This window comes from Motacilla alba, chromosome 5 (assembly GCF_015832195.1).
Source record: "Motacilla alba alba isolate MOTALB_02 chromosome 5, Motacilla_alba_V1.0_pri, whole genome shotgun sequence".
Classification (NCBI taxonomy): domain Eukaryota; kingdom Metazoa; phylum Chordata; class Aves; order Passeriformes; family Motacillidae; genus Motacilla; species Motacilla alba.
Genome location: NC_052020.1, coordinates 189,584 through 433,376, shown reverse-complemented (window position 1 = coordinate 433,376; position 243,793 = coordinate 189,584). Strand labels below are relative to the sequence as shown.

General features: G+C 46.0%; 2 protein-coding genes and 2 long non-coding RNA genes across 11 annotated transcripts; 3 read left to right on the top strand and 1 right to left on the bottom strand.

The window, feature by feature from the left end:
- The first annotated feature begins 17,901 nt into the window (after positions 1-17,901).
- On the top strand, positions 17,902-172,566 carry TEAD1 (TEA domain transcription factor 1). Of its 8 annotated transcripts, XM_038139442.1 has the most exons (15): positions 17,902-18,222; positions 18,799-18,948; positions 71,991-72,244; positions 129,446-129,510; positions 132,157-132,219; positions 132,308-132,370; positions 140,727-140,738; positions 141,927-142,061; positions 142,254-142,300; positions 142,755-142,816; positions 144,789-144,913; positions 154,173-154,346; positions 164,909-165,049; positions 165,928-166,080; positions 166,702-172,566. In XM_038139442.1, the coding sequence occupies exons 3-15, from the start codon at positions 72,097-72,099 to the stop codon at positions 166,813-166,815; spliced, it is 1,302 nt and encodes a 433-aa protein (XP_037995370.1). In that variant the 5' UTR covers positions 17,902-18,222; positions 18,799-18,948; positions 71,991-72,096; the 3' UTR covers positions 166,816-172,566. The 8 variants fall into 8 exon arrangements, with proteins under 8 accessions (XP_037995370.1, XP_037995375.1, XP_037995372.1 ...); XM_038139447.1 differs by lacking the exon at positions 132,308-132,370 and having other exon boundaries at positions 166,702-167,391; XM_038139444.1 differs by lacking the exon at positions 140,727-140,738 and having other exon boundaries at positions 166,702-167,391.
- On the bottom strand, positions 23,652-51,772 carry LOC119702034. The gene is made up of 2 exons (XR_005257233.1): positions 48,617-51,772; positions 23,652-48,580 (listed from the first exon to the last, which is right to left on the bottom strand). It is a non-coding gene; the product is annotated as an uncharacterized LOC119702034 (long non-coding RNA).
- On the top strand, positions 72,260-127,518 carry LOC119702035. The gene is made up of 2 exons (XR_005257234.1): positions 72,260-88,956; positions 89,602-127,518. It is a non-coding gene; the product is annotated as an uncharacterized LOC119702035 (long non-coding RNA).
- A 37,943-nt stretch (positions 172,567-210,509) lies between the features above and the next one.
- On the top strand, positions 210,510-213,774 carry RASSF10 (Ras association domain family member 10). The gene has a single exon (XM_038139708.1). It carries the CDS (start codon positions 210,726-210,728, stop codon positions 212,055-212,057), a length of 1,332 nt encoding a protein of 443 aa, XP_037995636.1. The 5' UTR covers positions 210,510-210,725; the 3' UTR covers positions 212,058-213,774.
- The last annotated feature ends 30,019 nt before the right edge of the window (positions 213,775-243,793 follow it).

Below are 243,793 nucleotides of genomic sequence, written 5' to 3'. Positions count from 1 at the left end.
GCTGCCAAGGTCATCTCACCTTTGTCTCATGCTTTTTGCCTAAAGCCTGTTCTTCTGCCTCACGCCCTGACAGTTTTACCTACTGGATTACAAAAACACTCCCACAAATCAACGTTAGGAAATGCAATGGCTGGGTCTTACCCTTGTATAATGTTATTATAATGTTGTATGTGTATATATATCAATATATAAAATATAGATATGATATGATATGATATGATATGATATGATATATGACATTATATATGTTACAATGTTATATTATATCTTGTATAATGTTATAATATTATTCTAGTCTTGTGTATAGAACTCTAAACACAGCTGGGTATATAAAATTAAAAATCACATATGTAAGTCAACATCAAGGATTTTTAAGGTCCGAGTCATTATTTAGCATAAATGTAAACAACAATCCTGCTTTTGATTTAATGAGAACTGCAGACTCAGAGCCCTGGGTCTGACTTTGTCTTGTCTCAGCCTTATCAGGATTTATTTCAAGTGCCAGTACCTGAATGCATTGATGGTCCATGCACAGTGAAAAGCCAGCACCACACAGAGTGAGAGTCCTCGTTTGCTTCATGGCTGAACAAACCCAGGCACATTCTTTGTATTTACTGTGTGTCTGTCCAAATTCACTGAGTTTCAGGAAAGGACCCTGGAGGAGCCTGGTTAACTCTGTCGCAGGAGCTGTGTGCAGCCTCAGCACAGAGAGGGAAGCACAGGAGCTGACTCTGGTCGTGTCTGCTCTCCCAGCTCATCTCCCTGTCACTTCAGCTGCAGAGCTGCGCTCACAGGGCTCTTCCCTGCCCTCAGCTGGCTCGTGAGATGAGAAAGCTCTCCCTGAAGGCTGGCTGGAGGCTCCAGAGGGGCTCAGCTTGGCCAGCCCCCTCGGTGGCTGCTCCTGGAGGAGCCCAGCCCCAGCCCTGGCTCCACGAGGCTCTGGTGCCACAGACCTGCCTGGCACTGCTCTTGGGCAAGAGCCCGCCGCTTGTTAATCCCCGCTGTGAGGAAGAGGTGAGTGATACATCTGCAGCTAAGGTTTCCCAAAGTAATCTTTACTAATTAGTCAAGAAAATGAATAAGAAATATGTTCTTTTCCTCAGAAGGCTCTAATCCCACTTGACTGAGCAGTATTAAGCAATCCTATCAAAGAGAATGTATTTTTGAAGCAGTCCTTGGGGCAAAATTAGAGCTTCAAGAATCAGAAATAATGAGAGTTGTAAGGGGGAGAGGCTTTTTTATTTTTAGAACCAATATTAAAGAAGAGCCTTTGCTTCTGAGTCAAGTTCCCATGCTTTTTCATTATGTTCTTTGGCTGAAGTGGTCTTTAGATAACAAATGTGTCAAGCTGCTCTGTCTCACTAAGTTAGAATTAGGTTATGTCTGTGCAGAGGAAAGTTTTGGAATAGCTGCAAAAACAATTACAACGCTGCTTGATTCACTGACGACGTTAATTGTAAATCCATATTAATCTAGGGCTGGGCAGGAGTTGCCAGAAGGATTCATTTTCCATGTAGCATGACAGATGCTTGTCTCCTTTTCCTTTTTTCTGGTGCCTTAGACCTTGGATATCTCCAGTATTTTCTGCAAGCATAAACAGTAGCCTTAAGCAAAGTTGCAGTTGATAGGAAGGTTGCAATAGCCTGTATAAATCTCCTTACATGACTTCAGCTCTCATAAAAGCACCTCATAATATTTTAATCATAATCTGGAAGTACTTGAATACTAACACATAGGAAATACTGTACCAACAGCCAGTTTCTTACTTAGGAAACTTTAAGATTAATATTTCTCTTTTTTTTTTTGATGTGATTCTTAATAAGGAACAGATAAAAATGGAAGATAATTTTTTTTTTCAACTCCATTTTAAAACCAAGATAGAAAGTTGTTCTTTCCAGTCAGATGCCACGTCTCTTTCTGTTTGCAAGAGTTTTCAAACTCTGTGTGTGCTGCTGAGCTATGGCAGGCCATTTGTGTGGGAATTATTTCTGTTTGGAGCCGTGTGTTTGCAAAAGCTTGTCGATGCTTGTGTTTTGCTGTGCAACTGTTAAAAGCTGCTTGGATTTTGACAAGCTGTTCTAGGGATAAGGAGAGCATGAAAGAATACAGCTTATTGGTTGGTTTTGCCTCCTGCAGATGGATGGGCTGGCAGCTGTCGCGTGGGAATGCCCATCTCTGAGCAAACTCGGAGATCCAGGGGCAGGGTGTGGGAGCCAGGAGCTGAGCTGGGCTGTGGGCTCCTGGTGTCACCTCTGTGTGGCCACAGCACCCGGGGCTGAGCCAGAGGTGAGTTCTGCAGCGGCCTGACTGAACGGAGGGGCTGGGAGTGATGGACCACAATGCCACAGATTCTCCTTCCAGGAAAACCGCTGAAGCAGGAACTGCTGCTGGGAGATTGCAGCAGAGCACAGAAACAGCGTGGAGTCCCGTGTCTCCGGGAAAGCCCACGTGAAAAATTCCATCCATTTTGGTGCATTGCTGAAAAATCAGCAGTTCTGTGGTTGTGAGACCAGTGAAGGTACTGATCAACGTGAATAGGGCAGTTTATACTCACAAGCATCTCATCGGGCTCTCTGCAAACTCAGGGAGCTCTTGCTGCTCCAAAACATGTTTGAATCACATTTTCTCCCCGGGCATAAGAGCTAAAGAGTTGGGGGAGGGGAGAGAAGAGGTTAATGAATGGCAAAGATGGGTGCAAATTTGTGTCACAGAAGTTGAATAGAGATCACAGATCTTCCAGGCCCTTGTGTGGCTGGCACAGACAAAGGAACCACTAAATTGTTCCTGTGACAGAGCCTGCACAGCCCGTGAAAGGGTCCTATTAAGCATGCTTTTACCCAGAACGTTTAGGGCTGTAATTGCTGATGCAAGCTCCTTGGCACAGCCACTGACAGTTCATTCATAACTGGTGGTTTCTCCGTTAATAACTTACCCCCTAATTAGTTCCTGTGAAGGTACTTTATGGAATCATAAAGCCATATTCTTGTAACTTCTCCAGTGTCACATCTGACCTGGGCTGGCCACAAGGGACTGGGATTTGCCAGGCTGCTGAGCTGGAGCTGGAAGCTGTCTGGAGAGGGCAGAAGAAGATGCCAGCCACTCTGTGTTCTTCCCAGTCCTGAAATTAAAGCTTGGGCCAGGAACAGCACCAGCCAGGGCGCTCAGCCCCCTCCAGCCCCAGGTGGCTGGTGGGGAAGTGGAATGCATCCCTGCAATGCAGCTTGGTGTGAAGACCGTTCATTATGGTGATGCTGTGTCCTCTGTGGTTCCCCACACCCAGGTGAGATCTGCACCTGTCAGTCCAAGGATCTGACCAGGATTTATTTTGGTGGCTTATGATTCCCTCGAGTTCTTATTAAGGAAGTCAGATATATTTTCTGCAGCTAATCTAAGGATAAACTGGCTTTCATTTTCTGCTGTGCTTCCTCAACCCTCTTTTTAATATTCAAAGGTAATAATGGACTGTCTCTACCACGCCCTTGCTTTTATTTTGGGTTGTTTAAATGAATTTCCAAGTCTCTGACCTTCTGCATCGGCAGCACCATCTGCTTGAGAGTGACATTTTCTTCATCTTGGCAACCAAAGACCTGGAGTTACAGCTCTTTGCACTTATTTTTACCGTGCAGCAAAAAGAGCCTTTTGAAGCAGAAAAAGGCCCAAACCACACTTTCACTTTGCTGTTTCCTGCTTACCTGTTACTGGGTTTCCCAGTGCAGTCACCCAGGGCTAACTCACCTTTCAGAACAAGCTCAGAGCTCACTGCTGCCTGCACTGAGACCACTTCAGCAGGACCTTGTCCTGCAGGGGCTGCACAGTTTTGGGATTAATTTGATGGTGCTCTTAACTCATGTATTTTGCAAGGGCTTTATTCTTTCTCTAGAGTTAGGGGCCTGTCCTCCAAATCCAGCTGGGTCTGAGGTTCTCTAAAGGGTCACCTCTGACCCACCAAGACTGTAGGAGTTTATAAAGCTTGGGTGAGTAAATGGTTACTAAAGGCCTCTCACCTCCCTAAAATGTATCCAAGTGTCAATACAATCCTGGAAATCTTTCTGCCAGGTCTTTTTTTCAGTCTCAGTCGCAGGTTTCCAGGAAATGCAGTTTTTTTAATGCTTTTTAGCTAAAGGTCCCGCTTAGCCAAGTACTTTGTACCTGCATATTTCAGTAATGAGTAACTCAAACAGATGCACTACTACTACAGCTAGGTCTCCACCAGTTAACCCAAGTTTCTTGCTGTTACGTTATTTATTAAAATGTTTATTTCTCCAGTTGAAATTTGAGATACCTATTAAAGCAATGTTGTGAGCTGAACAGATGGCTATATATTTCTTGCTCTAAAAAATATGTTATGCAGCCAATACAGCTGTCCTGCCATCCAGAGGAGTCATAAAAATTAAAACAAACTAAACTTTACCTATTTTTTTTCATAAATCTTCATCATAGATTTTCTGAAAGGCATATTTTATTGCCCTAGAAAAATACTAACTTCCATAACACTTCACATGCTGGGATAGAACATCCCAAGATGAGACATAACTGCAGATCAAAGTTAATGATGACTTGCAGAGCAGCAGTCTGAAAATTGGGAGCTTGGCTTCCCTGAAATGATCAAATACAGGCATTGCATGGGCAGAGGGTGCAGAGGGTGCAGAGGGTGCAGAGGGTGAGGTGTTGGCAAAGGATCTTTTGCCTCACTAAGTGCAATTTCTGAACTGGAGTTGGGCAGCACCACCCAGGGCCACCCGCACAGCTGCTGAAGCAGCCTGCTTTGCCTGGAGGAGGGCTTGGCCGAGGGCTTCTCTGGGAAGGGGTGGGCTGAGCTGGTGTCAGGACCAAGGGGCTGTGCACAGGGACCCAAGCCTCTCCCTGAGTGGAGGGAGCAGGAGCAGTGCTGGTGCTTGTGACGGGTCCCTTTTGGCCGTGCCTGCTTGGCACTCGGCATCAAAGTTCCTTTTTTGTAACCTTCAATGTTTTTATTATTTTTTACAACCTCAGGCTTTATGGATTTCTGTCCACGGGCTGCAGTCACAACAACAATAAAAAGACCTGCTTGTTTTGTGGATGAGGGTGCTGGCAAAGGCCTTGTCCCGGCTGCCTCTGGAGCTGCCCAGCTGTCCAGGGGACAGGGAGGGAGGTCACACTAGGCTCGGCCAGCCTTGCTCCCAGAAGGAGCTCAGCCCATGCTGGCGTGACAGCGGCACAGAGCAGGTAGTGTGCCTCTCCTGCAGCCAAGGGGAACCGGAACACCAAGGGGTTAAAAGATTCCTTTGAAGTCAGCCTCCCACAGCTGGTCCCACAGCCAGGAATAAAGCCCGCATTTCTGCAGGTCCCACCAGAGCATTTCACAATTATCCCAGGTTTTTTCCCCAATATCTACCGCCAAGAAGTGCACTGAGACCTATTTGTGTGTGATTTCAATAAAGCAGCCTGTGACTCCTCGGGGAGGAAATGCACAGTGAAAAGTTATGGACTGCAGAAGCTCATTACTGCAGTCACCCAGAGTGCAGCCCCGACCAAGGGCTGCTCCACTTCCCTTCCAGGGCAGGGAAATGCCAGCTCTAGTCTGATTCCCTCGGGACCGATGCCTCTAGCACGAATAAGACACTGCAAAATGCTGACAGTCGTGTCCACACAAGCTGGAGTTTCTTTTTCATTGTGGAAATTTGGGAGCTGGGCTACACTGGCACTTGTCACCGTCACATCCTCTGAAGAATCCCTTTCCCAGGAGTTTCTCCTGGGAAAAGGAGTTTCTCCTGGGAAGCTGAGAAGCCTCAGAGGAAAAGGAAAACAAATTCTTATCTCATTTGCTTCTCCTGTGTTGTGCTCACTTGTGGAATGCGTTTGGAGATTGCTTACCCACAGGTGAGTGTTCCATTGGGTTCATGTGGATTGTTTTAACTTTGTGACCAATCACTGTCAAGCTGTGTCGGACTCTGGAGAGAGTCGGGAGATTCATCGAGTATCTTTTTAGCCTCCTGTGTGAATCCTTCCACCTGATGGGATCTGTAGGGCGTGCTGCTGCTCTCCAGTGCCTCAACACGGAGCTCCTGGCATCCGGAGGGAGACGGCACCTCACAAATACCACAGGCACTGAAGGGATGCTGCAACCCAGCCCACACCATGGGCTAGTTACCCTGCAAACAGCCCTGTGGGATGACAGTGAAGGAGCTCCCAGCCGGACTGCCCCCCTGGCTCTCTGCTGCTCTGCAGGCTCCAGTGAGGATATTCCCATGCCTCTTCCCCGGGGCAGCAGGAGGACACTTGAAGAGCTTTGGTTTAAAACTGGCCCCTTCCATGGGCAAGGCACAGGAGAGCTGTGGGTTAGCACTTAACCTGAGCACTGATTTTGGTTCCAGATGTTTAAGCAGGTGTATCTGGAGTTTCACTGAGAGGCACTGCGAAGGTGCCTTCCCAACAGATGTTTCTGTGGAACAAATGGAGGCTTCTGTGCTCAGAACCAGAGGTGGCAGCCTCATTTTTACACTGACATCTTCTCAGTCTGCCATGGAGACAGAGCAGGGCTTCAAACAGTTTTGGGGGATCTATAGATGAAAGGAGGAATCTTTCATTACATTTTTTTAAAAGCACAGTAGTGGGATGTCCTTAGGACCACAGCTCACAACTCAGCTGGGCTGGACAGTTTGGGGGAGCAAGAAGTGAAAATATGTTTACACTGTAGCAAACACAGAAGAAACAATCTTAATTAAATGACGTGTGATACCTTTTCTGTGTATTTTCTTTGGTACGTTGTTAGGATACGGGCCAATTTCAGGAATGCAGTTTTTAATTTTCACTACTACAGTGGGTAAGCTGATAGCCTTTACAAAAATATAGAGCAATGTTCTGGGGACAGGACCAGACCACACTGACTGACGCACAAAGAAATTGTCCCTTAGGAAACCAGAAAGGTTTAGAACTGCAGAACTGTGAGGGATTTCAGAAAATCACTCGGTCTAGCCCTGCACTGAAGTGGGATCAAGTGCTCCCAGACCACCCTGGCACACGCACATCCTAACTTCCTAAAAACTTCCTGGGAAGGAAGCGCCTCTGAGCCACCAGTCTGTCCTGGTGTCTCACCACCACAAATGTTCACTGCTGTGACAACGTTGCACTCAAAAGTTGGACTCAGTGATCCTCGTGAGTTCTCTCCAACTCAGAATACTCTGTGATATCTGTGAAATTGGCTAACGTGCATTTTTAACTTAAAATTTAGGAGCTTTTTTACATTGCTGGAGCAGCACAAAAGGCCCACTAATGCAAGTGAAAGCAGGGTTCTCAGTTTGTGATGACTTTTCTAAGGCTGTAGACTGGAAAAACTCCCAAATACAATGATGTTATTGGCTGCATAAAGAAAAGTAGATCATGTACTTCATCTTCTCTCTGAGTGTTGTACAATGCCTGCATTGGTATTGTCTGGAAATAATAAAAAGAACTGCCTTGATAACAAGAGAGGGTGCCAGATTCTGAAGCTATCTGTCACATATTCTAACACATATGCAAGAGACTTTTGATGCAATTTAATTATTTTTCCCCATGCTTTCTGCATTGCCCTTCCTCAGTTTAGCAGCGAAGGAAAGCTTTCGGACACTCAGCTCGGTGGTGCATCCCCCATCCACGTCAGGCTGTGCAGGCAAAAACAGCCTGCAGCTCTCCCCTTCTGCCTCTGTGCCTGCCCTCTCGGAAGGAGCAGAACCCTGCGGGGGACAGCAGGGTCTGGTTTTGCTGAGAGCAGGACAGCTCTTCCCCAGGTCCCCGTGGGCCGCAGAGCCGCTCCCGCGCTCCGTGCCCGTGTGCAGGGCACTGCCCGGGCTGCTCTGCGATGTGCGCTGCGTCCAGCTGCGCTGGCACAGCTGAGCCCTGAGCACAGCCCGGGCTGCAGGCAGGGCAGCTGTGCAGCTGCAGCGGTGCAGGGGCACGCAGCGGCGCAGGCACGGCCTCGGCCAGCGCCCAGCGCCTCGGAACCCGCTGTGCTGCGCCATGTGCCGTGAGTGACAGCAAGCCACCTGCTCCTCTCCAGCGTGCCCGTTTATAAGGATGTTTTCTCACCTGTGAATTGAATAAACCAGTTTTGTAATCCACTGCAGGCCCCACCCTGCCTAACCCTGGCTAGTTAACCTGTAACCGATTGCAGAACTGGTTTGAGTCACACGCTGAAGGAAGAGACGGAGTGAGGTTTCTAATGGCTCAGCTCTCCTCCTCTCCAACGACATCAGCCATCAGTTGTTAGTGTGGTGCCACGGAAGAGCACAGCATGGGTCGTCCTTTTGCCACACTTTAATGGATCTTTTCATGCTTTTGGAGATTAAAAATTAGGCAGAAATAGGAGTGCCTCCCCGGTGCTGCAGCCTGGGTGCCAGATTCATTCCCTGTTTGCAGGATTCACACGGATGCCATGGAAAGCTCTGACATGACTGAGCAGCCATAGCTCAGCTTTTGGGCATTGCCCTGCTAAGCCACTGCTAGTGGCTCACATTTCTGAGGCAGTGCTCGTGAGATGTTGGTAAATAGCCACAAACCCTTCAAACCTGGGCAGAAGAACAAGCCCACATCTCAAACAAACTGGTTTTACTTTCTGTTTTCTACTGGCCTGAATTAATGAGGCAGGTTAGACAGCAGTCACCCAGAGAAAAGAAAACAGACCAAGGAGGTATGGGCAGTGTTTCACATGTAGGATGTTTATGCTGGTGTGCTACTAAAACAACTGTATCCCATGTAAGTTTGTTTTCCCCGTTGCTTTGCCGTAATGCCTGGTTAGAAGGAGCCCGGCACAGGGACCGAGAATGCAAAGTCAGTGAGTGCTCCTTCTGAGCAGTTGTTCCTTCCAACTGGCTTCAGGTTTCCCATTGCCTCTGGCCCTTTTTCAACCTTTAATTCTTTTATTGCAGAAGGGAGCAGAGTGAGCAGGAGTTACAATGCAGAGGTACATTAATGCCTAGTTCCAGATGAAGCCAGCAAGTACATTTTACCCAGGCTACGTTGAGGCCACACAGCTGATGGAGCCCCCCTGCCTCTCTGAAAGGTCCACTCTGAAAGGTCTCATGGAGAGGGGAGATCATATCCCATTTCAGTTCCCAGCTTAGGGGGCAATATCCACCATTGGAGATCTTGCACAGACATTCTGGGAGAAACCCACTGCTTTCTTCTGGCAGGAGCACAGTAAAATGCAATTAATATCTCTGAAGGAGAGCCTGCTGTTGTGCCCTAGAGCAGCCTCCTGCCAGGCCGTGCTCCCTCCGAGCAGCTTGGAGGAGTGCACTTGCCTCAGGCAGAGAAGACATTAAACCTGACTTTCCTTCAGTGCTGAGTGGACTGAAGCTTTACTACCTTGCTGCAAGGGGGTGGATGGCAGTGTCCCCTTCCTCCTCTCCGTGAAGCATGGGGGCCATCTGTCAGCTTGAAAGGCAGAGCAGAGACGCCGGCCCTCGGCAGAGGCCGCAGCAGGAGCAGCCTCCCTTCGCGCCACACGGGCGTCTCTGTGCCGACACCAGGCAGGCCTCCAAGGGCTTTCCCGAGGATTTCCCTTTCAGCTGGGGCTGTGCACCCCGCATTTACCCGTGCTGAGTCTCCCTGGGGGCTGCTGCCCTGGGGCAGGGCTGCGGCACCCAGGGCTGGGGAGGTTTGTCTGAGCAGCGTCAGCCCCGGGGCCACGCAGGCCCTGCAGGGTTAACAACATTCGCGAAAGGAATGGAGGAAAAGATATTCTCCTGGAAAAAAGGCGCTTTTCTCGAGGATTTATTCAGGGAATGGTCTGTGTGAAGGACCCACGTGAGCAGAGGGGTCACAGAACCTTTTTGTGCTGAGGGGTGGCAGGGGCTGGGGCTCTGGCAGAGCTCAGCCAGGTACCACTGCCCTTTGCTGGCGTGGACAAGATTAGAGGAGGAAACACTGCCCAAGGAAGGGGTTACAGGCTTCAAATTTCCTCTAACTGCTAGCCAGGGTTTCTTCTTCACTTGCCTTTGGCCGCTGAAAGTGACTCCAAAGCCTTCACCTGCCCCCAGCTGTGTGCGTAAGGCCATTATTATAAATAAATCAAACTACTCCCCACTGCACGTGCTTGGAAGGAGTTTCACATTGCTGAATGCTCTGCTGCAACTGAGAACACAGCTCCTCGGAGCTTCAGTTCTTTCCAAGAGTTACTGATGTCAGCTTGGAAATACCTCTCTTTTACAAGCCATTTAATTGCTTACTTTAAAAATTCACCAAAGCTCAGCTGGGGCCTGATTTTCAGTGAACCTCAGTCCTGTACCCACAAGGAATTTAGATGACTCTGTGACCTCTTAGTAAGTGAATAAATTAGAAAGATGACTTTTTAAAGCTATTGGTTGTACCTGGAATACATTTGGGATAGAATATCTTGAGGCACAAAAAGGTTGTACTCGTTTAGAGTGTTTTGGAAGCTGACTTGTGGAACGGTTGGGAGCTTGGCTCTTCAACTCTACCAGAGACCAGAAAGTTGGAAGAACTACCAGAGCTGAGGGGATTTTTGTATGTAAATAAGAAAGAAAAACTACTTGAGGGCAGTGTGTGCTTGCACTAGGAAGGTCTGATGTGCTACAGGTGTATTTGGATGGTACTGAATTTTGCTGTTACCTTAGCTACTGTGAGGATTGCTCTGACTTCCCATTACAATTTCCAGTTGGTAAAATGGAAATACTAATGCTTAGGGCACAGGGGTGGTGTGAGGATGAACTGCTTTGTGTGAATAGAGTGCTTTGAAAATGATAAATGTTAGTTAATGCAATTGGAAAATGCTGACAGTTATCATCCATCTGGGACTGATTATGAAAAATAACTAATTAATTGATTTCCTTGGGATCTAGAGGGTAAAAGAAGCATAAAACAGACAAGGCTGTGCAGGTGGTGGAGGAACAGGGCTTGTGAGGTCACCTAAGATGAAATCACATGTGAAATGAGGTCAGGATTCTCTATGTTTGTGATAAACATTCGGCCATTACCTCATCTCATTGTTTGACACTCCTCTGCCCAGCTCTTTAATGAGCACCTAGAGGGCCTGTGACTGCCAGGCATGAGGGTGTCCCACTTACCTGTGCCACCGCTGAGCCCTGGGCTGGCAGCATTCGCTGTCCCCCTGTCCCCCTGTCCCCTGCTGACAAAGCCTAGCCCTCCAGAGTGCTCAGCTCCCATTCCCCCAGGCCCGGGGGGCTTTGCTCTTCCCGCAGGACTCTGCTTTGGGGCACTCCTTCCCCTCCATGGACCACCCCAAGCCCTGGCAGAGTGTCCTGACTGGCTCCCGGCGAGATGTAACACACCATGAGCACAGGAGCAGAAAAGCCAGAACAAAGGGAGCATTTGCACCCAGGATTAGGCTTCACAGCAGCCACTCCACCCGCTGGAGCTCACAAAGCTGCAAAACTCTGAATTTTAAATGCATTAAACAGCTGTTTTAATTTCAAGTGACACTGCCCATCCAGGTAGGGTTTGTCATTTCTGGAACACGACAGAAAAAGCAGTGAGAGAGGAGACAGTCAGTGGGGACCCTGCTCTGATGATCCTATCCAGCTAGCCCCAGTGGCTCCTACATCTTCAGCTGGCTCTGTTTCCACCCCTGTTTCTGAGCTGTCTTCCTAAAGCCCGGCTGGATGGAAAGCATTTGTGGTTCCCCCCGGGAGGGATGAGGAAAGGTCGGGATTTACATGGTGATATTTGCTGCTGCAGGTTCTGTATAGCCTTTCCAGAGGCTGGGCTCAGGGGTGCTCATCCCTCTGAGGTGAGCCCATCTGACTGCATACCCACACACCACCAGGATTTCCCAGCAGCTTTAGGTAATTTTTTCTTCTTTCTTTACCAGTCAACTGCAAATTACTCTTCGTAATTTTCCTAACAAAAAAAAAAAACCCCATGGGAATCTGGCCTTCAAGGATTAGTTGCACTAGGGAACGGGTTTCCTCTCTTCAGATTTCCTTTTATACTCACTTGAACATCTAAAAAGTTGAGTCTAACAGGAAATGGGAATATATTCTTGTTAGAGTCCCTTTCCATTGCCTCTCCTCTCCCTCTTTCTCCCTTGGAAAGTGGAAAGACCAAATCCTGCTGGTTTTGTACTGCCTGAGAACTGGTGCCGTGCTCTCTCAGCTCCCCTGCTCTGCTCCGAACAAGCCCTGAGCTTTGCAGGTGTCTGGAACAGGTTTGCATCTTATTAGAGCAGAAGAAAACGCACAGAGGAAAAATGAAGTGTGAGAAACTCGGGTACTTTTTGCAAGTCTCATGCAGATGGCATAGAAGACTGTGTGACGAGGGGACAGATATCTTCTGGCTTCTTCCTTCTTAGCAACATTGCCCTTAACACCTCTGCAGAGCTCAGACCTTCTCACTTCTGTTTTCTCCAAATTTTATTTACCACGTGTGGTTCTACCTGCAGCATGAGTGCAGAAATGGAAAAATCAGCGTAAAATAAGGATGGCAGTAGTCTAGTTGTGCCTTCAGCGTGCAATGTGTCCTACCTGCCTTGATCGTGTGTTGGGTACCCCTGCTACTCACAGGAAGCTTGGGTTTGTATTTATCAGAGCTTCCAGTGACACTTTGGGTTTTGTATGACAAGGGCTGCTTAACAATTCTTTCATGTCTGGGACAGTTTGTTTCCACTTCAGACCCTGTTGCTTGTGGTCCACAGGTTTTGGTAGCCTCTCCTAACATATGGCAACTTCTGCCTGGGCATGTGGCTTTCCAGGGATTGGGTGGGCAGCAGCCAGGGGAGTCTGTGTCTGCTGCTTTTGGTGAGACAGCATCACACCATGTCCCTGGTGAAGCTGCCTGGCCCTTTCTCCAGTGAAACATCTTCCATCTCTTGTGTTGAGATGGCAGAGTGCCCCTGCCTGCAGGAGCCACCTGTGGCGTCATTTTGGTGAGCTAAGGGTTTGCTTGGGAACCACCTTGAGCAACAGATCTCGCAGCTTTTAACTGCTCTGAAATATTCCCTGGATGTGGATTTCAACCATGAGCCAAAGGAAGCCTCTAAGGGTACCTCAATGGTTAAGATAAGCATTTATCCTTTGTTATTATTGTTACTGTTATTTTTATTGCTGTTTGTATTATTATTATTATTATTATTATTATTATTATTATTATTATTATTATTATTATTATTATTATTATTATTATTATTCATGTGTCTTGGTAAGCATGAAGAATTCCCAGAATAGAATTCCCACCTAAATGCCATTGAAACCAAAATAAATTAGGTACTTAGATACTGAAGAGGATTAAAAATACCTGCACCTAACATCAAACACCTGAACCCCATTAGAAATCTAGGCTGAAGTGAAGGGAGAGAACAAAATATGCCATTCGCATATTAGGCAGGCTGAGAAATGCTCATAAACCTGAAATTTTTATAATCTAAGAGATACTTTGGGAATTTGAATGGGAATTTTTTTCCTTTTTTTTTTCCTCTCCCAGCACAAAAGGACAGTGACACCACAAAATTTGTAGTGTAAAATATATTTTTAAAAGCCCAGCCACACAAGTGGCTTCGACAGCAATTTGTTTCAATCAGTGGCACTGGGAATTATTGCTATCAGGAGAAGGAAGGGGCTGCTGCGTCTACATTGTTTGCTCTAAAGCAGGACGAGAGCCACCCCATTTTGGTGTTAGTGATTTCATCAATGGCAGAAACACAGCCCTGCACTCTGGTCGTGTCAGTTTAAAAAGCTCTCAGTTCACCTCTAGAAATAAGCACCCAGGATTGCCTGAAATTGTATATTTCCACTCTCTGTACTATTTTAACTCAGTTGGGCTCTGAGGCTGTGGTTCATGTCCAGCCTTCCTCTCGACTCAATTACTGTAATTCATTATTAAATTGTTATTTGTTTCCATTCCTTACGCTGTCTGCTGCTTTACAAAGCTCAGCAGCGAGATCTGTAATATGGAGAGCCCTGTTCCATCATGCTGCAGCTTCCCCACAGCATTGTTTTGTTGGCATGTTCAGCAGCAAATTGATTGGGGTATTTCATTCTTTGCACACTATGGATTAATCCTAATCTATGCAGTGCTTTAAGCATTCCCTGGGATTAGCATTTTCCCTAATCTGAACTGCAGTCCAAATACAAAGTTTTAAAATTCTTGCAGTGTTTGTAACCGAAACACTGAGTCCAAATGTTGTTGAGCTTCCAGGTTCATTCCAGGTCCAGAATGGGCTCTGGATCTAGAATTTGCAAAGTCCATCTTGTTTTCATCAGCCAGTGCTCTCTAGGCAGATGAGAGTTTACTTATTCCTGGAGTAAGCAAGGGATTCTGTTAACCCTGTGTCTTTGGGTGCTGTTTCATCTCCTGGAGACTCAAAAGCCCCCTGGTTTTGGGTGGCTGGGCTGAGATGTGTAAGTCGTGTTCCCTGTGCCCAGTGCCCCCTGCTATCAGCGCTCTCACTAATGAAGACAGAAGTGGTTCCTCTGTGTAAAGCACAGTCCAGCCTGCACCTTATCTCCAAGCATGTTCACACTTGCCTCTGCCCCAGACTCAATAGGACTTGCACCCTAAACAGCCTTTCACTGACAAATGCAAGACTTGATAGTGCTGCAGACCTTTATTCTCTAATTCTTTTGCTTGCTTTTTCTGTCCTCCCTTACCTTACTCCTTTCATGGTGAAGCTATTTCCCTTTCCTCACTGCTGTCTCCTGTTTCTGCTACTTCCTTTTTTTTCTTTTCCTAAACTGCAGTCTCCCTTGCTCTCCCAGCTGGTTTCCTTTCAGCTCTTCTTTCTGCCCCATCAATTCCTTTTCTTTTTCAGCTTCTCCTTTCTCCATTTTTATCAACCTTTTAAAACTTTCATTTTTCCTGTCTTCTGTCTGTAGTTTCAAAAACTGTTCTCACTTTCTCTGTCTTTTCTCTTTCCCCAGTCTCTCTCCCTGAAGTCCTTTTATTGGACTGTCTCTTGAATCCCACTCTTTCCCTTTCTTACCGCATTTTCACATATTCCCCACTTGTATGTCTCATTTCTAGCTGAGATAAGCATTTGTCCCCAGGAAATGCCCCTGCCTGGGCTTGTCCCAATGTCCCTTTGTTTTCTGCAGCTTTTGTAATTCTCAGCGCACCTGTGTGCCTGAAGAAGCCATTCATCAATAAACAGAGGGCAGGCAATTCATCAGATTTCTGTCCATGAATGTGCTGCCAATGTACTTTCCCTCTTGATCCATCGGGCCTCCAAAGCCTCCCCTGGCACGGAGACAGTGGCTGGACCAACAGGCTGGCTGATCCTGGTGTTGTTTTACCTTGTCTTTACCATCTGCCAAAATGCACGGGTCTCTCTCTCTCCCCAATACACCTTTTTTTTTCCTGTCAGAAACTCGTGGGCATTCCAGGTTTGTGTTTTTGGAAGTGACTGCCAGTGTGGTGTGGCTTGACAGGATAATCTCCAGGGCATAGGAGCCAGGAGGCCAGAGAGACCCTTGCTTGGCAGAATTTCCCTCCCTCAGGGTTCAGAGGACGTGGGTTTTGTCTGGAGCTGGCTGGCTGTGCTTCTCAAGGGCCGAGGTGCAGTCCCCACGCTGCTTTGCTGCTCATCCTGGCCTCCCTTTTGGTGGTTTCATTGGCGCAGAGCCTGGGAACAAGGTACAGCCAGGACCCAGCCTTGAGCTGAGCCCTGGATTGTGAATGAGCCTTCACATTGTGCCAGTGGAAGGCTTCCAGTCTTCCCCAAGCATTTGGTTTTGCTTTTCTTCCGCGGGAGAACTTCTTCCTCTGAAGGACACTAACAGAAAACTTCAGAACCTGGGAAACAGAATTGCCTGAGCCTTCCCTGCTGCTTGCAGCTAACAGGAAAATATGGAGGCATCAGGTGAATTTAATTATTCTTCCACAATTCTTCTGCATTCTGAATTGCAAAAGTGAACTGTCTGTCCGCAGATACACCAAACAGCTGCAACCTTGTTTGAGTTGTGCTCATCCACAATGATGGCTGCAGAAGCAATCCTCTTTTTTTTTTTTTTCTTTTCCACTAGGAGAGCACGATCCTGCAAAATTTGCATCGCTTATCATTTGTGAGAACTGCTATAGGTAAGAAATTTCCAAACTCTGCTTATCCATTGTCCAGAGCTCTCCCTCTGCTCTCCCTCCACATGCAGAGAGCTGTGATACCTTTTGGGCCCTGCACATGCATAGGATTTAAGAGCCAGTATTCTTGGTACTTCCTCTGCAAGCCTTATGGGGAAAAAAAAATCACATTTATTTAAAGACATTTCACATTTCTGTTTTTGCAGCGAGCATAGCAGAGGGAGTTTAAAGCCTAGTGACTAAAAAAAAATTAAATCTGTGTTATAGGTGTTGGGGGGCAATGTTTTGTCCCATTTTTCTGTTCCAACTTTGGAAAAGAGTTGGTAATCTTTAAGTGCACTCAGGAGACTATGGCTTTTGTGCAGACATCTGCGAAGTGATTGAATTTTACCAATTGTGCAGGCACTCAGGCACTTATTAGACAATATTGCCAGAGCTATTTGGAAAGAAGGAGTCGGAGAGAAATGAAATTCTGCATATGTAAAGGGGTTTCTTTCCTGTTTTGGGGAAGAAATTTTTCAGCCAGTGTGGAATGGTGTGGGGGGAAAAAAAAGTCTCCTAAAATACATTTGGTTTTGCATTCTCACAGTCCTTTGACCAAGACCTGCTCAGTCTTTGGCTTTGTTTGGTATTGTTACTTGTTGCAGACTTTTCTGCAGGGCTGTTCTAGCAGGTTTCAGTCAGTGTCACGAGTGTGACCAGCGGGAGCCCTGCACCTCCTGCCCGTGGCACACACTCCGTGCCTGCTCTACAAAGCTAAAAACCAGCTGCAGCCTCCCTGTGAGCTGCAATGGGAGCTTCAAGTGGCTCCTGTTCCAGAGGCTCTGGGGTCAGCCTCAGGCTGCAGGGATGTCTGTTGACAGCATGGCTGTCTCACAGGGCTGGGACTGGGAAAGCAGTGGGAGAAGCACGTTCCTGGCATTCCCAGAACAACACGCTGGGCATCCCTTCTCAAAGTTGCAAAAAAAATTAATATGCAGGGCACTTATTGAGGATTCCTCCAGCACGTCATGAACTCAGGTGCGGTGTGAACACGTAAATGCTGCCTGGTGATGCCAACACGTTGTTCCTCCGAGGTTGTAACGTGATTTTTGTGATCGCTCCAGACGCGGTAGCCCTGCTGAGCAAACTTTCAAAGGTGGGTAGAAATGTGTGTTTGCACATCCAAGTAGGCAATTTATTTCCCAAACACCAAGGTGTCCAGTTATCCGTTTTGCTTATGCAAATATCAATTGTCACAAGCACAACAGCTGTGCCTTCCCTGCAATTATTTCCATAAGGTAGCGGATTGTTAAGCGGAGGAGACGTGTCCGTGATGCTGCCTGGGCAGCGTTTCTGGGGGGTGGGCTGCACAAGACAAGAAGGGTACAGATAGTCCAGCGGCACTCGGGCTCGCTCATTTGGAGTGCTGCAAAACTGGCATTGTGAAATCTGGATCTGGGAACAGTTTTGTGAGAAAGGTCAGCATCTGGATTGAGGGTGAGGACTGGACCCCTGGGCCATGCTATGTCCACGTCAATTTGGGGTGTGATGTCTTCTCATCCCACGCTGTGTGGCTCTGTTGGGCCTTTTGCACACAGACCTGCGCTCCCGAGAGCTTGCCCAGGGTACCGGGGGGTCTGATGCGAGCGTGTGCGCGCCGAGCTCCCCCGGGGAGCCTCCGCAGCCGGACCGCACGGCAGACCCGCATCCCGCGCATCCTCCGGCACTCCGTTTCACAGCACCGCACGCCGCGCTGCGGACCCTGCCGGCGCCCCGCCGCGGGCCGTGCGGGCCGGCGGCGCCCCGGAGCCCCGAGCCCCGGCCGGGCCCCCTCCCGCGGGCTCCCCTATGAGGTCAGCGCGGCGCGGAGGCCCCGCCCGCGGCCCCGCCCGCCCGCCCGCGGCCGCAGGGGGCGGCGGGCCGCGCTCCGCCCCGCGGCCGCCCCGCTCCCGCGTTCATTTCATTCCTCCCCTCATTCCGCGCATTCCTCGCATCGCTGGCGCCGCGCAGCCCGGCCGGGAGCCCGGCCCGCCCCGCCGCCGGCCGGGCAGCAACTCATCCTCCGAGGGCTCCGTCCGCCGGCCCGCGGCAACCTACGGCCGCGGTATAAATAGCCGAGCGGCGGATTAAAAATAGGCGCGGGGCCATAAATAGCCGGGGCGGCCCGGGGGCGGCGGGCGAAGTTTTGCCGTCGGAGCGCGGCGCGCTGGCGGAGCGCGGCGGGGCCGCGGCGCGGAGGTAAGGCAGCGGGGCCGCGGCGCGCCCGCCGGCGCTTTGTGCGGCGGGGCGGGGGGCCCGGGCGGCCGGGGCGGCCCGGGGGGGCCCGGCGCCCCCGCAGGTGCCGGGGCAGGCGGGCCGGGGGCCGCGGCGGGGGGAGAAGTCGCTCGCCGCGGAGTTGCGGCGCCGCGGGGCCGCGGCCGGAGCTGCAACAGGCGCTGCCCGCCCCGCTGCGCTCCCCGCGCCGCCGGCCTGAGTCACCGCCCGGCTCCGGGCGCGCTCCTCGCCTCGCACTCGCTCCTCGCTCGCACACACACACACGCACGCAGAGGCTGTCCCCTCGCACACGCGCGCACCGATCCCCGGCGGTTTTGGCATATTTTGTTGTTGTTTTTTCTCCGCGGGGAGGCACGCGAGCCGGAGCGGCCCCGCGCCCGGCGCAGAGGCTCCAGCGCTCCGCACCATCCCCGGCCGCCCGGCCTGGCGCGCAGCTCCGCTCGCCGCGCTGCCCCGGCTCTGCCTCCCTCCCCGCGCCCGTTTTGCTCTAAAAGATGAAAGAAGGAATGTCCTTTCTCGCTGCCGCTTCTCCTTCTCCAGAGCTGCTGCTGCTGCTGCCGCCGCCGCTGCTGGTTAATTGCACATTCAAGTGGAAAATTTTCGGGAGTCAGCAGAAACACTGTATCCAAAAAAGACAAAGTCGCAGTTACAGCAACACCGAGGAGATTGTCCCTGGAAAACTTCCTTTCGGTAGGAGCCGCGAGGTTTTTCGGTGGTTTTCGGGGGTTTTTTGTTTCTCGGTTCTCGGCGAGGTTCCGAGGAGCTGCGTCGCACAGCTGTCCCCGGCGCTGGTGCGGAGGGCCGGTGGCAGCCTTTGTTCGCAGAGGAGCGCTTTCAAAGGAAGTACACTTCCAAGGGGGAGGGAAAACTTATACAGTGCGCCTTTTGTACCCAAATTAAAACAAAGCGGCCCCCTCCGCACAACCAAACAAAAACAGCGGGGCGAAATGAAGCGAGAGGAGGGGGGAAATATCTCTGTTTTCACCAAGGAAAAAAGTTCGCTCTCCCGCCTCTGCCGAGCTCGGTCCCAGTCGTGATTTTTCTCCTCCTGAAGTCTGTTTTAAGTTGAACGGTGTTACCAGTATAAAAATATTTATGAAACAATGAAATACCAGCCACCCACGTTTCTCAGGAGAGTTGTTAACTTATTAGAAACAAGTGCCTGCCTTTGATATGAAGAAATGGAAAGTGACCTCCAGAAGTGCTGGAAAGTTAGGGAGCAGTTCTGCCCTGCGCTCTCTGAATGTAAATGGCTCCCGGTATTTTTTTTTTTTTTTTAACTGCTCCTTTCTAGGCAAGAAAGGGCAAGAAACATCAGATTGCACTGGTGTTTTCTGACTCAAAGTAGCGAATACAAGAAATACAAGCCGAAATGGCAGAGCCTCGGGGAGAAAAAAGTACACGTGCAGCTGTACCCGCGTATTAGCAGGAGCACGTTTGCTTTCTCCTCGTGCTGATAAAGTTTGGGAGCGCAGTCTTGCAGGTTAGCGGTTTTGCAGAGCTGGGTGAGGGCTGGGTTGGGAGCTCTGTGGATAACGTGCTGCTCTGCCTGGCTGTGTGCTCAGTTATTCTGCAGCACATCTAATATGGAAATCTCTGTGGGAATGCCTCTAACAGGAAAATTCATGTAAATAACTACGTGCTACCTGCAATTGAATATGAAAACAGAAATTATTATAATTACATTGGGACTTAATTTAAAATTATGTGGGGTTCTTCTTACAACCCTAGATTGGGAATCTGTGTCTGCAATGTGTGATGTATTCTATCTCTATAAATAGTTGGGGAATACCATTACAGAATATTAGATTGTACTGGTGGTAAGATAGTGCTGTTAAAAATGACACAGACCTGGATATTAAATTACTTCTGGGGGTGGGAGGGAGGGAAGCTTGCATGTTTGTTTGTATGTGGACATGTGTATTTTTATGTACACACGTATACACACGCGCACTTTATTTGGGAATAGAAATACAGGAATTAATACAGTGGGTGTTCTTGAAACACAAAACTGAAGGTTTTATATTCGGATTACGCTCTGAAGCTGCAAGTTTTTAAAATCCACTTTTTGAAATTATTTTCACAAAGGGTAAATGTTTCAGAGGTGCATTTATTTTTTCACCTTTGTGGGAAAACACGTCTTTTCACACTGCACTGGTGTTTAATTAGGTCATAAAGAGTTTCCTATACCAGTAGGGATAATTCTGCATTTTGTTTGCTCCAGGATTTTGTCAGCTGACCAAGCAGAAATTTTGGATGCAATGGATTTCTTTCAGTTTTTCTTCTTAGCAGTGTAGCTAAGGAGAAGCAAACCTTTGGGAAGCACTTTATCGCTAAACACGTTCAGCGTATTTCGAGCATCAATCCAGCTTACGCCGCTCTGGTGAAGTAAATATTATTGGCCTTTTCAGCCAGGAGAGCGGAACAACAGCTCTCGAGCTTCAAATTGGGGCTTCATATTCTCCCCAGTTTCTTACTCGGTGCTGAGTGCGGCGTACAGGAGCACTGAAGCCAAGGAGAAATGTTGATTTGACAGGGGTCCCAGTAAAGACAGAGTGCGCCTAAAGGAGTTTTAATTAAACAGCTAGAAAAGAACAGCAGAAACTTAATTACGAGGCAGCCCCGGCCGTGAGTGTCCAGCTGAGCAGTGATAGCGTGTGGGGATGTGCGAGCATGTGTGTAGTGTGTCTGGTGTCGCTTGGAACCAGTGGGCTTTTGTTGTTGTTGCTGCTGCTGGACGCTGTAGTGGTTTTGGATATTGTTAAAGTGGTTTCTGGCCTTTGTTTGTCCATGCCTGAAAAAGTTAAGTTCAGTTGAGTCACATGCTGAGGAAAAAAAGCATTTCTTCCTTCTTTCTGTTTAAGCTGCCTTTGTGATAATGTTGTAAGCAAACTTTCGAGGTACGGTGCAGGCAATACAGGAATAAAAACTTTGGGAGCTGCAGAGAAATACTGGCATCATTCATTAAAAAAAAAAAAAAGCGAAAGGTAAAAACATGCACTTGTGTATTATGATACAGCTGTCAGTTTTCAGTCTGTAAAGTAGGATGGTTACACTGCTGGAAGAGTTTCACCAGAAGTAATCTCATTTTATTAGGAGGTGCCTAAGACTGTTCCCAACATGGAGATTTACTGTACAGTTCTGGGGTGTGTGCTTGGGAGCAGGTTACCTTCAAACCTGTCGTGAGCACTTGGTTTCTTACTGGATGCACACCACATACATATATAATACGTGCATATATATATATGCACAGCACTCATTGTGGCTGGTATTTCTTCATGTCATTAATATTAACCCTGAGCGCCTCCAGAGATGGTTTTAAAGCTGTCTTTCTGTAGTGATTCCATTTACTCAAGAAGAAAGTATTGGCTGGATCCAGTCCTTGCTCAGGTTAAAGTGACCAGGATGACTCATAGGAATAAACATTTGCTGGATCAAATACTAAGATATTTACAGCATATGCTTTATGTCCATGCTCAGTGTGATATTTGATGTCTAAAGAAGGACATCTTTGTTTTAAAAGAATATTGATTTGACGCACATACTTTTTTCAAATTTCTGCTCGGGGCTTATGTTCTGCTTAACTTGTAATCTGCCTAAGATTGGAAGGCAAATTTCTGTTAACAGCTGATCATTCATTCCAATCGGGCTCTTATTCATGGCATGTGCAAATGTGAGGCGAGGGCTGACTTCTTAGAAATCTGGTCTGAATTCAGGTTAATTCCATCAACTGCATACGGCCCGTTGCTGGATTACATTGGCTGTAATGAGGGTGCAAATTGGCCCTTTAAGAATGATTTTGAAGTCCCCAGCTCATCATCAGACGGGACCTACCTTTTCATGAGAGAAATAATCCTTTTTTCTGGGACCTGAGGTTTAAGTTCTGCTGTGTCGCCGTGTTGCGCTTTGCCATTAGCGCTTGCCGCGAGCAGGGGTGTTCTGTATTCCTGATCTGCAGTCCTTCACTCTTAGAGAATTGTTTGAATCTCAGCAAAACTTCAGAACTTTCAGGAGGTGGATCATCTCCCTGCGAGCGAGGGCTGTTGTAGGTTTTGCGGCAGTTTGTGCGAGTGCTGTATGATTTAAATTGCATGCTGTGATATAGGAACAGATGAATGGCATTATTAATTGTGAGGCAAACTGACTCCAAGCTGTGCCGAAGACAGAGTTTTAGGAAAAAAATATCTGCAATGAATTCCCACTTTATAACTGTATCTTGCTCTCTGTTCTTGGACAAAACTCCTTTTGACTTTTGCAAGTGGAACAAGGATGGAATAATATTTCCTGGAATAAATTCGTGTTTGGTTTTAATGATTGCTCATTTCCAAAACAGAAGAGAGTGAAAAGTTGCAGACTTAAGTCCTTTGAGGCAGCAACTTCAAACCTGCTCCTCAGATCTGTCACATAAAATTCAGCTGTTTTCTGATTTAATGCAACAAACCTCTCGTTTTTGTGATCCCACTGCAGTCACTGTCAGTTTCATCTTGTCATTGGAAAAGCCGAAATTTCTGTCTGTGTTGATGCTGATTCAGCAGCTTTCATACCGGATCGGGTTATTAACATGCCACCAGAATTGCACTGATTCCAAAACACGGGGATTGGAAGTCAGAACCTGGCTCCTGACAACTAGCTGGAGTGGCTGTGCCCAGGGAGTCTGAGTGACCCCTGACGCGCTCGCTGCTGGGGTGGGCTCTGCTGCGTGGGTCCGGGCGCGGTGGGATCCGCCAGTGTGGGGAGGGTTTGTGCCCCGTTCCCTGCTCCCTCCAGCCTGTGCCTGGCTTGGCAGAGGCAGCCTGTTTCGGCTTGGCTCCCGTCCAGTCCCAGGTATCACCGGCGAGTTTTTGTTCTTTGTCTTCTGCCCGTTGTTCCCTGGAACAAGGGGGTCGCTGAGTGGCCCTGCGTCCTTTCGCAGCGCCCTGCCTGCGGTTCCGGCTCTGCTTCCCCTCGCCCTGGGGTCACAGCCCGTCTGGGTGGCTGCGGGAGCGCGCCAGCCCAGAATCCCATTTATTTGCTAGCAGGTCAGGAGGTAGAATGTGAAATCTCCATGTGTGGGGAGGGGGAAGGGACGAGAGTTCGGGATTATGTGTAAAACTATTAAAATGCTATTGACTGGGACTCTAAAACAATGACGAGCGCTGTTGTTTTTACAGATACACGAACTGAAAACTGCTGCTAATGATGGGAAATGTTAATTATGTGAGAACATATTGAACTTATATTCTCTGGCATGAACTTTTTTAAATGCATCAACTGTGCTGCCTTTTATGCGCACAGCTTTCTAATTATCATAATTCAGTACAGCTCTGGCTTTTGGAAAGAGTTCAAGTGCAATCTCAACTTAACATGAAAGGAGTTGGGTTTTTTTTTTTTTGTTTTTTTTTTTGTTTTTTTTAAACTGAGAATGTTCAAGAACAATTTGAAAAGATAGTCTAAAAATGCTACATACTTTGCTGGGTATAAGTCAGAAAATAAATATGTTCCCATAAGTGCCTATCAAAGCAGAACAGATTATTAGAACAGAAAGTTATCTATTTTTCTCATTATGTCTTTCACACTCATACAGTACACAGCTAAAAGCACATTTTCATAATTGAATATCATAGACAGACCTACTATGTATTGATTGACAGTAGTTTTTATTTTGTCAATTTTTGTAATGATTGAGTAGATCACTGTGTTGTTATGAAAGCATTATTTCTCCTCAGATAGTAAGATTTATTTTTTTTTTAATGAAGCAGGAAGACAACTTTCACGATACTTTTGGTATTAATGTGTTTCTGTAACATATTCAGGTCCCCTTGCAGTTTTGCTTGTCTTTGTGGAACTGGAGGGGGCTGTAAATATCAGGTTTTTCTAAAGCACCCAGAAGTGGTTTGGGTTTTATTTTTTGTTGTTAGTTTTGTTTTGGTTGTGTTGATTTGTTTGGGGGTTTTTTTGGGGTTTTTTTGGGGTTTTTTTGTTTGAGAAGGAAAAGTAAATTTCATGTAAGTTGCACTTTAGTTGTCCTTTCAAAGTTGTATTTTTTTTTTTTTAATGTGATCGAATTGCTGGTTTCCACATCACACACTCCCCACCATTTTTTGGTCTTTTCCGTTACTACAGTACATGCTACATTTCTGAAATGCAAAGAAAGCCCCAGTGAAACAAAATGACTTCATTTGGGCTGGCACTTAAGAGTAGAATTCACTTCCATAGTGCTGAAATAAAAGAAGCCAAGTGTTTTAAATAGCCACTCCCCTAGGCCAGAGTGTTTTTAGAAAAGCTCATTGTCTAGATTTGAGCTGTAGCAGTATGCCTGCCTCTGTTAAATCTCCTGATCCAGACAGCTCGATTTCTAAAGTCGACATCTGGTTTACTCTTTGTTCACCTGTTTAAAAAAAAATGCAAATAGGCGAGTGTGCCATTGCCCTAGAGCTCTGCAGAAAAAATAAAAATGCTGTTGACAGTTTGTCAAATAGTGCTTCCAGTCTAAGACTGCAGTAGCCTATTGTTATGCCAGCAACAGGCAACAGAAGTTGTGGCACCATATGGCCAGTATATGCTTCAGATAAGCTATCTGTTAATTTAGCTTATCAGTAGTGTTTTGATATGCTTCGTGTTTGAATCGCCAACCAGCATGGCCTTGGGTACTTTTGGTGCTGAATTATTCCTTAACATTATAGACATCACAATTATTCCCTTGGTGGAATCTCTCACCAGGCATTCACCTCATGGTGCTGCGAACAGCAGTGGTTTTTTTTTTTTTTGGAATTAGTTGGCATGGTTGTTTTTTTTTCTTTTTACATGGCTGTCTTTCTGTTGGGAGATTATAATTCAGGAATGACATTTTGGTTTTGAGGGGAGAAAATGTCAGAACAGACTTTGGAAGAAAAGGTAAATTCGTAGAGGTTTAGGGGATTAAAGCTTCTGCTATGTGTTTATCAATTAAAAAATATGGTAATCTGGTACCATAGTTCATGGGGAAAAGGGAAATATCAGTGCAAACTTTTTTTTTTTGTTCTAAAGGTGGTTTACAGCTTAAAATAAAAAAGCAAAACTCTGTAAACAGTTTCCACATCCCTGGTTTTACCTTCATTCTTTCAAAAAAAAAAAAAAAAAAAAACCTTTAAAAACAGTCATGTCCCTACATCTGCTGTCAGCTGATCTTTGAAGATTTTCGTCCCCCCTGCTTTTTCCACGATCAACTGAAAGACAAGAAGACTGGAAGAGTCACTGGAAGTTCCTTCATCTTCCCCCTAGCCCTGCCTTTCTTTAGGAGTAATTATTTTGTAGCAGGAGGAGTTTCCAGCCATAAATACAGTCTTCCATTCAGTGCCTCTGTGGTGTCCTTAGGGCTGGATGTGCCTGTGCTGCTCCGTGACCTTGCAGCGCATTCCTGTGTCTCCTGCCCCACAGGCTGGGGCTGGCTGTGCCTTGCAGGCACCGCGGCTGTCCCTGGCCGCCGGGACCCTCCTCGCTCCTTGGGAACACATCCTTGCTCTTGGTTGAGCTCTCCTGCCCTTGGATCCCTGTGGTTTTTTTGTTTCTCTCCCTCTGCAGTCCGGCTGGCCAGGTGCTCCTTCCCGTGTCCTCTGCTGCTGCTCATGGACGGGGTGCCACTGTGGGGTCCCTTTCCTGCTGCTCCCAGCCCTTCCTTGCCCTGGAGATTGGAAAGAAAGGGCCACTTGTGCTGGCCATGCCTTTCATGTCCAAGTCCTTAATGACCAAGGAAAGGACTTAGATTCTCTCTCAGAGAAATCTGCAGTCATCTTCTGAAGCTGTTTGCTGACAACACTTTTTTTTTTAGCAAAGAGAAGTAAATTCTTCTGCATTCGAAGCAGAGAAATGTGAACAATTTGAGCGGTGGCCGCTCTGCCTTTCCACTGAAGTCCACCCAGATGAACTGCCTGGAGGAAGGCAGGAGCTGACAAAGCACCCGGGGGCCAACGGGGTGGGCAGTGAAACGAGAGGTGATGCTCCCCCCTTGCTGCTCTGCCTCAGCTGATGCTGGCACCTGCAGAAAGGCTCCCCTGCCCTTGGCTTGGCATCTGAGGCTGCTAGAGGGCTTCTGGTTTCTCTGCAGGGACATGAAATGTGTGTGTCCATCCACTTCCAGCTGGTTTGGGGGTTGCCCCCGCATTTTAAATCTGTTTTGAATTCAGATTTAGAGTTGAGGTCCCTGGTGTGACTCGTGCAGTTTGGTGACAGCAGCGCTTTTTGGCTTCTGGCCCATTGCAGGTCAGAGCTGTGATCTCTCATCCTGGTGTGATTAGGGGCAAGGGAAGCAGAGACCCTGGGAAAGGAGGGCTCTTGAGCCTTTCAGCTCTCTGAGGCGCATGTGCATCTTCCCTGTGAGTTGTTTCTAAGTGCCTGACTGTGAGAGGCAGTTTTCAGTTCACTAATGTATCTAGTTACACCCATGATGGGTATGGCTGTCTTTGGATTGCTGGCTCCCTTAAAACATAACAAATCCATGTTTATTCAGTACCACAGGACACATCTTTGTGGGGGTCATTTTGATTAAACTCCAGAGCCTGTGAAGTTCTGGTTTACTTGGTATCTCCTCAACTTGGCTTCACTGGTGTTCCACTGGTTTCAGCCACTGCTTTGTGATAGGAAATGCACAGCTCCAAATAATGCGCATTTTGATCATTAAATTGACTATTACTTATGCACAGTAATTTCTTGCTCTGCTTCTTGGCATATTTGCTGTATGCTTACTGAGCAGCTGTAGATAAGCAGTTGAAGGGGGGCATTTGGAAGACACTTGTAAATATGCAGCTTCCTATACAGATTTGCTTTAGCCCCTAGCATTAGTAATAATTTTTTACTGGTGAAACAGTGACCCGTAAATAACTTCATCATCCAAAATCTCTAAAAACAATATGAAGAAGTCCAAAGGGTACTAGAATTATTACGGTTCTTGGTTGCTTGGAAAATTAACTAATATTCTGGCTTCTGAGATTTTGGAAACAAATTAAAGAACCCTTTTTTAGGTAGCAGGCTGCTTTTAATGGTTCTTCTGTATTAAGGAGAGCACAGTATTGTAGGTTATTTATTTCTGGGCATGCAGTACAGGGTGAAGAGCCTGCAATTCAGCTTGCAATGCCTCTGTGCCCTGAGGTAAACTCTATTTCACAAAGGGAATTTTGATTATGGTCTACTGCTCTGTAGCATAGTGGAGGCTTCAAGAGGCAAGTGGTAAATGCTACCAAAGAAAAGCTGGATTGGAGCCACTGACGTCATCTAAGTAAATCTGCTGTAGGACTACAGCCATAAAATGACTGCCAGCCACGGAGCGCACTTTGGCCTTTTCTTGTCAAGTGTTTTAACTGCTGCTTTTTTCTTTGCTTTTCTTTTTTATTTTCCTCTGAGCAAGATGCATTTTGCTTTCTTTCTCTTCCCCCCCTTGCTAGCTGCGCGCGGGGGTGAGGTACAGAAATGCCAGCGTCCCCCTGCGTCCCCACCGTGCTGCACGAGGGCGCGAGCGGCTGCAGCTCGCCGTTCAGAAATTAAAAAGTAAACCAGTACTTTTCCATACATGAGCCTGGCAGAATTCAGCTTCCATCACCAGCTATTTTTTAGGTGCAGGAGCCTGGCAGTTCAAGTTACAGCATACTGATGAGATTTGTGTTGTGGGCAAAAAGGGTTTTGATGCTCTGGAAGGCGTGCTTTCCTCTGGAAGAGCTCGGTGCATAAAAACGGCTGGGCTTGAATTCTGAATTAGCACAAAATGCGGGGGGGTGTGTGTGTGAGAGAGAGAGCACCGTGTTAGTCATTGCTTTAGGATTGACCTCGGCAGTTTGAGTCACTCTTGAAACAAAACTGCCCTGACTGTTTGTTAGCAGCCAGTCTCTGGTGATTCTTTCTGTCCACGGCTAGAGCCACCGGGTGCATTGACAATGGCAGCTCCAGGATTCATTGGCTAGGGTGTAGCAGCCATACCTGTACCTAAGGGTATCTCTAACAATGCACTGATATCCCAGCTGCTCTCCACTTGGACTTCAGCTCTGTCAGGACTGCAGTGAAAGCACTCAAGTTTTTGACAGTGGATTTTTAATTCAATTGTCAGCATTCTCTTGAAATGAATTTCCAGGATGTTTAACACACCATTTTTTAAAAACAGAGTTCGCTGTAAAACACATTAATAATTATTAGCTCATTTGTCCCATGACAATATTTGTTTGTTCGATTTATGAACCTCTTTCTTTTTTTTTACTTTAAAATAAAAACTAAGCATCACTGTTTTTGAAGTTTGAGTCTTATGATCAGAAATATATTAAAACCAGTATCTTATCCATGAATCATTAGATGAGTCAGTTCCTGAAACCACTACAAGCCTCGCAGTTCTTGGCTTGGGCTGAAAGCAGGAAATCCAGGCTTCAATAACTTCCTTTCCCAGCCCTGGCTATAGCAGCGCTCGTGGTTAGTATATGCTGCTTTTGTAAGCAATAGGAAGATGTATGTCTGAGGAACAAAGGCACTCGAGTCAATTTGCTGAAACTGTTTATAATTTGTGGTCTTGATTTGAATGTCAGGATGCACTGGCATATACTGCGTTCTGTGCTGCAGTGCATTTTCCAGCAGTCACAGTCAGCATGTGAAATAAAGGGAACACATTATGGGACAATTCTTGGACAAAGCCCATCTAATCAGTTTTCCAGAAAACAGGAAGATATTTTTGTGAAATCATCCAGCTCCTGAAGACTAATGGGAGTGAGAACTGAGCGCATAGGAGTAAATTTAAAATGTTTATTTAGCAGTTACTTTGTTTTATGCTTGTGCAACAAGCTATTTTTATTCTGTTTCAGCGCTCCAAAAGGGCTTGAAGAAAACCCAACCCCAACTTGGAACCTATAAAATAAAAACACATGATTTGTTTTCAGTCTCTCTCTCTTTTTTTTTCCTTTTCTTTTTTTTTTTTTCAGTGAAAACTGTTTGCCTCCTCATAATCAAGGACACATTGATTGTCTCTGTGTCAGTGCAGCATTGTTGGCTGCAGAAAATGTCCTTTAAACTTGGAGTGCCTGTATGCTCTGACATCTGTGCAAGGGGATGAACTATTTACCTTTTGGAGCTAATGGGACCAGATTCAGGCTTGGTACAACGTTGATCTTAATGTATTTACACCTGGAAAGTGCTCAACCTTTTATGCTTTTCTTAAATATTATGAAAGATAGTTTGGTATCTTGTACTTATTATTTGGTTAATTTAACTCTAATTAATTAGCAGCACATAAGGGCCAAACCCACCTTCTTTAATTATTCTTTTTATTCTTCCCCCCCCAAAATATCATTTTCTTTTAACAAACCAGGAAGAATAAAGAGTATTGAGAGCAAGAGATTTGTAGGTACTACATTAAAAAAAGAAAGTCTACTTTTGACAGGGTTAGTTAAGCTGTATATGCAGAATTGGTTAAAAACAGATGCAGAGCTCTTCTTTTAAACAGGCAGAACTGGGATTTTTGGCATGACAGTGAGCATCCGAGCAAGCTGCTTTGTCGAATTTGAGGGATCAGGATTCCTCTCAGAATATTCAAAGGGATGCCAGTGGCGCAGAGAGCGTTCGAAGAACTCAAAGCCAGTGTAACTGCTCCGTGACTGCAATTCCCAGCAGCAGCTCCTCTGCTCCAGGGAGTTTGGAGTGATCTCCAGGTGCCTCCTGCTCTGCTTCTGGGGGCAGGGTTTGCTGTGGGGCTGAGGAGCGGGGGCAGCCCCAGCCCAGCCACGCAGAGAGGTGGGCATGGGGCTGGGCAGTGCCCCGCAGCCTTAGCAAGCTCACTGGAGCTGCAGGAGCATGAGCCTTTGGGGGGCAAGCTGGCCTGTCTCCCCTTCCTCCTCTGCCACGCTGCTCTGGGAGATGCTTGCATGCCTGCGGGAGGATCCTGGGGAGGCATGCACCGTTCCTTCCTTTCCCTGGGCTGCTTCCCGGGCTGCTGGAGTCGCAGGGGCTGTTTGGGAAGGCTCCGTCCCTCAGGTGTGTCCCCGTGCCGTGGAGCCTGATGCTGGTGCTCCGGGGATTGCGGTGCTGGGCACCACACCGCCCACTGCGGGTTTAGCTTGCTGCATCGTAATTAACTCCTTGTAATAACAATAATTATAATAATTAACTTACTACAATAACAAGGATGTTCTTCCCGCTGCTTCTGCTTGCTGATTTTGGGACAGAAATCTCACTTCTTTCCTGTTTTCTGTTTGAGGGAAACTGTAAGCACTTGAGCAGTGGAGAACAGCAGTGGCTTTTCACAGCACCAAAGCAAATGTAAAAAGAATTGTTCGTGGTTGTGATCATAAGAAGTGCAATTTTCTGTTAATTAATGTTAAACAACAGATTGTTTAACTCGGGGAAGAAGAACAAAGGGAGAAACCCTCAAGTGGAATAAGCATCTAAAGTTTGGAATCAGGTTATAGTTGTGCTTGATTTAATTTTTTCCCCTTGCAAAGAAATGTAAATGATTTAATATTGCTTTTCTAGTTGAACAGTCCTGAATTTGGGAATTGTAATGCATAAGATCTGGAGATACATTTTGATCAAGTTCATACACTTTAAATGTGTATGAACTGAACATCTTTGTGCTGCCATCGATCAGAGAGATGTCCTGTTGCTCTAATGTGGATTTTGCTTTTGGATTAGAAGCCTGGGGCTTTGAATTGCTTGCTGTCTGTAGACCAAGTCATCAGTGGCTAGTGATTGATTCATTAATTAAAATCAATTTAAATGGATTTGTAAGCCTCATGTAACAGATTATCTTATTAGCAGCATGAGAAAGGCACTGTGATCTGCAAGGAATCTGTCACTTTAGACAAAATATAGCATGATTTTATGGGAGAATTTAATGAATTGCTGCTGCTGTAAGTGATCTATGCAAATGGAAGAGCCTTGCTTAAATCCTACATTAAACAGACTCTTCCTGTTGAACATATTTTATTTTTTTAAACCTCCTCTGAAATACTTGACTTTAATTGTGTGTGTGTGTTTCTGTACATCTTCATGGTCACAATGACACGTTAAGTATTCTAAGTATTCTCAAGTTTCTGATATATTCTGATCTTGGAGATTTTTTTTTTTCCTGTAACATCTCCCTTGCCTTATTGAAAAATATCCACAAGGAGAAAAGTGATTTTCTGAATTGCTGGAAACAGAATGACAGAAAGAACACGTAATACTGTTTAATCCACGCTCTGCCTGCTCAGCAGTGCAGTCTGGAGGAGACACTTTGGACAGCTGGAGGGGCCAGGCGGGCAGAGGGGACTTCTGGCAGAGGTGAAAGTGTTGAAGAGGTGGCAATAAAAGCTTTGCTGGCTGGGAGAGGGGAGGCTTGTCTGTCATCTTTGCATTCATTTTTTGCATCAGGCTGTATAGCAAGCCATTGCAGGCACCTCTCTGTGTATGAATGTGCTCTGTGATCAGGCCTCACGAATATCTAAGCCAAGGTGTCAGCAAAATCGATGGGAATTCTGGATTTAGTTTCAAACAGAGCAGGGCTCTTGCCTCTGAATCGTAGCCTTGCCCACAGCTTCTCAGTAATCTCAATACCATGTGTGCTTCGTTCTGGTTTGCAACCCAGACTCCTTCAGGAAAGGAGATTTTTAATTGTGGGAGCGAAGTTGCAGCATCACTTTACACCTTCCTTCCTTAGCTTGTGCTCTCTGAGCATTTGTGATTAGGGAGCAAAGTGAATTAGATTATGAGATCACTTTTCCATTACAATGAAGCTAGTTTCACTTCATTTCCTCTGCTGTATTGAAGAGATGGAAGAATCTATTGTATCAACTGAAAAATTTTAATGAACTTCTTAGGGAAAAAAAAAAAGCGCTCACAAGAAAATCTCAACCATCACAGAGCCCTGAATTGCCTTGCAAATATCATCCATTCCTTGTGTAGGTGATCCTTCAAAGCAAAGCATTGTTGGTGAGCTTTGTTTGCTAGGTAATCTTACTGTCATTGGCCACAGAGATTGCAAATCTTCAGCCAAAAAAGATGTGAAACCGGATTGATGTGGTAAACCCAGCAGTACCTGCATTTTGGTGAAATGAAACGCATTGCCTGAGATGTGAGGAATTTGTCACGGCAGGAAGCATTTTTCATTGCTTGTGGAAAATCAAACAAGGGGTTTGGGAGGTGCAAATTCAGTGAGATATCACACTTCCATTGAAATACTGCATGAGCAGTGGTCTCCAGTTTGCTCCACGGTTGTCTCTTGGTACTCTCTAGGGTTTGACTTTAGGGGATGGGTGTTTTGCCCCACTGAGCCCTGCTGCCTATCGATCACTCCGGCACGAGGACGGTGCCAGCTATGAAAACAGCAGCTCTTGCACATGTGCACCTCTGACAAAGCCTGAGACGCTGCCTGCACCATCCCTTTCCCTGCCTGAGTCTGCAGCAGGTGCAGATGTGTGAGTGCAGAGGTTTGTGCCTGGGTCACTCGAGCCTGGGAACTTGGAAGCCAGCGCTGGAATTCTGGGCGTGACGAGTTATTTCATCCTGGACGCAGCCCTTGAAACCAGGGAGAAAGTCTGCTTGCCCTGACTTCCACCTGGTCTGACATTAGCATGCCAGTTTGGAATTAGAGTAGTCATGCAGCAATTACTTATTTTGTGAACCCTTTGGTTTGGAGAGGAGCAAGGAGACTCTGGAACTTTGAAGAAATGTGCTGAGTTGCAGCATTTCCTTGGAGGAGAGTAAGGCAGAGGTGCTGCTCTCGGCTGGGATGGAGTGGATTTTCTTTACCATGTTGGTGTGGGGCTGTGTTTTGGATTTGCCAGCTGGGGTTAAGCCACAGCAACATGACATGAGTAGGATGTAGCCCCCTCAAAGCAGCAAGCTGGCAGAGAGATAACTCCAGGGTGGCAGACCTGGGCCTAGCACTGGGTCAGGTGTGCCAGTGTGGTCCTTCCCTTCCTCTGCTTGGTCTTACACATCCAGTCCCTCCGCTGTAGAACCACAATTTCATTAATTGGTTTTCTTCAGTCGAATCTCCACCATAGAGCTCCGGCTAACAGGAAGAAGACATTGGTGAATAGCTTTTAAATAGCATACTACATAACCCTGCCATTATGGCTTTGGGGAATATTTTCCATTCTGCTTTTGTCCATAACGTGAATCTTGGTAACATTTGTCTTGTATTAAGGCTGCAATTTTTTTTTTTTGTGTATGTATGTTGTAAACCTTGTGAAATGTTTTATATTCTGCAAATTATAAATAGTTCAGTTGGCTCAACTGTGCCTTTTGTGAGCGCATGATTTTTTTTGCAATAAGACATAGTTCTGTGGCAGTGTTGTACAACTGCAATTGAGTCGTGCAGTAATAAAATTTCCATGGTGTTCTGTGAAGGTCAGTGGTATGCAATTAATTGCTGGACCCATGACAGGTGCTGAGTAGGAAGTGTTGCTGTCCTAGACACTAAATATAATAATTAATCTCAGGGGTTAGCATTGAAAGCATGGAAGAGACATGGTTCTCATTAACACGGAGTTTGTGCTGATATTTGTTTTAACAATTCAGTTTGTAACTTCCATTTGGCGGGAAGTGTCGGTTCTGAAGCTGGGAAGATGGGAACCAAATTAAGAGGACTGTGTACTGAAATGATTTCAGAATTTTTTGGTGCATGGTAAGCCAGTCTTAGGCATGAAAGTTTCTAATTATCAGTATATTCAGAGGAGAGAGCTGTGTGCTTCTGAAAGCTTCCAGAGGGAGATCCTGCCCCCACCTCTGTGCCTGAGTGAAGGTGGGTGGGCCTTAGGAGATGTAGTAGGCTACCTGGGAGAGGGTGAAGCTGTCCTTAGGGGTGGGGATTCATTCAGGTGAGGGTTTGACCATCTCAGTCTTTTGAGTGGCCGGGTTACCTCTGAACGTTTTACCCTGCAGCTGCCCTTTGCCAGCCTAGTGGAAATATCACTGGGCAAAGAAGGGGGAATGCTTTGCTGGAAGGATGTATGTTTGAAAGCTGCCTCATTTGACTGCATCTGAAAATCCTTTGGTTTTTCAGGCTCGGCAAAGTATTTTCTGTTTTACTTTAGAATATTTAGAAAAACAGCAAGAAACAGTCAAAATGCTAATGTTTATTTTGCCTTTAATTAATTTATTTATTTTACAACGCAGTCCTGCGAATGCAGCCTGCCAGATCCCGCTGTAGTGGATCCTGCTGCCACGCCATGAGGCTCTCTCTCTTGGGGAACTGGAGAGCATTTCAAATGAACTGCGGTGCATGACGGCGTGTGAAACCCGCGTGGCACGCGTGGCACGGTGTGATGCAAACAAGGCATGATTGCCACGAGCACAGACTGAGTGTTCTGCTGGAACAGGCCAGGCTGAGCGCAAATTGTCACAACTGTGAAGGCTGGGTGAGATCTTGGCTCCAGAGGAGTCAAAGTCACAAATGCATGGAGTCTCCTCCGCTTGCGTTTACACCTTTATTCACAAAGTCTTTTGTAGAAGGCTTTGCTCACTGGCAAACAGAGTAAAAAAATGAAGAAAAAATCCAGTCTGCTCAATATCTCTCCCCAGTTTTAATAAAGTAGACTTATTTGAGCTCATGGCCCTCTTCAGACAAACTGCAAAAGACAGTTGCTCTTGTTTCTCCTCTGGTTTTAAATGTGCACATTTTATGGGAGGATCAGTTGGTAGTAATATAAAAAGGCCAGTTTGCCTTGGCTTAGTCCATCTTTGTAAGAGCCTTGGCTTGGAAATTGGAGAATGGTTCCCTGTGGAACGCTGCTGCTGTTGAAGGCATTGAAATGTGTTGTGAGTCCCTGTGGCTGAGTGCTGTGGGAAATAGTGAATTAGTGTTTCAGCAGAGGGTGATCATAGATGCTCCAATGTAAGAAAAACTTTTAAAGTGATGCTTTAGAGGATTTACCATTCCCTTTGTGGGAAAAGCTTCAGTGAATAAAATTGCTGTAGATTCAAAAAAAAAAAAAAAATAGAAAGCTCTAAATAGTTTGTAGCATCTATCTATGTATCTCTGTCTGTCTGTCTATCTAATATATCAATTTTGAGCAACCCTTAAAATCATTGGATTAGAGCTCTTCTCATCTGGTGATTTTTTTTTTTTTTTACTCCATGCCTGGAGATTTTTTTTTGCTGCTTCTGGGAAGGAAGGTGATCATGTGATTAAGGCACAAGTCAGGGAGCAGAGATTTGCATTTGGTTTCTGGGGCAGAGTTGAGAGGGGAAGCTGGGAGAAGTGATCACAGCTCAGATTACTGCTGGAGGGACAGTTGGGAAAAATCAGAGAAAAATCCATCCTGATGCTTCGAGGGGGCAAGTCAATATTTGCAAAGTTGCCTTACATATCTGTGTGGAAAGTGGTGTCAGTGTAAGTGACTGTCTCCAAGACAGATTTCCCTGCTCCTTTACTTTACCCAGTTTTCCGTAATTGGCTTGGAGTGGTGGTGAGATTGAATGTAATTAAGTCTCATAATTAATTAATATGAGAAAGCCTACGCAAAAGCAGAATAAGTTTTTCGGATTCCATGATTTGTTCCCTTCTGTGAAATTGGAGTAAAATACCTTGTTACTTAATGCTCTGAGCAATAATTGGGTAACAGTTACAAAGTGCTTTATTATGGAAATGCATGTGAAGAGCCATTTTTAAGTGGTTTTTAAGCAGAAATGGCTGCATAGGTCTCAGTCCTTGCAGACAAGCTGATTCTCCTCTGAAATAACACACTGACCCTGGTGTGTCCCAGGACCAGAAAATACATCATGTCCATATTTAAGGCTGCTCAAAGAATGACCACAGTGTTTTTGAAGTTTGTTTTTTTTTTTCTGAGAACTTGTATTTTTAATTTTTTTCCATCTTTAATTAAAATAATTGTTTAAAAATCCTTAGTTGGAGGTGTAACAGCAGTGATTTAGATTTCCCACTGCACTAAGTCACCAAACAGGCCGAACAATCATACACATAATTCAGGACATAACATCTCAGAGACTGTTTTATGATGGACTGTTAATAGACTGCTTTCATCATGTGCAGTGATTCCAGATCCATGAGAAGAAGGCAACTTACAGAGCCCTGGATCCCTTCTGAGAACGACCCACACCAGCAACTTTTCTTTTTGGTTTTGTGTTGGTAGAATTGAGTGCAGGTGTTGGCCTGGGAATTCACTCCACTGGTCAGGCAGTGAATGGGAACCAGGGGCTGCTTGCAGAAGTCTGTCCAGCAGCCTGCGTGCAGCCAAACCCGCTTGTGCTGCCTGTCTGGCAGACTGGTCCACAGGTGAACAAGGTGAGGAGCGAGCACAGTCAGCTGCCCAGCTGGGACTGGGGGAGCCAAACAAAGGTCAGTGGGTCTGTGCTGACTGGTGTTTCTGGGAGTAATGCTTGGGCTGGGGATGGCCCATCAAAAAGCTCATTCTGGTTGCTCCCTGAAAAGGTACAAAAAGCCATGAAACTCGGCCAGGACAGTCAGAGCTGGAGATTTTCAGAGAAACTGCGGATGATGTGGTCACTGCGCCAGGAAAAGGCAAGCTGTTCAAAGCCATGCCCAGAGCACACTTCTGTCAGCTCCTTGGCTTTACTGTTCCAGCTGTGCAAAACTGAAGAAGCGCAGGGGACTCCAGAGCAGGAAGGACAAACTTTAAGTTATTATCCTCCCAGTTGCCCAGCAAAGGGTGCTTGTGCCCAGCATGAGGCCAAGCCATCAGCACAGGGTGAGGACCTGGGCAAGGGAGCTTGCTTCAAGCAGTCCCTGCGAGCCCTGTGGCTCCTGGAGGTGTTCCCTGGGGCATCACTCGATGCTCTGGCCGTGGTGGAGCTCTGCACTTTGCAGCTGCCAGCACTCTGGTGGGAGTTACACTCCAGTTACCCTCCGTGGAGGATCCTGTGGTGATCCATGGGCCCGTGCTGACCTCGAAAGGAACCTCCAGAACCGACTATGGGCAGCGTAGGAAGAGCACTTTGGAATGTGCCTCCTGTGGATGTAACATGACTGAAATTTGAGTGGTATAAATGTAAGTTTTGGAAACGCATAATCTTGTACGATAAAATTTGGCAGAGAAACGCGTGGTTCTCTTTTATTGTTAGCTACATCCTTTTCCTGTGAGGGCTTAGGAGAATGTTTTCATACTTAACATGTTTCCTCTCTTCCCCGTAGTTCATCTGCCAGTCTGACCCTCCCAAGGAAAGTAAGCTGGCTGGGATTGTCAGGCAGATGAAGGGAGCAGGGAAATTTACAGGCGAACCCTTTCTGTGGGCCGGGGTTTGGCTGGGTGTGATGCAGAAGGTGAGAGTCAAAGGCCATCTGTGTATCTGCCCAGCACTGTAACAGACGTCAGATAAATACACTGTCCCTTTTGTAAACTTGTGAAGAGAACTTCAGAGCGAGCTGTTGTTTATAATGGAGCAGCGGCAGCTGCTGCATAGCTCAATCTGCAAGTGAATCGCCAGAGTATATGAGCCTCTTGCTGTGCCCCTCATAAAACTGCCCTGAAAGAAAGTCATATTTATCTCAAAAGTGGCAGGCTTGGCAGGATGCCCTGGTAACTTTCTGCCAAGCAAACCTAAAGCGAAACTGTCTCACCCTGACTCCGCTTGGTTTGGGTTCACCTATCCTGCCTTAGAGAGAGGCTGGAAGAAAGGAGGGGTAGGGACAGAGGATTACATCGTTCCTTTAGATTTCCCTGGCACATTTCCACCACCCCACATGAAAGTGCTTTTTTAAAATCACAGCGAAGCTTGAAATATATTTAATAATTAAATTAAGATTGTTCCTATTCGGTTTTGGCTTTGCTGAGTTTAATGCAGGAGTCAAATAACTACTGCAGACAGAAGAAAAACAAATGCTTGGCACTTTTCCCTACGAGGCTGAAAGTGAGTCAGTATCTAAGAAGGCTTCTCAATGGAAAATGAGAAAATAATCTTAATAAAAAATTCAAATTATTCAGATGAGCTGCTTGTAAATTATGCCCATAAATACAGTAGTTGCCACAATGAGAAACTCCTCTAACATTTTTGGCAGACATTAACTTGAAAATAAAGACCGAGAGATAATTATTATTATTATTATTATTACTGCTACTACTGTCATTTGGGTTTGTGTTGCATTAGCATTAAGAGGCCCAAATGAGCATCCAAAATCCACTGTTCCAGAGCCTGCTGTGCTGCAAAGAGATATTCCCAGCTCAGGAAAACTTAGTTTTTAAAGACAAAGACCAGGATCAAGATAGGATCTCAAGGCAAAGCAATTTAGGAGTCTTGCTCAAAGCCCCACAGGAACTTGTGGCAAAATCAGGGTTTAATCCTGATCTGCTCAATTCCAGTCCAGCCTTCTAAGCAAAAGCTGCATCCCTGCTGTAAGCCTTTCGAATTCCTTAACAGGATGAGGCTTTACACTGCTGCAACATCAGGACAAGGTATTGACATCTTCTTAGGAAGGTTATACCAGATTCCAATTAAATAGATCTTTGGGAGGAAGTCATGTGACATCAGGACACTTCATGATTTTTTTTTCCCCCTTTTTTCCTTCCCCTCTCTCTCTATTTTTTTTTTTTTTTTAAGAGAAAAAACCTAACATCCACCAATTTACTTTCATTTTTTTTTCCTGAGAGACTACACCTCCCGCTCACAGCTTGTCACACGCTGTGGAGTATGGAAGTGCAGCATCCAGAACCAAAAGAGGAAATGTGCTGATTTTGGCAGATGACCAAAATGACCTCATTTCTTTGCTATTGGAAGTTTGTGCACTTTTCTGGCAGGCAGCACAGTTAAAAATATGATTGCCTAGCTCCGAGCATGTCTTCATTGAAGAAAATGCTTGCCAGATACTTAACTGCTTTATCCAAATCCCTCCTAGTAGCAGAATGTACCTGACAGGCAAGGGCAGCCGGACGGGCTGGGCAGAGGGAGCAGGGATGGGATCTGGGGGGCAGAGGGAGTGGGACGAGCTTCCCGGGCTCCGTGGCTGAGCTCTGGTGCTTTCAGGGCTCTGCAGGTGCGTGGGGCAGAGGAGCAGTGACGTGGAACAGCTGTCACCTCTCACCTGGGGTGACACCTGTGCCTGTGCCACCCCATCCTGCCACGTTTGGGGAATGCTCCCTGCCTCCCCTGGAGCATCCCAGCAGCTGGGCCCCACAGGGAGCTCTGCCAGGAACTGGCTGTCAGTGGAGCACTGCTGCCTTCCTCTTCTCCAAAGGAAGCCTGAGACTCTGGAAAATCCTGGTGAGTGGTGCAGGTGGATCAATAAATGAGATTATTGTAGGCTTGTGCTCTGCCCAGAGGCTCTGCTGTGAACAAAACCTACCAGTGCAAATGGCACAGCAGCCAGGCACAGCAGCCTGACAGCCTGCAAGGAAAATGGGAATTATTCAGAGTTGTGATTGAAGAGCCAGTTGAGAATGAAGTCTTCTCCTATGTTAAAAAAAATCCGAAAGTGGTTAATTATTCCAGGAAGAGAAAGTAATAAAAATCTGCATGGAAAAAATTGCTCTTCAGATCTGAATGGTGATTATGTGATTGTATCAGAGGCACAGATGCATGTGTACATCACAGTCTCCTAGAAATATGTAATCTTCCCAGAAGAACCTGACTGCAAATCACAGAAATCTTCTTTTACTACTTTTCCACCCCTCCTGAAAATGTCTTGGGTGTGTCTTGTGCATCAGAAGGGGATGAGATTGTTGTTTGAAGGTTTGGCCTTGGAGAATGCAAGGGCCACTGAAATAGTTTGGCAGAGGAGTTGAGCAACAGCAAATGGCCTATTTCCTTTCACCAGGTTAGTTGTGTAAGAGCTTTCTTCTGCCCAGCATGATTGATTCTCTTTTTTTTTTTTTTTATTTATTTTGTGAGGATTCAACTTTTGGCAGCTCACTTAACTACTCTGGAGACTGGAAATAAAGTGGCAAAAGCAAACCTGCTGCAAACCTGCAGATGTATTGGTGGACGGTTACCTTGCAAGGACCTTTTTCTGGGCAGACTCCCAGAATCTGTGGAAATACTTGAGAACTCCTGCATCAGTCTGAGTAGTCTGGAACTAAATCTTATCAGGCTCCTCCTGGTGAAGACACTGTGAAAAGGCATTGCTGCTTTTAAGACAGGGGACAGCAGTGTCGTGATATTTGTTCCATCATAGATGCAAAGCTTTCAATTCCAATCAAAGCTTCTCAAAGGTTGGCTGGATGTTGGCTGTTTATTCATACAGCTTTAGGTGTAATTGTAAATATGTAAAAAACCTCAGTTAAGGATTCAGATGCTTGAAATGCCAGTCAATAAAAACCCCGTTCAAAGCTGCTTTCATGTTAGCTGAGAGTGACCATGAAATTGTAAACTGCACAGAAATAGCATATTTAAATAAGTCATTTATCATGTTGCATGCACCTTACAATAGAGCTATGTGATATTTTTAAAAGACATATTTAAATAAGCCATTTATCATGTTGCATGCAACTTACAATAGAGCTATGTGATGTTTTTGAAAGACAAGAATCAGATTATCTTTGACTGTGTCACCAGATGGTGTGTAATGGGCAATAGAATTATGGATTATGAGACATAACTTTCACTCCTAGGTAACCTGACTGACAAAACCTTTCTGTCTTGTGAAAACAAGACACTCAAGGACTGAGTGGATGACAGAATTATTTTTTTCTACCTGCAAAAATTCCCCTTGACCAGGAAACAAGTTCATACGTGTAGCCAGAGAAAGAAACAGGCAATCAAATTAAAATATTCTACCTCACTCTTATTGCTGCATTTTTTTTAACATTAAAACCAAAATTGTTCCTAAAAAGGCTCTCTCCCTACTAATGTAGTTAAATTTCATTAATTGCTGTAACTTGAACCTTGTGGCAGTCTTTGTGCAGATAGAAACCTGGGGGAAAAAAGAACTGTAATCTTAAGATGGAAGGCCAAGCTGTAAGTGATTGGGAAAAGTCTCCGGTTACCTGCATGGACTGGGGTAAGTTTTGATTTAGCAGAAGCTCTTGCAAGGACGAGCCAGGAAGAGGAAAGGAGAGTGGGAGGGCCAGGAGCTTCTCTTCCTCCTCTGTGTCCCCTCCGGGAGTGTCCCGGAGCTCTCCTGGGGCCCGGAGAGCTGCCAGCTGCCGTGGATTGGGATGCCCCTGTGTGGGGTTTGGGTGTCTGCAGCAGCTCGGGGGGCTCAGCCGCCCTGCCTGGCGCCAGGACAGCCGTCCTGCTGCTGGCCTTCCCTGGGAGCAGCGGCCGGCATGGCAGGGTCCTGTCCTGCTCCCCGACAGCCAGGAGGCCCAGGGGAGGCACCCCGCTGAAGTGCGTGCAGATTTACATCCTGAGCAGACACATTCGGTGGCCAGAGGAGAACTGCCTGCCCCGAGCGCTGGCAGCCCTGTGCCTTTAAATTGATGCGTTCACATTGAAGAGAGACATTTAAATAATGCAAAGGGGTAAACTAGCTTGAGTTATGTGTGGTTTGAGCTGGGTGACTCTTACTGCCTTTTATGGGAATCTCTCATCTCAAGTCCTGCACAATTATCCCCCAGGGCAAGTATTAACCCCCCAGAAGAGAGGATATCACCAGTTCTGCATCAGCCATTATGGATCTGTGTGCTGGCTGTGGCTGGCTCTGGCTGAGGATGGAGCTTTATTGGAGCCCGTGCTGCTAGCTGGATAACGGGAACCTGGGCTGCCTTCCTTTATTCATGGGGCAGAGGGAAACTCCTGGGGCGAGGTGATTAACCCATAGCGCTAATTAGGTGCTGGTATCATTCCGCAGAAACCAGGCGGTGTTCCTAAAGGAATGGGAAGAGAAAAGGACCTACAGTGGCCTCATTTTTGAGGGCTGTGCTCTGGTGGGGCGCAGGGTGCTCGGTGAGGCTCCCCTGTGGTGCTGGGGCAGGGTCTGGGCTCTGTTCGGCGAGGCACAGTCACGGGCTCTCTGTCACCTCCCTGCTGTGGCACTGCCATCGCGAGGTCCCGATGGCATCCTCAGCACCCCTTGTGTCCCCCTGGCCGGGGCCAGGAGTGGGAGCTCTGACAGCAAGGCCTGGCGGCTGCTTTGGGGGGCCCCTGGGCTTGCAGACGAGGCCCTGTGAGGAGATGGTTACGGGGGGCTGGGGAGCAGCTGTTTATCGCTGGCAGCAGTGCACGGGGCACCGAGCTGGACTGCACTGCCTGCCGCTCTCCCACGGGCTGGCTGCCCCTGGCCAGAGCTGCCAAACCTTCCTTGCGTTTGTTAATCAGGTGATGTCACGAGTCTGGGCCAGTGTGTCTGCACTGGCCTTGGTGCCTGTCAGAACTGATCTCTGGAAAAAACCAAAGCGCGTGTGCAGTGGGAGCCGGGAGCCGCGGCCTGCTGCAAGGTGTGCGCCCGCGCCTCCGGGCACACCTCAGGAAAAGCTCTGGCCTCTGCAGATGGCGTTTGGAGCTTGTCTGGGAGCTGCTGAGGCTGTGTCCACCTGTGCCACACCTCCTTAGAGCTTCTAACATCAGGTAGCAGCAGTGTGCTTCCCTCAGCCAGGAGGAGAAGGGAAGCTGTCCCTGGTTTAAATGTCCCTGGCTGACATGGAGCTCAAGGAGGGATGAAGCTGGAAGCAGCCAGGCTGAGAGCTGTCCAGAATGTCACAGCCATGGCTGTGCCCTGCTGGGCCCCGGCTGGGACCTTAACAACTGCCTGGCCAAAGCACACAGGGGGTTAAATTCTCTGGGGGGGATCACTGGGGCTTCAGGCAGGTGCTGCCCTTGGGCTACCAGCACTGCTGTGCCTTGCCTTTCTCTCTGGCTTTTCCCAGCCCTGGGGACAGAGGCAGAGCAGCAGCAGCACACTCTGCAGGTATTTTTGAGCCCTCGTGCTTTGTGTTAATCACTTTCTGCTCTCATTAATTAAAAAGTTGTTTTCTGTGCTAGATTGAGCTCAACTTCTCTCAGCCATTCTTTTTTTCTGTATTTTCTCTCCACAGCTTTTCTATTTTCAGGAGGTAAAAGCAGGAATAGGTAATTACAAAAAAAATTTCTTTGAACTTATAAAATGCAGGTTGCTTAAATTATGCAGTTAAAGGATAAAGAAAATCACAGAGCAATTTTAACAAATTGCCCTTAACTGTATTGCACAAACAAACCTCTCATAAGAAATCTTAGAAAGGTGTGTTTGAGGGTGTAATCTTAGCTTGTGGCTAAGTAGAGTTAAACTTGTTTTTCAAGTTGGTTGTGTATAACTTTCTCATGCTAAAGATTGTGAGCATTCCAGAAGGAAAACAGTTCATCTGTAGCAGGAGTTTGATGGTAAATGTTGATTATCTCCAGTAATTCTGGCCCCTGGTCCACGTACAGTGCTTTACCCAGTGGCTTCCCTTTGGATCCGTTTCCTCATTGTCTGAGCTTCACAATACACCCGTGTGAATATTTTTATGAAATAACCCTGATGTTTGCAGGTGGTGCAGATTTTCATATTCTGAATTATAAACCTGAATGCAGCAGAGTGGACACAGTCCAGCTCACACTTCCAAATACACTTGCCATTCTTGTCAGATGCAGGACAATTGGTACATTTTGCCTGTGTGCAATAGTGTCATACTCAAAATTCCCTTTTTAATAAACACCACTACCTCAGTGTTGGGTTCCAGAATCCTGTGCAGTTTCTGAATAGACCAACATCCCATATTCTTACTCCAGCTTTAATGAGTTTTTTCCAGCATATACAATTTTGCTGGTGTTTATGTAGTCCATGCAAGCTAATGGGAATCGCTGAAGAGTTGCCATGTCTGTTTGTAAGGATTCCTGATACCTGCAAAACCTTTCTATACAATAGCCAAGCTTATGTACATAAGAGGACTTGTTGATGCTCTATTACAGTTTAATTTGTTAATGAAACAAGATGGACCGAGCTCCTACTACACCTCTCTGGATGTTTGAGGCTAGGCACAATTAATTTATTTGTACTGTCTGTGTAGGCGTATGCCAGCTAATGTACTGTAAGAGCTTTTATCTTTATGTTCATAATGAAGAGGGGCAGGTTTTTGGCAACGAGACAAGGATTTTCTGATGACTCATCCTCTCTGGATTGTAAAACACTTTCTTGTAAAATCAAAGAAGAAAAGTAGTTCCTTAGAAGTAGGCTCAACCAGAGTAGTTTGTCCTTCAAAATCGAGCTGCGAAGCAGAAAGAAGAAAGGCTTAGCTGCTTTAATTTAGTTGTAATTGGACCTTGGCTGAAAACTAAATCATATTATTTGAGAGGATGTTCTCATACAAGATATTAAAGTGTCCTTGGAGTAAATGTGCTGTAGGTTGCATTGTCAAGTGCCTGAGTTCATGCTCCTTTGTGGTTATGTTGGTGTTTTGATCACCTTGGACATGTGGTGAAGTTGCAGCAGATCTCCCTTTTCACTCAGTTGTACTGTTGATTGTCTGTTCACCTCCCTGCTGTCCAGGAAGAAATGTTGAGTCCAGGGTTTGGTAGAAGCTGGAAGAGGGGTTGGGTGTGGGTATCTGAGTGCAGAGCTAAAGCCTTTTCAGTACAGCATTTAGTACTGGCTGCTGTTGGGCTGACACTGACTAAACGTCAGCATCAGGCAGACAGGGAGTGAGCTTCTCCTGCTGCTGGACAGCATGGACTGTCCGAGGGACCTCAGTGCTAAACCCAGAAAGAGTAATTGGAATGCGTGGGTAATTGCTCTGTTTTGTGTGAGAGATACATCCTGCTTTTAATGAAGAATTACCACCATTATTTTACCTCGTAGTACCCGTGCACGTTTTCACACGTGCACGCTCCTGGCCACACTGCTCCCACTCACACATTTGCTCTCTCTCTCTGTGGGGAGAATGGGAGAGTTTGGGCAGCAGAGGGATGTCCATGAATGAGCTTCCTCCGCCTCCTTTGTGCTCCACCACAGTTCTCTTCCTGAATGACTTGGGTGATGCAGCTACTGCTCCCTCTTACTTAGGTGGTGCTTATGCAATCCAGAGTGGATTAATTTAAATCCCTGATTTTAATCACAATTTAAATCAACAAGCAGAGTGCTTTGATTTAAATAATTAAGTGTAATCTTGTTTTGCATTTTTGCTTTCCAGTTACTTTCTAAACAAAGGCTCAGTTTTATTGGTCAATATAATTTGCTAGCCAGAGCTGTTTGTTCTACACAGTTGGGTTTCTCTAGGCACACGCGCACTGCTTATGGACATTTACTCACATTCTACATTTTTACACTCTCCTTTTGCTAGAAAACAGTGATTCATATTTCTTGGTAGAAATAATAGATCTTTTAGTCTCATGTGATTCATTCATAGTAATTTGAATTCAATTGAAATACTCAAGAGTGAGGTTTCAAGACTGCTTCAGTGGTCTTATGTTTGATGTTACAGAATACAAGGCAGAAATTTTTCCTGAAATATGTTGTGCTTTTAAAGCTGATCTGTACACCAAGCTAGCATCTACAGCTACGGCATTGAGCCCCTTGGTTCTGAACACCAAGTGCCTCAAAATTTGTGAGCCACTTATGTAGTCTATAATTGCACATCTCAATTTTATTCATGAATGCAAAGAGGAAAATAAACTTTCCTTCTTTTCTAATTGTTTTCCTGACTTACAGTGAACTAATTATAAACCGAACTACCTGAAAATTAGGAGAGCTGTTGCTGTAACTTGCAGAAAAAAATACTGTTGAAGAAAAAGCCCAGGGCAAAGCTTCAATGAGCTGTTTTAGATGCCTAGGCAGTGAAAGGTGTCCACTCAGTGGCCTGGCTTTCTCCAGACAAATTAAGAGTGAGCAGTGACATGTGTGTTGTGGATTTTTTAAAAAATAAGTTTAGGATAAGATAGAAGTGTTGTAGGTTATCATAACTTAATAGTTTAATTTGGAAAAACAAAAAAAATGCAGTGGATAGGAGGGTCAGTATTTTAATAATATATATTCAAACTTCTTTTACACTTCTTTAAATACAGGCGTTAATGTTCATGCTGGAACACTCCTCATCCACCCCTTAGAAACCAAGGCTCCTGTTGTAGGTACCTTCACACCTGATTTCGTGGCAGCACTTTCTGGCCACACGTTCCTGGCTGTGACAGTCCATCTTACTCTAATGCTCGGCTCACTGGAAACATCCCAGTCTGTACTCTGAAATTAGTGCCAGGGGCTTGTGGGTGGAGTCAGAGAGCAAAAGATTAAAGGATTATCTATTCCTAGGTGCTGTAGTGGAGCACAAAAATGTCAGCAGCTCCATTCACAGAAGGAGAGAAGGGTGGTTTAAGGATTTGACGCAAAGTATTTAAATTGTAAATTTAGACTCATTTTGCTCTAAATGAGAGAACAACAACCAAATCTAGACAATATGCACTCCAAAACATTATTTAAATGTTCCCTTCCACTGATTACTCATAAGAGGACTGTTAAGACAGCAAGTCTGTAATACTGCACATGGGAATTGCAATATTTAGTATCATCAGGAAGTTGCACAGCAGAGATGGAAGCTTGCTCAGTTTAAGATGTCTGAATTTCCTTCTGTTTCTTCCCTAATTGTAGATTTTTCTCTTCTGATAGTGTAGCTAAGGAGTGGGAGGTTGATTAAATTTAATTCCGATTTATCTGAGTTCAGTCATGTTATCTCTTAAAATGTGTCTCTAAAGGTTAACAGTCCTTTGGCATTTTCATCTTTGCTTTCCTACCCTGAAGGAAAACTTAGTGGCTTGCGCGTCTAGGAAGTTGAAGATAGCTGGTTGTATTTTTCCATATCTACAAAGCACTAATATATCTGGATTCATATCTGCTCCTGGAAATTTTTTTAGGCTTAATGTTTAATTTCCATATGCTTAAAAGGCAAAGTTGTTCAGTCCCAAGGGTTTCATTTCACTTCGCCTCCAGGCAACCTTTCAGTCAGGGAAAGGTCCAAAAGTGCTGCAGAGCCCCGTTTTGTGTTTTGCTTCCTGCCCCACGCCGTGTGGAATAAAAGCTGGGGACAAAAGGGTGCGGGTGGTGCCTTTGTGGTGGGGCAGAGGGGGAGAGGTGGCGGGGGCACTGGGGATGCTGCTGCTGTGCTGTGCTGCCCTGCCCCTGTGCCCCTGTGCCTGGCGGGGCAGAGCCTCCTGCCTGGCTCTCTGCTGTGCTCCGGTGATGGCAAACCCCAGCAATCCCCGCTGGGAGCTCCAGGGAGGTGAAATTAACCCCTGGCACTCTACCTGGTACTCCAGAATCTCTTAATCACCCTGTGCTCTCCCAGTTGGTGAGTCTTGCAGAAATACCAGGCATCTGCAACATATTTTGAATGTATTTTTACCTGTTACAGAGGTTTTCTTTACCTGAAAAGAAAGAAAAGGCAAATTAACTAATTAACTGATTTTGGGGGGCTTTTTTTTTTTTCCTCTCCCAGATGAGAGGATCTGGTTTCTTTCAAGATGATTTTTTTTAAAGTAGAATTCCAGCAGTCTTCTATAAGAAGACAAAATATTTCTGGAATGCAACACCTGTGCAAAGAAAATGAATTACCGTGTGCCAAAATCCCTCAGTAAATGCTGTGTTGTGTGGGTAACTTGACAAAAGTTTCGCAGCAAACCATAAACATCTGCAAAACATTTGAAAATCTGGCCCAGACTTGGGGCTGCTTGAATTCTGTGGCATTTGTAATAATTTACTGTTCCACAATATGTAATTATTTGTGTGCACCTTAGGACTAATTTTCTTGGCAAGAGTAGAAAAAGGTCTGCTTTATTCAAGATGTAAGAATGACTGATACCCTTTAGCTGTACAACGCCAGGGTCCGGGTTTATCTTCTCCCTCTGGAACGCACGTCCTTGTCCCTGTACACCTGTCAGCGCGGCGTGCTGAGGAATGGCGAAGGGGCAGCAGGCTCTCTCCGAGCTGCAGACACACCTTGCTTTGGGTTTTTTCCCTTTTTTCCTTGGAGAAGCACTGAGAGGATTGAAGTCATTCAGCCAGCTTGGTTCAGCTGACCTGAACTTTGGAAAAAACCCCTCGCCACTGAGCTCTGAGTGAGCTGTGGGCCGAACGCTGGACCTGTGGAGTTCAGGCTCGAGTGTCCCGGCAGTGAATCATCCACGGGCTGTGGGACGGGCCATTGTCCTCCCCGGGCCGCCCGTGGGAATAATGCCCCGTGGGCTCATGCAGGGGCTCAGCTCGGGCAGGTTCAGCGCTGCTCGGAGCCGAGGGAGCAGCAGAGCCTTCTCTGCGTCGCTTTTCCCCGGGAGGATCGCCCGCCCCGGGCGGCTCCCGACGCGCTCTCCATCCGCGCTCGCTGCCAGGCTTCTGAAGACCTCGGCTTCCTGGCAGGCTCCTAAATAAGGGTCAAATTTTGAAAAGAGCTTAGCACGCAGCCTGGCCAGCTTTTCAGAAAGGCTGGCAGCGAGTGTCAGAGCCGGGGCTCGGTGGGGATGGAGGCACAGCGCTGCCTTCCCCCGCACCGGGACAGGGGGGCTCGCACAGCGCCTGGGAGAGCCCACCGCAGGGACAGGAGCCCACGACAGGGGAGAGCCCACCGCAGGGACAGGAGCCCACGACAGGGGAGAGCCCACCGCAGGGACAGGAGCCCACGACAGGGGAGAGCCCACCGCAGGGACAGGAGCCCACCGCAGAGAAAAATCCCACGACAGGGGAGAGCCCACCGCAGGGAGAGGAGCCCACGACAGGGGAGAGCCCACCGCAGGGACAGGAGCCCCCCGCAGAGAAAAACCCCACGACAGGGGAGAGCCCACCGCAGGGAGAGGAGCCCACCGCAGGGAGAGAACCCCACGACAGGGAGAGAACCCCCCATGCCGAGGAAAGAACCCCACAACAGGGAAAAACCCCACGACAGGGAGAGGAGCCCACGACAGGAAGAGGAGCCCGTGACAGGGAGAGAACCCCAGGACAGGGGAAAAATCCCATGACAGGGAGAGAACCCCCCATGCCGGGGAAAGAACCCCCACGCTCTGCTCTAACAGACCCCGCGGGTCAGGGCGGACAGGCTCCTTTCCCTTTTTAAAGATTCAGTTCAGGCATTGTCCGGAGAAATAAACAAAGCACCATCATTTAAAAGCGCTCGGAACAATAGTCTCTTCCACTTCCCTTCCTCATTGTGGAGCCCTGGGCCCGGCTTTTGTTTATTTTGTGCTGCCAGCCTCATGGTGCCGGATTGGTCGGTGTCTGATTTCATTCCTATGGGTGATGTCAAAAGCTGACCCAGAAGTTCTCGGCAAGTTTGCTTTTAGCTTTCAGTTGTTGTTTTTGTGCGTGTATCCGTGTGCACAAGAGTACTTTTCAGTCCTAGGAGGATTCTGTTACAGGCTGAATATTATTCAGCTGCAAAACTAATAAGGAATAGTATTTGTGCCAGGAACTGCGTGGCTTGTTTCCTACAAATACTAGGAATATCAAGCAATTCAGGCACGGTGATATTATGGAAGTTGTTATTAATATTAATTACGGTTTTGGTATTACTCCAAGACATAAAAGTAAATTCAAAATCTGTATGAGAATTTCATGACACAACTGAAATTTGTGATGATTAGCTAGAAGGCTGATTTCACATTCATATTTAACACTAATACCAATTGCCTTTTTACAGATGCATCAGAACTGTAATGCTACTCTTTTTTTTACTGTTATTTTTATTTCTTGTCAAACTGACAGTTTAAATATCAGGTTCTCACAGAGGTGTGCATGCCACTGACAACAATATTCCGTGGTTATTTTAATAGAAAAACAAGCTGTGTTTAAGGGGGTTTTCTGTCTGCCCCATCCGCAAATATTCCTGTCTTTGTGAAACTTTGTTTTCCATTTCTCTGGCCTTAACACTTGGGGTTTTTTTGCCTTCAGCGGCCTCTGACCTCTCTCCTGTGTTTCTTTTTGTTAGATAAGTAAAAGATGAGCGTTACTTTATAAGGACATAGTTTCATACCCTTGTCCTCTCTTAGAGTACAGTCAAGTTGCTTGTATAAACACGGACAGTTTTGCTTACTTTTCAGTTTACTCGAATGCCAATTTAAGGTTCTTGAGCTGGGTGTCCCCACCTCTGCCCGCTCTCGTCACCTCCTTGTCCCTTTGCCTCTTTGCTTTGACCAACATCACACACAAATCCAGCAGTGGTATGTAACCAGCTCCAGACAAGACGATGTTACGGTCTGGGAGAATATTGTAAAATCGGCTTCTCTGTCTCTCTCAATATGTACGTGCCTTTGACAGAGGTTCGTTGCTGTGTGTCAGATTTCACAGCAAAATATGTTGATCAGGATTGGACTTGAAGAGAATAAAACATCCCTCTAGTGTTGCAAAATTGCATCCAGCAAAACATCCCTTGTTTTCCTGCCCGTGGTCTTTTTTTTAAATCGTCAAGGCAAACAGAATTCTTGCCCTGAGATTCCTTGGAAGCAAGACACTCGGCGAAATTTGGATGCCTCAGAAACAGTCCAATATAAAGCAGCAATGCTAGGCTGAAGTACTTTTCACCTAAAGATAATTGCTTGCACAGATTCAAGCCTGTTATTTCAATTCCCTTAGCCTGGTTTATGGTCATGGAGGATGCTATTCCCCCAGGGAAGGCTGTACAAGCCCACCAGGCCATCCAGGGGCTGGGATTCCAGAGGCTGCCCTCTGGATCACCGTGTGTCCTTGCTCAGTCTCCTTTCCCTTGGCTGGGAGCAGTTCCCATCCAGGGCCTGGGGCTGAGCCTGCCCGGCCCAGCTCCAGCTGCATCCCAGCCTCGCCTCCCAGGTGCTCCGTTGCTTTATGATTGGCTGCTTTCAGGGACAGCCTCCCTCACCATCCCTGTCCGAGAGCAATCCCAAATGTTAAGAAGGGAAAATGATTTTATCTGCATTCTGACTCTGTTTTAAGTACTGTGCTTTTTATGATTTCCATATGATTCCTGGGGATTTTAACATCAAAAGACCCCGATTATCCTAATTGGTGAAAGAGGTTGGAAAGGTTTTCTTCATGCTGGACTTAAATAGGGTTCCTGCTTGGACGCTTTTGCACTGGCTTGGTCCTTTTGTGGCATGAAAGCCAACTCCAGTCAAGCAGATTCCCCCCCCCCCCTTTTTTTTTTTCCTTATTAAACTGAAATAACCATACTGTTAAGTATTAAAATGCAGAAGCATCATGCATTTTTAAAGCTTCCAGAAATAGCCTACAACGCATTGCAGAAATTAGTGAAGCCATACATGTAATGAAAAACATTTGGTAATGGACTCTGGATCACTTAGTGGCTGATTTACTGCCCGTCCTGCGTTTTCCCTCCTCTCCATAAACCACCATTTACAGATAGCAGCAGCGAGGATTTCTTGGAAACTTTTTTTTTCCCGAGGAGAGAGGAGAACCCCTTAGATGTAACAGTGCAGCAAATGGCTTTGCTCAGCTCTGCTCCCAAGGCCGCTCCCTCCCCGCGTGCAGCAGGAATCCACCCTTTTCTCTCCAGGGCGCTTTTCCTGCAGCGAGGGATCGCGCCGGGCTGGCTGCTCCGGACAGCGGGGGCTCTGCAGGCACACATGGCCCGGCCCGGGCCGGTACCGGCTCAGCTTAGCTCAGCCCAGCCCAGCCCAGCCCGGGCCGGTACCGGCTCAGCTCAGCTCAGCCCAGCCCGGCCCGGGCCGGTACCAGTTCAGCTCAGCCCAGCTCAGCCCGGCCCGGGCCGGTACCAGTTCAGCTCAGCCCAGCCCAGCCCGGCCCGGGCCGGTACCGGTTCAGCTCAGCCCAGCCCAGCCCGGCCCGGGCCGGTACCAGTTCAGCCCAGCTCAGCCCAGCCCAGCCGGAGCCGGTACCGGCGCTGGGGACTGCCGCTGCCGGGCGTGCCTGCCGCGGGAAGGGAAGGGCCCGGGAGCGCGGCGGGCGGCACCGGAGCGGCCGCGGCAGCGGGGCGGCCTCAGCTGCAGCGTGAGGGGAGGCGCGGCCGGGAGCGCGGGGCCGCGGGCAGGCCGGAGCCGTCCCGCCCGGGATGCTGCGGCAGCGGCGCTGGGGCTGCCCGGCAGCGATGTAGCGGTGGCCCGCACAGATTCAGTGGGTCAGAAGCCCCTTTTTGTCCCGTTTTGTGTCCCTTCGGATTGGTTTCTTTCGGATCCTTCATTTGCACGAAGCTGTAAGGCCCCTGATTGGCCCATGCCAGTTCTGGCCAGGCTCCTTTCGCTGGGGGTGCTGCCCTTCACTGAGGGGTGCTCCGGTACCTTGAGTACCGCATTTCTTACAACTGCCCTTTTAACCCCTGTTACAATATAATAACCAAGCTAACAGTGCGTGCTGAGCGATCCATCAGCTGTTTCACAGCAGCTTCTGGCCTGTTTTTGACGCTGCTGCGCCGCTCGCTCCTGGCTCTGTGTGTTCGCCCCGGAGCAAAGGCTGTCAGCTCCTCACCAAATGCCCCCTGCTGCTCTGGGCATCAGTGCCCATCTGAGATGCCTCTTTGCTTCCTGCTGAGTTATTGGGTGAGCGCTTCAGGTAAAATTGTGCTCTGCTGTTCCAGACTCTGCCAAGAGTCTCAAGACACAGGTTTTTTCCCCTTAGCCCCCTTCTGCACTTCGCCATACTGGCTGGAGGCAGTTTCAGTAAACTGTGTTTAGCCTGCTCACTACTGGCAACATCCTCCTGAAAAACTGGGCACCAGAACTTGTTTTGGGGCTGCAGAAAATCTCTTTGTGGTTTTGAAAAAAATCCAAAGCAGAAGAACAGAACAAAAAAAAACTCAAAACAAAACAAAACAAAAAAACACCCCCCAAAAAAATATGCAGGGACTAAAGGAACATCTATGCACACAGGTCAGATTTTCAGCATTTAACTAAATACATGTTTACTGTGCTGTAGCCTCTAAACTATCTCTGTAAAACATTTACTTGTCTGGCTTTAATAGTATCCTTCTCTGAGTGTTTGCTTTGCCCATGAAACAAAGCCTTCCTTAAGACTGCAATGAACCCATTAGTTAGGTTTCATTTTCAAAACAGCAAAAGCCAAAATGAAGTTAAACATTCAATCATCAATCGAGAATTAAAATAATAGCCGAGTTTTTAATGCAGAGTTCTCAGTGGAAATCCTGAATGCGATCTGCAATGCTCTCTGCAGGTTTTAACTGATTTTGGCTTCTGTGACCACAGGCCTGAGGTCACAGCAGTCTCCTGATGTGTCTAACAAGTGACAGTTTTTATTATCTACATAATTCCTCTTATTTTTATTTCTGATTTCCATCTCACAGCATGTAGTTACTGCACTATTTCTGCAGTTATCTAGGCATTTACTTGCATATTTGAAACTTGTTCTTTCCTTCCTCCTCTTCACAGGAAAGTAAATCATTGACAGGAAAAGACTACCAGATAGATAATTTATAGAACAGAAAAAAGAATCAAAAATAATAATAATAAAAATAGAGTTCTGAAGATCTTTATGCAACAACCATCTTCAAGAATGGAAAAAGGAATGAAGTGGAAAAGCAATTTGAATTTATGTGAAACTCTCAGAGGGCTCATAGACACAGATAACAATTCAGTGCTAAATGCCTGGAAAGAACATTTCCTAATTTTTGCCCAAAGAACTCTTGTTTGCAGAACATACAACATCAACATGGTGGGAGAAAGACTCTAGGAAGATGTGGAAGAAGATGCAGCAATCCCGATACTCTGATTTTTTTTAGGAAAGGTTTTCACTGCATAGCAAAATACTGTGCACACAGTTTCACGTGCCTGGGAAAGAAATCTTAAAGTTTTACTGTGAGACAGAAAAGACTGACACTATTTCAGCAGTCTGACTGAGCTTATAAAGCATGCCTGGGAAAGTCCCTCATGCAAATCATTCATAATCATGTTCGTCCAATTGTAAAAGCCAAGCTCCCTGAAAATCAGAGCAACTTTGTTGGAATGGGATGTAGAAATTAAACCTTCTGTGCTTCACAACGAGCATGAAGTCACTGACAAGATCTGACACTTTCTTCACTTTGCAAGATGATACTCATCTTTTCCAGCTGTGCACGAATGTGTACATGTATTTGTTTTTTCCTTTGTTTCCCACGAAATCACAGCACATGTTAAAGAGGACTTCTGTGTGCTGCCAGGGCCGTGTGCCTCGGCAGTGCCCTCCAGGTTAGGGGAAGCTGTGGAGGCCCCAGCACTGAGACCATTCCTGTGGAGTGTTATGTCTCTGGGGGGCTGCTTCCCAGAAGTGTCCCATCAGCTGCAGAATCCCCGCTGAAATGGGAAGGAAGTGCTGAGGATCAGCTCTCCCTGCCCCACCAGGCCCAGGGACAGCCATCGGCCGTGCAGCTGTCCCCGTGCTGCGCGGCTGGTGCTGTGAGCCCCACGGTCCTTCAGGAGCTCCATCACCTGAGAGGGGGGGAGAGCAGGCCAGGCTGCAAGCCAAGGTGCCCTTCCCCTGCTTGGAATATGCTGAAAGCCTGAGGAAGCCAGAGGGGAAGGTTTTTTGCCAGCTCCTGACTGATGTAGTGGAGGGTGCAGGGCAACAAGAAACCACTTGTGGCTTCCTCGATCTGCATGCCCCAGTGCTGCCGTGCAGCTCTGCTGAGAAATCCCTCTCAGCCACAGCTGCTGGAGAGCAGCTCCTCTGCCTCTGGATCCGTCCTGGACTGCCACTGGGGGTGTCACAGCAGAGACAGGAGCCCCTGAAAATCTAGAGATAGAAGGCACCCTCCTTGCCTTTGAGATTTCACCCTCTTTTTCTGGTGCTGATTTGCAGTGCAGGCAGCCTTGAAGTCACCAGTGCCCATGTACTCATTGCCTTCTCCCCTGGCCTGATGGGATATCTGAAATAATTTGAAGAAAGGAAAAGAAGAGTCAAGGATGACTTGAGGATTTTTTTCAATATTTGCCATAAATTTGCTGTGGTAAAGCCTCAAGCCATCCTCAAATCTTTTGCTTTCTACATCAGTTGTCTAATCCTGATGCTGCCTGGGTGGAATAATAATTCAAATTATTATTCTGTCTTCCAAGGGTATAAACCTTTTTTCCCCCCTCTGTACAATATCTAGGAAGGAGAGTGTAATCTGGGCATGAAGCAGTTTCCTCCTCAAATTTCTTCTTTAGCTGATCCATGGTGGTTTCTCTGAGGGAGAATCATCAGGATCCTCAAGAGGCATTCAGAGTTTCTGCAGCCCCTGTACATCATTCCTGTAGCCTGGCTCAAGGATTTTGCTCATTAGGAAGGAGAAGTCTGAAATACAAAGTATTTATTGCTGAGCTGTCTTCCTTTTTTTCCTGGTATTTCAAGTGGCTGTGGCATTAAGAAGGTTGCAGAATCTCCATAAGACACACAGGCTATGTTTGACAGGACCAAATCCGAGAAGATTAATTGTGCAATTCTTAGGAAACTTTTTTATTTTTTGCAGTAGCAAAATGGTTTTCTCACCCTTTTGTGCTGCGAAATGTATCCTGAATTTGTACTATTACTCCAGAACAATAGCTGGACTCCCTGTTTAGGCTCCACAAGAAGAAGCTTGCGTGTGGAAGCCAGCCCTCCACACACACCGAGCTGCCTGCATCTGCACCCTGGGGGCTGGGACTCCTGGGGAGACCTGCCCATCTTCCTGTGCGAGCCCTCGTCTGTTTGAGAACAGAGAATGACCAGAAAGAGTTTGGTTCTGGTGGTATCAGACCTTTGCTCCTGTTCTATGGCTTGTTTGTGAATTTACTGACGGGAACAAAATGGTTTTGAAGCCCAGGACTCTTTGCTGATGCAGTCATCCCCACAGTGTGGTGCAATAAATAACCTTTCTTCCACATGGAAGAGGCTGGTAATCAGTAGCTTGCTAGGTACTTCTGGCTTCCTGAAACAGCTGTGTGCCCTTGTGGGAATCTGAACTTTCCATGCCCATTTTCTGTCAGATCCGGGAAGTGGCGCCAGGATTCGGTACCTCGTGTTAGCAAATCCACTTCTTGTTCTGAACTGGGGGCTGTGAGTCCCCTGTGGCACTGCGTGGCTCCAGGGGCACGTGTGGTGCCTGGCCCTTCCTGCACCTGACGGTCGCTGGTTTGTGAGCAAGGGTGAGCGTGAGGTCCTGCCCAGGAGGTTCTGCTCAAAGAGGTTCTGCTCAAAGAGGTTCTGCACAAGAGGTTCTGCCCAGGAGGTTCTGGCCAGGAGGTTCTGCACAGGAGGTTCTGCACAAGAGGTTCTGCTCAGGAGTTCTGCTCAAAGAGGTTCTCCTCAAATAGGTTCTGCACAAGAGATTCTGTTCAAGAGGTTCTGCTCAAAGAGGTTCTGCTCAGGAGGTTCTGCTCAGGAGGTTCTAGACAAAAGATTCTGCTCAAGAGGTTCTGCTCAGGAGGTTCTGCCCAGGATGTTCTGCCCAGGAGGTTCTGCTCAGGAGGTTCTAGACAAAAGATTCTGCTCAAAGAGGTTCTGCTCAGGAGGTTCTGCCCAGGATGTTCTGCCCAGGAGGTTCTGCTCAGGAGGTTCTGCACAGGAGGTTCTGCTCAGGAGGTTCTAGACAAAAGATTCTGCCCATAGAGGTTCTGCTCAGGAGGTTCTGCTCAGGAGGTTCTGCACAAGAGGTTCTGCTCAAAGAGGTTCTGCCCAGGAGGTTCTGCTCAGGCGGTTCTGCACAGGAGGTTCTGCCCATAGAGGTTCTGCTCAGGAGGTTCTGCCCGGGAGGTTCTGCTCGGGAGGAGCTCCCAGGGTGTCCTCCCGGGGCCGCTGAAGGGATCAGCCAGCTGCCAATCCTACGAGGCAGGCTGCAAAGCCAGGGTCCAAATCTTGCAAAGCAGTAGGAAACACAGCAGATGAAGTCTCAGCGTGACATTAATCTCTGAGATCCAGAGCACAGCTGGTGGGCCTCTGGAGCCCTTCAGCACTGAGGCATGGCCTCTGAGAGGGCTCAGTGCAAAAACATCCTGCTCAGGCCGTCTCAGCCAGGGGAGAGCTGTGTTTGCCTCCCAGGGCACGAGGCTCAGCTGCGCTCTGGAAGACACAGGCCTCCTTGCTGACTTGAACCCACTCCTGGCAGGGCCTCGGTGCAGTATTATTGTATATCCTCACCTTTGGGCTGTCCACGGGGGCTGTCCCCTGCATGCTCAGCTCTGTCCTCAGTGCTTTCCTGCAGCTGAGGGGTCCTCAAATGTCCGTGTGCAGCTCGGCCCCACAGAGCCTGGCGCCTCTGCTGTGGCTCTGCTGCTGCAGCAGCAGCTCCAAGACGTGTAAAACACGCGAGGCTGCGCCTTCCTGGTGAATTACCAGTATGGTCCTCGGGTGGACAAAAGTTACCAGTTACAGCCTCCTCTTTTTGTGGAGCCTCCTCTTTTTGTAAGGGCAACCTGTGACTTCAGTGATTTCACAGGTGATCAATATGAAGTTACATAGGCAGCTAATGTAAGGCGGACTCAGGAATGACACCTAAAATATGAGGAAGGGTAAAATGCCATCAGATGCATGTCCTGGGCTTACACATAAAGTCCTTTGGTGAACAGATGTGGATTTAAATGCGTGCTTTCCTGTTTGCTTCCTGCAAAATCTCCATGCAGGCGGTGGTCTGTAAAGCCCCCGATCTCCTGGGACCCAGTTTTCTGTCCCGGGAGTGGCCACTGTCACCCAGTGTGTGAGACTGACTGGGATATGCCTGCAGCCTGGGCTGTGGCACATGACTGAACGTGCAGTTGTTTCTGTCTGGTTATAGATGGTTACCTGAGTTAAGTTTCCTAATGAAAAGCAGAAGGGCTCACAATGTTTACCCTCCATCTGCTGTCATTTATAATTAGGCTGTAAACTCCTCAGAGCAAGAACTTGCTGCCCTTCTGTGCACCTGCAGTGCCAAACACACTGGGGTCTTGATATTAGCTGAGCTGCCATTAATAATAAATAGAGAGTAAAAGGAGAATGTGTAAATGCATTCAGACGTGTAGTGAGGCTTTTAAGTATAATTGTTATCGCTGCAGATCTCCGTGGCTTGGCAGCTGGGCTGCCCTGGAAGTGCAGCGTCCCTGTAATTGCAGTCTGCACACCCTGCTGCTCCCCCGGAGCCTGTCCCTTGCCCAGCGTCCCCACCAGGCTCCCAGGGCATGGATACTCCTGAGCGCACACCAGCCAGGGGGTTTGCTTCAGCTCCCTTTCTGAGAGGCTTAAGGAAGCCCAGGCTCAATCCGTGGGGATGTGGCTGAAGGTTGAGTGACTTTTCAGTAATTCACACATAAACACAGGGCTGCGGTTTCGTCCTTTGCATGCCTGTGAGACACTAGGAAAGGGAAGCTCTCTGCTGGATGGGGCACAGCACCCAGCTCTCCTTCACACCTGGGCTGCTCTGGGGAGGGGAAGGAGCTGAGGGCAGGCTCCCTGGGTTTTCTTCATTATTTTACCCATTAATTTAATTTTGCTGGTCCTTGGTGCGTGCCCTTGTTCTCTGCTTCGGTCTGGATTTCATTGTTGATTTGGATTGGTTTGCCTTTGGGATAATGTTTGTGCTACCAGGGTTTTCTGGCGCCAGTTTTAAAAGCAGCAACACTGATTTTGAGAGTATTTGGGGCTTTATTTATGTAACTCAAGCAATTGCTGCTCATGGTGGTTAGTGCTATAAATCCCAGAGGTGGGTAAATCCCATGGAAGAGAAGAGCTCCTGGTGTGCTGCAGTGGCTGCTGATGGTGGAATCAGAGCTGAGAGTTTTAAAATTTTTCTTAGTTTGAGCCTCTAGTGTTCAGGCTGCTCCCCCCACCCTCTGGTAAATTGTTCCCTTCAATTCTGGACATTGTATTCTTGCCCTGAGTGCTCTTTAATTTCACATTCCCAGAAAATTTGTGTTTTAGTTTGGATCAGCTGCAGGAAGAGAGGGAAAAGTGTGGAGTGAGAGCAAGAATAATTTGGTAGGCACAGCTGTGAAACAGAAATAAATCAAGGTGGCAGAAAGGTGAGCTAGATGGGGAAAGAAAATTGAAGAGTTTGTTGCTGTAAATCCACGTGGTTAGGAAACCCAACCATCAAATTGCAGCTGCAATGTCAGAAAATTTGAATTACATTCCATTTTAAGAAGCAAAGTGTATTAATAAAACAGTGTGCAATACATCTTTCATGCACAGCAGAAATAAACCCATTTTTGAGCTCTGACTACAAATGTATTCATTGTAAAAGTAACACTCTTGTTGATCTAAAGTCTCATACACTTGTCTGCTGCCATATCTATCTGTGGTGCAGTGACATTGAGCCAGGAAATGCTGTTCAAAAAATAATTCACATGTGAAAAATAAGTCCTTGGCTCTAAGTCATGATGTTTCTCTACCAAAAGCCAAGCTTGCTTCTACTGTAATGTTCATCAGCATTTTTTTTAATGCTTTCAAATAAAATTTTAAAAATGCCATTTGAGGAAACCAACAGCTATTCTCAGGAAGAAAGCCAAAATAATTTCTTTTCTCTGGGTTATTTGCTGGCTCATTCCCTTTCTGGGTCATCCTTTTTTGCCTGGGTCACTTTTGCCTTCATATTTGTATTCATTTAATATTAATAATAGCAGAAATAGTCAAATGAAATATATTTGCCTGAGATTTCCAAGGATTTAACTAGCAGTAAGGTTTGAGGCTGCTGCATCACAACCTGCCTGAGCTGCTCAGTGAAGAGGGTGTGACAAATGGTAAAGCACAGAAAGGCTTAAAGAACCATACAGCAGATCAGTGGCTGAGCAGGAGGAGAACCAAGAGCACTCTGGTGCTTTTCTTGAAGCGTTGGATTCACTAGCAAGAACACTAAGTAGTTCAGGATTGGTGGCCAGATCTCCCATTCTGACGTTTGCTTACCCTGCAAGTCCAGGAATTGTTCTGGCTTAAAGAGAGGCTGGCCCTGCAAGGACTGAAAAGACTGCAGCCCGAAGTTTAAAAAGAAAAAAAAGTGCAGGGTTTTAGTGGTGTTTGGTGGTGGTGAATTAAATGGTGAAATTTGAAGTCTCAGCTGTCAACATGAAGCCACCCTGAACCTATAATTCGAAACATTCTGGAGAAGCCATGCCACAGGTGCTCAGTTTTCACTACAATAAATGGCCTTAAAGGAACACTTGTGTGTAGATTTTAGGAAACACAGAGGTGATTTTGAAGAGCTAGTGCGATTGAACATAATTTAAATGTATAAATAATTGAGTTGGTCTTCTTCTGAGCTTGACTAAACATTTTGAATAGAACTGTGTGCATGCCTGAGCATTAACTGTTCTTCCTAAACAGATTTTGATAGTAACCTTCAGATACTGAGTATTAGTGTGTGTTAGAGAGAATAGAATGTGTTAGAGGCATTTGATTTATATCAGAAATTTCAACTATTGGCTGGTTTTAGCAAGGTGTTTTTTACCACTGTGGGCAGAGGCACTTTCCTTTTGTCATTTGAAAACATTATTGGCATTTCGTTGTATAGTCTCCTTTCCCCGGGGAATCTGTAGAATTTAATGTATTTTCCTACTGCCACAAGGCTGTCATCTCCTTGGAGAGGCTCCTCTCTGCCAGGATGTGTGCTGGTGGAAGTCCCAGCCCAGAGCTCCCCGTGGGGCTGGGTGAGTCCAGCCAGGCCAGCTCCAGCTGGGCGGCTCAGCAGGGGAAGGCGGCCCAGGCTCTGCTGAGCTCAGGCAGATCCAGGGCAGGTGATGGTGTCTGCCTCTCCAGGAGGCATCACAACTTCATGGGACGCTCCTGAGAGGGGCACCCAGGGCTGGAGTCAGAGCTGGGAGCCAGGAGCAGGGTCTTGGGCGGGGAAGCTGTTCTTGAGGCAGGTGATGGATGATTGCCCATGAAAATGGGAATGGTGAGCACCGGGGAGGAAGGGGTGCTGTGGCAGAAATGAGTGTGCTGTGAAATCACTGCTTCTGTTAAATTTGAGATTTTTAAAGTCCAGGAGGTAATTCTCTTCAGGATTAGTCCCTAGGCTTGTGCTTTTTGTTTGGGTTTTTTTTGATGTTCTGTTTTCTGCTGCCTGAACCCAGACATCTCTTCTTTAGCACCACTGGCGTCCAGTGAATGCACAATTCTAATGGCTGCCAGCAAAGTTATTTTTGTGGAAGATTGACACCCCCTGAAGCAGGATTAAACTACAGTGAACAAGGAGTTGAAATAGACTGGAAATATTAAGTCTGAGCTTAAGACAGAAATTGCTTCCTCAACAGGCAATAACTACAAGAGAAGTACAGAATAACTGCATAACTATTATACTGAGTTTTGAAAAGGCTATAGCCAGTTATTGCAGGTTTTACTTGTGTCCAGCAATTAAAGATTGCCACAGTTTGGGATTGTTTCAGGATCTCAGCAGGAAAGTGTTTTCTACTACTCCCTTGCAGAAGATGCAAGTTCTGCTGCACAAAAGCGTCCTTAATTCTCGTCTTAAACGAGACGCAAGAAATAAGTTTTCCCTTATGGGCAAAGTGCAATCCACAGATCTGCCGTTGTCTCTATGAAACAGACATATGGACTTTGGTGAGCCAATGCATTCCCCACCCGTGGGAGGACAGGTGTGGAGGCAAGAGTGAGATGGAAGGAAGGAGCTGCAGTGTAGAAGTGCTCTGTTAGTAATGCTCATTTCCTTGCATAGAAAGCTTCCTCTGTAACAGACAGACAAACAGCTCAGACTTAAAATTTAATTTGGCGGGTAATTTGCCCAAAACACCACTGCTAGCAGTTGGGAAAACAAAATGAGTTAAAATACTTTTATTTGACAGCTACTGCACTTGCAAACAAAATTGTTGCTTTGATTTTTCTGTATAGACAAAAACCCAAGGTGGGTTTGCAGCGCTGGCGTGTGATGAAGACTGCAGATGTGTTGTGACTGGTTGACATGGACCCCAACCCTGTCCGGTCTCACACGCTGGTTTCTGAAATCCCTTTCTGTTTAGAGTTGGTGAGAACAAGGCCAGAAAACTGGGATTAAATCTCAGCCGTGTGGAGGGCTGTGGCTGTGATTTCACCCCTTCCGGTTTGTTGGGGTTCTTTTTGTCTTGCCGTTCTGTGTCCCATCACCAGAAAACCACAGCCTTTCCCGAAGGGAGCCTCCCAGTATCATCACTCCTCTGTTTCCTCCAGGGCTGATAGGCAGGGCCTTTTTGCAGCCAAAACAATTGCTAATGGAGATGTGAGGAGCTTCATTAAACTTGGAGTGATTATTCATATGTATAAAATGGCTCTGTGTTGTCAGAATCAGAGCCCGGGGCTGTAGCTCAAGTACTAACACCAAAGCAGAATAAAATGGTTTTCTCCTGGTGTTGCCTGGTACAAAACCAGCACATTCAGGTAAGCATGACACATTCACTGTAGGGGCTTTAGAGGGATAGAGCTCACAGAGTGCTGGGTAGAGCTTCTAAACTTGTAAAATGAATTTCAGTGGCAATTTAGCTCTTCCAACAAATGTTTGAGAAAGTCTGTGTGTGCGTGTGTTTGCACTTGCACAAAGGAGTGTTTGTATAACATCTGCAAGGCACAGAACAAGTGGGCTTGAGGGATAAAAGGTGCCAGCACCGGATTCCAGGGGTGTCTTTGGCCAGTTGGAGGTTGCAGCTTGTCCAAAATTTGCTTTTCTCCTGCTTCATGAAAGAAGGGACCTTCTTCAGCTTGGGATAGGGAAAGGGTTAATTTTGTGGCTGTTTCTTGTTTAAACAAATGCACCTGAGTAAATGAAGGAACCTTTTACTTTACTGTGCCTTTTTTGTACCTGTTTAACAGAATACTTAAATCATTATATAAAATATTTTTTATATAGGTGACAGTTTTATGTTGCATATGAACCAGTCAGATGTTGGACCACCCTTCAAATAGCATTGGTTTTCCCTTTCCTGACTGAACTTAGATAAAGTTGTTCAAGCAGGTGGTTTTCTGTCCCTTTCCCCACCTCACTCAGAGCTGTTAGAGCTGTTAGAGTGAACTCTCATGTTTTTGCAGCCATTGTGGGAAAAAAAACCCTTTCTTCCTGAAAACAAGTCATTAAAAAAAAGAAAGAAAGAAAAGAGAAAAATCTAAAGCTGGAGTACAAACCCAGTTAGTCATGTGCCAGAAATAGAGTAAGGGAGCTATGAATGTGAAGGATTCCACCTGGTTTTGCAAATGTGTGACATGGGAACTCCAACAAAACTAGTGAGGCTCAGGGAGTCGGGGGGAAAACTGAGTTTCAGAGCTACATCTAGACAGAGTGACTTGCTGCCAAGTCCATCATTTGTGTGAGCGATGGTTCATATGTGGTCCTAAAAGGAAGCTAGTAACACAGCAGAGATCAAGGGTGTACCTCATTCTGTATTTATAGCACTTGGTAGGTGGCATTAATAGTTCCAGTGTGGCTTTTGGGGTACAAAATGAAAATGATTGCTCCGTGATGCCTGTGGGAAGGCATTTACAGCAAACTACAAGGAAGAGATCCTCTGTTTGCCCATGTGAAAGCCACGGCCTGCATTTGCATCATTCATCTACTCCCAGGTAGATGGGACAGATGGGAAAAGCACCAGTAGATGCAGAAGATGGAAGGTTCCCATGGTATTGAGTGGTTTTGTGCCTGGATCCAGGTCTGGATCCCAAAGCTGTGTGTATGGAGGGGTGGACAGCACTGGAGCTGAAGAAGGGCCGGTGTCTCTTTTCTTTTGGGCTTTTATGCTGTAACTGGCAATTTGTGGAGCCGCTGGGAAGGCACAGAGCCTCTGTGCACACTGAACCCCTGCCTCAGCCTCCACAGGGTGACTCAACTGAAGGCATTCAAGAAATAGAGTTGTTACATGTAAGCAAGAACTGCGCCCATTTTTCTGTCCCATTTCCCAGTTCTTGTACGCCAAAAAACCTTATTGTCCTGACAGTCACACATACTAGTTTTCATTTTCTGTTCACGTGTGTTGGCAGCAGGATGGACCACAGTGCCCTGCCAGACACACACCCCATGTGCATGCCCCAAGCAAAGCACTGGCTGCAGACCTTGCCCTGAGGGACCTTCTGTCACCTCCACCTACGGGTCTTGGGGCTGGGAATGTTTCTTACAGACCATTTTCCAGTGCCAAAGGATGGCCCTTGGCCAGCCCAAGCTATTTCACTTGCCCTGGGAGCAGAGCCCCCTGCACCAAACGGGCAGACCCACCTCGGCCACGGACCATCATTCTCAGAGCTGGATCACTGGTGAATGAGTGAAATACTGGTAGTCCCCAGTGCACAGTCTGGCAGCTTTTGCCATGAAGAAGTCCCAGCTGGAGCACAGCTGGGCTGAGCAGAGCAGCCCACTTGTTGCCCTGGCCGTGGATGTTGCCGCTCTTGAGCCGGCCCCGCTGGGTGACAGAGGAGCACGGTGACAGGAGCTGCAGAGACAGCAGCTGGGTTAGTGCAGGAAGAACGGCTTCTCCTTCCGAGAGCTGGTAAATGCTTTATCCTTTCCTTTGCTTCCTGCTGGCAATCAGCAGAAGCAAGCCAGACGTGGTGCTGCTCCCTGTGCTTCATTCCGCGGAGCGCCAGGTCATGCTCGGAATAATCTTTGTTGGTTGCCACCACAGTGCGGTGTTGGAGCTGGGTTAAATCCCAGGAACACCCTTATAATTGAAACCAGCTGGGTGTAAATGAGCACTGGCACCTAGGATGAGTGTGGCTGCTCCAGTATCACATGGGGAAGGGGCTGTATCTGGAGCAGCTGTGGCCCTAATGAGATAGGGATCCACCAGCGGTATGCTGACATTCACCTCCCCGCTGGTAACGTGGCAATCAGCACAGACCATGGGCCACCAGTGATGTGCAGCCACTTAGAAAGCACCTTGGCCTGCTGGATTGCTGGTCACTAGCCCAGTAGCTCATGGTTCGAAGCTGGAGCTGCCTGCAGAAGGCATCCTGGTGACAGAGCACAGAGCCTCCCGAGCCCGTGAGCGTGGTGTAGGCACAGGCAGAATCCAGTCATTTCCCCACTGAGGAGATGGACCATTTTATTAATGGTATGAAATTAAAACTAATGGACAAGAAAACTGGGTTGGAGCTAATGACTCAACATCCTTATGACAATAATTATATCTATCAACAAAAGCAGCCTTTGGAAAAATAAATAAATGAAGCTCTCAGAGTGGCACCAAATAGACTTTTCACTTGCATAAAGAGTGCAGAGATGAAAGCTGTTTCCAACGGGAAAAATTCCCATGTATTAGCATCAACCCACTCTTTGCTGAGTAATCTGTTTCTAAAAGCAAAAAAAAAAAAAAAAAAGGCAATTCAAGGAGAATGCATTGTTTCTCTTTATAAATAGTTCCTATAATCCTAATTTCACATCTAGGCCTATATGCTGCCTACTCTTGCTGGTCTAAGTCACCCTTTGTTCAGTAAGTTTCCTCATGATTTGTGGAAGTGTAAATCTCAGACTTCTGTTGAAAGAAAAGAAAACCATCGCTTTTTTTACACACTAGCATGGCACTGTCCTCCTACCACTTCTATTTGTACCCTAGCGTGCTAGTTGAGGAGAAGGAAGTGCATCCAAATTCACTGCATAACGCACTCACCTCGGGCAAAAACCACCGTGTGCCTTTCAGGGGTGCTCTGTGGGTGCAGTTGGACTGATCATGTTATTCCTGCACAGATCCCAAAGCTGAAATAGGTAGCTGGCAGTTAATAAATAGCTTGAATCCCAAGCCGGAAATGGTAAATTCAGTTTTAGGACAACATAGTTTATATGAACGTTAGGAAGGACATGGAAGCACTACTGCATGCAAGTATTTGATCACCAGGAAAGCAAAGCATCAGGATTTCTTCCTGAAGTGTTCTCACAGTCAGAGTAAGCCTCCTTTTTTTTCATTTCAGTGGCAAATGCGAATGGCTGAATTAGTCTAACTGAGTTTTAAAGGAATACTTTATCCTAGAAATGGGCTGCTTCTCTCTCTCCTGTGCTCTTTCTTCTTAGAGGGAATAATTGCTGATAAGTGGAACTTGTAACAAAAATACAATATGAAGTAATTTTAATCTAATGATTTCACCATTGGATGCTCTGTAAATTATTTACATTTGTATTCCTCGTATTGTGCTATATCCATTCCTCATAAGAAGAAATTATATATAAAGGGTCTTAAATATAGTCCTTTCCTGAAAGTAATGCCATTTGAATGCCTCAGAGAATCATAAAAATCCATACACAGTTACACATCACAGCTACAAAATCCACTCTGAATTTGTTTGTAAATAAAAAAGTAATTTCTTTACGTGCTTGCATAAGAACTGCAAATATACTTTCACTGGCAAAGTGGAAAGATACAATCCTAGAGAAATTCAGGCCTCCCACCAATTCCAGGTTTACTTTAATCAGTGCAGAAAGAGCTCGGGAAATCTGGATGTGGTAGGGAGGGTCAGCCGCTTCAGCAGATGTGTGGTAGAATAGGGTGTCTGGGGATGAGGCAGCCTCACTTCCCAAAGCTCCCATGGACAGCACCAGCAGAGGATGGAGCCTTCTCCCCAGGCTGCTCTCCCTTCCCATGCTGGCTGCCTTGACAAGCTGCCTCACAGGTGGCTGTAGCCCCTGGTGCTCCTGCAGCAGTGTCCAGCGCTGTGCAGGGCAGAGGAGCTCCTCGGGCATCCACAGAGGAAGCCTGGTTGTGCTTGCATTTCTGCCCTGCAGCTGACAAAGCTGTCTGGTCACTGGGACATCTGGGAAGTCTCTCAGGCACCTGGATTCCCCCGTGCCTGGCCTAGGATGTGCTCCCACTGCAGGCTCCCTTCTCTTGGGGCCTTTTACTGCTCAGTCTCATGGCATCATGAGTTCATGCCTCTGCCCCACAGAGTGTGAGCTGCTTCCTAAGGAATGCTTGTGTCACCTGCTGGAGCAACCTCTGCCCCAGCAGGTCCCCAGTGCCCCCAGAGCTGATCACTTGTGGAGTGTGGCTGTGCGTGGGGTCAGAGCAATCCCCCCGTGCCTGACCTGTGCTTTCCTTGCTGCAGCTCAAGTTCTTGGCTTCGTATCCTGTCCTTGGTAGGAATGGCTAAGAGCTGCTTCTCTGCTTTGCTCTTACCTTTTCCTTATTTGAAAGTGGTTATCTTCTCACATCAGTCTTCTCTAAATTTAAACAAACCCAATTCCTTTCCTGGTAGGTCATGTTTTCTAGATCTGATAACTTTCTTCCTCTGGATCCTCTCCAGAGCTTTGGCGCTCCAGCTGTGGATTTGCACTGCTGAACAAAGCAGAAGGAAAATCCCATGGGCCTGCAACTTTTCAAGCCTTCAGAGAAAATCTGCCATCTGCAAATTTAGAATTAGTTGGTTTGCACTCATCTGCTCATTGCCCTCTTAATGTTTATAAAAAGCTTGTTGGATTCCTCGCTCCATTGTTTTTACATAACTGAGGCTAAGATGAGGTTGTTCATGAACTAAAAATATAATGTATTCTTAAAAGTGTAATTTACCCCTTCAACACTCGAAATCTCCACCTCAAGAATTAAGGGGGTTTTTTCCTGAAAGACATGTTTTAGAAAGATAGATCTGGCTGTAAGAACGATTTGGTAGCAATCTGCACCTATTTATAGTGAGAAGATCAGCGTGGATAACCACACTGGTGTTCAGTCTCAGAAGTACCTGCACTTGATCCCCTTTGAGCAGACACAGTTTAGAAGACTTGGGAGACATAATGGGCTTTTTCCTCAGACAGCTCTCAGAATCAAGGCGTGTTTTCAGTCATTCCTGGGTTCCTGCTGCAGTATCTGCAGAGCATTCATCCTTTTCCAGGCGTTGTCTGATGGTACACAGAAGGCTCGGTACCTGCACACTGAAATTCAAGGAAGTAAATTAATCAAATGAACAGAGAAAACAGCTTAACTTTTGGAAGACACTGTAAAATAAGACCCAGCTCCAGTGACTTTTGAAAGAGAGCGTTTCCATGTTAGTTCATTGTGCAAATATTGAAGGTTATGAGAGTGTCAAGGCCGTAGATCTGCACTTGTCCTACGCTCCTGTGAGGAGCCACTGATCTCAGGTGTTGGTCTGTGAGCAGCAGCTTTCTGGGCAAGTCCAGGTTTGCATTGCTCATAAAGGGAAAGGCATAAGAGAATGTTTTGGTAAAGGTAAAGAAGCCATTCCCTTGTGAAGCAGTTGCAGGCTACCATTTGGTTTGAGTTAAACACTTTGGTTTGATGGGCTCTGACAACAGCTAGCCTCCTTTCTCTGAGATTTTAAAGTAATTTTTCAAGTTGCTGCAGTGAGCGAACATAATGACAGTAAGTCATATCTCGTAGCTCACCAAGCTGTCTTGGATGGCCTGGCTATAAAACGTGTTTATAAAATCCCCTGTTGCCCCTAATGGTTTCTCTGTTCCTAGGAGTGACATTGTGCTGTTTGACGGGGGGGACATACCTCCATCACGCAGAGGAGAAGCGTCTTAATGACTGCATGAGGGAAACAGATATATTTAGAACTGACTTAACTGCACAGAGTAGAAAGCAATTGCAGGACAGATGCATTTGGTTTGCAGCTAAAAGAGTTTTATGCACAGGGGAAGCTGTCTTGAAATGTGTGAGGCTGGTGTTAAAAGGAAAACTCTGAAGAGAGACCACCTAAACTGCAGCAGTGTGCTTTAATCGCAGAATGTACAAAAAGGTGAGCCAAAATCTTTTGGCTTTGGGTTGTTGTTCGTGTTTTTGGGGTTTTTTTTTCTTCTCTATTTTTTGTGGGTTTGGGGCTTTTTTTTTTTTTTTTTTGGTTGCTTGGTTGGTTTTCTAGGTAGTGTTGATGTGTTTTAATTTTGTTAACAGAAAGTGCAAACAGGGAATTGGCTCTCTGAAAGTTAACATGATAAAAAGCACATACAGGTCTCTTCAACTTGATCTGTCATGTGTACAGTCTCTGATTTTGGCCAGGGGAGGTGGGGCTAATTGGCCCCAGGAGCTCAGCGCTTCCTCTGCTGAAAGCTGGCATTGCAAGATGTGGAGTTTACTAATATAAAGTAGGCTCACTTTTTAAAGTTTTTTATAATTTTATAGCGGATTGTAAATTGACATTTTTCATGTGAGATTTATAGCTCATTAGAAACGTGCAAAAAAGCTCATCTGTTGACAGCTTGTGTTATTTGTGATCATCGTGTTGAACTCCAGCGTAACAGGTCTGAAGTTTTTCATCGCAGCCGAGTCCTTAGAATTCAAGCTGAGGAGGAGGTGGAATTGCCTTTTGATACATAGAGCTGAGCTGGAAATGATTAACTGAGTTAGCTCATTTTTTTCCTGAAGTAAGAGGGAGCCATTTAGCAGTTGTAATACAAGGTTTTTTCCTCCTTGGCCCTCTGGCTTGATCTGCAGTGTCAGCATTCACCAAAATGGAAATCGCTCCAAATAACCTTTAATATGAGAGGTTTTCTTCCAGCAGGCTGCTCCACGCCCCTGTTGTACAGATGTTCTACAAGGAACACTTGGTTATCTTACATTTTAGAGGCTGGAATAGCAGCTATGAGTGCCTCAAGATGATATCCAAGTAGGTAAAGAGGAATGGGAAGGGAGATAGCACGTAAGTGAAAATTCACTGGTAAACACAACGCAAGATATGACACGACTATCAAGTAACATTAATTACTTTAGAGCCTCACTGTGTTCCTTGTGCATTTTAATTATTATTTCAGGATAAAATGTAATAACAAGGGCTGGTTTGTGAGATGATAATGGGACTTGAGGCTATGACTGTGGCAGGTTTTGTAAGCAGAGGGTGGTTGAGCTGAGCAGATGCTGCCCGTGGCTGTGCTGTGCAATGCAAGCCACGGGCTCGGGGAGGGGAAGGATTTCCTGCTGTAGTCACCTGTGGAAAACAGAGCCAGTGATGTGTCCCACCCTCTGCCGTCTTCTGGTGAAATGCTCGTTGTGGTTCGGTCATGTGAGGCCAATAAATCCTCCAGCAGCCATTTTCCCCTGCACCATCGCAATAAAACTGACCCCTCCCCCTAATTATCCCCATCAACATTCAATTACCTCTCATTTACCAAAGATTCCCCTTCTCTGTGAAGGCTTAAGTGGACGTGACTATTTTTGTCAGTAGTTTTCCAAGATGTGCTCCTGCTTGGGCTAAATCTTGCTTACAAGATTCAACTCTTCCAGGGGTTGAATCAACCCTTCAGCCTTCTGAGGATTATGAAGGATGGGGTTCCCCTATTTTACCAAGGTTTGCATCTCCTTTTGTGTGATGACAACTTAAAAATGTTGTGCCCTTTGGACTTCCCGGACAGTAAGTGGTGCATTTGGCCAGAGTTCTCACCAACTTACACGTGTGTGGTTCCCTGTGAATCCATCTGCTCCCTCATTATCAGTTATTAAAAGGCGTTCGAGACAGTGATTAGCCTGGCTGTCAGGGTGGGGACGCACTAACATTTTTGGAATCTGTGCTGAAATGTTCAAACCAGTCAAGAAATGCCCAAGTCCAGAAATGCCTGTCTGTAGAGATGGGCAAGCAGGGGAAATCGAGTTCGTGGGCACCCATTTCACACGTACTGATCCCCCTGAGCTCCCGTTGGAGCCTGGAGAAGTGGAACTACCCTGTGCTTTGGATGTCAGACTGGTAATGTTGGTTTGTGAGACTGAGCTGCTCCCAGTTTCCCCAGATGCAGCTCTGGTTTTTTGCAAGACACCGTGGCCTCCGAGGGACCGGACCGTCAGGTTTTGGTTATCTCTGGTGATTGGTTGGCTGGTGAGGGCTGCTGTAAATATTTCCTCTTTCAGGCAGTTCTCCAGCCCAAAGGTGTTTAGTCAGAGGTGTCGTGGCCTTCCACGTACACCCTCCCCTTCTGCCTCCGTGGGGTGAATGCTGTTCTGCTGCTTTCCACCTGTAGTTTTATGACGTCCTGAGACCCCGGTGAGAGGCATATCAGCAGGAGGATGGAGGTCTGTGCAAGGGAAAGCCCCTCTCTTCTGCCCTAGCAGAATAAAAACCTTATAGTTTAGGGGGTTTGAGTGTTCAGCCAGGAAACTGGATTTTTAACTGTGTATGCAGCTCGTGCATGCATGTTCGAACACTCCCATCCACTTAGATCAGTTAGAGTCACCAAACTTCTCCTTTTTTCACGATAAACCTGCATTATGCCCAGACATGTTGAGCCAAATATGTTCCTGGTGTTATTTCACTGACTTCCCGAAGAATTACAGCAGAGGTGAACGTGGTCTGGTGTAGCAGCTTTTTTGCCTGGAGCAAGTCTTTACAGCAGAGTTGTATTTCTCTCAAAAATATAAAAGGAACACTGACAGATCTGCAGCTCTGCTGGTGTGAGCAGGTGCAGCTATATTAAATTATTTCTTATTAAATTGATTCAGCAACTTGAAGCTTGTAATTTTTGTTCTGCTATGGTTCTGTGACAGAGACCTTTAAAATCAGGCAAAGCATATATATCTTCTCTTGTAATTCCTTGCTCTGGTGTTATCGTTTTAAAGATTTCTTTTTGTATGTAGCTTGGATTCTGATTGTATTATTTATTTGGGTAACATCTGAAAATTAAAGCTTTTTCCAGTTAATTACATTGAGCTGTGGCATCACTGCTATAATTCCATTTAATCCACTGACATCCGGATGAATGTGCACAATAGTTTTTGCTTTTGTTTTTAGGTTCAAATGGTTTAAGCTCTGGTGGTCACTCTGGCATGAATCGGTGTGCTCCCCTTCCAGCCAGCAGCAATGTTCTGATTTCCCCCTGCCTGAGGATCTGCCTCTTTATTTCAAGGGTGCCAGTCTTCAGGCAGGTGCCGTGTGGCTGGAGAGTTTCCCCCCACTTGGACTACTTGTGAAAAATAATCTGATTCTCTATGCCCTCATGTAATTGCACACAGAAAACGCAGCAGAGCTCCCCTTCTGACAGCCTTATTGCTCCACCTCTGCTGGTTTGAGGTAGAATGGTTATTAATTTTTCACTTTTCCTGGGTGCATCCCGTGCTCGCCCTACTGCTGTTACTGCTCAGCTGCAGCTCACTTAGCATCAGAAGCAGGCAGAAATGTTTGCCTGGAGTTCCATGCCTTTAATGCCTCTTTGGGTTGGTTGTTTGTGTTGCAGGTTTCTTCCCTTGAAGACTCCAGGCTTAGGCTTGGAGAGCCCAGCCAGCACCATTGAGCCCAGCAGCTGGAGCGGCAGCGAGAGTCCTGCCGAAGACATCGAAAGAATGAGTGACTCTGCAGATAAACCTATTGACAACGACGCAGAAGGTGTCTGGAGCCCTGACATTGAACAGAGCTTCCAGGAGGCTCTAGCTATCTATCCACCGTGTGGGAGGAGGAAAATCATCTTATCAGATGAAGGCAAAATGTATGGTAAGTGGTACACATTTGGCCTTTGGAAATAATTGTTCCAACATGAGAACCGTAAAGCCCAGCTTGTTTCTGCACAACGTTGCTGGTTCTGATGTTAGTGCTTTTGGAGTAAATCGTGAAGAAATCTGTGAAGCTGAGAGAGCTTCGCTGAGCTGATGCTGTGTTCAGGACTGCCCAAGCCATTTCCTTCTGCGCTGGCACGAGGAAAGCAATACTGATACAGAATTGTCTTATCGGTTACCTCATGTAGGGGTGTGGCTGAATGTGAATATTTAAAAGAAGCATTTAATTGTGTCTCTCCTCGGGTACACCAAAAAAGTTAGGAATTTTTCTCTGTTTTTCACTAAATAGTGAAGACAGGGAAATGGGAAGTGCAGTCTGCGTGGTGGTGTGGCAGATTAAGCAGTCCTGATCTGCAAAGTGATCAAGTTCTTGCGTTCAGGAGCCTCCCCATGAAAGAGGCAAGTTAGAGGTGCTTTTGTGTCTTTCCTCACTGGTTTTTTTCCCCCATCCCTGCGTGCTCTCAATCAGATGCCAACGTTCCCTAAATACACGCTGCTCCGCGGAGGGATGCCGGCCTCTCCGTGTGCTGCGCGGGGCCGCGGGGCTCTCATCCCGCCGCTCCGAGCGCTCTCTCGCTCCGTCCCTTTCTCCTTTCCATTTTCCAAACCCCTCCTTGGGGCCGGCAGAGCCCTTGCCCGTGTGCCCATGCCCGGAGGTGGGTGGCAGCGCTCTGGGGGTAGGTGGCCGTGCCCCGGGGGTTGGTGGCCGTGCCCCGGGGGTGGGTGGCCGTGCCCCGGGGGTGGGTGGCCGTGCCCCGGAGGTTGGTGGCCGTGCCCCGGAGGTTGGTGGCCGTGCCCGGAGGCGGGTGGCAGTGCCCCGGGGATGGGTGGCAGTGCCCCGGGGGTGGGTGGCCGTGCCCCGGAGGTTAGTGGCCGTGCCCGGAGGCGGGTGGCAGTGCCCCGGGGGTGGGTGGCCGTGCCCCGTCGTTCGCCGCTGCCTGGCGGGGCAGAGGGGCCCGGCCCCGAGCAGATGGTGCCGCAGCTGCCACCCCGCCCGAGGTGACGGGCACTGCCGGCTGACCCGGTCGGTCCCTCCGCAGCTGCCGTGTCACCCCCGCGGCCGCACCGACCGTCCTGTCCGGGCAGAAGAGGGTCGGGATGAAGCGTCTCAGCTGCCCTCGGCAGAAGGTTCCCGGGCCGGGCTTCCTGCCTGGCTGTTTGCTTCTCCCCCTCCTCCTCCTGCCGCCCCCTGCCCGCGGGTGGACTGTTGTCGCCGGCGCTCCCCGCTCGCCGTGCCCGCCTGCTCTCATCGCTCTCGGGGCTGGTGTTTTCCTGCGGAAAGGGCAGACCATTTGCCTGATTAGAAGGTTGTGCTTCTTCTCGGGGTACATAAGCATGTATGTACAAACAGGCTTGTTGTGTGTTTATGCTCTAAAGCCTCGCTTAGGCTCGAACAGCCCATCAGCCAAAGTAAGGGTGGGTTGCATTTTTTTTTAAATCAGGATCCCTACAACCATGCTAGTCACCCCTGAAATCTACTTTTTGGTGTTTTGAGGCATTTTTTGGTGCCATTGTATAAATTAAAGAAATTAACCTATTTATCCATTCATTGCGACAATCTCTGATGATTTCATTTAATGGTTCCTAATCCTGAATGTTAACATTTGTGAATTATATATGTATAAAACTATTTGTGCATATCTAATTGCTGATTAATACTGGTAGCTAGTAACACCACAAGCATAGACACATCTCATATTTATGCTAATCCTAAATCAATTATAGTTAATTTTCAATCAAAAAAGGAGCCAAGCGTGCTTGATGCTGAGAACTTCACTTAAAGTGTTGCCCTGATTGAGTAGGAAGAAATGTGTCAGGAAGTGCAGGGGTACTGTATGAGCAGAATTTACATCCCGACTTTGCAGTGGATGAACTCATGTTTTCATTCTTCGAGCTGAGTGACTGCTTTGTAGTGTTTGAGGATTTATTGAAACCATGCTAGGTTTCTGAGGACTTCCTAATAGAGTCTTATGGCCCTGAGAGCATAATTGTTCTCCAAGGATTTTGAAATCAAAACAGTGTAAGTGTTTTACATTCTGTGTGGCATAATGAAAATAATTTAATGCCTTTTAGTGGCATACCAAGTTTATTTCACTTACTAGAGAGACACTGCAATATGGCCAAGCTTTCATAGTGTTGGGGGATATTGTAATGTGTCAGTAATTCACGGGCCACGTAAGACAAAAGGTCAAGAGAGCACCATTTCATTTTCTAACTGGAATTACCTTTAGATATGGGCACCAGAACAAATCTGATCACTATGGAAGCAAATATAATGATCACTCTGTGTGGATTAAGTTAAGCAATTGTAGTTTTTGATCTTTGGAGGGAGACTTTGAGAAGGGCAGAGATTTTGCTCGAAGAAATATTGTAAGTCTCTGCCTTTGATTTAATGGGAGCTTTGCGACATTCATGTAAGCAAGCAGCCACAGTTTCTTCACTGTTCTTTGTGGTGGTCTAAAAATCATCCTTAAATTGGCGTTCCTAAGAGGTTTGTGCTCAGCTGGCTCCAGGGGACCCGGGGGATTGCTCAAGGAGGACCGAGGGCACTGGGGTCTGTGGGTGAGGGGTGGCCGAGGGGCTCCTCCTGCGGTGCCACCTGGGTGGGAGCAGGGTGGCTTGTGATGGGAGAGCTGCCCCAGTGGCACCGGGGGACATCTGTGACTTGTCCAGACAGCCTGAGTCACTTCAGCTGCTCCTCTACAGCTGAGACCTCAGATGAAGGTGGGAAGGATGTTTCCCTCTCCCCTTGCCTTCCCAAAAATGTAACTTAAGACACAAGAGGATGACAAGAACAAAAGACTTTTGATCCTATCCCCACAGAAAAGGGTTGCAGGGGCCCCTGGCTGGGGAGAGAAACGGGGATGTCCTAACATTTTTATTCTTGCCGTGGGGCATCCTCAGGCTGCAAAGACAAAACTGTGACCTGTGCAAGACCAGGAGCATTTCAGGCTGGCCCAGGGTTATGGCTCCTTGAAGAAGCCCTCAGAAAACAAAATGAAAGCTTAATGAAACTCTTGGTTTTAAATTTATAGGAAAATATTGGGTAAGAAGCAAAGACGCTTGTTTTGGTTTGGATGGACAAATTCCAGAAACTAGTTTTGAAATTCTTGAGAGAGAAAGGGTAAAGCCAAGGGACATGTGATAAGTTTCCTGCAGGAAAGCTCTATCCATCACTCCTTTTCCCTTTCCTTTGTGAGTAAGGTTGTGAAGGTTTTATAGTGTTGGTTTTGCTCCTAGCACAGTATTGAGTAAAAGTAAATACAATTCAAAAAAAAAAAGGTGAGGATGGTATAAATGTGGAGGCCTGAAGGAGGATAGAGGAGCACATCTATAAATTGATGCTCACACTCTTTGTGGAAGCAGTCCCGTGTAGGCCACGGAGGGAAGACTTACCCTTAGACACATTTTCATCTGTCTTGCCAAGGCATTGGTAAGGCTTTTTGCATCTGTGCTGTCTCAAAAGAAGTATTGATCAAACACAAATACCATCCTCTTGTGCATGTAGGGCACCCTGTGATTTGCCTTGTGTCTCAGAGACCCTTTCCAATGAATTTCCTGGTCCTTGTTTATGCAGCTCATGGTAAAACTCCAGCCCATTAGAGGGCATTGGCTGTCCTGTGTTTGTACTTTGTCCCCATTGTTGGTCGTTTACTGCTGACAGTTCAGTAACTTGCAGCAATCCCTGTGAACTCACTTATTGGCAAGATATTTGCCTGTGCTTGTCTTTGCTTCTGAGAGAGTGTTTTGGAAAAGATTACAAGAATGAAAGCTGCTGTGAAATGCAGCCCTACTTTTATCCCTGGTGTAACACCGAAGTCACTGCAGTTACCACGGGATTGGATTTGGCTCTCCCTGCACATTTTCCTTTTTTTTTTTTAATTTCAGGTAGAGCAAGATGTGGCTTTAGTGCAGCTCTAGGGACAATGCCAAAGTGCCATAAACACTAACAAGTGGAATATGCCCTCAGACACTTTGTTATGGGCACTGCTAAATTAGCCTCACTGTAGTAAAGGTGGCTTTTGCCTTTAAGACAAAACAATAATTCCATAAAAAATTTTGAGACCTGTAAACAGCCCTTCAGTTGCAAGTTTGCATTGAAGGTATTCATCTCTGCAACAAAAGTGCTTATGAGTATGTAGTGATTATTAAAAGGAAGTTTTTTAGCATGTTTAGTAGTTTTACAGAGAAGAATGAGTACTAATTAACGTGAGAAATTGCATAGCAGCCTTTCAGGACTGTGTATGTTTATTGGGTTATATATAAAATCTCTTGGCGTGCACTGTTAAGGGAAAAGGATACTTTCATAAAAATTTCTGCTCAGATAATAGAATTTTTGTACAATGAGTAACAATAGTCTTCATTTCCAAAGCACCTTGTGCAAATTGGGTATTAAAATTGAACTTTGAACTAGAACATTGACAAAAGAAATCCTGTTCTGTGGGCTTGCCTGGTTCTCTATCTAACTGCCATTACTTGGTGTTTTCCTGGGTTTCTGTTAGGAAACTGCGAGGTAAATAGCTTTATGAAGAGTACAGTAACATGTTACAAATTATTTTTACAGTTACTTTTAATTTTAAAAGTTCCATGCAAGTTGCTGCCTCCATAAAGACATTGTTACCTTGTAAAGTTTCCACAGTGTTAAATATATTTGAATGTGAATAAGGTATTTGGAGTGATGAAATACCAGATGTGAAGTATCAGGTTTCATGTTTATTCATCTGTTCCTGCAATCATTGTACAAAGATACGCTCTTGTATTTCCCCCCCCCCCCCCCCTTTTTGTTCTCTCAGCAACACGCACCAAATGAACGCAGTGGAGATGGGACTCCTATTCTGAAAGCCACTCTTTGGGTTTTTTAGGTTGTAAACAAATGTGTCCAGAAGCGCTCTGGCAGCGCTGGGCTTGCTCGGTGCCACGGCGCACGCGTGACGCCCGCGCTGAGCCCTGCCAGCAAGGAAGGGCAGGACGGGCCACGGGGACGGTGTCTGCAGGAGAAGTCACTCCTGAAATCGCTTGGGTTATGAGCAAATCTGCCTGAGATCCTTTCTGCAATGTGCTGATGTTCTTGCAACATCAGCAGGCCGTGCTTGCAAGAGGGCGAGATCTGTTGTGTGAGCCCAGCCCGTGGGAAGGAAGGGCTGCTGGGCTTGCTCGTTCTCGAGGATTTCTGAAATGTGGGGGAACAGGGTTTAATCTTGCTCCTTGGGCTTTCAAGAGTAAATTGTCAGTGCTTTGAGATAAAGAGGCAGAGTCTTCATAAGACAGAGAATTTTTTTTCTCTTTTTGTTTTTACCTCTCCACCATAACCCGCTGTCCTAAAGAGAAAATCTAGGTGGGACAGTGAGGGCTGTGTGTGATAAGGGTCTCAACTCCTACCTGGGGAGCAGGCAGAGGGGAGCAGGCTGTGGTAAGCACCTCAGCTGAAAGTGCCGGTAATGTTGTGGAAGGTACATGGCACAGCCATGGATCGAGTATTGCGTTGGCTGTGTTGGGTTGGGAGTATGATGTATTCCAAAGGAAGTGGGAAAGCATACTAAAAAGTTTTGCTGAAAAATTATGCATCAGAAAGAGCAGGGCATCCTTTGAAAGTGATTTTTAGCACTTGGGCTTTGTCCTCTCTCTACTAAGCACGTTCACTTCAGTCACCCATTTTAAGGGGAGCTGGCAGAAAGTTGTGTGTAGCCTGTTCATGGGAAGGACTAAAGTGTGGCTGCTGCCCCAGCCTCCTGGTGCTCAGTAGGCACTGCATGGAGGAGGCACTGGCAACATCAGTTCTTGCCTGAAACTGAGCAGAAGCTACCAGGGCAGGTTCAGATCAAGCATTTGCCCACCTCAGAATAATTTAGTGGCTAATCCTATTTAAACAGCCAAAGGAAACAGCGTAAGGCTGTGTCTTTCCTTTATGACATTGTTCCTTTGGTAATACCCTTGTTTAGAACTGACACACGGTAACGTGAGAGCACTGAAGTGATGCAACCTCACTGGAACATCCAGGATACCTTTAGGTGGTTGTCTAGTGCAATTTGTATTAGCTCGTTTTTCTCCCAGCACTGGTTTCTCAAGATGAACTTGTGATCCTGTCATTGCAGAAGGCAGAGTTTGCAGCTTTAAGAAATAGCTGTCGTGCTAGGAGGTAGTTAAAACAGTCTTGATCAGGCTGATGGAGTGTGTTAGCTGGTTGCACAGTACCGAGAGATCAAGATAATTGAAAAGCCTGCATGTAGATAGCATGAAAGAAAATTGACTTGTTGATTTGATCTCATTCCTTGTGGAGCTGGGTTCGCTCCTGGGGCAAGCACCCTCTCATTCGGGCAGCTGGGGACAGCTTGAGTTGGACAAGTACGGCCCACTCGGGCATTATGATGGGCTGTAAGGTTTGAATTCCTCTTCACGGGGCCAGTATCAGACTGTGGTAGAAGGGTCTGCGCGTCAAACACCAGCTGAGTTATGTCACACAGTCGTGGCAGCAGAGCAGTGGCACACGTCCCCAGGAGAGGCCTGACGTGGGCACGGGGAGGGTAAGGTACATCCATGTTGGCACTCTTGTTCTGGGCACCCTTACGGAAGCAGAAGAGGTGAGAAAACTTAGAAATTGTTGTTTTGTGAAGAGAGAGACTCTGACGGTGCAGGGAGCAATTTACACGACCAGCAACAGAGAAAAATATTGATCGAAGTTTGACCAGCACCATCGCCATGGTTTTCACCTGCACCTAAGAGTGCTGGATTTGGGAAGTCCAGACTAGGGGCCAGTGAGATGAGTGGTGAAAACCAGACATCTGAGCCGTGCTGGAAGGGAAGTTTCATCCCAATGTTCCCTCAGGGGGTTTGCTCCGTGTAGGTGTGATAACAAATAACACTGTGGGGAACAAGGAGCAGTGGGAGCACAAAGAAATTTTACTGCATTTTTGGTTTTCTGGGGATATGCAGTCTCCTGAGAAGTGAGCTTGTGTCCCACCCCACACCTCACGGGGGTGATCCTGGGCTGACTGTCGGAGAGTAAATGCTGTGGTAGTTGTGACATGAGTCTTACACAATTTCCCAAGGGCCTTCTATTCAAAATTAATATGTATCTTATCTGAGTCTTACGGGGATTTCCTAACAGATGCATGAAGGATTTTTTTCCTTTTATTTATTTTTTTTTTTTGTGGTGCCCTTGAGAAGTTTCATTAATACCATTGTATGAATATTTTCCTATCCTACAAACAATTTCATGTGGGGCACTTGGTCTGGAACATCAGACAGAAACACTTCAGGCTCTGGGCTTCCAGATGATTCAAGTCTGGAATTTGAGTTTAAGAAATTAGACCCTAATGGATTAACAGTTTACAGACTTTCAGTAGAAGTAATGGTTTAGTTAGTAGAAAAAAGGCTCCTCTGCAATTTTTCTGGTTTTGTTCTAGGCATAAAAAGTGTTTACACTGTTTGACTAAGGAACATGTTTTTGTAAGCAAAAATACCATACAGATTTGGGACATGAATGTGATAATTCCATTTCATGAATGCTCTTTTAACCACACAGAAGTGGCATGGCTTGTTAAAGCTAATGTAAAAGGGACAGCAATACATCCCAAATTCACGAGGGGATTGGAACCCTGAGAAGGCACTGCACACTGTGCGAGTTGCTGGGGTGTCAGTCAAGCACCATCACAGTTTTACCTGCGGGGTACTCAGGCACTGTGAGTAGGAACTGTGATCAACACACACCTTGACTGGTGTGAGAAGTCAGTGTCACTATTGCACCTGCACAATCACAGCCTTCCCACAACAGCCATCTCCAGCTGGGTCAGGCCTCCCGAGGATTTTCTGGATTTCATGCTCGTATTGAGATCTCCTTTCTGCCTTGAAGGGGGCAGTCAGCTTGCCAGAGGCTTCCAGGTGTTTAGGCCTTTAAGAAAGATCAGGTCATCAACCCAGCTCCTTGTTTGGTTGCCCCCCTTGGATGAGGGGGACCCAACAGGCAGGGATGGATTTGGCTTGGGCTGAGTTCTTGGTTTCTCTGTAGGCAACCATATCACCCTTGATGCCTGACAGTTCTGGGGACAGCAGCACAAAAAACATGCCTGGAGGTGTTAGGGAGCATATTCCAGTAATCCGAGTGGAAGTAGGTGAGGTAGAGTATGCCAAGTTTGCATATAACAAAGAAAATGCTTTTTCAGTTTGCCTAATCATTGCAACAGAGCTAAAACATCTGAAGATTATTTGCCTGAAGCTGCTTTGCTTTTTCTTACTTCTACCTTAACATCAACTGGTATTTGGTTAACATGGAAAAGAAAAGGATTAATGAAATAAAAATCACAGTTTAGACTGTGTTTGTCATGCCAGCAATGCAAGTGAGTAGGGAACACAGATGAGAAACACATCTTCGGCTGTTTGGATTCAGCAGCAGTTTTACTCCTAAACTAGCAGGTAACACTGCTGTCTTAGACATTGAGAAAAGGAAAATGCTAGCCCAGTTGGCCCCAGTTTCAGGGACCTGGGGACAGCAGGCTGGGTATAGCTGACAACTAATAATTTTCCATAGTGAAAGTAGTCTTTGGATCACTTTAGCAGGTGCCTTCATGTGGCCTGGTAACTTCAGCATTTAATTCTTTGAACAAGAATTGCATTTTCATTTCTTTAGTTCTTCCTTGGATGGACTGTCAGCAAGAAACCTTTCAGTGCAATTCATGGTGAAAGGAGTGTTTACTAATAGCTGTGTATAAATACATGCACATACCTATATGTGCAAATAGGTTTGTGTGTGTGAATAAAGTGTGTTCCAGCCAATTAAAATGTATTTAGGAGTCCTCAGCCAGGAGGTGTATACACAAGGAATCAGCTACTTCTTGGCTGGGCCCTTCCTTTGCTTTGGCAACCAAAAGCAGCCTCCCATGAGGGTGCTCTGCGAAGAGATGGTGTGATTCATATTTGTAGCTGTTATTAGGTAGGCATGGAGGCATATATTTAGATAGGTGAGGTATGCAGGCATACATTGTGTGCTGCATATTTAGGCTGCACAGGGTATTTTTAGCTGCAGGAGGCCCAATCAGCAGCGTGCTGAGGAGAATTGCTGTAAGGGATAGCGCACCGAGGAGCCGCCCGCAGAATTTTCCATCCTGCCAGGCAGCAAGAAAAGGCCACTGGAGCTGCATAGCTGGGTGGCCAGAGGAGTGCCATTGACAGGTGGGACAGCTCAGAAAGCCCTCTGGCCTGGCTGCCCCGAAGGCTCTTGATCTGCCTCAGCCCCCATTCGGGAGCAGTTGTCCCAGGTTCCAGCCTCCCACCGAGCCCCGTGAGCGTGACACACGCAGAGCTGCTGGGGGATGGCCTGGAGTCTGGCATGGGAGGCTAGCAAAGTGGTCAGTAATAGGGAAGATGCATTAGGGCTGGAAATACTGAGCAAAAATTAAAATGAGGTAAAACAGCCATTAAAAACCCACTTCTATTAAAATTACGAGACAGGAAATTTTACAAGCTGCCCTTGCCCAATGAAGAAAAGCAGCCTAGGGGGACTAAATAACTTGTCTGATGTCATCAGGGTTTTTACAGCAGAGCTGGGAATTGAGCCCTCTTCCCCCCAGTGCCATCTAAGCTTTAATGCTGAAGGGGGTCCTTTCAGAGCTTATCCAGTGACCCTTGGGGCGTTTAGGGCAAATCGGTGTTCCTGCACCACATCCTGTGTGGGGGGAGAGCAGGCTGCATCTTCCTGAGAGTACAATCTCTGCATAATGTGACCACAGGAAGCCTTGCTCCTGTAATAAGGGAGTTGACTAAATGCCATTTTATTATTATTAGACATTTGCTTAATACGGTAGTTCCTTGAAACCAAACAAGAAAAGGTCCTCGAGGTGCTGCATACCATGTACAAATAATGGAGAGCCACAGGGAGTCTAAACATGGAGAAGAGAAAGTGGATGGGAAACTGAGGCAATGTTTAGCCCCATATTGATGCTCCATGAGATGATGGGGTCCTTCTACAGAGTAAGAGAGAGGCTGCTGAAAATAGGATGATTTAATTTGTTCATAACATTATTATTCAAGGAACAAAAAAGTATGTGGCCTTATCCAAAGAAGTAATCTAAGAGGTCTTTACTCTGTGCCAAACTAAAATTCTGCTATTTAATTACCGATTTAGAAAATATCTTGGGCTCAATTTCCTCCTCAGTTGCACTGTTATAAATCTAATGGAATTGTTAAAGATTTATGGCAGTATAACTGAAGGCAGAATTGGATCCCTTATGTTTAAAACTTAGTTTGCCACAGGAGTAATAATTCCTGTTTTCTAGGCAAGAGTTTAAGAATTTTGCAGACCTCTGTTTCTGTAAAAGAAATATGAACTACAGTAGTGTGGGTGAGTGATTAATGCTGGAGGGGATGTCTAGGGGCAATCGGAATTGGCTGGTGTGGAAAATCCATGTGCAATTCAGATTTAGGATCTGTTTGCAGATGCCTCATAATTCAAAATGTCAAAAAAACCCCAAACCTTAGGCCTTCATGTAGTAAATTAATATACTGTGTGTTCAGCGTGCAGCAGGCTTTGCTGAAGTAATACCCTCATATGAGGTGTGAACTCATCCCGTTCCCCTTAGTGAGGACTTAAATTCAGAATTGATTGTGACTCTTTACAGCCTGACAGCATCTAAATCCTGTTAAAAAAAAAAAATCCCAGTTTTGTTTTTATTTAAATCATGTGTGTAATGACTTCAAAAGGAAGAATACTGCCTTATTTATTCTGACCTAAAGAAATCTTCTGTTAGTGCAGATCTATTTTAGACTTGTCAGCTCTAAGGAAGGGTCTTTCTAATGGGCTGTTGGTTGTTTTCCTCAGCCTCCACTTAGGCAAAGAGCTGAACTGTGGAGGTTTTCAGAGGCGAGTTGGGAAGTGCCTGTCTCCTGTTTGGGGGTGCCTGGTCTGGCCCTTGCCCTCGCCCACCCCACAGGCTGGGCAGCCCTGGGGGAGCCCTGGCCCTTCCTGGGGCTGCAGGGGATGCTGTGAGCAGGGGCAGCTTCCCCAGGAACACGCTCTGTGAGCTGCAGGTGTGCTGCTCTGGGATTTACGGCACCTGTGACAGTTTATGCTGTTTCCAGGGGGCTGTGGGCCTGCAGTGCATTGTAGGCATCGAAAGGAGTTGTAATAGAAAACTAAACCAAAGTATGATCCCTTGGAAATGATGTTATTCAGAATCTGCTCAGAATTGCCTATTTTAAATCAAATACAGTATTTAAGTCCAAGGTACATTTTTAGGAGCTTTATTTAGGAATGGATTGAAGAGTTAATTATTGTAACTTTGCCCCCAGTTTCTCTACTTCCTCTTGCTAGTGGTGCAGGGGGATGAGGCATGAGGGCTGTACTCAGTTCATCACACACCTTTGCTTCTGCTCCTTCCACCTCAGGGAGAGGGCTCCTCATACTCTTCCCCTGCTCCAGTGGGGGGTCCCTCCCATGGGACACAATTTCCATTAACTTCTCCAAAGTGATTCCTTCCCACGGGCAGCAGTTCTTCCCGAAACTTCTCCATCCTGTCCCTTCCACAGGGTTCAGGCCTTCAGGAACGGGCTGCTCCAGCATGGGGGTCACAAGTCCTGCCCACAAACCTGCTCCAGCATGGGCTTCTCCTGGGGTCACAGCCTCCTTCAGGCACCCACCTGCTCGATATGCATCCTCATGGTGGATCTCAGCATCCCGTGCCCTCCCTGTGCTCAGGGCTGCCCCAGGGTTGCCCCAGGGCTGCAGGACATTCCCAGCATCCCGTGCCCTCCCTGTGCTCGGGGCTCAGCTGCCTCCCCAGGGCTGCAGGGGAGTCTCAGCCCCAGCTCCTGGAGCTGCTCCTGCACTGCCTGGCTGTCTGCAGGGCTGCTCCTCTCACACATCCCACTCCTCTCTTTGGCTGCAGCTGCCCAGGGCTTTTCCCTCCCTCCCAAATCTCCTATCTCAGGAGCAGTACCACCATCGCTGGTGGACCAGCAGCGGGTCTGTCTCACAGCTGGCGCTGGCTCTGTGAGGTGTGGGGGCAGCTCTGGCAGCTTCTCACAGCAGCCAGCCCTGCAGCCCCGCAGTGCCCAGCCTGGCCATGCAGCCCCGTTACTCTGTGAGAAGAGTAGCTCTGAATGAACATAAAACAGTTCCGTGTTCAGTGCAGTCCTCTCTTGATGCATTGATTCGTGATACCTGTTACTTTTAAGTATGGGTTTTGTTTGTTTTTTAAATACTGGCGAGTCATTAACTACCTAAAAATTAGTTGAAATTTGAAGGAATAAACCCCCCCCTTGTTGTCACTGAGGTATTTTGCAGCCTAAGCAAAGGCTCAGGTATTCCAGATATGATAGATGTGCAGATTGCATAAGACATTATGCATTGCTCTCTCTAAGATACAGAGTCCTGTCTGCCCTTAAACCCTTTGTTCTCTTGGCTGAATGCAGTTAATTAGCAACCGTCTCCATAGCAACTGCCTCATAGTACAAAAACATTGTCTCGTTTTTGCAGTTTAGCTTATCACACTGTTTACCTGAAGGGCTTTTCACTGCGTTCAGTCTCATTTGAGTTGGCTACATGCCTGCTCATGGAAGTGAATTGTCAAGACAGAAAAACACCATGCCAGCAAGATGCTGAACAGGGCCCTCTGTGTGGAACCAAAAACATTTAAAAAGTTCTGTGGAAACAAAAGTTGAAGTTTGCAATGATTTATGTCCAGTTTTAAGGCACGTGACTTGCCAGTAACACAGTGCATTTTGAAATACTGCTGTACTTCTGGGCCTGTTTTACAGACTGCCCTGCGTGGTGCTCCCTTGCCTGTAACATCCTCTAAAGCCTGGTCACCGGCACAGCCCTGCATCCAGGGCCATCCGGAAACTTGCCTCCCTCCAAACCTGGGCTCTTTCAGGCAGCTCCAGCTTGTTCTTTCAGAGGATGCTGCTGTGCCCTGGTCAGCTGTGTCCATCATTGCAGCCCTATCCATGTTCCTTTATATCAGTAACATTTCAAGGGAAATCTGTGAGTGTTGGTTCCACATGATAAATTAGTTAGGAAGGGAAGAGGAAGATCTGTTGTGGTCATATAATACGCTGGAGATTTAGGTTTATTCATGCCAGCCATCGCAGTGGCGTTAAAATACCTGCTGTGTGCTCGTGTGACTCAGGCACTTACAACGGGCTCAGATTTGTACTAATAGGACTTTGTTGGTGCAGGATGATGTATTTAAGTCATGTTTGAACTTTGGACAGAGGTGTGCCCACATATTCACACACCTCTGTAGAGGCTGACTGGAAGGTGTCATGTGCCATTCAAATGACAGTGAAATTTAACTGGTGTCTCAATCCAATATTTGTGTCTGGCCTCACACCAGGATGGTACTGCATGAGAGGCCATGTGAGAAGAACCGTTTTCTTGCTCATGAATGCTCGATTTGTTGTGGTTTGTTGTCTTTTTTTTTTCTTTCCTTAAGTTGGCAGTGGAGTGGATGAGAGGGCTGATCCAGACTGGGGTAATTCTCATTTTATCCTAGGCAGAGCAGAAAGCAGAGCTTGTCCTTCAGCCATGCCACCATGCACGGCTTCCCTTCCCTTCCCTTCCCTTCCCTTCCCTTCCCTTCCCTTCCCTTCCCTTCCCTTCCCTTCCCTTCCCTTCCCTTCCCTTCCCTTCCCTTCCCTTCCCTTCCCTTCCCTTCCCTTCCCTTCCCTTCCCTTCCCTTCCCTTCCCAGTGGCAGTTTCAGCTGGCACAGGTCAATCTCCCTTCCAGCCCCTCTGGCAGGTGGGGCTGCTGCATCCCGATAAAAAGGCTTCATTCAGTGTGACGTGTTTGAAACAGTCTCTCCACAGGCATGAGAAGGTGTTTCGGGCTCTCTCAGGATAAAAAGCAGGAAGATTGCAAAGGCTGCCAGTACTGCTGGTGTGGTCCAGCAGTAATTAATATAATAATAATAATAATAATAATAATAATAATAATAATAATAATAATAATAATAATAATAATAATAATAATACTACTACAATAATCCTGTGGAGCTTCTGGTTGATAGAGGTTTATTCCCTCCTCGTGTTCATGTCCTGCTCATGCTATTGCACATTCACCATCGTTGTTAGCAGGTTGTTAGCAGTGTCTGAGTTACAGCAGTGCTGGAAGCCTGCAGGCAGGATAAAGGCTCCATTGTAGTAGGTCTTGTGCTCACAAGATGAGACAATCTCTGCTCTGGCTGGTGACAGTCTGTTTTAGGACCGGTCGTGTAAGTGAGTTTATCACAGCGATCCAGAGAGGGAGAGAAAATGCTACAAACAACAGGACCCCCTAGGTTACACGAGTAGCTGCTCAGTTTTGTATCTCGGGGGCTTCGGAGGATGTTTGTTACACTGGTAGCTGCAGAGCTGAAGGGAAATGAAATGCTGTTGCTTGTGCTGCTCATCCCCAGAGCCAGCCCGTGGCCACTGGGCGCGGTGGGGAGCAGGAGGGCTTGGCACGGGAAGGGGAGGTGGGCAGAGAACCTGAGGAGGTGCCGGAGCAAAGGGTGGGTGGGGCTGGCGACAAAAGGGCTGCTGAAGTGGGGATAAAAATTCCGCGTGATAAATGGCCTCAGTGTTTGTCCAGAGCAAGCTGCCTGCGCCTTCAGGCTGCCGCACAGGCTCTCCCCTGCTTAACCCTCTTGGCCACTGGCATGGCTGAAACAACAGATGCTCGGAGTCAATCCCCCACTTCCTCCGAGTGTAAGATTGTTTGCTCACATTCACAGATCCTCCGCAAACTGCCTTTGTGTGGAAACCACAGAGAGTGTCCAAACTGTCAGGGTGTTTTCCAGCTTTTAGAAATGCTCTTAGCATTGTCAGCACCTTTGAATCCACATCTCAGTTCTTCTGAAGCCAGACTTGCTAGGTACCCTTAGGGGTCCAGAAATGGAAAACTCTAATGGCCTGAAAAAGCCTGCTAGAACTTGACGTTATTTAATTAGCTGAAAGTAGAGCTTGGCAGATGGCAAAACAGTGGAAAGGACCTCCCTTTATAAAAATATGGGCCATATCCTCAGCTTGTATAAACTGGCAGAGCTCCACTGAAATAGATGTTCAGCTTCTGTCAATTAGCAGGGAAGAGAAAAACTTCTAAAAACAGGAAAAACAGCTATAATACCACAGATATATCAGTGGGGTTCAGGTGCAGAGTTGTTTTTAATGCTTTAAAGACGGATCCACTTCCAAAGCAACTGTATCTTTTACAGTCTTGCTTCTGTTGATGTGCCATTCAGAGAAAGAATTTGGCTGGCTTTGCCGAAGCTGCATTAAGTCTGCACATCTTGCAGCAGCGTGACGTACTCTGTGCTGCTTTCTGCAAGTCATTCACTTATGAAAGTGAGACATCAATAATTCATTCTAGTAAAGCCAGTCTCTAGAGTTGTGTAAATTCATCTATTATGTGACAACCCTATCCAACTTTAACAAAGTTTTTTCGAGGCACAGAACGTTGATTGAAAGTTGTGAGCTCACCTCAATCTTTTCCAGTGAAAATTCTTGCTCAGATGAAATCTCCCATATGTTTAAAAGCTGTTGCATTCTTACATGCTAATGTTTCCCATTAATTGCTTGGATTCTTTTTTGTTTTGTTTTGTTTTTAATTGGAAACATGAAAACAAAGCCTTACAACAAAGCTGACTGCTCACTTGTCCCATTTCATGGTATCAACCTGACAGATTCATTAACTCTATAAAAGAATCAGGTCAGAATTGGAAGTGAACTGAACTTGCTGAAAGCACTGCAGTGTTCACAATCTGCTTTCAGACTGGCTTTTCTGTACCTGCTCGTTTTTCTTTGTATTAAACCATCTGTGTAATTTAAGGAGCTACTGCAGGTTAACCCCATACTATAGAATATGGTGAGGCTTCAGAGTACACTGGCTGCAAGCTGCAGATTAGGTGCAGAAATAAAAGCAGCAAGAAGGAAAGCTAACTTTAAATACAGCAGTGAGAGGGATTTGAGATATTGTTACAGGTTGCTAAACTGGGGCCGTGCAAACTGCTGCGAAGTCACGTTTCTGGAGCCGTGCTGAGCCAGCCTGTCCCTGCTCCCACCCACGGGGGCACGTGGAGATTCGGGCAGGGGGTGAAGGAGGAGAAAGTGGGAGAGGAATTGTGGCTGGCGCTGGGGCACAGCCGGCCCCTCCGCGTGGGTGCGGCCAGGCCGGGTGGCTGCCTTCTTCATTGTTTTCTATTTAGTTAGGATTTATTTTATGATTTCCCATAACCACGTGACATTTCACAAATTCTTCCCATTCCATCAATCATGTGATTTACGGTCAGTTACTCTTTCTGCTCCTTTTGATGCCACCACCTGCAGCTGCTGCTGGGAGCCTGAGTCTCACCGGGGGCACCTGGGCACCCCCTCCTGCCACCTCCCGCCCTGGTGCCAGCAGCAACAGGGCCTCGCTGCCCTGCAGGGGTGACTGAGGCCCCAGCCATTCCTGACACCTCCTGGATCACCTCTAGGTTATTTTCTCAGCAGTGGATGAGCACGAGGTGTGCTGTGGCCAGTCCGACCGTCAGCAGTGACATCTGTTTCTGTGGCAAGTGTCACCATGACAAGTGTCCAAACCTGGGGCAAGGGGTTGACATGGACGACCACGTGTGGCAACTTTCCAGCCTGTGTTGGCATTTGACCCCAGGACAGCCAACAAGGGGCCTTGGGAGGGAAAGGTAGGGCACCCCTCTTCTCACCTGCTGGAGGCAGAAGCCAGCAGGAGCAGAATCCAGCTCTGTGCCTCCAGCAGCCTAAGTTGGCTTCTTCTGTTTTTCCCCTCAAGGAAGATTCATATATCCCTATTAATAAATTACAAACCATAGTAAATGACTTGAGAGCACTATTTAGTGGCTCTAGGGCTCTGCTGTTTATGAAACCATCCATTAAAATAATGTATTTTGCTGCTGTATCCTTGGAGTTAGGGAAGGTTTGATGGGAGCCTGAGAGCTGGCATGTGTGCAAGCTAGGGAACAGGCACATGACATTTTTGTGATAAGAGTAATATGACAGCTTGGCCTATAGCATGTCTGTTATTGAAACATCTAAATGACCTGAGAATTCATGGTAAAATGAGTAGACTTTCAGTGCTGTGTGTAATTTCAGGTCTTATTATTTTTGCAGCACTAGGCTTCATAATATGCAGTGCAAAATACTTGCAATTGTCAAATTGCTTGTGAGAATTGAAAGTTGTACTGGACAATAGAATGACTTGATGGGCTGGCTACCACAGGCAAAGCTTGATTTCTAAGCTTGTGTAGATTAAACCATAAAAGATAACCTAAGGTCATCGATATAAAGCCTAATAAGAGCTTTCCTTGTAGAAAATTGTCCTTACAGGCTGTTAGAAGAATGGTGCTGAAATACAGAACAAAATTCTCTGGACAAAAACGTAATAGCAGGTTACACGTGAAAAGCCAGATTCACCTGTGCAGCTCACTGGAGTTTCTTCAGCACAGACAAGGTAGGTGAGGCTCTGGCCAGAAAAGCAGCTCCTCTGGGGAATTGCATCATGAAAATCCTGGCCTGTAGCCACTGCAGTCGGGAGAGTGCTGACAAGGATTTTTTGCATATATTCTTCCTGCTCTGTTTCGGCAAGTCACAAGCCAGGATTTCACCTTGTCCTAAAAGCTGTGAGGGTGGTTTATTTTATTTCACGTATAGAATATTAGAAAAAGACCACTCTCAGGCAAGACTGTGTGGCCATGGAGGGCTGAACTGAGGTGATGGGTTATTTGCAATGGCATTCCATCCAAATTAGGTTTGTGGGTATGAGGGTGCTGCACGCATGAGCCCGCTCTGTGCAATTCAAATCAGAATTTGAGTTTGATTTTTGACACAGTGATCCTGTGTCTGGATAGCTGCGGCTCTGCTGGAGGTCCCTTCAGGCAGCTGGGACTGAACCCCTCTGCCACTCGTGGTTTAGCTGAAATACCCCTGGAAAACCAGCACAAAATCAACAACTTGTTGAAAAGGGAGGCTCAAATCAATTTTTCTTGCCAAAGAAGTAACTGTTTGATTCAGGAGTTCAAAATTCTGTGCAGGGCTCTGACATGCTGCCTTAAAAACAAAGCCACTGTGCCTAATGAAGAGGGGTGTGTGCCTGTGTGTGCCTGAGCACTCTGTGTGTGTTTGAACACAGTGGGGTTTATTAGGAGCTCGGGGAGGAATCAGCCAGGAGGAGACACGTGGCCGCGGAGTTTATTTTACAGCATCGCCCTCCTGGTTCAGAAATTTCAGATACCAAGGCTGTGGTGGAGGCTGAAGTGCTGTGGTGTGCTGGGACAAAAAGTGGACCCTTGGATCTGCTGAGCTTGGCACAAGAGGAGCTGGTAACCAGGATAAACATGAAAGCCCAAGGAGAGATGTATTTTTTTTGGTCCGAGTTTCCTGCACTGATGTCTCACTTAGAGGCAAATGCAATTCTGTGTGTAAAAACAGAGAAATAAAGAAATAGAGGACTGAAGAAGGAAATTTCATGGATTTTTACTTTATTTTTGTGCTGTAAGTAGAGCAGAGGGCATGAAATGGTCACAAGAGGATCATAAAGCATTTGGAGCTTGAGCAATGGAAATTTGGTGTTTGGTTATCCAGGTTGATACTAAACAGACAGAGGGAAGATGTCCATAACACACAGAGTTGCTAGGTAAGGAAACATATGAATATTTGTAAGCAGTGGAGTTCTTATATAAAAAATAAGGTAATAATCAGATTTTTCATGAGCTGTATTCCTCAACGCTGTAAATCACAGTGAATATTTGCAGTAACAGCTAGATTCAGACCCAAAAGGCAAAATATATATACAAAACTGCTTCAATCTAGGCCTGTAAATCCATTAACAGGCAAGAAGTAAAAAGAACCTGCCTGACAAAGATGCTCACAGCACGTTGCTGTGCCACCTCAGTAACCTGAGCTTTACAAACAACTGCTGCATAGAAGGTTGTAGCTGAGGTCATTTCACATCCCAAAAGCCAGCCAGAAAACCTCCAAGCAACTAATGCTGGACATGTTCTTAATGTTCTTGCATACTTTGCTGACCTGCAGTCTATCAAAGCAAACCACTGTTGATGAGCTCCTGGTTCCACTGAAATCTGCAGACTTTGGAGGAGATTTCTTGTGTGTGTGAGAAAGCTGAGTGATGTTGGTGTGTGCTTGGAAGGTGGCTCAAGATGGGGGCTTGTTTCTGTAGCTGAGTTTAGTGGGAACTCTGCAGTGTCTTTGGTGGCACATGAGTTTCTGCAGCTCCTCCTGACCCTGCTCAAATCAGTGCAAAAACTCTGCTCTGCAGAGGGTCTGAAGGGTGGTCTTCATAGCAAGCTTTTGAGAACTCTCAGTAATGTATTCTTGACTCTTATTTGTGCTGAGGCCTCGTGTAAGAAACACTGAGTAGAGCTGAAAGCTCGGCAGAGTTTGCCATCCAAGCCTGGATGGGAGATCCAGCTGAGTTGCCTTGCTCAAACCCCTGCTCAGGCCAGGCTCCCCTTTCCTTGCGTGGGAGCTGCAGAAGGACTGACACAAAGCAAACGTGCCCGTCTTGGGAGAGGAAAGCAAGCAACTGTATTCAAGCTGCAATGTTTGCTTTAAAGGCAAATTCATTCACAGAATTATTTAGTTGCACAGGTGGGTTTTTCTTTGAGTCCCTCCACTTTCTGTAATTGTGGCTCTGAAGTTCAGTCGAGTTACTTTTGAATAGTTGCTCCCTGAAGAAAGTCTGGGGCTGCCAGTGATGCTGATGAGGTAAAGTGTTCTATCACTTTGCACATTTTTATTAAGCAGTGGTTTGAAAGGCAGCATAATTGGGAAGCCCTGTCATATCTTTGACAAATGCTTTCTAACATTGCTGTGTTTTGCCCAGCTATGACAGAAGCCATTAGAATGACACACGTTTCAGCTGTCGCCCGTTTGGGTCTGTACACTCCAGGAGAAAGGAGCTTTTCCTCTCGTCCAGGAAAAGGCTGCAGGATGGCAAGACCCTCCACTGTAGGGTGTGGGTGCTGGGCCACACACGGCAGATCCTGACTTGGATTTTTCTGCCTTGTTTTCACTGTGGGCTTTTCTGTTCGATAGCTGTGGCAGGAGTAGGAGGCCCTGACAAGTGGTGTATTTATTCATTTGTTTATTCTTTTTTTTTCATCTAGCACAGTGAGGTTCTGCTCTTGGGTTTGAAATAGGGGTGCTATTTAATATAAATAATAATTAGATAGGTATGTAACAGGCTTCTAAGTGCTAAATTCAGCTTGATGCAGTGTTTTTCATTAATCATTTTCATAGCTCCTCTGCCAAGGAGAATTTATGTAGCAGGTTTCTGATGGCAAATATAGAGGCTGACTGAATTTAAATTTAGGCATTATTTGAAAGTATGGTGCCAGCTAGACCCTATTGTGTAAGAATTATAATGGGTAGTTAAAAGAACATTATTTTCCTCTCAAAATTATAAATTTTAAAACTCCTAATAGTATATATTTCTCACTTTTGGGGGAAGTCAGACAGAAACCCCACAGTTTCTTCCCACAGTGCAGTCAATTTCTTATGGTAAAGAGCTTTTCACATAAGAAGAAACAAATTTGCATACGCTTACAAATAAAGCTATGGTAAGTCTGAAGTGTAAAAATACATCAGAAACTGGATTTAGTAAACGAAAAGGGGTGGTTAAAAATTAAAATGGATTTTGTCCCTTAAATGATAAGCAAAAAGTACCGTGTGAAATGCCATTGTGACAGGAGTTGACAGTAAATTCAGCTCTGGATTGGACCTCATATGGCTTGAAGTAAAACAGAGATATTACTCTGACTACTTTTGCATTGTAGTAATTATTTAATGCTTACAATGAAGCCTTGTCCTTAGGGTTTTATGCTTTAGCTGTTAAGTACCCACGCCTTGTAGTTATTAAGTAGAGACAAAGCTGCCATTTTTTCAAATGGCATAATGTATATCAGTGTGTGTCAATGAAAAACATCAGAAATAGACATTTTCTGGTGGGATACATTAACTCTGTGAAATCTGGAACAGTTTATCCAGCTTTGGAAGTTTCTTCAAGCAGTGCATAAGCCATAAGTAGATTTCTATAAGTACCAATGGCTGTCATTTCCAGAATTTACAGATCTCAACTTTTTCAGGAGTAGAATTTGCTCCATTTGTGTTCTGTCATATGCTTTCAGCTAATTCCAAGCTTCGTCTCATATAAAAAAAATAATTTCACCCTGTTGGTCAGGAAGCAGTTTGTAATGATTGTCTTGGTTTTATTAAACTACTGAAAATGCATTCATTTTGCATTTCTGTCCAAAAGAGTTTTCTTGATTCTGTGTTTGGTTTTGGCCACTTTTTCCAAGTCTGTAGTGGATGGCTACATGCAGTATTGAAATAGAATTTTGAGTGCTTGGGGTAGGTTTTTTTTCATGTCAGGGCTGCAGCATTAGACCTAAACACCCTGAGTATCCTGGTGTTTGTGTAACAGGATAAGGAGCAAATCTGGTCACAATAAATGTGTGAGAATTCAGAACTCTTAATGCTCAAGGGCAGGCATTGGTGGTACAACTGTAGTTCTCTGGGCCCTGAGTGGGGGCCTGAACATTTCATGGACAAGCTCATTTTGATCTGAATAATTCCATTTGAAGCTGAGGTCAGAGTCATTCCTTCCTGAGGGTGGGAGAAGGCACGTGGAAGCTGCACAGTAATAATGCAGGGGAAATCATCTGCCCATGTGAAATAACAACATCATGCGCTGGTTCTTGCCCTTGGGCACTAAGTCCTTACCCTTGGAAAAGAGCCAGATGCTCACATCATGTAAATCAGTGTGATTTTCACTGGCATGCATGAGTGCATGCCCATTTACACCACAGGAGGATGGAAGTTGTTGGGTTGTTTTGTTTGTTTTTTTTTCTGAAGCTCCCTCTGGTTGTGTTTCTTGACATATCCTTAGATATCATCTAAGTGCTGGCCCTGTCAGATACTTTATTGCATGTCAAAAGGCTCCTGCATCTCGGATGGCAGCTGGGAGAGCGAACAGGGTGGCTAGGCTGTGGTGAGACCCATGTGTGGATGTGATTTGCACGTGCAGAACAAATACTTATGACCTTTCCTGTGCTAACTTCTTGCAATTAGGAAAGCTCTCTGACTCAGGAAGTTAAGCAGTGTGTATGGCCAATATTTAATAATTATGAATGAATTATAGATGATCAAGCAAAAGTGGAATTAATTTGAGGAAAAATTTCTTTTCACAAATGTATGTAAGGCGGTACTAATATGAAAAAATAAACCCAAACCCAACTCACAGCCTGTCAGTGATTTAATTGTTTTTCTAGCATTAGTGTTAAAACTAACTCTCTCTTTCAACTGGGTTGAAAGAGGAAAATCCCCAGATGTTATTTAAAAACACCCATTCTAAGATCATAGATGCTGCATTTTTTTATGAAGTCCACAAAAGAAATCTATGCATTGACCTCTTCCCTGGGCGTTACCCATCTGTATGTTCTGTTTAAAATGTTCCCCGCAGGTACTCATCCCACACTCACAATTCTAATGTAATATTTCTGTGGAGGTGAGTCCTTAATTTTAATTGTTCGATTTTTGGATCGGTTTAGGTATCCTTAGCTAATTATGAGGGCCCTGTAATACTTTTCTGCTCAAGAAACTCCTAATAGGAGCGGATGCCCTGACAGATTGCCATTAATCTGTCAATAATGAGATTTTTTTGGTGCTATGCTTAGTTGTAAGCTCTTTTGGGAGAGGATCATCTCTGTGCTTTGTGCTGGCACAGTGGGGCTCTGCTCCATCCTCTCCATCCCATCTGAGAAATAATCTTGGTGGTGTGAAGCAAGGTGAGGGGAACTCTTTGTGTGAGGTAGATCATTCTCTGAAGGCCAGACAGGCAGCTCAAAGGCTGGGTTTTCTCCTCCTCGAGGGGACTGGCCATTTTCCCCGCTGGTGTCCGATCGAACCAGGACAACCCCGTGGCAGGGAGGAATGATGCATCTAACTCCATCTAATCAGGAGGTTAATTAATTACTTTATTACACTATATTATTCTATACTATATTACACTGTATTACATTATATCTAAGCTGAGTCTGCCCAGCACCCAACTCTGCTCGCCCTGCCAGCATCTCGCGGCTGTCAGCGACAGTCCCGGCACACACACACACGCTGGGCCCTGACAGGCCCAGGGACCAAAACACATCACCCTGGGTAAGCAATCTCCAGAGTGCATTCTGCTTCGGCACAACACAGGCGCAGCAAATGAGATAAGAATTGTCCTTCCTTTCTCTGAGGTTCAGAGAATGGGAAACCCAGAAATACTCTTGGGAAGAACTGTGCCTGGCTGTTCTCTGTGAAGGGAAATGTGGCGGCCGGTGGCATGGGGGGCACGGACAGGGGCTGTTTCCAGGGCCAGGGAGGCTTTGGTTGACACTCCTCCTCTCCCCAGCACGGCAGCCAGGCTGGGAACAAGGCAGATTTTCGTGGCTGCCCCAAAAGGTGATGGCGATGGGCAGCAGCTGCTCCCCCGTGCCCCCGACACCCGCGGCATGGAGCTGCGGCCACGCGCTGGAAGCTGAGGGTGGTGCGGCCTCCCACGGCCCCAGGAACGGGAGATGCCGGGAAGGAACAGCCAGCCTGGAGCTCTGAAACAAGGCACAGCCCCATTCCTGAGCCCAGGAGCACACAGGCTTTAAAAGGAGCTGGTTGGAAAAGCAGTGATGGCTTTAGACTGAAGAAGGGCTGATTTAGGTTAACAATGTAAAGTTATTAGAATGAGGTAGCAAAACCCTGGAACGGATTGCCTGGAGAGGCTGTAGATGCTCCATACCTGCAAACATTTAAGGCCAGGTTGGACAGAGCAATCTAAGTTAGTTTGATACATCTCTTATTGCAGAGGGGTTTGACTAGATGGGCTTTGAAGGTCCTCTCCAGTCTAAACTACTCTCTGATTCTTACACCGAGCTGGGACTCTGGCCCTGCACAGGAGCACAGTGAGTTTGGGAGGCACAAGGCTCTGAGAGCACTCACTGACTGGGAGAGCTGACAGCCAGGGTTAGGAAGCCATTAACAGCCAGCATTATGTCATGTCTGCCTTACTGCTGCCAGGCCAGGTTGCTGTTAGAAAATAACTTAAAAGTTCAGAAAAGTAAAAAAAAAACAACAAAAAAACCCCCAAACCCTAAAACAAAAACAAAAGCCACAAAGAAAACCCCCAACAGTTGGGCTCATTTGCATTCACAAAGAAAGATGTATTTGCTTTAAATTACACCAAGATTGAAAGTGCTGATAGTGGGAAAAAAAATCTTACCTATGGCACTTTCAGTTAGCTCAGAAAGTTCAGCCAGTGATTCGACTGCTGAGAGGGAGGAGAGCACAGATTGCATTTCAAAGGAAAATTCAAGCAGTGCATTAACGATTATTAATGTGTGTTATTGTTAAAGTAATCATATTTATTATGGTCTAGCCTAGGGAGAACCAGCAAAAATGGAAGTCTTGTTCCGGAGACTGTAGAAACATGCACACAGTAGGTGGTCCCTGGCCCTGCAGTCTAAATAGTCAGAGATGGAGAGGATAAAGCCCCAGCCCAGCTGAGGAGAGAACAGCAAGAAATGCTGTGGCTTTGCATCTGCCCTGCTAGGGCCTGGATAATATCTCTTGCCCAGTTCTCCTTCCAGTGTTTGCTAGAGATATGTGAGGGCTTCTGTATGATCCTGACTGGGAAACAAACAAACAAACACCCAGATCTGAGGGGTAGAGAGTTATTGATGTGCTGCTGGTCTTGGCTCTCGCAGACACAGCGGAGGCCAGGGATGGGAGACGGGATAACGTGAGTGAGCCACAGGCTTGGTTTCTCACTGCTTTGCCTTAATAACAGAAGAATTTTACTTCCACTTGCACAGATAGAAACATCACCCGTGATTAAAAGCAGCAGTTGTTTTTTTGCCACTCAAATATTTTAATTGTGCCTATTTTGATCAGCCTGCTCTGCTTGGAGGCTGGTGGCAATGAGTGCCGGGTGTAGTAAAAGGTTACAGATGCCATCAGGAAAAGATACCACTTTCCTAGGTGGAAACTGTTTGGAAAAGCAACCAGACAAAACCAATCCGAACTGGAATTAGGACTGTCTTCCCCATGCATCCAGCCATGCCTGCCATTACAAGCAGCTGCTTTTGCCTCATCTTACAAACTGATGTTTCTAAATGTGTGCTCTTTGTTGTGCAGTCAGGATCACTGACCCCTAACACAGAATAAATGTGCTGGAAGAGGTGTTGAACAGCCTGGCTGGAGGTGTATCCCCGTGACTCTCTCAGTCCATGCACACCAGGAGAGGTCTGCTGGGACAGTTGTGCTGGTGAGCCCTCCACAGGGAATGCAGGTTGTTCTGGCACAAGAGGGCATTTGCTTGTACCTGATGCTTGTACTTCAGGAAAGATAGATCTGCTGTAGGGCTTTTTTTTGAAATTCCCTGTTTGTCAGTATTTGTGGCTTCATGAGATCCCATTTTGAGTCTAGATCAGTTATGCGAAGTTGAGGTTTCTCCCTCTCCCCCCGTGGTCCCTTCCCCGGTCGCCCTTGATCCACTGCCAGGGCTTCCCAGTGGCTGGCCAGGCTAGCCTGAAGCTGGGAGAATGTGTCAGCATGGCACAAAAAGTATGAAATCTGCAAGCAGGGAGCTCCTTGCTCCGGGCTGTGCTCCTGTGGCAGTCAGTTCCTGCAGCTCTGTGAGCACGAGGCCAGGAGCATCGCTGGTGACAGAGCCCGAGCCAGCAGAGCAGGAAGCATGCAGCAGGCAGGTCTGGTGGCTCCTGTGTGAGGGGAAAATACCAGTCCCACACACTCTGAGAGAGCTGAGGCTCAGGAAATCCTGGTTTTCATTGTGCTTTGGTGGTGAGGGGCTGCTGTACCTGCAGGGGGATGGAGCTGTGCTGGCTGGGACATTGTGCAAAGGGCTTGGGAGGCTCTTCCAGCCTCCCCAGCTGGTGAGGAGGGGAGGTAAACCAGCCACGTCCCTCCTGCCTCCTCTTTTGTGCAGCAATTGCACTGTAGAGAGCAGAGGCCCCTTATCCTGCCTGTCGTCTTTGACTTACAATTCAACCAGCTCTAATTATTAAAAAATAAACAAGCCTGTAACTGCTTAAGAGCCTTAAATCCCCTAAATGACAGGGAAATAGCCCCTGAACACCACCGAATTCTATGTCTGCCTACCCTGGCAGCAGATACAAATCATCATTAGTGGGTCACTCTGACACAGATCCCTTAATGTAAGTGCTACATTACATTAACAAGCGAGTCAACAATAATATTAGCAATAAATGAGAAATTAAATTCCTAGTAATTCATCCCTTTGGGTTTCCCAGCGTGTCTCTTGTGTTTTTCTTGTTTTGATCCTGAGCATTTTGAAGCAAGAAGTGTCTTTATTTTGTGTCTTGTGGCGTGATCCCAGCCCATTAAAATGGATGACAGTACTGCTGTTGACTTCAGTTAGCAATTACTGTAGGAAGGAGCACATGGTGTGATTCAGAAATTAATAATAACCATATACACTAATTTTAAGCAGGGGATATAAAAATTGAACTTTCCTGCTGAACTGATTTTAATTCGAACTGTTTTTTTCCAACTGGTTTTTCCAGGAAAACAGATAAAAAACTAATTTGCGTTAAATTGGAATACTTTTACTTTTCTGAACCAAGAGTGGTAGGGAGGGAGTCACCACTGCTAAGCAACAATAAAAGATAATGTTGGTACACACTAAGAAAACTCTAAATGAGGAAGACTCCCAAGCAGAACTGGAGTTTTTGGCTGCTAAATTTAATGGAAGATGTGGCTAGACCCTCAAATGGCTCCACAGCCGAAATATTTAAATTGCTTTGTCTGTGTTTCCTGTTGCTAGATGTAGACTGGAGCATTGTTTTGTTTGTTTTGTTCAGATTGCAGTAGTAGCTGAGTTCCAGTATGTGATGGAAAATTGCTTATTGGACTCTGCTGATCAGAAAGCACTGATTATGGGATATTAACTGTAGTGCTTTTATGATGAAGACTATTAAAGACTGAACCAAAAACCACAACCTCATTACTTTCAGAATTAATGCTCAGAGTAAACCTGCCCTGTTCCTGAAAGGTTAGTCTCCAGTGCATTAATTCTTTGGTTCCATCTTGGCACACGTGTTCACTGAATTGCTCTGGTGGTCTGAGCATTTCTAATTTCACTGCCTCTTCACCCAAAGTGAAAGACCTGCAGAACCTTGCAGCTACAGCTGGGACAAATTGCATCTAATCAATTATGGAACATTAAGTATTGCAAAATAAAACAAGGCAAGAAAGGGCAAAATTCAGTGCGGAGCTCTCCCCTGGCACGTGCCTGTAATTAAATGGTACAAACCTTTCTGAGAGCGCAGTGGGGTGCTCAGCCCTGGGCACAGGGGTGCCGCTGGAGACTCCCAGCCCTGCTGGGGTGCAGCTGGCTGCTCCCTGTCCCTGCATTGCCAGGGTTTGGCTCGCTGGGAGCTGCTGGGGCACGGCTCCCTTCCTGCCCTCCTCCACACACATCCAGGAGCTCGTGAGGATGGCTCTGTCCCCAGTCCCCAGAGACAGTTCTGCTTAATTATTTGCCATTTGGGATGGCTGCTTTGTTCCTGGGTGCATCTGTGTTCTCACTGATTGGAAGTGTCACCCCTCGTAAAGGCTGGGTGAGTGTTGGTGTGCACTCAGAATAAAGTGCCTGCAGTGGCTTCCTGGGCTGGGAAGCCTTGAGATCTCCTTCCCCCTCCCTGCAGCAAAACTGACTCAAAACTAACAAAAACAGGGCATTAAATGTGGGGAGCTGCCAGGTAGGCAGAATAGGAGTTCTTAAGTTTTCAAGGTACTACATGAAATCAAATGCTAAAAGTCTTACCATGTTCCTCCATTGCAGTTTGGGGATTTTGTTTGGATCGTTTGCTTTCACCCAACTTTCTCTCAGTATAAATTTATTTTCTGCAGCTTCCTTAGATCTACAGTCTAAATAATGTAAAATGAATATTTATAAACTCTAGATACATAGATTGTGTCTTATTTATTCTCTGCAGCCTTTCTCCCAAGGAGCTGGTATCCTATGTATTTGTCCACAATATAGAGACTCAGTCTTAATTTTTTTTTATATTTTCCATAACCCCAGCATTTACTCATGAGTATCATACTAGCTTTTCAACTGGTAGAATCCATCTAAAAGCCTTTGCTAAAATACCGATAACTCTGTGTCTTCTTAGTTTTAGCACTGCTGTTGCAGTGAGGTCAGCATAACATTTTCTCTGTGGGTCACAGTTTGCTGACCAGTGTGGAAATTTATGAATTGTTGAGATTGTGATGTCAGTTAGTAATAAATTCAAGCAAATGTTCAATTTTCATTCTTTCAATCATAAAGAAAATGCAGCTGAAATGGTTGCAGTTTATGATACAGAAAGTTAGGCAGAACTAGTTAGAAGCAGTAAAATGGTTAAATCCATAGGAATGTATTGGCTTTGTCTCTTGTCCAGTGGTTCTGGCTTCATGGGTGATCCTTTGCAGCAGCAGCCTCAAGCCTTCCATTATGGGCATGTCATGCAATTTATCACCCAGGTTTGTAGCTTTTTGTTTCAGTACAATTGCTGACCCACTCTGGTCTTGCTTAAATTTACTGACTGTTCCTTACAGCTGTTCCAAGTTTTCCGTGAGTCATAAAATATTGCACATAGGTCAGCTACTGTGAGAAAATAGTTGATGTTTGTTGGTGTTTGCCCTGAAAGCTCAGGCACGAGGTCTCTCAGGGCCTTGGCCATATCCTTCATGCTGAGTCTGGGGGGTCAGAGCCAGTTCAGCCACGGACCCCGTGGCTCCTGGGTTTGCCTCCCATCCGCTGCAAGGTCTGAAGCACTGAACCCCTCTCGGGCACACACGTGTGAGCTGTAGCATGGGAAATGAGCGTCAGCTTGTGTGCAAGTGGTTTTGGATATGCGCAGAGAATTCCTGAGCAGTTACTCGTACTGAGGAGGGCACTTGGAGTCAGACCTGTTTTGTCCCCTCAACTCCTGTTTGGCTGTTTGCTGAAGCACTGAACAGCAGTGTTACTCAGCGTGTGGTCTGTGCATGTCTGGCAGTCCATAAAACTTCAAAGATGTTGTGAGAGGACTTCACATTTCAAAACCTGAAACACTCCAGTCCATGCTAATGTTCTCATACTTGCAAGTAAATAAACAAAAAAAAAAAAAAAAAGTGAAGAAATAAAAGTGGCAAGTGATTATTTGATTTTTAGCCTTAAGTTTTATTAGGTGATAGAAATTAGAGTCTTTGTGGCAGGACTGCAGAATTTTTTTGAGCAGCCTGGCTTTTCCTTGGTGCTGCAGGAATGAGGGTTGGTGGTGTGTGGAAGCCAGGGCAGCCCTGCGTGCTCTGTGCACTTCAATTCCTTCACTCAAAAAGGAGAGCAGCAGACCTGGATAAGATTCAAAGAGTGTAACAAGGAGGATCAAAGAATTTTCCTGAGAAGAGCTTCGGCACAAGCAGTGACTCAGTGGGCTGCAGCTCTTTGTCCAGGAGTGGTGACTCACGGGAGACAGGGCTGAAATCTGTAGACCTGAGTTACACAGAGAAGGTGAGTGAGGAGCAGCTGCTCACTGCTTCTTCTGCAGCAAGTTTAAGGTGTAGGTGAGAGGCTCAAAGCAAACAAAAGGCACGAGCTCTGGGGACAAGCCCTGGTGCAGCTGTGAATCCCTTTGAAAAATACAGTGGAAGCTGTATATTTATGTAGGGTCAGAAAGCAAAAATTCCATGTTATATCCAGAGGCTTCTGACCCAGGACATAGTTGAGCTGCAACTTACTTGAATTCAGGAGAACTTTCTTGAGCTGTCCCTGCATTTACCCTCCTTTGGTACGGGGTGAGATGCTGCCCTGGCTGGGCTTTGCTCAGGCCTGGCACCTCTCCTCTCTCTGGGACCATTTTGCTCTTCAGTGCTCTTGTACATTAGGGGTCTCCTTGCTGTTCTGCTCCTGATCAGCCACCTGCTTGTCTTCCCTCAGGATCCTCTCCTTTCTTAGCTCCTTTCTGGCAGCCCATACATCCTCTGTTTGTCAGAGATGAGGGAGGGCGGTGGCAGGGCACGTTCCTTGTCCTTGGAGGCTGAGGAGTGTTTTAGAGGAAATTCATTTTTTTCACAGAGAAGCAGCACACTGTATAGATGGCAATAGGGCTCTGGCAGTGTTTGAATTGCTTTGATTTGCCTGCCCCTACGTGTGCCAAAATTTATTTGGAGAGAGGGAAATACTAGTTACTTTATGTGGCACAGCTGCTGGGTTGCTCTTACCTCTCTGCTGTGCCTTTCAGCAGCCCATTACACCTACCTGTAGTCTCTGATTTCTGTGCTAAGCAAGCTCTTTGAGCAACTGTGTTTTTAAACAGCCTGTACTATGGAACTGACACTTAAAAGTAACTGCAAATGTTGCAAATAATAAATAATATTGTGGCTATGCAATTATAATATGATACTTAATTCCTTACAAGGGTCAGCCTGAGAATGTGCTGTGGCTGTGATCCGAGTGGTTCATTTTGCAGCTGCTGTGTCATCAGGAGCTTTTGTGATTATGTTTACAGCAAAAGGAAACACAACCCTAGAACAAACCGGTGATTATTGTATATACTAATTTATGCCTTCTATTTACAGTGTGCTGACTGCCATTGATCTGAGCCTTTCCAAACCTGTTGTTTTGGGCTGAGTTTTGCCTTTTTTGCTCGGAATACCCTCAAGACCATTCACATGAACAATAGTATGTGCAACCAAAGCAGAATTACCTCAGGCCTCTGAAGAGAGGTGCTGTGTATCCCATGTTCTGCAGTAGTCTAAGCTTTGTTTTTCATCATACTGATCACTGCACGTCACAGGGAGGAGATGGTGCTCATTGAAAGAACTCACTCCTGCAGAAAAGAGAGAGGGTTTGTATGACAGAAAATATAAGGGAGGCCAGAAGGGGTTTGATGATCTGGAGTCACAACTCCTGAACCCAGCAGAGATCCCACTGAGCTGGGCTCGCAGCACAGCCTCAGCTCAGCACCACGGGGAGAACAGGGGCAAAGTCAGGGTGCTGGAGCAAGTCCCTGACTTCAGTCTCTGCTGCAGGTCTGTCAGAGTAAGTGCAGCAATTGTGGCTGGAGCAGGGCCTTTCAGGGGCTATTTTGGGATTGAACCTATGTTTCTCTATGTAGAAGTTTTGTTTCATCCCCATAAATTCATAAAGAAGCTTTTGAGGGCTGGCCTGTTGCATTTGTGTGGCAAGAAAGGATAATGGGACCTGTCAAAAAAGGCATTGTTGCCTCCTCGAAATGGTCGTTGCTGCTCAGCAGAGGCTCAGCAAGATAAAAGCAGCCTTAGCAAATCAAAGATCTGCAGGGAACATGTCTGCAAACACAGTCATAAAATTTGCTGTAATGGTTCTTGGAAAACATGCTTGTCTGTTTTCTCTTACTTTTCACCTGACATTGGCTCTCACAGCAGCTGAGAGGTGGCAAAATTTCATCTGTCTTGAAAATTAGAATGTGCTTTGCTGTGACTTGCAATTGATCCGATTAGCTAAGTACGTTTGGGGTTTGTAATTAAATTTGAAAAGCTGTGTTGCTCAGCGAATGGTATTGCTCCTATAATTATGGACTGTGGAAGTCGCCTCTTCTGCATAAGCATAAAATCTGCATGAGTCCAAAAGTGGCTGGACTCACATTTCCATGAATAACCCGGGCAGATGATTTCATTGCCTTAGACAGAATTAGCCTAGGTTTCACTGATGTGCTCCCATCTAACATAAGAATATAATATTTATTATGCTAAGCCTAAATCACCCAGGCCGTACACAACTGTCTTGCAGTACATCATAAACACGATGCAGCAATTCAACATCCTCATCAAAATCATTTGCTTAAATCTGGCAGTGCCTTGTGAACAAAGTAGGAATTAACCAGCATTTGTATACTGAGTGCATGATCTAAAGTATAGAGGGTTCAGGATCAGTTATGTGGGAGCATGAGTAACTGCCCTACTGATTTCAAAGCTACAGCATTTTGGACACAGTAGGTTCCACTTTTACCTTGCATGCTAGGTTTTAATTGTAAATAATCAGATACGTTTTTGTGACTGTTCTAGTGAAATGTTAGAGATAAAATTATCACAAGATGATTGTGTTTAGTTTTTTATTGTTATATAGCTACAATGGTTTTCCTGGTTCTGGTGTCTTTTCTGAGTGATGATCAGGACTACTTAGGTGCTTCATCTTAGCTAACAGCAGCACCACATCCAAGCAAAATTAAGAGATCATGGTAAAATGCCAGTTTCTGCTTTACAGCACTTTGAAAGGGAAATTTTAGTTGAAGATGAGTGTACAGAGTTGGGATTCTACTTTCCAAACAAGTAATGTTAGAAACAAAATATTTAAATCCTTTTACTTGAGTGTATTTCTTTACATGGCAGAAATGTATTGGTAACACAATGAAAACTGTAGTAATAATAACAGCAAGTATGAGAAATGATAGATTATGTGTAGCAGCAAGCTTGAGAATCTTGCCTTTATTTTCTTTGCAGATGTTCTTTTGGGAGTGGATGTGGAGACCTATCTGCTGGTTGTTGTTTTGAGGGGAGCCTTTTGTTGCTGGAGGGCCTGGGGCTTGAGCAAAGAGGCAAGGGAAGGAAAAACACAGGTTCCCTATTTTGTGATCAAACTGTCACTAAGTCCTTTGAATTCAGCCAGCTCAAACCAGTGTGAGATCAGGTGCAACATGTAAATAGTTCTGCCTGTGATGTGATCCTCAAACCCTGCCTTTATTGCAGAATCTGTCTGATTTTAACTGTATGCAAGAACTCAGTGAATCAGATTGTTACATTGCTGGTGACTTGAGGAGAAGTCACTCATTTCTGGGGCAGGGATACCTGAGAGCCAGAGGTAAAATCCTCTCATGAAGTCCATGGGGACTTCTGGCCAGATATTGCTTCTTGTTGGATGTGACATTCATAGGCTACCATTGTCTTTAGGATTTGCTCCGTTTATCCAGCCAAGATCTGAAAATTCAATTCTAGCTGGACCAAAACCATAGCTCCTATTTATCTGCTAGAGAACTGCTGATTCCCTACTAAACTGTATTCATGGGGCTTATAAATTATGTGTCCAGAATCTGTGAAATCTGTAAATACTGTGAGATCTGATAAATACTGATAGATAAGTACAGACTGCAGTTTTACATCAGTATGACTTTGTGACAGTGTTTGGTGAAATTGCTCCATATTTAAATCAGAAAAAATCATATGAGAAGCTCAATGACTGTGTGTGAAGTGGCTTGGAATTAATTTCCTGCTGTATGTTTTTTCCTTAGATTTTCAGAATTTTAAATATGGTTTTTCTTACCCAAAATAAAAACACGCTACATATTTTTTTGTATTATTACTTCTGGAGAAAAAATAACATTTCAAAGTTATCATGAGCCTTGTGTTTTTAGGCTTATTTAGTACATAGCTTTATGTAGTTTATTCTTAATTAATAGTGAGTTCTGTTGTGTTTGAGATCTAAGAGCAGTGTTTGAATTCCATGTTTGCGGAATGGGCTCTGACATAAAATTTCTCCCTTTTATCATTAGTGGAATTGATTGATGTCTTTGCTTAGCAGAAAGATTGCCATGTGGATACAAAGACAGCACGTTTCTTGCTCTGCTTGAAGTGCATGTCATGCCATTTTGCTTTTAAGCACAGAAGAGATGAAATGGGAAAGCCCCTGCATCCCTCACCTCGGGCTGAGCACTGCAGAGGTGCTCTCCTTGTGTTCCTCTGGCACATGACTCGCCAGGAGCTTTTATACAGACCCAGCATCAGAGTTTCCTCCAGCCTGGTGAGATTTACTGAGTCAGAACCAGAAAGACTGAGATAAATCACGCTGTAAAAGAAATCAAAGGGACGCACTGAGCGGCGTATCGGTTTCAGTCTGCAAAGATTGACTTTGTTTACTCTGCTTCTGTGGAAACCACAACGCAGGGGCTGTTACAGCGGAAGTTAATGAAGATAATTCCTAGATGGGGAATAAAAAAAAAGCCACTTTGTGAAGAGGAAAATCTGTTTCAGTGTGCAGGGAGGGGAGACGTTCCGGCAGCTGTGCGAGCTGGTGGCAGAGGATGAACCAGCCCCGCTTCTGCAATGTCTCAGCAGCTCCACGGCTGGCAGAGAACGATGTTAACAATCCTGACATCCAGTTTGCTGTCCTGCTGCCAGTACATCCTGCAGTTGGACATGCAGCCACTGGAATTATGCATCGTGGGTCCCGTGCCGTCTGGCGGGAACAATCGCGGCGCTTGTTCCGCGGCCAGCACGCGGTCAGAGGGGCTGTGTGTCTGTCTGTCCTGCTGTCAGACAGCAGTGTCTGTCAGCACAGTCAGAGGGGCTGTGTGTCTGTCTGTCCTGCTGTCAGACAGCAGTGTCTGTCAGCACAGTCAGAGGGGCTGTGTGTCTGTCTGTCCCGCTGTCAGACAGCAGTCTGTCAGCACTGTCAGAGGGGCTGTGTGTCTGTCTGTCCCGCTGTCGGACAGCAGTGTCTGTCAGCACTGTCAGAGGGGCTGTGTGTCTGTCTGTCCCGCTGTCAGACAGCAGTCTGTCAGCACTGTCAGAGGGGCTGTGTGTCTGTCCCGCTGTCAGACAGCAGTGTCTGTCAGCACTGTCAGAGGGGCTGTGTGTCTGTCTGTCCCGCTGTCAGACAGCAGTGTCTGTCAGCACTGTCAGAGGGGCTGTGTGTCTGTCTGTCCTGCTGTCAGACAGCAGAGTCTGTCAGCACTATCAGCTGTCCCTCTGTCCTCCCTGCACTTCAGTTTGTCCTTGCTGTCTGAGTGTTACCAGGGTCAGTGGGGCTGTGTGTCCCTCTGTCCTCTGCACTTCAGTTTGTACATGCACACAGAAGATGATGCCATCAATTAGCTCCTTGTGTTCCAAACAGGGCCCAGCTTTCCAGAAGAGCTGCGAGGGTGTGTCTGAGAGCCAGACAAGCTGGAGGTTTCTCTTGGGCAGCTCGTGGGCTGGTTTCAAGTTACTCCATATTTCATTGTCTCCTGATTGCTGGAGCTGGGTTTCAAATGGTTGTGCTGGTTCTCCGTGCTTCTTAAAGGCACAGGTTGCCTCCCCAGCCTGCACAAGGAAGCACACGTTCTCTGTGTCCTCCTCAAAGCCGGGGAATGGTTTCACCCGAGGGTGTGTACAGGGAGCCAAAAACGTCTTGTTACTGACACACAGTGAATAGGTAGAGGGGCTGGGCAAGGGAAAATCTATTGGCTATGTGTCTTGGATGAAAAGGTTTATTTTCTCTGGGTTATTCTTCAGAAAATTCACTGTAACATTACTCTAATGAGTTCTTTCTCTTACTTATTTTTGCAATTAATGTGGGCCAATTCAGTAGGATGTTTTGTGTTCCCTCTGTTTTCTGGTCTGGCACTGGTGGTGTGTCTGCCTGCTCTGGACCTGCTCTCCTGTGGTGTGGAGCATATCCCCCATGTTGTGCTGAATGCATTTCAAGAGAAAGGTCTTCTTGACAAATGTATTGCACAAATCAGACAAAGCTGCCCTGAGTTAGACACTGACAATAGATTATCTGGGCCAACCTTGAAACAGGGAAATCCATTTTGATTTTATTTTATTTTTTTCATTATTTCATTTGACTTGGCACCATTCTTTTCCTGTGAAAAGGCTGAGAAATGAGAAATATCTCCTACTTCATCTGCAGCACCTAATGTAAAGATTTAAGAGGGCTTGCTGTTTCTTGAAGTTCAAGCACTCTTTATTTTGGCTTGTATCAGTGAAGGCTGCTACTGTTATTTAAAAACAGCAGCTAGAGAGTTGCTGGTAATGACTTTCTGTCACAGTGAATTCACAGGCTGACCATATGCTGGGCAAGGGGTCATTTCCCTGCTTTGTGTTTAGAGTGCTTTGGGGTCCTTTGGATGAAGATGCTTCAGACAGATGAACCATTTTCCCAATGTTGTATGTATTGTTATCTCCGCAATTAAAGAACAAAGTATATTAAAAGGAATGTCTCTATGCCAAGCAATTGTGAAAGAGGAGCTTCACCTACCTCTTCACTTGTCTATGCCCGTGAGGGGTAGTCCAAACACTGAAGACAATTCAAAGAATTCCTATGCCAGCCCAACACAGAGAGAAATGTATTCATGTTTGATGCTTAGGTGCCTTCTTCAGGCATTTTTCAGAAGTGTTTTGTTAAGTTTTCTCTTTCTAATTAACCATCAGGCCTTTCTTTTTGTTTTCCTAATAAATATTGCTGTAGTTTTGTAGCATGAGAAATGGTTCATGTTTTTGATCTGTTTGAAATAATTGACTTAAAGCTCTGGGTGAGCACCATGGAAATAGCTTTCCCTGAGATCACATGTTTTTTCCCCAGGTACAATAGCATTACTTGCCAGTTTTCTGCTTCCAGATCCCAGAGATTTTACTCTGCCCTGTCTAAGGTGTCGTTTTAAGGGTGTGCCTCCCTCGCTCAAAATAAGGTGTATTTTTCAAACCCTGATTGTCAGGGCGGCTGGAGGTGCCTTTTTGTAAACCAGTATTAAGATGTAGCAGTTAATTTTTACACCTTTGTGTTAAAAGTAAAGAATACGATGCCAATGCTTTAGCTCCTGCTACAGGCATCCTTAAACCCAGCAGTGATAAATGAAATCAATTTGTGTGAGGTGGCTTTTTCTTTTTCTTTAATTGGTAAAGGATCACTTGATGATCCAAATGTTCTCCTGCGTGAAACAGAATAAATGTGAAGTTGTAGCAAGGGTGTCAAGCTGCATTCCTGGTGAGACTTTTCTAAAGCAATCAAGGTTTCTTCTGCTTCTTGCACTAATCGTTAATAGCTATGCTGTTGTCACAGCTCAAAAACTTTCCTATTGACACTTCAATCATTTTTAAAGATCCTGAATGTTCAGCATGTATTAAAGTAACCTTTTGCACTCTATTGAAATTTAAGAACTGCTAGATTTTTAGTGAATGCCCAAGCAACTGGATCATGAAAGCATTACCTCGTGCCAAGGGCATGATGCAGAGCACTGATTCCTTTTTAACAAATAATAAGAAGTTTGGCTTTTCATTTACACATTCTGCCAATTGCTAACAAGTTTCCATCTTGTTCAAACACTGAATTGATCCCAAGAAATTGAAAATATTGATTTAACCCTCTGCCTGGTTTGTGCTGTGGGCACCTGCTAGTACAGTCTTAGCACATTACAATTGCTTGGCCGTAATTCCTCAGGGGACCACTAATAACTACCACATTTGTCTTTTCATCTTCTGAAATTATGCTAGCAGTTGTCCAAGTCAATTGTGATTCATTTGATACTGCTCTCCTTCAAGACATATTGCAACCAAATAGACTTGCTCACCAGTAATATATCTGATGACATAGTTAGTTCTAGTTAATTGACAGAATGATTCAGGCTTTTATGGATGGCATTAATTGGTCCCTGGTGTCCATGCAATAATTGACCAGACATTGTAGGCTACATTAGCCTCTCATCCAGTCAGAACAGTGGTAAGATGAGGTAAATGTGGTACAAATGATAAAATGGCTATATTTTAAATCAAACATTTATAAACTATAGAAGTGGGAGATTGTGGCATCAGGAGGGTCTGAATAATGAGAATACATAAATGTCCACATTCGAAGGTTGTGTTTTCTTTTTTTTCCCTCCCCACCCAATTAACACATGTGGTAAGTCACATTTAGATGCCTTAATGGACTCTGCTTGAATTGTGGTTTAATGTGTAAAGCAAAGTAGGTGGAAGGGCTGCTCGTGGTATTTCAGCTTCTCTCTGCTGATATGGTACAATTTTAAGCCTGGTGTTAAGTGTTCGAAGGAAGTTAAAGGTTGCATTTACAGAAAGCTCTTATTTTATTTTATTCTCCCCTCCCAGAAAAGGAGATAACTTGTGGGATTATTTTTACATATTCCAGGTGTCCAAGAAATGCAAAGCCTGTGCTCAAATAAAAAGTGTAATTTGTTTGAAAAAGTGAGATAAACAAGAAAAGTGATGTCAAAACAATACTAGCTAGCCACAGCTCTTCTTGGAGAGTAATAATTCAGTGATTTATCACCTACTTTTCTAACTCTCTGTTTTGTGTAAGAAAACCATAAAGATAAGCAGGGAGGGTCTGCTGGGTGTGGCTCAGGTTTAGAAGAGTGTAACAGAAAAGAGACAGAGTCAGGGAATGTTTTGAGTTGAAGGGGACCCGAAGGATGGTGCAGTTGAACTCCCTGCTCATCACAGGATGACCCAAACTGAACCCCATGAGCTGAAGCAAAGAACAGTGCTGGTGTCATGGGGGGTTCTCTTTGGACTGGGGCAGGGATATTTGTCTATCACACAGTTCATGGTGCACCTATCACCTGGAGCTCTGTTTACAGGTTTTCAGGTCATACAGAAAGAAAATATCAAACATACATCTAGTGGGGGGAAAAAAAGAATTGGCCAAAGGTTCCTCCTATCAGTATATTTTCTGTTCTGTCAGTATATTGCCAATTTAGTTTTTAGTGTCGTAACATGGGACGTCCTTTGGAGCATGTTTTATATCTGGAAGGTATTTTCTTGCTTAAAGTTTAAACTTTGTTTCGTTAAGATCATTCCTCTGAGTATATTCTCACCAAAAAAAAAAAAAAAATCAGTTCCTGTCTTTATGCAACTCAGATGTCTTTCGTGCCCCTGCAGACTGCAGCACTTTTCCCTGTGCCCACGAGGCAGCCCCTGTCCCCCTGTGCTGCTCTCCCATCCCATTTATCAGCCCCTTTATTACACCTGCAGTGGGTGTGTGAGTGCAGGGCCCTGCCAGAGCTGCCCCACAAACCTCCCCACACCCCCCTCCGGATTACAGCTCTCTGGAACATGGGAGAGGCACTTCCCTGGGGATCTGTAGGGAATGAGGATGTCCATAGCAGGTAGGCTGAGCTGCTCTGGGAATAGTGTCTACCCAAAACGCAGAGATTGCTGTATTAGTAAAGAATGCCAGCCACCATCAGCTTGGGTCGCTTCATTCACTGCTACGCCCCTTTTCACTGCCCTATCCCTTTTGCTTAAATCTTTCCAAATTGCAAAGTTGTCACAACATTGATCACGCATTCCTTCGGCGTCGCGCTCTTGGTGGGTACTGCCAAGAACAAACAATAAAACCAGTCGTTGCCCTGCTTTAATTTTTATGAATTGTTGAATGTCCTGAGCTCCCACTGATTTCAGCCTTCTAGTGGGAATTGAGGGCATTCAGGGATTGCTGGGAAACTCGGCCTTTACACCATGTACATGCTGATTGCAATGTCTCCACTTCCTTGTAACTTCTTCACAAATCAATCTTTCCAATCTGCTAGTAATTTACTGCTCTCCCAGATGCCTTCAGCATGCTGGTATGGTTTTTTTATTTTTGGAATTGATACCTGCATTTGTGCTGCAGGTTGAGTGGGTTGATACAGGAAAAATGGGAAAATCTTGACTGAAGAAAGTCTTCTGGGAATCGATCCTTTTTCTTGTGAAATGGGTCCATTTCTCCGTTTTTACAGACTGAGCTCCAGTCAGATGAGGCTGTTCCTAGATGAAGTGGTGTAGTTTCTTTGTTCCTGAAAAAACCCTTGGGTGTTTATACATGAGGCCAGTCCTGCATGGCTCAGTGGGTGTGTCTGCCTTGTTGGATGTGAGCATCCTTTGGAAGTGAAACTTCTCGGGCAGACAGGAGGTGTTGTATTTCCCATGGGTCACATTAAGATTATGATCCTTCCAAACACTGATTTTGGGCAAAGGGATGTTATTTCTGGGTAAAGAGCCCTGCCCACAGGTTAGGTCAAATTTAATGTGATCTGCTATTGGAGGTATTGGATTTTATGTTGCAGAAAGCAATGCTGAACTTGCAGGCCAATGATTTCTACTGAGCCCAGTATTGAATGCTAGCCGGTTTTATTTCACACATTTTAGGAAAAAGACAAGACATTTATGTGAAAGAAAACAGAACTTTTAAAAACGTGTACTTTATTTTATGACAGCAGTGAAAATTAACCTACATCTAAAATCAAGGTTTTCATTTTACATACACCTTAAGATGTCACCGCTGACAACTTCAATTTATCTTTTCAAATACTAAGGAATGCAATTGACTTTAAGGAGGCTTAAGAACAGGGATTAAGTTTGCCTAATTTATATAATTTGCACTAGCTTAAAGCTTCTCAAATTAGAATAAGTTATAACAGTTAATGCAATTTACTTGTTTAGCTTAATGCAATTTACTAAATCCTAAAGCCAGGTAAATATTTATTTAACCTCAAAAATCAACAGTTTTACCAGCTGAAATCTTTTCACCCAGAAAGTTTTTGACATGGTAAAATATTAATAATTTCTACTTAATCCCGTACTATTTTAAACCCAAGTTTAGTAAAATATATGGAGTGAGTATGAACCATCAGCTATATAAAAGAACAGAGGTAGGAAGTGGGACAGAATTTTTTATTTTTGCCCACTGCTGTTTTCAGCATAAAGAGCTTTATTGCAGGTTTCTGTTACCTCCTCCGTTCAAGCACAACCATGAAACTGCAAGCTTAGAGGAGGAAAACTTCTTGATCCACTTTGGTCCCTGCAGTTCTTTTCCTGTGGTCTTTACTGCTTACCACAGGGATGGAGGATCTAGAGGGCTGAGATTAATTTTCTGAGCCCACTGTTTGCATTCACGTTCAAATGCTATGAGCAGCTGGGCTTCAGATTCAAATCTGAATGCAGCAGTGAAACAAGACTCCCTTGCTTGGATTTTTCTTTTGCCTACAGCTCCAAAGTGGTCCACAAGTGTGTGCTTGCCTCTTCCCCCCAGTCACTTCTGCAAATCCCTTACTAAACATTAACTGGAGAGGTGATGTTCATTAGGAAACACCTTTAGAGACTTCTTGAAAACAGGCAGGCAGATGGGGGAGAAACCCAACAAGGAGTTGACCCAGAGGTCTTCTGTTGGGGGTCTTGCTTAAGAATATACAGAAAGAAAACTGACTGAGATCCAGTTTCTGTGGAGATTCACTTCCTCAGGTGCACGAGTCAAAGTATTTCCAGCGCTCGGAGAATCAGCAAATAATTCAGGCATAAAAGTTTGTGGTCTAATTTTATAGTTGCTAAGAATATTTAGCTCATGTTCACTCTTGAATGAGCTTACTTATGCACACAGAGATGTCTGTCATCTTCACTTACTGTTTTTTTATTCTGGAGAATAAAAAAGAGCCTTTTGTCCAGGTAAGAATGGGACAAGATGCAAACAAAAGCCTGCTGGAATGGCAGATGTTACAATAGAAAATAAATGCTAGATCTGAGTTACTGAATTTTAAAATATTTTATAAATTGGCTTACATTTTAATTGAAGTCTTTTATTAATCTAGTGGAAATGAAAAGATGAAGGAGAAGCCAGGGTGATTGTTTCAAAAGCACTGTAATGCACTTTTGTTTTCAATCTGTGAACTTGTTTTTCTAACAAGGTTGGAGTATCAAGCACTGACAGGTGCAGAAGACAGTCTGGAAGAGTTTCTTTCTGTATGAGAGAGTGCCATGAAGTCTCAGGCAGATCAGCCTGAGATTCACCCAGTGTAGGTTTGAAAAGGGATTTGTCCATGTTGGATTGCCCTAAGTTTCTGGAAATAATTGCCTTGGCTGTTTCTGTTCCATCAAACGTGCACACTCTGCACTGGAGCCTTCAGCTATTTGCAGCAGTTGCTGTTGCAGAAATTCAGTTTTTCTGCAGTATTAATGTGGAGTGTGGCAGTTCCTGAGGGAACTCTCTTTTTGTTACTCAGATCTATATTTCTTTCAGAAAATGCTATGTTACAACTTCAAGCCAAACATCTGATGTGATCAGTGTGGCTTCAGGGACTTGTTTACTGTTTCTAAGAGTGTCCTTTTGATAGCTGAGGCTTACGTTGTAAATACCCTCTTTGGGAGGACCACAAGAAAGGACTGTGCAGGCATGGGAGATATTTCTGGCAGTGCTGGACAGAAGGTTGTGTCATAAAAAGGCTTCCAATCAGTCTGGTTGGCACTGGCACGGGGCTGCTCTGCTGAGCCTGTGCCAGAAACAGGTGCCACTTGGTGCCCATGGTCCTGTGGGAGAGGGGGAGTTCTCCAGCTGGAGTGAGGGACTCCAGCATGCCCTCTTTCCTTAACTTTGGTTCATTCTTTAGCACACACATTTCTTTCTAACTTTTTTCATTCATTGTTTTGAGCAAAACCGTTCAAAGCTGTGCTCCTCTCTTGTTGCTGGTGTGATCCCAGATGTGACAGAAGGGTCAGCTCTGCTTTGAATTCAATATCTCCTGTTTAGTTTTCATTTTCAGCAAAAGATTCAAGTTAACATCAGGTAAAAAACCACCTGCTTTGAGGAAGAAATCAGTGGGGACTATATGACATCAGCCTTCTGATATTTCCCCCTGTATCCTCTTTTCAGCACCATTGTGCTGGACCTTTGCATGAATTCTGTGGTTCCTTTTTAAAAAACAATTCCAGTTGGCAGCAAAACGTCACTGACAATATTTTCTACCTTTAATTCTCCTACCATTCTGCTAGTAAGAGCTGGAAAGGTGATTGATTGCAAGGCATGTGTTTGCACCCATTCCCCCTTGAAAGCCCCATGCTTGTGTGCAGCAGTCCCAGAAGCCCTGAGAGAGGTCGTTCTGTCTGGGCTTGCAGAAGCCTTTGAAAGTCCTTTTGGCACGGGATTCCCTTCTCTGCAGGTGTGAGGGTGGTCTCCTGTGCAGGCAGCTGTCCCAGCTGCCCACTGGTGTCCGTACAATGGGACAGCTTCCTCAGCTGCCTGCTGGTGTGGCAAGTTCAGTTTATAGGTACAGGAGAAACTTGGTTAGGAGAAAAAACTTGGAAACTTGGTTAGGAGAAACTTGAACATGTTTTTCCTTTTATCTTCTTGTGGTGGGTTGAACCTTGTGGGATTCCAGGCACCTACCAAAGTCTATCACCCACCTCTGCAGCTGGACAGCGGAGACAAAATATCCCAAAGGGTTAATGAGTTGACATAAGGACTGGGAGGGATTGCTCACCAATTTCTGTCATGGGCAAAACAGGCTCTAGTTAGAGACATTAATTGAATTTATTGCTAACAAAACCAGAGCAGAATACTGAGAAGTAAAATAAGATCTTAAAAACACTTTCCCCACATCCCTCCCTCCTTCCTTCCTAGCTCTGCCTCCTCCCCCAGAGGGGCAGGGAGATGGGGAATGGGAGTTGTGGTCATTTCATCACACGGTGTTTCTGCAGCTGCTCAGGGAGAAGAGTTCTTCCCCTGCTCCAGCATGGACTCCTTCCCACAGGAGACAGTTCTCCAGGAACTTCTCCAAGCTAAGTGCATCTCACAGCCAACAGTTCTCCCCAGAATGACCCAATGTGGGCTGCAGGGGCTCAGCTGCCTCCCCAGGGCTGCAGGGGAGTCTCAGCGCCAGCACCTGGAGCCCCTCCTGCCCCTCCTACGCTGACCTGGCTGTCTGCAGGGCTGCTCCTCTCACACACCTCACTCTGCTCTTGTCTGACTGCACTTACATCAGTGCAATAACTTACTTTTTTTTTTTTCTTCTTAAATCCGTTATCACAGAGGTGTTGCCACCATTTCTTGGCCCAGCCTTGGCCAGAGGTGTGTCCATCTCACAGGTGGCTGGCACTGGCACTGCTGGACTCAAGGAACCTGCTGGCAGCTCCTCACAGCAGCCACCCCTGCAGCCCCCACACTGCCAAAGCCTGGCCACGCGAGCCCAGTGCACTTCTGTGTTCCTCCTAAATGTTTCCATGTTCATAACTGCTCTGAGCAATGTTGTAGCAGCATTTCTTCCCCTCCTTTGCCTGACTTTCAGCAAGCGAAATGTTGGTGTTTGGCAGAGCCAGGTTTCCCTCTGACAGAGTGCCTCTCACTCTGGGTGCAGCCCAAAGTACTGCTGTCAGCATCAGTGTGATCAGCACTGGGCCCCTGGCAGTGCTGCACTGCCCTCTCCCATCTGGCTTGGAAAGAAAGGAAAGGAGAAGAAAAACCCCCAAATCTCTGAAGTCCAGGAAGGAGGGCCACACATGTTTTAGTGACAGACACTTTTTAAAGCTTGTTTGCGTTTGGGTGATAATGTACTTTAGTATGGTAGGGGAAATGAGAAACTTCACACATGGCATCTGGAAATCCTTGTGGCTCACTACCCTCCTTGACAGCAATAATGTGGCTGTAAATTTCCCCCAGCAGAAAACATATAACTGCATCAGCTGTACTAGAAACAGCCTTTCATTTTCTTTTAAATGGATGTGTTGTTTTAAATCTCAGCTTTTTAATAGCTTCGTATAAACATTTGTGAGCCTCTGAGGTAAGTAAGTATATTTGTACTTCTTGTTCTTATGTCATAGACTCACCGAATCAATTAGGTTAGAAAAGATCCCTAAGGTCATTGGGTCCAGCTGTTAAGCTAACACTACCATGTCCACCAGTCCTTATGGAAAATCTGTCTATAGCTCAATTTAGTGTCTGGAGAGGTGAGTCCTGCCGTATTCACACGCATCTCACAAAGATGAAAGGGGTGTCGCTCTTGCAAGCACTCTTGATAAGTCTCTGCAGCGCTAATTTATTGTCTTTGTGCACGTGTGATAGCTAAGCCTGATGTCAGATGGAGTTCCTTTGGCTGACCCGATGCCCATTTCTTTGTCTTTTGGTAGCAAGAACCTCGTGTGTGCTAAAGTGCTGATACTGGTGTCATAGCCGGGTTTGGATGGATTTGCCAGCTGCCTCAGAGAAAATGCCTTTACAACCAAGACATATAAAGTTTAAAATATAGTGCAGTGCTTTAAAGTTTGTAAAACTAAGAAATTTGGTGCTCTGTGGAGTTGGCAGAAGTTTAGGTACAGTGTAGTAGAAGTTTAGGTACAGTGTAGTAGTCTGTACACTGCCTGTGTTTTGGCAATATTTGGCTGGATCCAAACAAGAGTATTTAACGCTTTGAAACCCTTTTTCGTTTGTTGGTCTCAGCTGTAATGAAGCTCAGGGCCTTTTCCCCCCTTGAAACTCTTCTCCATGTGTCAAGATGCATCCAGCCGGCCTCTGGCCAAGGTAGAAGTCAGATGCAGGAGTCTTGGTCAGGACTTTGCCCAGCAGACAGTAACACCCCTAAAACTTGCTGTGGTGTGGAGGCTGCACACTATGGGGCAGGCAGAAGGGACGTGCTCTTCCAAGCTGAGCCCATGAGGAATGGAGGGTTATCCTGGAAAGGGCCAGGAAGAGGGAAGGACTGGTGTTACTTGTCCTTACTGTTGAAGAAGGGCTGGGGGAGGAGAATGAGCGAGAGAGATCGTAGGAGAGACAGCTTATTGAAAGAGGGGAGGGAAGAATGCATAAAGTGCCAACAATTAGAAGAAAAATGAAATCATTTTATGCACCGGAGATTACTGATTACCATATCAGCAGGTTAGACTAAACAGATGCTAAAGTCTTATGAGCAAACTGGGAGCTTGGTAGGGGCAGAAATCTCTAAGCTACATTAATAAATGTTGACTTCAGTTCCAGATGTGTGTGCGTATTTAAACATTGCTCCTCTGCTGTGTGAAGCTGCCCTGCTCGTGGCTCCTGCCAGTGTGTCTGGAGGTGCCAGCAGTGGGGCTGTGCTGGGACATGTGCCCCCATCGTGGTCCTAATCCTAATCCTCAGCCCTGAGCTCCTGGAAGTGTTCAAAAGGCACGTGGATGTGGCACCTGGGGACGAGGTTTGGTGGAGAGCACGGCAGCGCTGGGGTAACGGACTCAGGGGTCTCAGAGATCTTTTCCAGCCCTAATGAATCTGTGAGTCTGTGATGGAGCTGAGAAGCAAAGTCCTTCTGCTCCTTGTGAAATGTCCATTGTTGCTGTCAGGATTAGGAACCACGGGTGTGGGGGCTGCTCCATAGGATAACCACGGGCGTGGGTGGAGGGCAGGCAGCTTTCATGCGCCTTTTTCAGCACCATATGTAGAGAGCTAACGTCTGCAACAGGCAAAACTGTGAGGGGGGCACAGGCACTCGGCACAGCTGCAGCTGGAAGCCCAGTCTCCTCTTCCAGCCCCGTGTCCATGGCACAAAAACAACCCGTAAAGTTTCTCTCCCACTGCATCAGGCCTAAAGAAAGTGGGATTAAGAATTACGCGTGGAGCTGTGTTTGCACTTCATTACTCATTTATCCAAAACAAACAAAGAAAAGGTTTCCAAATGTACATGTTTTGAATAAGTGTTATGTGAAGTAAAGCCATGAGCTGAGAAGCAAAAGAAAGCAGTGATTTACCATAGAAACAAATAATGGTAAAAAGATTATAAATGACTGTGATTTTCTTTCTGTTCTCTGGCATGTCCAACCCCTTAAATTATTTTTCTTTAAAGAGCCCTCCCATCAACCAAAGCAACCTATTTAACTAAAAAAAATGTAACAAAGATTACAAATATTAGGGTTCTAAAACATGTGGTGGCTACACAAAGCAAAATTTTATTATGATTCTCCAAGATAACCCTGCATATTTTGAAAGGCATGAATGGGGGTTTTCAGTGCTAATGAAATCAGCAGCATGGTATTTACCCTGCTTGGGATGTACAGTGGGGTGCCGAAGCCTGGGGCAGAGGGGCAGGGAGAGCCAGGCAGGCATTTTTGTCTCTGACAAATGGGTAGCTTATGAGGAACACTTCCAAATTTCAACAAAATGCATTATGGTGCAGTAGTATTTGATTACTCAGCTTTTCATTATTGTATCTCTTAGCTGAACTTCAAAATAAGCAGTGGTGTCTTCTGTTCTTCAACAGCTTGTGGTGTTCTGATACCGGAGTTTATGATGACATTAAGGTTTCTTTTTCTCTCCCTGGACTGGTGTCTTGGGAGTCCTTCAGAAGTGCAGCAATGTTGATCTCCTCCACTTTAGCTCAAACAACAGTGACCCAGTTGGGTTCTGCAGGAAGGCAGGAATGGGCAGCTGATCCAATGGAGAGGACCTATGGACAGGTCTTTCTTTAGGCTGGAAAAAAAGAGTTAAAGGAGTCTCAATTTTAAACATCTTTTGAGACTGAGTTTGCAAGAAATGACTTACCCTGTAACTCAAGTATGTTGTAGGTCTCTCTTGTGGGTTCGTAATTGGTGCAAAATGTTTATTGTACTGTAGCTAGAATGACACTGTTAGCTATAAAATCTCCACAAAATGCTACTTTGTGCCTGTGAAATAACTTGGAAACCAAGGTTGGTGTTGGATGTATCCCAAGCTCTTTCATATGCCGTTTCTCCACTTGGCCCATCTGGTGTCAGAAGCTGTCATCTAACAGAAACCAAGGCCAAGTACCCTGGACATAATGAAAATTTAAATACCTCTTTGCACCTGCTGTGAAAATAAAGCATCTTAACTGCGTGAGACACAGACACCACATAAGTCGTAAGCTAAACAAACAGTTTTTGCAAAGGGTTGCATGAAATCCCAGTGCAGAGCTGAAAATGAAGGTAGCTCAGCAGGTGTTCTCTTGCCTGTGGATGCCATGGAGCTGTGTGGCTGCAGCTCTGGCACTGCCCTGTTTTAGACAACCTCTGGATGTGGCCAGAGCCCCATCACTGAGCCAGAGAAGTGACCCGCTCTCTTAAAATCTCCTTACAGCGAGTGCTGAGCTGAGAAACCGTGCCACAGCTGTTCCTGTTGGTTCCTGCTGCCTCTGAAGAAGTGTGCCTCCTTGGTGCCTCGGCTTGGCAGTCTGTTGGTGCTGTGTGCTGGAATATGTCACTGCTGCGGCTGCAGCTCACTGCTACAGCAGGCAGAGCTCAGCAGCGGATTTGGCACTACTCAGATGTGTGTTTTAGAAAGCGCTGGATTTTCTGGAGGCTCCTGGCTCTGAGAGCCTTGCAAGGAGCAGGACCTCCATAGCTCTGGTCTGACCGACAGACAGACAGACAGATCTTGGTTGCTCTCAGATGGTCGATGGATGTTTCTGCAGTTCTGCATCCGCTTGCCCGCCTGCGTGCGCCCGTTCGTCCGCACGGGTTTCTCTCGTGGATATGTTGTATGAACAATAAAATGCTGTTCTGTCAGGCCAGCCCTTCATTAGGCCACCTTGTGCAGCCATCTCTGAGTCTTTTAGGTACCATCACTGTGTGCAGTATGAATCTGGTCAAAAGGAATTTTTGTGATGCAGTGATTCAAGCATCTGCCTTTTACAGTTCCTGAGTCACAGCCTCGTAACTCAGGACCTCACTGAAGCATCAATATACAATTTAATGTGATTTTTTGGTCTTTTTTATTATCTCTCCCTGAACTCAAACCACTTTTTTTGGGGGTATATGCAGCTTAGAAACATGTAAGCATTAAGGAATACATAGAATTTAAAGTGGTTAGAACACTGTGGTTGTGTAATGCTCTAGTAATAAACACGGGGTGAAAAGGATACTGTTGTGATAGTTAAAGTGTCCTTCTTAACGAATAAACAATAGGAAGCAAACCAGCACCCAGAATTTCTTCTCTGCAAACAAGCGTTACTTAAACAGTCGTAATTCCTTTAAAAATGAACTTCATTTTGCCTATGAGAACAAACAGAACTGAAGCCACCTACTGAGAAATTCTATTTTGCTAATTTTTATCTATTCGAATGCAAATAGTGGTTTTAATCCCCTTAACTCATCCATCATGCATGACAGGTCAGCCAGCCCATTGTCTGTGTGTTTGAAGGATTCCTGTCCAAATCAGACTTTCTGCTGGGCAAGAGTCTGCTCCTTTCTTGAGCTGCTCCTGTCCCCGAGAAATCTGAATGTCCCTGCCACCACTTCGGAAAACAGCCCGGGAATTGCACGTGGAATTCGCACGGGGTTTTTGCAGAGAGGTTACTGACAATTCCTATCAGAGCAGGGGAAAAAGCCCCACAATGTCAGATTAAGGACATCTAGGTTTTTGTATAATCTGCTAAACATCTGTAGCTGATCCAGAGATATGGCAAAGGTCAAAGTTTGGGTATTTTTTTTTTCCTCCTGTGGGGATTTCTTTGTATATTCTGAAGCCTAAAAATTGCTATTTGTTTTGAAATGCATTTTTGGTTGCAGTAAAATACAGTTTATTGTAAGTAGAAAATTATTACTAGGGGCAAAAAGAAAAAAAAAAAGCCGTGTCTTTTTGTAGCATTTAAATTTTAATTAAATGGGTCTTAGAGTAAATTGTAAAACCTTCTTTTGTTGAGACAACTGACACTGACAAAATATTAATTAATGAATATTCAGAGAGCTCTCTGGATCGCTCCTCTCTTTTTGAAATATGTTCTGCCTCTGTTTTTAAAAAATCAGAAGAAAATTAATAAGCATTGCTTATGTGGAATATTTCCCAGTATGAAGACCTGCCAAACAGAATCTAATGCATTGCATTAATGTCAATGAACACTTTTGAACCAGATGTGTCTATGAGTCTTTTTCATTGTTTTCTCTAAAACTGAAGCTGGGATGAAACCCAAAGATTAAGACTTGACATGAGGAGAATATCTTTCTGTGCTACTATTAGGTCATTTCCCTTTTGCTGTGTAAATTAAATTGTGGTCTTGATTCAATCTGGGACCATTTTATTGTTGTTGGTTTTAATACAATGCACAAAAAGTTCTTTTCTTTGGAAGTATCATTATGATATAACTTAAATGAGTCATTGTAATTGTTTGCTCATTAGCATCTGAAGGGATTATTTCGGTTATTTTGTTTCTGGGATCTTTTCTTTCCCCTCTCCTCCTGGGCAGCCCAGTTAGGGTGTGCCTTGCAAGCAGTTAATTTGTGTATAGTAATATTTAAGTGGGTTATTGTAGTTTTTGTGTGTGTGTGCATACACACAGCCCACTGGGGCAGCCCTTAAAACCTGTTTTAGGAACCCTGAGGTCTTTGTCCCCTCCCGGTCCTGTCCTTGTGCGGCCACTTCTGCACATGGTCCTTACCCACATTCTGAGCCAGACCCTTGGCTCCCAAGGGATTCAGGGCACCAACAAGCTCCAACAAGGCCAAGACACACAGTTAATTTTTTTGCTCCCCTCCCATTCCCTGGGGACTGTGAGACCTGCCTGTGTCCTGGGCCCCAGCCCCCTGACACTTACTGCTGCTCAGAGGGGAAAAAGAAGGAGGGAAAAAACAACAACAACAAAAAAAACCATAAAGATGGGGGGAAAAATAAAAGAAAATGCAAAGGTGTAGGGGGGGATGAAGGGAGTGTTTGCCTTGGCTCACTTGGCAATTAAAAATACATAAGGGAGAGAATTGCCATGAACTTGCCCAAAGGGCTATAATAAATAACATCCTGCATAACTGGTACATAAAGTGTGCTCGATGGTTTTGAGTGAAATGACTGTGTTTGTTTTTAGGGATGCTGGCTGGGGATTTTTTTCAGAATTATAACAGTCGGAATTCAAATAGGCTTATGTTTCTGTAATTGTGGTAAACATATTTTAAAAATCGCTGTTTGATCAACTGTAAGTATTACCAGTTCAGAGGTTAAATGCTGTTGTTAAAGTCACTCAGGGAAATCCAGCAGAAGTGTAAATATGGCAGAAAAAGCTAAACAATATGGCAAAGGAATATTTGCTGACTTAAGAGTGCAGGATCAACACCAATATTTTTCCAGTGATGCTAAACCTCTTGTAACTGCTAAATTGGATTTGTAGTTGAATGAAGTATCAGCTGCTGTTGGACAAGCCCATAAAGGTCGGACGGCTGGCCTTTTGTAGGCAGGGCTTAGAGGACGATTGATATGTTTTAGCACTTTTGGGATTATTGTGATTAGGAGGAAGCCATTCTGAATGATAGAGAAAAGGATGTAAAAAACACAGCCCACAGCTGGTAAGCAGCATGTGTTTGCTATAAGGAGAGGTCATGACTAGTTGATCCTGCTGGTTCAGACACTGATTGACAGTCAAGAAAACTTGATATTATGAAGCAGACCCTTCTGTTTTCTCCTTTTTTTTTTTTTTTTTTTTTTTTTTTAATCTCCTAAAGAAATGATGGTTCTGTTGTGTTAAGTCAAAGTATTACAAAATCTGGAACACTCTCACTTGTTGCAAGCTAAATGTTCAGGGACACAGCTGCAAGTTTGAAGTTGTTAAAATATCGTGCAGGAATTAGTATTCAACCTGTATCGGTGAGAACAGTAAATGGAAGTTACAGAATTAGCCCTGGTGTTTCTGTGCTTGCCTTTTTCACATGTGTTAGTCTTAACAAAACTGCTCTTTGCCATCTACTAGAACATTTATGCTAAGTATGAGGAAATTTCAAGTCTGCTGAACCTGTTGACTATTATGTGCCTGGAATATCCAAGATTTTTAGCCAGGAATAATATGTGTAAAAATATTTTACCAGGCAGAAAACAGCTTTATCATTTTATTTCTATTAACCACCTGCCTCAGAGGACGTGTAGGTTATTTCCTCTTATCTCCACTATCCACTTGGAAATGTAGAGCTGCTTTTTCCTCCTCTTTTTTTTTTCCTTTTTTGTTTTCCTTTTTGTTTTTTTTTCTGTGAGCAGCCATCCGAAAGCTCGCATATGCACATTTAAATAGTTGTATCCCTGACTCTTTTTAGTGGGGCTGTACCTCTTTCAAAATTTGAGTTTAGCATACCACACAGGAAAGAACACAAGCTTGCCAACTCCCGCTGAGCGTTTTTTCAAGCCTGTGAAAAGAATGAATTATTCAGCAGTAAGCATGCTTACAGCTGGCCATTTGGGAGCTTTGATGTGCGAATCAGGCGGTTGCATGAATGCCCTTATTGTCATGTTATGTGTACACAGTGTGTGAATTATTGAAAATAGTGAGGCCTGAGCCTCATCTGGTAGAGATTACAGTGCAGGCATGCTGGGTGAAGGTCTGTAATTGAAAATCCCCAGATGCTGTTTATTTGGCCTCCGTCACGTGGCCCTTCTGCAGAAAGCCTGGCTGAACAAAATGCTGCCCGCCTGGGAAGCGGCGCCCAGCCCCCTCCCAGCCCAGCCCAGCCCAGTGTGCCCGCCACTTAAACACCTGCCCATAATATTTTTAAAAGCTTAAATTAGATTTGCCTATAACGTTTAAATAGAGGATGCCTTACTTAGAGGTTTAGACTGCTTAGCCAGTTGTTGACTCGCAGAGCTCTTTTATCTACAAGAGGCTTTTTGTTGGCCAGTTTAGCTGCGAGGCGCCTTCGGAAAGCGGCGCTGCCGAATTTGGGGCCAGGTCTCCCAAAGCCGGATATTCCGACGGCAAAACAGAGCGGAAAAGTGCTGGGGCTGGGCACCATGAAGAGCAGCTTTTCCCCCACGGGCCGTGGGCTCTGCCGCCCCAGGGCCCCGTGCCCACTTGCTGATGGGGAAAGGGTTCAGAGCAGCGCATCCCTGCTGACGGTGGCCTTGGCTGGGCTGGGATCTGCCTCCAGCTCGTGCTCGGGGGCCAGACAAAGAGCTGGGCGCTGCTTGCAGGCTCTGTCCCAGGAGAGCACTCACAGCTGCTTCCTCATGGAGCAAAAGTCCCACCAGCTCCCCGGATTTGGCCCCCAGGCACATGGGCAGCACTGTGCGTTCAGCAGGCCAAGCAGAAGTGGAGTTGACCAAAACTGGCCGGACAAACCTTTGTTATGGTGTAAACGTGGCTGTGAGAATGATTTGGGAGGTGAAGTTGTGCAGGTCTGTCCCCCAGACTTCTCAGTCAGGATGGGAAATACCTGTTCTGAGCCACAGTCTTGTCAAATTTGAAGAGATTCATACTGTTTCATTATCTGAAAAAAAAATAGGCTTTTCTACTTGGTCGTAACTTGAATTATGTGGCTGAGCATGAAAACTTTTTAAAATTAGCTGTTCGTTTTCAAGTTGCTAGCTGGCTTTATTTCCCACACTTGCCTATTTTTATCCCATTTGGATCGTGCCTATTACTGGGAGCTGGGAGGGCAGAGGTTTAATTTGTGCCATTAATGTTCTAAATAAAGATGCCCGCCGGCCTCACGGCTGCTCAGAGACGTGATGCACCAGCTCCCTGCCCTGTTGCCTGGGTTTGAGCACTGATGCCCGTGGCCAGGACACAGGAAAGGGACACAGTGTGGCCAGGAGCATGTCCACAGCTGGTGCAGGTGCTGGTAGAGCTGCCTGGGATGCTGTGGTGGCTCCGCTGCCGTGGTGCTGGTGCTGTTTCTGGCCCATGAGGGGGATGCAGTTACGCCTTCCCAGTCAGGAGTGGATTTTCACCTTTAGGGCCTTGCTGGTGCTGGCTGAGTGGGGACAAACACACCATTGGCATCACGGGCGAGGCCAAGAGCCTCGCACAGACCCTGTGGGGGCTGATGCCTGGCTGCTTTGGGCTGTTCTTGGGAACAGCCTTGGTGGGGAGGATCCCTGCACAAGGGCCCTCTGTTAGAGCAACAACTGCCTGCCCCGGGCAGAGGCGCTGGGAGCTGCCCCACTTTGCAGCTGCTCCTGCTTGTTGGGAGCAGGAGGAGCAGAAGTGTCAGCTCTCTGCTGCCTGGGAGGCATCCGGGATCACCACACACTCCCCTGCTGAGGGTGGTGGTGCTCAGGGATGGGGCAGTGGGTTGGGAAGGTGGAGGGAGCCTGTGTGCCGAGGCTTGGCTGGAGCAGGGCCGCCCTGGGGACTCGGCTGTGCCCTTGGAGGGGCCACAGTAGAGCTTTGAGAGCTTTGGCTGTCCACAGAGCCTCACAGGTTTTTAGCATCTGCACTGGTTTTTTAGCTGAACTTGCTTTTTACTCCATGCCACAATTAAAAGAGATGTTCCTTTGCACAAAATGCCCTCTTCCTCAGCATCAGTCCAGGGAGAATTATGGTTTGCAATTGCACTGACGACACAGAAGGACATGACAGATAAAGCCTGAATTAACGGGGAAAAAGGCAAACTCTAAGAAGCAGCCTATGTAAAATATTTGTTGTGGCCCTTTCCTGATCTTTTCAAGATCCTTGGAAAAGATTCCTGTGCTGTGAAGATGTTTTATCTATCCAGGCACCTCCCCATGCCTCTCTTTGATACCTGAACCGAAACATTCAAAGTAGGAGACTGTCACAGCATATGACAGGAAAAAAGAGCTGAAAATTTACAGTTCATAAATCTGACCTCTTCTCTTCTGCCAGGCAATTTCCCAGATCTGTATGACAAGGAGACAGAGGGAGGGTGTGTATGGAAAGTATTTCCACAGCTGAGCTCTTCTAGAGAAAACAGATCTATTTATTAATGAGCATTTTTCACCCTAAGTTTCTAAAGGCCAGTTAAAGAAGTTCCATGAGCCTCCTTTTGTTTCAGACTCTTCTCATTCCCAAGAACAGGAAAGGGTGTTTTTAAGATTATTAAGCTTCCCTTTCTTTAAAATGTTCTTTGGACTTCAGCTGGTCTGAAGATAAGATCATTTCTGTCCCTATCTGTCAGAGTTGGTAAAGAAGAGCACCAGTGTTTGGTAGATAACATTAAGGCTGTAAACTTTTAGTTGGGGGCATCTATCTTGTTTATATCAGGCAGTGCTTCTGTTTGTGTTTATGGCTTTTGGTAGCCCAAGAAGGAATTTATGTCTTTTCAGATTGCTGTGGCCAGGGAGAAGGTATTTAGTGAGCCTTCAGTATCTCCTGCTCTGGCTAAACCTGATGCATGTGTCTTTGCTGAGTTGAAAACATGATGGTAAGGAAAACATGTCTTAGGGTTTTACCTCTGCCACTTTTTATGGCTCCTTGTGGAGTTCCTCCTCCCTGCAAGTTAAGGCAAATTATTCCACCCTGTTAACTCTTCTGGAGTTAGGCTCCAGGTTGCCTTCAGCTTAAGGGAAGCAGTCACTTGCCACAGCTGCAGTCTTGTTAGTCACAGCCCTGGCCAGCTAGATAATGGCTACAGAAACCCCCCATGAGCGAAGACAGAGTGTTTCATGGGTGCACTGGGGCTCAACCAGAGACAGCACTCTAAGGAGAGTCTAGACTTTCAGTGCTTGCTGTTTTTAGTAAAGATGCTTTTCCTGTCAAATGGCTGCCTGGGAACCTGAGCTTTCCTTTAAAAGTAGCTTTTTTGCTCTCTTGTCTGGGAGGAGAGCTGTGAGACCTCAGCTGTGGCCCGGGATTGCACAGGGATGCCTTAATGGGCAAGGGGTGGCTGGAGTGACCTGTGCTGTGCCCAGGTATCTGAAACATCTGCAGCACAGGCAGAGGGACAAGAGATGGCATTGCATCCTTTACATCACCTTACAGCATCACTGAGCTGGCACAGTCACCAGCTGCTGATCAGAGCAACCTGACAGTATTGTTGCAGCAAAAAAAAAACCACCATTCTGGGTGTTAGTGTGTGCACATACTGAAACATATGCAAAGCAGGGACTTTCTGGAGGGGGGGCATTCCCCCATTAAATCAGAATGTGCATTTAGAAATAGGAAAATGTCCATATCACCTGTCACACTGGTGATTGCAGGAATGTGGTGATCTCTGCATCTCACCAGGCCGCAGAGGGCTGCCCTTGCAGGCTTCTGTTTGGGTTATGAGAAAGGGCACGAGACCGGGCAGATACAGAGGTGGAGCATGCCCTGGTTTCACCCCATGAGCACAAAGGCACACGTTCACTTCAAATGGCAAGTATTTTGTGAGCACAACAGGCTGCAGAACTCGTGTTCAGCCTAAAGACAAGGCCTTTGCATGAAATTAGGTAACTACCTGCTGCTCTGTTTGCACACGGAAATCCCTCATTTGTGTGCAGAAATGTGGCTGGTTTGTGTAACTGTTTGCTCACGCAAAATTTACCTCTTCAGGTTTGTCCCGAAGAGACCTGCTGGAGAGCTACAAACCAGTGGCATGTTGTGGGAAACGTGGCACACAGTCCAGACCAAAACAAAACCCCAGCTCTGCTCTGAGCTGATATTTCATGTTCTGGCACCCATTTAGCAAACATGAAAGGGACAGGAACCATGAGGCATTTGATACAAAAGACATAAAATAAGGCTTACAGGGGGAGACGGAAGAAAAAGTCTAGTTTGACTAAATGTGTTCAATCTTTCAGTCAACAAAATACACTTCAAACATATGCAGGCTACTTCAAAACTTCCCCGTCTCTCCCCCACAATATTAAAGCTGTAAGGGTTTGAAGCCCTGGCTGATAAAATAATTTTCTGCATTCCCCAGCTGTGTACTCATCCACTTCAAAATAGTTTGGTGGGTGACAAGTTATTTTCTTAACCTCCCCATTTTCAGCTCACTGCTAAATCAGTTTTCTCATTTTCTACACACGGGCTGCTTTTGCCCTGTGCTGAATGCAAATAGCTCTGTAACTTAGAACTTGTTGAACAAGTATGTTTAAGTTATTACAACCCATAGAGAAGAAACATAATATGCAGTGAAAATAAACAGGACACCACATAAAACTTGTGTTATCTTCCCTGTCAGCAATACTTGGGAAGGAAATTATTTGGATAGAAAATGTTAGTTTGCATTAGGTAGCATAATGTGTGACTGAAGAAGAGTCAAAAAGCCATTTTGGAGAGCTGGAAGTATTTCACATTTCCAAGAGAAACAGAGCTGTGAATAACAAACCACCATGTTCATGGGCCCTGCTCCCACGGGAGCATCAGCGCTGCAGGGCGGCCACTCCTGTGAGTTACTGATTGATAACCTGCTGGACTGGGACAGGGATTTCCATCTCTGGGGGAGGCTTTCTGGCAGGAAGGACAGGTTTTGCTGTCCTCCTTGCAGAATTAAAACTTGGAGAGAAGCTGGCACATCTGGGTGATTGGCACTGAGGCTCAGGTAGCACACCACCTTCTCAAGAGCAGCCCCTGCTCCCCACAGGGGTCCAGGGGCACAAAAAACACCTGGAGCAGTTGGAAGCAAAACCAGAGGAGCCCAGACCTTGTGTCAGCCCCAGGACGGGAGGCTCTCCAGTGAGAGATCATGGTGGGCACTGCTGCTGGCCGAGGAGGTGCCTCTCTGCCTGTAAAGGGCTGCAGCACTTGGGTGGGCAGTCACTGAACTCGTGGTGCTCTGCACAGTTCCTGTGGCACATGGAAAGATGGGAGAGGAGATGGAGGAGAAATACTGGAGAACAATGAGAAATACTGGCAAATTGTTTGCAAAGAAAAGGGGAGTACGAGTAAGATAACGAACCTGATATGCATGGAGCTGGTGTGTTCAAATGTGGTGTTTTGATGGCATTTCTGGCTGTGATGCTGCTTGTCCCTTACCATGAATTTCTCTTTGTTTCAGGTAGGAATGAATTGATAGCCAGATACATCAAACTTAGGACAGGGAAGACACGGACCAGGAAGCAGGTAAAATAACCCAGTGGGGAAGTATGCATGTCAATGAATGACAAAACCTGGCATTTTTGGCTGCAGTGGCTGTCTGTGCTTCAGCTCTGATGGGATGATGTATTGACTTCACTATTTAGATTTAATACATGCTGTTTAGACAATATTTAAAACTCTGGGGTTTATGTTGTGGTGGTGTGAGGATTCATTTTTTATTAATCTGTCTGTAAATTAAGCTAATATCCCCCCATATTTCATTAAAAAAATTCAAAAGTTGAAGCAAAACCATAAAGCATTATGGTTTTATATATATAATTATTATTTTGAGATGGTAAATAATAGAACTTCTTAAAAGTTAAGAGAATTTGGCTGTATACTAGAGATTATGATTCTTGGATATGAGAGGTAAATACATAAAAATGAACTAATACTAATCATGCTCTCAGGTTGTAGCCTGTCGTTGCTACAGGACATAAAAATAATTTTAAAATTTCTCTAAGAGCCTTCAGGCTCCTGGTCTTTGACTGTGGTGAGATTTCATTCATGTAAGAGTCTGAATAAACCTTAAAACTACCTTAAGTTTGTTTTAGATGATTACCACATAACCATTAATTTCTCTCATATTACTAAATCCTTTAATTCGCTATATTCTCAGCAATCAGCAGCCGTGCAGAAAGCACAGTTTGTGTGTAGTTTATGCACTGGTTACTGCACTGTCTCACTGCACTCCCCAAATGGCAGAGGTCCCCTGCTTTCAGGTCAGGCGCGAGATTCCCCTTCTGGCCCTGCACGTGTGACCAAGGGCAGGCAGAGGCTGTGCGTGTCCTGCCGTGCAGAGGAAGGTGGCACTGGGTCACACAAAGCTGCCAGCACTCGCATTTGAAGCACTTTGGGTGCTGCTTTGCCCTGGGTGGTGTCCCTTGTCAGTCAGGAAGAAAGCATGTGTGCCAGGGACGAAAAGAGCATCAGAAAGGAGGAGAACTGCAGCACGAGGAAAAGGAGCAAACCAAAGACTGGCAACGAAATGACAAACTAAAGGCAGAGTCCCCAGTTCTGCTCCAGGAGTTGGAAGTTATGCTGGGATCATAAAGTTGCCTCAGGAGTCAAAATGCAGAGCTTGGGCTTAGATCCTTGGCCAGCATGTACCAAGAAAGCAGGAGGGCTGTGATGTGTGGCAGTGTCTGCCTCCATACTTGCACACCCCTCTGTAGTGAGGCGTGAATCACTTTAAACGGGCTGCTTGCAAGAGTTGGTTTGTGGCTACTCTGGAGTTTTAACCCAGCGATTAAACCTTACAGTTGTTCTTCTTGTATAACCTTTAACACCACTAATATTCCACTGAAAGCAAAACAAATGGACCTGTGTGGAAACTCAGTCCAGGTGTTTGACTGCAAAATTGCTCAGTAAGCAGCAGTGTAACTCTGAATTACTGCAAACTGGCTCCTGAGCTGCTTCTCGAAGGTGGCCTTCAGGGACTGTGCTCGTTGATGCATCATGGTTTGCTTCCCTACTAAAATACAGGCTTTTTGGTGCTAGTGTCACAGAATAGTCTTACAGAGGAGGAAATCATTGTTTCTCCTTTTCTTTTGCTTTGTTCTTTCCCAGACAGGAATTGTAACTAATGTAGGAAAAATGTGCATCACCTGATATGGTATGTCCGGGGTCAAAGGAGAATCAGAGATTTCCCTTTAGTGGTTTTTGCCATCACTTCAGGTTTTAAACCTTCACAGAGAATGATGAAGGATGCTGAGTGCTACCAAATGTTGCTGGGCAGCATCATTAAACCCTCATCATGGATTTGAGTACGTCCCTGGGTAAACAGGAATGTGAATTTGGGCCCAGATCCTTCACAGCACAGGCAGCAACCTCTGACCAGTAACTGGTGTAGTGTAGGACTGGGTTTGCACAAATGTCTGAGCAACACAGCCCTGGGCCAGAGCTGGGCATCACTCAGGCTGATGTCAAGTTGCTGGTCCCCAGTTACACAAATGTTTTGTGGGCAGACTTGATGCTGAGATTACCAAGGAAACCAGCAGGGGTTCAGGGACCTGTGTTGTGCCAGTATTTTATCATTTGTGCCAGAATTTAAAGCATTTCAGTGGACTCAAAATGCAGCCCGAATCTCCTCACTGGAGCTGCAGAGCACAATAAATAATGGATAAAATTTCTTGGTGCCAAGTTACATCTAAGCCTAGTGGCAAATGGTCAGAGTGGGCTTCTGCATCCCCAGCAGATGGGTTGGAAATCCTTTGGGCTCCCCACATGAGAGCTCAGGGCCTGGGCATGGATGGGATCGGTATCAAAGCACGTGGGCTGCGTCCAGCTGTGAGCTGTGTCTTCTGTTGTAGCTGAATGCACAACCTGGTGGGTTACACTTTTTTTTTTCCTTTCTCTTTTTTTTTTTTATTTCCTTAATCCAGTCACTGCAGTGACTTGACCTGTATTGTTAAGCCTTGGTGCTAAGAGCTTGGTATCTGGCTGGGAATGTGGTATCTTTAACAGCAGAGCTTACTGAAGGTGCAAATAACTTCCTCCCCTCAGAAAAGTTTCTTTTTTTTTTTCTTTTTTTTTTTTAAAGAAAAAAAAATAGACATTTAAAATTTGATTTGCTTTTTGTTTTTCTTTTGTTTGTTGTTTTTTTTTCCCCTATAAACCTGAACAATGTAGGTGTCTAGTCACATACAGGTCTTAGCAAGAAAGAAAGTTCGAGAAATTCAAGCCGCCATTAAGGTACGTTTGGCTTGCCCAGTTGTAGGGGGCTTTTCATCTCCATGGTTACAGGCTTTTCCTTTGTTTCCTCCCTTCCCCTACCCTGCAGGTGTCTAGTCACATTCAGGTTCTTGCCAGAAGGAAATCTCGTGATTTTCATTCCAAGCTGAAGGTATGCGCTTTTCTGCTTTTGGGCTTGTGGTTGCTGTGCCTGTCCCTTCCTCCTCCCCGCGGTGATGGGCGAGCGCCGGGGCTGCTGTGCCTGTAACCTCCTCTTCCTGCATGTGGGAGCTGTCTGCGTCTCTTTGTGTTTAATCCCCGGGTTCTGCACTAGCATCCACATTAAAAACATTGTTTTAACACTGTCCAAATGCCAAGTGAACTCCTCTTTGTAACAGCTCAGCATCTAAACCTCATTTTTAACCCCTTAGTCCATTTTTTTGTTTTACTTTTTAACTGTCGGGTCCTAGCAGTGTATTTAAGTGCACAGGGGTTCTGCATAGTTGTGTAGATGCCTTTTTTTTTTTTTTTTTTTTTTTTTTTTTTTTTTTTTTTTTCTTTTTCCAGAGGAGTAATTGGGGTAATTGTTTTCCATTCCCAAATGTTTTTTGTCCGTGCTTCTGAACTGACATCAAGAATACTTAAACCAGATCATTTACTCCAAATGCCAGAGAGCACAGCTTATCCAGATTGCTCTATGGTGTTTCTGGACTACAAACTAGTATCACCTCAAGTTACACACTATTTACAAGATTCCCTGAAATTTAATTTTTTTTTTAAAGTAAATTATTGACATTTAATCTTTGGAAAGCCTCAGTCAGAGTCCTGTTCAGGGAATATTAAGTATGTTTGCTTAATCTGACATGATGAATTGTACATGTCCCCGTTTTCTCTGCCTTCCGTAAAATATATTCTAAGGCTGAAAAGAACCTCTTGGAAATGCTTAATAGGGGTTTCTTGGACTGCTTGTTTTTTCAAGTTTTTCAGCAGAGATCTTGAGATTTTTTCTGGGTTTTCTTCCCACACCATTTAAAAGTGGAAGAGGGAGTTTTGCAGCTTTTTGCTGTCGATTTTTTTAAATAAAAAGTGCAGGAACTTGTAAATCTCTTACTTCCCCTTTTTTTTTTTTTTTCTCCTTTTAGTGTGAGTGGATTTTTTTTTCTTTTTCTTCACCCAGATATGAGAACAAATCACGTTTTTGTTCTAGCTGGAAAGCAAAACGTTTTGGGCAGTTCTTTCCCGGCCCTGAGCGGCGAGCACTGCGGATGCTCACCCCCATCCTGGAACTGCAGAGCAGGAATAACAGCCTGCCTTTGTAACAGGCCTCCCTGACAGAAGCACTGGGATTTTCATGGGCAGCATGCTGGCAAGCTTGTCTGGCTGTTGGTGGCTGGCTTTTTAGCTGCACTGGCTGAGCAGTTGGGGTTCGTAAAGAACGACTAAGACAACTTAAACGTACTGCTTCTTAACCCAGGGTGCAATAATACAGAGATATGTAGCATTTTAAGCTCAAATTGTCAAGCCTTGATGCCTAAAATTAAGTATGTAAGTAGGTGGCCTTACTTTCAGAGGTGCTCTGCACCAGCAGCTCCTGAAGTTTTAGAGGACTGGTGAGAGCTCAGGGCTGCAAAATCAGGGCTGTAAAAATCAGGAAGCCCATGCAGGTGCCAAATACAGGCCTAGGAGTCAAACACAATTATTGGATTTACTGTTATAAAATGTTTCTGAATGCCCAAAATACCTTAAAATGTGAAGACACTTACAAGGCATTAAAAAACATTTTAAAGTACTGCACCTGCTGTACTTTAAATAAAGCTTTCCAAAGAACAGAGAGGTAGACAACTCTTAAGAATATTTCATCTAGTCTAGATGGCATTTTCAGTAAATAGAGATCTGGAAGGAATTTTCATTTTAAGGAGTCGCCTGAAGAAGGGAAGATCTGTTTGGACAACAAAATATTTTGTAAGGGCTTCATACCTTGTTGCCTTTTCCCACCTGCCCGTGCCTGCAGCTCCCCCGGTGCTGAGTGGCAAGTGGAGCTGCTGCCATTTCACTGCTAGCAACTGATGGCCTCAGGAAGAGCCCCCAGCTCCAGGCCCCCACTCTGCAGGGGCATTTGCTTCACCTCTCTGCCTCACCACGGTGGGGACAGAATGCCCACAGGTGACAGAGCTTTGCTGGCCCCTGTCCTTGCTGACAAAAGCTGCTCCGGCCGTCCCCCAGTGGGTCTGGCTGGCCATGGTCCCGAGCTGCTTGTCCTAGCCCTGCTCCTGAGGGATGAGCTCGCCATGCTGCCCTGGCGGGAGCTCCCTCAGAGCCCTGACACCACCCCGGTTCCTCCTGCACAGCCCCAGCCTAAGGAGTGCCCAGGAAGGGTGAAGGAGCCAGGCCCTCCCCACCTCCTTCTTCTCAGCCTTGGCAGCGCTGGTCTCAGTGAGCCGGGAGCCATGGCGTGACTCCTGCCCCCTGCACGGTCCCTCCTGGAGAAGGGACAGCCTCCCTTGTCCTCCCCACGCGGAAGAGATGAAACTTTGATGTAGGAAGGTGCCATCAGGGAGCTGCTTAGGAAGAAGAGAGCTCTCGTTCCTCTTGCCTGCTGCAGTTGCTCCCTGGAGGTGGCAGAAGCTGCTGGTTTTGAGCCTGAGATGGAACTTTGCTTCTTCAGACATTTTGTTAGGGCTACTGCCCCTTTTTCTTATTATTTCTGTGTTGAACTATCTGTATGGCCCGCTGTCACTCAGAATCACCTGGAATCATGGACTATTTAGGATTGAAAGGGACCTCCGGAGATCATTTAGTCCAACTCCCCCCTGCCAAAGCAGTTTGCAGAGGACTTCCAAAGCTGCCTGAGAAGGACATCAGTGGTGCAAAAAGAAGACTAGGTGGATACGTTCCAGCACCTCTGAGTGCTCATTGTTTCAACGGGGACCAATTTTGGCAGCAGCCTGAAGAGCCCCATCTTGGAAAGAGCCCCTCCTTGGAAAGATGACGGGCTCTTGCTGCCGTGGAGTGGGTGCAGTCTGCATTCCCTGGTGAGGGGGTGACCAAGGAGAAGATTTAATGCACAGCTTTTTACACCTGTGATTTCTTTATGCAAGCACGTACCGACGGGACAAGGAGGAATGGCTTCAAACTGAAAGAGGATAGGCTTAGATTAGATATTAGGAGAAAAAAATTACTGTGAGGGTGGTGAGGCTCTGGAAGAAGTTGCCCAGAGAAGCTGTGGGTGCCTCAGCCCTGGCAGTGTTCAAGGCCAGGCTGGGTGGTGCTTGAAGCCACCTGGTCTAGTGGGAGGTGAGCTTTTAAAAAAGTCCCACTAGAAGTGGGATTGGAACTAGGTGATTTTTCAGGTCCCTTCCAACCCAAACCATTCTATGATTCTGTGCTTCCCACCCAGGCCAACTCATCCTTTCAACAGTGAGCTGCCACTTGTACAATCTATGATTGGCGGCATCCAGGGAAGCAGTTACTACTTTAAAAAAACAATCCCCTATGGATCTGGTGTCAGCTTTCTTTTGAGATGTGTCTGATCCAATCTGTCCCATTGGTCCCTGCTCCTGTCCTGTTAGTTTGACAATGTTTCCCCCCAGGTAGCTGCTGAGATTATTTTGTACCAAGAGATCTTACTGTCCTGCCTTGGTCTGAAACCTGCTCTTGGAGCGGAGAGCACTCAGGCAAGGCTCCTTGTGCTAATCTTCTGCAAAAATCCACAAGGATGGAAGGATCTCAGAGCTATCTGCACACGTGGCATTGGGAGCTTTCCTAAGAGGCAGCAATCTCACCTGCGTGCTGTAAACCCTGCTTGGTCCAGCAAAATCCCTTTTCTTCAATGAGCAGGGCCTGCAGTCACTGAGGACGGATGGAAGGATGGATCCTTAGCCTGCAAGGAAGTGAAGTTTCACCCATAAACGCTGTTGTGCCTTTCAAGACCACCAGTAAAGAATGTCCCCCCAGCCCTTCCAGGGATGTCACATATTTTAATTCTCTTTGCAGCAGGAAAGTACACCTGTTTTAGAGGTTTTAATCCGAGTATACTGAGGCCATTAGGATCTTCCTGAAGTTAGAGAAATTCAGTCTCATGAAAACGGGAAGAGAGGCTGAGATAAAGTTGTCCTTGGAGGCAGATCTGAAAGGCGGCTCCTCTTCATGGCATTTCCTCTCACGCAGAGGCTGGAGGAGGCAAAGCAGAGGTTTCACACTCCAGTGCTGTGCTTCTGTGTCAAATACAACAGTCCACAGTGTCAGGTCACAGCATTCCCACCTTCGCACTGACAGGGAGCCAAAGTCACCTCTGTCCATTCAGGACAAAAGATGGATTGGAAGTTGTACATAAACAGAGAGTAAAGGTGTTCACAGCAGGATGTACATCTGTCTTAGGCTTTCATAGCAGATTTTCTTCATAGTGCAAGATTAATTAGACAGAGACAAAAAATTAAAATTACACATTAAAATGCCTACAGTTCACATCTATTACATGTTTTTAAATCTATTATTCTACATTCCGCATTTAGGGATAAAAAGAAAATATTGTTGTCAATTATAAAATGCTAAAGATAGCTCTATACTTTTTTAAATGAACAATGATAAAAGCCTTGAAAAATTCCCTTTGATGTGAATGGAGTCTTCAGCATTTTGAAATACAATAAGATGGATTAATTGCTACTCATTAGGCAGCAAGTTGGGACAGCTTTGAATGCGCATTCTCTTCTTGGCATTAGCTATTGCCTGGCTGAAATAGCCAGCTTTTGTATTTACTCCTGTCTTCTCTAATAATAAGCAAATTGGAGATCAGGGCTAGAAACACTGAAGTGCTCTCTATCTTTTGTCCAGAACAATTGTATATTGTCATGATTTGTTTATCTTTTTTGAGCTACAGCTAATTATTGTAAAGGTTATTTGAATCAATATGAGATCTGAGCAGAAATAACATCTGCAAAATTGCTTATTAGGAAGCTATTTTATGCTAGTGTTACTGTAACATCCATTTTGTGAACAAATTGTTGTTTCTTATGGTTTGTTTTTTTCTTACATGAAAAGTTTTGCATTTTTAATACTGGTACAGGTTTTTAATTCTTGAATTAATGCTGCTCTGTTGTGCTTATTTTTCCTCATACTGTCTTAGATTTTTTTACTCCCAAAGTCATAGATAACATGGTATTCAAAGCCCCATTTATCATTCTAGGATAACAGTTTTTATTTTTTTGCTTAAGAACTTGTTTGAACTGATTGATTGAATTATTCTTCTGTTTATGTTGGATTAAAAGAAAGTCAAGCACAAATCCTTTTGTGCTTGTAATGTAAAACTCTTGTTTCATGCAGGGCTTTTATAGATATTAAGATTTATAATTGAATGATACTGGGGAATTATTATTATCTAATTTAACTATGTATTTTGCATTCCAAAATGAATTGTGAAAAGCAAACCTCAAGGGCCTGATTCATTAAAAGTTGTAGTCTTCTTGCATTAGGCGCTTAGAGCTTGCATCTTCCAAAAACAAAGTGTGTGCAACTGCAGCCAGAAGCAGTCAGCCGAAACACGAGACGCATCTTGATCTCCCCTACAGAGATGATATTTTAGGGATTTAGTGGAACTAGACCAGTTTTCCATGGACTGGACTCTAAATCCACCCTGGTAACATTCATTACTAATTATGTACCACAGTGCAGAAGACTTTCATGAGTGGAGGGCGAGGCAGGGGTGAGTGCAGCCTCTTGCTCACTCCGGTGTCATTCCTGGGCAGCAGCAATCCCATCTGAGTTCATCAATTAAGTAGGGTCAAACCAGGTCAGGGCCAGATGGGACCTATCCAAGGAATACCTTAAGCTCCAGCAGGATGTAATGATCCAGTAGGAGATGCTGTCCCCCCAAGCCTCTGCTGAATCTCAGCACAGGACTGCAGCTTGCTGGGCCAAACTTTTATTTTACTACATCAGTGTAAACCACATTGGGCTGAAAGAAATTATTCCAGCTTTAGAAACCAGCACAAGGGAGAGCAAAACCAAACTCTTTCTGTCTTGGACAAGACAGGAAATCAAAATCTTAACTATTTGCAGTCATTAAAAATCCCACAACGTTCCTGTTTCAGAGTAGGGGTGTTAACCCATTTGTCCTGGCCAAATTCCAACCTGGATAATTACTGTAATCTGCCTGTGTAAATTACCCCTGCCGTTTTAATTGGATATATTCCTTCTCTTGCTGCCTAAACTGTGATGTAATACCATTGTGTGTTATTAATCAGTTACCAGGTTTCATCCCAGAAGCGGCCGCCTCGCAGTGATGGGTAGAGAGCCTCATTCCCTCCTGGTTATGAGAGCTCTCTCTTACAGCATGAAAAATCCCAACATACACTTGTTTTTAAGTGGCAGACAAGCTGATATTGCAATCTAAATAAACAGCTTTAAAATGTGGCTATCCCATTCATTTCTGAAGACCATGAAGTCTGCTTGATTGTACAAGCACAGGCAGCTTGCAGCTCTCCAGGAGAACCTGGAGCAGAAGGTGCTTTTTTGCCCATGCAACTCAGGACCTCAGAAGTGTCTGTATGTGACTTTGGATTTGATTTCTGTCATGTTTGAATGTAAAGTTTCTTTGGGAAAAGCTGATCTTTCCCCTGTGCAAAGATTCCTAAGCCTACAAAAGGTGAAACTTCCCATTGGAGTGTACTGGCCTGATGTACCAGATCAGATTAGGAATGGCCCCACAAAACACAGATCATTCTAGGGTGAAAAGCAGCAATTGGTAAGAAGGAAGGCACATACCATTTCATGTCACAAAGGAAAAAAATGTTTTCTCCCTCCAAAAATCCCTGTCACTGTCCCTAAAATTGAGGATCATCAGATTCACTGTATGGTGACTAAGAGCTCCCCAGAAGATTTTGAAGGAAGCGTAAATCTTCAAAAATGTTTCGTAGTTCATCTGTTAGGGTGGGATTTGCCTGCTGCAACTGTTGCTGGGTGTCCAGGCTCCTATTCCAGTCCTTGGATGGCAATAACATTACAGAAAGTAATGCACTTTAGTTGGTTTCAGTGCCTCAGAAGGCAGAAATAAATACAGCTTGTCCTGGAGCTGCACTAGCACTAGCAGGGAATTAGCCAGAGACTTTGGAGGGATAAAGCAAGGCAAGATGAACAATTTCATAGACATAACCTACCTCAGCTCCCAGGAATGGACTTCAATAGCCCGGACAAAGCTTTTACTTTTAAATTCTCCTTTAGTTTAGATCCATCTGATAGCGGATCCAGAAGAGTCTGGCCCCTTGGCAGGGACACAGGCACATCTTGATGTGGTGGCACAGGCATGGCTGGGGGTAGGCAGGAGGCAGTGCAGGAGAGGAGCCTGGAGAGTTACAAAGTAGTCACAAAAGCAGCACTCACGTGGTTTTGGAGATTATTAGGACCCAGAGGCACATGTCTCCTGTATCATTTATTTTACACACAGGATACACATCCCCTGAATGTTGGTTTTTGGTAGGATTCAGCTGGCTGCGTGAGACTCTCATGGTTTGGCATTTCCAAGCCAGCTCTGCTTACAACAAAAGGGTGGAACAGAGAAATCTGGGAAATCTGGTAGGGTTAGATCTCCATATTGCTTCAGGACATCTCACTTGCATCTTTTCATGATGGAGGGTCCTTCTTGCTGTGCAAGAGTGTAGAGGGGTCTGGGGAGCTGCATGAACTGCAGGATCCAGCCACTTCTTAGCACCCAGCTAAACATCTTTTTAGCCTGGTGGTCGGCAGACATCCAAAGGCAGCCAGCAAAACATGCCATGCAGAAACCTCCTGTGCACACCCTCCTACCCTGGGAAGGCAGGGCTGAGAGCCAGGGCTGACCTCCAGCTCTTAACCAGAGAGCTGCTTGTGGTTATATTGGAAAGCCGTGTGAAAGGACTGCAAGGAGTCCTTTCAACTCCCTGTGAAAGGTCTGAGTTTGTCCCTGCACTGAAGGATGTGTCCCCCAAGCACAGGTGAGCCCAGGGTGTTAGAGCTGCTCAGGCAGCTGAGCACAGGGCTGTCCTTCAGACTCACACCCTGCAGTGCACAGGGAATGGTGCTGGGCACAGGGCTGTCCCTCACCCTGCAGTGCACAGGGAATGGTGCTGGGCACAGGGAATGGTGCTGGGCACAGGGCTGTCCCTCACCCTGCAGTGCACAGGGAATGGTGCTGGAGCAGCTCCTGCCCTGCTCCACCTGCTGCTCTCCAGGCTGTGTCCCACAGGGGCTCCTTGCACAGCTCAGGGAAACACACTCAGCAACAATCCCTCTCCTTCAGTATCCACAGCTTTCACACAGGGCGCTGGGGGTTGTTTCTCCCTAGGGCTTTGTTGCTTGGGTTTTTTTCCTTTTTTAACCTTTTTTTCTCCCCCTTTTAATGAATCAGACCCTGGGTGAAAATAATGCATTTGTTTAAAGCTGATATTTAATGCTGAGCAAACTGCTCATCCTTTGTCTCTTACTATTTTGTTCATATTTTGCTAAGAGTCTGCTATTCTACACAAGCATTTTAATAAACTGTTTGTTGTTGTATCCAGGTAACAAGCATGGTAAGTATTTTGACTAAACCAAGTATTATGTACCTTAGCTGTGCTTGGCAGAATTTTTTGGCTAGCTTTTCCTGTACTTTCAGCCTGTGCTGTTTCTAAGGAGCTATTCAAAGGAAGAAACTGCTCACCTATAGTACTACTACATACAAGCTTTGGAGGGAGCATATGTGCAAAGTCATATATCATACATAAGAGCATGCACCTCTTGCCAGCATGCTTGCTACTTCGCTTGTAAAATAAAAGCAGGAAAAAAACCGACCCCAAAATATCCTTGCCTAATACTGCTTGTGTTCCTTCATTCTAAGTGACACACCTAAATACTGGTAGTTATTAATCCTGTACTCCTGGATGAGGAGCCCTGCTGTACCAGCGTGTGACAGTCTGTTGTTTACTCATCTTCCCTGACCTAAGACATCCCCCTGGTTCCCTCTGTTGCATTAAGAGGCCTTCCCTTTCTGTCCTGTGACTGTCCCTGACTGGCAGTGGCTGGGACTCCAAGTGCTGCTCTAACACAAGTAACTGATAACAACCCACCTTTTCCTAAACTCCTTCCTGCGTGCTTGAAAAAAGCAGGAATTTAATGGCTGGTAGCTTTCTGTGGGAACACTGTAAATCAGTAAAATGCCACAACTGACAATTTAAAATGTCATTTACATGTTAGTGACCAAACTTTCGAAATGCTAGTCGTAAAGCTGAGTCCCAAATGTCTCTAAGCATGAAGAAAACTGTCCCTGTTTGCGAGTCAGCCACAGTTCTGTGTTCTCATTTTACAGTGCAGTACGAAAGGCAGACTTCTGTTAGATGGAAATGACAGAGCTCAAATCTCAGTGCTCCCTGTCCTGCAGGCAGAGCCGAGCCTCAGGAGCACGCCCTGTTTAGCCCAGCCTGATTTAAAGTCAGAATTTGCCCAGATAAACAACTGGGCAGTAGTTTGCTCTCCCAGAGCTTCCTGCGTGTTGGCAGAGCAGACTGTCAGGTCTACCATGCATGTCTGAGAGGAGGTTTTGCCTTCAGGTAGTTTGAGTGTTAGCCTCCGTGCTGTATTTTTTTTTTTTCCTGCATGGTTTGCTAATTTTGCATTTTCTGTGTGGCTTTTTAAGTTTTTAGTTATGTGCTTGTAGCTGCAGTTATTTAATGTCATTTGTTGTGCCAAATGTTTTAAGACTCCGTGTAATTGTCATATTAAAGGATCAGACAGCAAAGGACAAAGCACTCCAGCACATGGCAGCAATGTCATCAGCTCAGATAGTCTCAGCTACTGCTATTCACAACAAGCTGGGCCTGCCAGGAATTCCCCGTCCTACATTTCCTGGGACACCTGGGGTAAGTCATTAGCAGAGTCCCAAAATAATCCCTGTATTCCCTAACAATGTTCAGTAGAAAACTAAGATGGAATGAGTGGATTAATGCTTTGGCTTGAGTTTGCAAAAGGAATCGTGCTTGTTCAAAAATACCCAAAGTTCTTCCAGCAAAGAGAACAACTGTGGGCCTGTTTGTTTGTTTTTCCTCTTTCAGTTTTGGCCGGGCATGATTCAAACGGGGCAGCCTGGATCCTCGCAAGAGTAAGTCTGAAAATTCCAGTATGTTTCTCTATGCAGTGTGAAGGGTGGCTTGTGCACTTGGGAGATCAGCGAAGCAAGAACTTGCAAACTTTTCCAAAAAGGAGGTAAAGACAGTTTTAGGGAAAGAAAGAGCCTTTATAGTGATGTGAATTCACTTTCAAAAAGTTATAAGGGATCCCAAACCTCAAAACTGAGGCTGAATACCAGATGGGCACCCTCCTTTGTGTCCCCAAAGCTCCGTGTCCTCTGGGAGTCCCAGCAGCGCCCAGCCCTGGGTGTAACTCTCATCCCCTCTCTTCCCTCTGTGCTGTCTGTCTGTTGAAAATGCTCTGCAAGGAAGAGATGTGTTTGTGGGCAAAGGTCATCAGCCACCTATTTCCCTATAGTGTGTGACGCTGATGGGATTTCCTGTGGATGGCACAGTGTGTGATTTTTGTGTACCTCTTTATTGCAGTGTCAAGCCATTTGTTCAGCAGGCCTATCCCATACAGCCATCAGTCACAGCTCCCATTTCAGGTAATCCTCCCATTTATCCTCTGCCTTAAAAATACTTGAATTTTGTACTGAATGTGATTTATTAACTTCTGCCCTGGGCAGAGCTACTACTCAGGATCTCATGTGTCCTCCAGTCAAAGGAAACATCAATCCCAGAGTCCTATTTATATATATTTATATATATATATACACACACACACATATATATAGTGTGCTATATTATAACTTAGGGAAAATCATTGTGTTTGGGGTTTTTTTAGGTAGGAAGCACTAATCCATATGCAAGGAGTTGTGATGTGTGATTTCCAGTCAGCACTCTGTATTGTAGGAATTACTGTAAAAAATGAGTAATAGGATGAATGTTTCCTTTAGAATAGCTATGTAACAAGCTATGTTTAAATAGCTGTGTTTAGCCTTAAGTATAAAACTTCTCTATGTATCAGGTTGTTTGTAACTCATCCCCTCCTGGAGGTCCTGCTTTGCCTGGTACCACTTTGATAAGTACCTAATTTTATTCTGAATTTCATTGCTCAAATTGATCAAGCCCTTCCCATGGCTACTTCCCTGCTACTTTTCCCAGGTGCCTTCCATGCCTGATTTCATGAAAGCTCATTATTTCTTTGCAGATGATTTCTCATGTTATGTCTCCCTTGCCAAATGACCCAATGCTTCTGACTCTGTGCAGCAAGTTTTTGACTCTTACCCAATTCTTTATGATTTTCTAACTTGCTGCTATTTAATGCTTTGAACTAAAGCTACTTTTCTGCATTCATGAGAATGCCTTTTTCTTGACATCCCTAATTTATAACATTATTTTCTAAGACAGGTATTTTCTATTGTCTTCTTTTATCCATCCATGTTTTCTCTCAGAATAGGAACATCAGTATTTCTGAATCAGACAAACTCGTGCATGAGTTTTTGCTTCATTAGAATTCCTGTTCATGTCTAGCCAGTTACTTTTGTAATTCCCTGTTTTGCACAAGCCTCACACCTTCATTGCCTAAATTTGAGGGTTGGGGCCAGGTACCACATTCCCATTATGGGATATGTTCACACGCTGCCTCTGACCTGTCCCTGCTTCTCAGCCCAGTTCAGGATAATCTTTATTCTCGTACCTTTGGTGCCTCTCCCCTGCCTTTCTTGTGCCTGTGTCCCTCCCAGGATGAGTTTTGCCTGTCAGCTGCTGCCTTTTCCTCTTCCTTCACAGTTTTCTTTCCTCCATGTCCAATTTTCTACAATGAGGACCAAGAGAGAGCATTTATTCCTTCTCTTGAGGTGAATTAGAGAGAGTGGTTAACATCCCTTCTCTATCTAGATCATGTCATTCTCTCTTTATTATCAATTTGAAACATTTTTTTTCTTTTTAGGGTGTGATTCAGCTCTCTACAGTAATTATGTATTATTAGCTGTATCATAACGATGCCTAAAAGCTCCAAAAGAAGTCAAGGCCCAATGTGCAAATACGTAGTAAGAGACAGTCCCTGCCTTGGAAACCTTGTACTCTAAATAGGAGAGGGGAATTGAGAGTGGCAGCAGAAACAGGCAAAAAGAGGGGTGATTTACCTGTAACCTGTGGCACATTAGGAGCCACAAATGGAGTCAGTTCTTTTGACTCCCAAGGCAGTAATGTCTCCTGGGACCCCTGATGCCAGTTTCCAAGGAAGGGTGCAGCTGTAGGTCCAGGTGAAGTCTCTATGAATCTCTGTAATCTAGTATATAATTTAAACAAAAGTCCTACTGGGAGTTACAGCCCCAAGGAAACAAAGTAGTAGCAGTAGTTTTCTTTCTGCCATTATTAGATTGCTGGGCTGCCACCTCTTTTTCTACATATTAGCCTGAGTTTTTCCAATTTTAACTCATCCTGAATTAATTACTTGCTAAAATTAATATAAATATCCAAGGGCTCCACGCATAATTCCCAATTATTTTTAATTGAGAAAATATAAACTGAGGAAGTGTCAGGTTGCTGATGAAGATGTTTCCTCTGTTTCAGGCTTTGAGCCCACATCAGCTCCAGCTCCCTCCGTCCCTGCGTGGCAGGGCCGATCCATCGGTACGACCAAGCTCAGGCTGGTGGAGTTCTCAGCTTTCCTTGAGCAGCAGAGGGATCCTGAATCAGTAAGTATTTATTGCCCTTGTGTCCACTGATCCTCAGCTTTGCCCCTTTACTCCTGATCTTCAGCTTTTCTCCTTTGCTCCCCACCCTCTGGGCATGCCTTCCGTCGTGTATGATGGAACACACCCGGTGTCTCTGTGTTCACTGCTGCTCTGTGCAGTATTCCTGTCACCCCAGGACTGTGTTTTCCTTTCTTGCCCTCTTTTTCCCCATTTGCAGCAGCCAGAGGCCTCTGTGAAAGCAGGCAGGGTTTGCTCTGGCGCCTGTCTTGCTGCTGACCTAGTTTAGCAGGTGTACCAAATTGCATTGTGTTCTTGGCAAGAATTCAGTGCTTGAACTCTAAGTTAAAGCCTAATCTGTTTCCTAACCAAAACAAAATTAAGGACTTGCCCAGAAAGCGTGCATATTGCGTATTGGATTTTTTTTAATGAAGTTTTAAATTTTCTTTTAATTTTTAGTCTGTATACTATATGTGCAAGGGTAGTTTCTGAAGTTGGCTGTAATGTTTCATTACTCCAGTAAGCCTTGAACCTTGACATTAATCACCATATATTTACCAAGAGCTAGGTAGCCTAGCACTGATTCTACTGCATCGCAGATAAATTGAAAGAACTTCCTTCAGCTCGAACCTGAGAATTTTTTTTTGAGATAATTTCTGAAAAGCAAATACTATCCTGAATGGTTGATATGGACAGCCCATTCTTGTTCAGATTCCTGGCAAAATACAGTAGCCCGGAGAAAAGAGAAGCTATCATTTTCTTTTTATAAGCCAGCACTGGAAACCATAGCATTTATGGGCTCTGGCCAGGGGTGTTATCCAAGGAGTGTTTACCCTGCACAGTGGGGATTGGAGACATAGCCCAGAAACCTTACAACAGAGGAATGCTCCTGGCAGGGACACATCCCCATGAAAATGCACCGTATCTCAGCTGTCCATGCACCAACCACGTGGCAGTGTGCTGCTTTGCTCAATGTCAGCTTTGCCAGCCTCAATGAGCTTTGAGGTGCAGCAAATGGCTCCCTCAGTGCTTACCTGACTGTCGGGCCTGCCTGGTTTCCCTGGAACCCCGTTGCCTTCCCATGGTCTCATGGCAATCCTGCCTCTGGTGGGCTTCACCTTAGAGTCCTCCCGACCACTGTGCAGCACCTGCTGCACCCCTGAGTCCCTCTAGGCAGCACTTTGGGTTTCTGCTGCCTGGTACAGCATCCAGGTTTCCCCAGCAGTCACCCTCATCCATGCACAGATTCCCCAGCCCTTGCTGACCCCATGGAACATGTCCCGCTGATTTATGGGCTCTGCCACCCCCAGCCTGCCCCACACCAGGATATGTGTGTGTGCCCCAGCTTACTGGGAAAACAGGATGTGGCCACGTGGCACCAGCCTTGCTGTCTGTGTGAGAATGAAATCTCACTTCTGTGCAGTCTCATTGGCTGTTTTGCCACCTAATTATCCCTTTTCTGGAGGTCTTTATAACATAAATCTACATGCAGAACTCCTGGGCTAATATGGTGGAGTGCCTGTGTGTGTGGGGTTTTATGTAACAGGGAGCAAACAGGGGCTGAGCAGCTGAGCAGCTTTGGCAGTGCAGAGAGAGAGTGGAGCTGTGAATGGAAGCACGGTTACCCAGGATGGCCCCACAAGTACTGTGAAACCTTCCTTGGAGTAAACTAATATTATTTGAAATTCCTGAGGGTGCACAGGCCCACTGGGTCTTGTCCCAGCTTGCAAGAAGACTGCTGAGAAACCCACCTTTCAAATGCATTTATGCAGGAGGGTTTACGGGATGAGCAAGAGCATCAAACTACCCGGACTTGTTTTAAAAAAAGCAGTTACTTGTGCACTGTAACACTGCAAAAATGAGACTCTAGGAAAAGTCAGCTCCCAATTTAGATCGTCCTTGCATCCAGGCGGGGCAGTGCTCTGCATGGGGACAGCCTGCAGCACCCAGACAGGTGCCACGGGGACCCAAAGGATGAGCCCCTGTGGCACTGAGTGAGCATCGCTGCCTGGGAAAGGGGAGTCAGGAGCAGGAGAAGGGTTGCTTACCTTGAATTCAGTAAATCTGATTATTTGGCATTGAGAGGGCATTGGAAAAAGCCCCCAGGGCAGTGTGGCCAGTTCCCAGGGCAAAGGGAGAAGGATGCTTGCTGGAGAGGCTCTGGGCAGAGGCCCTGGTGTGCAGGGGCAGCTCTGTGCCTCCTGCCAGCCTGCCCTGTCCGTGTCCCCCTGCTCAGACCTCTCCAGCAAGCGCCCAGAGCTCTCCTTGGAGCGGAGAGCGAACCCCCAGCCTGCTGTTGTGCCGCTGCAGAAAATGTGGATTCTGCCTGCAGCCTTGCACACCTGTCTCGGTGTGGCTGTTTTACTGCAGGTACAGTTTGCACAGCAGAGGAACAGTGGGGTTTTGTTCCTTTTCACATGAAATCAGCGAGGCAGGTGACCTGAGTGTGTTTCCACAATGTGCTCATGAAGTGGTGCAGGCACGTGCTGTGATTGCAGCCCCTCCTTTGTGCCTCTGCTGACCTCAGAAATGAATGTATTTATGTGCTGCTACAGGAGACGTGCGTAGTTCTCCTCTGTCTTCTGAAAAAGGACACTTACAGGTGCATCACATTGCTGACTTTTCACAGAAAATTACATAAATTAGTATCTTCATCAAATGTGCTTCCAACATTTCATTAACAAAAGGTGACCCTTCCTCCCTCTCTCCCAGCACAGAATCAGACCAGAAAGCCTCACAGTGGTAGAGGCAAGTAGACCAATTCCACCTTAAACTGTAACCTGGAAGTTTATTGAAAACTGTGTATTTGGGGACAGGACTTGATCCTGGCAGACCCCTTGCAGTCCCTATTCCTGCCCAGAAATTAGCAATTTAGGTTTGTCAGCTGTGGTGACTTCCATGGCCTGCAGTGGGGCTGTGCATGGGCACAAAGGTCCCCCCACGGGGAATTCCTGGCAGGAGTGGGGCCTGAAGCATTTCTGTGGCTCTTCCAGTGGCAAATGGTGTTTAAAAGTTTTAAAAGAAGCTCATTGCCAAGCAGTTTAAGAGGTTAGTTTAGATTGGGCATTCTGGGGGGTTGGAAATCAGCTCCATAGTCCTCTCACTTGTGGACAGCAGTTGATCTTCTTCCTTGTGTAGACACAAAATTGTTCTATTTACAAAAAAAAAAAATATAGAAAGGAAACAATAAGCAACCCTCACTGTAACTCTGCATGGCAGAAGATAGTCTGGGGAGCACAAGATGGCACAGTTGCAAAATATGGGAACACTGGCTCTGCAGCTGAGGATGGGTAAAATTGCTCCACCTTTTACATGAAAATCAATTCAGTTTACAAATGTCAAGCTGTATTTTCTTTTTGTGACATTTTGTGCTTAAGTGCAATTCCTGAATGGCGCATAGAAGTTTCCCTTGCGGGTCCAAGCAGCAGCATTCCAGTTACCTTTGGTTATTCCCTGCCCTGTATAACTGATCTCAGCAGATGGAGCAGTTTTTGTGCCCATCTGTTGCTTCCAAGACAGGTTTTCCTTAATGGGGGCTTTCCACTTTTATTGTAGTGGTTCTGTGAAAGTTCAGGACAAATGCTTAAACCCAGCAATCCCATGTTCCCTAACAGATACAAACTGAGCATGCAAGCAGGTTAGAAAGGATCTAAGCAACTGACTGCTACACAAGTGGATATAAAATTCAAAGACTAGAACGGAAATGAAAATAATTCAAAATCTTTATATATGTATGCACATATACACACATACTCAAGCTTGATTTTCAATCAGAGAAAAAAACTCTATCACCACCCAACAAAAAAAGCCCTTTCTTCTTTTTTGAGGCTTCTTGCTCTTGCTGTCACATTTATTTAAATCGGGAGCACTTCAGACAGCTTTACCTTTAAAATATCTATATAGGGCTATAAAGAACATGGCTAATGGACATTTTCAGTATTAGTCCACCCATCCAAACTGTCAGATTGTGTTAGGTCCAAATTTCAAAATGTATTTTAAAAAGTGGTGAAGAAATAAAACATTCTTTATGTTTTAATTCAGGTTTTATTGTTGTTGTAAAAAGACTTTGTGAGCCCGGGGAGAATTGTGCCTGAGAACCAGAAAGGGAAAGCAATTGCTCAAGGGCCATAAAAACAGCCTGCCATCATTAGCCAAATGCAGTAAAATTCACCAAAGTTAATCAAACCACCTAAGTGATGAAAAATAAATGAGATCTTTTCAAAAGAAGCCCTCCATCCTTGAACAATATCCATTGTTGCAAGGATTGTTTATCCTTTCTGTACTCCCTGTAAACAGTATAACAAGCAATCCAGCATTTCACTCACAAGGAAGTCCTTGGTTTAGTGTCTTTGTGCTGTGAAAGGACAAGAAAGCAAACTCACATTAGGATGAATGTCTCAGAGCTGCAGACTCAGGATTTGAGGTCATTTTAATCTGGATTCAGAAGAAGTGTTGCTAAACACAAGGCTCATGTATTTTGCCGTGCTGGAGAGCTGCTGGTTGGCCATGGGATGCAAATGTTCATCTCTGTGAAATGCTCATTTTTGAGTCTCCATAGCTAGAAGTCCCAAGAAAGCGCTTTAAAGAGGTCCAGTAGTGAAACTGTGGCATGGCAGCAGACTTCCCATCCTGCAGGATTCCTGGGGCCCCCCATGGATGCCTGATGGGAATGCCAGGCTGGCTTCCCCAGCCCAGCCGTAGCAGGACATGGACTTTCCAGGGCGGCTCCTGGGGCCAGAGCGGGGTCAGGTGTGTTGGGAGCCCAGCACCGTTTATCCCCCAGAGTCAGCCCACAGCTGGGAAGCCTGCTGGGACCTGGCTGTGCTCTCGCTGCTGCCTTCATGGGCCTCTCTTCCTTCCCTCAAATCCGCTGCCAGGGAAGTCTCCCAGCAAAACTGGAAGTGCAGGGGGCACGTGGGCTGGGTTGGCACTGGAGTGGGGTGGGCTGTGGCTGTGAATTCCCCACTCTGCCTGCCCCCAGCACCTGTCCTGGCTGGCCCCAAGGGCTGTGCAGCTGGCTGTGCCTCTGCCCTGCATGTCCCCAGCTCGTCCTACAGCCCCCCCAGCCCTGCACCCGCCCCAAAACCGCCTGGCCCGGCTGCAGCGCCAGGCTCTCGCAAGTTGGGAAACGTCCCCTGCTCTGCTCTGCAGAGAGCAGATAATGACATGCTCACGTGTTCATTTGTTCCTCTGCTGCATTCAGGGGAGATGTAGATGGCCCTTCTTTGATAAGCAACTATTCAGTAGTTTGTTTTCTTCTGCTGCTGAAATGCGTGGCCCCGTGCCCTGCTGGCTGTGCACTGTCTAACCTCCCTTCCAAATGGAATTAATAATTCCCTCCATTTGCATTTCACAGATGTGCTAGTGCAGTCTTTTTGGATGAAGGAGCATTATTACTCACAATTGACAAACCAAGAAGTTCAGGTGCAAAAGAATGAATGGGCCACTGATTTTGAGGGTCCCCTTTGATTTGTCATGAGCTTGATTTTGCAGAATACTTAACATTATTGAGAGCTTCCTAGAGTCAGGCATAATTTTCCCATCTGAGCACTCAGCACTTCTGGAACTGGGACTGCAGGGTCTTAAATCAGACAGGCCAGAGCTGAAAGATGCATCTTCACTGTTGCAGAAAAGCTGATGGACAGGTTGTGTAAGCACCTTGCCCAACCAGCGAGTGCCAGTTTCACGCTGGGACTGCTGTGGCAGTGGCTGGGAGGTGCTGGGCAACACTAAGGTGTCAGGGAGCTGCCTTCCCTCATCAGCTACCTCTCCGCTTCTGCAACCATAAAGTCACCCAAAATCCCCTTTTACTTCACATTTCTTGTTCAGTCCCTGAGCAGATCCAGGCAGGAGTCTGAATGCCGGGAGGTCCATGAAAAGCCAGGTTGCCCATGGAGCTGTATGGTAGCATACATCACAGAAAGTTCAGTTAACATTTCACAGGAATGTGTTAAAAACCTTAACAACAGGACTTGGTACAGACTCCAGTTACAGCATTAAAATGTCATGTTTATAACTCCCAGTCTGCTTCAGTGGAGGACAACAGCAGCAGGAATTAAATATTCAGTTACTAGTGTTTTGGTAGAAATAAGAAAACTTGTTGGCAGACCAAGTGATTTTCTTACATCAGCAGGAAATTAAAGAGTTTCAGATTTATGAGATACGGCGAGGCAGCAGAGCTGAGGCTGGGCAGGGTTTGGGTTAGAGCTGCACGCAGACTGCTGACACACCGGTGCCTGGGTTCCAGGCAGCCCACCCCACCTGGCTCCTGCTCCCCCAGAAGCACAGCCCCTGCTCGGGCAGGTGTGCCAGTGGGGTTTGGGAGGGTCGAATCACAGCTGTGCCCCTGGTGCTGCAGGAGGGTGCAGCACCCCTGCACTCGGGGTGCTGTGCCCATGAGCAAGGTCATTCCCACAGAAACAGCTGCCCCCTCTCAGGCCACTGCCTTCCACCTTGCTTAGCATCTACATCAGCCTGTGGATGGGGATTCACCCCCCATGTGCTGATCTCTATGGTTGTGTCAGAATATAAGTGCAGAACTGGTGAGGAGCTTTTGCAAATACACGTGCTGGCTGATAAAAGCAGATGTAGGTGGTTTGTCTTTGTTCTGCACCAGCTTAAATGCTTGCATCCCCTGCCATTGGCAATTTGTCTTGGTTCTTTTGAATTCCTAAGTGGATTATAATTTTTCTCGTGGTATTATTTGACAACAGTCATATTTCATGGCTTTACTGCATTCTTTGGATAGTTAGAATTTTTCTAAGGGAAGGAGCTCAGCTTTAAGAGGCAGCCATCTCCAGGGCATGTCGTGTAATGCAGACACAGGAGACAGAGCTGAAAATGTTCTTCCTATTCTTGTGTACTTGTGCACTTGGAAAACACAGGATTTGACTTGTGATGGTTTATGGCATCTAGAGCCCATTATTGCCCCTATGCCAGATGCAAATCCTTTAAATGCTTCAGCGTGAGTGAATTCCTCAGCAGCTAATGTACTTCAGTGACTCTGGAATACTCAGTCTAAATCAACAGCGAATTCTCAATATAACGAGGATGTTTTCAAGCTTTGCAGACACTAATGGGCTCAAAAATATAGGCAGAAAACTTTTCTCCTTTGCCTTTATCTGTGCATCAGTTGCTGTCGTGGAGCGTGTTTGTCTAAAAGCGACAGGGATCGTTTCAGGATCCATCTACCCTGCTCCAGTATTGCATTATCGTTTGTTAGTGTGCAGAAATATGCCACGTCTAATTAGCTTAGTAATGATTGTACTTAGCATAGGAATTGCAGCAACATAAGGAGAAAATAATCACACATTGCAATATCAAAATAAACATTTCTGTCCTAAGAATGTTGTCAGGTGATGTCATACCATCTGTCCTACTGTACCCGCTCAGAAATTTTGCTGCAGCAGCATCTGGTGCTTTGGCGAGCTCTGCAGACAACTGTGGCAGCTTTGCAGCTGCCTCCAACTCCGCTTTTATATTTAAAGAGTATTAAGACTTCACGCTCCATGCCCCTATAAATGTGTTTGCTTTTACTGAAGTTTGGATCCTGAGCAATTTGTATATTTGCCTGGCTTGCAGAATAAGGCACAGTGTGTGAATTGTCTTGGGAGTTTGCAGTGGCCAAACTGTAAAATGCAGCTCTCCCTTCCCCCTTCCCTCCCCAGCCATCTTTGGGCTGGGAGGGAGAGAGACACCCTTCTGGGGAGGAGGACAGTTTACAGGAGAATCTGAGCCCTCAGCTCAGTTTCCATAAAAATGTGGTTATTTGTACAACCTGGAACAACTCCAGCAGAGAAGACTGAGAGGAAACAATCCCCAATTTTTTTTTTTTTTTTTGCTTGTGGAAATGGCTCAACGAGATGTTATGTTTTCCTTTTTCCTTCCACAAAATTTAAAAAGAAATACAACCCTGCAAAAAAACACAGGCTGTATCTCGTTTTTGGCCCCATACCCAGATGAGTGTTCTCTGGTTCTAAATTCAGATTTCACTGTGCTAGATGATTTTTTAATAGATTTCAATTTCATTTCCTAAGTGCAGAAATCCAGCCAGTCCATTTCCTTTTCCCTGGAGTTTTGGACATCTGCTAGGGAAGACTTTGCTCACACCGAAGGAAGGCTCTGAGTGCTTGCCCAATTCATTTAGATTTGTCACTTCAATTTGTTCATTCAGCAGGTACATTGTAAACAAAATAGCTTAAATGAGGTTTGCTTTGGGGTTTTAAATATTTTATTTGTGCCTAGCTTTTGGGAATTGCCCCTTATGTACAGCATCTGTTCAATGTGACAGGGTTCTCTCGTGTTCATTGACTGCATATCGGCTTTCCCTTAACTGAATTAGCAAAATGTTTTGTGAGCTGCGTGGGGAAAACCCCCGGTGTTTAATCCTGCCACTCTGGAGCTCCTTCACTCTGCTCTCGTGACCCCGGGAGGTGCTGATTGACTGGTGGAGGGTCTTTCGTGTTCATCCTTCCAGTTCCGTTTCGGGTGCTGAAAGGTTCTCTCGGAGGAATGGCAGCCCCTAAAGGATGACGTTGGACTCCTTTGGAGTAGACTTTACTGGGCCAAGGATTTCCCCCAGGCAGGAGAGGCACTGCCAAGGTGATTGCTGTGATCATAATGAAGTGTGATGGGATGAAGTTAAGAAATAGGAAATTGAGGCTGAATGTGTTTTGGCAGGGATGGTCATCTACAGAGCTGGCTCCCGAGGGAAGGGGGAAAAGTTGGGCTCCTTAATATTACATGTGAGGACAATGTCTATAGGAGCAGCAGTGCAGGGTAACTGGCCTTCTTGCCATCCTGCAGTCAAAAGGAAATGCCCTCCATCTCTTTTAGTTGAGATGTGCTGCAGATGGAGGTTTGCAGCCTGCATGAGTGGGCTCTGCGGAACGAGCAGAAATTCAGGCTCTGAGGACACAGGGCATTAAAACTCACTGTTTAAAGGAGCAAAAATAGGCCTTCCTCCTGAGCACATTCATCTTCTGTGCTCAGTGAAGGGCTCTTTACCACCGTGCTGCCACTGGGTCTTGCAGGGTAAATTACCCCCTTGCTTTGGGGTTTGCAGTGGGGACGCAGGTGTTTTTTTGACGTTGACCCTTGTTCACAAGGGTCTGTGACACAATCAGTGAAGTTGTTCCTGGAAACCACTCCGCAGAAATCCCAGCGCCAGGAGCGACGTGCGGGTCATTCAATCCATCAGGGCACAGCCCCAAACCCTCTGCTCCTGTCCCGCAGCGCTGATTTTCCTGTTTCTCCCTTGCAGTACAACAAACACCTCTTCGTGCACATCGGACACGCCAACCACTCTTACAGCGACCCCTTGCTCGAGTCGGTGGACATCCGTCAGATCTATGACAAATTTCCCGAGAAGAAGGGCGGCCTGAAGGAGCTCTTTGGGAAGGGGCCTCAGAACGCTTTCTTCCTCGTCAAGTTCTGGGTGAGTAAGGCGTGCTGGGGAGGGCTCTCCTGCCCACAGGGCTGGGGGTGTTCCGCAGCCCGGGGGGCCTGTGGAAGTTGCTCCGTTGTCATGCGGGGTGCAGAGCTGTTTGCCCTCCAGCTGGGACAGAGCTGGGACTCGCTGGCAGCTGCCCGAGCAGGGCAGATGGGCCCCAGCCCTGCCTGGCTCTGCAGCAGCCAACAGGTACCCAGAGCCCCGTTTGGAGATGGGGATCTGCCATCTAGTGGTCCGGGAAAAGCTGGGAAGGCAGGGAATGGAGCCTGCTTTGGGGTATTTCCGAGGTGCAGCTGCTGCCAGGACCAGTCCTGCCGTCAGCCCGTGCTTGTGCGGAGAGGAACGAGCAGGGCGGGAGCTGAGGCAGTGTGAGCCTGGCTCACAGGGCTTTCTTCTTGAGGCACATCTGCTTTCTCCTTGCCTTTCTGTTAGCCAGCCATAGGCCTCTGCTCTGTAACTTATCATATTCAGAGCAAGGGTGAAAAAATATTTGGAATGGAGGGCTGGGATGCTGCATATTGATCTAGTCACGATGAATTTCATTGATAAGCCAGGTTTTTCTTATTGTATTTGCAAAATATCATGTCAGCAATATAATCATAAAATAATAAAACCATTCAGATTGGAAAAGGTCTCTAGGATCATTGAGTTCAACCATCAGCCTAGTCCACCACTAGACTACTAAAAGGTTCATCCAAAAGGATCAGCAAATCTGCAGACTGAGCCTCGTGCTTATACTAAAGCCTTTTATACTCACTAATTTATTGGGGTACTTTTTTGTGGTATACTCCTTTTCATAGCAGCAGTTAGCATGTAAGCATTTAAATTTTTTCTTTTAAAACTTCACTAAAAGGGGTATATTTAGTGTTTAATTACAGGGTGGACAGGTTGAGGCTGAAACCAGAAGAGGTTAATCTCGAGCCACTGCTTAGGATCAGATTTCCATAAGTTTATCTATGGGATTTGAAGTACTCTACACCTTATAAATCCCCCAGACTTCACATCTTTCCAAGAGCTTCTGTGGCACCAGATTTAGGAGTGGAAACTGGAATGAGGGAAACCCTTCTTTTCTCAAATCTGGATGTAGAAGGACTAGGCCACTGAGCAGAAGCTGTGTTGGACTGCAGAAGAAACCCACTGAGAAATTCAGGGGGCTTAAAACTGGGCCTGTGAGCTGTAGACCAAGTGTTTGAGGGCTGGCTGAGCAAAGAGGCCAGAAAGAGCAGACAGCAGAGCAGTGGGAGCTGAAACACAGTGGGTACCAGTGGCCTGGAACAGGCAGGTGAGAATGTGGGATCAAAAAGAGGGAGGCAGTGGGAAGAGGGAGCATTTTGGGGAAGGAGCCTGCAGGGAAACACAGGGATGAAATGTGGCAAAGAGGTTTCTGGGAGGTGAGAACAGGACAAACATAACAGCAGGAGAAATCTGGCTGCAGTGGAGCAGAGCTTGGAGTTAGGGGTCCGTGACCACTAAACACATTTCCTTGTGAAATTTGACTTGAGCTGAGGCCATCATCTCACCAATCCACTCTGTGTAATAAATATTTGCAGAGCACACTGGCAAAAATGGATGTCACTTCACATGCCTGTTCTCATTTCCCACAGAGGACGATAAGCTTCAGACTTTATACTAGACGTGGCTGCAGCAGAGATTTATGATATGGTAATTGATGTATTGTATATTCTGCTTTTTCTCCATATGGAAGTTGATTTTCAGGCATACTGAATGCTTAAAGGTATGCCTAAAGCCATTAGAGACCTTCTTTGGATCATTGAGGTCTGTGGTGTTCTCCTGACTCTGACAATCCGAGCGCCAGCCCTCTGTGCTTTGTCTCCTGCCAGCAGTGCACACCTTTAGCACTCCTGTCCCAGTCCCTCCTCTGTGAGGTGGGGTGACACCACCCCTTCACCTCAAGTGCTCGCTGACAAATCAGACTCATGGCTGCTGTAAGGTCTCAAGGTGATGCCACAAAAAAAAAAAACCTCTGTGAAATGCATAATTCCGTGTTCAGCACAGGTTCTGAGCAGCCCAGGAAACAGCACAGTGAGCAGCAGAGACAAAGAAAGGCTGTGCAGATGTTCAGAGGGTGAGTGTGCAGTTGTGTAGCTAAAGCCTGTGACATGATACAGTTCAGCAGTCAGGATGTGCAGGCAACTTCAATCCAACATTTCCTAACCTCACCGTGCCTTCCAACATAATGGCCTTTTAATACAATTGTGTGCTGTATTAACTTAGAGATTAAAAAATACACAGTGCTAACATCCTTCTGAGTTATACATTAAAATGTGGTAAGAACACTTTCCTGAGCCATGATCTTAAAATAAATCAGTGGATTTTCTCTCTCATCAAGTGAGTGAGGCAGAGAGAAGGTGCCTGGGGTAGTGTTTGAGTGTTGCAAGAGTCACAATGAATGCTCTTCTAGGAAAAACTTCACACCAGGGGCCCCCAGCCCTAAACGTGTGTAGGAATATGTACAGGAAAAGCAGAAGGTATCTAGTCATGAGAATTAGATCCTAAACTGTCAGCTTACTGTCCTTCAGTACTTTCACCCCAGTAGGGCATTTCTTCAGAAAAAAAGGATGCCGTTCCCTTTTTTATGGGGAGTGTTGAAAAACTGTTTTAAACAGTCATAATGTCACCAGGAAAAAGCTGGCACAGGTTGCTGACAGTGGTTTTGACCCTATAAGTAACCTCAAATTTATTCATGTGGAAAGAGATTCATTTTGGCTGAATTAAGTATCTGGTTCTGAATAAGTATCTACTCTCTCATCATCTGCTACCTCCCCTACTCTGTAAGTTCACCTCCTCCCTGCTTCTGCTCATGATGTGTGGTTATTGCTTAGTCCCAATTCTCTGTCTCACCATTTATTTCCCATTTCCCCCTTCCCATCCTTTGTGTTGTCTTCCTCCTTCATCACATGTAGCCATCAATCCTTTGCTCAGCACTGCCAGCTGCTGCATCCCAGGTGATCGTGGCAGTCCTTGTTTTGGTGGGCAAAAGAGGAAAGTGAATTTTGGTTGGGCAAATAATTACAGGTGTGAAAGCAGTCTGAGGAGAAGCAGTGAAGAAAAGGCAGGGTCTGAGTGAAAGAAGTCAAGCAAACCAGAGAAGGGAGGCAGGGGAGTGTCATGACGTGAGAGGCTGGAAAGTGAAGGTGAGGATTTGGTGCCAGAAGGGATGGTGACCCTGCAAATGGATTTAAAGGAAGTCAGCATGCCACTGGAGGCAGCACAAAGGGTGTTTTGTTTAGGCATTAATCGTGCTGTGGAATGGGTATATGGGAAACAGGAAGACCACAGATGAGTACTTGTGCTGAGGATGACTAAGGCAGAAAGCAGCTCAGCTCTGGTAGCTGAAAGAATACTGCTCTGGCTCTTTCCCATTTAGTTCTGCTTCAGGCTGCTCACCAGCACAGTTTTCCCGTTGTCCTGGTTTCAGTAATAAGGTTTGACTACAAAAAAGGTGTGAGGGAAAGGTCTGAGATCTTGCAAGAAGACATCTGCCAGTTGTGGAGTTGACTTAGCAAGGCAGCACCGGGATGGAGTACAAAGCAAAGTTTGTTTTGCTTTGCAGAGCTTTCCTGGTTTATTCAGATTGTATCTCATGGGAAACACAGCCTGATGCTGGGAATGGATGAGCTTCTGGCCCTGGTCCTGGTGACACATCTGGATGTCACACTTTTGGGCCTCTTCCTACCCAGAAGTGCAGGAGGTACAAAAGGAAGAGACTCCTCCTCCTACACCGCCTCAAACCACCAACCCCACGCCCCGCAGTGCAATGCCCTGGTCCTTGTCTTGCACCTGGAATGACTCTGTCCCTCTGCTTTATCCCAGGTAGCCACTGGGAACCACGGAGCTCAGGGAAATTGCCACAGAGACAGACTTTTACACTAGTAGAGGGAGTTTTACTTGGTGTGTTGTAAATAAGGAACAACCTCCTGACGGTGTGGAAGTTTGTGTGACGGGGGTATGAGACTGGAGATTACTGGGTTATAGAACTAAAACAAAAATAAAGGTTCCTAAATGAATGTAAAAGCTGTCCTAGAGCACTGATGCAGAATTCAGAGAAGGCTGAAGAGTATCTGTGGAGGAAACCTTTCCCTGGGCTCAGGTTAATTGCACAGTCCTGCTTCTCTCTCCTTATGGGACTAAGCCCAATCTGTGCAAAACAACCAGGAATGATTTGTGCCATCTAACCTTAATCTGAGTATGGGCAATGTTCCTGGTGGTTAGTTTGTATTTAAACTGCTTTTGTGACTTGGGAACAGCCCCAAAGTTTTCTGCTCTTTGAAGTTCCAGTTAGCCTGTCTAAAAGCTAAGTCAGCACAGGGTGCCGTGCTGGTTTCTTTTACTGGTTCTGTCCATGTTCATGTCTAGTGCTAGCCCCGCTGATTGTTCACTACCATTCCTAAATTCTCTAATTCTAACCAATACACTTAGGCCTCCTAGACTAAATTCTGCTGCTGTAACTTTGTTATTTCTCTCTCAGGTTTTGCCTCAGCCCCAAGTGCAGATTTGGAGGCAGATTTTGTGTGACTTTTCCATGTAAGCTACAGCAGTGTGCAGTGGGTCCTGCCTCCACTGGCATCCTTAATGCTGGTGTAAGCACACCTTGCAATAACGTGCTGGGGTTTCGTGTCTCTCACACTGCCAAATGCTCTGTGCCAACCTCAACTCTGATTTCTGCAGCTACAGGGACAGGTTTGGGAACCAAATATGTCGGAAAGGAGGAAGGATGTTCTCTCATTGGTGACATAGGAAAAAAACAACTGATATAAATTAATGATGGCCTGTCAGGCTTCCTATGGATCTGATCCACTGACTTAATTCTGTGTTTGCAGTAGCTTGAACTATTCTTCTAACTGAGGAAAGCTTAGCCAGAGCTCACTGCAACTCTGAAACCAAGACCCAAACTCATCTGAAGATGCATGGATGATATTAATTGATGTTTAAAATGAATGCCTCTATTTGCAGGAATCTGCAATGCAAACTAGGAGTTTTAGAATGTAATGCATATTATAATTAGGGCAAGCTTTTAAAGATGCTTTGAAGTCCTAAACATTTTTGAAATTCAAATGTGGGATGGAAATAAAGGAATCTACACAATAAAGGGGCATTAAATTATGTCTCCCAAAATTTCACTGTTTTATAGATGTAAATATATGCCATAATTAGTGGTAAGTAACATGAGGAGGATAGTTAAGTTTATTCCTATTCTTATTCAAAACAGCTGTGGCATGAAAAATAATGCTCTTTCTCTTTGTGATACACTGGAACAAACAATTTACCCATGTAATCAGTGTTCAGAAATGGCTTGTGCCTGTGGTCTCCTCCCACCCCCTCCTGAATTTATCCCCATGTGCCTCCAGCCGTCTTAAAAAGTGCAGAGACTCTTTGTGCCCTTCATTCACACACACACAATTGTGGCTATGGCCTTTCTTTTTCTTTCTTTTCTTTCTTTTCTTTCTTTCTTTCTTTCTTTCTTTCTTTCTTTCTTTCTTTCTTTTCTTTCTTTTCTTTCTTTTCTTTCTTTCTTTTTCTTCCCCCCCCTCTCTTTCTTTCTCTCTCTGTAATTTATATTGCATAATCCAGAATCTTGGAGTTCCCTCCACACACACTCTGAGCGTGACTGCCAGATGATCTGCAGCTCACAACCGGGGCCTGTGACGTGACTGGCTCCAAGACCAGCATGCAAATGTATGCAAAACAAGTGAGCACTGGAGGAAAGCAGCCGGGCACTGGAGGAAAGCAGCCGGGCACTGGAGGAAAGCAGCCGGGCGTTGGAGGAAAGCAGCCGGGCACTGGAGGAAAGCAGCCGGGCACTGGAGGAAAGCAGCCGGGCGTTGGCTTTCCCCGGCTCCGTGGCACAGGGAGCAGCACCCGGAGCAGCGCGGCGCTGGGCGGCCGCAGCAGCTCGGCCTGTCCATCGCCAGCCCAGCCATGTGGGATGGACACAATTCCCGAGCTGCACAGCAGCGTGCCAACGCCCCAGATGCTCCCTTTGGAAAAAATTGCTTCACAGTTTGGAATCGCTGCTCTTTGGCGGAGCTCTGCGAGGAGGAGGCGGCGCATGAGCGACCCACCTGCGGAGCCGGTGTGAGCAGCTGCGCAGCCCGGGCTGGGTGATCAGCGACCTTCTGTGCTCGCTGCTCACTGCCGAGTGCCGCTGCAAGCTGCCCGGCCCTCCCCAGATCCCACTGCTCCCAGGAGGTGCTGTTTTCCTTCCACTCAGCAGGATGGGTTTAGACTCTTCTCAGCAATTTTTGCTGGAGTTGCTTTTTTGTTAGCCAAAGCTGTTGTTGTTACACAAGCACTCTACCCTCTGCCCCTGCCTGTAGCACAGAGCCCGAGAGCGCTGGGGAAAGGAATGGAAAGGTGGTTTTTAATTTATTTTTACTCTTTATTTTGGTTGCAGCCATTTCTCCTTAGGTGCAAGCTCCAGCACACTGGCAGAGACTTCTCCATTCAGTGTGTTGAGCACTTGGTGCTCTTAATGTGCCATATTTCCAGTGCTACCCATTGACAAGCTGTGCTTTATTAATGAATTAATCATGCTCTTGCACTGGAGATAGGGTGCCAGAAATCTGAGTGCCTCTTCCACCTCCAAGTGCATTCATATAAAACTCAGTGCCCAGAAATAAATCTAAATTAGAATTTTACTCTTGAAAGTAAAAAGAAAAAAAAAATAAAAATTCCATTTGTGGTTTTGGGTTTTTCCTCCCTAAATTGTATTGATCTTTAAAACTCAGTGAGTAAATGGACTCCTGTTCATTACATGTTCATCCCATAATGTTTGAAATGCCATAATGTTTGAACTCACACCAATATATTTGAAGTCACCATTCAAAGAGTTATGTATCTGTATAGGCAGCAAGAGTGCTCCCCAAGCCCAGTGCCTGGCACCCAGAGCACAGCTGCCTGAGAAGCTGTATGGGAGGGAAAGCTGTTGTACAGCCCAGGAAGGCTTGCAAGCTGTGTCTGAAATGCAGGAGAAGAGCTGGAGACAGAGCACCATGGAAATAATGCACCAGAGCTGGTGACAGCACTCCAGAGGCTTGTTGTCACCTTTTTCACAAGGATCATTGAAACAGGAAATTATAAGGAGAAGACTAATAAGATCAATTTCAGCATTTCAATTTTGTTGTTACTGTAGTCATGTAGCCCTACCTGCCATGTAGCTCAGGCAGATAACCTCACTAAGAAATGTTTGCCTTTGGACAGCACCAAGCCTACTCGACCCAGAGCATCCCTGTCAGATACTCAGTGGGTGAAAAAAGACCCCAAGGTCATTTCTCCTCATCTGAGAATTATGATGGCCAGCATTCCATGGCCATCAGGGTTACCAGCCCCTGCCTTGTTTCCCATTTTGCTTTTGCTTAGCTGCCTTCTAATGCCCCTTTCTGCAAGATCCAATCTAGGAGAAGGCTCTTCCCCATGTAGCAACTTGTAGGCTATGACAAGGTTGTGGAAAAACTTCCCTTGGAAAAAGTAAGTAGATGGAGTTTCATTAGTCATTCACTACAAAGGATGTTTTCCAGACCTGAAATCAGCTCTCTGCTGAACACTTTCCAATTTTCCAACATCCCTTCTAAAATGTAGACATGAGCTGTGGAATCAGCACTGTACTAAGGAGCTAAAGCTGAATACCAGGGCATTCATTTATAACACATCACCTTATTCCCACATCTACAACTCTCACAGCCACATGGGTACTCATGACCTTTTATAGAAGGGAAAAAACACCATCAAAAATTTTATTTTAATTTCATCAGCTTGAAAAATACAATTTAGCTTTCAGATGTATATGTTTAGACAAATCCCTTGCTATTTAAGCCATAATAATATTCTTAAGTCCTTAAGACAAAGTTGTTATGGTACTAAAAGAGGCTTTGGTGTAGCCTTCATTTAAAAGCATTTGCTTGCCAACTCCTGTGATTTTTAATGCTGGTGTTGGACTGTTTTGAAGAGTCTTCAGCTCTCAGCAATCTCAGCAATTAGATGAATATGAAAACTGTTTACAAAGAGAATTCTATCCTTCCTTGAAAACACCTTTACTGTGTGCTAGACTCAAAAAAAAATCCAAGAGCAAACAAGTAAATAAAGGTAATTCTCAACTATATGATCATCATCATGGGACTTTTGCACCCATGTTGTGATTGCATAAGAGGAAATCATGACAATTGAGTGATGGTTTCAAGTGTTCCTCACTGCAACATCAGGCCCCAGCCTGGATGTGTTGTGTACACAGAACTCCCGGCGACTTCAGCAAGGGCTGGAAGAGCTGTGGCAGTGAACAACAGAGTGACAGATGGCCATGTGTTACTTTTCCAGGTTAAATGTCAGCATGTAAATAGAGCAATTAGGTGTTTTTTTCAGCAGGCTTCAAAATCAGAAGGCAGCAGATAAAAAGTTATCCTTTTTTAACTCTAAGCATTTGCTACTGCAGCTCGAAATGCAAGGTCTGTGCAGTTCATTGAGGGGTGGTATAGTTATGATTTCTAAAATATTTTGCTCATATCTGAAAAGAGAGAAAATGCTTTGCTAGTAAAACTGCAATTGTGTTAGCAGCAGGAATAATTGCATTCGAAGAGATTACTGCTGTTATTATTACCATCATTAATTGCAGCAGTGCAGTTGTTTCAGGAGAAATCCCTCTCCTTCAGAAATTGCGGCACGGCAGCGGTGGCGTGGCCGGTGGCTGCTGCAGTTCTCCATGTTTAGATGTTTGCCGTGCTTTGATTGCAGGCCAGCTGTGATGGCAAATTGCTTATTTGCCATGAGCTCTGAGCAATTCCTCAGAGCTCCTGTGACAGCCCTGCTTCAGGTGCACATTAAACATTAACTGCTGACCTGGCGCGAGGCAGGGGCGAGGAACAAGGTGGAACAGCGATAGGATTTCTTCCTCTTGTGCTGAATACGTGACTGTGGGGCTGTTTGTGTCACTGTGTGCAAACCTCAGGAGGCTGCTCCACTGGTTAATTTACAAAGCCAGCCCCAAGTAATCTTAGACCCGTGTCTTGTCTGTACCACAGACTAGCTCAGTGTGTGCTGTTATCAGAATATTGCCTCACAAGGCCGCACCACAAGTAAGGATTGCAGACACTAAGGAGGATTAATGAGTTGCTGCCAAGTTAAAAATTAAGTAGCAGTTAAGTAGCAGTTACCTGGACTGTGGTGAGTGCTCCACACTAGAATCATAGAATGGTTTGGTCACAGGGAACCTTAGAGATCACCTAAATCCAACACCTTCCACTAGACCTGGTTACTCAAAGCCCCATTCGCTCTGGCCTTGAGCACTTCCAGGGATGGGGCATAGGTAAGCATACCTGTAAATAAGGTTTTTAAAAAGTCTGAGGGTAAACATGAAGGTACCTGTCAAGTATTATGTATTCCATTTCTATATTAGGAGTAGAACCAAGCAGAGCTAGACTTGCAAGTGAAGCAGCTGCAGAAGTGCATTTCCCTGCTAAAATGCTCACCTTGGCCTGACTTTCAAGTTCAGGTGATTCTTTGCTGTCATGCTGCAGTAGCTGATCAGCTTTTTCCCCATAAAAGGAAAACCCTGCCCACTCTCTCCCTGGGCATCAAAGATGTCAGTGGAGCTAATGCCTGAATCAACAAATCCAGCTGTGCATATCCCTGGAGTCTGCCTGTATCCATATCAGCGTGCTTGTAAGTGGAGGGCTTTTGAAAGGGGCAGAAATGGGTCCGTGATGTCAAAGAGCAGAGTGGCAGAACAGCTCCAGCACGGCTGTGGGCCCAGGGAGGCTGGATTCAGCAGGTGACCTGCGGGGTTGCTTTGTAGCCAAATTAGTCCTGCTGTGCACAGGGCTTGGATAATGAATAATTGAAGGTAGAGCTGCTCCTCACTTGATCCTGCGAGTCTTGGTCTCTGATGCTGCCTGTCAAAGGCAGCTGGATGGTTACTGAGGCTGCAGGGAAATGCTGGGAGCCAGCAGATCCTTCCAGCAGTGTTTGCTGGTGCTGGGCACGGCTCTGGGCACGCGGGAAGCCTGGGGCTTGTGTCAGGCTCTCCATGGAGTCCAGTGTTCTGCTGAACCAATGCCATATGGCCTGGAAGAGCCTTATCAGAGACCCAGCTGTCTCCTCTGCCATGAGGATTTCATTGCTTTAAGACAAGGAAAGGAGAAAGTGAGCTGTGGGCTCTCTGGAGTGGGGTGGCTGGGCTGAATTCGAATCTGAAGGCAGGTTCACTTCAGAGGGGCTGGCTCTGCAGCCAGGCTCCTCACAGGTGATCATTCCTTTGCTCCAGGGATTTCATCAGCTATCTACCAGACAAGAATGTCACCTGTAGCCCACAGAAATACTGGGACATCTTTTATTGTCTAAAATTTGGATAAATTGCTGATTTCCTAAGGTTTTTACTGCAACAGTTAGGCAGCTACTTCCCTGACGGACTTTTTCCACTGTCACTGTCATCACCATTAAGCTTCCCCCATTATTTCTGAAAAGAATGGTGAGCTAGTGACAGCTTATGCTATTCACACTGTCAAATAAAAATCAAATCTTCACCTTTTTCCCCACAGGCTGACTTAAACTGCAACATCCAGGATGATACAGGAGCGTTTTACGGAGTCACCAGTCAGTACGAGAGCTCAGAAAACATGACAATCACCTGTTCCACCAAAGTCTGCTCCTTCGGAAAGCAAGTAGTAGAAAAAGTAGAGGTGGGTGTTGTGATGGGTATGTGCCTTGAGCCATTTCTTACCTTTGCCACGCAAAGACCTGTGGGCTGTGGTCAGCTCTCTGGCTGGTTTGCTGCACAGTGATATTGCAGCTCAGGGCTAAGCCCCAGACCCACATCTGTCATGTACAAAACAGTTTTGGGGGGAATTTTAGCCTAGAGCTGAAGGTTGAGCCTTTACAGATGTCCTGGTCACTGTTTATGTCCTCCTTAAAATAAGTATGTTTTCTGACCATAACAAAAAAAGGTTTTAATAATTTCTATTGTTCCAAGCTTAGAGACAGCCAAAAATCCTCAGAAACCACCATCTGAGGGATTGGTATCTGGACAGCAGAAGTCTGAGAGTCACAGCCTTACTCTCCCTCAGCAATCTAAGTCAGTCTGCTTTTCTTCCAGCTGTAGTCCTACATCTTTCTGTAGTTCATAAATTGCCTATTAAGTCATACAATAATATATCCATGTTTGTATGTGCACATTTAAGTGCAAATATGTAAGCTTATTTCTGCAGCTCCCTTTGCAGACAGGTGCCTCAAAATTCCTATAAAATCATCTTATCACACTTAATTAATTTCTACTCAGTTTGAGCCTTTATAATCCTCATCTATTCTGTTTGTTAATTTGCAGGTTAGAGAACAAGTGGTGATATTATAATTATTGATAACTAAGATCCCTTGCATTTTTAGCAAGGCATAGCGCAGGTAAGGCAGGGAGCCAGCAAGCAGGCGTGAGTGTTTCTGAGCCACTTTCTCTTTTTCCTGTCTACACAAAAAAAGAAAAGAAAAGAAAAGAAAAACAGATTTACCAGTCACTTTTTTTCCGTCTCTGAATGATCACATTTGAAATGGTGTTTATTTTTTTTAGACTGAATATGCAAGGTTTGAGAACGGCCGGTTTGTGTACAGGATAAACCGCTCTCCGATGTGTGAATACATGATCAACTTCATACACAAGCTGAAGCATTTACCAGAGAAATACATGATGAACAGCGTCTTGGAAAACTTCACAATTTTATTGGTATGGACCGGCTTTTTTATTTTTACACTTCTAAGATACTCTCAGGCTTTGTATGGCTTGCTCAGCTTGTAGTGTTGAGAACCAGTTTCCAAATCCCTTAGTCACTGCTACTTACCATCCCACTGACTTCAGAACAATTCCCCTGGATCTGGGCGCTGTAGACGCTCAGGATGAAAAGGCTCAGCTGGCTTTGAGTGTGAGCAAACATCTTTGTTATTCTCCACAAATTTCAGCTTTCTTTGTGTTTTCCACTCGAGTCTGGGCTTTGCAGGGAGCCTGAGGCAGTAGCTTTGAGCCATTGCGTTCATCTGATGTGTCCTTGCCTCGGTGACGGTGCTGCAGGTGTCAGTGGCATTAACCAGTTCTTGGGCAGGGAAAGCAGGCAGCAGACGCCAGCAGGTGACCTAAAGCACAGAGCATGGCTTTGAGCCAGTCTCATCCAGTGACCCAGCCTGCTCTCCCTGTTGCTCTGTGGTGTCACCCCAGCCAGGCTCTCAGAGCCGCGTGCCGCTGCCGCCAGGGGCTTCGGGCGGGACCGGGGTGACAGGGGTCACTTCTTGTTGCAGCCCTGCCGTTTCCAGGTGTGTGATGTTCTGCCTGCCTCCTCCTTTCCCCACACAGGTGGTAACGAACAGGGATACACAAGAAACCCTGCTCTGCATGGCTTGCGTATTCGAAGTGTCGAACAGCGAACATGGAGCACAGCATCACATCTACAGGCTTGTAAAGGACTGAGCAGTTATTTATATATACACTTCATTTCACTTCTTTATCAAAACACAGACTGTAAACCTCAACACTAAGTGGCAGTGCCTCTGGCCCAACTTTCACCCACATTTTTCTAAATCCTGTTTTAGTGAAGTCATTTTTAATGTGTTCATATATAATTGTAGCTGTGAAATTCTGGTACAGTTGTAAAAATTATTTCTAAAACTAAGTGTTCTTCAAATTTGTAAACCACAGTTCTTTGGGAAGACTGTATTTAAGAACCTAATGCCTCTGTCTGTGGAGGCCTATTTTTAATTCTGATAGAAAAATGTATGACAGAGCATTTGCCATGGGGAAAAACTGACAGCATTTATAAGAATTTATTTTGGGTTTTTTTCCAACATGAAATACTTGTTTTACAATGCAAGTGAAATTGAAACGAATCTTTAGCTATAACTGTAAATGAGTACACAAAGTTAAGAATCTTTATAGAATTATCTTTGTAACTAATTAGGGTGGAAGATATGGACGAATGTAATTCACTAAATTATTTTTTAAAATGAAACATTTTTCTGTTTGAAACCAAATGAAAAATATAGCCTTAAGAAATGCCTGATAGAAACAGACAGGTCCTAAAATTAGGCAAATTTTGTATTTTTTTCTCAACGCTAAAACTAATCTTCTAATCCCTTAAACTTTCAAACAGGTATTGCAGAGAAAGAAAACATCACCCCTTACCCCTAACATATCTAGTGTATTTTAAAAGAGTATAAAGTTGTATTGTACTAATATGAAAATTTGATTATTTAATGAAAAAGATGGCTCATTTTGCAATAAGTAGGTAAATACTGAAGATTTAGACTTGCATTATATGTAGTCTTGTGTGTGGGTTATATTTTATATGGACAACTATGTTTTCTAATAAGTTGAGCAAAAAACTTGCAACTCTGAAATCAAGAGATGAACGGAAACAACTGACATTGCGACAGCATCGAGTCACTCAAAACAGAGAGCAAAACACTGATGTGTTTGAAAGAAGAGTGTGTACACCTCTGAAAGGATCAGCAGCTTTAATATCTGTGAGACGCTAGAAAATCACAACCAGCATCAGGCAAAGAAGAGTGGAAAGTGGAGAATTCTTATTTTTTCTTCTCCTTTTCCTCTTAATCATGGTGCTCTTACAGCTCTCCCAGTTGTCTCTCCAGGCCTGGCAAAGACCTTACCCAAAACAAACACACACCTACCACGTGGAGTCTGCTGTCCTCTTGGAAAGCGTCCATCCGAGTGGTAGTGTTCATCCTTCTGATCAGTTCAGGGAAGACTCCAGGAGGTGAAGCACAGCTGGAGATATTTAATACTGTGGGGCTTGGCTCCAGGGCCAGGGCTGTGAGCGCCTGTCTGGGCTCTGCACACGTGAGAGCAGCAGCCTCACCCTCCCGCTCAGGACGCGGGGTGCTGCTCAGCTCCTCTCCTCCTGCTGCCCTCGTTGCCCAAGCAGGAGTTGTTTGGGCAGGTGCTGGGCCAGCAGAGGCTTCTCAGGCAAGGCATTTGTCTGGAAGGCTGAGGGCTGCCTGACCAAGCACGAGCCGCCGTAGGGATCAGCGATGAGTTATCAGCAAGGAGGGTCTTAGGGCAGCCTCCTGCAGTCCTGGCTCAAAGGCCCCGCTTAGCACGCCCCTCCTCCCTGGCCCCTGTGGCTCCTTCCTGCAACCAGCACAGTCCCTGTGCACAGTGAAAGCGTCCAATTTACTCCCAGGCCCAGTGCTGTAGTCTTCAAACCAGCAACTCTAATCCTTTTCTTTAAATTATATATTCCTGCATAGTCCTTTCTGTTAGAACTGCCCACTGCTGAAATGTCTGTTCCAGACTAGAGCCTAGGCGAGGCAGTGGGTCAGGCCAGGAGCATCCCTAACGCTGGAGAGGTCTGGGCTTTGAGGAGGATGCGAACATCGGCGAGGGGAAGGGAGACTGCTTCAATCCCTCAGCCTGATGTGACTCGAGGGGTGATGGTTTGGACGGTTGCTGTGATGTCTAGCTGCTGCCTGCTTGTGGATATTAGGGCTGATGATCTTTCAGTCGATACTCTGCGAAGTGAACAGAGAAACGTGTCCATGGCAAGGTCTCAATTTTAACGCTCATTTTTAACACTAACAATCACATCAGGAAAAGCACTGCATTGTAACAGCCTAACGGTAGCCCTTTATTCTAAGCACTTGGTGTTACAAGTCAAAAACTACTTTTTGGTTTTTGTTCTAAAGTTGTCTTTTATTTAGGGTTTGAATTGTGGGTTTGGTGATTTTTATTTTTTTTTTAATAACAAGCAAATTCTTTAAGGCATATAAAGTATGTAAGTCAATTTGCAAAACCAGGTACAGTTTGGTTTTTTTTAGTAGGATCTGGCACACTACAAATGCCATAACTATAGGGTATAAACACTCACAATGTTTATTGGTGTTCACATATGTAACGTTAGGGAAACTACTTCCGTCGTCTTTTCTTTCCGATTCTGTAAATGATCCATACCCTGTATATGTTAATTCTTAAAAGCCTTAATCCTTCAACTGTTGAGTGTGGGGTGTGTAGTCCAACAGGCTGCCTGTAAACTGTGAGCTCTTTTGTAAGCTGGAAGTACTTATCTTGTTACTGTTACTTTTTTGTAGGAACCTTTTAATTGAGAGCTGCCAAAGCATTACAATATGCAGTGCCTTAGCATTATATTAGAAGTAACTTTTAGCCTCTTAACATTAAATTTTATACATTGTTTTCCTAATTGGTTCCATTTTTAAACTATCCGTATTTTTCCCTGCAGAAATGCTCTTTGACTGCTTGGTCTGAACCAGCTGTCTGTACAAGTCAGTCCCATTGCAGAGAGATGCCTATACCAAAAGGAGAGGTTACAGATCCCTAGTTCTCCGTGAAAAGTGAATTGTATTAATGAATGCTGCCTTTTTAAATTTCATGACCAAATAATTAATTGTGACTCTTCTGCACTCTAGCATGAAAGTGCCTTTGGTTTGAAATTCCAGCTTAGAAAAGTGCTGCCATAATAATGACAATTTGTAGAGAGACCAAAAATATTTAGTTATCACCGTAATGCCTTTGGTTTATTGGAATAAGTTGAATCTACAGGCCTCCATTCACAAAAGAGCACCATTCATAGCAAAGGGATTTTGCTAATGATCAGCCTGCTGAAGAAGAATCTACTGTTTGCCATTTCTGACAGCATTGCAAACAAGCAACTGATTCGTCTGTGACACAAAAATGAAAATATTCCCATTTATATTCTCTTCATCCAGTCATGCATCTGCATAATGAGAGATCCATATCCTACAGAATTTCAGTGGACAAGCACGGCTTCATCGATCTCCTCTAATAATATCCTGGTATCTGTGGAGATTCTTTGCTTAGACAGCAGATTTTGTTTACAGAGTTGTGCGTGCTGAAGGTCAGATGCAGAGAGCAAGAGGAGCGCGGAGAACTGAGCACAGCGAGGGTAAATGCGATCGTGTGGGTTTCAGCATTGAAATGTGGAGGGTGAGCATTGTGCATCAAGGTGCTGCTGGGGGAACTCTGGCCAGCACGACTCAAAACACAGGGTTGTTTTGTTTTCCTCCCAGCTGATATCTTGGGGAAAAAAAAAGAAAAAAAAAAAGAAATCAGCTCCTCTTAATGATGATGATGTGTCTGTTTTTGATACCTTCTGTGAACGGGGGCCATACTCTCCACCACAACTGAAATCAATGGGAAGAGGAGCAACATTTCAGAAAGAACAAATATCAGCAAAACCAAAAGCTGTCAGAGGGATTATATAGTTGTGAATACATTATTAACTTGATTTTTAAAGTATTTGATGAAAACTAAGATTAACTTTTTATATAGAGAATATTGTGACACTGTGTGGTAAATATTGTGATAATTCAAATTCCCTTTCTCTAAAATATTATTTTTGTTATTCCTTCAAGGTCTAAATCTCACTTACCTCTATCAGACAAATAATCCTGTTGAACTCGATGAGACTGAGGTAGGGCAGAGACACTTTTGGCCCACAAGCAGAACATACTTTTTCAGTTGTTGCCAAACATTTTGGCTGAACTAGTCCATGTTTGTGACAAACTGCACCTCTGTCTCATTCAAACAAGCATAATGGTACCATTTGGGGCTGTTAAAAATTACTACTAACAAACGTAGTTTTACTTACTTGAATTCCAAACTGATGTTGTTTAGGTACTGCACCACTATTTTGAAGGAATCGCAGATCCAATGCCCGTTTCTCTTTCTCCCTCTCCACCACAGCTACGGCTCAGCTTGGCAGTGGCCTGTCCCGTGGAGCCCCCAGGGGACGGGCTCTTGGGAATAATGAAGGGTGTACATTGATGTTGAATGTAAGTAACTGGCCAGTCCAAGGCAGATACGACATTTGATGTGCTAATCCATATCTATTTATTTTTCCACTGCGAGTCCCGGGGCGCGCCTGCTGCCTGAAGCAGCGCCCTGGGAGTTTCCTGGAGCCCTCAGTCAGTCACACTGAGAGCCCTGATGTTGTCCCCCCTTCCTTTTCCCGTGAGGATACGTGTGCCCGGGCACAGGCGGATGTGAGGAGTAGAGCCCGGCTTTGTCCTTTGCTCAGGATGATCTCCTTTCCCCCTCTTATCTTTCATAACCAGATGTTTAGCCCCCCCCAGGAAAGATTGAGGCTGGATAAGTCAAAGTACAAGAAACACTCTGGACATCTTCATCTTTTAACTTTTCAGGTCATTCTTGCTGAGGTCATGTAATTAGTTTTAGTGTGTAAGTTAAAATCTTAAATGCACTCAGTTGACTAAAAGGAGATGGATCCCTGTTACCTCCTTACAGAATATGTGTTTTTGTTTTTGTTTTGTTTTGTTTTATGGGCCTCTGATTCAGGCTCATGACTGCAGACAAAAAATACAATATGTGCCTGAAAAAAAAAAAAGACAAAAGAATTTTATAACATTGAAAACCTGAATAGCCTTTAATTCTTCAGTACATTTTATGTAAAACAGGTTGGGTTTTTGTTTTGTTTTGGGGTTTTTTTGCCATGTGCATTTGTTCACATTTGTAAATGACTTAATGGAATTCTCACTTTATGTTTATTTGTGTAATGTGTATAAAATGGGTTTGTGACTTAAGCATATTCATATATGGTCAGTGGTTACTTTAATATTGTACTGCTGCTGGTAACTTTTGATGTAGAACTTGCCTTTTGATGATAAAGTACCTCTAGGTTAGACAGTGAGGGAAGGCTCTTGGAAAAAAACTGAATGTTCTCCAATGTTTTCTTAACATATTTGCAGAAGCTTTCAAAAGGAGTTTCAGTCAAACCTCTTGGCAGTACAGTATTCTTGTACTTGTTATTGTCTGTGTGTAGGTACTGGTACCTTTTTATTTTTTGTTTAAAATGTTTTAAGTGTTGGCTTTAAAGTGAATTTATCTTTAGTATGATAGTAATATGAAAATTATAGGTTTTGTGTGCAGAGAATTTTTTTATAAAGTGCTTTGTAAAAAAAAAAAAAATGTATTCTAGCTTTCGCGGTACATATGTGTGATAACTTTAATATCCATGACAGTTAAGTGCAATTATTTCATCACTCTAAAAATGCTATTTTTGTGTCGGTTACTGCAGGTGTTTTCATGTCTTTGCAAAGTGACACATTTTGATGCCTTCTTGATAAAGTGGTAGAATTTTTGTAGCTTTCTAGAAACTTTGTATTCATACAGTATCAATTGAAAATAAAGAAAATGAAAGTGTTTTGTGCATTTGTCGTAATCTCTTACCTCAATCTCTTCTTAATGTTGGGTGTAGCTTTCAAAACCTTTTTCCAAAATAGCGCAAGGCCAGACTTGCAGAGCTGCCTGTGTACCTTCCTGAAGGTGCGAGGGAGATCCAGCAGGATCTGCAGGAGCCTGGAGGGCTGGCGCATCCGGAGGCTGTGTTCCGTGAAGAGTCCGTCCTCCCCATTCTTGCCCCTGTGTCCTCCTAAAGAAGGGCGGCAGATTTTCGTGAAACGCCCTTTAAACCTCACCGTGGCCATGGGAAAAGCCCCCCATCTCGCTGAATTCCAGAAGCAGGAATGACCTGTTCAAAATGTTACAGAATAAATGGTACAAATACATCCTTAACTGAGTGAACTGGCTGAGGAGCACCGGAGTTATCTGAGGCTGTTTCTCCCGGGACACTGAGCTCTGGGGGAACTGAGGTCCTAAAAATGGGCCATGTTTTCAAGAGACTCACTTCTTGTTTTTCTTAAACCACCTGCCCCTCAGCTGACAGCTGTACCTGGTATGATGAGAGGATGAAACAGGATCAGTTCACCTCCAGCATTCACAAAGTGAAACCACCTAGCTAGGGGGGGAAAAAAAAAAAAAATATATATATATCTATATCTATATCTATATCTATATCTATATCTATATCTATATATATATATATATATATATAGATATAATAGGGATATCCTGGATCAAATGAAATCAATGGGAAAAAGACCAGGACTTGGTAGAGGGAAAAAAAACTACATCTGGTTCATCTTCTGCTTCCATGGGGGAGCAGAATTTCTTTTTTGAATAAACCACATGCCCCTCCCACACTCCCCAATTCTTCTTTGGGTGGCAGATGTTCCACTGCTCTTTTTAGAGTGGCAGCAGAGCACCCCCCCGTGTGCAGGATGAATGGGGTGAGAACAAGGCACAGATATGTTCTGGTTTGACCCTGTTTTCTCTCCTTTGTTCCCATTCAGTACATGGCTTCAGCCCTTTGAAGTGTGCTAGCTGTTTCAGAAGCAACCTGCTTCTTAATTAAGGTTCTGCTTCTCAATTAATTTAGGTTGAACCCATAAATCTTCCACCTTTGGGAAGGTGTCCCGCGGCATGTGGGGCTGTGTCCCCGTGCAGTGTCACCCTCAGTTTACTGCAGAGCTGGTTTCAGAGGGAGCCTCAGCCCCTCCCTGGCGGAGCGTGGGATTGCTCGGGCCGGTTTGCCAGGGCAGGGAACAAAGGAGCCAGACCAGTCACCCCGTTCTGTGGAGCACAGAACCCACGGGTGCTCCACGGACTTCCCTGTGGATGTTAACTTTTCCTGAAGGCACAGCCTGTTTGGCCCCGCAGATCCAGGAGACATTTCACGCTGACAAACCCGGGAGTGAAAGGCGGGCGCAGAGCTCAGCAATGTGTTAGCAGATGTCCGCAGCCCCCGCACCCAGCCCTAGCTGCTCATCCCAACCCCGACCTTTGGCAGCCTCGCTATTGTTGTGGGGGCCCCTTGAGCAGGAACGGCTGAGCAATCTGTCACCCCAAACAGGGGCAGCTCCAAAATGTTCCCAAACAATTACCTGCCTTGTAGGGAGGCGTGACACTTCGCTGGGTAATGGCTGCGAATTATTGCCCTGTGGTTGCTGATGTTCCCTCAGAGCCAGAGCTCTGCTGGGGACACTGGAAGATGGAAAGGGCAGGAGGGAGTGGGTAGAGACAGGGGAGTGAAAAAGAAAATTGTACAAAAACCAGAGTGCTAGTGACTGTGAGAAAATGAATAGCAGGGCGTTGCTTTTCAACGAAAACGCAAAGCTGAAGACAGGACAAAATAGGAAAAAGAGAGGAAAAGGATCGTTTAGAGACTACCACCATCAAAACACTGTCCATCAGAAGGCAGGAGAATCAGAGTAAAATAAAAGCTCCAAGAAAACAGACAAACACTCACCTAGGTAAAAATAATTTGCTGCTTTTTGGTTTGGAGGTTTTTTTCTCCCTCCTGTGTTACTTTTTATTATTAGCCTTTTCTAGTTTGGGACAAATCCCTTTAAGTTTAAGGGAAAGGAGTGCTGGAGACTCCATTCTTGTGTGCTTCACTGGAGAGACTCAATAAAGTCCAAAAAAGCTCAGCAAGGTACCCTGTGGCTTCCCTGACAGATTGAGAGCTGTCAGCTCCATTTTGGGGAGAGAGAAAGAGCAGAATGAGCGAGGGCCAGAAGAGTATCTGAAACAAAGACACGTGAGTGTAAGTGACTGCTCCCAATTTACCCGTCACTGGGGCTTTCTCAAGCCACCTTCTTTCCACATTTGTGTGGGTTTGGGTGCATGCACACAGCCCATTATAGGTTTAGGTTGGTGAATTCCAAAAATACTGATTTCCATGCCCCTCACTATCCTAGAGCTAAGAGCATAAACGTGTAACTTTGATGTTATCAAATGGGAGCAGAAAGCCAAAAATCAAGTGGGGTTTTTTTTTCATAAATCTGCTTTTAAACCTCTTTATCAGCTTTAAGAAGTGTGCACACACACAGTTTTGGAGCCCTTGGCATCATGGCTGTCCCCTAGCTCTGTTAAAGGCAGTGTCCCACTATGGTGGTGGCGGGGGCCATCAAACAAAAAGGTGCAGGAGCTGTGATTGAGATGTCTGAGTCCCTTTGGATTCCTCTTACTTGTGCAGGTCCATGAGAGGATCAGTCCTTGCCTTGCAATGCACCTCAGGGCTCTGCCTTCTGCACCTCCAGTAGACAGGGTCTGGCAGCAGCTTTCAAACTTACCCTGTGTCTGAACAGAGCACTGAGCTGCTTGAGCAGCTGACTTTGCCAGGGGCTTGACAAGCTGCAAACTGGTTTCTTTTCCGGCCCCAAGCAGCTAAGTTTATTAGCCATATTTAAAGGTACTTCTCCAATTTTTTTTTTCTGTTGGCAGAGACCAAAGAACGAGGTGGGTTTTTCTCCTAGGCTTCTAAAAATTCCTTTCAGCTTGAATCATATATTCTCAGCAGAGTTATCAGAGATTTAATTTTTTTTCCAAGATACTTGTCTTTTCTCATGCTTTCACCTGTGATGTCGAACTTCTTAGTGTGCAAATGTTCCTACTTGGCAAAATGGACAAGAACAGCATCCAGGTTATAACCACTTCCTTTTTGACACAGCTTTATGTTGATTGGAGGAGATGAGGGTGGAACGGGATCTTCTTGCTGTTTGGCCCTTCCATTAGGTTTAACATGAACCCACACTAAAAACTCAGACACTGCACACACACCACAGCATTCCACAGCACAGAGAACCTGATGGCTTCTTTGTGAAATATCTGTAGTGGTTTTACTATGATTACATGATATTTTTGATTAATATCAAAAGGGTTTAAGCTAAGCTTTATCACCAGAACACCACGATGGGTGGAAACTTCTCCCAGCAGTAACCTGTGAGACAGAACACCAGTCTCAGCAGGGCTCACACTGCCTATCTCCTGCAGTGATCTCCTGCTTGGAGGGAGGAGGTGGTGAGTAATACCTGGGAGGTGCCCGAGACTCGCCAGGGACAGGCTCTGGGTAAGTGAAGGAACAGGGGGAAGATGTGGGGCAGGAACAAGAAAACACCAAACCTCCTCCAAACTCTTCTTTTCGTGGCCTGTTTTCACACATTTCCCAGATGACAAAGGACACAGTGTCCTGTGAGCAGGAATTACATGAAAGGGGTGTCTTGAGACCATAGACAGCCCCACCTCATTTTTGCAGAATCTTTCTCTGCAGCTGGGCTATTCCTTGATCACCAGGCTCCACAATTCCTCTTCACTGCAGTGCTTGCTGAGCACTCAGACAGAGCTATGGCATCAGCTTAGCATGTTTTTTTATCCTGTGCAAACAAAACAACGTCCCATTAAGAACATCAGTGCTGGAAACGGTACAATGGTAACAGGAACTCCAAGAGAGCAAGGCTGAGGGCTCAGGAGCCACTGAGGGGACCCACACAGGCGGCCAGGAAGGCTCTCCATGTGTCCTGCTCTAGGCCAGTGTGGTTTCTCAGCTGGGGAGGAGGTGGAAGGAGAACCCGCTACCCCTGCAACCTGTAGCACCCAGGGAATAAGCACAAGCACAGTGGAGGAAATTAGCTTGAAGGTACTGGAGTAGTAATGGGAAGGAGGAATTAGCCCATAGGGATTAGCCATGGTCTGAAGATGAAGCTGATGAAGCAGGAGATAGGGCAAAGGCTGTGCCAGAGAGGAGAAGGGTTTGCCACCACTTGTGGTCAGATGCATAAGAAGGCAGAGCCAAAGTCAGTGTTGGTCAGCTGGAGGCAGCTGGAAATGTATCTGAGAGAGAGGAATGAACCCGGAGGAAAGAGTACAGGGTGCTCATTATTATGCATTAATATGTGTGTGGCCAGTGAGCTCTTAGGGAACCACTGAGGGCAGGAAGGAGAGAACATCAGATAACACCTGAAATGCTGAGAGAACAGGTGCAGAGCTCTCTGTGTTGGAGCAGCTGCATCGTTGCAAGTGACCACTGCCAACGTCAGAAGTCTCTGCACAGATTAGGCTCTCGCGGGTGTGTCTGAGCATGGGAAAGCTGTGGATGCAGCAGCAGACAGATGTACAGATAAGAGAGATCTGGGACGGGGTGGAGAATCCAAGACCAGGGCTGCCCACAGGTTTCCTGTGAATGGAGATGGATGGGAGGGCGAGGGGAGCAAGGAAATAAAAGCCTTGCAGATAGCTCTGCCCAGTCTGGAGCTGAGAAGTGTCTGTCATCTCCAGCCACCAGCCCCTCCTGACTGGGAGAGTGTGGTGGCTGCTCCTGCCTGCAGAACAGGGGAGCAGGGGACTGACAGCCCCCCAGACACACACTCAGGGCTGAGGGAACAAGAGGTCACCTGGAGCTCGTGCTCGGCCGCCCGTTGGCAGCACAGATGAGTATTTCTGCACAGGAGATGGTCAGGGTTACTGAGGGCATCTCTGGGTTTTTGCCACCCTCAGAGTGCCCAAATAACAGGCACCAGGGGGTGGATGTGCCCAGTTTCTTTAACAAGTAGAAATAGAGGAATTCTGTACAATATTTAAGTTTCTTTGTTCAAAGGTGGAATACAAAGATGCTGTTCAGCCATTAGAAAAGTACCCAAGGAGAAGCTGGAACTCTGGACTCTGAGCATGTGCTGCTCAGCTCTGCTGAAAACTAGGAGACAGCCCTGGTGTTGAGAGAGTGCACAGCCCCACACAAGGGAAAACATGGGAAATAGGTAGGAAAATACAGTATAGGAAACACTAGGCATAGAGAGCCCTTGGCAAGAGCCAAAGGAGTAGAAACTTCTCTGCCAGCAAGTGAACGAAAAAGCTTGAAAGTCAGACCAAGAAACAAGCCAAAATGACCTTAAAAGAAACATCCATTCTTCCATCCTTCCATTTCGAGATTGTGTCAATCCCCGTAACAACTGGATTTATCTCTCCACATGATAACCGAGTCAAGGTCTGTGCTTTTATGAAGCACCAGCCTGTGATCTGAACATCTGACAACAGTCCCTCAGCCAGGAGCCCAGAAGGCTCCACATTTTCTCCTCAGCCCTTGCACTGAAGAGGCCCAGATATGTGGGGATGCCCAAGGACAGGATGTGGCCCCAGAGAGCAGCTGTACCCTGGAGGATGCTGCTGTGTCTGCTGCTCTGCAGGGTCGGGTGGGGCAGTGAGGCTCATCGGGCCCTGCTGTGCTCATTTCAGGGCTGCAGAACGGCTCAATCCATTTACCTGCAAGCACCAGGTATAACCGGGTTAGATCAGAGCATTACCACCGTGTGTAACCTTTGGACTTTGGCTTGGGGCTTCTGCTTTCCCTTCTGGAGAGAACGCGCCGTATTTCACTGTCTGCTTTATTTCTTTCTGCTTTATTGCAGCTGTGCTCACTGCCCCACACAGATTGATTTTCCTGGAGGCACAAACAAGCAGATAGAATCCAGAGGAGGCTTAAATAAAGGGAATCATTGTAAATGGTCTTTGAATTAATAAATATATATAAAGATAAATAAGAAGCATAGATAGAGATATATAGGACATATAGATTGTACAAACAAATCATGACCCATCTGTGCAGCGTGCCCTCAGTGCTAGGATATCCTGGAAAGCCATAGGCTTTTCTGGACACGCTTGTGATCTCAGCTGGGATACAGGAAACTTGCCACAATATCCAGGCATTGAAGGATGGATCCCAAGACAATACAGCGTGCCCAGCAGGAAGAGTTTACCCTAAAAAGAATACCTAAAAGGCACAGTCTACCTTCTCAGCTAACTGAATTCAGGCTGACAGAATATGCACTTCCACTGTAGCCACTAGTAATTAGCAGAAGAGAAAAGAACTACCAATTTAGAGATGCTTGTGACCTGTAGGCAGAGGTGGTCACTGATTTTTAACAGATTCTTAAGTTCTCACCTTAAGTTCTCACCCCCTGCCATATTCCTGCCAGCCACTGACCTTCCTTTGGTCTGCTGTAGACCTGTGTGCTCAGAAAGAGGAGCTGCAGCATTCACCATGAATAACTATGCACAGCAGCTCCTTCTGAGTCTCCTTTGGAGAGGGACTTGCTCCTTCCTGCCTAATTAACAGAATATCAAGCAAGACTCTAAACAAAACTGATTTGGTATGATTTTTTGTGAGATTTTTGGACTTCAGAGTCTTCTCTGGTGCACAGTCTGAATACATAAAGTAGAAATTCATCCATCAACATAAATTAGGCCCCAAGATTGGAATTATTTGATTCACCTGAACAAAAAGTACAAGAATGCCTGTTTGTGGTCCCCTTTCTTGCTGTCATCTGGCTCAGAAATGCAGTTTGGTACTTGGGAACAACAGCTTGTATCTGCTACCCCAGTCTATAGATACTTTTAGGAAGCTACCAATATAAGTAAATGCAATACATTGTCTTCCCCATCCTCTCGCACAGCTCTCCTCTGCACCATCAGCATCCTCCCTGCCACTTTCAGTTGCTAAATCAATTAAACATTCAGCTCTGCTGAAAAGAAGGAAACTGTACCAGTCACCATAGCATCTTGACTTCTGCTAATTCTATTTCAGGTCAATTGCTTATCTCTCTGTATTTCTTCACTGCCAGTACAGCAAGCCATGTACTCTCTGAATCCTCTGTCACCTGGCCTGTGTGATACCCTGTGCACATAAAACGACAGAGGCTCTGCCTCTCCTGGAGGCCTCTATGAATAAAAAGAAATTTAAAGTGCCAGTTTACCCCCAGCTTTACTCCCAGCTACTGGGGAAGGTAGGTCACTGGAGGAGACTGACCTCAATTTGAGTCAGACTGCCCTTGCACCCCTCCAAGAGCAAGGCCAAATGCCACGGATACTGGCCCTGCAAGAGATGCTCCAGTAGCTTTGCCAGCCTGGGAATGCAGCTGTGCATGAGATGGTTTAAAAGCTGAGTGAGGCACCTCAATTGAATTACACAGTTCAAGGGAAACCAGGACTGCTAAGCATACAGAAACCATCTGACTCTCCACAGAAAAGTTATTACTCAAAAGGTTTTTGTGCTTACCGAATGATCTGATCTCTGCTTCGTGCAGAAGGGTTTTCCTTTCTCTTTGAACTGAATTTCAATGCGTCCTTGCATGAAGAGCATAATGAATTACATGCCTACAGCAAGGGCTGTTTGAAGCACGGTCCTTTATCCCTAGAGCCATTTCCAGGGGAGGTGAAACTGCAGTGCAGAGCACCTCTGGTTTTATCACAGACCCCCTCTGCTGTGTCACTTTTTTCTCGGGAGATGGCACTTGGGTGGACAGGATTTAGCACAAACACAGCCCAGTGGATGTCCCCTCCCTCAGCTGGGCAGTGGGAGTTGTGTCTCACAGGCAGGACAGAGCCTGTCACCTGGAGGCAGAGCACAGCATTTTAGGACAACTGTGAGGCACAAATCCAAAGATCAGTTGCTTCAGCTCCCGAAGGCGTGCGAAGATAAACACCAAAGAGACAGATCCCAGCAGATTCATGCTGCAGAAACAAAGCTGTCCAAGTTCAACCACAGGAGCTTACGGGCACTACGGAAACAATCCCACCCTCAGGGAAGTGGGGCATTTGAAAGAGATAATCAGGCATGCAGCTCATTTTCAGTGGCTGGCAACTCACACTGGGCAGACCTCATGCAGCCCGAAGATGGCCTCACAAGCAAAATGTAAAGTGTCATTTTGGCCCTTTTTGGGGTGCCATCCAGAAAGGGCCCCTCATGTGCACATCTTCCAATTTCCTGACTGAGAGATGCTGGAAGCCTTCCAGGCCACTCACGGCAGGGTGGCAGCAGCAGGGGCAGCCCGTGCAGGGTGTCAGGCTCTTCCCACACCTCTCAGTCATGAGTGGGAGATCTCTGCCACTCCACCCTGAGGCCCAGGGAAGCATCACTATTTTTCCAGCTCTGCCTTTACTGAATAACTCAGCTAATAGCATCAGACGAAGCAGTGATTTTCTGATGTTTGGCCAAGCTGTTAACATTGTCATTCTAGCACATTTTGACAAGTACAGGCAGGTCTGGGCATTAGTCATATTTTTACAAAGACGGTGGTGGTTTTATTTCCTTTTTTCCTTTTCTAACTTAGCCATTTTACTGGGCTTCAAAGCCGTCAGTGGAAACAGATGTGTGAATGTTATAAAATTAAGCTGCTACGTCAGGGTTTTTTATGGCTTTGTACAAGTTGTACGTCAAAAGACACTTCAGGCCAGAGGGCCAAGTGCTTTGCACTGAGAGAAGTTAGCATGAGGAATTACAGACTGTGAAACGAGGACCCAGTTTTACCTATATTAAAAAAATAAAGAAAGGATTAAATAAATACTAAAACAAAACTCTCTACCCTGACTTAATTTCACTTCCAGGTACACACACACTGTTCCACAGTCTCCCAGTGGGTGCTAGCGGGGTTGGTGTACATCTGAAGGCACCTCAGTACTTTAGCACATCCTCACTGCTCAGCAGGTGGCCCGGTACCCTTTACTGTATCCTGGAGAAGGCCTTTGTGGGATGTGAATCCTTCAGGAGCGGGTGTTTGTTTTCCTGGGGCTCCTCTGCTCAGCAGCTCAGCCTGCAGCCCCCAGCAAGGCTCGCTGGCCTCTCCACCGAGAGGCAAGTGCCACCCCAGGGCCTGCTGGAGAGAAGTTCACAGCGCAGACAGTTTTAATGCCTCCTAGGCTTGAACTGAAGGCTTTCTGAAGGAAGTCTCGCAGGGAGCCCTATTTTTGGGCAAAATATTGCACCCCTCCTCGCCTCACCTATACCAGCTGTTTGCCTAGGATGCGCTTCGCGTGACTTAAGGAATTATCCCATTTCATCCCGGTTTGGAGGCCCGAGTGACTCGCCGCGGGTGATGCAGCAGCCAGCCCAGGCAGAGCTCGGCCGGGCCGTGCCGGGCTGGTTTGGGAGCGCGGTGCCGGCCCCGCCGCTCCGCGGGCCGCGCACACGGAGGCAGCCGGGCCCGGGCTCCCCGAGCGAGCGGCGGATGGCAGAGCCCGGGCCGGAGCCCGGCTCGGGGCCGGCAGCTGCTCCGGGTGCGGGACAGCGAGCCGGGAGCGCCGGGCCGCGGGCAGACGGCTCCCGGTGCCTCCCGGCGCACACGCCCAGGGCTTTGTCCGGGAGCGGAGCGCGGGGCCGGCTGCGCTCCGTGCCCGGCTCCGGGAGCTGCTGCCGGGCGTGAGCGCATTCTGCGCTCAGAGCGCGCTGAGAAACGGGTTTCATCCAGCAACGAGCCCGAGGCGGACTCCTGCTTCAACTCCTTCGCATTTGGCTTTCTATTCACATACATATAAAATACCACAGCTTGAAACAAGTACTCCTAAAATTGTTTACTTTTCCATTAAAAGCTTTGTTGTCAATAGTTTCTTGCTATTAATGATATAAACAGAAAACTGGATGGTGATAAACAGTGACATGTATATGATTTTTTTCAATCCTTTTAAGCAGAAATTTAAGCTGAGGTTAAAAAGAGCAAACCAAAATGATGATTTCCTGGCCGTGGGACTGAGATAAAACGGAAAAGAGGTTCTGTCAGCTTGCTTGTGCAGGAAAAACACGAGGGAAGGCTTTGAAATCCCAGCATGGGTCGCAGCTGTGCTCACCTGAGCAGAGCCATGAGACAAACACCCACTGGGAACTACAGCATGGGGCTGAGACACAGAGATCTGCTCTTATCTCTGCCACTGCCCACCTGCGTGACCACAGAAATCCCTTCAGCCCAACATGAAGAAAAGACAGAAATAAAGACATGGCACTCCTCCCAGCGCGCAGTTTGCAAAGGCCTGCTGGCTGTGGGGCAGACCATGACCTTGCAACACTGACTCCTTCCACGTGAGCCTCACCAAGCAGGGACAGCATCCTCCAAGCCGAGGACAATACCTTTGCATTTTATTCCCTATTGCTGGCACTGTCAGTCTTTGCTCACTTGTCATTTTATGTGTTTCCATGGTGAAGAGGAATCCAAGCCCACATAGGCTGAGAACACTTTGCACACAGACACACAGTCAGGGGCCAAGCAACCAAAGCCAGAGGAGAACTAAGCGCTGCCTCGTGCCATGGGTTGGGACCTGAGACAGACTCTCGCCCTCCACAGATTTCTGCTTGAGCAGAGCCCAAGATGCAGAACTGGGACAGGGAGCTGGCAGCCACCACCACCCCTGAGAGAGCAGCTTGAGAGCAGCCCAGCTGAGAGCAGTTTTCTCTGCTCTCTGCTCCTTTTGCTTTTCAAGAGCTAGCGAAGCGAACACATTGCCCCGAACTGGGGCTGTGGAGTAGCCAGGCCCGAAGTCAAGGGACACAGAGCAAGCTGCTACCACCGTGCTGTAGAAGGAAGAAAGGAGAAACCATGAGGCTGCCCAGAGGACTGAGCTGTGCCGGCTCTGGGAGCCCAAACTCATTAGCCACTGTGGCCCTCGGCGGGTCTCTGAGTTGCTGCATTTGCCCTCAGAAGGTCGAGCACATGCGGTAGGTCTGAGCAGCCCCGACTCCACCGTGCTGGGCAAGCTCCAGCCATCTGTGCAGCAACTGTCCTTCTCAGCAAAGCTGCTCCAGACCCTCTGGACCGGCCCTGGGTGCTGGTGCTCAAGTTTGCAGAGCTCAGCCAATACATCTGGCGGACTGGCTCATCACTCAAAACTGCTGTTCCATCCCCTCCTTCACTGCAAAATCCCAGACAGACAGCCTCAGCCCTCAAACTCGGCCTGCAAAACACTTGTGTGGGGAAAAACACACACAGTTTCGGGGGAAACTAGATTTTCAGTAGTTTCCGTGACATTGAGACCAACCTGACAGGGAAAGGGTGTACGGAGGAAGAGCTTTACCTGGAGACTGGCTCCCTCTGCAGCCGGATCGCCAGCATCCCCAACGTGGCATGTCTTTTGAGACATTTCACTGCTTTTGGACGTTTCACTGCCACTCACAGCGGGAAAACCTTCTGGGAACGAATGGGCTAAGCATGGGAAATCCATGCTCCCCATCAGGAGCAATATCACAGGGATGATGGATAAACTACCCCAGTGAAAAAGCAGGCGGACTTTCAAGTTAAAGTCACACCACTGGCAAAAAAGTCACACCAAAATCTCCTGACCAGGTGGTAAAAAGCACGGCAATTTCTGAGTTTCCTGGAATAACGGAGAGCAGACAGATCTTTACCAAACAGACCGTGCAAACCCTTGGCAGCGCTTCCCAGTTCTTCAAAACCTTCCTGCTGGGTGCTTCTCCAGAGCGGGAACGGCAGAGCCGAGCGCGGCAGAGCGCATCTCCCGTATCTCCGGCATCTCCCGCATCTCCCGCATCTCCGGCATCTCCGGCATGTCCCGCATGCCCCGCATCTCCCTCATCTCCCTCATGTCCCTCATCTCCCGCCTCTACCTCCTGTCCCTCCTGTCCCTCATCTCCCGCATGTCCCACATGTCCCTCATCTCCCGCATCTCCCTCATCTGCCTCATGTCCCGCATCTCCCTCATCTCCCTCCTGTCCCTCCTGTCCCTCATCTCCCGCACGTCCCGCAGCTCCGCGGCCGCGCAGCGACACCGCGCGGGGACCGTCCCGCACCCCTGCGCTGCCCGCGACCGACGAGATGCACAGGGGAGCTGCCACGGCTGGAAGTGTGGAAATTGCCCCCGGACACACCTGCCACAGGCGTGTTCTCGCCGGCATCAAGGGAGAGCACGAGGCAGGAGTTAAACCAGGGAAATGCCACCGTTTGTATTACACGGGAAATCAGATTATCGCCGAGGATGCTGCAGGGCTTAGAGCTGTGAATCAGCTGGCAGGTCAATGGCTCCTGCGTTTCCTTTCCTGAGAGTGAAACCCTGGCTGCGTGCCCCACGTTTTGGGGTGCTCACTCTCTTTATTACACAGCACCCCGCACCCGCTGGCCGCCCTGCTCAGGCCTCATCCACCTGGCACCAGCTGCAGGGAGAGGAGTTAGCAAATACCCGCCGGGTGTGGCAGCGCTTCCTCCGCCAGGCCAGCAGGCAGGACACTCCTCCCCGTGTCCCTTCTGTCCCCAAAGCCGTCACATCCAGCAGCCCCGTCAGTGCCGAGCAGGAGCTGCAGCTGCCGTGGGATGGGGCCAGTGCAAGCCACTGGCCAAGGCAGCGAGCCCAGGGCAGCGCGGAGGAGCCCTGCGCCGCTGGACCTGCGCGCTGAGCACGGGGAGCTGGAGCTGCAGGCACTGCCAAGGCGGGCTCTGCCTTTACCACAGGTTCACTGGAAACAGATGAGCGAAGTTCTGTCAACTTCAGCCCGCCACAAACCATCTCATGCACCCCAAAAAACATGTGGCAGAGTTTTCCAAAAGAAACTTTTCAAGGAAAACTTTGCTGTTACCTTTTGGTGCTTCCAAACCACTGTGCCCCATAATGGAAACCATCCCATTTTACATTTATAACCATAGACTTCTACACATCCCACACAGCATCCCAGGCCTGGCTCTTAGGCCAGTGCTAAATATTGAGCCATATCATAAAACTGTGGGAATTGTCAGCACTGAATAGAGTGCACATTTATGGAGACAAATAACCCCATGCAGGCAGACACAAATAACCCTCCTTCTCTGCTGGGCAGCAGCCAGTTCATTGGTGAGTGCCTCTTCCAAGCTCCAGACTCAGTGCTGAGAGCCCAAAAAACCATCAGCCCAGAGCATTAGTCAGTGTGTCAGCGCAGGCAGGACAGCTAGGGCACTTAGAAGGAGATGCCACATTTACTTGGCTGCGTGAAGAGTTCAGGGCTCATCTATTCCTGAAACAAGAGCATGTTTTTCTCTGTTTCCTCTCTTCAGGATTTGTGTCTGGATATTTCAACAGCCACTCGTGGCAGCTGGATGGATAGTTATTATGCATAGAAAACTTTAGCTAGCTAAGAGTCAGGAGAAAACCTGAGTAATGGCTCTGAAGTTTCAGAACACTGCCCACAAAGTGAAAAGGCTGCATCGTGTCCCCACAAAAGGAGAAAAATAAAACCAAAACCTGCCTGGTAGCATGAATTGCTTATTTGCTGTAGAAAAATAAAATCCAAGCTGGTATAATACAAAGCCTGGTTCTGAACACATCACCTCTTTATCTGCTGCCAACTATCAATATTGTAAATTGGCTTTAGCCATCACACCTCTCATCTGTGTTTCATCTGTAGACACGCTTATTAAAGCCAGGTGAAAAAAGCCAGGCCTTTCCAGTGCCTCCCACCGGAGTAAAAGCTCATCAGCAAAACTGTGACAGCAGAAGTTTGCACAGACCACCTTTTCCAGGTGAGAGCAAGGCTGGAGGAAGGCTAAAGGACAAGCTGAGTTTTGACATCAAGCTGCAAATTTGCACCAGCACTCCCGAAGTATCCTGTCCGAGCTTGGCAGCTGAAAGCTGCAAATGGACAGTCAGGAGATTCCAGTATAGGCTTCCTACGTGCCAACTACTTGCCAGAAGATCCCATTCTCCTACAGTTCACCTTCAAAGAACAGTTGGAAGGAGGCCCGACCATCTGGAGAAATTGTTCATAATGCTCTATGACATCAAAAATTAAAGCAAACAGCCTGGCAAAACACAAACCTGCTATCGTGCTAATTCCCACTTGCCTTCCCTTTTGTGGAGCTGCACGCGAGCCTCCAAAAAACGTTGGGATAAAGCAGCAGGTTTGGCTCCTCCAGCCAGGCCCTCCCTAGCTACAGGTGGCCAGCTGGGAATCCTCAGCCACCTGGCTGCAGGGCTTGCTTTGCTCGGGGGACAATCCCATCTGCTGGCTTGGGTGGCAGCCTCCTCCCGCCCCTGGGCTGGCCTCCAGCATGCACAGAACACCCCCCTGGGCTGGCAGCACCTTGGTCACCCTGCAGACAGCTCCACCAAGCAACACCGAGCAGGAGGCACCTGCATCACAAACCGGAGTGCATTGTGCTCCAGACTGAGAGGCAGAAGCTCAGACGTGTGTGTTTGTAAGCAGTTTAAACTCCAACGTGGTGGAAAGTTGATCAGCCACTCTAACGCTTTTGCAGGAGTTCCATGGAATGATGGCACCATCTCAGGTAAGGGTCTTAGCACGTGGATTGCAGGATTCAAGCCAGCTGGTACTGAAAGAAAGCATTCTGCTCACTGAGTTGTAGATTTATGTCCTTCCCTGCTCACAGGGGAGCACAGGATTACATTTCTGTTAACAAGGATGTGAACCTGCCAGTACTCTGGAGTGCATCTGTGAAAGAGAATTACACCCAGAAGCTGCAGTGACCAAAGTTTTCAGGTTCCTGGCTATTTTCATTTTTTCCTTCTTCTTTATTATTCTAGCCTCATTCTTTGAAGTTTATCTATCCTCTGTTGCTAGTGAATCTTTTGAAGAGATCTTCCTGTTCTGCAAACAATTTATTTTCATGCAGAGAGAGCAGCAGACCACCTTCAACAGAGAATGTACACAATTCTCCTAAACATGTCAGTGAACTGGTTTACTATCTCAATACAGAGAGAGATTCAAATAAAAGCATTAGGTTTGGGCTTCAAATGTGCATCACAGGTCTGCTGTTCTCAAGAGTGGGTTAAATCCAGACATGGACACAAACATCCAAATAATCTCACTTTTGAGTTTGAAGTTTGCTATTTTAATTTCAGATGTTTTGATTTGAATTTTGATGTGCTTCTGAATAAAATGAACTGCTGGCTGAAAGGCACTCTAAGCCAAGCCAGAAGACTAAACAATCCCCTGAATAAACTTCATGAGTGAATCCTAAGTGTATATTTAGGAGCTGTTCCACTGGTCGTAGCCATGCCCTTCAGTGTACCGCAAGTAAGAATGATCACGAGCATTTTTTCCCCCATAAGAATGTGCTACAAAACAGAGAAAAGATTCAGCAAGTACGACTTCAGACTGAGACCCGAGATGTAAATTTATATTTCCAAATCAGTTTCCTGCCAGGACCAACTAAATCAAAACAGAGCTAACAGAGTAGAGCTGTGGTTAACAGAGAAGACACTCAGCACTTGAATGAAAAACACAAAAAAAGCTTCAAAAGAAAAAGGGGGGAACAGTAGGGCATCAGTCTCTTGCCTTTCCCCAGGGCTTCTTTGCATGTCCTGATTTTATTGACACTATCATCTCCTTCTGTGTTCTTAAAGCTCAGCTGTGGTGTGAGGCAGGTTCTGCAGCACTGCCAATCCTGTGAACTGAACCAAGCGCTTCTTGCAGGATTGGCCTGGGGCCACTGATTTCAATGGGAGCTGCTGGACGCCCAGCATGACTGACAGTTAGGCTCTCTGTGGATCAAAAATCAGAATAATTTTGTTCCATCTGGCATTTTTCATCATCCCCACTGTGCCCAATATTGCAGTCACAACACCTCGCTTTTTAAAAATCACCACTCAGCCAAAGGCATAAAATGTAACAAGCACTTGAGCAAGTGAAATAGCGGCAGCAACAAAATTCTCGCATATTACCATTATAGTAATGGCACTTAGTAAGTATTGGAAACTCCTGAAACAAACCTACTTTGTCAGGGAGGGAATGCTTCAACTGCTTTTTGGAGTGCTTCGTCACTGGTAACTAGAAAATGTAGAAGGGTGTCAGGCTGATCAAATCTTTTCTAGGTCTTTTCTAGGTCTCACAGGAAGGATTTACTGCAGGCCAAAAAATGAATCTCTGAAGAGGACCTAAAGGAAGTAGAAAATAGCAGAGGTAGGCAGGATGGCAGAGAGCACAGCCTGATAGGTGGAAAAACCAAGGAGAGTGATAGAAAAAATATAACACAGAGAGAAAAGAAGCTGACGTGAAGGAAGAGAAGTTTTAGACTAGAAACATAAGAATTGCTGGACTTTACAGCAGGGTACAGCCCAGTATCCTGTCTCAGTGGGGCTGAATGACTGATGGAAGAGTAAGAAAACAGAAGTTTATCCACTTTTCCCTGACAAACTCTTTCTGTTTTAAGATACACAGGGCAATAACCTCAGAACCAGAGATGGTAACAAGCGTATTTCACAGCTTTTGGTGGAGTTTGCCTCTGTAAACAGGTCTAGTCTGAATCCAGGTACACTTTTGGCATTGACAACACCCTCTGCCAGGAATGCTCACAAGTGTACCTGTGGTGCTTTAGAAAAAGCATGTCTGAATTCCTTTCAGGTTTGCCACACATTTATTGAAATATGAAAAATCATAAATTATGTTTTTCTAATCACATTCTCTGCTACATTAATGATTTAAGTACTATTTTATCTCATGCCCATTCAGTTGGTTTTTTCCTAAGGTAAAAACTTCATGTAATGGTCAACACAGAAAGGGGGGCATATCTTTTACTACTCTGCCTGCATCTTTTTTAGCTCTACAATCTTTCTTTGGAGGTGTAATTATGTCAATAACACAGCAATAAAGGAACCTCAATTTATTTCCTCACACTCCTTCGAATGCTTCTGAAAAGCAATTCCTTGAAACCAAATAGTAGAAGATTTAGCAAATCACCACACTTTTATGTTTCTGGAAGTCTTTTCAGAAGCACAGTGACCTCCTCCCCATCCCACATACAAAGTGAGAGCCTAGGATAGGCATCAGGTCCCAGAATACACAAACAAAAGCATGGATGTCGACCCAGCAATGGTCTTACTACGGGCTGCCTTATGGCTCATGAACACTGCACAATGCAGGGAGCACGGAGGAGTGCACATTGCACAAGGCCTGCTCTCTCAGAGGTGTGAAGTTAGAGTTTTCATTGGCTCCGAATTACTTGGGGCAAACAACAAGCCCTATCAAGGTTGTTGTGTGGCTTAAAAAAGAGCAAATTGGAGGTATTTCCAAGCTGCAAGGAAAATACTGAAAATTCACAAAGAGACAAAAGCGGGAAGAATCTGGAAAAAAGAGAGCGATCTCCAGATGGAGGACAGGGGAATGCCAAAAGTCTTGAAGACGTTTTATTTTAATCCCAATTCCCTAAACATTGGATGTTGTTTATAACACAAAATTGCTTGTATTGTTTGTATGTTACCGCTTGATTTCTAAAGCGATGAAACAAGCTGTGGAAGCCACAGCAGGGTTCCCTTTTAAACATTAAATCAATGCACTACATCTGTTGAAATCCTGGAGAGCCTGAGGCAGCAGTGCCAAATTCCAGAGTCTGTCCTCAGCAGGAGCCGTGTGGTAAACGTCTGCATTTGGGTTCCAGCTTTGGCCTGCGAGCTGTCATCCTCTCCAAACTCTTTGGAGGCTCTTCAGTCGAAGAGCTGGAACTGGGAGTTCTTCCCTCCCACCCCCAGCAACTTCTCTGATACAGCTGAGGCTGCAAAGAGCCCTGAGCCATGCAGGGGAGGACAGGGAGGGGGGCTGGAGTGAGCCCCGTGGTTACTTCATGGCTCGATGAAGCAACCAGCAAAGATGGTGTTTTAATGCTTTTCCAGAGAAAGGTTTTCCACCTTTTTCTCTGTGCTGAAAGATGGGAAGGTCTCTGAGCTTACCAAAATGTACCACAGCAGACTTCAATGGAGTCAGGAAGCCACGAAAAGCTCCCAACACCCACATACAGATACGCCTAATGTTCAAAAATAATAAAAAAAACCAACCAAAAATGAAGAATTTACTGTACTGAACCCTCCAAATGCCTGAGGTCTGTCTGTCCTCCCACTGTTTATGCACACAGGAATCAATCAAGCTGGGAACAGAAAAAAAAATACCATGGAAGCCCTGCAGAATGCTGTGTCTAGTCCCATGTGCCTCTGAGGCTGCTCCCACCACTGCCACTCTCAGACCTGTCAGCAGCACACTTCAGCCTGTTCATTCCAGGTGTCTGCTTAGGAGCAATTAAATCCTCAGGTTTTGGGCCTCTTGCTAAAGCACCCTGTCCCTTCTGCAAACTGTCTGGGTGAGCACACCGAGCAGGGTTAAAAGGACATTCCCAGTTCCTAACCCTGAGATGCTGCAGGTTTTCAGTGGGCAGCATCCTCTGACATGCTGAAGCCTGCCTATCTCCCTCAGTGCCTTTGCTCCCAGGAGGGAAATCACTCCTGCTTGTCAAGTGTTGGCGTTGAAACAATCTATAGCCAGCCACTGCTGTGTTCTGGGAATGAATGGGAAAACCACGTCAGGAGCCCTTGCTTGGTGACTGTGCTGCAGTGCACTGCTCCTCTGAGGTGGCGGTGACAGCAGCATGAAGCAATGAGCACGACATGCACCCTCCTGCACTCTGAGCCCTCCCTCCAGTGACAGTGTGGATTGTCACACATCTCACATGGCACTGCCTTCTCTGACTCTGATGTGAAATCCCAAATCTGACCTGAAATGCCAAACGGGATCCATTATTCTTCTTTTGTCACAGCAATTGCCTGCTGATCCGGATGCTCACTTTCCTGATTTGCCAGGCACCTGGCAGAGTGGCCTCTGCAAACTCACAGCACAAACTGCCCAGGGGCATCTGTCCTGGGCTTTTGGCTCCTCTGCACAGCTCTGCACAGCTGGCCTGCTCACGAGCTGTGAGACTGCAGAGGTGTCGTACCCAGAGCTCCCAAAAACTTTACAGCCAGCATGCCTGAGGTGTTACAGAGAAGAATTTGGCTCATAGTTAAATCTAACTTAATATTAGGTGTAGGGACATGGTTGTACCACCCAGGAGTTTTACTGGTTGAGTCCAAGTGTTACAGACAGTAGATTTCATCTCAAGAAGCAGTGAAATTGAAAATCACTTGGGCTGTGGTGGGTAATTCGCTAATTACAGGCCATTGCATATTTCTTCTGCATTAGAAATGTATTACAGCTTTCTTAAGAAAGTATAAACCTTTGGAAAAGCATACTGGCATTCATGACTTAACCTCATTACAAATGACAAATTAAAAATAGGTCCCAAACAGGAACCCCCAGCTCCAGCTCTGATGAGGTACAGTGTCAGAACAAACACAGAGGAAGTATTCTTTTCTTTAGGATTTTTAGGTCTTTTATGAGAAATTTAACTTTTTTTTTCCTTTTAAAGAAAGATGTTATTTAGTAAGTTTAATTCAACAATGCCCAATCTCTACTTCAAAAACCCCCAACAAACAAAACAGAAAAGGAGTTATATATGAATGTGCAGCAGTAACAGCCACAATTAAATTGTATCTGCCTTAAGGTATAACAATTTGCTCCCATGGTAATTCTGAGCCAGCCCTCAAAGAGTGTATGTTAGACTTTTCTCTGGTGACACCAAACCAAAGCAACTTACACTCAGTTTGTCACCTCTGTGCCTTGAATACCAAGAAAAGGGTGGGTGTTTTTTTTGGCAGAGCAGATTGGTAAACCTGTCATGCAAATATTTTGACTGCTTAGTCACTGCAGCTCCTATTCTAGTGAAGTGTCTAGAAGCTGATCCCCATGTCTTGGTGGGTGGAGAGAAGAAGGGGTTGGAAATAGAAAAAGATTGGATCGGGTTACCAGCAATAGGAATTAATAATGTTTATAAAGTGCTCTCAGATGAGAGGAATTACATGAGCCTAAACAGTATCAAACAGTTGAAACTCTAGAAGTGGGGCAGACGATGGAATAAGAGAGGGGTTTTTGTTGTCTGTGTGTCTGACCATTAAGCTTGTTTTGCTTGCGTCTGACCACTTGTGAGATAGTCATGAAAAACCACCCAACAGAGTAACCAACAAAAGCAGTGAATAACAACTGTTGATAAGGCTGTAGGCACAAGCGTGGGAGTTCTGCCTCATGTCCAAAGCTGCTTCAGGTCAAAAACACTGTAAAATTCGCAGGAAATAAACACTTGTGCACCAGGGGATTAAATTCTGACCCCACACTAGTGTCAGTTCCTAAAAACTCCATCAGCCTTGAAGTGCATCACTGTAAGTCTCATTGGGACCTCACTCCAGAAATCACCTTCACTGCAGTATGAGCCACAGAGGAACAAAGCCAGGACAGCACCAGCAGCCCCCAGAGCTACTTCAGACAGCTGTAAAACATCAGCAAAACTGAGAGCCAAGATTTACAAATCCTCCAGCAGAGACTGCTCTGAGCAATGAACAGTGTGCACTCGTGGAGAAATCCTGTTGCACAAACTTCAGCTCTACTGCAACTGCAGAATCAGTGGGTGCAGGGAAAGCGACAGGCTCGTGAGCTGGGCTTTTACTGAGGCATTTCCTGCAGCAGCTCCCCGCTGTACTCCGTTCAAACTGCCTCCGACACAAGCAGTCTGAGGATGGAAAATTGGCAGAAGCTCTATAAACAAAGGATAATGATCAGCAGGGAAGTGTGAGAGGAGGTGAGAGTCTAATGCAGCCCAGCAGGGACTGCTAGCGCCTGTCTCAGTTAGAAAATCTAAATAAAATTAACAGAGGTACAAAGCAGGGGATGGGCCAGTTAAAGGAAGGGGCACTCCCTGGCCACGTGGAGTACTACATCTAAAGAGTTACCACAAAATTTGCTCAGTTCTGTGTTTCTCCACAACAACATATGGAACAGGAGAGGTTAATTTCGTGTGACAATGAGTCCACTGTTGAGTGTCACACACTGCCACAAAATAAGATGGGTTTGGAAACAGATGAAAGTCTGTGTGCACAAAGGAAATTATCTACACCATAGATAATGACTGTGAGAGAAAAATTACACTATTTGGGAGAGGTACCAGAGTATAAATCTTTAACTGCAGACAGAAAGTCACTTGATACATCTTTGCAGTCATCAATTCCTGTCCTTTTCCTAGTTAAGATCCTAAACATAGTTTCCTAGAAAGTTGTGTTTGATTTGAAGAAGGAATAGGAAATGGTAGGAAACCTCACATGTTCTGTAACAAAATAGAGATTTTTCTGGTGCTTCTCCATTTAACAGTTCCAAGAAACATCCTGTCACTACTTCATTATACCCAGCTTTTACACAGAGATACTGTATGAGGGAGAAATCCTCAAAATTCCTTGGACTCTTATTATATAGCACTCCCCTGGGACAAAAATCTTGGAGCTACATAAAAGTTATTGTCCATCTGCTAGAGGTCAGGAAGGATAAGAAGAATGAGTAAGAGATCTGATTAGGAGGGTAAAAGCACTTCCTTTAACCATCATGAGCTCTAAGAAGAACAGCGTTCACTTCCAACACACAGAAAACACCTACAGATGCTGAACAGAAAACCATAAAAACTGGCTGCCTGTAAAACATTTGACCAAATCCTTAACTTTAAATATGCAATTCACAAATTTCAAAAGCCTGCTTTGATTTACAGGTGACACATTGTAAAGTAAGAATCAGCTTACTGTCAAAGCAGTCTGCAACTGAGCTGACCATCCTCAGAGCAAAACACAAGGAAAACTAAACGAGAAAGGGATTTGCTTCACTTCTCTACTTCCAAGAATAAATTCTCTCTTGTAATCATATTTACCCCCCTTAATTTCTTTTCCTGTTTATACTTTCTATTTCATTTCACTTCATTACCAGTAAAATTTACACAAATCTCCCTGCTGCCAGTGTGTGTGTGTGTGATGGTGCAGTGGGAACCTGCAGCTGATTTGCTGCACGTGGGTGGATCCAGGCTCTGGGATCAGGCGGAGCTGGGCTCCGTGCCCTAATGACTGTCCTGACCTTCCCTTGTCACCTGCAGCCAGTTACCCATCTCTGCAAGGTCTCAAAGTAAACTTCTGTGGTGAAGAGGCAAGAGTTTGGGTCAAAATGTGCAGACTGTGCTCCTGTAGTTAACCCTTGTGGCACTCACAGCTGGTACCTGATGCCAGAAGATGATGAGGTTCATGCTCAGGGTTTATTTCCAGTAGCGTGAAGATACACTGAAGACAAAACACTGTGGAAACTCAGTTCCATATATTCCATATAATTAGGAATATTTCTTTCTTTGTTCTGGGGTGTCCTGATCCCCAGGGGAGCACTGACTTTGACCCTCATCCATGGAGAAAGATTCCTAGACTTCAAGATAGGCTAGAAGTGTGAAATAGATTACAGAGAGTAGTGTAGGTGTGTCACTTGGTGAGAAATTGAGGTTTTGGGATTTTTAGTATGTTGTGGATGGGAGCAAGATGGAGGGCACAGGGTGTCATCCTGGGTTTCTTCTTCATGCTTCTTCTTCCTCCTTCTCCATGGGTTTGGGTGGCACTCTGTAATTGGGCAGAAAAGTCCCCATTGGGGCTCTGTGGGATCAGTTATTGGGTTAAAAGGGAAAATAATCTAGGTGTCAGTTCTTTATTGGATAGTTTAGTCTTAAAAGACTTTGTAACAAGAGATTGTTGGCCATTTTGTGCCAGAAGAGGATGCAGTTCGTGCTCGGGGTTTATTTTCAGTAACGTGAAGATACACTGAAGACAGAACACAGCTTTCAACTTCCATAGCTTTCTCCAGGCTGGGTTACAGGGCAAAACTCTAGCATGGCAGAGAGTCACAGAACTTTGTTATTCATTCCTTTCTATTCCTGTCTCGCCTTCTGATGAAACTTTCTCTCTGTTCTGTGTAGTATAGTTATAGTGTGGTCTTTTCTAATGTAATATATATAATAATATAATAAACCAGCCTTCTGAAATGGAGTCAAGATCTCTCCTTCACGTCACCAAGTCCTAACTGCCCAGAAGACCCACGGCGATAAACATGAACCCTTTCCTGTGATGAGGCTGAGTTTGGAACTCTCCCGGCACAAGCAGGAGCTGTTCCTGTCAAGTCACCTCTTCCCTTGGCCATCGGCTGACCTCTGCCTTTCTCAGCCTTGGAAAAAGACATCAAGGAACCAGCATTCTGAACTCTGGCGACTCTGCTGGGAAAAGCTGTTCCCGTGGCATCAGGAAAGCACCTTTCCTGCGGCTTTTGTGCGGGCTGTGAGCGCTGTGGCGGCTCAGGCGGAGCGGGCACGGCGCGCCCTGGGGACCGTCCCGGGCACGGGCGTGCGGGAGGATTTCCTGCCGCTGGGAAGGGCGCTGCCCCTCCTTACCCTCGGCTGGAAGCGGACGAGGCCAGGGCAGCAGGCAGCGGCGCCCGCAGCGCCCGGCAGGGGCCGACAGAGACCGCGGGGCCCGGGCAGGGCCGGCAGAGACCGCGGAGCCCGGGCAGGGCCGCGGAGCCCGCGGGGCCCGGGCAGGGCCGGCGGAGCCCGCGGGGCCCGGGCAGGGCCGGCGGAGCCCGCGGGGCCCGGGCAGGGCCGGCGGAGCCCGCGGGGCCCCAGGGCCGGCGGGCCCCGGGGCCCGGGCGGCGGCGGGGCCGCGACGCTGCTGTCTCGACTGGCCGGCACTGCCCGCTCAGCCGGGGCTGGCACCCGCAGCACCAGCGGCTGGGATCGTCTGGGCTGGAAAGCACAGCACCCAGATGCTGCCCCGCTGCCCAGGATAGGGACAGCTCCTGCTAGCCCGGGCTGCTCTGAGCCCGGCCAGCCCGGCCTGGGCACTGCCAGGGGTCCAGGGGCAGCCACAGCTGCTCCCGGCACCCGGGCCAGGCCTGCCCACCCTCACAGCGGAGAATTGCCTCCCGAAATCCAATCTAACCCTGCAGAGCTCTGAGCACAGCGGTGACCGTGAGGAATTACATGTGTACAGAGTTAGGGACTCCGCAGGAGCTGCAGGCAGGAGGCACAAAACTCTGTCGGGAATCTGAACCCGGAGGTGCAGCGATCTGACACCAGCAGTGTCAGAAGGGCACTGACCCGGTTAAAGCTTTGTGGGGCACCACTCCTGGGAAGGCAGCTCCCACACACACTGTGGAATGTACTTCACCAAACTGGCAAAAATCCTGTTGGCTGATGGCGTCAGAAGGGGCTGGAGAACAGCAGCAGCCAGAGCTGCTCCCTCCTGCCAGTGCCACCCACGCTGCTGTGGTGCCCTACACCTGGCTGGGACACGGCTGGAACATTGGTGGGAGTGAGGTACACTGGAGTCATCCCGGTGTAGTTTGTAAGCAATTACAAGCATTTAATGTACTTTGAAACACAAACCTCAGAAGTGATGTATTAATTCCACAGTGACAGGAAGATTGTGGATGCAAGCATCCCCAGACTCACAGTGACCACACTGGGCTTTGGAGGAGGCTGGGTGACAGGCCAATACCCTCTGGAGCCGTGGAGTGACACCATTCCCTCCACTTGTTCTGACACCTGAAATGGAACAGATTGTGCCTAAAAGCATCTGTAAGACAACAGGAGCTGCAATGGTAGGTTGAAGAAAGAGCTAAACACTACAGAGCAGAGCAAGGTAGGATGAAGGTGCCAGGTCAAACAGAGTGGAAGGGAAGATGGGGGAAATGCTCCCCCAGTACCTGTTAGGAAGGAGATCCTGTTACTGTGGGCCTAAATCTTAGCCCAACCAGTGCAAGCAGCTGTTCAAATTAGAAGGAGCTCTAATGATGGAAGAGACTTGCAGAAAAATTACTTTGACAGGAAACAGTGGTAGCAGAGGTACTGATGGAAAGTGAAATAAGGAAATCAGCTTTCCAGGATGAAGGACTGTTGAGTTACATTGCCACGTTTTGTCACTACAAATACACTTGAGCAAAACTAACTGGAAAGATCAAATAACTCATGCAAAAATAGTTAACCAACAGTGCATACACACTGCTCAGCAGAAGATCATAGTCCAAATTCCCAAGCAGCAACATCTCTTTCTCTCCCATTTTTTCTTTTTCACTGTGGACTCTTCACTTTTCTCTTACGGTTGTCTCTCACAAAATCTTGAATAATCTTAGGATTATCTCTTACAAAATCTCAGAGACAGGGTCACGCTGTGCTGAGCAGGCTGCTCATTCCCTGGATGGCCATCCCTTTCACGCACAAAACTCTCCTGGGCTCTGGCATGTTGCTTTTCACAGAGCCAAACCTGAGCTCAGCCTTCCTGCTGGAGCGTGAGGCAAGCCCAGAGCAGAGCCCAGTGCTGAGCACAGGGAAATCCTGAGAACAGAAGGACCAGGCTGCACAGCAAACAGCCCTGCGCCCCACTGTTGCTCCCTGCTGCTGGATCCCTGGAGAGGATTCCACCAGCTGGAGGAAATTAAAGGGGACTCAGAATCACGGTGCTCTAAGACTGGCTGGAGTTCTGCAGGTTTGCACCATACAGAATAAATGAGATCCTGCTAAGTGCTGAGGATCAGCAGAGTCTTGGCTCAGAGCTGCAGCTGCCTGAATCTCTTCAGCAAATCTCCAAGGCACTGGGAAACGGGAGCGTTCACCAGCCCAAACACAGGATTGCAGGATCTGCTCTTCAACAGGATAGTGCTGCAATCATGGGCAGGATCTCTGTCTCAAGGAGTGAAACACTGGTGAAGAGGAAATGACTGAGGAGGTTCCAGGGTTTGGGATTTGCTTCTTGCCTCCACTGTTTCCTTTGGTCTATGGAAACAGTCACTAAATCTGCATCAGTTCCCAGTTCCTGTAGCCTGTAAATCAACCAGAACTCCCCTTGACCTTGGTGGGAGGCTTACATGATTAAAGCCAGCAGAAGAGAGACAGCAATGAAAAATCACATACAAGCATACAAGAGCCTTTCTTCTCTTCTCTTTCTCTCTCTCTCTCTTTTTTTTTTTTTTTTTTTTTTTTTTTTTTTTTTTTTTTTTTTTTTTTTTTTTTAAGCAAAGAGAAGTATTTCTAGCCATGAAAAATCTTTTCTGCTCCTAAGGGCAAGCTTTGAAAGTGAAGTAACTGTTACACGCATATATCCTATTATTTGTTAGCGGGTTTCACACAGGTAACTTGCTCAAATCACTTTGAAAACATTTCCTTTAATATAGGAACGCAGGAGATAGATTAAAAGCATGCAGGTCTCCTGCTGAATGCCAGAGGCTCTGGAACACTGAACTCAGCACTTTGTAAAATTATCTCCCTTCAAACAAACTTTCTACTGTACTGATTGAAAAGGAGAAGGGAGGGGGGAGCCAAATCATGCTAGAGAGAATTCAAGTCAATTTTCTGCCTACACAGGCTGACAGGACCCCAGCCCTGGCTGTGACCTTTCCAGAGCTCTGCTTACCTGAAGACCTCCAACCCCCCATTTGGAAACAATAATTAGCCCTATTAGTGAATAAAGAGAACTAAATCTAACAGAAAGTTTAAGAATTCAGCGATTCCTGCACTCAGGTTTGATCCAAATCCACTCTAATTAAAGAAGGTGGGAGCTTTGTGGGTATCCAGATATTTTTACCACACCAACCAGCTGCTGCCCTTCCCAGGATCTAGTCTGCTGTTCTTTAGGGCCCTCCCTGTCAAACATGCTGATCTTGGATTTCAGCTTCCTTGCAGCTTCCAGCCAAAGGCTCCATATCACTGACTCGGGCTGCAGGATGAGTGAGCAGGGATTCTAATGAGGGACAGATGAGACTGGAGCTGTCCTGGGCTGTGAAGATTGCGGGATTGTGCCCTACAGCTCTGAGCATCCTAACAAGGGAGACATGAGACTGGAGCTGTCCTGGGCTGTGAAGATTGCAGGATTGTGCCCTACAGCTCTGAGCATCTCCTGCTTTCCTTGACACCTGTGGCAGCAACCCAGAATCAAGTCTTCCCTTATTCAGAGTGTAATTCTCCCAGGATTTTCAGTAAGGTCTATTTTTCACTCCTGACACTGCTTCTATGCTACTAATGCCAGAGTTTCTGCCAAATATGTGTGGCCTCTCTCTTTTTATCCTCCTTTTCCTTTCAAAAATCTCAAACCCCGCAGTGAAGGCTTCAGTTTTCCCTTTCTTTTTTTTTTCTTTTTTAATTGATTGGTTTGCTTTGTTGATTTTGTATAGCACCTTCCCCAGTCCCCAGGAGGAGAGTGTCAGTGGAGCTGGATCATGCACAGCAGTGGCTGAACAGCGTGTTCTGAGGCTGGACACCCAAAGCACAGAGCTCTGAAGCCATAAACAACTTGACAAGGCTGAGGTCGTGCCTCTGAGCAGAACATTGAACACTGACAAGTTCCTTAGGAAAAACAGGCCTCGAGCTGTCAAGAGTGCTAAAACTCTTTAAGATGGAGAAAAATCACTTAATTTTCCTCCTCAAAGGTTAAGAAACACTGCCAAAACCAATGACTGATGTTGGCACAAGGACGATAGAAATGAAGTGCAGGAATGAAATGCTGAAAAGAATAGAGGACTTGTCATAACAATGAGGGATTTAAGTTTTGAGGTGAAGAAATTTTTAGTCTCAGTTTAGACAGTGCCCCTCGCTTAAAAACAATGAGCTGACCAAGTTTTGGAGCAAAAAATGCATTTTCTCATGATAAAATTAAATTTCCTTACTAAAACAAAGTAAATGGGATTCACAAGTTGCCACAAATTGCAACAAAAAACTGTAGGCAGTACAGCTTCAAAAAGATGCCTGAACCAAAGCTTAGGCTGATGTAAGCCATCACAGCTTTAAGAAGTTAATTGACTTTAAGCTACTAAAAATCTGATTTATGATGAATATTCCTAGTAGAAGTAGCAGACTCATTTGTTTTCTGCATATAAAACACACCCAAATTACCTATATTTATTATTTCATGTACTCATTAGTGACACATAAGTCTCAAGTCCACACTGGATGTAAAATATATATATGGGCCATTACAACAGCAGCCTTTGCAGATGGCACGTATTAAATCATTAAAAAATTACTGTTCTTCAGTCATTAATGGCCAGGAAACACCATAAATGTGGCCTTCTGGTGCTATTTTTCCCACTGAAGTGTCAGCTTTTGACAACTGACGTTATAAGCACTGAGGAGCAATGCATGCGAGGCATCCAGAGCAATCAGCTGCCAGCAGAACCCACACCCACCTCCGGAGCCCCACGGGACTCCCTGGGAATTGTTTGTAAAGGCTGAGGCTGGAGGCTCTTCACAGGAGCAAGAGAATGAGGATGCAGAGACCAGTGCAGCCCAAGGAGCTGCTGATGGGTGGAGCATCTTTCTTTCCCCAGTGACAAGTGAACGAGGCAGACACAACCTCACTTTTATTGCCATTGCCAATTCAGAAGCTCAGCTGAAAAGACCCTCGTGCAAAAAGCCCAGCATTACACAGAAAGGCAGGCACGGTGATAAACAGCCTCTTCTTCACTTGCTGCAGGTAATACCTGCATGGTTTTGTGAGGATTTGGCACGGCAGACACCCTGGCTCTCGATCTGGTCCCCATTTCTGCCAAGATCGTTCACTATATTCTACAGTGCTGTGTCAATTCTTTTTCCTATCAATGTTGATGTCACTTTCTTTAAAACAAAGCTCTAGAAAGTGTCAGAGCAGACTGATTTTCTTGACATCCCCTGAATTTCTCTTTTCTTTTTTTCCTTGCATTGCATTTGATGTCATTTCTCCCTCACTTCCATTTCAGTTTCATACATACGCCTTAGCTAGGGTTCACACTGTCTTACTAAGCTGAAGGAAAAGGATCAAGCAAAATTTTTAAAATTATAAATAGCAATGCAACAGGTTCTAAACAATCCAGGTGTCTCCTCCAATGTTCCTGCTCAGACCTGTGCTGGGCCATCCTGAGGGAAACCCATAATTTCCTGAGATCTCACCATCCTTTAGGGCTCTCAGGAAAGCCAGGCTCCAAAGAATAACACATCTCATTTTCCCTGCTGCATGCACCCAACTCCAGGGCTTTTCCCACACGACTTTAACGTAGGTTCCTTTCTCACATTGCATATTACCACTCATGTTTTTTCACCAGCTTGAGCTGCCCCTCATTTTATTTTCTGCCGTTCAGGATGTATTTGCTCAAGGGAAAGAAAGGCATCGTAGAAATCTTGCTTTCTGAAGAGACTTGTGGCCTCTGGAGCTACTTCTGTTGCCACTGTCAGTGTCAGGATGGGGTCAGTGAATACACACTGTCTCTATCCAGCTCATACTCTCTTTAAGTCATTTTTCATTACGTTTTGTTGAAATATTTTTTAAAGCATATGTACTTATTAAACTATAAATTGTATTGACTCGTTTGAATTCCTAATAAAGGCTTGATTCAAGGGCAGCATGATGATCTACCAAGAATACAAAAGAAAAGCATTTAGAAACGGGTCAAAGATATGAATGCCATGAAAAAATAATACAAAAGTTCAGAAGAAAGGCTTTGGGAATGCTTTCTGCAAAGAGTTAGAAGATCACAGCTAGAGAAGATGAGGCTGGAGAAGGTAATAACCACACAGTCTGAATTCAGTAAGGATTTCATTATAACTGAAAAGTAAATTACACCTCTTACCTGTGGATTCATAGCTGCATATTTAAACCTTATCTGAATACAGCTCTGTGCTATAAAAGCTGAAATCAACTAGTGATCATAAAAACAGAACAGGTAAAACAGATTGCTGCTCAGTACATTTGTAGGACAGAGTTCAACCAACTTCATGGTAATACTGGCAATACTGAAAGTTCTGTTCATTCAAGCTCTGAGAATTCATTTGTCCTCATTCCAATCTGCCAGAACATCCTACTGCAATAATGCATCCTGCTTGTACCACAACTCACTTCAGGGAGGTTTCTGAGCTTTTAGAAAATATTTCTAAAAATATATTATAGTGAGATATTTCTCTGGAGAAAAAGATGTCACTAATGTAAACATAAGAGAGGTCCCCACCTGATACAGAAATAGCCCCCATTTGCACACAGAGCTTCTGATTCTTACAGATTTCCAGGTGAACGTGTTTGTGGGGTGATAGGATGAGCATACCCACTTCATAGCCACAGACAGGAACACACGTCACTGACTGTTCTCCAGCTCAAATAGTATATAATTAAACCCAAACCCTCTCTTTGTACCTGCAGGAATTGCTCACAGAGTGCAGCGCGCAGAGCCTGCCTGTGAGCACACGCGAGCTGGACACGTTTGCCAAGACCTGATGCCAAGGCTGATCTCTTCCTTCGTGGCAGTGATGCTGAGGAGCCACATTACTCACACTGCCAGCATGAAAACAGATGTTTGTTCATGCCTAACTGATGGTTCCAACCCTCGGCACTCCAGGGCCAGCTCCCAGCAAAGCGTAAGGCCAAAAGTGAAGAGCTTTGTCATTGATCCCAGCGGACAGAGAGCAGCTCCTCTACCCAGCCTCTACAGAAAAAACAACAGGAGAACTCTTCACTAACCATCATCCCCATTAAGGCCAGAGAGTTCCAGTCCCTTCCACAAATGTAAAAGTGACCTGAAAAAGAGTTCATCTGAGTATTTCTATGGGAAACTCTGTATCCTCTGTGCTGCTGGGAACACAGAGTTTCCTTACTCGGGGGACAAGGTGGACTCCAAAGGAAATTCACAAGTTGGCTTGGGGAGAATCCACAAGAGTATTTGGAGTAGTTAAAAGCCTTCATGATAAATCTCAAGAAGGTAATGAATGACCTAGTTCATCTCTTTTGAGCTGCATGGTCAAAACCAAAGAAAGAAGCACTCGAGAAGTGAGACACTTGAACATGTTCTCAAGGGATTAGAGAACCATTTAACATAAAAGCAAAGAAGTTACAAGTGAAAAATAATTAAAATTACCATATTTGCACTGAGTATTTCAGAATTGTAGACTGTTTTGGGTGGGAAAGGACCCCATAGAACATCTAATTCCAACACTTCTGCCATGAGTCGAAGACCTCTAGACCAGGTTGCCCAAAACTTCACCCAACCTGGCCATGAACACTTCCAGGAATAATGCAGCCACAGCTTCTCTGGGCAACCTGTGCCAGTGCTGCACCACTGTCATAGTGCAGAACCTCTTCCATATGCCTAAATCTACTCTCTGTCTGTTTAAAGCCATTACCCCATTCCTATCACTGCATGACCTTGCACAAAGTCCCTCTCCAGCTCTCTTGTAGCTCTTTAGGCCTGGAAGGAGCTATAAGGTCTCCCTGGAGTCTTATCTTCTCCAGGCTGAAGAGTCCCAGCTCCCCCAGCCTGTGTCCACAGCAGAGGAGCTCCAGCCCTCAGAGCATCATCATCACCTCCTCTGGACTTGCTCCAGCAGGTCCACGTCCTTATGCTGGAGACCCCAGAGCTGGTGCAGTGCTCCAGCTGGGATCTCAGCAGAGCAGAGCGGCAGGATCCCCTCCCTCCACCTGCTGGCCAGGCTGCTGTGGATGCAGCCCAGATTGTTTGGCTTTCTGGGCTGCAAGTGCACATGGCTGGCTCATGGTGAGCTTCTCATCCACCAGCATCCCCAAATCAGGGCTGCTCTCCTCCCAGCCTTTATTTTCCCCTGGGATTGCCTTGCTGAACTTCATGAGGCTTGCCTGAGCCCACCCCTCAAGTTGTCAAGGTCCCTTTGCATTAAATCCCTTCCCTGCAGCGCATTGACTCCACACACAGCTTGGTGCTGTGGGCAAACCTGCTGAGAGGGCACTCGGTCCCACTGCCCACGTTGCCAAGGAAGATGTGAAATGACCCCTGTCCCAACACCAGCCCTGGGGCAGGCCACAAGGGTGTTGTGTGGGGCAGAGTCAGATGTTTTGCACAAGCCCAGGCAGAGGATTTCAGTCGCTCTTCTGGCACGATTTGCCCTCAGTGGCAAAACATGTGGGTTATACTTCCCTGTTTTCTGTCAATGGCAACTTCACTGGACTAGCCATGACTTCTCCAATCTGATGGATAGTGGATTAACAACTTCATCTGCCAGTTACCTTGGGAGCTGTGTCTGCATCTCATAAGGTCCTGTGGATTTGTCCACCTCCAAGTTCCTTAGACGGTCTTTAACCTGGTCCCCTGCAGTGGGAGGTACTACATTACCCCAGTCCCTTTGCCTGCTGCAACGCAGGGGGTGAGGCTGGAGCCCTTGCTGGTGAAAATCAAGGCAGAAGTTTCACTGGATACCTCAGCCTTCTCCATGTCCCAGGTAACCAGGCATCCCTTCCCTTATGGAGACGACCCACGTTTCCCCAGCTTTCCTTTGATCACCAACGTACCTATGGAAGCTCTCTTGTTGTCCTTGATGTCCCTGGTCATCTTCAATTCTGTCAGGGCTTTGGCTTTCCTAACCTGATCCCTGGATGCTTGGACAGTCTCTCTGCATTCCTCACAGCTCACCTGTCCTTGTTTCTGCCCTCTGTAGGCTTCCTTTTGGCACCTGAGTTTGTCCAGGAGCTCCTTGTTCATCCAAGCAGGTGTCCTGATATTTTTGCCTGACTTTTAATTTGTTGGGATACATCACACCTGAGCTTTGAGGAGGCAATCCTTAAATATTAACCTGCCTTTTTGGGCCCATCTTGCCTGCAGGGCTTTATCCCATAGGACTTTACCAAGAAGATCCTTGAAGAGGCCAGATTTTACTCTCCTGCAGTCCCGGATTTTGACCTTGCTGCACACCCTCCTTGCTGCCTCCCACCATTTCATGGCATCTGGAGCCAAGGCTGCAGTATCCAAACCAACAGTAGACCATTTTCAAATACACTTAATACTTTTGGAAAAGGAAGGTATAGCCATCATTTGAGTCTGATCTTCCTTTTATTTTCCCCCAAAGCTCACTGGTGCAGCTCTGCTGACTTACTTAGGATCAAAGCTTTGTGTACCTATTATGCACATGAGAAGGAAAAAGTTTTCTGCTCCGTTTAACTATTTCTGTTCTCTTCATTTATATCAAAAGAAAATCTGAAACAGAAGGTGTGAAGGAAGAAGGATTCTTTTCTGTCCCAAGAGTATATATAACAAAGAAACAAACACAGATTGCTAAAGATCCTGATCAAAGATGAGAAGCTGGAAATCTGGATTCTCAGCACTGATCTCTGCTGTGCCCCTACTCTGATGCATGACATTGGCTGAGCCTTCAAGGCAGGGACAGTCTCCTCCCATGCATTTACATCACATCTAGCCCATCAAGACTGCCAGGCTGCACTTGAATATAAATATACGTCTTGACAATTTTCCTTAATGGCAGTCTATAGACATACCTGCCCTTTGAAAGCACTGCAGAGGGATTTACCCATGCAGCCCCCACTGATTTCACTGGAGATAGTTTCCTTCTGACATACCTGTTTGTACTCTTGGTGTGTGCACATGAAAAAAGAAGACATTGGACGAAGCATTCAAAGCAATATAACCCAGTATCAGCTGCCATTATGCAAACGGGCCACACCACAGTCTTCCCAAAAGGATCTCACAAGGATGGAGGCACCACCAGCCATGTGAGGCAAGGAATGACTCCAGATTTCCAGATATGTCACCTATACTGGTTGCACAGGTGGAGTTCAGAAGCAGGACAGCGCCCATCAGCTGCCAGGAACTGAAGGAAACAGGTCAAGAGGTCACAGAGCTTATTGCTTGCAGAAGCTCTTCAGCTGTTCATTACATTTCTTACAAGTCATCTTTAACAAAAGTGCCAGTTCCTTCATTGTCTTCAGCACAACACCTGAAAGTAAAAAGCACTCTCCAGTCTAAAGCTGCTCAGATACAAACTGAACAACTTTCTTCCAAGTCAAAGTCTAAGACTACCAACTGTTTTGACTGGAGTCTGCATACTGCTGCTAACACAGGGGTTGTTTTTCAAGTGTTTCATTCCGTGCTTGCTAACTAGGGATGATTTGGTTATTCACAGCATGATTTGGTTATTCAGCTTTATACATCAGGAAAAACTGGGTACAAAAGAGAAAAGCACCCGTGAGAGAGTGACCTGCAGGTTCAAGTAGCCCCTTCCCTGTTCATCCGTCTGCAAAGGTCAGCAGCCATTGCAGAAGCTTGCAACACTCCCAGTCAGATTCTGTCCCAGGACTTCATCCACGTTTGTTGGGGCAAAACGCTAGAAAGCAACAAACAAAAGGGACTGAGAGCTAAACCTCACAAAATGAGATGAACAGGAACAGAGGAAGAGGAGCTGGGAAAGCAGCATTGCTGCTCAGCATCACAACAAAGAGCGGCTTCTCCAGACAGTGATGGCTCAAAAGATTACCAGTTCCAGCCTGCCTTTGCTCATCCACCTAGGCTGTATTCTTTTGAACTGTAACCTCAGGAAAAATACGTAAATTGTCCTGAGAGTGATGTAAAAAGTAAAAGCAACTTCACTGTGGAAAAAAAGAAAAAATACCCTGAATGACTCCGTACCCTTTCTCCATTTAAATGCATTTAAAAGAAATTAATTCTGTGTCCCAAATAGAGGGTTCTAAGAGTTCCTCCTCATTCCTGCTATATGAATTATGGAAGCAGAAACTACATTTGTATTTATTTGGTTTCATTTCAAAGAATTAAAGATAAGGTCTTGTATAATTTTATTAAAAAAAAATCAGGGCTGCAATTTCATTGTGATAGTTCAGCTCAAATTAAAAAAAAACAAACCCACAAACCAGAAATAGATACCTCACCATCCAACCCCCTAATAGGAATGCTCTTCTTATCTCAAAATACTTGGTAAGTTAATTGCACACCTCAATGAAAAGGAAAGAATAGAAAGAATGTCATGTGAAATACCATAATATATCTGATTTCTCATCCCCTGGCCTTGTAATTCTCCTCTAGTTCATAAAAATAAACTAGTCTATACCTGGACTTGAACTTTTCGATACAGCCTAAAATATTAACCTCAAAAATCTCCCTTTGGGGCTTAGGCAGCTCTTAAGAGTATCATCAACTTTGAATTTTTGCAATTTATAAAACAAACCAAAACCATACAGGCCATGAAGGAAATTCTGGATAGCGTTCTGCCAAGGAAGTTTGTGCTTCAGAAAAAGAGCATGGTGTCAGCTGTGCAGTGAGAAGGCAGTACAGAAACAGCCTCTGCTTTACAGGAGACCACAGTTACTACTTTTTAAATTTTAATTATGTGATATGCTTGTTGCAGAAGCTGTAGAAGACCTCATGCATCGCTGCTCTGTGGGGAAGGGAGTGGAGAGGGGAGCAGCCGTCCTTCTCTCCAATGTGATATTCCAGTGATGCTGTTGAGTGCTGCTGGTTTGCAGGCACAGTCGGCTGGAGGAGATTTGCCTCCACCAGGGAGGAGACGTTTGAAGGATCCCGTGTGCCACCTTCTCCCATTGCTTCACCAGAGGGAAATACTGTCTGCTGAGCTTGCACTTTGTTTCTGTCACCTTCTGTAGCTGCTGAACTAATATATTCCTCCTCACCTCCCTTTCTAACGGAGGAGAGGATGGGGTTCAGTGCCTAATGGTGCCAGAGTGAAGGAACCTGATTTGCTTCATGATGCTGCCCCTGCCTTGCTGTACAGCCTTAGGCAGGGCTCTCGATTCCTTCATGCCAGAGCATTCTTGTATTTAAAATTAGATAAGAGCGCCACCTTCCTCTGCAGGATGCTTTAAGGTCCTGGGAGGAAAGGCAAAATGTTGCCTGCCTTCGGTTGCCTTTTGGGATTCAGCACAGCAGGGCCCAAACTTTGCTTCAGATACAGCACTATAAACTTTTGAAGCTTTGCCAGCAGTTTCCTGAGTTTGCAGACAGATTAAACCCAAATTCCTGAGGGTCAAACCTGAGATGCAGCAACGTGAATTTTGAATGCCATCTTTTTAACCATGGACTACACACACACACACACACACACACACACACCCCTAATAGGTATATCCTACCAAAGTCAAGTGTTTATCTTCTTAATCTTGATTGTACTGTACTGCTTCCAACCAAACTGCCAACATCTTCATCCTCTCTCTGGCAATGCTGCCTTGGGGGCTTCACTGGGGAGGCAGAGCCAGCTTTCCATCCACAGAGATGCGGTCATGGAAAGGTGGAATGATCATCTTGCAACTTCATTGCACAAAGCCAGGCTTGGATACCGGATAGATACAGGCAGTCAGACGAGTTGGAGCAGCTTGACCTGTGGGGAGCATAAGATGCCTCTTCACATCGCAACCTGCTCTTCCTGTACTGTTCTTTGCCAAAAGAAAATAGGTACAAAGACATTCTCATAGGAAACACATGTAAAACAAGATCAAAACTAAATGGGAAAGGCAAGGAACCACCTGTAAAGGAGTTGGACAGTTTCTCACTGCCTCATGAATCCCTTTGCTGCACCTGATTCTTCAGAAGACAAAAAGGAATGCTCTGTTCTTCCAGCTTTCTGCCAGCCTGATGAAAGCAACAAGGCTTCTTCTCCTACTCTCCTGAAGGGTTTTTTTTTCAAATTTTGAACCTCCCAGAGTCAAAGCTGAATCACAGTGTCCTGTTTCACATCCCTTTCCTGCCCAACACCCTATTATTCTGGGGCAGTGTGAGCTGTCAGGGGTGACCCAGAGTCCTGACCACCCTCTTTGCTAAGGTCATTTTGCTCTCTTACAGGACCACCACCGCTGGACTCTAATTCCTCTGACCCAGAGGCGATGATGCTCTGGGGCATAACCAACCCACTGAACACAACACCTGCACACCTTGGGTACCCTGCCATCAGCAAACACAAAGCACAGCGATCCAGCACTTCTGACACATCCTGAGAGCAAAACATCTTGCCCTTGGAGCTGGCAGTGCCAGGCTTTGCCGTGGGACAGGAATATGCAGCTTTAAGGCAAAGTGGCTGTGGTCAGGAAGCAAATCCAGCCTGCTGCCATCACCCCTATCTCACGTGCCCTCATTGCAACACGCAGTGGCCAGCTGGGTTTGGGATCCTTTGACCTGCAGCAGTACAGGAAAGGGACGCTGGCAGCAGGAGCGTGGTCCCTGTGATCTTCAGCTGCAGGAATGCTGGCGGTCAGTGGTCCCTCAGCCCACTTCCTCGGGGACAGGAGGCTGCACGTCACACACCACCACCGCAATTAGCTGAATTACATAGCCAGAGCAGGGGCAGGATTTCTTCCCCAGGACTGGTCCTTGCGTGGAAATGCAGAAGCTCGCACAGCCACTGCCCACACCGAGCCTGTTACTTTAGGGGAAAAGAGGACATTGGGCTACATGATTGCTCCCTCGCTGTTTGGCGTGCCCCAGCTCCGCTCTTTCTAACAGCAGAATGACAGGAGTTAGGCTGCAATGCCATGACTCCGTTCTGTTCCACTGACTGGAACACAAACCTTATCCAGGCAAAAACCTTCTCCACGCGGCACACCGATTTTATTGGCTCTAAAACTCCCTCGGAAGGTACAGATCAGCCTTCAGGTTTGAGAGAGTTTTCTTTCTTTGCCCATTATAGTACTTTTTTAATCACTTAGAAAAGCCTAGGTCCGTGAACCCTGTGATGCAATCAGTGAAAATCAGTGCCATAACCCTGCGTTTTATTACTATTTTTCACATCTTCTAATTTCAATCGGCACTCCGAGACCGATCCCGTTCCCATCAAAGTACACCACAGCAAGCTCCCATTAAAATCTGGCTCAGCTAGTATTTTAATAACACTTAGACATTCCCGTCCTTTGCATATTTCATCTGCAAAGCGCTTCACAAACATGAATTTCCTAATTACAGGCGGATGATTTACTAAAACTGGAAATTCCTCACTAGTTCTGGCTTTCCCTTTGAAGCTCCAGGATTCGCTCTTGTCCCTCGGCACTTCGGAAGGTCCCCGACGCCGCTCGCTCGCTCGTTCGCGGCACAGGCAGGGCACGGAGGAGGAGGACACGCAGGCGACGGCCACCTGCCCCGCAGTGTCCGCGCTGCGGATCTCTGCGCGGGCCGCGGGGCGTGAGCCGCGGGGCGCCCACGGGGGCACAGCGAGTCCCGCGGGGGCGCGGGCAGCGGCGGCACCGCGCGGCTCCCGGCGCCCCGGGCCGGCCCCCCCGCCCCCGGCGGCCCCGCCGCACCGGGCAGGAAGGGGTGGAGCGGCCGGCGGAGCGCACGGGCGGGGTGCCGCGGGCGGGGAGGGGACGGCAAGGCATCCCGGCCGCGCCGAAGCCGGGCGGACGGGACGGGACGGGACGGGCAGCGCCGCGCCTCCGCGGAGCGCTGCCCATGGAGCGGCTGCCCGACCGGCGCTGAGCCCGCGGCCCCGGCCGCCCGCCCGCAGCCGCCCCCGATGGAGCCCGAGGAGCGGAAGATCTCGGTGTGGATCTGCCAGGAGGAGAAGCTGATCTCCGGGCTCTCCCGGCGGACCACCTGCTCGGACGTGGTGCGGGTGCTGCTGGAGGACAGCCACCACCGGCGGCAGCGCCCGGCGCCGCCCGAGCCCGCCGGCGGGATGCTGTCGGGGCCGCCGCACTCCTACTGCATCGTGGAGAAGTGGCGCGGCTTCGAGAGGATCCTGCCCAACAAGACGAAGATCCTGCGGCTCTGGGTGGCGTGGGGGGACGAGCAGGAGAACGTGCGCTTCGTGCTGGTGCGCAGCGAGGCTTCGCTGCCCAACGCCGGGCCGCGCAGCGCCGAGGCGCGGGTGGTGCTGAGCAGGGAGCGCCCCGGCCGCGGCCTGGGGGCGGCCCGAGCCAGCCTGGCGCTCACGCAGGAGCGGCAGCGGCGGGTGGTGCGGAAAGCCTTCCGCAAACTGGCCAAGATCAACAAGAAGCGGCAGCAGCCGCTGGCCCGGGAGGCCTCGTCGGCGGAGAGGATGGAGACGCTGGTGCACCTGGTGCTCTCGCAGGACCACACCATCCGACAGCAGATCCAGCGGCTCCGCGAGCTGGACCGCGAGATCGACAGGTACGAGGCCAAGATCCACCTGGACCGCATGAAGCGGCACGGCGTCAACTACGTGCAGGACACCTACCTGGTGGGCACGGGCGGCGGCGAGCCCGAGCCGGGCCGGGAGCCGGGCCAGCCCGCCGCCGGCCGCCCCGAGGAGGACTACGCCAGGAAGTGCGAGGAGGTGCTGCAGCTGCAGGAGCAGCGGGCGCAGCAGGAGGAGCTGCTGGAGCACCTGGCCGCCGAGATCCAGGAGGAGCTCAACGAGCGCTGGATGAAGCGGCGGCGGGAGGAGCTGGAGCTGGCAGCGGGGGCCGGGCTGGCCGACACGGACTGCGACACCACGGAGCTGAGCGGCGGCGAGGGCGAGCTGCACCTGGAGCACGAGCGGGTCAAGACCCAGCTGAGCACCAGCCTCTACATCGGCCTCAAGCTGAGCACGGACCTGGAGGCCGTCAAGACCGACCTGGACTGCACGCAGCGGGCGTGGGAGGACAAGGAGCGGGAGCTGCAGCGCCTGCTGGAGACGCTGGGCACCCTGGACGTGGCGGAGGCGCCGGCGGAGCCGCGCGGGGCGGCGGGCGGGGGGCGGCCGGCGGCGGGCGGGGGCGGCTGGCTGGAGCAGGCGCTGCGCAAGGACCGCGCCGACAACGACGAGGACTCGGACACGGGGCTGAGCTCCATGCACAGCCAGGACTCGGACTCGCTGCCCGTCTGCGAGTCCCTGGTGTAGCGCCCGGCCGCCCCAGCAGGCAGCCCGGGCGCAGGGCGGGCGGAGCGCGGTGCCGGGGCAGAGGGCGGCGGAGGACTGCGGGCAAGTGTGGGGCAGGCGAGGAACCTCCCGGCGCAGGAGGCAGTCACACAGAGGAAACATTTTAATTTGAGCTCTGGAGTTTGAACTTGTTCTGACTAGTCGTCCGCGGGCAGCCTTTAGGCTGGCTCGCCGGTACTTTTATCTAAGGAAGAGAAAACCCGCAGCGTGTTTGTGTTTCATTCACTGCTGGGATTGCTCGCTCCTTAAATCCTGCCGCTTGCTTCCCTCCGAAGCTTCTCTTGCCGGGCCTTTTAAGCCTCCGGCTGCCCACGATCTCCCAGGGAGTTAGTCCGGGGCTGCTCCGGGTAAGCTCTTCCCGAGCCAAGGGCCAGGACGCGCTCCCGAGCGGGGGTCAGCATCTCCCGAACGGGTTCCCGGCGTTGCAGAGTCAGACGGTGGCTTGCCGTGGGCTGTACCGGGCCCTACTGGCCGTCACAAATACACCCCGCTCCTTTACAGGCAAAAAGTCGCCACACCAAAGCTGCTGATCATTTAAACACTGCGGAGGGAAGGAGGCGTCGGTCCCGCTGACACTGGGATCTCCCAGGGCGCCAGCTTTTGGACGGTACTGCAGTTCCTTTTGGCAACGAAAAGGGGTGATAAATCACTCCCTTTTTTTTCTTTTTCTAAACAACAAACTAAATCAAGATATAGGTTAAGATGTATTAACTCTGCTCTGCGTAGTGCTTTTCCTTATGCATAGATAAGAGTGCTTTGTTTAAAGGCATACTAAGAAATCTGTTAGTATCTGTAGTCGTTTGACAGTCACGGAAGGCAATTAGCAGTGCCTGTATGTACGCAGCCTTCAACTACATTTTTTCACTAGGCTAGCTGATCTTTGGCTGAGCTTGGTTGTAGATAAACAAAGTACAGAATCAGGTTGAGCTACCGTTTTTAATAACATAGTTCATATCAGGCCAAGAGATGCAAGGATAAAAGCATGACTCAAGCCCTACCTGCACTACAGCTTAATCTTTTCAGTTATTCCAATAAAACAAAAAAGCAGCCATCAGCTGTAACATGCATTTCACTTAACTGCCAAATCTTCCTCTGCAGCTTAACTCTTGCCCAAAATATATGGTCTGCTCTTGCAATAAGAGACATCCAGGATTCTTGTATTCCGGAATAATTGCAGAAATACTTTGAGCAGTGAGAGACCAGAGAATGTTGAGTCAGGTCCCACTGATGGTGTGAACTTTTAAAAAGCTTCTGAGATTATTATTTATGTAAGATTATTTATAAAAGTTTTCATTTAACAATAAGAAATGGTATAAAAAAGGGGTACACCAATAGACCAGTTCTTTATTTTCATTGAAAACCTCGCAGCCTTCTCACCCAAAGACCGCATTCCACGCTTGCGGTGCTCTTGTTGGTAAGAATTCTGATGGACATCAGAAAATTAAGGTTCAGGAGCTGCTCAGATTGAAAGCAAGCAGAGAAATACTGTCTGTGGATTTGCAGAGGCTGTACAATTTTCTATATGCTATGACTCTTGATAAATGTTATTCCACTGAATGGGTCTCAGTTATAACAAACTGTGGTTTATTTTAAACACTGACTATATAATTGTTTTTCATATTTAGTCAACCTTGGAGGATATTTAAGAACCTATTTTTAGAGCTAATAAAACTCTTAATAAGGCTAAACAAGCGTTTCCAATTGAGTGTGATTTAAAAATCGTGCCAGGACTGAGATTCTGTGGTGTTACCTTGTGTGCAAAGCAAGTAGAAAGATACACCAAGGGGTGATGGCATCGTCCCTTCACTTTGTGATGGCACGAGGGGCTCCCTCAGGTACAAGTAGCAGTGCACTGTCCTCAGCTCTGGCCACTGCAGGGGCAGTGCAGTGGCATTTGGAAGCGTCAGACACGTCCAGAGTGAGGAACTGGGATTTTTGTGGAAGCAGAGCCGAAGAACAACTGGGGCAGGGGAGCCCCCCTGCTGTAAGGGCTGGGTGGATGTAAGGATGGGTGGTGCAAGGACCTGCTCACAGCAGGCACTGATGAGAGCCATAAACCTGAGCTGGCTTTGCGCAAGTTCTCCATTACCACACTGGGCAAATAAAAGTGAGCAGCTACAGAAATGAGCTGCGAGAGGCTGCGCATCACTGAGCTGCTGACAGAGGCATCAGGCGCCTGTGCAGCACGAGGTGAAGGCAGGCAGGGAATTCGAAGTTGTAAAGCAGAGTCTGCCCACTCATCCTCAGCTGGGAAAACCCATCAAATCAGGACAAACCCACTTTTGCTTCAGGCTGCTGAGGGCCGTGCTCGTGGGCACCTTGCCCTTGGCTTCTCCACAGCCCAAATGAGACGATGGCCCTGCAGAGCTGCTGGGCCCTGCCCCGTGAGGACAGGGCTGAGAACGCTGCAGGTGGCACTGCAGTCTCAGGGGTATGCTGGGAGCTAGAGTGAACTCTAAGGGGCATTTACTGGAGGTGAAATCTGGTAAATTTATTTGATGTTTAAACAATTACAAGTGCAAGAGGCTCACAGATTAACTCCAGCATCCTCACAAATCCCTATCACTCTCAAACCATTATTAAAACATTAGTATAGAAGAGGAAATCACTGTTTGCATTGGACCAGGCACTTCTCCCTTCCCTTTTTCTGGGCTTGTATATCCTCACTCAGATAATAGAGACAAGCCACAGGATGCTTGTCAGGGAATTTGGCTCTGGGGTTTTGCTGGGCACATGGCCAAGGGTTAGAAGAGCTGATTCAGAATCACAGGTAGAAGGGCAGAATTTTTATCTCCTTTGCAGTTCAGACAGAATGGGAGAGGGAGATAGCAGCAGAAAAAAGCCCTGACCTACACCATGACGGAAATCTACCTTCTGGCACCACCAAGAGAGATCCAACAAACACAGGCTTTGGGGGTATTGTAATACCCTTCTTTTCTATCTTTCAGAGTCGATTCCCACCTAATCTTTCCCTGTTCCTAAGACAGATACAGATAGCCGTGAATTAAATGAAAACCTAACAGCACTACAAACCGTGTATGGTATCAGGTTGCCCTATCTATTCAACAGCCTGCTTCTCAAAGGAATCATCGTGGACGGAGGCCACCAGGCTTTTCTCAGGCAATAGCTCCAGAAATCAAAACTTCTGTCCAGGAGATATAAATCACAGTACCATCAGGCCTTAGTTTCAGGCACCCTTTAAACAAGCATTACAAAGCACTCCTACACAGGTTCTGTGTGTTTGCTGCCCTTGGCCACGTTTTTTCTGACCCTACGTGGCACTTTCTGTTGTGCCTGTACAGGAGTTCATGGGACCAGGCACTGAAAAAAAAAAAAAGGAACTTTAATTTAGGCGAGGCTCTGATGAGGCTCAATGCGCAGTCACACAAATGTTTTTGGCAACGACAAGGTACAGTAAAAATGAGAAATTGAAGGCCCTTGGAAAGGTGGAACTGATCCTTTCAGCAATGGGCACTGTTTTATGCTGACTTGCACGCTGGCAAAAGCTTCCTTCAGGCTGTAAATATGCCCCACTCACAGTGTAAGTGAAGGTTTGGAAAGTGGAAAACTGAGGCTGGAGCTGAAACTTCTTTGACATCAACTACACTCACCTACATTAAACCCAAAATAAGCCAAACAGCACAGCTCTTAGCCTTGACCTTGTTTCAAAAACCCACTATCAAGCAATATCATCAGAATGAAAACTCTGTGTCGAATTTGATATATTTCTAGTTCTTAGCCTGTGTAAGAGAGCTGCCAGTTTGAATAAGCACTTTGTGGGAATATCATTTGATGCCTTCAAGAGGGGAGGAAAATACATTTACTGTAATGAACACCACTGACATGCGAAATGAATGACCTATTAATTATTGCCATAGATTCCAAACCAGCAAGCAGGCAGCCAGATCACAGTCTGGTTGTTTTATGGTGACAGATCCTTTTCCAAAGAACCTGTGGTCCAGGTTTCAGACAAGATACAGTCAAAGGAGGGAAGCAGGTAGGAGGGTGTGAGAAAAGGAAAACATGTCATCAAGCTTTATTATTAACTGCTTGCATGAAACATATGTTCCAGGTTTACTTTAAAAATAATCTGTGTTCCTGTGTCTGGAGACACGTGTGCAGAAACCGACCTCCCTCCCAAGTTCTACACAACTTCAGGATTTTTTTCTCCCCTCTTTAATTTTCACTGAGCTGGGAATGTAGCTTAATACATGAAAAGAGCAGCAGAGGCCTTGAAATAACAGGTCTGGTGAGCTGTGCTGGTTAGCGAGTTGAAATACAAGCCATTGTGGATTGTTGGGAGCAGTTGTCCTTTGAAGTCACTCGATATTATTGCCCCTGAGCTGGCACACAAAGTTTAGAGAAATGAGCATGGCGAAGTGCAGGTAGCCTACATGGATGTCACTCCTTTTCTATAAACTCTCATTGCTAAATGAACTTGGAAGCTGAACAGAAAGGAAAAAATTAATAAACTCAAAGCAAATCTTGGCTCTGTGTGCAAATTAGCCAGCTATCTTCAAGCAGAATTGTCAAACGGTATTTTGAGAAACACTGTTCACATAATTTACTACATCACTTGTGTAAACGCATGAGAGCAGAACCTTCCATGCAGGGTGGGTTGTCACACGCTGTCACATGCTGAATGACACACAGAGCTGGCCACTGATTCCTTACAGTGTTACAGCACTCATTCTGCTGGGGCATTACAGTGTACCCTCAAAATACGACTTCAGCAGGCTTTACACACTCCCTTCATATCAGCTTGTTTACACTTCAGGCTTTATTTGGAAAGTTTTATTACAATCCCCTTACCTCAGTTTCAAAAATTTTCCAGAAAGTCATTGATGTTCCATGAAAAGACAGTTTCCACTCCCAAAAACCTCTTTCCTCCTTCCTGCCAACCTGCTCCCCCCCTAATCATCAGCACCTGCTCTGAATTTCATGAATAGCTTTGTTCAAATTGCTGGGACTCCATGGGTTCAGAATTGGAACCCTACTTGGGAAAGCAAGAAAACAAGCAAGAAAGCAAGAAAGCAAGCAAGCAAGCAAGCAAGCAAGCAAGAAAGAAAGAAAGAAAGAAAGAGAGAGTCTTTCTGTGTCTTGGCAAAACCTCTGTATTTATGTAGTACCTGGCAAGCTCAGCAGTATTTTTGTAGTTGCCATATGGATTAAGGACACGCTTCCACCAGCTCTTTGGTGCTCGTCTTGCTCAACTTCCTTGTCCCCTCTCCCCCCACCTTTTTTTAAATCTCCTTTTAAGTTGTTTCCAAGCCACCTTAGGAATTTTCCCCTTCTCCTGCGTGGACGCGAGCACTTCTCGCAGAGGAAGGGAGCGCATCTCCTCAGGTGACATTGCAGGGTGGCATTGCTGCGGAGCATTGGGCTGGGAGGATACAGTTTCTATTGAAGAATGACTTGAGCAGGGAGGGGTGTCTGATTTCCCTGGCAGAGTCAGCTTTTGGTGCAGGTATTTGCTGTGAGACCGTGCAGCGCCTGGCAGAAGGAGGCCTCATCTGCTCTCGGCCTCCTGGCTACTGCTGTAATGAGAAATGGAACAGTGTCAGGCTTCCTCCTGTGCCTCAGCCCCCCAGCACTGCAGTGCGTGCTCTCCTGCCCTTCTCTGAGCGCTTACGAACAGCCTTTCCCACTTGTTAGCTGAGTGGAAGCACCGCAGAGTGATCTCAGAACACCATCCTGCTAAGGCAGTCTCGGGATTTTATAGAGTTGACTGGGGAAAAAGGAACAAAACAACAAAAAAACCTACACAAAAATCTGTGACTCATGGAAAGAGCACTTACATGTCTGAAACATACTATCATCAGCTTACTAGTGCTGCACTTCACGTGGCTTAATTAGGTGATTATTTAGTCTATTATCTCCAAAAGAACTTGTTTTCATCAGTCAAATTGTGCTCATGAGCAGGTCTATGGATAATGTGTTAAAAGCCTCTAGGAAAAATATTTAATCCTTGTTTCAATTTAATGTAATCCCCTTGTTTTAATCTCTTACAGTGTAGCTTTCTACATGTAATCAGGGTATTAGTTTATGCTTTTAATTATCAGTGTAGCCTTATATGGTTATTTTCTGCCTTCCACCGAATCTCCCCTTGACAGACATATCTTAAGAACAGATGAAAAGTGACTTTGGAAATTAAGAGAGACATGGATGACCTTCTGAAAACATTGGTGCTTATTCTTCCTACCACAAGCATAGAAGAAAATTATTTGCTTTTAACAACAGATGTCTGGTATTTCTGTTTCTCTTTCTTTCACACTGAAGGGTTTCTTTGTAATTCTATTACTGGTTTCCTTTTGGAGTGACCAATGACAGGAATCACGAGTCACCAGCAGGTTAAAACTTCAAACCAGTTTGCCATCTTTTTGTACAATTCTGTTCCTGCACATTTTCTGTGTCCCCTACTTTCTGTCCTTCATTTCAAAAGAGCATTACCCCGGCCAGGAAATAGAGCCAGGCACTCAAATGTTGCCGTCCTTCACAGGAAGCTGCAGCACAGAGAGCTTCAGGTGTCCTGTAACACACAGAATGCTCCATATAGCTGTGCCCATCCACAGGAATGAGCTGGCCAGAAATGCTTTTCCTCAGCTCAGACAGCGAAAGACAGGTTTGAAGTCACTGTATTGTAAATTGCTCACTCTTAGCCCCAGCAGGGGTGGCTAAGGCTCTTCCGCAGGTGATTCCAATGTGAAATAAAGTAACCTAATCATCTGAGTTTTTGGAATTAATTTTGACAGAGTCTCTGATTTCACGGTGCGGATTATCAGTAACAGCATCTCCTGCTCCCTACCTGTCAGGTGAACAGTTAGAAAAGAAAATGGCATTCTGGCTTAGATTGATTTATGAGCCAGTCAGTGCAGCAATGAGTGTGGGCCTTGCTGCTCCCTGTTCTGGTGGGGAATGAAAGCTTTCCTGCCTCTGCCCTGCCTAAGGGAAGAGGGGATGGACAGGGACAAGAGTGTGGAGAGTGGAACTGCGTCAGAAGAGAAGTGAACTGAGCCCAGATCTCACCAGCTGGAGAGGACTTTCCTGAAGGGAACCAACAGGAAAGGACAAAAAGCCCACAAGAAGCCTGGGCAATCAGAAAGCAGCAGGGAGCAGGAATGAGCTCCTACACAGCAGCAAAGAGCCTGTCATAGCCACCACACCTGGTGGTTATCGAGCTGCTCCACTGTCGCCATCCAGCTGGGAGGGACAGGAGATCCAGCCACAGCATCTTCACAGCATAGCAGCACTGCATATCAACAAAATAATGAACACTGCCGCCAGGTGAACAGGGGCAAAGAGACATCGGTGAAACTCCTGTGTTTCCCCTGAGGTTCTCTTCACCCAGCTGTAAAGGCCAGGGGCTACAGATTTTGCCACACACAAGTGGGCTGAGAATTTGAGGATGTCATTCTCTTCTTTTTTTTTTCTTTCAAGTTATACTTGGTAAATATGGAGGAATGAGTGTTTCCCTAGATGATACATAGTTTATATCATCAGTTTCTCTGCAATACACTCATTTCCTAGAGCTGCTGCTTTTATAACCTGGGATGTTGTGTTGCTCTGCTTCCCTACATAATTTGCCAAAAAACTGTGGCACAAAGAAAATGGGCTATTTTAGCTTAATAGGCAAGCTCAAGGAAAAAGCAAATCCAGACCTATTACTCCAGTTTACACAAGCCAGATTGGAAACCATGGCACATGGTTTGCAAGTATGTTTTGTAATCTAGTTTGTGTAACACAAGCCAGCTGAGTGAGACTGAAATTTCAGTTGTTTAAAGTCTCTCATCATGTGTCACCAGGGTGATTCATGTGTAGACCACTTAATCTAGTTAACAAACACAATTACCATTTTTGACAATATTAATTTGGCCTCTATTTACGCTCCTTGCTGTATTTTACCTTCATAACCACCTCCATAATTAGCAACTCCTGTAGCTTTAGTATGCCTAAAGGAACAGTTTACTTTTATAGAATGTATATTTCAGTATTAACTTCTCTTTCGTTTCCCCTCCCTCCAATACCTTCCCCACAGAACTTCCAAGCCTTTCTCTCCTCCAGTCATCAGCAACTGGGCTTCATCTTTGCAATTAGCAAGGGAGAGAGCTGCTGCCTGTTCAGAGGCCCTCTGCCACACGCTTTCAGCTCAAGGCTTACAACTGCTCAGCCACAGCTGTTCAATCTAAGATGCCACACCAGTATTCTGGTATTTCTTTTACTCATAAAACTAAAGAATGGAAAGAATGGGTGTTTTCCTAGTTCAAAGATGGGTAAGACAACCAGCTTATGCAAAAGGGCACAAGCTCCACTCTCTTGCTCAGGATGTCAGAGCCTGCTTGTAAAAGGAGGCAAATTAGAAACCCTGAAGATGTGCTCAGCTAACCCACTGATTTGTACATTTTCAGCTAGAGCTAATTAATATTGTAATTAGCATTGGTACAGCAATAGGACCACACAAGGCAGAAACTTATTATGCTCTGTATTTTCAGGAGACACAGGGCAAGGCAGGCCTTGCTCTGATGAGATCACAGCTGGGGCAGACAAGCCAGACACCAGTTGGGATGATGGCACAGGAGCTGCAGCGGCTTGACTCGTGTCTGCAGAGGGTTAGCATCAAAGGTGTGAACAGAAGCCAATTCTCCCTGTTCCCAGTCCATTTTCCTCCCTGCTAGACCCACACTTCCAGCCTGTGGCGTGGCACAGGCAATGGAGGAGGAGGAGGCATAAATCTATCTCCACCCGCCTGCCACAGGAGCTGTACCCCTGTAAGGTGGGGAGATTTAGTCAAGCATTTGAAGAATACAGGAGGTCAAGGAGTGTAAGGAAAGCATTGCACTAGACTACTGCACTTCACAGCCACATTTCTTGATAGTCTCAAGTCCAGCATTTTATACCCTGAGAATTTATGATTTCTGGAAGATTTTTGAGTCATTTACATGCTGACATAAATCACTGCTGTATCTATAAACAGGTTTCATTCTCCATTTCCTGGACATCTGCATTTCTTGCAGCAGTAAAGAAAACCACACATACTGTAAAGATCTGTCCACAAGCAAAATTTTCCAACAAGTTTTTTCCCTAATACTGTTAGCTGTATTTTAATTTTCCTATTTGACAAAAGTGAAACACTTTGTGAAGAGCGGCTCTGACAAAGGTGCTTCACCAGGTGGGCAGGTACTGCTCCAAAACCTGCCTGGCTTCCTCACAGGTGAGCTCTCCAGCCATTGCTGTCTGCCTGGGACACCGTGTCAACATGAAAAGATCCTCCTTTTCCATATGCCATACCTGGCAATTTCAGGTGAGGAGGTCTAGGGCACTTTAGATTATTTCCTTCAGGCAGTCCATTGCCAGTAGAGCTTTTTGAACTGAGCTCAGTCCTGAGGTTTTCATCTTTACTTCAAAAAATCCATATAAACAGAGTGTTTTAGATCACTGAAGGAAAATGCTATGGAGATCTGTATTGCCACAAAAGGCTTTATTACACAAATATTTGATTTTGCTGAGTAAGAATGCATCTTTCATTAGGGCTCAAAAGGAACAGCTCCAAAGACATTTTATCATGTATTTTTTGATCTGCCTAGATGAAAGCCCTAACCATTATGGAGTACAAGTGAACATTAGGCCTGGTTCTGTTGTCTAGAATCCCACTGTGATTAGTGCTCCACAAGATCCAAAAAGTTTGGTCCCTCATCAAAAGCTTGTACGTGGGAAGGTAGCTGTGAGACTAAGTATGTAATTAACCTGAGAAATTTACATTTCATTCAAATTGCAAATGATCAGAATAATATCAGACACAAGAATGGAAAGTACCAAACCTGGTGTCTAAGCCTGGAAGTATTTAGATATTGAATTAATAACAGCAGGCCCTGAACGGTTCCTGACTGGATGGAAAAGCAGAAATAATGGAAGTCATGGGAAAATGGTGCAATTGGAACTTGCTTTCAACATTTCACATGGCTTTATGAATATTTAGCACATGACATGCATATGCCCTTTTCCTACTGCTTTGTGTCTCCTCTTACGGCAGTTTGAGACACTGCCTAAAACAGATTAGAGCCTTGCAAAATCTTTATTAACAATTAGCCTCAGATACAAGAACTGCATCTGAATCTAGATTAACAGAACATGATCATTAATGTAACTATTCATATTAATCATGACGTAGTCCATTATCAAGCAAAAGAACAAAAATCATGCTCAATCATAAGATGAGATGAAATGAAAAGAATATCTTCTTTTTATCCTTTGCTTTAAATTTGACAAGTAGTCAAAGATTTCTTTAGAAGTAAAGAATTTCTGTGCACGGGAACATGCACTTCAAATTGCAGAAAGAGGCTTCAATTCTCAACAAATTCTTTTAACAGTGTAATATTTGCAAAAATCAGAACACATGTTCATAATCTGCTCAGGTAAACACAGGATGACTAAGGTTAATTTGATTTTTCTTCCTGATGTCATAATTAAAGTATGAATATCATTTAGACATCAGTAGATAAAAAGTATGTCAATGAAGGACAAGCAAAAATTCAAATTACTAAGGAGCAAAATTAACTTAATTTCAGAGTGGAATGTTTGTAAGCAGTGTGTAATCAGTCTTCAGTTTAAATGACTCTTAATTAAATAATCTATTATTATGTGCACTGGGAAATCGAGCCTAAACATGTACAAGTGCAAAAGCTAAAAGATCCAGCTCCCGTCAGCATTCAAATGCTAAGAGCTTTTAGTACAATAACATTGGCCAAAAGTATCTTTTTTCTGGGGGATTTTTTGGGGGGCAGTTGTTTTATGTTTTTAAAAACCCCTACCGGCATGAAACGCAGCTGAACAACCCACTGCAGGTTTCAGTGGGTGTAACAAGGGCCAGATTCCAGCCCAAGGTACAAACCTTAGCACGTTGCTGACACTGATGAGTGTCGTTGGTTGGCATTTGGGCACGGTGTATCCACAAACAAACACAAGCCTGCAACGAGATGCTCTCCGCTGCCGTTCGAGGAGTCCGCTGCTCACTCGTCACTTGGGCACACCCGTGCCCAATTTTCTTTTCAGCAAGCAGCATGATCCTCTGTACCCCCCACTCTGAGGCAGTGACTCATTTCCAGGAATAGTCCCCGAGAGAGCGCGTTCAGCCGTCGTCCGTTGGCGCTCGGCAAACATCGTCACTCGCGGCGTCGTGCCTCGGCTTGGCCCTGCTTCTGGAACAGGATCAGCACAAGCCAACCAGCCTGGCAGGACTGACAGACCTGGCCTTCCATCAAACATCACCTCCACCCCAGAACGTGCCCGCAGGGGCTTCCTTTGCAGGATTTGCTGAGGGGAGAGAGGGTGTGGGTAAGGCACCGACAGCCACCTCGCCTTTGGGAGCCCGAGTCCCGCTGGCAGAAGAGGCACAGGTTTAGGTGTCTGCGACTTCCAGTCAGAACTGACCCTCCAAAGGCTGTTGCTTTTGAAAATCACACATGGACACGGGCCAAAAAATCACTCGGACTCTTCTTGAAAATTGTAGCCCTGCTACAGAATTCAAATGTTATGTCTTTGATACTTAAAGCTGTAAACTAATAAGAAGGGAAGTGTATGGGTTTAGACCAGGACAAAACTTTTGCAATTTCATGCACTGAAACCTGCCCAGAGTTACAACTGGTGACTTTCTTGCAGTCAAAGAAGGGCTCTTTCCTGAGGCCCAGCTTTTCTAGGTCATGGTAATACATGGGTAGAAAGAGAATTAACCCAGCACTGTCCTATTGAACTGTTTGTTCAAGGCTCACGTTCATGACACTGTAGCATTCTCCTGGCTGAGCTTCCACATCTCATGTCAGATCTGAGCTGCTCCACTGAGTAATTGAGCAAGACAATCTTAAAGACTTATTGTGAAACCCTAAATTTCCACAAACCCAGATACCTGACCTAGTTGATGCTTGGCTGATGTGAAATTCGCAGGAGGGAAAAAACCCCAGCAGCTGTCACAGCTCCTGGCCTCTTTCTAGGAAGTGCTTCTGCATCCAATTTACTTACACAGAATGAAACCCAAGTTGAGAGCTGCCAAGACCAACTAAGGACATCTCTAATGCTCCATCAGGATGAACACGAGACATCCCCAAAGGTGGCTGGAGGCAGCAGCCCTGCACAGGAGCCCTCAGCTGCTGGCTCCCCAGCTTTGGAAACCTATCGCTGCCTTTGATCAAGGAAGAAACCTCAGCTCTGCAATCTTGCATTCAGGCTTGCTTGGGTTTTAACCTGCTGCAATTAGCATCACTCAGTGCTGGTGCTGATAACAGAATTGCTTCTGTGGTGTAGGAAGATCCATCCTCCTCGATGGAGTGAGATCAGGAATGGATCCCCACGACAGCCACACATTACTGCCAGAGCAACCTGACTTTGTAGAATCATGCTATGTAGTGTGCCACTTAAATCTTTGTCATCATTTTTGTCCTGACTTTACTACACTGCACAAAATCTGGAAGTAGAAATGCACGCAGAGATCTCTAAGATGTGCTACATTGATAGTTTTGAGATGCTTATGGTGTTAAACTGCATGAAAACAGATGTTTATAGTAAGCCTTGACATTAATCTTATGCTGGTAAATAATGTTAGAGGGGAGAAATTGCACTCAGATGTAAGGCATTGATATCAATCTCCTTTTTTTTTTTTTTTTTTTCTTTTTTCTCTACCATTTGACAAAAGGAAGAGGAGAATCTTAGTCATTACTGCTGGGCGGACTTCTAGCCAAAACTGATTGCTAGAAACATTAAAAAAATCCCTCTTAGCTCAGAAAAAATTGTCACAGAAGAAAAACCACTGCCAAAAGTTTATGTCAGCAAGTTAAAAGAGGCAAGACCATATCACCAGTAATTCATATATTAAAAAATAGTCAATTTTATGTATACTGACAACTCGTACATCCTCAATCTTCAGCACGAGCAGGAAACATTTATAGCCTGAAAACAAACATTCAGGGAGTGTCCAGCCTGGCCTTTCTAAACAGCAAACACTTAACTCCAGGTGAAACTGCACTGCAAACATGCCCAAATCCAGGCTGTGCTTCATTCCCTTGGGCTGAGAGGAGAGCTGAGGCTGAGTGCAGAAAGCCTGGGCAGCCTGCAGAAGATGCATTGCCCTAAGAAAAGCCACAAGGGAAGAAATGGGGCTTCACAGCAGCAAACAAAGGGTAGCCAACAGGTACAGTGGCACTTGCTGCTCTCTTCCTGTGCAACTGCACGACAGCATCCAAGGAAAGAAATGAGCATTACGGAGTAGGGTTTGCAGCAGCAGTTCTAATGTGTTCCGAACGACTCCTTCCTTATTAGGAATCTCATCAGCTAATTGTTCCAGTGCCTGGAAATGTCCTGCCTTTCTGACAAAAGCGAGCTGCTATAACCAGCATCCAAAGCAGCGTGCCCAAGGTTTTCCTCCTCCTTCCCAGCACGGAGCAGCCAGCAGGCCAACTGTTCCATCATGAGTGTGTTACACTGACAGCTGCCCTCCTCCTCCTCTCCTTTCTGCAGGGAAGCCAAGGCAAGGCATGAAGAGCTGCAGCATCTTGGCAAAGGCCCTTGTTAGGCAAAACCCCTCATACTAACCTTTCATGTAAAACATCCGCTGTGGTGCGGGCAGCTTTGACACGGGCTTAGGAGCTGTGGTGGTTTCCTACAAGATATAATCTCCACTGGGCAATGGAGTCTGTTCATCCAGCAGCCCGCCAGTAGGGATAACGTCTGCTGTCTTCACATGGCTGCATCTTCTCCTCGCAGTTGCATTCCTCTGCGTGGTCTCTCCCTCCCACATTTATTCCCTTTCTGCCTTTGGCCCCTGCTTTTCCAGGCCTTCCCCAGCTGCAGGTCTCCAGTTCCCTCAGCATGACTCTGGGTGCCAGTGACCTTGGGGGACTGGGAGCAGGGAGAAAGAGGCAGGAAACCTGTGGGAAGGTGAGCAGTAGGAGGGGGAAATCCTTCCACCAGAATACTGGGTTTCTTCAGGAATTCAAGGCCTTGGAACAGCACAGTGCAAGTGCCATAGCAATATTTCTTCTTCTGAATAGAGACTGTCCCCCTAGGAGATTCCACCTTTATGGGAGCATGTCAATTATTCATTCAGATGCTTTTTAGCTCCACTTTGTTGCTGTTAAACCAGGAACAGAACCACATAACTGAGCAATTTACCAGGCACTTAATTGAGCTCCAGACCTGGAGCAGCACTGTCTCTGCAGCTCAGTCTCATGACTTAATTCCTGCAAGGGTTGAGAGAGAAACCACAGGAAACTACAAAGATGATATAACATGTCTTGATGAGCATTTTTCAAATACAGCACCTTAGGAAAAGCAAGCCTTAGGAGTATTATTGAATGTTCTAATGATTCAGCTTATGGTTTTAGCCAAAATTCCTTTTCTTTTCTCTCTCCTTCACCAAAAAGTTATGACCCTTTCTTTCACAGGATAAACAATGGCTGCTAACTATAACATAATACAAAGCTGGCAGCTCTTAAACCAATCACAAAGATTCACCTAAAAAAAGGAACTCAGCAGCAAAGTGCTGTCACTGGCACTACTCCCAGTCAATCTTGAGGATATATCTGAGAGGGAATTTATGGTCCATAAAAACAATCCATAATTCTAACTTGGTTTGATTTCAGCACAGTAGCTTAAATATTTATGTAGCTTAAATGAAAGTAGCTAGATATATCCTGGACTCTGGTAGTGCCTTCCTTCCTTCCTTCCTTCCTTCCTTCCTTCCTTCCTTCCTTCCTTCCTTCCTTCCTTCCTTCCTTCCTTCCTTCCTTCCTTCCTTCCTTCCTTCCTTCCTTCCTTCCTTCCTTCCTTCCTTCCTTCCTTCCTTCCTTCCGACACTTCCTTCCGACACTTCCTTCCTTCCTTCCGACACTTCCTTCCGACACTTCCTTCCGACACTTCCTTCCTTCCTTCCGACACTTCCTTCCTTCCTTCCTTCCTTCCTTCCGACACTTCCTTCCTTCCTTCCGACACTTCCTTCCTTCCTTCCTTCCGACACTTCCTTCCTTCCGACACTTCCTTCCTTCCTTCCTTCCGACACTTCCTTCCTTCCGACACTTCCTTCCTTCCGACACTTCCTTCCTTCCTTCCGACACTTCCTTCCTTCCTTCCGACACTTCCTTCCGACACTTCCTTCCGACACTTCCTTCCGACACTTCCTTCCGACACTTCCTTCCGACACTTCCTTCCTTCCTTCCGACACTTCCTTCCGACACTTCCTTCCGACACTTCCTTCCGACACTTCCTTCCGACACTTCCTTCCGACACTTCCTTCCTTCCTTCCGACACTTCCTTCCTTCCTTCCTTCCGACACTTCCTTCCGACACTTCCTTCCTTCCTTCCTTCCGACACTTCCTTCCTTCCGACACTTCCTTCCTTCCGACACTTCCTTCCGACACTTCCTTCCTTCCTTCCTTCCTTCCGACACTTCCTTCCTTCCGACACTTCCTTCCTTCCGACACTTCCTTCCTTCCGACACTTCCTTCCTTCCGACACTTCCTTCCTTCCTTCCTTCCGACACTTCCTTCCTTCCGACACTTCCTTCCGACACTTCCTTCCGACACTTCCTTCCTTCCTTCCGACACTTCCTTCCGACACTTCCTTCCGACACTTCCTTCCGACACTTCCTTCCTTCCTTCCTTCCTTCCTTCCTTCCTTCCTTCCTTCCTTCCTTCCTTCCTTCCTTCCTTCCTTCCTTCCTTCCTTCCTTCCTTCCTTCCTTCCTTCCTTCCTTCCTTCCTTCCTTCCTGCCTTCCTTCCTTCCTTCCTTCCTTCCTTCCGACACTTCCTTCCTTCCTTCCGACACTTCCTTCCTTCCTTCCTTCCTTCCTTCCTTCCGACACTTCCTTCCTTCCTTCCGACACTTCCTTCCTTCCTTCCTTCCGACACTTCCTTCCTTCCGACACTTCCTTCCTTCCTTCCTTCCGACACTTCCTTCCTTCCGACACTTCCTTCCTTCCGACACTTCCTTCCTTCCTTCCGACACTTCCTTCCGACACTTCCTTCCGACACTTCCTTCCGACACTTCCTTCCGACACTTCCTTCCTTCCTTCCTTCCTTCCTTCCGACACTTCCTTCCGACACTTCCTTCCGACACTTCCTTCCGACACTTCCTTCCGACACTTCCTTCCTTCCTTCCGACACTTCCTTCCTTCCTTCCTTCCGACACTTCCTTCCGACACTTCCTTCCTTCCTTCCTTCCGACACTTCCTTCCTTCCGACACTTCCTTCCTTCCGACACTTCCTTCCGACACTTCCTTCCTTCCTTCCTTCCTTCCGACACTTCCTTCCTTCCGACACTTCCTTCCTTCCGACACTTCCTTCCTTCCGACACTTCCTTCCTTCCTTCCTTCCGACACTTCCTTCCTTCCGACACTTCCTTCCTTCCTTCCTTCCGACACTTCCTTCCTTCCTTCCGACACTTCCTTCTGACACTTCCTTCCGACACTTCCTTCCGACACTTCCTTCCGACACTTCCTTCCGACACTTCCTTCCTTCCTTCCTTCCTTCCTTCCTTCCTTCCTTCCTTCCTTCCTTCCTTCCTTCCTTCCTTCCTTCCTTCCTTCCGACACTTCCTTCCGACACTTCCTTCCGACACTTCCTTCCGACACTTCCTTCCGACACTTCCTTCCTTCCTTCCGACACTTCCTTCCTTCCTTCCTTCCTTCCTTCCTTCCGACACTTCCTTCCTTCCGACACTTCCTTCCTTCCGACACTTCCTTCCTTCCTTCCTTCCGACACTTCCTTCCTTCCGACACTTCCTTCCTTCCTTCCGACACTTCCTTCCGACACTTCCTTCCGACACTTCCTTCCGACACTTCCTTCCTTCCTTCCGACACTTCCTTCCGACACTTCCTTCCGACACTTCCTTCCGACACTTCCTTCCGACACTTCCTTCCGACACTTCCTTCCTTCCTTCCGACACTTCCTTCCTTCCTTCCTTCCTTCCGACACTTCCTTCCTTCCTTCCTTCCTTCCGACACTTCCTTCCTTCCTTCCTTCCGACACTTCCTTCCGACACTTCCTTCCTTCCGACACTTCCTTCCTTCCGACACTTCCTTCCTTCCTTCCGACACTTCCTTCCTTCCTTCCTTCCTTCCGACACTTCCTTCCGACACTTCCTTCCTTCCTTCCTTCCGACACTTCCTTCCTTCCTTCCGACACTTCCTTCCTTCCGACACTTCCTTCCTTCCTTCCTTCCTTCCTTCCGACACTTCCTTCCTTCCTTCCGACACTTCCTTCCTTCCTTCCTTCCGACACTTCCTTCCTTCCTTCCGACACTTCCTTCCTTCCTTCCGACACTTCCTTCCGACACTTCCTTCCTTCCGACACTTCCTTCCTTCCGACACTTCCTTCCTTCCTTCCTTCCTTCCTTCCTTCCTTCCGACACTTCCTTCCTTCCGACACTTCCTTCCGACACTTCCTTCCGACACTTCCTTCCGACACTTCCTTCCTTCCTTCCTTCCTTCCTTCCTTCCTTCCTTCCTTCCTTCCTTCCTTCCTTCCTTCCTTCCTTCCTTCCTTCCTTCCTTCCTTCCTTCCTTCCTTCCTTCCTTCCTTCCTTCCTTCCTTCCTTCCTTCCTTCCTTCCTTCCGACACTTCCTTCCGACACTTCCTTCCGACACTTCCTTCCGACACTTCCTTCCGACACTTCCTTCCTTCCTTCCGACACTTCCTTCCTTCCGACACTTCCTTCCTTCCGACACTTCCTTCCTTCCTTCCGACACTTCCTTCCTTCCGACACTTCCTTCCTTCCTTCCTTCCTGCCTCCCTCCCTCCCTCCCCTGACACAGCTTGCATTGGTATTTTTGGGGTGTGCTATTTTGTAAGTCATGAAAAGCAGAGTTGGAAAGAGGTGGATGTGCACGCCAGTTATCTTGGCTTTTCACAGTAGTCTAGGTAAATGTATTTTTATCAATTAATGTCAAGAAGTTTTTTCACACTGGAGACCATCAATAAACTCAACTCCAAGGACTAAAAGGAAGAGTCCTCCTCTCCCTAGCTTGCTGTAAAATCAATCCCTGCCTCTCCCCTCCCTGAGCAGGGGCAGGGAATCAGTGCTTGGCCATTGGTGAGATCTTTGTGACAGAGGCTTTGCATGCCAGCTGCTTTAGTGGCTCTACCCCAGACACACTTTGATGTTATGATCAAAACACGCTCTCATTTTGAGCATTTGCATCCCTGCCATGCACAGATGAGCTCTGGCCATGCAAAAGGGCTGTGCTTGCAGGACTATGCAAAACATCCCTGAGGATTATACAGGAGTTTCCAGGATTTGAGAGAGGCAACAGCAAGAAAAGCTCAAGGAGGAACAACAACTCCTTTTATGAGCAATTTATTGTGTTACTCTCTGCTCCCACCTGGGGAAAAGGCTGGATACCCTCACAGGCCCACTAGTGAATTAGATGCAACTTGTACAATAAATACATGGCTCTTGCCAATAGAAATCAGACAGAATGCTCCACAATTAACTGCTAACTTCTGATTTTAGGAGGATGGGTGTCACGGAAAAAAAAATTCCTTCCCTCACTCTGTACTTCTTTTCAATAAGAACAAAAATAGAACCTTGCTATGGTGCAATTAAGGTTATATATTTGAACTACTTGCTAGAGAAATATAGACCTTATTGCTTTTATTTCTTAAAAAGCTGCAATTTGAAATTTCTCAGGCCAAAGGAAATTTCAAACAAATTACTGTTTGTGCAGCACTCTTAGGTCTTCACACGAAAAGCCTGATAGGTGCAGGATGTCTGCCAGAGCAGCTGCACCATGAGTTAAATGTCATGGTTTAGCCAATTTTACTGGCATAAGTTCTCACCCAGTGCCCCATCCAAAGCATTCAGTATTCAGACCTACATTAACCCTGTGCTCAGAGCTAAGTCCTGGATGCATTTCCTTCCCCATACTGGCATCAGTAGCCTGAGATTGTAGGGTTCCACTTGAACAACAAGGTACTCAAATCCACATCTCTATGTGGATAAAACATGCCAAAAAGTCAAAATGCTTTGTTTGCATAGATGCTTGAAAATAAATGCTTATTCCTCTGAGACCTTGGGAAGGGGAGAAGTTCTCTGTTTCACATCTTTTTCATTGCAAAAAGGGATGCTTGAAGGATGTTTTACTACTGTGCTGACAGTAATTAATTTTTTTTTTCCAACCTGTCCATGCCCAGCTGCCAGGCTGGCATCCTGCTTGGTCAGGCCAGCTCCAGCCACCTCCTCCAGGACTCTGGGATATGGTCAGCCTGCCACAAGGAGCAGAAGCACAGGACAGCTTCTGGGAGGTCTGGGAGAAGGGAAAGGTCAGGGTGCTTCCTGGAGGGCCTGGTGTGGGCACAGCTTCAGCAGGAAGGGTGGAGGTGACTGCCACCCAGGAGCAGCCTATAGCACAGAGATTAAGGAGCTCCAAAAGGAGGTGGGAGCAGTGGGTTTGGATCCCCTCAGGCACAGGAGGGCCCCAAACCTGGGTAACCTGCTTTCTGGATGAGACTTCAAAGCTGGGACTGCTCCTGCTCTCCCACTCACACGCCCTGAGGTGTGGTTTTACCCACACCCCTCATGCAGGGCTTCCTGATGGCTCTTCCTAAGGCTGTGCACGGGGGCTGATCCCTGGGGTGGGCTCTGTCCCGAGCTCCAGGTGCCCCTGGATTCTGCAGCTCACCTCAAGGGCCCTTTCTGTGTGCCTCAGGACCCTTCTGATAAAAGGAAATGGCCCCTCACTGAACCAGCGAGGTTTTCTGAAGATAAAATACCTTTTCAGGCTGCCAGAGCCTGAAACAGACCATATTCACAGGGCTGGTGGATGGAGAGAAACAGGAGAGGCTCACGCGGCTCCTCCAAAGCGCCCTGGCTCCGAGCAGGGCCGCGGAAGAGACCTGCCACAGGCTGAAGGGAGCCTTGGAGCTGCCCTCCTGGGATCCCAGCCCGCAGAGCTCATTGCACACCTCTTATGGGGAAAAGAAAAGCAGCTCTCAGTTTTACGGGCAGGGTGCTGGGGGCACCTCCGAGGGCATTGAATTGCACAGGCCGATTGCTCTCTGCGCCAATATGCTTTGCTGAATGCTAAATTAAGACAGCTAATTAGTATAAGTTCAGTTTACATTAGCCACAGTCTGTTTAAGTGATATGGCTGCAACGAGGAAGCCCACAAAATGTTTGGGACAAGAAAATGTTCTGCTTACAACAGAAGAGCTTTCCTTTGGATATATTACATTCCTATTCTCCAATTTGTTTTGAAAAAGTCTGGTTAAGGGTAAAGTACCACTAATGGACTCAGTGCTCGTCCTTTAGCTCTGCTTAGCATAATGAAATAATAACAAATATAATCATAATAAAATATAGGTATTATGAGATATTACTTTCTATTTTCTTAATCTTTTGAAAATTTCAGGAATATATTTCATTCATTGAACTTCTCCTAGTTTAATAACACCATCAAATCTACTTATCTGCTCTAATAGTTACTGCTACTAATCTGTTCCCACTGAAATCAATGGCAAAATTGTTGTTACTGAGTACAGGTTCAGGCCCACGTGGATATAAAAAGTTACCAAAAAAAAAAAAAAAAGACATTTTGAATAAGATATGTTTAAATCTCAGTGTAACCAAATTTCTCACAGTAGGTTCAGTACTTTTCCTCTCAAGGATTTGTATATTGGAATTCAAAAGGTGGGTTTTATTCCTTTGTAGTACTCTTTTATTAATGCCCATAAACAAATATGTAAACAGGCTCAAAAGATTTATTACTCAGTCTGAATGACACAGTCATGCAGATGAACTCTCCAGCAAGCTTCTTTCTTGCTGTGCTTAAAAGATTAGTGACAAAGGAGAAAACACGAAATTTGAATTGCAGGAGCTTAGTGTGTTTCTGCAGCTGACAAAGGAGAGAGATGAATCCCTTCACTCCCACCCAGAGAACAGATATTTCATTGTTCCTCTGCTTGGTAACTGTCCACAACCTGTCTGAATACCTTTCATTTGGTAATGGCCAGGAGCTGAAATCTTACCATCTGACACGGCAGAAGGACAAGATGCTTCTGAATAGAGGAGCAGGGGAAAGGATTTGAAGCAGACAACCATCCTTTCAGCAGCTACAATGAGGCAGGTACAGAGGCAGAAACGTCCTGCACAGGACACTGAGCTGACATTCAGATCCCAGAACAATCTGGAGAATAAAGCAGCAGTGTAATGAAGATCAGCTTCCAGCAGTGAGAATTCACAAACAGAGCAGTAGAGACCTGCTTGAAAAAGTTGCCTCCAGAAGAGATCCTAAGCATTGACAACTTTTTCACTCCCCCATCTCCAGTTTAAACCCCTACAAAACTGAGCTTGAAATAACTCTCACCCAGAGATCAATGTTTTGCCATAGTGTGCCTGATTTTATCTTGCTTGCAGACTGCTTTGATTGATTACACCATTGAGTATTAATTGCAAAGCATTTTAGATCTTACACATCTGGATTTCATGCACCTATTTTCCAGATCAGAACAAATTCTACGTGAGGGTTTCCAAAATACAGGAGAAATCTTTCAAATCAGTCCTAGGCAAAACTAAAGCCTTCTCTCTCCTGAACCTGGAGGATGTATTTATTTGAATTTACATCATTGTCACAACAATGGTTGTTTGCTATGCTTCAAAAGCCACTGACACAAATACACTGATGTGCAGTATTTTAAATCCATTTGTATCAGATAATTTCAAACCATATAGTCTTATTTTTCATCTATTTAAGATGCTTGCATGGGCAAGACAAACCTGGTAAAGAGAAGCAGTGGATACAAGAAGTTGAAGCAATGCAATCATAAAAGAGTTCCTTGAATGAGCAAGGCATTGTCAAATGGAAAACCAGGAAAAACAGAATCAAGAGCAGAGGTGAGTGGCTGCTGAGATAATTTAAGAGCAGCAGACAGTGTCCCAGATTCCTCACTGGATCGTTGTGTTTTCCCTCATCACTCGCTCTTTGTATGGCTATTAAAAAATACAACAACACAAATTAATTCTTCGCACCAAATTAACCCCTTCACACACTGGAACTGGATATCTCCCCACAAAATAATTTCCAAGCCTTTTTTTAAAAACAAACAAACAAACAAACACCTTTCTTGTGAGTGTTCTCCTCTGCAGCACCAGCAGGTGTGTGAAACCAATGTTAAATTAGAGCACTCTGTAGTGGGGGAGTGTCAAACTTGAAATAAAAATATCGGATGCATGGTAAGTCTCAGAGAAAGAAAGTGACACTCTTCAGGTGTCGCTTGTCATGTGTCAGCCCCCCAACAAGGAAAAAAGAAATGCTGGTCAGAATCCAGGAAATCCAGGAAAACCTTCTCCAAGAGCAGGCCCAGATTTCAGGACAAGACCCCTAAAACCTCCCAGGATGAATTCATTCAGTGCTGCTCAGATCTTTGATGCTGCAGCATCCAGCCGACAGCAAAAATCTCCTTTTCACCTTGGGTGGAAGAAAAAATTGATATATTGGAATAACTTCTTGTACACTGGTGTTAGGAAAAAAAGCAATTGATAACATTTTGGCCTGGAATTTCTGCGGATTCTGGAAATAAACAGGTGACAAATGGCTGTACCTGTAATGAGGGAAAAAACCAAAGGGATGAATAAATGAGAATGCAACGTGCAAAGGAAATAAAAGTCCTGTTATATGCAGAACACAACTGCAAATTCTGAAACATTAATTCTGCTAATTTGGCCAATTCTGACAAAAATATTCCATTTGAAATACAAAAACAAACAAACAAAAAAGAACCCCAGCTCGGCAAAGTGCAAAGAGTTTTTTGGAGGGGATTTTTTAAAAGAGCAAGAAATTTCTGATTTATTTTTACAGCAGAAAAAAAAGCTACTTTTAACCCTTTCAGTGCCGAGAAATGCACTGTATTCCAGTCTGGTGAAGGAGGTCTTTGTCAGGCCACAGTGTGCACATTGTTCTTCTGCTGCCCTGGTTATCACAAAGGATGCACTTCACATCAAGGGAGGAACGTGGCACTGCTGGCCTTGGTGGTGGCACGCATCACGTAGAGACAGTCTGCCCCAGCTGCTCCCCTGTGCCAAACCCTTGCTGAGGGGAAATGGAAACAGCAATGGAGATGGCACCGTCAGGGATGTTATGGGGCTCATGGCTGTGTGAAATGAAGTAGGAAATCAATTCATTCATTTCAATCGCCATGAGATGTTTTCACAGACTTGTCCCCAGCATTTTGCTGAAACCCTGTGAGAATTAATATTTTCCGTAAGTATAAATATTCTTTGGATTTCAGCGTCTGTAAAATGTTGATAAGCTTTCATTTGTTTATTGATCAGCTCCTGAAAAATAGTGACAGAACTAGAAATAGTGACTGATTTTGATATTTTAATCTTGCTGATTCTGTGTGAACAAAGCCTGTGAATCTGGAGGAACGTGGAAAAGGGCAATAAGCAAGAGCACCAGGAAACATGTGTCAACACCTCAAGAACAGAAAATGAGAGAATGCAAACAGTCTTTTCTACTTTGGTCTGAAATTTTTCGTCTACATTTGCTAAATTTGGTGTTCTCTTGTATATCACTGAAATAGAAATAGCAACAGGAGCAATACAGAAGTTGAAAGCACCACAAACAACTGGTAATGAGCAATGGGAAATGCTTGGCTTCAGGGAAATGTGAACGGGCTCTGGCTGCCTCTGCTGAATGACTTGTATTGTTGGATGGTTCTGGCATTTTAATATTGCTCAACAGAACATTGAATGGCACACATGAACACAAAGATGCAACCAAAGCTCAGCATGAAACAGGAAATTTTGAATTATAGACACAACATTGGCTGTATAATTTATGCATCATTTTTACACAATAAAGAACCTTTTTTAATGCATGTAAGAGAAGCTCAATGTAAGAATGATGTTTGCAGCAACTTCACTAGTAGGTTAAGAGTTCATTAGCACATTGAATGGCATTTTAATTGCAATATTTGTCAAAATTGGTGGAGCTGTGGTGGCTGAGTCTATAGATAATTTCCTGCAGTTGGTGCCCCATTTTTAGCAGCTGTAGAGAAGGGATGGGCACTCAGAGAGGAGTGAAAGCCCTCCGCTGTCAGGAGAACCACGACTAACCAAAGAGAATGAATGCCATGTCTGTTGTGGAGCAGTGAGGATTTAATAAACAGCAGTATGAGCCGCCTGTTGGCTGCCTCAGGAAGGCCCCTGCTTTGTCCTAATTGATCACCCACAAGCAAAGATTAGTCTAAAAACATACTTCAGACTCCAGTCAACCCTTCCCTAGCAGAATAGTATATTCTCTTCAACTCTGTGGGTTTCACATTGTGTAATTTAGGCAATCTGGTGCTGAAGGGAGGTTGTGGCACATCTTTGCACGCAGATCAGCAGTGAATGGCACAGAAATTCTGCCCATGGTAACAAAAGATCACTGTCACTAGCCCTCCTCACGTAGCAGCAGGAATTGGAAGAGACAGGAAGGAAAATCTCTGCCACAAATACTTCAAAATCCGGCAAAAATTACGAGCTAACACTAAGGTAAAGCAATAGGTCTTACAGGATTCATCTTTCCTGGTGTAGTCTGTGGAAGAGACCAGTGTCAAACCCAGGCATTCTGAATGACAGAATGATGATAAACATATAACATTTCATGCAGCTCTCTTCAGTCTGTCACATTTTAGAGTGTTTTCTTGGTAGCCCAGCAAACAGCAGCTGTGCAGTGTCCTACCTATGGTTCTGCAGCAGGCAAGGGCCTGCAGCCCTGCCACTGAGGAAGAGCTAGGGGAATGAGCTTAGAGCAGGATTTTATAATGGAGAAAGGCAGCTCTGTGTTGTTTTCTAGTGTTTCTACTTGAAACCTGCCTCTGTCCAACATTGCTACGCTGCGAAGTCAGTCCCATCACCACTGCTGGGCTTGCTTGTGGGGGGAGAGCTGCAGTAAAAACAGCATCAGTTGTTCCCAGCTCTCCTCAGCACATCCCAGCCGATTCTGCCAGTGTCAGATTCCTCCTCTTCTGTCTGTTGCTGGCAGAGTGGCACAGAGAGGTGCCCAGAGTCACTCTTTGCCCAGAGCCATGGCCACAGCTGCCCCAGAAGGGACAGACCCCACTTGCCTCCTGCAGAGACAGCAGCTGCCCGAGAGCCTTGTGAGAACCAGAAAATGTCCAAGATGGGCTTCCTTTGGTGAGCCCTCCCTCGGATGCATCTTCTTACAATAACTTCTGAGGATCTGCAAAACAAACCCCTCAGCGGGCAGCCCGAGGGAGTGGGGACGGGTTGAGCCTTTATCCCTCTGTCAGTGCAGGAATGTTGGGTGGTGATGAGCCAACAGCCCTCTCCTGGAGATTGCCTGTGCCTGACACTCCTGCTGCAGAGAGCACCAGCCAGCCAAGAGCTCTGCACCTTGCTCGGAAGGAGAAACAAGAATCCAGGCACATTTGTTTGCTGGGCTGCCTGGGTTGCCAGAGCTGCTCCCGTTCCTGCTGATCCTTCTTGATGCTCCTTTGCACTCAGCAGCAAACAACAGCCCAAGCTCAACAGTGGGACACTAACTCTGCTAAAAAGACCCGACTGAAACTACAGTAATGGCCAACATTTAAATGAACAAGAGAACTATTTAAAAATTGACTCATCCCTTAGAATGTGGAACATATATTAATTTACATATTAATTTAATTCATCTGACTGAAACAGAGAAGGACTGTCTAATTTACAAAGTTTTTCAGGTCACATTGTGTCTTCTCTACTATAATTTTGAAAATAACTGAAGTGGTGTCAGAGGTCACACTTCAGATCTCTAATCAGATAAAACTCACAGCATAACTATTTGGGTACTTAACTTGATTTAATTAGGTGAGGAATGGGGCTGGTGTGGACAGAGAGGATTTCCTGATATAAAGAGATGCAATTCTCATAGACACTCCATAATTAGTGTCCGTGTTTATTTCTCTTTAAGGCCAGGGTCTGGTTTTCCTATCTTAATTTAAAACACTCCAGAATTATGTTGTTGTGATTTTATCTTCACTAGAATTAACTCAAAACACTTGATCAGAATAATCACCACCTATTTTCTATCTTTTTCATGAGTTATGAAAATGCAGCATTTGCTCTTGGAGAAGTATAATGAATAATATATTAAATATGAAAGAGCTCCATTTCTGGAAAGATATTTAAACAGATTAACTACTTGGAGCAAAGACAACAAATCAATCACAAGTTTTGCATGCAAGCAGGACAATTATTAAATATAAATATATATATGCATATATATATATATATATATATATATATATCTCCATGCTTTAAACACCAATCAAAAGTCTCCAGTCCTTATGCTGGCAAGACTGCCTACAAGATCTTGAACTGGAAACACAGCATCTGGCCAGAGACATATTTTCCACAGAACAATCACTACATTTATTTTTTATGTGAGAAAGAACAAAGTGGAGTTGTTAATTCTTCCCTAAAACTAATGGCTTTTTTTTTTTTCCAAGACACAGAAGCAAGCAAGGAGATGAAAATTTTGTTCCAAGTCTTCTCTGAACACAACATTCTTGTGAATAAAATCAAACCAGAATCTTAGCTGTATAATAATATTTTCTAATACCACTAGCATGGGTTTATTAAAACTAAAATACTGAAAAAACTCGCCCATTTCTCATGCTCATTCATTATTTTTGTACTTTATTCAGTTAAGACAACGAGATGAGTGTTTTCCTTTTCCTGCTCCCACCTCCTAGACCAAGGACACAAAGTGCCTTGAGCTTTTGAGATATTTTACAGCTTTTTAGAGATATTTTACAGACACCAAAACTCTTCTGCCTTCACTAAAAACTTATGAAAAACACTACCAGCACTAGGAGGGCAAATAATAAATCATCCCACTGCATCCCGAATCCACAAAATAGCTTTGATGCGTAGCAGTATTTTCATTATTCATTTTCTTTAAGATTCTATTTTATTATTGAGGAGTTTTTTTGATATTCAAGGATAATTAAAGGGATTCAACGATGCCAAAGGCTGGCTTACAGCAGGTAGGGTCCAACACTCAGGTGTGCACACGCCCATCAGCAGCGACGAGAGCAATCTGTTTTTCCAGGCTGACATCCCTGGCTCTCCATCCTCTCGCTGCTGGACTCCTCCAGGGTGGCAGCCAGGGTTTCCTGAGGGAGCCCAGGCACAGAGGCAACAGCGGGGAAGCTCCTCCAGGTCACTAGGGATGCACCGAGGAGCTTCCACGCCTTCCTTTGCCTTTTGTTGCCTTAAAAGCCCAGAAAGGAGGGGACAAGGCCTGGGCACTGGTGGGGGCAGAAGGCCAGGAACAAAAATTATTTTGTAAGTGGCCACCTAAGGAGCTTAAATAGAGGCCCAGAGCAGCACCCCACTGTGGGGCAGCTGCAAAGCCCTCCTGCTCCCCCTGCCACACTCCTGCTCTTACAGGCTTTGGGATCAATAGAGTGCCTGATAATCCCCCTCCAGCTTACTCCTTGCAGTGAACATTCAAGCAAAAGGAAACTTTGGGCAAGCATCATTTATTCCCTCATCCTCACTGCTCTGCAGTAATGAAAGCATTGAAAGGATTCCTGCCCATAAACATTTATGATGGCTGGGTAAATTACAGTTCCCCTGCAACTGGCATCCTCCAAAGTTCTTCTCAAATTATTAAGAAATACAGCTTGGCTGTAATACATAAGCCATTTAAAGAAATGCCCTCAGCCATTCAGAATTAAAATACAGGCTTTGCTTTTGGCCTCCAACTGCTGAGACCTCCAATCTTCAAAAATAATGCAGGTAGAAGGAACCTGCATTTTTACCTGGATCTGTTGAAGCAATTCATCCCTAGAGTTCAACAACAATACACTTTTGCTTATTTGCCTTTTAAGAGTGATCTTCACAGCCTTCCAAGTCAATCCAGTAAGACTTAAAGGATTGACAGCTCTTTAAGGCCTTCAACGGAACAAATTCAACTTGTAGATTTAAGGGCACCTGAACCAGCTCTTGCATATCTCCAGGTGTTTCTAAGACACTTACTACCACATACCACTTCATAATCTGGATTTTCAAGCAGCTACTTAAAAGAAAAGTTGTTTTGATTTGGTTTGGTACTGCAAGCCTGGCTTTAGCAGCAGAAACTAGAATCATGACAACAATAATTTATTGTTTTTTCATAAAGTCAAAATTGCACGTGTAAAAGCCTAGTTCCAGACAGATGGAAAACAACAGCTGCTTAATTCCATCTAAAATAGAAAGAGAATGGAAAGAGACTAGGACCTCTGCCAGGTTCTGTCCCCAGTCCTGCAGCAGCTCATTTATCCACAGCAATTCAGCTCTAAGTCATCGATTGGGGCCGTCACTGGCTCGGGGTAAGGATGCCAAGGAAACATCATTTTAACTCTCTAACATTTCTGGTAGCAAGGAAAGGGCAGCAAACCATTTGTTCCTTGGGGGCAAAGCCCCCTCTTCTTGAAGCTTGGGAAACATCTTCCACAGCTTCTGGCTGAAGCATTTCAACCACACTGCCATGCAAGAGGGACCCCTGCACACGGAGGAAGCAAGAGGAGATGAAAGCAGTGATTTCACCCAACCCCAGAGCACCTGACATCCAGAGCCTTTGAAGATCAAGTGTCAGACACTGTGGAAACACAGTGAACAGAAATACAGACAATTAGTAACCTGCAGTTTTTCAGGCTGCTTCAGAATATCAGACAGCTGAAGCAGCAGTGGGGCTGAACAAGTGCACTTTGCCTTTTTTTTTTTTCCAGAACATTGACATCCCTTATAGATTTCAATATTCCTGCCTTGGTCCAGACAGCTCTGTTGCTGAGGTCTGCAGACTTTCTAAGTGCACATCATGACTCCTAACACATAAAGCATTATTCCAGAGCACTTAAGGAAATGCAAACTTTGCCACTTGTGTCTGCTGACATTCGGCTCCTTTTGATTAGGAATGCTGCATCCATCGTGGCTGCAGTAATGATGATAATGTCACTAGTAACAATTAGAATGTCTCTAGTCATGATATCAGGTGTGAGGAAGCCCTTCAGATCTCTGGTAGTCTCATTTTTCATGCTTAGCTGTACAAGACCTGAGGTCTGCTAAGTGCCTTTTTAGAAGGTTTAAGGAGACCATATTAATATATAAGCATTACTTCTGGAATAACTCCACACAAAAGGATATCAGCAATCTATGTGCTCTTCTGAGGTACTTAAGTTTTCCTTCTCTTCTTTGGAAACAAGCACTGACAAAGATATGATGGAGTGAGAAGCACCTCAACTAGAACCATGGCAGGTGTGCTTCACCAATCCACCTAAAAAGCCTTTAAATATTTAATTTTCTTCCAGATGGCTCCTTACAAAGTAATAGACCTTTCCAGATATTTTGCCCTCATCAATGTTGAAGCACAACATCCTGATAAGAAGGGCAGTGTCGAAACCTGGAGATGTCAACACTGTGAAGTATCAAACCCCAGGGCTCCAAGAACAGTAAAATTCCTTCCCACTGAGAAGAAAACAAGTTTTGTGTCTGCCTTGCCTGTCCCTTCCCCCCGCTCCACCTCCACTAATAACAAAGCATATGAATTATTTACATGTAAACAGCTGGAGCAAGAACAGCTTCAGGCAACATGGGGAGCACTCAACTGGCAGCACTGGTCAGGAGGAGGAAGGGTTATTATTTTCCATGCAGTATCCGATATCTGTCCTGTAAAATGTGAATTGTGTGTATAACAATTTATTACATGCACCGAGTGCTGGTTCCCTGCACTCACAGCAGCTTCACACAGCCCAACCAAGCAGCAGCAATGAAACCACCAACGACTTGCAGTTGTGTCCTCCAAGACATCACTTGGAGGAGTTGTGTTACTCTCATAGATGACAGAAAGAGTCTGATTCCCATTCACTTCGATTTGAGTTTGGGGTCAAGTGACTCGGCTTTCAAAGGCTGCTGCCTCCCCCTGCTCTAAAAAGCAACAACATTCATCACCAAATAAGGACAGAATCAGCCCCGATTTGAGGTTCCAATTCTGCTTTTCAGTGTGACCTCAGCAAGGAGTGGATTTCCTGGTGCGGAAGAGAGAGCCAGGAGCAGAAGGCAATCCTGGCGCTGCTGGCTGAGCAGGGGGAGCTCTCCAGCCCTGCTCCTCTGGCTGGGATTGCCAGGGATGGGAAGCCCATCCCAGCGGGTCTGGGTGCGCTTACGCAAGAGCCAGAGAAATTCCATTCACCTTTCTTTTCCCCCGTGCTTCTCTGCCCCACTCAAAGACATCAGCCTGCCTGCACAAGTTCGGTCCTGCTGTCTTTTTACAGCAAGCTGGAAATCTGAAAGGGGCGGTAGGGGAAATCAGATTTAGGAGGCTGTTTCTCAGCTCTTCAGTGCTACCAGTTCTGCAGGTCATTCCGCTGAGGGGGAGGTGAGCTCTGTGGTGGGAGTTTTTATCCAGCCACAGGGATTTTTAAAATCTGGAAATAAATTGGATTCACCACTATGATGACTTGGGGAAGGTTAAAATGCAGACGTCACAGAAATATTCCTGGCAGAAAAGGTGTCACATTTCCAGCCTAAAAACCAGGTGTAAAACACGCCTAACACTGTGGGGTCAACAAAGGGGAAAACCATGAACTAATGAAAACAAATCTGAAAACAAAAAACTTATTGGTTTAATTTCCATTGGGTTTCAAAGACTTTTCTAAAATATATTTAATTGTAATAATTTTCAGATATTGTTAGAGTAGCCAGTACAGAAATTGATGATTTTGTAAAGCAAGATTGAAGGTTGGTTGGTTTGGTTGGGGTTTTCCTGTGGAGTATGCTTGGGTTTTTTGTCTGTTTGTTGTGGTGTGTCCTGGCAGTGGTGTTTTTCTTTGTTGGTTTTGGTTAGTTTTTTTGGTTTTTTTTTAATAGGTATCAAATCAGGGCTAGTGGTTTTATTACCAGAGGAGAAGCTATGGGAACCTAACCTTCAATTTTGTTTATAGAGTACAGTCTGAACATGGCCATCAGCAAACCACCTGAATTGCTGATCTTGGTTTCCCTCTATTTAAAAGAGAAATAATTATAACATTTCTGAATGATACTGCAAGAATCAGACAATGAAGCTTAATTTAGCTGATGAGTTCATCAAGAACCACTAAACTAAGCATAACTGATAATAAGTAACATTTTGATATTTGAAAATACATTCACTAGCATGAAGTATATTTAATTGTTAGTGATAATTTCTCTAGGGCAGTTTGGTAAAAACTATTCATCTAAATTAACTACCACTTGTTCAAAAAGTCACCATTTCTGCAATGTAGACCTTCTGTGGTTCTTTAACAGACAGAACAGACTTTCTATTGTGGTTTAAAATTGCACCTGAATGAGACTTGACTGGAATCTCAAGGTAGCTTTCAGCATTGAAAAAAAAGCTAGTAATTGTAAAAAAACCTTTGGCCAGGCTCCTTTACTGTGGGGGGAGATGTTGGGAAGAGAGTAAACTGTGATGGACTTTGGTTTTGTCATGCTGCCCTTCCTCAGCACGACAAGAATACCTGTCTGCCCCCATCTAGTGTTGTGTTCCACTCAAAACACTGGGCAGGGAAAAGGAGCCCTGTTTGTGTCCTAGAGAACTGCTTGGAATATTCCCACCACCAACCACGTCCCACTGCTCCAGCCATCAGGAGCACAGAGGTGCTCAGGGCATCTGAATCACACCATCAGTGCCAGGGCTCCGAGCAGGGGGAGGAAA

Excerpts from the sequence above, each read along its gene's own strand:
- TEAD1 (XM_038139442.1), top strand. The coding sequence starts at position 72,097 with ATGAGTGACTCTGCAGATAAACCTATTGACAACGACGCAGAAGGTGTC. Across the intron at positions 129,511-132,156 it reads AGACACGGACCAGGAAGCAG|GTGTCTAGTCACATACAGGT; the intron begins GTAAAATAACCC and ends TGAACAATGTAG. Across the intron at positions 132,220-132,307 it reads AAATTCAAGCCGCCATTAAG|GTGTCTAGTCACATTCAGGT; the intron begins GTACGTTTGGCT and ends CCTACCCTGCAG.
- RASSF10 (XM_038139708.1), top strand. The coding sequence starts at position 210,726 with ATGGAGCCCGAGGAGCGGAAGATCTCGGTGTGGATCTGCCAGGAGGAG.